The sequence below is a fragment of the Pleurodeles waltl genome, chromosome 1_2, assembly GCF_031143425.1.
Source record: "Pleurodeles waltl isolate 20211129_DDA chromosome 1_2, aPleWal1.hap1.20221129, whole genome shotgun sequence".
Taxonomy (NCBI): domain Eukaryota; kingdom Metazoa; phylum Chordata; class Amphibia; order Caudata; family Salamandridae; genus Pleurodeles; species Pleurodeles waltl.
In genome coordinates this window covers 3,273,098-3,561,455 of record NC_090437.1, presented here as the reverse complement: position 1 = coordinate 3,561,455, position 288,358 = coordinate 3,273,098, and the positions used below count along the sequence as shown (strand labels likewise).

Here is a 288,358-nt window from a genome sequence, read left to right as displayed (position 1 = left end):
GCCATGTCAACATGGCAAGTTAACCTACTTGCCAGGTCCAAACCTTCCTTTTTATTACATGTGGATCACCCTTAAGGTCGGCCTTGGACAGCCCAGGGGCAGGGTGCAAGGTATTTAAAAAGTAGGACAAGTACATTTAAGTTTTACATTTCTTGGTAGTCAAATACTTAAAAATTAGTTTTTCACTACTGCAAGGCCTGTCTCCCCCATCGGATAACATTGGGGTTGCCTTGTTACATTTTATAAGTGTAGTTTCCATTTGGGAAGAGATGGGATCCTCAAGTTAGGTGTCTCTGGAACCACAATTTAAAAACACAACTGATTGTGAAGCCGTATGTTAAATTGTAATTAGAAAGATGGAATTTCTTACTTTAGCCATCTGGTGCCTTCTGACTGTCTCCAATGAACATATGGGGTGGGTGACAGCTGGCTTCCTGCATTTCCTCTAGACAGCCCCACAAAAAGAAAGCATAGGTGTGACTGAGAGACCATCTGCATGTTGATGGGTCGTACTGAGCAGGCAGGGAGGGCGGAGCTCACACACATGAAAGGGCTGTGTCCTGCCCCCATACTAAGGGATGTCTACCCCACCTGTAGTGAGTCTGGAGCCTGGGCAGGTGAGAAAGGAACGGGTGTACTTCAAGGGCATTGCTTTGGTTACTCCCCTACTTCAAAGGCCCAACTGGGTACAAGTACTGGACCTCAAACAACCAAAACTCAAAACACTTCTGGAACTGAGGAAAATGCATTACCTGCTGCAAGATCAGGACTGGCGCATCACCATTGTTGCACGGACTGGTGCATCACACCCGGTATCACTTCAACTGCATGGAGAAGATTTTTGCATCACCCCCTCCATTGTAGATTAACCCAGTGCATCACATTCGGAACTGCACCACTCGTAACAGGTGCTTCTGTCAAGATAACTGACATATCGCCGCAGTTGCACGCAGAAATCAGGTGCTCTCCCTCCAACTGCTTGAGGGTTATCAACGCATCTCATGCTGCACCAAGAAATACGGGTCTTTTGCTCAACGGGCCTTGCGTAGGTCCTTGTTAGAAATGGAGTTGGTTGGCAGTCAGGTTACCCATGTCCAAGCAAGTACCCTATCTCTAGTCAGGGCAAGTCACACACAATCCAAATTATCCTATGCCCACCCTCTGGTAGCTTGGCACTGAGCAGTCAGGCTTAACTTAGAAGGCAATGTGTAAAGTATTTGTTCAATAAATCATACAATAACACCATACAGCACCACAAAAATACACCACACAGTGTTTAGAAAAATATATAATATTTATATGGATAATTGCAGGTTAAAACGATTAAAGATGCCATAAGTAAATGTTGAGCTATCACTGAAAAGTGATATAAAGTGTCTTAAGTTTTTTAAAAGCAAACAAAGTCTCTTTCAAGCACAAAGTGAAAAATCTCCACAAAGAACCGCAGAGGAGGAGATGTGTGGAAACAAAGGGGTGTGCGTCGGTTTCTCGGGCTGCACACGACGATGTGTCGTTTAGTTGTCACGCAGTGATGGCTGTGCGTCGATTTCCGGCGCACCGTCATGGATCCTCTTCAGGCTGGTGGGTTTTCAGACGCCCTGGGGATGATGCGTGGATTTTCTGCGCTGGCAGAATGAAGTCACAGGTGCTGTGTCGATCCGGTGGGCGTTAAGACAAATTTTCTACTGCATGGCAGACGCTGCGTCGATTCCTCTCTCGAAGTTCCGGCTTGGCTGTGCGTCAATCCAGTGGGTCATGCATTGAAATTCCGGTCGCTACGCTGGCGCTGCGTTGATCTTCTCGTTGCGAAGTCGGGCTGTGTCGTTCCGGTTCAGCTTGCAGTGACATTTTCACTGTGATGGAGGCTGCATCGTTTCTGGCAGGCTGTGCATCGAATTCCGCTGCACAAGGAGTCCTTCTTGTAGAGTTGAAGTTTTTTTGGTCCTGAGACTTCAGGGAACAGGAGGCAAGCTCTATCCAATCACTTGGAGAGCACTTCTTCACCACAGCCAGAGAGCAGCAAGGCAGCAGGGCAAGAGCAAGGCAGCAGTCCTTCACAGAAAGCAGACAGGTGAGTCCTTTGGGCAGCCAGGCAGTTCTTGGCAGGATGCAGGTTCTGGTTCCAGTTTCTTATCCAGGAAGTGTCTGAGTTTGTAGGGGCAGAGGCCCTGTTTATATACCCAAATGTGCCTTTGAAGTGGGTGAGACTTCAAAGAGTGGCTTAGAAGTGCACAAGGTCCCCTTTCAGTTCAATCCTGTCTGCCAGGGTCCCAGTAGGGGGTGTGGCAGTCCTTTGTGTGAGGGCAAGATACAGTCCTTTGACATGCAAGTGTCAGGCCCCCCACCCTCCCAGCCAGGAAGACCCATTCAAAATGCAGATGTATGCAACTGATGCAGAGTATCCTGTGTTTGGGGTGTGTCTGAGTCAATGCACAAGGAGCTGTCAACCAATCCCAGCCAGACGTGGATTGTAAGACACGGAAAGATTTAATTGCAGAGAAATGCTCACTTTCTAAAAGTGGCATTTTTAAAATAGTAATATCAAATCCAACCTCAACAGTTATCAGGATTGTATATCACCATTCCATTCTGGCCATACTAAATATGACCGTCATACTCCTTTCAGATCAGCAGCTACCACTCAATCAAAGTAGGAGGGCAGCCCCAATGTTAGCCTATGAAGGGAGCAGGCCTCACACTAGTATAAAAACGAATTTAGGAGTTTTACACTAACAGGACATGTAAACTACACAGGTACAAGTCGTGCCTTTTGCCTACACAGCACCCTGCCCTGTGGGTTACCTAGGGCATACCTTAGGGGTGTCTTATATGTAGAAAAATTGGCGTTTTAGGCTTGGCAAGTACTTTTAAATGCCAAGTCGAATTGCCAGTGAAACTGCACACACAGGCCTTGCAATGGCAGGCCTGAGACAAGGTTAAGGGGCTGCTTAAGTGGGTGGCACAATCAGTGCTGCAGGCCCACTAGTAGCCTTTAATCTACAGGCCCTGGGCACATAAAATGCACTCTACTAGGGAATTATAAGTCAATTAAATAGTCCAATTTGGTATGATCCAAGTTAACATGTTTAAAGGGAGAGAGCATATGCACTTTAGCACTGGTTAGCAGTGGTAAAGTGAGCAGAGTCTTAAAACCAGCAATAACAGTATCTAAAAAGTGGAGGGAGGCAGGCAAAAAGTTGGGGGTGACCACCATAAGGCTGTCAGGTATAACATGTGTGTCCCCAAGCTGAAAGTGGGGAAAGCTACCCAACCTCCTGGGAGCTCTCATCGCTAAGGTGGAAGTATCTGGAGAGATCATCAGCATTGGCATGATTAATCCCCGGGCGATGCTCCACTGTAAAGTCCATCCACTGTAGGGAAATGGACCACCGCAAGAGTTTAGAATTCTCACCCCTCATCTGCATGAGCCATCTGAGGGGCCTGTGGTCTGTCTGAACCCGGAATTGAGTCCCAAACAGGTATGGTCTCAGCTTCTTCAGTACCCAGACCACAGCAAATGCTTCTCTTTAAATAGCACTCCACCTCTGTTCCCGTGGTAATAGTCTTCTGCTGATAAAGACTACTGGTTGGTCTGAGTCCTCCTCATTTAGCTGTGCTAGAACGCCCCTTTGCCATGCTCTAAAGCATCTGTCTGCACAATAAATTCCTGGGAGTAGTCAGGTGCCTTGACCACGGGGGCCGTGCACATGGCTTCCTTCAGAGAATCAAAGGCTTTCTGACAAGCCTCTGTCCAATTCCCCAACCTAGGTTGCTTTTTCGAGGTAAGTTCTGTCAAGGGTGACACAATGGTACCATAGCCCTTGAAAAACCTACGGTAGTATCCAGTGAGGCCTAAGAAGGCTCTCACTTCGGTCTGTGTCCTAGCTGGTTGCCAGGTCTTGATAGTTTCAATCTTGGCCTGGAGTGGCTGCACCTTGCCACCACCTACTAGATGTCCTAAGTACACCACGGAACCCTGCCCAATCTGGCACTTACTAGCCTTGATGGTCAGGCCTGCCTGTTGCAGAGCCTGAAGCACATCCTTGAGGTGGAGCAGGTGTTCCTTCCAGCTGGAACTATAGACAGCTATGTCATCTAGGTGGGCTGCACAGTAGGCATCCTTGCCAGCTAGGACCCCGTTAACCAACCGTTGGAAGATAGCAGGGGCATTTTTAAACCAAAGGGCATCACCCAGAACTAATAATGGCCATCAGGTGTGGAAAATGCAGATCTCTCTTTAGCCCCCTCAGTCAAGGCGATCTGCCAGTATGCTGATGTGAGATCAAAAGTACTCAGAAACTTGGCAGCGCCTAGCCTCTACTCATCAGCTCGGGGGATGGGGTGATCGTCAGTCCGTGTGACTGAGTTGAGTCCCCGGTAGTCCACACAGAACCGGAGGTCTGGCTTTGCACCGGGGGCAGCAGCCTTAGGTACCAGCACCACAGGGCTCGGCCAGGGACTGCTGGACTTCTCAATAACCCCTAGGGTCAACCTCTTGGAGACCTCCTCCTTGATTTTGGCCTTCACCTTATCTGACAACCTGTAAATTTTGTTCTTTATAGGGGGACTGTCTCCCATGTCAATGTCATGGACACATAGATGGGTGAGTCCAGGAGTAAGGAAAAACAGGGATGAGAACTGTTCCAACAAGTCGTAGCAGTATCCTCTATGATCTAGAGTCAGGGAGCCAGAGATAATGACACCCTCCACTGACCCATCACCTTCTTTGGCCGAGAGGAGGTCAGGGATAGGTTCACTCTCCTCTTCCATGCCCTCATCTGTGACCAGGAGCATACTGACCTCAGACCTCTCAAAGTGAGGTTTCAGTCTGCTATGATGGAGAACCCATAGGGGGTGCCTATGGGTCTTGAGGCCCACTACGTAAGTGGCCACCCCCTTCCACTCCTTAATCTCAAGTGGGCCAGACCAGTGGTCCTGGAGAGCCTTAGGCTCTACTGGCTCCATTACCCAAACCTTGTCTCCAGGTGAGAACTCAACAAGAGGGGCCTCCGGTCATACCACTCCTTCATCACCTCTTGACTGCCCTCAAGGTTACTCTTGGCCTGCTTCCAGAAACGTTGGGTTTGGTTACGGAGGGCCAGCATGTAGCTAACCACATCCCGGGGAGGTGTCTTGGGAGCTTTCTCCCAGCCCTCTTTAACTATGCTTAGCGATCCCCTGACAGGGTGACCATAGAGAAGCTCAAAGGGGCTGAACCCCACCCCTTTCTGGGCCACCTCCCTATAAGCAAACAACAGGCATGGCAAGAAGACGTCCCACTTTATCTGGATAATTGCAGTTCAAAACGATTAAAGATGCAATAAGTAAATGTTGAGATATCACTGAAAAGTGATATAAAATGTCTTAAGTCTTTAAAAAGCAAGCAAAGTCTCTTTCAAGCACAAATTACCTGGTTCGGGTGAAAAATCTCAGCAAAGAACTGCAGAAGAGGAGATGCGTGGAAACAAAGGGGTGAGAGTCGATTTCTCGGGCCGCACATGGCGAATCGACATTTAGTTTTTACGCAGAAACGGCTGTGCGTCGATTTCCAGCGCTCGGTCATGGACCCTCTTCCGGCTGCAGGGTTTTCAGGCACCCCAGGGACAATGCGTGGATTTCCTGCGCTGGCAGGATGAAGTCACAGGAGCTGCGTCGATCTGGTGGGCATTGTGTCGAATTTTCTACCGCATGGCAGACGCTGTGTTGATTCCTCTCTGGAAGTCAGGCTGTGTCGTTCCTGCTCAGCTGTGTGTCAATCCAGTGCGTCAAATTTCCGATCGTTACTCTGGCGCTAAGTCGATCTTCTTGCTGCAAAGTCGGGCTGCGTCATTCCAGTTCAGCATGTGGTGAAGTTTTCACCTCAATGCAGGCTGTGTGTTGCTTCTGGCAGGCTGTGTGTCGAATTCCGCCGCACAAGGAGTCCTTCTTGTAGAGATAAAGTGTTTTTGGTCCTGAGACTTCAGGGAACAGGAGGCAAGGTCTATCCAAGCCCTTGGAGAGCACTTCTTCACCACAGCCAGAGAGCAGCAAGGCAGCAGGGCAACAGCAAGGCAGTAGTCCTTCACAAAAAGCAGACAGATGATTCCTTTGGGCAGCCAGGCAGTTCTTCTTTGCAAGATGCAGGTTCTGGTTCTAGTTTCCTCCCCAGGAAGTGTCTGAGTTGGTAGGGGCAGAGGCCCTGTTTATATACCCAAATGTGCCTTTGAAGTGGGGTGTAGGAAAGTGCCATCTTGCCTGGCATGTTACCCCCATCTTTTACTTGTATGTATGTTTGTTTTTGCCTACGTCACTGGGATCCTGCTTGTCAGAACCCCAGTGCTCATAAAGTATGCCCTGTATGTGTTCCCTCGGGGTGCCTAACTGTATCACTGAGGCTCTGCTAACCAGAACCTCAGTGTTTATGCTCTCTCTGCTTTTAAAATTCTCACTGCAAGCTAGTGACTAATTTTACCAATTCTGATTGGCACACTGGAACACCCTTATAATGCCCTAGTATATGGTACCTAGGTACCCAGGGTATTGGGGTTCCAGGAGATCCCTATTGGCTGAAGCATTTCTTTTGCCACCCATAGGGAGCTCAGATAATTCTTACACTGGACTGCCACCGCAGCCTGAGTGAAATAACATCCATGTTATTTCACAGCCATTTTACACTGCACTTAAGTAACTTATAAGTCACCTATATGTCTAGCCCTCACTTAGTGAAGGTTAGATGCAAAGTTACTTAGTGTGAGGACACCCTGTCACTAGCCAAGGTGCCCCCACATTGTTCAGGGTAATTTCCCCAGACTTTGTGAGTGCGGGGCACCATTATACTCGTGCACTACATATAGGTAAATACCTATATGTAGTGTCACCATGGTAACTCTGAACATGGCCATGTAACATGTCTAGGATCATGGAATTGTCACGGAATTGGATTCCATGCATCCCCGGGTCTCCAGCATAGAGCCCAGGTACTGCCAAACTAACTTTCCAGGGTTTTCTCTGCAGCTACCGCTGCTGCCAACCCTCAGACAGGTTTCTGCCCCCCTGGGGCCTGGGCAGCCCAGTCCCAGGAAGGCAGAACCAAGGATTTCCTCTGAGAGAGGGTGTTACACCCTCTCCCTTTGGAAATAGATGTGAATGGCCTGGGAGGAGTAGCCTCTCCTGGCCTCTGGAAATGCTTTGAAGGGCACAGACAGTGCCCTCCTTGCATGAGCCAGTCTACACCGATTCAGGGATCCCCCCAGCCCTGCTCTGGTGCGAAACTGGACAAATGAAAGGGGAGTGACCACTCCCCTGACCAGCACCTCCCAGGGGAGGTGCCCGGAGCTCCTCCAGTGTGTCCCAGCCCTCTGCCATCTTGGATGCAGAGGTGTGAGGGCACAATGGACAGCTCTGAGTGGCCAGTGCCAGCAGGTGACGTCAGAGACCCCTCCTGATAGGTGCTTACCTTTCTCTGTAGCCAATCCTCCTCTAAGGGCTATTTAGGGTCTCCCTTGTGGGTATCTCATCAGAGAACAAATGCAAGAGCTCACCAGAGTTCCTCTGCACCTCCCTCTTCAACTTCTGCCAAGGATAAACCACTGACTGCTCCAGGACGCCTGCAAAACCGCAACAAAGTAGCAAGAAGACTACCAGCAACATTGCAGCGCCTCATACTGACAGCTTTCTCGACTGTTTCCTGGTGGTGCATGCTCTGAGGGCTGTCTGCCTTCACCCTGCACTGGAAGCCAAGAAGAAATCTCCAGTGGGTCTACAGAATCTTCCCTCTGCCAATGCAGGCACCAAACTTCTGCATCACCGGTCCTCTGAGTCCCCTCTCATCCTGATGAGCATTGTCCCTGGAACACAGGAACTGGGTCCAAGTGTCTCCGACAGTCCAGTGGCCCTTCTGTCCAAATTTGGTGGAGGTAAGTCCTTGCCTCCCCACACCAGACAGTAATCCTGGGCACTGTGTGAACTGCAGCTGCTAGGCCTTCTGTGCATTTTTGCAAGACTTCCTTTGTGCACAGCCTAGCCCAGGTCACCAGCACTCCATCCTGCATTGCCCACCTCACTGAGTTGGACTCCAACTTTGTGGGACCCCCTTTTGTTGTGCTGAGTCAACCGTCATGCTCAGATCTTCTGAATGCCCGTTCAGGTGCTTCTGTGGGTGCTGCCTGCTTCTGCATGGGCTCTCCATGTTGCTGAGCGCCCCCTCGGTCTCCTCCTCCAAGGGGCGACCTCCTGGTCTTTCCTGGGCCCTGGCAGCACCTAAAACCTTCAACTGTGACTCTTGCAGCTAGCAAGGCTTGTTTGCAGTCTTTCTGCATGGAAACAACTCTGCATCCTCCAGCACGCCGTGGGACATCTTCTGACCAAAGGAGAAGTTCCTGGCACCTCTCGTTGTTGCAGAATCTTTGGCTTCTTCCACCCGGAGGCAGCCCTTTTGCACCTTCATCCGGGGTTTCTTGAGCTCCTGCCCCCCCTGGACACTTGCATGACTCCTGGACTTGGTGCCCTTCCTTTGCAGGTCCTCAGGTCCAGGAATCTGTCTTCAGTGCTTTGCAGTCAGTTGTTGTCCTTGTAGAATCCCCTATCTCGACTTTACTGTCTTTCTGGGGTAGTGGGGTATCTTGGACACCCTTAGTGTTTTCTTACACTCCCAGTGACCTTCTACACACTACACTAGGTCTGGGGTCCATTCGCATTCCACTTTCGGAGTATATGGTTTGTGTTGCCACTAGGCCTATTGTCTCCTATTGCATTCTATTGTGTTCTACAGTGTTTGCTCTACTTTTTTAACTGTTTACTTACCTGATTTTGTTGTGTGTGTATATTTTGTGAATATTACTTACCTCCTAAGGGAGTATATCCTCTGAGATACTTTTGGCATATTGTCAGTAAAATAAAGTACCTTCATTTTTAGTAACTCTGAGTATTGTGTTTTCTTATGATATACTGCTGAGTGATATAAGTGGTATAGTAGGAACTTTGCATGTCTCCTAGTTCAGCCTATGCTGCTCTGCCATAGCTACCTCTATCAGCCTAAGCTGCTAGAACACTTCTAATCTACTAATAAGGGATCACAAGGTACCTACTATAAGCCAGGCCAGCCTCCTACATTGGTGGTGCAGCAGTGGGATACGTACTTGTAACTGCTTTACCACTTTGTCATTGGTGCTTTTCATAAGAAAAACATATACAAATTACTTCAAAATATACACATTGACCTGAACAATTTAACTTTCCTTCTCTAAAACTTTGTACAAAGTTTCTGAAAAGTTTCTGAAAACTTTTCAAAGTTTTCAAAAGTTTGAAAAAGTTTTTCTCTGTTCTTTCAAAAGTTCCAAAAACGTTTTTCTCTCTCTGTCCTAAACCTTTTTCTATCATGTCTGCAGTAGAGCTTACTCCCACAGTTGTCCAGGCAACCTATGGGAATCTAAACTTTAAAAGTTTGAGGGGTCTCTGCACTGAAAGAGGTTTAGCAATTGGAAAGAATCCTACAAAAGATCTTCTCCTCAGCCTTCTCATAGAAAGTGACCAGAACCAGTCTGGCCCATCCCAGGATCAGGAGGTAGAGGAGGGGGTACCCAGTCAGACTCAGAGGAGTCCTCTGAGGTCACTGGGGAGGGTTCTTCCAAGGAACTGCCAGCTAACAGGCCACCTAGTGACACTGGTAGTGGGAGGGGGGTCACACACTAGTAGGGCACCTTTCACTCCTAAAGGCCAGGTTACTTGGGTCCAGACAGTTGGGGACAGGTCCAACTCTGCCAATTCCCACCTTTCTTCTGTGTCTCAGAATTCCCAAAACCTCCCACCCTGAGGATAACTTAATGGAAAGGGAACTCAGAAAGCTGAGGTTGGAAGAGGCCTGGCCTTAGACAGGGAATCTCTGGATGTGGAAAGGGAAAGGCAGAGTTTGGGGTTAGTTCCCCATGGTGGTAGCAGCAGTGTTTTTGATAGCAATCCTGTTAGAGAGCAAGATGCCAGAAATGTGCATAAGACAGTCCACCCTTACAAGGAGGGAGATGACATAAACAAGTGGTTTGCTGCACTTGAGAGGGCCTGTATGGTACAGTTGGTCCCTCAAAGGCAGTGGGCTGCCATCTTGTGGCTATCTTTCACTGGTAAGGGTAGGGCTAGGCTCCTTACTGTCAGAGAAAGTGATGCTAATAACTACAAAGTTTTGAAGGATGCACTCTTGGATGGATTTGGCTCAACCACTGAACAGTACAGGATTAAATTCAGAGACACCAGAAAAGAGTCATCTCAAGACTGGACAGACTTTGTAGACAGTTCAGTGAAGGCATTGGAGGGTTGATTACATGGCAGTTAGGTGACTGACTATGAAATCCTGTAGAATCTAATCCTGAGAGAGCATATTTTGAACAATTGTGTGTCTGATTTGTTGCACCAGTACTTGGTAGTCTCAGATCTGATCTCTCCCCAAGAATTGGGAAAGAAGGCAGACATATGGGTCAGAACAAGAGTGAACAGAAAAGTTCATACAGGGGGTGACCAGGATGGCAAGAAGAAGGATGGTAAGTCTTCTGACAAGGGTGGGGATAAAGATAAAACAAACACATTCTGGTGCATATTTATACTCCGTTTGCGCCGGATTTGCGTCGTTTTTTTAACGCAAATTTGACGCAAAACTAACTCCATATTTATACTCTGGCGTTAGACGCGTCTAGCGCCAAAGTCCATGGAGTTTGCGTCACTTTTTAGCGTGGACACCTACTTTGCGTTAATGATATGCAAGGTAGGCGTTCCCGTCTAAAAAATTTACTCCGAGGCATGTGCGCCGTATTTACACTCCCGGGCAAAAATCACACCCGGGAGTGGGCGGGTCAAAAAAAATGACTTCCAGCCGCTTTTGCATCGTTTTTTAGCGCCTGGTCAGGGCAGGCGTTAAGGGACCTGTGGGCTCGGAAGGAGCCCAGAGGTGCCCTCCCATGCCCCCAGGGACACCCCCTGTCACCCTTGCCCACCCCAGGAGGACACCCAAGGATGGAGGGACCCATCCCAGGGAACATAAGGTAAGTTCAGGTAAGTAATTTTTTTTTTTTTTTGTGGCATAGGGGGGCCAGATTTGTGCCCCCCTACATGCCACTATGCCCAATGACCATGCCCAGGGGACAGAAGTCCCCTGGGCATGGCCATTGGGCAAGGGGGCATGACTCCTGTCTTTGCTATGAGAGGAGTCATTTCAATGGGGGTTGGGAGTTTAAAAAAATGGCGCAAATCGGGTTGAGGCGAAAATTTTGCCTCAACCTGACTTGCCCCATTTTTTGGCGCCCAAGCTCCATATTCCCCTACGCCGCCGCTGCCTGGTGTACGTCATTTTTTTTCACGCACACCAGGCAGCTCCGCCGGCTAACGCCGGCTAACGTCATTGAATAAATACGGCGCCCTCATGGCGCTTCAGAATGGCGTTAGCCGGAGCTAATTTTTTTGACGCAAAACTCCGTTAGCGCAGTTTTGCGTTAAAAAGTATAAATATGGCCCTCTGAGTCTTCATCAGGCCCACAAAAATCCTCTGGGGGTAGTGGGTCCAAATCCTCTTCTCACAATCAGAAAAACCCTTGGTGTTATTTATGTAAAGTAAAAGGCCATTGGGCAAGTGATGCCACTTGTCCAAAGTAAAACACCAAACCTCCCATCACCACAACCCCATCTGCAAATTCTAGTGCCCCTAGTAATAGCAGTGGTGGTGGGAAGTCCACTACAAATAGCCAATCCAAGGGTGTAGCCATGCTCACTATTGGCAGTGTAGTTTGGGTTTTAGTCTCCGATTTGTGGCATTGACTTTGCCACCTTGGTTGCTGCTCACCTTAATATGGGTAAGTACAAGCAACTACCCCTAATTAACGGTGTTGAGGTTGAGGCCACAGGGACAAAGAAGCCAGTGTAACTATGGTTATAGATAAACTTGTTCACCCTGCTCAACACCTACTTGGTCAGCAGTACCAAGTGACTGATGCACACAATAACACACACTGCCACCCCATGGCTGTTGTGAATCTCAACTGGGGGGGGGGGGGGTTTACTGGTCCAAAGAAAGTTGTGGTAGAAACTGAATTACCTGTAGATTGCTTACTAGGCAATGCTTTGGAGACATCAGCTAGGGCTGAAGTGGAGTTGGAGGCTCATGCAGCAATGCTGGGCATTCCTGGGCATATTTTTGCTTTGACAAGGGCTCAGGCCAAAAAGCAAAAAGGACAGGGAAACTTGGATCCTGGAACAATGGACCAAGTGCTCCCAAAAGCTAGGGATAGAAAGGGAAAATCTTTGCCCACTATCCCTCCCTCACCAGAAGATTCCCCTTTTGAGGAAGAGGAATCCTCTCCCTGTGCAGAACCTACACCAGATGAACTGGCAGCAGACACTGCTGAGCTTTTGGGTGCAGGGGGGCCTGCTAGGGAAGAGTTGAGTGTGGCACAGCAGACCTGTCCCACACTAGAGAGTTTGAGACAGCAAGCTGTCAAACAGCAGAATGGGGATGTCAGTGATAGCCATAAGGTGTATTGGGAAGACCACCTCTTGTATACTGAGTCAAGGGACCCTAAACCTGGAGCTGCCAGGAGATTGGTCATCCCTTTGCAATACAGAGTTTCTTCTTACCTTGGCACATGACATTCCCTTGGCTGGGCATTTGGGCCAAAGTAAAACTTGGGACAGGCTTGTTTCCCTATTTCATTGGCCTTCTATGTCAGAGGACACCAAAGAGTTTTGTCACTCTTGTATGACCTGCCAAGCCAGTGGCAAGACTGGTGTCACTCCAAAGGCCCCCTTAATTCCACTTCCTGTGGTTGGGTGCCCTTTGAAAGGGTAGGGGTTGATATAGTTGGCCCCCTTGACCCTCCAACAGCTTCAGGCAATAGGTTTCTCCTGGTGGTAGTGGACCATGCCACTAGGTACCCTGAAGCCATCCCCTTAATGACCACTACAGCTCCTGCAGTGGAAAAGGCCCTCCTGGGAATCTTTTCCAGAGTGGGTTTCCCTAAGGAAGTGGTATCAGACAGAGGTAGTAACTTCATGTCTGCATACCTCAAAGCAATGTGGAAGGAGTGTGGTGTAACATACAAGATCACTACTCCTTATCATCCACAAACAAATGGCCTGGTTGAGAGGTTTAATAAAACTCTCAAATGTATGATAATGGGACTCCCTGAAAAACTCAGAAGGAGATGAGATGTCCTGTTACTTTGCCTCCTTTTTGCTCACAGGGAGGTACCCCAGAAAAGAGTGGGCTTTATCCCCTTTGAACTCCTCTTTGGGCACCCTGTGAGAGGTCCCTTTGCACTTGTGAAGGAGGGTTGGGAACAACCTTTAAAAGCTCCTAAACAGGACATTGTGGACTATGTACTTGGCCTAAGATCAAGAATGGCTGAGTACATGAAAAAGGCCAGTAAAAACCTTCAGATTAGCCAGGAGCTGCAAAAGCAATGGCATGACCAGAAGGCGGTCCTGAGTCAGTACCACCCAGGACAGAAGGTGTGGGTATTGGAGCCTGTGGCCCCAAGAACACTCCAGGACAAATGGAGTGGACCCCATCTAATTGTTGAGAAAAAGGGTGAGGTTACCTACTTAGTAGACCTGGGCACTGCCAGGAGTCCCCTTAGGGTACTCCATGTCAACCGCCTAAAACCCTACTTTGACAGGTCTGATATCACCCTGCTCTAGGCAACTGATGAGGGACTGGAAGAAGAGAGTGACCCTCTCCCTGATCTCTTCTCCACCACTGATGCAGATGGCTTAGTGGAGGGAGTAGTACTTGCAGATTGTCTTACTGCTGAGCAGAAAGATAACTGTATAAATCTTTTAAGTCAGTTTTTTTAACTCTTCTTACTGATACCAGGTACCACTACTTGGTGTGAGCATACAATCAACACTGGAGACAGTTTGCCTGTCAAAAGTAAGATTTATAGGCAGCCTGACCATGTCAGAGACTGCATTAAACAAGAAGTTCAGAAAATGTTAGACTTAGGAGTGATTGAGCCTTCAGAAAGCCAATGGGCTAGCCCAGTGGTGCTGGTTCCAAAACCTCACAGTAAGGATGGATAAAGAGAGATGAGGTTTTGTGTTGACTATAGAGGGCTCAACCAAGTAACCAAGACAGATGCTCACCCTATACCCAGGCCAGATGAGCTGATTGATACACTGGCTTCTGCCAAGTATCTGAACACTTTTGACTTAACTGCAGGGTATTGGCAGATTAAGTTATCAGAAGATGCAAAACCTAAAACTGCATTTTCAACCACTGGAGGGCACTATCAATTCACTGTGATGCCCTTTGGTATGAAGAATGCACCTGCCACTTTTCAAAGGTTGGTGAACACAGTCCTACAAGTGTTGGAAGCTTTTAGTGCAGCATATCTGGATGATATAGCTGTCTTTAGCTCCACCTGGGATGATCACCTGGTCCACCTGTGGAAAATTTTGGAGGCCCTGCAGAAGGCAAGCCTCACTATCAAGGCCTCAAAGTGCCAGATACGGCAGGGGAAAGTGGTTTATCTGGGCCACCTGGTAAACGGGAAACAGATTGCACCACTGCAGGGGAAGATCCAGACCATTATGGAATGGGCTCCCCCTACAACTCAAACCCAGTTGCAAGCCTTTTTAGGCCTCCAGGGTACTATAGGAGGTTTATTAAGAATTATGGCTCAATTTCAGCTCCCCTTAATGACTTTACTAATAAAAAGATGCCTAAAAATGTATTGTGGACAGCTAGCTGTCAAAAAGCTTTTGATGAGCTCAAACAGGCCATGTGCTCTGCACCTGTCCTAAAAAGCCCTTGCTACTCCAAAAAGTTCATAGTCCAGACTGATGCTTCTGAATTGGGGGTTGGGGCAGTGCTATCACAGATTAATACTGAGGGCCAGGATCAACTTGTTGCTTTTATCAGCAGGAGGTTGACCCCTAGAGAAAAGTGTTGGTCTGCCATAGAGAGAGAAGGCTTTTCTGTGGTCTGGGCACTGAAAAAGTTGAAACCATACCTGTTTGGTACTCACTTTATTGTTCAGACAGACCACAAACCTCTACTTTGGCTAAAACAAATGAAAGGTGAAAACTCTAAATTGCTGAGGTGGTCCATATCCCTACAGGGAATGGACTATACAGTGGAACATAGACCTGGGAGTACCCACTCCAACGCAGATGGACTCTCCAGATATTTCCACTTAGACAATAAAGACTCATCTGGGCAAGGTTAGCCTCATTTCCCCTCGTTTGGGGGGGGGGTGGGGGGCTTGTAGGAAAGTATCATCTTGCCTGGCATGTTACCCCCATCTTTTACTTGTATGTATGTTTGTTTTTGCCTACGTCACTGGGATCCTGCTTGCCAGGACCCCGGTGCTCATAAAGTATGCCCTGTATGTGTTCCCTCGGGGTGCCTAACTGTATCACTGAGGCTCTGCTAACCAGAACCTCAGTCTTTATGCTCTCTCTGCTTTTAAAATTCTCACTGCAAGCTAGTGACTAATTTTACCAATTCTGATTGGCACACTGGAACACCCTTATAATGCCCTAGTATATGGTACCTAGGTACCAAGGGTATTGGGGTTCTAGGAGATCCCTATGGGCTGCAGCATTTCTTTTGCCACCCATAGGGAGCTCAGACAATTCTTACACAGGACTGCCACCGCAGCCTGAGTGAAATAACGTCCACGTTATTTCACAGCCATTTTACACTGCACTTAAGTAACTTATAAGTCACCTATATGTCTAGCCCTCACTGAGTGAAGGTTAGATGCAAAGTTACTTAGTGTGAGGACACCCTGTCACTAGCCAAGGTGCCCCCACATTGTTCAGGGCAATTTCCCCGGACTTTGTGAGTGCGGGGACACCATTATACACGTGCACTACATATAGGCCAACACCTATATGCAGCGTCACCATGGTAACTCCGAACATGGCCATGTAACATGTCTAGGATCATGGAATTGTCACCCCAATACCATTCTGGTATTGGGGAGACAATTCCATGCATCCCCGGGTCTCCAGAATAGAGCCCGAGTACTGCCAAACTAACTTTCCAGGGTTTTCTCTGCAGCTACCACTGCTGCCAACCCTCAGACAGGTTTCTGCCCCCCTGGGGCCTGGGCAGCCCAGTCCCAGGAAGGCAGAACAAAGGATTTCCTCTGAGAGTGGGTGTTACACCCTCTCCCTTTGGAAATAGGTGTGAAGGGCCTGGGAGGAGTAGCCTCTCCTGGCCTCTGGAAATGCTTTGGAGGACACAGATGGTGCCATTCTTGCATAAGCCAGTCTACACTGGTTCAGGGATCCCCGAGCCCTGCTCTGGCACGAAACTGGACAAAGAAAAGGGGAGTGACCACTCCCCTGACCAGCACCTCCCAGGGGAAGTGCCCAGAGCTCCTCCAGTGTGTCCCGACCTGTGCCATCTTGGATGCAGAGGTGTGAGGGCACAATGGATAGCTCTGAGTGGCCAGTGCCAGCAGGTGACATCAGAGACCCCTCCTGATAGGTTCTTACCTTTCTCTGTAGCCAATCCTCCTCTGAGGGCTATTTAGGGTCTCCCCTGTGGGTATCTCATCAGATAACGAATGCAAGAGCTCACCAGAGTTCCTCTGCACTTCCCTCTTCGACTTCTGCGAAGGATCGACCGCTGACTGCTCCAGGATGCCTGCAAAACCGCAACAAAGTAGCAAGAAGACTACCAGCAACATTGTAGCGCCTCATACTGCTGGCTTTCTCGACTGCTTCCTGGTGGTACATGCTCTGAGGGCTGTCTGCCTTTACCCTGCACTGGAAGCCAAGAAGAAATCTCCTGTGCGTCGACGGAATCTTCCCCCTGCCAATGCAGGCACCAAACTTCTGCATCACTGGTTCTCTGGGTCCCCTCTCATCCTGACGAGTGTGGTCTCTGGAACACAGGACCTGGGTCCAAGTGTCCCCGACGGTCCAGTGGCCCGTCTGTTCAAATTTGGAGGAGGTAAGTCCTTGCCTCCCACGCCAGACAGTAATCCTGGGTGCTGCGTGAACTGCAGCTGCTAGGGATTCTGTGCACTTTTGCAATACTTTCTCATGCACAGCCTAGCCCAGGTCACCAGCACTCCATCCTGCATTGCCCAACTCGCTGAGTTGGACTCCGACTTCGTGGGATGCCCTTTTGTTGTGCTGAGTCTACCGTTGTGCTGAGATCTTCTGAACACCTGTTCAGGTGCTTCTGCGGGTGCTGCCTGCTTCTGCGTGGGCTCTCCGTGTTGCTGAGCGCCCCCTCTGTCTCCTCCTTCAAGGGGCAACCTCCTGGTTCTTCCTGGGCCCTGACTGTTCCCAAAACCTTCAACCGCGACTCTTGCAGCTAGCAAGGCTTGTTTGCACTCTTTCTGCGTGGACACAACTCTGCGTCCTCCAGCACGCCGTGGGACATCTTGTGACCAAAGGAGAAGTTCCTGGCACCTTCAGTTGTTGCAGAATCTTTGGCTCCTGCCCCCCCTGGACACTGGCTTGACTCTTGGACTTTGTTCCCTTTCTTTGCAGGTCCTCAGGTCCAGGAATCCGTCTACAGTGCTTTGCAGTCAGTTGTTGTCCATGCAGAATCCCCTATCTCGACTTTACTGTCTTTCTGGGGTAGTAGGGTAACTTTACTCCTACTTTTAAGGTTCTTGGGGTGGGTATCTTTGACACCCTTAGTGTTTTCGTACACTCCCAATGACCCTCTACACACTACACTAGGCCTGGGGTCCATTCTTGGTTCGCATTCCACTTTTGGATTATATGGTTTGTGTTTCCCCTAGGCCTATTGTCTCCTATTGCATTATATTGTGTTCTACAGTGTTTGCACTACTTTTCTAACTGTTTACTTACCTGATTTTGGTGTGTGTGTATATTTTGAGTATATTACTTACCTCCTAAGGGAGTATATCCTCTGAGATACTTTTGGCATATTGTCAGTAAAATAAAGTACCTTTATTTTTAGCAACTCTGAGTATTGTGTTTTCTTATGATATAGTGCTGAGTGATGTAAGTGGTATAGTAGGAGATTTGCATATCTCCTAGTTTAGCCTAAGCTGCTCTGCTATAGCTACCTCTATCAGCCTAAGCTGATAGAACACTTCTAATCTACTAATAAGGGATCACTGGACTTGGCACAAGGTGTAAGTACCACAAGGTACCCACTATAAGCCAGGCAGGCCTCCTAAATGGGGAGACTTCAAAGAGTGGCTTAGAAGTGCACAAGGTCCCCTTTCAGTTCCATCCTGTCTGCCAGGATCCCAGTAGGGGGTGTGGCAGTGCTTTGTGTGAGGGCAGGCTACTGTCCTTTGACATGGAAATGTCAGGCCCTCCACCCTCCCAGCCTAGGAAGACCCATTCAAAATGCAGATGTATGCAAGTGAGGCTGAGTACTGTGTGAATGCACACAAAGCTGTCAACCAAACCCAGCCAGATGTGGATTGTAAGGCACAGAAAGATTTAAGTGCAGAGAAATGCTCACTTTCTAAAAGTGGCATTTCTAAAATAGTAATATTAAATCCAACTTCACCATTCAGCAGGATTGCATATCACCATTCTGGCCATACTAAATATGACCTTCCTACTCCTTTCAGATCAGCTGCTACCACTCAAACTTTGTATGAGAGCAGCCCCCCATGTTAGCCTATGACGGTAGCAGGCCTCACAGCAGTGTAAAAACGAATTTAGGAGTTTTACACTAACAGGATATGTAAACTACACAGGTACATGTCCTGCATTTTGCCTACACAGCACCCTGCCCTATGGGTTTCCTTGAGCATACCTTAGGGGTTTCTTATATGTAGAAAAAGGGGAGTTCTAGGCTTGGCAAGTTCTTTTAAATGCCAAGTCGAAACGGCAGTGAAACTGCACAAAAAGGCCTTGCAATGGCAGGCCTGAGACAAGGTTAAGGGGCTACTTAAGTGGGTGGCACAATCAGCGCTGCAGGCCCACTAGTAGCATTTAATCTACAGGCCCTGGGCACATATGGTACACTCTACTGGGGACTTATAAGTAAATTAAATAGTCCAATTGGGTATGATCCAATGTTACCATGTTTAAAGGGAGGGAGCATATGCACTTTAGCACTGGTTAGCAGTGGTAAAGTGGGCAGAGTCTTAAAACCAGCAAAAACAGTATCTAAAAAGTGGAGGGAGGCAGGCAAAATGTTAGGGGTGACCACCCTAAGGCTGTCAGGTCTAACAGTCCAGTAGCTGGCCTACGCTTCATCTCGGTTGGCCTGCAAACTGGACTTTGTCCCGGTCCAGCATAAACAGATACCCCAATTAGTGCTTACTGCTTCTAAGTGCTATTTTCAAATGTATTCTTTAAAAATTTATATCATTGTCGTTTTGCTCTAGTTTTACTTATAAAAATATAGGGCCATATTTATACTTTTTGACGCAAAACTGCGCTAACGCAGTTTTGCGTCAAACAAATTAGCGTCGGCTAACGCCATTCTGAAGCGCCATGCGGGTGCCGTATTTATTCAATGACGTTAGCCGGCGTTAGCCACCGGCGCTGCCTGGTGTGCGTGAAAAAAAATGACGTACACCAGGCAGCGCCGGCGTAGGGGAATATGGAGCTTGGGCGCCAAAAAATGGGGCAAGTCAGGCTGAGGCAAATTTTTCGCCTCCCAACCCCCATTGAAATGACTCCTGTCTTAGCAAAGACAGGAGTCATGCCCCCTTGCCCAATGGCCATGCCCAGGGGACTTCTGTCCCCTGGGCATGGTCATTGGGCATAGTGACATGTAGGGGGGCACAAATCAGGCCCCCCTATGCCACACAAAAATAAAAATAAAAATACTTACCTGAACTTACCTTAATGTCCATGGGATGGGTCCCTCCAGCCTTGGGTGTCCTCCTGGGGTGGGCAAGGGTGGTAGGGGGTGTCACTGGGGGCATGGGAGGGCACCTCTGGGCTCCTTCCGAGCCCACAGGTCCCTTAACGCCTGCCCTGACCAGGCACTAAAAAACGGCGCAAAAGCGGCTGGACGTCATTTTTTGGGACCCGCCCACTCCCGGGTGTGAATTTTGCCCGGGAGTGTATACACGGCGCACATGCCTCGGAGTCAATTTTTTAGACGGGAACGCCTACCTTGCATATCATTAACGCAAAGTAGGTGTCCACGCTAAAAAATGACGCAAACTCCATGGACTTTGGCGCTAGACGCGTCTAACGCCAAAGTATAAATATGGAGTTAGTTTTGCGTTGGAATTGCGTCAAAAAAAACGACGCAATTCCGGCGCAAACAGAGTATAAATATGCCCCATAATGTATTTTTCTAACTTTGTGTGGAATCTTTTTGTGGTGTTTTCACAGTGTTACTCTTTGTTCTGTTAGACAAAAAACTTTACCCATTGCCTCTCAAGTTAAGCCTACATACTATATGCCAAGCTAAAGGAGGATGACCACAGGTTAATTTATGATGTGTATCTGACTTACCCTGACTAGCAATGTGGTTCTTGCTTGTAAAAGGTGCATACCTCTGCCAATCAGAAACCCAAGTTCTACCATGAGTTAGTTTAGCTCCACAAGTGTGCCATTGCGTTCAAAGAATCTTCTGATTACTGGATATTTTGTGACAACTTATCTCACAGTAGATCGCATATGGTCACCTTGAAGTCAGCATGAGAATAGAGCTCCAGATTCAAGTGACCATCTTCTTCTATGTGACAGTCATCCCCGACCAGTACATTTTCAGAGAATACTTATCATCAGGAAACATAGGTGACCTGGTAGATCTGCATCAAAATGCTATGACTTCCCTGGTGAGGAGTAGCAAAGCGTAATATCTCTTTGTTACTACCTCTTTCTATGTGTGCTGCTTACAACACAGTGCCTGTGTTGGCCCTAGGCAGCAGATTGTGCACCAACAAAGGAAAAAGACAGGAATGCACTGTATAATGTTAAATACAGCATATTCCTGCCCTTTGTCTTTTATACAGCACAGTTAGGTGACCTGCTGCACTGCACTTTGTGATTTCTTCATAAATATGCCCCCAGTATCTGGGGTGAGACACCTCCCTCAAGCCTGAAATTAGTAACTGCACTACTCTGTGGAACAGTTGAGCTAACTATCTCCCTGCTCCAGAAAAGGGTAACACACTTACCAATCACAGGCTTATTCATGTATGCATTATTGAATCACCACCATTTCTGCAAGAAAGTATGAGCACATGGTGAACGCTCCTGTGGTTATCTCTTGGAGTGTCAAAACACCTAGAAAGTCACCTGCATCTGTTGTCTTTGGATTCTTACAGTTATAAACAATGAAGGGAACCAACCTGTACCAACCCTCTATCAAGGCAGAGTGCGTTGCAGCTTGCATTCATATGTGCAAGTGACATAACTTTCCACATTCCACAATGGGCATATCGCCTGTAGAACATTATTATAAAATACAAGGCAAGGATCCCTTGATCTACTGCCATCACTGAAGGCTGTTATACTGTGTACACACCGCCATTACAAAAATACTATTACAGCTGTGTGTGGAACCTATCTCGATGCCCAGAGTCCTAACATGAAGTTCACTCTGAATTTCAATAGAACACAATTTAGCCATCTTGACCTTAAAGTGAGACTCAGAGAAAGTACCCTGTACACCACATTGTATAGGAAACCCACTCACATGAACTCCCTACTCAAATACAACATCCACCACCCATGGTCCTTAACCCCTTCGCTGCCAGGCCTTTTCCCCCTCAGGAGACAGGCCTTTTTTGGGCTATTTGGTGCAGTTCACGCTTAGGGCCTTATAACTTTTTGTCCACACAAGGTACCCACGCCAAATTTGCGTCCTTTTTTTCCCAACATCCTCCGGATTCTAGGGGTACCCAGAGTTTGTGGGTTCCTCTGAAGGAGACCAAGAAATTAGCCAAAATACAGCGAAAATGTTTTTTTTGTTGTTTAAATGGGAAAAAAGGGTCGCAGAAGAAGGCTAGTGGTTTTTTCCTGAAAATGCTAAAATCACCATCTTCCCAGCTTTCAGGATCAGGCAGACGTGAATCAGAAAACCACATTTTTCAAAATAATTTTGGCATTTTACTGGGACATACTCAATTTTTACTATTTGTGTGCTTTTAGCCACCATCCAATTAGTGACAGAAATGGGTGTGAAACAAATGCCGGATCCCAGAACGCTAAATATTTCTGAAAAGTAGACAAAATTCTTAATTCACCAATGGGTCATTTGTGTAGATCCTACAAGGTTTTCCACAGAAAATAAGAGCTAAAATTAAAACAATATTGAAACAGAGGTAAAAAAAAGTCATTTTTCTCCACGTTTTACTCTGTAACTTTTTCCTGTGATGTCAGATTTTCAAAAGTAATATACTGTTACGCCTTCTGGACTCCTCTGGTTGCGGGGATATATTGGGCTTGTAGGTTCATCAAGAACCCTAGGTTCCCAGAGCCAATAAAAGAGCTGCACCTTGCAATGGGTTTTTCTTGTATTCCTGGTATACAGCAATTCATTTGGTGAAATATAAATAGTGAAAATAGGTTTCAAGGAAACCTCTGTATTTCCAAAATGGGCACAAGATAAGGTGTTGAGAAGCAGTGGTTATTTGCACATCTCTGAATTCCGGGGTGCCCATACTAACATGTGAATTACAGGATATTTCTCATATAGGCGTCTTTTTTACAAACTGTTTTACATTTGGAAGGAAAAAATGTAGAGAAAGACAAGGGGCAATAACACTTGTTCTGCTATTCTGTGTTCCCCCAAGTCTCCCAATAAAAATGGTACCTCACTTGCGTAGGTAGGCCTAATGCCCATGACAGGAAACACAACATGGACACATCACATTTTTACATTGAAAACTGATGTGTTTTTTGGAAAGTGCCTACCGGTGGATTTTGATCTCTAGCTCAGCCGGCACCTAGGGAAACCTACCAAACCTGTGCATTTTTTAAAACTAAACACCTAGGGTAATTCAAGATGGGTTGACTTGTGGGGCCCACACCTGGTTCTGTTACCCAGAATTCTTTGCAAACCTCAAAATTTGCCCAAAAAGCACTTTTTCCTCACTTTTCGGTGACAGAAAGTTCTGGAATCTGAGAGGAGCAACACATTTTCTTCCACCCAGTGTTCCCCCAAGTCTCCCAATAAAAATGGTACCTCACTTGTGTGGGTAGGCCTAGTGCCCGCGACAGGAAATGCCCGAAAACACAATGTGGACACATCACATGTTCACAATGAAAACAGAGCTGTTTTTTGTAAAGTACCTAGCTGTGGATTTCGGCCTCTAGCTCAGCCGGCACCTAGGGAAACCTACTAAACCTGTGCATTTTTTAAAACATGACACCTAGAGGAATTCAAGATGGGGTGACTTTGCATTTCTCTACCGGGTCGGCAGTGACCTCACTGTGGGGGTGAGGGGTATCGGGGGTGGAAGGGGAAGCGATTCCCCTTCCATCCCTGCCCTGGCTGATGGGGGAGCAGAAGCAGTCCCCGGTAGGCCAAGTGCAGGATGAGCTGGTCTCATCCCCGCCACACTGTGGCCGTGGCCGAGGGCAAGACCAGCTCGTCCAGGACACCCTAAGGGTTAATGGACAATCTGTCCTATGGACAATTTCTGTGATTATGGTTGAAGTTGTTTTTTGAAAGAAGACTAATTTAGGCAAGCTGGGTAATGGAAAGGGCGACTGCTTGAGAGTGACTACCCCTTAAAGATTATCAGTAGAATACTCAACAGGGCTTGGTTTTGTCCAATGGAGTATTTTATCCCCATGAAAGAAAAAAGACAATGGGCCCGATTCACAAAGGTAAACTTAGAAGCTTGGTCTAAACCTTAGACAGCAGATTAGTCATGGTGAGCACTTTCTCCCCTGTCAGTAATGGTATTCAAAAGATTATCAAAAACCAGTGGCTACTATTGCAAGATGCATGTACTGATGGTCATTCTCTAACTGTAGTAGACGTAATGCGGTATACATGATTAAATCTCCTTGCAATAAAGTAGATAATGGCCAGATGTCAGAGGGGGTGAAGCAGAGAATTCTCCAACACGGCAGCAGGATTAGGGGCAAAGTGGGAGGGGGCTTTGGCTTGTCATTTCACGGAAGTGGGACACACGGAAGATGACATGTACTGGCAAGTGCTTGAAGTGGTGACATTGAACTACTGAGGCAGGGACATTTGATTAGAACTGAGAGAATGCAAATAGATGGACTTGCTTGAAAGCACAATGAAGGGACTGAATGATCTATATGATCTACACAGACTCTCGGTGCTGCAAGTCTGGATGGCTTTTTTCAAACGAGATATGATAATGATACACAGAAATGAGTATCTTGGAAAATGCATTTATTATATGATTCAGAATTTACCATATATGTATACTGTACAAAAAAGGATGTAATGTAGAAACCAATGTAATTTGAATGAATTGCATATTTGCAGTGAAATGTACATCTATGTAAATTTGTACAGGCTGAAATGTGTACCTTGTTATATCTCCATATGGAGACACAGTGATGGCATTGTGATAGATAAGGAGGAGGTATACGGTTTGCTTCCTTACATGAGGCAGATATTGCCAGAAGCTTCCTAATGGTCATAACTTGGTCTAGTGTGTAATGTGGACAAATTAAAATATTTTTCACCCACAGCTTTAATAGTTTCTTTTTAATGGTGGCCTGCAGCGATGGAAATAGTTGGAGGCATTGATCCCTTGTATTTTATAGTAATCTTCTATGTGCAATTTGTATATTGTGAAATATGTTCTGGGAAGGTCACTGCACATATGAATGCACACACCAGGACACTCTACCTTGACAGACAGTTGGTATGGATTTGTTCCCTCCATTGTTTATAATTCTAAGACTTCCAAGAAGGCGGATGCAAATTAATCAACTAGTTGTTTTGACACTCCAAAAGATAACTGCGTGAGCATCTGATGCACATCCATACTATCTTACTTCTTACAGCTACTACAGAGGTACAATATAACACATGAAAATCGTAAGTGTATTTACCCATATGTGGAGTAGGCAGATAGTCAGCTTGACTGTTACATAGAGTGGTGTAAGGGCTAAATTTCAGGCTTGAGGGAGGTGTTCTTCTCCAGATACTAAGCGCATTGTTACTTTCCAGATTCCTTTGGAATATCCAATGGTACCACATATGTCGTGTGGCAGCCCAACAGACATTGTTTTGATACATTGTTATGGCATGTAAGTCCTTGATGGTGTGTGGCATAATTGCAATACTTGACATATGGGCCAATGTTTGGCACACGTTTAGAATAGAACTATATCGCATGCCACGTGCATGTCGATGAACCATGGGGGCATTCAGGGTGATGATTACTAACAGGTTGAATCTCATGTGGGTGCAATGATAAACATGTGTGGTTGCAGAATACAAAGTGACTAAGAAGAATCCCAGAATTATAGCGATAAAACAGACTATGGTCTATATTAGCAGATGTAAGAATTTTTATGGCTCACACACCATCAGGCTATTATTGGCTAACTGTACACAGGGTGAGATTTTGACATCTTTAATTGGATGCCTTGCCTTTATTCCAGGACACCCTGAGGATGACTCTTTGAGTGTCCAAACACTCACAGTGTGTGGTGAATATGTGTGTTTTGGATAACAGGGAACATTTAGGGGGTTATTACAACTTTGGAGGAGGTGTTAATCCATCCCAAAAGTGACGGATATACCACCAGCCGTATTACGAGTTCCATAGGATATAATGGACTCATAATACGGCTGGTGTTTAACACCTCCTCCAAAGTTGTAATAACCCCCTTAGTGTGAACCTTCTAGAATACAGGTACTAAATAATGTATTTCTTTTGTCATAGGTACATTAGATGGATGACACAGGTCCTGATGAGATACAACAAGTATATATGGATCGAAATCTCAACACTCCCACTCCCTGTTGTTTTTCTGCTTAAGATTTAGCTACGAGATACGATATGTATAGAGACACTAACTCAATTGACATCTTAATTTGAATAATTGTTCAACCTTGGGACTTGATCAATGTCTTGCTATATGTTTTTGTGTATTTTGTTCACTGAGCACTGTGTCATCTGCAATTAGTGTAATGTACAAACTTTATTCTGTTCCTTTAAAACAAATGTAATATTTTGTGATTAAATAAGAGAAAAATTATCCTGTATCTTGTTTGACAGTATTCAATACCAAATGAATAGTGGAATCAGATCACATTCCTCACAGGAAAATTAGAGGTATTGGCAAATGAGCCCTACGGGATAATTGTTCAGTTATATTATGTCTACCCTAGTTCTCATGGGCAGATAGAGTTGCCATGGCTTCCTTTACACACAGGTTCACAGAGTTTCAGTGGGACTGTGGTACCTTGTCATGGATGCAGCTGTGGCTGCCACTAGAGAGTGCCAGAGTGGTGCCCATTTCGATTTCCAAGATATGTGTTTGGTAATTGTCAAGAGCAATTACCATTCACATAAGTTGTTTTTCTAATGAAAACGGGCTTTAAGCCCATACCAGGTGCTGAACACATTCTCTGGCTGTCTTTCATCCTTTATGAGATGAGAGTCACGCAGCCAGACACTATTTTGAGTGACACATGCTCCAGTGAGGTAGTGCAACATAGAATTTTTCTTTTTTTAAAACAATATCTAAGCAGGCTAAGGGCTGACCTAGTGCCAACTCTGGCCTGTAGTTTTCTGGGGTCTGAAGAGACCTCCCATTCATGATGTGTAGCAGTGTCATATTTGCAAGCAATCCCTGGCATTTAGGGCATAAGCCCAGTATTCCTGGGACTGCCTATCAATCATTTCAGATGCTGCAGGCAACACTATTTCCTAATTTGTCAACTGACTTATTGGGAAAAGGTCTTGCTTCCAGCCTGTGAAAGTTTGCAGGCATGTGACCTGAGTTCAAAAAGTCATGAGATTCTGAGACCTCAAGCTACATGTATGCTGAAAACTGATACAATGTGCATGTTTTAGCTCGCTTAGATTATCTGTGTATTTGCATGGGTGGCAGAGAAGGAATGCCTGGCACTCTCAAGCTGCCTCCCCTGGACTGGAACAGCAGCATCACACCCTGTGGTGGGCCGATGTGTGTGCTTCAGAACAGGATCCACCAAGTAAGTGGGACAGGGGAAGGGAGGCCTTCCATCAGCCTATGGCTTGTTTTTACTGTTTTTTAAACAATAATAAAAAAAGACAGTCTGGCACAGCAGAACACACACCCTGAACTCATGAATTTAAAAGTGCTCCTATTGTGTGCCTTTATCATGCTGGGGTGGACATTTTACTTTAGTACCTCAGCTTATATCAGTATATTAAGAAACATTTATTAAAACTGTTAATAAATGCCTCTCAATATAGCTATATAAACAGATGAACTAAATTAAAACACCCCCGCATGTCAAAAGCATATAAGAGAGTACTTTTAAAAATTCCGGTTATGGATGTGTGCATCCTGAACTCACATCTTTAAAAGTCTCTTGAATGCTTTTTTCACACAGAAAAAGTGCATTTAAATGTGCACTTTCCTTTCTAAACTTTGCATGACCTGTGTTCATTTGACTTTATTGATTTGCTAATGTTAACAAAAGTAGAAATGTTTCTATTGTGACTTCTGCATGGCCTTTGCATGACCCAAATGTCCTATGCTAACAAAGAAAGCTAAATTATTTTATTATTTTTAACAGCTTGACCTGCATTGTAATCTCAAAATGGGCTAAACTTATCTGAACCTTTGGGCCAGATGTAGGAACCGTTTTGCATGGCGCAAACTGCGAAATTTGCTGTTTGTGCCATGCAAAACGGGCATCGCGATGCACATTCCCATTTTGCGAGTCGGTACCGACTCGCAAAATGGGAATGCGACTCGCAAATAGGAAGGGTTTTACCTTCCTTTTTGTGATTCGCACCGCAATGCAGAATTGCTTTGTGACCGCGAACGCAGTCGCAAAGCAATTCGCAGTTAGCACCCATGTCAAGTGGGTGCTAACTCATTCGCAAAAGGGAAGGGGTCCCCATGGGACCCCTTCCCCTTTGTGAATGTCGCCAAAAATAATTTTTCAGAGCAGGCAGTGGTCCAATGGACCACTGCCTGCTCTGAAAAAATAAAACCAAATGGTTTCATTTTTTCTTTTGTATTGCAACTCGTTTTCCTTTAAGGAAAACGGGCTGCAATGCAAAAAATAAAGCTGTCACAGACATGGTGGTCTGCTGTCTCCAGCAGGCCACCATCCCTGTGAGTGCAGGGAATCGCAAGGGGGTCGCAAATTGCGACCCACCTCATTCATATTAATGAGGTGAGTCTTTGTGACCCGCTTGCGATTCGCAGATGGTGTCATGGACACCATTCTGCATATGGTTTCGCGACTCGCAAATTGCGAGTCGAAAAACCATATCTACCTAAATCTGGCTCTTTGTTCTTAATGAATAGGCATTGTTGTGGAGAGGTATGAGAATAAGGATGACCAACGCTATTTGTGCATAACATTTACATGCATGTCTTTTCTTTCAGAGACTAAGACAGCTGAGAAAACACTTTAAAATTTCAACTAATAATATGGAACAATGATTTGGTTATGGAACAACGATGTGGTTAGTTTTATTTCACATACCTGTTTATTTTATTTTATTCGATGTATTCTTCTATGCATTATTTGTGTTTTTACTATTATGATGTTTCTTTGTGACCCTTGTTCCTGAATCCCTACGTCTTATTTTTTATTTTTTATTAGAAGCATATTCTGTACCTATTATTATAGTTTGTTTTGTTGAAATAGTAAAAGTGTCTGGAAAAACCTTAACGAATGTAGAATTGTTATGAAATGTATCTTACGGTTGTAACTGTCTTTGTCAGAAGTTGCCACCTCTGCAGAAACGACTCTTGTCTTATGTTTTCATTCCGTGATTGGCTGTCTAATACCTTGGATGAAACAATTTCACTAACATTTATAATATTGTATGCAGTTATAAAAAGTGTCCCAGGGAATAGTGAGGGTGAGAGAGTGAGCACACACGCACTGGTTTTGATTCAGACCTCTCTCTCTCTCTCTCTTTCTCTCTCTTTCTCTCGCTGAGCCACTGACGGCGAGCAAGATTTTGCTCTCAGACTAGACTATTCTCTATCAGAGTCTGTTCCATATTCTTTATAAGTACTGATAGCATCGCTGGCTAGACTGCCTCTTAAAAGTTTGTTACTTTAGTTATTTCTGGCAAAAAAGTTTTTCTGACAAAATGTTTTACTTTTACTGATTTAAAATACTATAATAGGGATGGATGATTGCGGGACACAGTTTATGCAATGTTATGTAAACCTTATTTGACCAAGAAAGAAAAGATAAAACTTATGATAAATATACCTTTAAAACTGTAACTAAAACTCTCATTATTGACTCATGAATGATATTTGATGTATTGAATTTGAAAATTGCAACATTTATTTCTAGCCCATTCGAAAGATCCCCTCCTGGATGTCTAAGAGTTGCAGAGTATTTTATAAATTAACAAATGCCTCTAAACATAGTGATATAAATGGATGTGTTAAAGTGCGATGCCGCTCCATATTAAAAGCATGCAAAAGAGGCACCCCTCCATTTCCAAATTTCAGCAGCTGCCATTGCATGGATAGACTGGTATGCATCCATATACATGATTTCTAAAGCACAAGTCTAGAGGCAATGCAGTAGGGTGCTGCTCAAGAAAGAATTTTACAATGATGAAACAAGAGGGTCATGGGGGCAACATGCACTTCAACTACTGTACGTGTTGTAGTGAGGTATGATTTATGCAGGGGACTTCACTGGTGGTACGTTCCACTGGAAATAAAAGAGAAGGGAAAGTAAGGGTGCATGCGAGGGTAGGGGTAAATTGGCAGAATAGGAAGTAGTGGAAGGTGCAGGAAATGTCGCATACGAAGAGAGAAGCAGTGAAGAGGTTATGGTGGGAGAGCGGGGAGGAAGATTGTGCCTTGGGAGAGTCATGCTGCAGTGAGGTGCTGCATGAAAAGCTAATTCTTCAGCTTGTTTTCAAAAGTGAGAATGAATGTATCCCAGTAGATCTGAAATGTAATATCTTTCTACACTCTTCTGACATTGTAGGAGAATGTACATCATGTTGTCTCCTACTTGCATTTCATAATTCCTAATCTCCTAGTGCTACTGCTGAATGTTTTGTGTGTTTCATCAGAGGTTCTCATCTTGATCTTCAGTCATGAGGATGTGTTGGAGTTCATAACTACCTTATGAACAATACATTAGAGTGTGAATATGATACATGGAGGCAGTTAGATCCAGTGGAATTTCCTCAGCACCGCCTGGATGAGTCAACCTTATAAAGAGCCATTGTTTTTAAAGGCAGACAGTGCAGCTGTCTCAATACAGGAGACAATAGCACCCTGGTTGGTATAAGAACCACAGAATTCTCTTTGGCAATCTAGAGTCAATATAAAAGGTGAGAATCCAGCATCAAGATGTTGCTGTTATCTAATGTGCCCTTATATACCAGCACCTGAGTAGTGTCCAGACAATCCTACAAGAGAAAATGTTTAATCCACAAAATTACTAGAACAGGATAATTAAACGCTAATAGCTATGTTAACCTTAGCTACTTTTGACAATGAAGACTCATGATAACTCCGTACATATGTATCTTTAGGGAAGGTAGCTATCACTAACAGATCCACATGAATGAATGGATATCACTGTGATGTGGCCACACACATTTTGTTGCAGTGGAGCACATAAGAAAACAGTCTTGGCCTTGATTAATACAATCTAATGTGCCTTCATCTAATCCCCTATAGTTCCCGAAAGAGTGAAAAGGCCAAAGAGCTCTTAGTCTATGGAGCATACAAGTATCAGATCTGTAAAAATTGTGAAGTGGTCCTAGCTAGTTTGTGTCTAAATGTGACTATCTCTGAATATTCCTTATCATACTATTTAAAAACAAGGCCCTACATAATGTAGAAACTAAGTATGCGCTTTTGCCTCTGTCATCCATAGGAAGGTGGTAGACCTTTACTCTTTCAAGAGAACCTCAAAACATGTTTGCAAAATAAGGACTGCTTAATTGACGTGCATTTTCCAAAAGTTGACAAGTCTGTTCCACCTATCCCACAGACGAATATTTTAGCCTGCTGCCTATTCTTAGTGATTTAGTGAGATTGTAAAGATTTTTTGATGACATAATACATCCTTCCTTGAGGCAACAAACATTTGTGTTGCTCATAGCCTTCAACAGTAGGTGGTGTAGATGCACAAACCCATAAGCAAATTCCTCCTTGTGCACCATGACCAGACCAGGAGTGGAGCATTCCCTACCGGACATTGATGCTCCTCACTGCACCTGTCTCTCTTAATTGATAAACTAGGTGCCAAAAGTTCTGAGGGCAAAAACAGGGCATTTCTGAAAAAGACCGACAGACATAGACCTTCATTTAAAAATATACTTAAATGAATTAAAGAAATGCACAAGTTGACCCATTAAATTTAAATTAGTAGGCATTAGCGGGCAGATGTACAAAGTTTTTTTGAGGTTGAACTGCCAAAAAGCATTCTCACATGTACCAAGCCCTATTTGCAAGTTTGTGAGCCAGAATTAGGAAGGGGCGTTTTTAGGGCACCCCTTCCTCATACCAAGTCACAGTGGTATGAATGAATGTTTTGCAACAGAAATGCAGTCACAAAACATTTGCATTTTACTACCTACTTCAAGTAGGTGTAATCCCATTTGCAAATGGAAAGGGGTCCCCAAGGGTCCCCTTCCCCTTTGAGAATATTGGAAAACATGTTTAGGAGCACGCAATTGTACCACGGACCACTGCTTACTCTTAAAAAATGAAAAGAAAATGTTTTTGCCTCTGACCCCCCTCCTGTCCTCTATTGCCCACTTATGTGGCCCTATACCCTCCCTCCTACCTTCTGTGGTCCATCGTTGTGCCACTGCCCCTGTCGCCTGCCTGTCATTCTCGTAGCCTTCTAGAGCACTAACCATGGTTTCTATCACACAAAAGGACCGTTTAATTTTGTTAATTTCTAACAGAAATGCTATGGGTTTTACAGATTTGACTCCATCAAGATGACTTTAGGTGTGGCACACGTTTGATATAAATACAAGGGTTAGTGCTCTAGTTGTTTATCAGATCACGGTGAGGTACTGCAGTGGCATATTGGGGAGTTAACTGAAAAACTGCTTCTGGTTTTGAAAATAAATGATTCAATGTATATGTCAGAACATTTAACTGACATAGATCAACAATAGATTTTCGAAATTCGAAAATGTGTTGTCATTTTAGCTTGCCAGAACACTCACCACAATTTCTATGAAAAAAACAGTCCCCTTCATTTTATTTCGAAAGGAAGTGCATTACCTTTTTCAGATTTGCATCCATCAAGATGGCTTCAGGTGTACTGCACTTCTGTCACAAATTCAGAATGTTAGTGCTCTAGTTTTTCTTTAGAACATTGAGGTAGACTGCAGTGGAATACTGAGGAATCAAGTGACAGACTGCAAAAGATCTGACACAAAGCAAAGGACGTATGCATTTAGAGTTTGGCCACATGGGGGGGGGGGGGGGCGTGGGTTTCTGGAGGGAGTGGGCTGTCCATAAAGGGTGGTGCACAGCATAAAGACCATGCACATCAGTGCTTTGTCAACCCGTGTGGTTAGGGCCTATGAGGGGTTGACTGTGTGCAAAGGGTTTGGCACAGTATGAAGGCCGTGCACACTAGGGTCTTGCCCCCTGAGAGGGCTTTAGGTCCCGAAGGGAGAGTGCTATCCATGAGTGATTGTGCACAGGGAGAAGGCTGTTTGCAACAATGCCTTTCTCATCTGTGTGCACTTGGTTTCCCACAGGAAGTGGTGGTTCAATGTTCATATTGGTTTTGATACAGGGTGAAGGTCATGCACACTTCAGGTTTGGCCACCTAATGGATGATAGAATGTCCTTAAATACCCTTATAGCCCACTGCAGCAGGATATACCAGTCAAAAAGGGTTCTGAGCCCATCCCCAGTCTACCCCTTGCTATACACATTGTTTGGCCTTCACATGAGGTAGTCTGCAATTTCTGGCCTGCAGTCAGTCTCTGCTCCCAACCCATTGCGGGTGGCTAACTTACTGCCTCACACTGCTTTTGGTGGTGTGTGTCATGGTGTAAGATGCAGGGCTTGGCCTTTGGCCAGGCCCTGTGCCCAACACCTCCACCAGCACGCAACTCCTTTGCTTTCCCTGCCACATCAATCATAGATTTTAAAATATTTTTTGGGCACCACATTACTCCTGCAGTACTAACAACAAACGTCAACTCACTTGCCTCCCATAGTAGTCCCGCAGCGCCACACACGCAGGACCACGCTGAGTTTCGCTGAAGTACAGTGGTACATGTGACACTTTTTCTTTTCACTTTGGCCTTTTGGTGGTTCCCTCTGGCTCCCATTCAGAGGTGCCAAATGGGCACCCGTACCCTGTCCCCTTATATGTTGTTATATCCATCTACAGGGCACAGGGTCTGAGGCCCTGTGTCCTATTATAGTGGCCACCAGTACCATTAGAGTTGAGAAAGAAAAGCCCTTTTTGCTAATCACAATGCTCAATTTTATTAAATTGTGATGCTGCCGAAGTAGTGTTATACTCCAGATGAACCAATCATCCACCTAGCACTATATTTTGAACCTTAATTTCTCTGAAATAGTGGATGGACCTACACTGAATCCCAAAAAGCATACTTTCAGAATAATGAGCTGGCTTTCTGACAAATTTGGTGTAAATTGATTTAGCTGATTTGTTATTGCTTCCCAAAATTCGTATGAGAAATTGCACTGGAAAACGTTGTTCATGCCCAAAAGTAACTATAACTCACAACCCTACCATGCACAATCTTGTCATCAGTGAATTTGCAGTCATGTTGTCAATTATGCCATAGATCATGTCATGCGTGATGTTGTGGGTAATTAGCAATGCCTGCCAAATGTGTAATTTATAGTTACTTTAGGGCATGAGTCATAGTTAATGGAGAGTACTATAACTGGTGAATTTCAGTTTTTTTTAGTTTAAAACATTATGTTGGCACTGAAATTTTCACCTAACTATAATGTTACTTTACCGTTGTTTTTGTCAGTGAATTTTGAAGGTTTTTTTTTAATATAAAGTAATATATAATTACATTTCCTAGATAAGATGTCACTAGGGTTTTTTTTAACGTAAAGTAATATTTTATTACAATGTGTAATGCTCACCCATCCTTTCCACCCTCTTGGGCCTTGGCCTGAGCAAGTCAGGGAGGCATCTGTGTACCACCTCGCCTTTTTAAAAGAGTGGCCCCAGGGAGATGGGGTCCCCCAGGTCTTATGAGGCACCTAGTAAGGGGCAACATGTTCTACTCCCCTTTAATTTAACCACAGCCCTGGGGATGGATACCTGGGGCCCTAGGCTTAGAGACGGAGTTGCACATCCTCCTCCCCTTTCATTTTATGTGGGGGCCCAGGAGATAGGGTCCCGGGAGCTGTAAATAGTTTGAGGAGGGGGACTACACGTGGCCCAATCCTTTAGGGATACGGTTTCTGGGGGGGCTCAGGAGTCTCTGCCTCCTCTTTAATTTAATAGGGGGCACTGTGTGATGGGTCCTTAGGGCTGTAATTAGCTTGATGAGGGGGGCTGTGTACCACTTACCCCTTTAGAAAAGTTTGCAGGCCCTAGGAATAACTTCCTCGCGTCTGAAATTGGCTCAAGGCGGAGTGCCCCATGCAAGTAACCTCGCTCAAACAATTATAGATATTGACCACCGGGCCCAAGCCTACCCTGGTTGGTCATATTAATTTAAAATAAAATTGGTAACACAATTTTTTTGCGACAGTCTTTTAAGAGTACTGCAGGATTGTGGCAAAAAAAATGTAACACATTTTTGGTCCTGGGGGTCCATTTGGGCCTCCTCATAAGGGCCCTGGGGGGTGGGATATCCCTACCCTGCCCCCCTCATATCTTTTTCTATATATTTTCAGCTCAGAGTTATAAGTCCACAGTGTTCTGTGATGGTCACCGCAATTTTTTCTAACCTGATGCGTCCAGTCAGTCAGAGCGTTCTCTCCCACTTGCCCCTGCTGGAACGAGATGGTGCAAAGGGAAAAAAAGCAGCCCCACCATTAAAACACTCTATGTTTTTTTAGGTTAAGCTTGCGGGACTCTGGCGAGGGTTCCTTAAACCCAACCATCCAGACATACAAATATTTTTGTACCTTAATTTGTCAAAAACTACTGAACAGATTTTCACCAAATCCCAAAAAGCATACTTTCTGGGCAAAGATTCAGGCCCATATTTATACTTTTTGACGCTAAACTGCGCTAACGCAGTTTAGCGTCAAACAATTTAGCGCCGTCTAACGCCATTCTGAAGCGCCATGCGGGCGCCGTATTTATGGAATGGCGTTAGCCGGCGCAAGCAGACCGGCGCTGCCTGGTTTGCGTGGAAAAAAACCACGTAGACCAGGCAGCGCCGGCGTTGGGAAAAAATGACGTTAGGGCGTCTTAAAATGGGGCAAGTCAGGTTGAGGCAAAAAAATCGCCTCAACCCGATTTGCGCCATTTTTTTAAGACGCCCAGACGCCATTTCATGACTCCTGTCTTAGTAAAGACAGGAGTCATGCCCCCTTGCCCAATGGCCATGCCCAGGGGACTTGTGTCCCCTGGGCATGGTCATTGGGCATAGTGGCATGTAGGGGGGCACAAATAAGGCCCCCCTATGCCACCCAAAAAAAAGTAAAAAAATATAAAAAATAATACTTACCTGAACTTACCTGAATGTCCCTGGGGTGGGTCCCTCCATCCTTGGGTGTCCTCCTGGGGTGGGCAGGGGCGGCAGGGGGGGTCCCTGGGGGCAGGGGAGGGCACCTGTGGGCTCATTTTGAGCCCACAGGCCCCTTAACGCCTACCCTGACCCAGGCGTTAAATAGTGGCGCAAATGCGGGGTTTTTTGACCCGCCAACTCCCGGGCGTGATTTTTGCCCGGGAGTATAAATACGACGCATTTGCGTCGCCGTCATTTTTTTAGACGGGAACGCCTTCCTTGCATCTCATTAACGCAAGGAAGGCGTTCACGCAAAAAAATGACGCTATTTGCCAATACTTTGGCGCTAGACGCGTCTAACGCCAAAGTATAAATATGGCGTTAGTTTTGCACCGAATTTGCGTCGAAAAAAACGACGCAAATTTGGCGCAAACGGAGTATAAATACGGGCCCTGGTATTACAGCTTGCATGCTTTCCAAAACTACTCACATATCACAGTGCACTATGCCATCTGCACTCTGAACGTTTTTATATTTCGATTTCAAGAGATCGCATAACTGCATTTGTCCAATGTGTAGCACACAAGAAATTGCGTCCCCTTTGTCACTTTATTGTACTTATATCATTCCCATCTTTACCTTGGCATGTATTTGTGTTCAGTCTAAGGACCTCATTTAGAAAAGGGAGTAATTATGTAAGCATCCCACCGATGCATTAATTTGCCTCATTTATAGTGCAGGGGAAGGGACATTTCTGATTGCAGAGTCCCTGGCACCTCTGCCACTGTGGGATAGCCTCACATCGGTCATGGGCCTTGGACAAATTACATCAAAAGGCCCTCAAATAAGAGCTGATCATTCAGTGTATTTCCAATCAGCCAAACAAACACTTCAGATGTCCACCATGTGCTGGAAGAAAACTCCCGGTTGGAGTGCCATAGAAACATTAATTATGTAAGATCTGGAGACGTGCCTCTACTATGGTGGATTCACTTGTTTAATTCAGGATTCACACAATTGAATGAACTTTGACGAAGATCTATGGAATGGCTTATTGCTGGGCACATTTGGTTTTGCCAAACAGCTCCGGCAATGCATGAATGAAGGTTCCCAGAGAAAACTGTACTTTGTTTCAATCATCCCTAATGTGTAGGAGGGAGGAGTCTGGCAGACAAGAAGACAGGCTGTACAGTATGCCCTAAGCTTATGGTATGTGGAGATAGGGCTTTGCATCGCTTTTAAATTTTTAGACCTGGGGTTTTGTGGTGCAGACTCAAGTCTGTGGGAATAAGTGGTTTTGCTTGAAACGTAAATGCTATTCTGAGGACTTTTATTTAACCTTGAAGTTAACTCCCTTAACATTTACGTTAAGGTACTTAGACTGTTTTTATTCAAATGAGTGTTTTAGGTTTATAGGCGTTCACTTCGAATTGTTGCTGGTTTTAGGCTTATGTTTAGGAATTTAGCTTAGGCTTTCAAGTTAGTGTTAGGCACCTATTTAGCACTAGGACTATAGTTTAGCTATAGACTTTGGACATAGATTTAGGGGCTCATTTACAAGGCCCTAGCAGCACACTGCTTCACTCGAGCATCATTGTTTTTGCCTGTCAATGTCCCACGTTTTCACAGATACATCAGAAATTCTGATGCATCTGTTAGTGTTAAAGCCATGCATTGCTGGAGTTGCGTCATTAACCTGATGCAACTCCAGCAATCCAAGTAGAAATCCATTGGAAAAAGCCCTGTGACAGTTTTACACCTGGTTCGAGCAGGCAGTATCACTTTGACGCAGGGGAGTCATAGAGTAACACAGTGAAAAGTTCTAAATTTCACTGTGTCAGTTCTACGGGGCTTTTTCAGTGGAAACGCATATCCTGGATAGATAATATTTGGCGGAGGTATAATGTGATGCAGGGCTTTACAAACTGACGCATTGGACTCAATGTGTCACTTTGTAAAGATGGAGCAGTGTAGTGCACTGCTAGAGCCATCGCTGCATTAAAAAAAATGACACAGCAGCGGCGCAGGCTTGTAAATGACGCCCTTAGTTTTAGTCTAAACTTGTGGTATATGGGTGTGGGTAAAATGTTACTCGAAGCTAAAAGACACAAGTTAAAATGGCTTTAGTCCAAAACAAAACATTTCAAATGAATATTAACCAAAATATATAAAAGATCAAAATGAAGGAAATGCAAATCAACAAACCTGTTCTAAAATTAGTTGGGGTTACAAATATATAGCTCCAGCAATGCAGGTAGAGTTCCATTGGAAAAAGCCCTGTGTCCGTTTTACGCCTGGTCTAAGCAAGTGGTAACATTTTGTCGCAATGCAGTCGTAAAGTGACACAGTGAAAAGTTGTAAATTTCACTTTGTCGGTTCTAGATGGCTTTTTCAGTGGAAACGCATACCCTGCATATAGAATACCTGGTGCAAGTATAATATGACGCAGGGCTTTACAAACTGACGCATTTGGATTAATGCAACAGTTTGTAAATATGGAGCAATGTAGAGCACTGCTAGAGCCATCACTACATTTTAAAAAATGACACAGCAGCGGCGCAAGGGGCATGTAAATGACGCCCTTAGTTTTAGCCCAAACTTGTGGTATATGGGTGTGGGTTAAATGTTACTCAAATCTAAAAGACATGAGTTAAAATGGTTTTTGTCCAAAGCAAAACATTTCAAATGAATATTAACCAAAATATATAAATCCGAATTAATTAGATCAAAATGAAGGTAATACAAATCAACAAACCTGTTCCAAAATTAATCAGGGTTACAAATATATAGCTCCAGCAATGCAGGGAGAGTTCCATTGGAAAATACCCTATGTCAGTTTTAAACCTGGTCTGAGTTGGCGGTAACATTTTGACGCAGTGAAGTCATAGAGTGACACAGTGAAAAGTTGTAAATTTCACTGTGTCGGTTCTAGATGGCTTTTTCAGTGGAATGCCTACTCTGCATTTATAATACCTGGTGCAGGTATAATGTGGCGCAGGGCAAACTGACGCTTTGGGCTTAATGCAACAGTTTGTAAATATGGAGCAGTGTAGCTCACTGCTAGAGCCATTGCTGCGTAAAAAAAAATGACACAGCAGCGGCGCAAGGGGCTTGTAAATGACGCCCTTAGTATTAGTCTAAACTTGTGGTATTTGGGTGTGGGTAAAATGTTACTCAAAGCTAAAAGACATGAGTTAAAATGGTTTTAGCCCAAAACCAAACAATTCAAATGAATATTAACTAAAATATATAAATCCGAATTCATTCGATCAAAATGAAGGTAATGCAAATCAAGAAACCTGTTCCAAAATTAGTCATGGTTCCAAATATATAGCTTCAGCAATGCAGGGAGAGATCCATTGGGAAAAGCCCCAAGGTCAGTTTTACGCCTGGTCTGAGCTGCCGGTAACGTTTTGACGCAGTGAAGTCGTAGAGTGACACAGTGAAAAGTTGTAAATTTCACTGTGTCAGTTCTAGATGGCTTTTTCCGTGGAAACGCCTATCATGCATATATAATACTCGGCACAGTTATAATGTGACGCAGGGCTTTACAAACTGATGCATTGGCCTCAATGCGTCAGTTTGTAAATATGGAGCAGTGTAGAGCACTGCTAGCGCCATCTCTGCATAAAAAAAGTGACACAGCAGTGGAGCAAGGGGCTTGTAAATGAGGCCCTAAGTTTTTGTCTAAAATTGTGGTATATGGGTGGGTTAAATGTTACTCGAAAATAAAAGACACAAGTTAAAATTCTTTTAGTCTAAAACAAAACACTTCAAATGAACATTAACCAAAATGTATAAATCTGAATTAATTAGATCAAAATGAAGGTAATGCAAATCAACAAACCTGTTCCAAAATTAGTCAGGGTTACAAATATATAGCTCCAGCAATGCAAGGAGAGTTCTATTGGAAAAAACCCTGTGTCTGTTTTACGCCTGGTCTGAGCAGGCAGTAAAATTTTGACGCAGTGAAGTCGTAGAGTGACACAGTGAAAAGTTGTGAATTTCACTGTGTCAGTTCAACATAGCTTTTTCCAGGGAAACGCTTACCTGCATATATAATACGTGGTGCAGGTATAATGTGAGGCAGGGCTTTACAAACTGATGCATTGGGCTTAATGCAACAGTTTGTAAATATGGAGCAGTGTAGAGCACTGCTAGTGTCATCGCTGCATAAAAAAGTGACACAACAGCGACGCAAGGGTTTGTAAATGAGGCCCTTAGTTTTAGTTTAAACTTGTTGTATGTGGGTGTGGGTAAAATGTTACTCGAAACTAAAAGACACAAGTTTAAATGGTTTTAGTCCAAAACAAAACATTTCAAATTAATATTAACCAAAATATATCAAACCAAATTAATTCGATCAAAATTGAGGTAATGCAAATCAACAAATCTGTTCCAAAATTAGTCAGGGTTACAAATATATAGCTCCAGCAATGCAAGGAGAGTTCTATTTGAAAAAGCCGGTGTCAGTTTTAAGCCTAGTCTGAGCAGGCAATACAATTTTGACGCAGTGAAGTCCTAGAGTGACACAGTGAAAAGTTGTAAATTTCACTTTGTCAGTTCTACATGGCGTTTTCCGTGGAAATGCCTACATTGCCTATATAATACCTGGTACAGGTATAATGTGACGCAAATGTAAATATGGAGCAGTGTAGTGCACTGCGCCACTGCTGCGTAAAAAAAATGACGCAAGGGGCTTGCAAATGAGGCCCTTAGTTTTAGTCTAAACTTGTGGGATATGGGTCTGGGTAAAATGTTACTTGAAACTAAAAGACACGAGTAAAAGTGGTTTTAGTCCAAAACAAAACATTTCAAATGAATATTAACCAAAATATATAAATCCGAATTAATTAGATTAAAAGAAGGGTAATGCAAATCAACAAACCTGTTCCAAAATCAGTCAGGGTTAAAAATGTATAGCTCCTCTTAAAGAATATAATCATTCATGTTATTACTAAATTTAATTTGCAAGTGAAAGAAAAATATTTGTCATGACTGTTTAAGTCAAGCCATGTGCGTCCGTAGAAATTGTTTCGGGGGGGGGGGCGGTAATTTTTGCAGTGGGGGCAATAATTTTAATGTCATCTATCCTGAAGCAGCGTAACACTATGGCAGCAGTATTATGTTGCACTGTGAGCCTACATACCAGGCTCTTTCTAAATCCAGGGAGTGGCAACACCCCCCCCCGCCCCCCCACCAACGCGGATGCCCATGAGTCAAGCAATGTCTGTTATTCAGGTGTTTCCCAATAAGTGGCCTCCTCCAAACCTTTGTATAAATTGATATGATCTGGACTGCACACACGTGAAATTCTTCGACGCCGTCCTCAGCACTCCCTCGTCACTTTCGTATTTAGGCCTGATGTCGGAAGAACCAGAGTTTTTGTGTAACAGAATAATTGCTCTACTGAAGAAAGCACAACAACATACGAAATTTGCAATCTGATCATCAGTCGGTGAATTTGGGTCTCATCCTTGTTTCAGCAGTATTTACAAAACGAGTTAAAAACGTAATTATAATGAACGCATTTGCAGCTAACACTTATGTACGTTACAGTTAATACTCACAACATAATGCTGAGACGTTCTACTCATACAAATTTTATTTCCAAAGACAGATAAACATGACGGAATGCAATAACAACATGCGCAAGAGCTAACCTACAATATCTGTAAACCTTGACATCACTGTTTATCTTTCTGCTTCAGCTGCAAACTTGGTGGCTCAAAAACCTTCATCCAATTCAGCCTTCATTAAGCTTTCAGAGTCGTTCTTCATGATAACGGACTTATTTTTGCTGGCAAAGTTCCTCTGCGCTCTAATTTCCATATTTGTTTATATATATATATATATATATATATATATATATATATATATATATATATATATATGTCTAAGTACGTTAATATACATTAACCAAACCTGATAGCTCTAAAGTGCTTTTCTTTATTTATAATATTTTATTGTTTAACTTCTCTATCCTTAGCACATACGTTCAAGATGTCAGGCACCATATTCAGCTGCACGTCTTTCTACTCAATGCAGTCGTGTTACATTTCCTACAGCACATAATTCCACCTATATAGTGGTACTGGCACTGTGATCTCATCTTTCCCTCTCCGTTCTAAACAGGCCCCTCCACTTCCTCGTCTGCTCCTTGTCAGTGATCCGTTCTATTAGAGATATGCTTCAGGGAGATAATTTCACACTTACATGAATCTTGGGTTTATTATAGGCACCCTATTCATTTCTAGATGTAAATCGGTTTATGCACATTTAAAATTACACCATGCGATGCAATTTTATTTATAAGCAAATCTGCTTACAGAGGCTGGGGAAGTGGGTGTTTTAGGGTGCGCAGTTGGTGTTCTTACTTGTGGGTTTAAAGGAAATTCACAAAAGCATTTGAAGGCACGTTTCTTCTTGGATTCAGATGAAGATTTGCTGATAACAGTGACAAGTAGAAGTCCATAGCATCTCCACAATTGGTGGAGATTGCACAGTTTGAAATTCCGAAGAGGCAGAGGGGGAATTCACTTCTGCATTGAGAACGAAAAATGTTATCAAGCATAAATTAATATGTGCTATTTATTATGCAGAATTTATTGGGTGGTTAAAACGCATGTAAAAGTGAAGTGAGTTTCCACTTGCCCAGAGCGTTTTTTTTTTTTTTAAATGATTACCCTGTGACATTAGAAAAATGAAGGCCTAGATATACTAACGGATGTCAGCCACCTTACCGAGAGCTGCACGAGGTTTGTACTGAGCCCTCAGGACTTCATGATGGTAAATAAATCGATGCAATGATGTTCATCGCTTTGCACCTCAGGAGCACCTGTGCAATACGTTAGCAAATAATCGCCCACTATATGTTACCTCAGTTAACTCTTCAACTCAGCTGCGTCTGGTGGCTCAGGGGACTAATGCTACCCTGCAAGTGCAGTTGTTATGCTTCCTGCTTTCTAAGCGTCCTAGGCAGAAGCATTTTCCTGGTAACCTTCTCACTTTATCCTAAAAAATGTCCCCTAGTCGTTGTGTGCATTTATCTCAATTACATAGGTCAACAATTTGTCATGGTCAACGCTATTAAAAGATGAGTAGGTTCATTTATTGCACTTCTTCGAAGGGGCTTTTCTATGCAGAATTTTTAAAACCTTAATCGTTTTTTAAGACTCCAAATGATTTTTTTTCAGATAACACTATGCTGTTAACATCCCATGTGAATATGTTTCAGGTAACACTGCTGTTTTAAGTGTGCCCTCTTCTGCCTTTCTTGTTGCCTGACACACGATAACAGTTTCCTATAGCATTAAAGTTAAATATATTGTAAAGATCATGAACACCACCATACTCCCCCTGAAACACTTCTATGTTTTTTTTTTTACCAACAGGGAAATTCCACCACCTAGCTACTGTGAAAAAAACACGAACAGCCGTCCAAATAAACAGGGTTGTTGCAAACATTACTGGGTGAATATTTGTCATTGATAGGTTTAAATCTGCATTTTGAGGAAAATGTTGTGCCCGTTTCTTAGAGTTTTCGTAAGATGGGAGCTATATCACGAATCCTATATATTTAAACACACTAAATATGAGAAAACATTAAAATCACACACTCCTTTACAAGAATGTCACGTGAAACCGTAGAGATGTGCTGCAGCTGAGCTACATTGCAACAGTTCGAATGCAGAGGTGTTCTAGATGTATTCGCCGTTAGTAACATAAAGGCCCTCTGTTAGAAATGGGGTTTTTGGTTGGCAGTCAGGTTGCCCTCTGTCCAAGCAAGAACCCTCACTCTAGTCAGGGTAAGTCACACACAATCCAAAATCAGCCTGTGCTCACCCTCCGGTAGCTTGGCACGAGCAGTCAGGCTTAACTTAGAAGGCAATGTGTAAAGCATTTGTGCAATAAATCATACAACACCATAGCATAACACCACAAAAATACACCACACAGTATTTAGAAAATAAACAAAGTCTCTTTCAAGCACAAGTACCTGGTTTCTGGTGGAAAATCTCCTCAGAGGGCCACAGGAGAAGAGGTGCGTGGAAAACTGGTGTGTGCGTCGATTTCTCCTCAGCACACACGGACTTGCATCGTTATTTTTCACGCGGGGAAGTCGGCGTCGTTTTCCGGCGCGTGGACAGTCTCTTTCTGTGGATCGCGGGGATTACCAGAGGTCCCGGGTCTGTGCGTGGATTTTCCTGCTTGTTCTCCGGCTGCGCGTCGGTCTGCGGGGCTGCGCGTCGAAATTACGATCTCACGGCAGGCGTCGCGTCGATTTCTCCTCTAGACTTCGATCTGCGGGGCTGCGCGTTGAAATTACGATCTCACGGCAGGCATCGTGTCCATTTCTCCTCTAGAGGTCGGGCGGCGTTGTCCTTGCGAGGCCGTGCGTCGGATCTTCGATAGTCCCCAGAGCGTCGCGTTGATCAGCGTCGGAGAGCGGCGTTTTTCTCGCCGCGAAACAAGCTGTGCGTCGAAATTTTTGCCGCCCGGAGCATCCAAGTAAAAGAGAGAAGTCTTTTTGGCCCTGAGACTTCAAGGAACAGGAGGCAAGCTCTATCCAAGCCCTTGGAGAGCACTTTCACAGCCAGACAAGAGTTCAGCAAGGCAGCAGGGCAACAACAAGGCAGCAGTCCTTTGTAGAAAGCAGACAGGTGAGTCCTTTGAGCAGCCAGGCAGTTCTTCTTGGCAGGCAGGATGTAGTTTCTGGTTCAGGTTTCTTCTCCAGCAAGTGTCTGATGAGGTAGGGCAGAGGCCCTGTTTTATACTAAGTTGTGCCTTTGAAGTGGGGGTGACTTCAAAGAGTCTCTAAGAAATGCACCAAGCCCCCTTTCAGCTCAATCCTGTCTGCCAGAGTCCCAGTAGGGGGTGTGGCAGTCCTTTGTGTGAGGGCAGGCCCTCCACCCTCCCAGCCCAGGAAGACCCATTCAAAATGCAGATGTATGCAAGTGAGGCTGAGTACCCTGTGTTTGGGGTGTGTCTGAGTAAATGCACAAGGAGCTGTCAACCAAGCCCAGCCAGACGTGGATTGTAAGGCACAGAAAGATTTAAGTGCAAAGAAATGCTCACTTTCTAAAAGTGGCATTTCTAGAATAGTAATATTAAATCCGACTTCACCAGTCAGCAGGATTTTGTATTACCATTCTGGCCATACTAAATATGACCTCCCTGCTCCTTTCAGATCAGCAGCTGCCACTCCAACAGTGTATGAGGGCAGCCCCAATGTTAGCCTATGAAGGGAGCAGGCCTCACAGTAGTGTAAAAACGAATTTAGGAGCTTTACACTACCAGGACATATAACAACACAGGTACATGTCCTGCCTTTTACCTACACAGCACCCTGCTCTAGGAGTTACCTAGGGCACACATTAAGGGTGACTTATATGTAGAAAAAGGGGAGTTCTAGGCTTGGCAAGTACTTTTAAATGCCAAGTCGAGGTGGCAGTGAAACTGCACACACAGGCCTTGCAATGGCAAGCCTGAGACAAGGTTAAGGGGCTACTGAGGTGGGTGGCACAACCAGTGCTGCAGGCCCACTAGTAGCATTTGATCTACCTGCCCTAGGCACATGTAGTGCACTCTACCAGGGACTTACAAGTAAATTAAATAGTCAATCATGGATAAACCAATCAGTAGTACAATTTACACAGAGAGCATATGCACTTTAGCACTGGTTAGCAGTGGTAAAGTGCCCAGAGGTCAAAAACCAACAACAACAGGTCAGGAAAAATAGGAGGAAGGAGGCAAAAAGTTTGGGGATGTCCCTGTCAAAAAGCCAGGTCCAACACCCTCATTATAAGTGGTTTCCAAATTTAGTGGAGCCAGCAGTTACCGGCTCATTGGAGTTACACGTTTTGTAATTTTACCCACAGAGAAAGAAGGAGGAAGAGAAAGAAAGGAAAACAAGCAGCCTTGGTATTGGATTGGGTAACTTACTTATTCTGCAGCACCATCAACATGCTTCAGCTAAAGACTCACTAATTAAGCAGATGATGGCGTAGTACTCTGTGAATATTGGTATAATGTCTCTCTCCCTAGAACAAACGGGTTTCAAGAAAAAGCACTGCACTTTAGAAAACATTGCAGCCTTGCAACTTATTATGAACAAGTGTGTGATCTTGAGGAAGTGCCCTGTCTTTGCTGCCTTTACAGATTTTGCCACAGCATTTGACAAGGTTGATCGTCCAATCCTTTGGAAAAAATACTAGCTAACATTGGGATTCCTAGCATTTTATTGCACCTGATCATTGCTCTTCATTCTTTAACCTAGTGGCAAATACTGTTAGGTGGGGATCTGGGACTATCTACAGGTATCCGCACTAAAACTGCCTGAAGCAAGGGTGTCTGCTTGTGCCTCTGCTCTTTTCCCTCTATATATCAAATCTCCCCAGTTTTTTATCTAAAAGTGTGGATGTCTTTCCTAGTATCGGAGGGTTGTCCAGTGATCTGCTTACTATATGCGGACAACATTGTGATACCAGGCTCAATTCCTAAAGGTTTAAACCGATGCAATATGGTGGAGCACAATTTTTGAAAATTAATATCACAAAAAGCAAGGTGCTGTGCTTTTGGGGAAAAGAAGTGTGCACCTACTCTAACAACTCTTGGTATCTTTGTACACAAAAATTGGAAACAGTTAATTCCTATACCTTTTTTATGTAAAATAATGCCCAGTACACTAAATGACTCAGAACATATACTCATTAGTGTGTGTAAAGCCCATTCACATGCCAGGGGGTCTCGCTTCTTTCTACAAGGTGAGGTGGAGGCATTTCCCTCGTCTTCCTTCTGTGTACCAGGTCAAAATTCTGCCTAGACTTTTATATTTTGTCGCAATAATCGATGTGTCAAAGTGGCGTTTTTTAAGATAAGTCTGAAGGGTAAATTCTAAGGAGTCTGCAATCACTAAATAGGTTAGCCCCTGCAGCTACATTAAGATTAGAACTTGGTCTAAAAAGTTCATAGGTAGAGGAGTTGGTGGAAGTAGACAGTTAAGGTCATTGCATCATGATCAGTGATTGTAGCTCCTTACAACACCTTTTGTTTAAAGCAACACAAAAGGATGATGGATGGAGTGCTAAAACTTTTCAACCACTCCCCCCCAAGCACAGATCTGGGTTTAATTGATCGTTCTTTTGTTCATCATGTCACCCCAGCTTGGACCCAGCCATATGCAAATCAGTCTTGACACTGTTCCCCATGAACAGTCCAGCCTGAACTACCAAGCCAGGTCCTCCCTGGACTGGAAACAAGCATCCTGGGACCAGTTATAAGATATCACCCTTCATCAGCCAGGCTATCTGAAATCCAGTGGCAGTGTGAAGAAGAGACCCACATCTGGGCATACCATTTCCACTTAGGGCAGCTTTAGCAACACAAAAGGATGATAGACGGAGTGCTGAAACTTTTCAAACACTCACTCCCAGTCACAGATCTGGGTTTAATTGATTGTTCTTTTGCTCACCATGCCACCCCAGTTTGGACCCAGCCATATGCAAATCAGTCTTGACCCTGTTCCCCGTGGGAACAGTCCAGCCAAGCCAGGTACTCCCTGGACCAGAAACAAGCATCCTGGGACCGGTTTCAGGGTATCACCCTTCAACAGCCAGGCTACCTTTTCTTTAAAGACATTTATCTGAAGAGACCAAGCTTTTTTTTTTTACAGGAATGTTATGTATGCTTTAGAACAATTTAATCTTGATATGTGTGGCCTCATTTATGTCAATGGTCCAACTTAAAGCTTTTCTCGAGCAAGCTGCTCTCAGTTTAAGTTTCCATTTGGACTTTGGTTCATATAAGAATAATGTAAATTTCGATTTAGTAATGAATTCCTATTTTTTTTAACAAATCACAGCACTATGTGTCATGGAATATGGCCCACTGGGGTAGACGCTTCTGGGCACTAATCCGTCTAAATATTGTTCCAATAAATGTTGTAACATCCAAATGGTATGACACCTTAAGCACATGTCACTTTTCTGAAAACAGAAACCAGTGTTTAAAACATGTTCCATTTATATGCTCAGCTTTGCTTTCAATTTTTTGTAAGTGCTTGGAATCCCTTTTTAAGGATTTTCTACTTGCACAACCTCAGAGGCTCTGCACTTATTACTTAAATGTTTTGCATTAGTATTTTTATTTTTTAATTTTTGTTTTGCCTTTACACTGAATACAATAATTTATAATCCTGGGCGATCTTCAATTTTTAATTTCTGTCATTTTGCTTGTGTAAATTATATCTTTGTGTTTTATGTGGACCCCCTAGGAGTTTCAAAGCATGAAATAAAATTTGATTTGATTTGCAATAATGCTTATTGATTGTAATTTTCGCTCTCTTCCCTCACACTTCCTCTCCTTCCCTTGTTTTCGTGTCCCTGTGTTTCCCCAGCATGTGCATTTGTTGGACTGTTGATACCATGGAATGGTTCTGGGACTATAGATGCATTTAGGGTTCGGTGCTCTGGATGAAAGCAATACTTTGAACTAACTGAGTTTAATAGTACTGATAGGGGGATCTGTTTAATGGACCATCACCCCATCAAGCAATGGCCAAAATGACGTACAGACACTAAACAGTGATACTTTCCAACAGTTAGCTGTATAAATGGATAAAGAACTGAAAGGTAATATGTACAATATAAATCTCCCTTGTACTCGGGTATCAAATGTCAATCCAGCATTGTCACAATCTATCATTACCTCAATCCAGAATTACCAACCCGGCCAGGAAACGAGATACATCAACAAAGATGAGAACATTCCTTTCCTGGTCTAATCCTATGGAATTTATGTGAGAGCTTTTAGGGGACCCTGAAATTCCGAGAGCAAGTGAAGCTTAGGGTTTGAGGCAACTGAGGCAGTTTCATTTGGAAGAACACCATGTGAATACCTCTACTCGGCGAGCACATTTCTAACCTACGATCAGAGAACAATGTGGGAAGTGAAGAGGTTGCCCAGGAATTCTGTTCATTGTCTAAAGCCTTAGAGTCGTTCGAATTCACCTGAAATCATATATTGTTAGTATGTATCAACTTCCTTAATTGCGACCAAGCTAAATAAAACGTCTTCCTACTCCTCCCCTTAATCTCTACTTTATTCAGCCTGAGATATTTTTCACCACAATTTTAACGGCAAGGAATCTGGTGTAGCAAAATTCTCTCATTGCATACCCTATTATTTAAGTGTTGGGGAAATTCCACATTGGAAACTTTTACTACACAATACATGTTAACATCTGATCAATACATGAGACACGGAGTGTAACTCATGTTCACCAAGAAAAAGATTGTCAATTTACAAAAGCACACACACACATATATAGGCGTATATATATATATATATATATATATATATATATATATATATATATATATATATATACATACATATATATATATATATAACAAAACAAATGACTGAATGGTTCATAACGGTTGCTTCTGATTAACTTGTCCTTGTTTTGAAAGTTTGAAAATGGCAACTTATCCATGAAAAAGGTTCATTTTGTGAAATAAGTTGTACATTTCTGTACAAATCCTCAAGACAGATCCTTCTGGGTTCCATTATTGGTGCAAAGCTTTTCTAGGTCTTCCATCACTAAGGTTTGCTCCCCTTTGCCAGTACTTTTTTGGAGCAGATTCTCCTCATAATTGGTGTTTTGAGGAAACCGATCTGGTGCTACTTGACTATGGTTTCTGGAAGGTAAAATTGCATTACCTGTGGCTCTGTGAGAGTAGGTCTGCCTGTGCCCTATTTCCCCAAAGCAGACGTGAAGCTTGAAAGCTGCTTGAAAACCGCGACGAAAATTCTCATTAAAGAAGCCGTAGATGATTGGGTTGATGCTACTGTTAAAAAAAGCCAACCAGTGCGCAAATGGGTAAATATAAATATTAATAATCTGTGACTGGACCACTGTCAGATTGGCGTAATCGGAGAGCATCATCAAAGTCCACAGTGGAAGCCATGACAGAATGAAGAGCAGAGCGATGATGATCAGCATCTTGATTACTTTCTGTTTCTTTTTGGACACACCTTGCTGATGAGCTTGGCCTCGCGTGCTTCCAGCTGTCCCGGCACTATTGAAGAGAGCAATTCCAATACGAGCATACATGATAACGATGAGGGTTAGTGGAGCAAGGTAGATGTTAGCAAAAAGCACAGTTGTATAGATTCTTCGCATTTCGGGATTTGGCCAATCTTCTCGGCACCAGTATATTGGTCCAGTTTGGTTGCCGTATCCCAGGATTACCCGAAAATTATTGTCCTCTATCACATGGGACATGACTGCAGAAGGGCACATAATAGCAATCGCAAGAACCCAGATCACTGCAATGATCACAATTGCGGTGGTTATGGTAAGTTTCTGCTTAAATGGGTATACAATACATCGAAACCTGCAATGAGAAATAGAATGTTAATATACAGCTTGTTTATTCTGCACCAACAACAAGGACACTGCATTTAACTTCAATTGTTCAGTAACATTTTCAGCAAGGTATGAAATACTGAACATAATACATACAGAGATTTATCTTAGGATGAGCTGCAAGAATCATCATTCTGCAGCTTGCTAAGTGAGATCTACTCAAACATCCAGACTAGACAATCAACATTTTTGTGAAAAAGCGCCATTGTGTACCATTTACAAATCTGATCGTTTTAGGTCATTCTTGTTTGTTCACTAGATTCAATTTTTAAGTGTGTTCTAATACAGTCTCATTTGATATGGAGAAAGAGAGCATCTTTCTTTTTCGTCCTGTGGAAACGTTTGCCAATCACTGTGAGCCTGTAATTTCAGCACCTAAATACACTAAGGGGCAGATTTATCAATATTTCACGCAATGCAATACAGCAAGACACCTTTCTGCACTGAGCGAAAAGGAGAGGGCAGAAATGTGCCATATTTAACATTATATGGAGACTTCTTGTCCTCTCTTTGCTATGGTTCACTTTTGGCTGCCTAATACCAACGCAGGCACCCTTGCATCATGGTGCAAGGGTTCCTACATTGGAGGCAGGATTATTTTTGTAGGAAGTGTCACTTTCCTGCACAAATACAATCCTCTGACTTTTTTTTTTTCTTTTTATGTGTGCTGCAGAATGCAGTATATGAAGAAAGAGGAAAAAACGAGGAAAAATAATGATATGTCTGCTCATTATGCCTCCCATGAGAAAGCTTAGCATTTTCACGCATTCCTAGGTATACCAATCAAGGTAAATCTGTGAATGCTCAAAAATCCATGAATGGATGCATGGGAACACCCACGTTCCACCCATCGAACCTCTCCTGAGGACAGAGTAATGGAACGCAGTGACTTGTGGTGCCTTGCATTTCTGCAGCTTTACTAAGCACCCCAGGGCCACACAAGGTGGTCTTGCTTGGCTTGTTAAATCTGACTTTAGTGTTGTGTTGGCCTTGTGTTACCTTGTGTGACAGAAGGGCAACACAACACTTTGATAATTCTGCCTCATACTTTTAAAATAATTGTACTATTCTATCACTTCAAAAAGTAAAGAGCACAGACATTTAATATGTCTGTAGCAGCATATCACTCTCTAAATAATGGCCACAAAAAAAGTAGAAGCCAAAATATTGTTGATCTTTAAGTGTGAAGAAAAAGTGGTGGGGTCAAAAATTTTGATTTCCAATGGAAATTCTCTTTGTAGGCTTGTCTCTCTGATAAAGAGAAATGGTTGAAAGGAATTATACCAAATTAGAAAAAAAAATCGAGCTTTAGTCAGAAAGTGTGCTTTTTGTGATTTGCTATATATGTGTTCAGCCATGTTCAAGAAGCTAGCAGTGAAAGAGATGCCTGGGTTGGGATTAAAGGGGTTAAAAAGTTGGTTTTCTCCAGTTGGTTTGTCCTGCAGGAATCTAGGGGTATTGGATATGAAGAAAGTAGGGTCTTCTCAATATGCAGAGAGAAAAGTTTCTTCTGTTGGTCATTTTCTTACTGTGAGACTGGTACTGGTTCTGTGATACATAGCAATTGTATTGTTTGGCCGCAACTGATAACAAATTTTGCAGCCAACAATACTGTACTGTACTGACATAGTTTCTGTAAAATGGTATAAGAGGGCAGGGTAGGGACATTGTAAAGTCCGGACACTTGTGCAGGTGGAACTGGAGGGCACACCCTCAGAGGCTAAAATTAAAAAAAAGGTTTGTGCTGTGTGTTCTGGGTTACTGCTGTGGGACCCAGCATAGCCTTCCTGAGAGGTACCGCAGCTTTTCTGCAGTACTGTGGCAATATATAAACCTTCTTGAAGAAGTTCTGTTGGTACCACTGTATCAAGGGGGAGACCCTTCAGTGGTGCTGCAGTATCTCCAAAAAATAAAAAGAATAAAATAAAACAAAATGTGAGTGAGGCACCAGTGAAAGTTGGTCATCTTCAGGGGGATGTGTTTCTGTGGGGGGTGCCCACTTGCACGGGGTTGAGTGCAGGGCCAACCAGAGCGGGGCCTTGCACCAACTCCCAGGACCACACAGCAAAGGAGATGCACAACCAGGGTTGGCCACCATCAGTGTGATTGGTGGCCACAGGCTGCCCACAGCCAAAGACCATACACAGCAGGGTGTTGTCTGCCTGCAGCTGTGTGACGTTATAATTCAGAGGTAAAATGAGGTAAAAACTAACGTATTAAAACCGTAAGCCACAGCCTACTGTGAAATATGCCTCTGCAACCCATATCAGAGGCACTCAGTCTTTAACATGTTTAAGATAGAGTACAACTTGCACCCCAAATTTTACTGATTTATCAATGGTGCATATAAGTTTTACCATGCACAACCACACTTGACTCGAGGAGATACTCTATTTCCATTTTATATACCCACATAGATACACACAGTAGGTCTATGCTGTATATTGCTCTAGGCTCTTTGTTGTCATCTTTCTTTTAAAAAATGATGTAAGGAGTTATAAAGTATTGTAAATAGCAGTGTCATGGATGGTGGTATCTGAGATGCTGTTGTTTATACAATCAATTATGTGGTTTAATAGTTCATGAGTGATGTATTATGTGAGGATATAAGCAGTGCATAACAGAGTCACAGGTTATAGTTAGTCCATGAAAATATAACTGGTAAATTTCAGTGTTTTAAAAAAAAAAATGTAACCCCTTCGCTGCCAGACCTTTTCCTCCTCAAGTGCCAAGCCTTTTTTTTGGCTGTTTGGGGCAGTTCGCACTTAGGCACTCATAACTTTTTGTCCACATAAGCTACCCACAGCAAATTTGTGTCCTTTTTTTCCAGCACCCTATGGATTCTAGAGGTACCCAGACTTTGTGGGTTCACCTGAAGGAGACTAAGAAATTATCCAAAATACAGCGAACATCTCAATTTTTTCAAAAAAATGGGAAAAAGGGTTGCAGAAGGTTTGTGTTTTTTTTCTCTGAAAATTGCATCAACAAAGGGCTTACGGTGCTAAAATCACTATCTTCCCAGATTTCAGGAACAGGCAGACTTGAGTCAGAAAAAAACAATTTTTCAACACAATTTTGGCATTTTACTGGGACATACCCCATTTTTTATATTTTTTGTGCTTTCAGCCTCTTTCAGTTAGTGACAGAAATGGGCCTGAAACCAGTGCTGGATCCCAGAAAGCTAAGCATTTCTGGAAAGTAGACAAAATTCTAAATTCAGCAAGGGGTAGTTTGTATAGATCCTACAAGGGTTTCCAACAGAAAATAATAGCTGAAATAAAAAAATATTGAAATTGAGTTAAAAAGAACAGCCATGTTTCTGCACATTTTACTCTGTAACTTTTTCCTGTGATATCAGATTTTTGAAAGCAATATCTCATTACGTCTGCTGGACTCTTCTGGCTGCGGTGATATATAGGGCTTGTAGGTTCATCAAGAACCCTAGGTACTCAGATCCAATAAATGAGCTGCACCTTGCAATGGGTTTTCAATCTATACCGGGTATACAGCAATTCATTTTCTGAAATATAAAGAGTGAAAAATAGGTATCAAGAAAACCTTTGTATTTCCAAAATGGGCACAAGATAAGTTGTTGAGAAGCAATGGTTATTTGCACATCTCTGAATTCCCATACTAACATGAATTACAGGGTATTTCTCAAATAGACGTCTCTTTTACGTCTTACATTTGGAAGAAAAAAATATAGAGAAAGAAAAGGGGCAATAACACTTGTTTTGCTATTCTGTGTTCCCCCAAATCTCCCGATAAAAATGGTACCTCACTTGCGTGGGTAGGCCTAATGCTAGCGACAGGAAATGCAAAATGGGCACATCACATTTTTATATTGAAATCTGATGTGTTTTTTGCAAAGTCCCTAGCTGTAGGTTCTGGCCTCTAGCTCAGCTGGCACCTAGGGAAACCTACTAAACATGTGCATTTTTTAAAACTAGACATCTAGGGGAATCCAGGATGTAAACTTTGTACTTGTATAGCACACTACTCACCCATTAGGGTCTCAAGGCACTGTACACATACTGCTGTGGAACCCCTCCTGGCTTTTCCCTGTGAGGTGCCCACTCCAAGGTGAAGCCAGGCATCCCAGCACTGTTGGGGCTGTTGTGGAGATTAAGCAAGCTATTGCCCAGAGTTAGACCCATGAATTAGATTAGGCACCGATGCGAGAATTATCAGGTTCAAGGAAATTGAGCCCAAGACCCGCCGAGGCAGGAATTGAACCCTGGTCCCAGAACAGATTTCTGCATCAGGGTCTGCTGCTCTAACCATTGAGCCACACTTCTCCACTCCTGGGGGGGGGGGGAACTTGTGGGGCTCTCACCAGGTTCTGTTACCCAGAAGCCTTTGCAAACCTCAAAATTTGGCCCAACAAATCTTTTCCTCACATTTCGGTGACAGAAAGTTCTGGAATCTGAAACAAGCCACAAATTTCCTTCCACCCAGCATTCCCTCCAGTCTCCCAGTACAAATGGTACCGCACATGTGTAGGTAGGCCTAGCGCCCGTGACAGGAAATACCTCAAAACACAACGTGGACACATCACATATTCCCAGAGAAAACAGAGCTGTTTTCTAGAAAGTGCTTAGCTGTGCATTGTGGCCTCTAGCTCAGCCGGCACCTAGGGAAACCTACCAAACCTGTGCATTTTTTAAAACTAGACACCGAGGGGAATCCAAGATGAGGTGCCTTGTGGGGCTCTCACCAGTTTCTGTTACCCAGAATCCTTTGCAAACCTCAAAATTTGGTAAAAAAAATATCTTTTCCTCACATTTCGGTGACAGGAAGTTCAGGAATCTGAGAGGAGCCACAAATTTCCTTCCACACAGTGTTCCATCAAGTCTCCCTATAAAAATGGTACCTCACTTGTGTGGGTAGGCCTAGTGCTCATGACAGGAATTGCCCCAAAACAAAACATGGACAGATCACATTTTCCCCAAAAAAACAGAGCTGTTTTTTGCAAAGTGCCAAGCTGTGGATTTTGTTCTCTAGCTCAGCCGTCACCTAGGGAAACCTACCAAATCTGTGCATTTTTTAAAAACTAGATACATAGGGGAATCCAGGATGGGATGACTTGTGAGGCTTTCACCAGGCTGTTACCCAGAATCCTTTGCAAACCTCAAAATTTGGCCCAAAAAACACTTTTTCCTCACATTTCGGTGACAGAAAGTTCTGGAACGTGAGGAGGGTGCTGGCACCTGCGTTTTTGGTCCTGGGCTCAGCAGCCATACAGGGAAACCTACCAAACCCAGACATTTCTCAAAACTAGACACCTAAGGGAGTACAGGGAGGGATGACTTGCGTGGATCCCAAAGTGTTTTCTCACCCAGAATCCTCAGTAAAGTTCAAACTTAGCTAAAAAATCTAATTTTTCCCACATTTCTGTGTAGGATCACCACACCAGGACCAATTTCCTACCACCCAACGTTCCCTTCAGTCTCCTGGTAAAAATGATACCTCACTGTTGTAGGTGGGCCAAGTGCCTGTCACAGGGAAGAGTCAAAAACATGTTGAAACTCAGGGGAACCAGAGCTGGTTCAAAAGGGCAATTGGAAAAAAAATCATTTTTAGACTGACAAGTGGGGCAGGATTTTTATCGGTATAGATGAGACAATGGTGGGTGGTAGGAATTTTGTGGATTCCTGCAGATTTTGGAAGGTTCCATCACAAAAATGGGGAAAAAATTTGTGATTTCCCGCAAAGTTGGAGGTTTGCGGGGCATTGTGGGTAAGAAAATGGTGCGAGGTGCATGTGAAACACACCACCCTGGACTCACCCAGATGTTTAGTTTTCAGATATGTCTAGGTCTTGTGGATTTGTCTACGTTGCAGCGTCCCAAAGTCCAAAAAGTTCAGCTCTCACCATTCCAAGTGGGACGATTTTGAGAGTTAGCCAAGCTCTCATGGCCCAATTGTAAAACCAAAACCCAAAATAATCAAATGTCCTCTTGCTTGCAGTGGGCTCAGATTTTTTAGTGTGTGTGGGTGAGCTGAAAGACTGTTACCCCCTTCAGTTGGGGTGGGGGCATAACCAGGCCCATACTGGCTGGTAGCCACCATCCCACTATTTTTTTTAATTTTTTTATTCCCTGGCATCTAGTAGACTTTCTGCCCCCCGGGGTGTGTACCCGGGTTGACTGCCCTATCTGCCCACTGGTGAGCAGAACAACTTTGCCCTATTTAATGAGGGGGTATGGCCATACCCCCCACTCTTTTATTTTGGAAAAATAATCTTCCCTGATCTTTGGTGGGTTTCTGCCCCACTTGGGGGCAGATGGGCCTTCCAATAATAGTCCAATCTGCCCCCCAAGGAGGGCAGATATGGCCAACAGTAATGTGCCCCCATGGTGAGCGACCCTTGCCCAAGGGGCTGCCCCCCCAAACAAAATACACACAAATCCCTGGTGCCTCAGTGGTTTCTGCCCCCCCCGGGGGAAGATCGGCCGATCTGCCCCCAAGGGGAGCACAAATGCCCTAAAATAAATTTGCCCCCCAGGGGAGCGACCCTTGCTTAAGGGGTCGCTCCCCTTGCATGAAATTGGCGCAAAAAAAATCCCTGGTGCCTAGTGGTTTCTGCCCCCCTTGGGAGCAGATTGGCCTAATAATAATAGGCCAATCTTACCTCAATGGGAGCAGAAATGGCCTAAAAGTAATTTTGCCCCCCCCCCCAAAAGGAAGCAACCCTTGCCTAAGGCCAATAAGCTTGCTATATGACCTCTTGATACAGTCAATAGGTTTGACTTGGACATTGATGTGATCACCTTTTCATAGAGCCATTAGGCCCGCCATTTATATACTGGTGTAGTGACCCCTTGAGCAAGCCAGTAGGTATGCATTATTTAAAATGGCACCCCTTTATATTTTGATGAGTGCTTTTATTGGCTAGTTGTGCAGGGAAGGTTGTACTCCTGCACGATGGGTGGGCACAGGGGTTGGCTACTTGTTGTGGGGTGAGCGCAGACCTGGCTGAAGGTCAGGCCCTGTGATTAACCCCTTATTCCACACAGCCAAAGATCATGTATAGCTGTGGTTGGCAACCTGTTGGGTGAATGAAGGACCTGACTTGCAGGCATCCACTTGGCATGAATGCCCACAGGGCCTGCACAGCAGGAGATCAACATGCTTTAGTATGGCAATAAAATCTTACTTTATATTTAAAAAAAAGAAATTCACTAGACAAACAAGGTTTAAAGTGATGTTATAGTTAGGTATGGTAATAATATTTTACTTAATGGAAAAAAAACTGAGTGCCACATTTCCAGAGACATAAACAAAGTCAAGATTTTCAAAATTCATAAGCGCTGTTTTACATTAATGTTAGCTGAGTTTTCTACATCCTTGTTTCTCACAGAGTACTCTATAAGTATGCTAGGTGTTATAAAGTACCCTTTTTGGATGCCCCCCCCCCACTTTTTATTGCTTGATGCTGTTGCTTTTGACCTGAAAGTGTACTGAAGCCTGCTAACTAGAGCTCAGTACCAGTGCTCTTTTCCATAAATTGTACTGAGATTTTCCAAACTCACTTGGCAAGGACTTTACCACCCCGGTAAGGCCCTAATAAATGGTACCAGTGGTACCCAGGGCAAGGATGGTAAAGGGGTCACCAGGGCTGCAGCACTGATTGAGCCATGCTGCTTGACCCAAGTAAAAGTAGCCCTGCAGAGTTGCCATGTCAGCCTGCACAAGCAACTTGTCTTCTCAAGTTCAACTCTGCCCAAACAAAGTGCAGGCAGAGTCCATTCATTGCCATTACATAGGTCAGTCGCCCCTAAGGCAGGCATCCTATAGCCCAGGAGGCAAGGTGATCTGTGTTATGTGTTATGAGCATATATGGCCCTGTGACAACATTCAAAACTCAATGCTACCGCAAGTGCCCAGCGGTCCATAGTATAACAAGGGCTGGCACCTGGGAAGACACCAGATATCCAGCTCCATGATGGAACCAACCGATTTTCCCTGTGTTTGATGTCAAACACTGTGCTGTTTAACCCTGAGCACGATTCTCATGTCTGGGATTATCTAGCATGTACCCTGGTGGTGTCCTTAGAGGCTACCCAGCAAGATACCAGCTTTCTGTCACCTTGGAGGGCCCTACTGAGCCATTTGTCACAAAGACCATGAGTCTGCCCTCCTGCTGGTTGTGTTAACAGTTCCCCCAAGATAGAGACAAAGGACCTGAGCAGGAAGGAGGTCACACCTTTGTCCTCCCAGGATGGCTAGTGTTTACAAAGATCAAGGCGGTGCACCTCAAAGGCTTTTACCGACTTTGATATGTAATCCTGTGTCCCCCACTCGAGGACAAAGCCCTTCCTGCCCTGTCCAGGCTGACAGGTGGAAAAATTAGTTATTCAGGAGGCGTACACCTCCAAAAGGCTAGCCACACCTTTAGGGTGGGCTAGGAGGTCTGTAGAGCCCAGGAAAGGTTCTGCCATGTTGGCAAACCTTAGAATTGGTGGGGTTCTGGGAAGAAAAGTGATGTACTTCCACAGGAAGTCATCATTTCAGGGGCACACTAGCTGCAGGAACCAGTAGCCCATTGGCAACTGCCCCTCTCACCTTTAACGCCCCCTAAACCAGGATTTAAGGGGCTCCCCTGTCACCAAAACCTAAGTTCTGAATTTGAATATAAGAAGAGGCACAAATAAGACACTGTCACTGACAACAGGACTTGGCACTCCGCTGCTGTGCAAAGAGAGGATACTTAAGTGCCCAGGGGAGACCATATACTGGAACTGGGTGATTGACCTGTGCCCTTGGTGAAAACTCATTGCTCCCAACAAGAGTGACTCCAATGGAAGCTAATAAGTACAGCAGACTTCCCTAACTGGTGGGACCAGTCACCTGCAACCTGAAGAAAAATCATTGTGCTGTGTCACAAGAAGTGCAGCCTGTCAGGCCACTCTTGAGTGAGCCGAAAGAAAGTTGGTGACCTGCACCCTGGGAGTGGTAGTGAGGCTCTCACCATGTTTCGAACTGCTACTCCATTTCGTACAACCAGCAGACAACAGAGTAATGACGAGCTACTTTTGTTGCTGCCAATGCTTGTCGGTCACCAGCCCGGTAACCAAACCCCTCTCGGACATCACCCACTCTAGAGCAGATTCCAGCTTAGTGATCAACATTGGCAACAACCCCACACCTGAGATCCTGCATCCTGAAGGAGGTGACTTCAAGAGAAGTGGCAAAGCGTCTTTGGTGCAACCCTCCCGTGATTGACAGCTGAAAGGCTGCCACTTTACCCGGAGCCTCTAAACATGTCAGTGAAGATCCTGCTGTGGAATCTAGGTCCTGGAACCCCAAAGACCTCTATTCTCCAAGGTTTGAGAGCAGCTGCATCCCTAAGTGTGTTTTGTCAAGTACTGCAGCTTTGACAGGCATTGCGGATCCCATCAGCACCAAGGACAGTCAGAAAACCTCTGCACCTGGACTCCATGGGCAAGGTAATGAAGTATTGTCTGTTGGGTCTTTTTCTAAGGATCTCCAAAACCTTAACTTCAGGTGGGTTCCACGGAACTCACCTTACAAGTGACTGATTGCACGCTGTGCTTTCCCCCATTGAGTTCAATAGTAACTGTTTGACTACTAAAGTGCATCTATTTTTCAACGCTTCCAAAATCCACCAGGATTGAGCTAAGGTTTACTGGTATGAACCCGAGGTCCACCTCTGGGTAATGTGCTAATATTCCATGGCAAGACTCACTGGTCATACCACATAATACTGCCACTTTGCTACTCTAGGCACTTTGGCAGTCCCAAGTGTCAGCACGTGGTAGAGACATTAATTTTTACACATAAGTTGGTTTCCAATAAGACGGAGCTCCTGGATCCTGTGTATGCTACATGCAGCCCACGTGAACAAGGACTTCATTAAATGCTGGAGGGGAAGCAGACACGTTTTGCCAAACGTTGCAATTGTTTCACATCATTAATAAGTTAAGTGTTTACTGTGTGGTCCGTAAGCATGCTGACAAGCATTTGTATTCTCTATGGTTCCATAGACACAAATCCCTACACTATATCATTGTAATGAGAAGACAACACTATAAATAAGTTGTAAGCAATGGAAATACATCATGAGTGTGTACACTGCCCTTCCCAAACCATGAAAGGGCTAATACAGTGGGTGGTAGAAACTGAGGAACTCTCTGAGGGTCATCCATGTCTAAGTGGTGTCAGCACCATGCAAAGGGTAATCTGTTGTACAGTATAACCCATTACACAATGGCCTGGAGAATCAATCAATTGGCTACCCAATCATTCCACGGGATCCCCAGCTCTCTCAGCTGTTTCACATATGTAAGTACCAGACAAACATAGGAAATTGATAGCACAGGACTGTGAGTGTGTCTCCTTTGGGTAAAATATTGCACCAGGACGTCAGGCTTCAAACGCCAGAATCAGTCAGGAGGTAACAGAGGCACATCTCCAACTGGACACCAGCTTGTTTTTAGTTATAGCACCAGCCTAATATCGGGGTGTCTACTAAATCAGGTGCATTTTGTGTTGGGAACAAAGGAGAATGGTGGCAAGGGCTAAACTAAAGTGGAGGTGATGCCTAGTCCCAAGTTGAAAGAGGGCCCCTATTAGCGTACACCCTGCAGCAGAAAGGTGCAGCCACACCTTAACCAAAGCTCAACCATTATTAAAGCTTGAAATGGGAGATGACATACGTCTCAAAGGCATAAACATTTGGAGGAATATATAAATACTTCTTGTCAATGCTGTAATGAGTTTTTCTTAATTTGCAAAGGTGTTGATTATTACCTTCTATAGGTCATTCCTCAGTACTACATCTTTATACATTTAAACAACAATAATAGAGGTACACCCTTTTCGTTTTTTATTACAGTCATTGAGTAAGGTGCTCACCTCACTCTAGGACATTACATACACTTTTTATAGTCCTGAACTTTTAACCTACGAATTACTGATCTCAACTGTGTTACTCTAATTAGTTTAATGAACGCAAAACAAGATTGCAAAGCCCATGCGTCAGGGGATTACATAAAATTCCTGGACTAAAATATTGTTTGCCGTGGAGGGAGGTGGTCACCCTACGTCTATCTATCTGCTACTTTATATGTTTTTGTTTGCAGTTTTTTTTTTTTAAGCTAATAGCTTACCTCAGTTATTTCTTAGTTATAAAGTGTACTCACTTAATCAAAGGAACAGACCACCTTCACGCTTTTCTTCAAAAGTGTGCCAGATTTTCAGCCTTGCTGGAGCCAGTTTCTAAGCGAGATTTCCTCTCAGTTTTCTGACGAAGAGTCCAATAGGCCGCGCTGTCCCCTCTTTTGGTGCAGCGGATGCAAAAGTGGTCCAAAAGAGAAAATCTGCTTGTTAGAAACTCACGTTCCGTGCAGCTCTGTTTCAGCTCACGTCATCGCACCCATGCTTGATAGCTTGAGAAATGCAGAGCAGTTGATTGCCGAGACGTTTTCCTCCATTAGGAAGGGGGAAGTGGTGCGGTTATTACCGAATCAAATGCACTAGGTACAATAGCTGATCTTATACCATGCTCAAGGCTTAAACAATCACAACCGAAATAGACAGCCATTGCTGATACCTGTTTCAGAGATGGTAGGCAGGAGTTTGAATTGGTTGAGGAAGACGTGTGCTGCATTCTGCATGGCTTCGTACAGCTCCTAATCGTCTATACAATAGATAAATATTCATCCAATCCAATTAATCTGCACTCCTCTGGGCGGTGTCCATACGTGAGGAATGCTGCACATGCAAAGCTATCTGTGGGATTCAAGAAATCTTCCAGGCCCAGGTGTATGCCTACCTCACAGTCAATAGCCATTAGTCAAGGGTAGCACCTTGGTTGTTGGCCCTTAACTCCAAAATCATTGTGTGGCCTTGCCCTGCACTCATTGGCACTGGGTATCAGCTGGTGTTTGCTCTGCCAGTAAGTTTTAACCCTACCCCCCAACTGTGCGAGCGTCTTACGGGTCCTCCCGCTGTTCCTTTATTTCCCCTCAATCATGGACACCAATACGTTTTCGTGGTGTTCGAACGGTCGCAGTTTATTCACATCATAAACTGGTACATATTTATCATGATGTCTTCAGTCATTAAAATGCTCATATCTTGTTTATCTTCCACTTCAACGTAACACATTCTGTTCATAACTAGTTATGCAGTACACATTTTATGTTTATTCTATATAAATAACCTTAACTTGGTACAGCGGGTTGCGGTTTTGAGGTTTCACTTGCTACCGAATGTCTGGCAGTCGTGGCTCCCATGGCCATGCCTGGGTTACAAGTGCCATGCCCCCTAGCGCTGACCATTTCACAACCCTTTGTTTGCCCTTAAGTGTCGCTGCCGTGAGGCATCATAAAGGACCTTGTTTGGGCGATTTTCTCAAGTGTCCCTGTCACGAGGCATCCCCAGAACCTTGTTTGGGCATTTGCCCTTTTTACATCCTTGTTTGAAGATAGATATTGCTAAACCTTGCGACTCCCCACCATGCTGGTAGGGGTTTACCAACCTCCAACACCTCTCCTCAAGACTAGGAGAAACTCTGCAGCTCGAGTGCCCTTACAGTGTTCAGGAGGAACATGTCACTCCCTACTCTAGAGCGGGGAAACTTGTCATCTATGCAATTACCAGGCATCCTCAGGTGTATGATGCCACACAGCCTGAGTGTCCCTACAATGTTCAGGAGCAACATGTCAGTTCCAACTCTAGATAAGAGAACTTTGTTGATTGCGTAACAGACTGGCATCCTCAAATTTAAGGGGCCCTGCCTCACGAACTACATAACCCTGCCCTTATGAAACTCATTGTTCTGCTCATTGTTAAGTTAAACTTTTTGCTTGGATCTCTCTAGCAGTCCCTGGTTCAATGCACCTTGCCACTTGTACCGTTTATGCTAGTCATGATATGGTTGTCAGATCCACTGGGATGGTCTCCAACTTGGAGTTGTCACATCCACCGGGGGGCCTTTCACACCACTGCCACAAGATAGTTACCCCCAGATGAATTACCACCACGGCGGGGTTCCTGTGCTTCCCGTACCACAGTGAGGAGCTGGCTCCACTTTATGCCTGGTTTGCCTAGCCATGCAACCTTGGTATTGTGCAGCCATGTGCCACCATACACCTTCCTAGTACCAGCCCACTGATGCACCCTCGTGAACTGTGCTACTATGGAGAAACAACAAGAGAAAGTTCACATAATTTGGTGATCTCAACGCAGCACCATACCCACCAGGGATGGGAGCATTTCATAAATTTGCCCTAATAAAGGCACAAATCAGAAGTCATGATTTTCATAAGGAATGGCTTGAGTTCAGTGTTGATCCTTGTCTTTACCTGCATCAGGACCTAGCCATCGGCTTCCTCTCAGTAATATCAGTGCATTGCTTAAATACTACCATCATTGACTAGCAGGTGAACAGTTGGCATTTTAGAAAGGACCTGCCATTGTGCGTCAACACTTTGTAATTATTAGGTGGACACCAGTTACGTATAACATATTTCATGTGGGAGGTGCAGCAAATCCAAAGCAGGTGATCTGTAAATTTGCCCTTGACAGTAGCTGGATAAAAGCATATACATGCTGTTAAGTCTGCAATAGAAGGCGCCAGGCCTTGGGACCACCCCAGCAAACTACTTCCCAATAAAATATACGATAATCAGCTTGTTCTGTGAGGCCACATGGGTAATTAGTAACAACTCAGATAATTGTCATGAATAACCATTGCATTAACTTTCAATGCTGCTGATGAGGGAGGCAACTATAAACGGGATAACCAAAGACCCAGGCACTGTGGAAGGGATTCGAAATGCCTTCCTGTGGTAATGAGCAGAAAGAAACCTTAACCTACGATGAGAACAGTTGGCTGAAGTTGTGAAGAAAATGTATGTGCCATTAGACAACAAAGAATGTTGACAAACAATAATGTCTTATAGAAATGTAGAAGGGACACAAATTTAATAGCCTGTATAAATAGAACAGCAGCTGATTGCTCGAAATGCCATGACCACAGTACTCAAGCTACAATGTCAAAGTATGTGAATTGCGACAACCACATAAATAGATTTTATTAAATTCTTCCGGCAACAGTGCTGGGGAATGCTTGCCCCGGTCGCCTCTCGGCCTTGCCCCTTATTGGGCACTTTGAACCCAAACTTCTTTTGGTCACCTGGTGACCCTTTGCTTTGGTGGGCTTTCATGCCCTGATGCTGCCATGTCCTTTGTTTGCTGCCCACACGGTGAATGGGGGGTTAACAGCCATCCCTTTTGGGGTTAGCTGCTCATCCCAATCCATTTGTAATTGATAGATAAAGAAATGAAGGCATCATAAGATCTAAAATCTTACTGTATTTTTTTTTGTTAAGCCCAGATTTTGCTATGTGTGTACATGAGTCTTTGACTGTGTCTCTGAGTGAGTGCATGAGTTTCTGAGTGGGTCTGTGAGTGAGTGCATGAGTTTCTAAATGGGTCTGTGAGTTGGTGTGGGAGTGTCTGAGTGGGCCTATGGGTGGGTGCATGAATCTCTGAGTGGGTTTGTGAATGAGTGAATGAGTGTCTGAGTAAGCATCTGAGTGCGTCAGAGAGTGGGTGTGTGAGTGTCTTAGTGGGTGAGTTAGTAACTGCATGAGTGGCTCAGCCACAAAGGATCCTCACCTGCCCTTTTATCCAACAAGAGTCCATAGCTTTGCACAAAATATCTACCCAAGAGGAATTCTTTCTGCCTCTTTGGGTACATGTCCAGTATTTATTCTACACTACAGCTGTGTAATGTAACAGCTGTGTAATGTAGCCCAAGGAAATATCACCAGTGGCCTTGTGTGCATTTTGGCAACATGATTGTTCCTGTTGCATCTTTCTGTAGAATTCTATGATAACATGAATCCTCCTATTGAGTGGCTAATGAGACTATAAAGACGTAAATCTCCACCAAACCAGGGTCCTTCGTCTTATCTATATGATGTAAGTGGTTCTTAGTTTTTTGGAGAAGTCCTTATATTCCTCTGCATCTAGAATGTGTCAATGAAATCTTCTAGAAATGTACCAGGGGTCCTCTTGGTTAGCTGCACAGTTCCTTGCTGAAGTGTTTGAAGCCAATCAGCTATCAGCACGGAGAAAGTTCGATCCAAAAAGCATCTGTGTCCCCAGATATATATATTTTTTAAACTCCAATATCTCTAAAACCACTTAACAAACTAGGTCCTAACTATTATAACAACCTATTGGCCACCTGTAAATAATATATATATATATATATATATATATATATATATATATATATATATATATATATATATATATGTATATATATGTATATATATATATATATATATATACACATATATACATATTTATATATATGTGTGTGTGTGTATAATATTTTCATGCGAAAATATGAAATAATATACATATGAAACTATATATATATATATATTCTTTGAAAAAACAAAGAATATAGGGATGTTATAATTAGGTTCTGAATTTACTCATACAAAGCCATAGAAATTAAAACTAAGCAGTTATAGTCAGAGTTAATTCAAGTACGTATAACTTGCGCCCTAAGGTAACTATAACTCACCCCCTCACCATGCACAGTTTTCTCATCATTAATTTTATTGTAAATGTTGCAGTGATGAAATTAAAGATTCAATAGAAAGTGTCATCAATGATATAATATGTGGAGTAATTAGTTGTGCATTGTGAAGGCGCGAGTTATAATTACCTTAGGGCCTGAGTTATAGTTACTTGAAATAACTCTAACTTTAACTGCTGAATTTCTTTGGTTTTGTACAAGTAAATTAATAACCTAACCATAACCTCCCTGTACCATTGGGGCCAGATGTATCAAAGGGAATTGCAGCAAACGGTGCGAATCGCTAAATTTGGCCGTTTGCGAATGCAAAAACGTTGTCTGCGATGCATGAAAGGCATTCGCAGACCAAAAATAAGAAATCTCAAAAATAGCGATTTTTTGCGTTGTAACCTAGTTTTGCGTGTCGCATTTTGCGTTTCACAATTTGCGACATGAAATACTGAATCTCAATTAGCGATTCAGTATTTCAAGTCGGAAATTGCGAGATGCAAAATGCGACCCGCAAAACCAAATCGTAATACGATGCACCAAAAAATCGCAAATTGCGATTTTTCACAAAATGGCATTTTGCACATGCAAAATACCACTAAATGAAAACAAGTGGTAACCAGGTGCAACCTATATAAAGAGGCCCAGAATGCCTCAGACTCTTTTCCACAATGGCTGCACTCTACGTCATGGCGAGGAGAATGAGGATCTTGGCAGGTTTGAGGAGAGGGAGGAGGAGACAGGAACGCATTTTCAGAGTGTGCATTACCCTTTTTGACCAGACTGAGGAGGAAATATTTGAGAAGAACAGGTTAAACTCAGCCATGATGCTTGACCCGATAGCTGAGCTACAACCTGTACTGCAGCACACAACACACAGGACAAATAGCATACCCACCCATGTGCAGGTATTATGCTCCCTCCACCTACTTGCCTCAGGGAGCTATCAAGGGGTCATAGCAGCAGCTGGAGGGGTAGCACAGAGTGCCCTCTCTAGATTTTTCAATGCATTTATCAACGCCATGCTAAGCAGAATACACCAGTACATCAGATTCCCCCACACCCCACAGGAAATACAGCAGACAAAAATATAGCACAGTTCTCCACGTCCTAGGTGTCATAGATGGGACACATGTTGCAATCTGTCCACCTTCAGCCACAGAGTATGTGTACCACAACCGTAAAGACCAACATTCCATGAATATACAGGTGAAATGCAATGCCTCTTATATCATAACTGATCTTGTGGCCAGGTACCCAGGGAGCACACATGATTTGTACATCTTTTACCACAGCAGGATTCACACAAGACTGCTAGCTGGGGAGTTTGGAGAAGGATATCTACTAGGTATTGCCCCTCCTTTCAGTGGCGCATTAATGGTGTGGTGACGTCAGATGGCTCACTTACTCATCATATCATCTGTTCCTTCCAGGAGACAGTGCCTACGCAGTGCGCACATACATGATGACGCCCTACCTCAATCCTACAACACCTGCTGAACGGAGATACAATGCAGCACACAGGGCAACCCACAATGTGGTGGAGTGCACCTTTGGCCTGCTGAATAGTCGCTTCCGGTGCCTCCACAAAAGTGGAGGTGCACTACAGTACAGCCCGGAGACAACATGTAGAATAGTGGCTACTTGTGCAATCTTGCACAATATAGCTACCACCAGGGGCATACCTGTGGAAATATCTGATTCTGAATCTGATGAGGATGATGATCCCATACCACCCCTACAGCCAGCAGACAGGGCCAGTGCAGCAGAGGGCAGGCAAAGGCGTGCTGACATTGCGCACAACCATTTCAGATGTAAGTAAGAACAACACAACTCCACTGACATTTGTACTTGTAGTTAGTAAATTTATTACCTTAATGTCAGGTAACATCAGTTTCACTAGCAGCAAAAATAAGATCATGTAACTTAAAACAAAAGCAGATAACAGTATCTCACTATTTAATCATAGTTTACTGTATGACACAAAGATAAACAGTCCCCTGTGGCCATTACTCTCACTTTCTACGGCGACGCAAGCCATTCGAGTGTGCAGTGGCCTCACTGGCACCTCTGTTTTCTGCCTCAGTGGCAGTGCTGTGCCTGGCACTGCAACGCCTAGCATCAGTTGTGGGCACTGTTAAGCTGCTGAGGCTAGATGTGTTCTCACTGTCCCCCAGTACAAGTTCACTGGGTGTGGCGGAGCGGTTACCCAGCACGTTGTCAAGCACATTTGTGATCTGCACCAGTCACTGTGCCACATCCCTATTGCTGTGCGCTGCCTCCACCCGTGCGGCCACAGCATGCCGCGATATGAGGGCTGTAGAATTTGCAAGGCGATTGACTGAGTGACAAAAACCACCAAGCATCCCCATAAAACATCGCTCCTGCCGGCGGTGGCTAACTGTCGTGGCGCAGCTCAGTACACAGTTCCCTCACTGCACTTGTCAGCTCCCTGGTGTTCTCAGATGCTTGGATCTGTCCCTCATGCACATTCGAATTGAGGCACTCCAACTGCCGATGCAGCCCCCCCATGTTTGAATTGTGTGCCTGCATCTGCCTTTGTAAAGCAAAGCAGAGATTTTCTTGTTTTGCAGGTGCTGCTGCTTCAACATAGCAGATTCCAGGCCACCGAACACTGATGGTCCCTCTCCTGCTTCAAAAAGCTGTGCGCCTGCATACGTTGGCCTCCTGCAGGGTGTTGTGCTACGCTAGGGTTGGGACTCCTGCATACCAGTGCATCTGCCATCTGGGGAAGGTGTGTGGGCGTCATCCTGCAGGCCTTCGGAGTCCTGGCTCAGTGCGGGTGGCGGTACAGCCCTAGCCCTGCGTCTGATGGGCGCTATATTCTGTGACTCACTGGTATTTGAGTAAGATGCAGGGTGGGTTTCAGTATCCCCCGCAACAGCACTTGCAGAAGCTGCTGGGCCTGGGCCACCTGCGACGACAATGTGCAGCATGTCAGTTATGTACGTATCACCAAAGGTCACACAATAGTAATAAATGTACAGTTACTTCTCATCACAATGTTGTGGGTGTTGTGTTCTTCTGGGTGTCGCTCGGCATATCTTCATTCTATGTGCTACTTTCAGCTCTGGGTTGTGGACTAGCGACCTCTGACCTGCTTTAGGTCTAGAGCTCGCCCCCCACGTCCGCAGCACCACCCAGCTGTCTCGTGCCCCTGACCCCCGCCCACGCTGCTGCTAGCGTGTTCGAGGCCCTCCTCCACCCGCAGGCATCCTCCTGCGCCTCATCCCTGGTGTCTAGTGGGCTCTGTTTAAGCCTCACTTGACCCATGTGCCGCTTTTCGCCATCCTGTAAGTGTTTTTCCTATTTTTCAGCGCCTTGCCTCCTTGTGCTTCTGCCCCCGTTGTGCCCCTTCTGATTGCTGTACCCCGATTGTAATTTGTGCCATAATTGTATTTTGTGACTGTTTTTGAACTTTTCCTTACTGTTTGTGCCTTGCTTTTTCCCTGGTTTTTTCGCCCCTTGGGTGGTCCCCCTTGCCGATCTACCCTTGCCGCTGCCTCCCTGCGGCCCCGGCCCCCTCGTGCCCCCATTCGCCGCTCCCTCCCGCCTCCCGCCTCCCAGCTGGTCCTCCCTCCCCCCGCCCTCCTTAATGGCTGGCGCTGCGCGTTGCGAGTGAGCAACCTCTGACCTGCTTTAGGTCTAGAGCTCGCCCCCCACGTCCGCAGCACCACCCAGCTGTCTCGTGCCCCTGACCCCCACCCACGCTGCTGCTAGCGTGTTCGAGGCCCTCCTCCATCCGCAGGCATCCCCCTGCGCCTCATCCCTGGTGTCTAGTGGGCTCTGTTTAAGCTTCACTTGACCCGTGTGACGCTTTTCGCCGCCCTGTAAGTGTTTTTCCTATTTTTCAGCGCCTTGCCTCCTTGCGCTTCTGCCCCCGTTGTGCCCCTTCTGATTGCTGTACCCTGATTGTAATTTGTGCCATAATTGTATTTTGTGACTGTTTTTGTACTTTTCCTTACTGTTTGTGCCTTGCTTTTTCCCTGGTTTTTTCGCCCCTTGGGCGCTCCCCCTTGCCGATCTAACCTTGCCGCTGCCTCCCTGCGGCCCGCTCTCTAGCGCCCCCATTCGCCGCTCCCTCCCGCCTCCCGCCTCCCAGCTGCTCCTCCCTCCCCCCTCCCTTCTTAATGGCTGGCGCTGCGCGTCGCGAGTGAGCGACCTCTGACCTGCTTTAGGTCTAGACCTCGCCCCCCACGTCCGCAGCACCACCCAGCTGTCTCGTGCCCCTGACCCCCGCCCACGCTGCTGCTAGCGTGTTCGAGGCCCTCCTCCACCCGCAGGCATCCTCCTGCGCCTCATCCCTGGTGTCTAGTGGGCTCTGTTTAAGCCTCACTTGACCCATGTGCCGCTTTTCGCCATCCTGTAAGTGTTTTTCCTATTTTTCAGCGCCTTGCCTCCTTGTGCTTCTGCCCCCGTTGTGCCCCTTCTGATTGCTGTACCCCGATTGTAATTTGTGCCATAATTGTATTTTGTGACTGTTTTTGAACTTTTCCTTACTGTTTGTGCCTTGCTTTTTCCCTGGTTTTTTCGCCCCTTGGACGCTCCCCCTTGCCGATCTACCCTTGCTGCTGCCTCCCTGCGGCCCGCCCCCGCACCCCCATTCGCCGCTCCCTCCCGCCTCCCAGCTGCTCCTCCCTCCCCCCTCCCTTCTTAATGGCTGGCGCTGCGCATCGCGAGTGAGCGACCTCTGACCTGCTTTAGGTCTAGAGCTCGCCCCCTACGTCCGCAGCACCACGCAGCTGTCTCGTGCCCCTGACCCCCGCCCACGCTGCTGCTAGCGTGTTCGAGGCCCGCCTCCACCCTCAGGCATCCTCCTGCGCCTCATCCCTGGTGTCTAGTGGGCTCTGTTTAAGCTTCACTTGACCCGTGTGCCGCTTTTCGCCGTCCTGTAAGTGTTTTCCCTATTTTTCAGGGCCTTGCCTCCTTGTGCTTCTGCCCCCGTTGTGCCCCTTCTGATTGCTGTACCCCGATTGTAATTTGTGCCATAATTGTATTTTGTGACTGTTTTTGAACTTTTCCTTACTGTTTGTGCCTTGCTTTTTCCCTGTTTTTTTTGTCCCTTGGGTGCTCCCCCTTGCCGATCTACCCTTGCCGCTGCCTCCCTGCGGCCCGCCCCCCTCGCGCCCCCATTCGCCGCCCCCTCCCGCCTCCCACCTCCCAGCTGCTCCTGCCTTCCCCCTCCTTTCTTAATGGCTGGCGCTGCGCGTCGCGAGTGAGCGACCTCTGACCTGCTTTAGGTCTAGTGCTTTCCCCCCACGTCCGCAGCACCACCCAGCTGTCTCGTGCCCCTGACCCCCGCCCACGCTGCTGCTAGCGTGTTCGAGGCCCTCCTCCACCCGCAGGCATCCTCCTGCGCCTCATCCCTGGTGTTTAGTGGGCTCTGTTTAAGCTTCACTTGACCCGTGTGCCGCTTTTCGCCGTCCTGTAAGTGTTTTTCCTATTTTTCAGCGCCTTGCCTCCTTGCGCTTCTGCCCCCATTGTGCCCCTTCTGATTGCTGTACCCCGATTGTAATTTGTGCCATAATTGTATTTTGTGACTGTTTTTGAACTTTTCCTTACTGTTTGTGCCTTGCTTTTTCCCTGGTTTTTCGCCCCTTGGCCACTCCCCCTTGCCGATCTACCCTTGCCGCTGCCTCCCTACGGCCCCGCCTGCGCCGCGCCCCCATTCGCCGCTCCCTCCCGCCTCCCGCATCCCATTTGCTTCTCCCTCCCCCCTCCCTTCTTAATGGCTGGCGCTGCGCGTCCGCGCCGCTGGCGCGACGGAGGCGCACCAGAATCAAGCCCGTCTGCGCCCGTCCGCGCCTGGACCGCGCCCAGCACCACCCCCCTGATCCTCATGCCCCCCGCATCCCCAGCCTTCGCTACTCGGCCAGCGAACTCCTCGCCCTCAACCCTGGCCCCTCCACAGCCTGCTTCCAGGCCACCCCGAAGCACTCCAAAGGACCCTTCTCCTGCCGCACCTGCAAGTTCACCTGCAACAGAACAACGAAGCCTACAACAACCAACACCAACCACCTGCACTGCATCCTCCTCAACACACGCTCCGCACGAAAGCACGCCATCCAGCTCTGGGACCTGCTCGACACCACCGCCCCAGACGTAGCCTTCCTAACCAAAACCTGGTGGAACGACTCCTCGGCCCCAGACATCGCCATCGCCATCCCTGATGGTTACAAGATCACCAGAAGAGACCGCACCAACGAAATTGGTGGAGGGATAGCCATCGCCCACAAATCCACCCTCAAGATCCACACCCACACGGACGACACCCTCAAGACAGCCGAGCACCTCCATTTCCGGATCCACACGGACCCCAACACTACCCTCAGAGGAACCCTCATATACCGTCCTCCAGGACCAAGAGCCCCCTTCAGCGACACCATCGCCGACCTCGCAAGCACCCACGCCCTCGCCTCAACAGACTACATCCTCCTGGGAGACCTCAACTTCCACATGGAGAACAACAACGACGCCAACACCGCATCCCTGACCACCAACCTCTCCAACCTCGGACTCCGACACCTGGTCAACACACCCACACACGTCGCCGGTCACACCCTAGACCCACTCTTCACTGCAAGCAATCACATCGTATTCAGCCACACCACCGAACTCCACTGGACCGACCACGACTGCGTCCATTTCACATTCAAGAAAAACACCGAACACCACCGCACCCCTCTACCGCCACACCGCCGCTGGGGAAAAGTCACAGAAGACCAACTAACCAGCACCCTCGCCAAGAACCCACTAACCTACCCCACCGACCCGGACTCCGCCGCCATCAACCTCCAACAGTGGATCCTCAACTGCGCCAACACCCTCGCACCACTCAAGAGGCCCACCGTCAACCAAGAAAAGAAAAAAGCAGCCTTGTTCACAGACGAACTGATCACCTCCAAATGCACCTGCCAGAAACTCAAGAAAAAATTGATTCTCGAGCGCACACCCGACAACCTAGCAACCCACAAGGAAGCCAACCGCAAGCACCACCAACTTATCTGTCTCGCCAAACGCTCCCACTTCACAGAACGCCTAAACAACAACGCACACGACAGCAAGGAACTCTTCTGCATCGTGTAGGAGCTCTCCAACCCCAATGCCAACGTCAACGATGTCCCACCATCCCAGAAACTCTGCGACACACTCTCCACTTTTTTCTACCAGAAAATCGCCGCCATCCATGACAGCTTCATCACTACACCTCCGCCAGACCCCACCCCAACAACTCTTCCCACGCCGACCGCCTCACCACCTGGAACCACGTAGAGGACGCCGAAACCCTAAAGACCATGAACTCCATCCACTCTGGATCTCCCTCTGACCCCTGCCCACACCACGTCTTCAACAAAGCCGACTCCACCATCGCCCCCCAACTCCGCAAGATCATCAACCTATCCTTCGACACCGCAACCTTCCCGGACAGCTGGAAGCACGCCGATATCCAACCCCTCCTCAAGAAACCCAAGGCTGACCCCAACGACCTCAAAAACTTCAGACCGATCTCCCTCCTCCCCTTCCCAGCGAAGGTCATCGAGAAGATCGTCAACGCACAGCTCACCCACTACCTCGAAGACAACTCCATCCTAGACCCCTCCCAGTCCGGTTTCAGACGCAGCCACAGCACTGAGACTACACTCCTCGCCGCCACAGACGACATCAGACAACAAATGGACAACGGCGAAACCTCAGCCCTCATCCTTTTAGATCTATCCGCCGCCTTCAATACGGTCTGCCACCGCACCCTACTTACTCGCCTCCACGAAGCCGGAATTCAAGACAAAGCCCTCAACTGGATCTCCTCTTTTCTCTCCGGTAGAACCCAAAGAGTCTGACTCTCACCCTTCCGCTCCGAAGCCACCAACCTCATCTGCGGCGTCCCCCAAGGCTCCTCGCTAAGCCCAACGCTGTTCAACGTATACATGGCACCCCTCACACAACTGGCCCGACACACAGCTCATCCTCTCCCTTACTAAAGATCCACACACTGCCAAAGCTAACCTCCACGAGGGACTGAAATCTATTGCCGAATGGATGAGAAACAGCCGCCTGAAACTAAACTCCGACAAGACGGAAGTCCTCATCCTCGGCCGCTCCCCCTCGGCCTGGAATGACTCCCGGTGGCCCACCGCACTAGGCCCCCCTCCTACTCCAGCCAACCACGCACGAAACCTCGGCTTCATCCTCGACTCCGCGCTCACCATGTCCAAACAGGTCAACGCAGTCTCCTCCTCCTGCTTCAAACCCTCCGCATGCTCCGCAGAATCTACAAGTGGATCCCAACGGAAACCAGAAAAACAGTGACCCAAGCCCTCGTCAGTAGCAGACTTGACTACGGCAACGCACTCTACACAGGCATCCCAACAAAAGACATCCAACGACTCCAACGCATCCAGAACGCATCTGCCCGCTTGGTCCTCGACATACCCCGCCGATGCCACATCTCCCACCTCCTGAAGGACCTCCACTGGCTCCCCGTGGACAAGAGGATCACCTTTAAACTTCTCACCCACGTGCACAAAGCTCTACACAACGCCGGACCCGCCTACCTGAACAACAGACTCAACTTCTACGTCCCCTCACGCCAACTCCGCTCTGCCAAACTTTCCCTCGCCATCGTTCCCCGAATCCAGCGCAAGACCGCCGGCGGCAGATCCTTCTCCTACCTCGCCGGCAAGACCTGGAACTCACTCCCCACCTCCCTGCGCCAGACCCAGGACCTCCTCACCTTCAGGAGACTCCTCAAGACATGGCTCTTCGACCGATAGCAGCGACCCCCCCCCTCAGCGCCTTGAAACCCTAACAGGTACCTAGCGTGCTTTATAAATTGACTGATTGATTGATTGACTACCACTCCCATAAGGCATTGTTGTGCCGATTCTAAGATGTGGAATGGACTACTTCTCACAATGCTTAGCCCTACTTGCTAATTCCTAAGGGGCATTTGTACATACACATATGGGGTTACATTTCAATATTGCACTTACCTTTACTGGTGCTTGGTGTGCCGAATGTGTCGATGTTAGTGACACCACTGACTGCTTCTGGGAGGACTGTCGACTCCACCTGGTCTTCCATCGGGGTGGAGGGTGTCCCTGTGGGTAGGCCGCCTCCTGTGCTCCTTGCCTCCTGCAGTCGTCTTGCCACCCTCTCCTTGGCACGAGAACGCAGGTCGTGCCACCTCTTCTTTATCTCCTCCACAGAGCACTGAGCAACTCCCACAGCGCATATTTTTGTCTGAATGTCTGCCAAGAGTCTGCGCTTTTCATTTTCAGGCACCTGGAGTGAGCTGTTACCAAACAAACGGTCATGGCTCCTCAACACCTCCTCTGTGAGCACCTCCAGTTCTTGCTCACTAAACTTTAGTTTCCTTTTCCTTTCTCCCTTCTCCTTTTCCTGTGCAGAGTTGTCCATGGTGGTTCTGCAGTCCTGCCTTCTTCAGAGACTTGCTCACTGTGGCTGGGCTGTCTCTCTCTGAGTGCTCCTTTGGGTGTGGCACCTGCAAACTGTATGGGATGACTCACTTCCTGCTTGTGATGTCATCAGGCTCCTCCAGGTGTGCGTTGTCGCAATTTGCGATTTTCAATTACCGAATCGCAATTTGTGTTCTCGCAAAGTGTGATTCGGTATTTGGGCCTCGCAAACCACAAATAGCGAATTTTAAGAAATCGCTAATTCCGAATCGCAATAATGATACATGGCATATTGCGACTCGGAAATAGCGATTTCTTAAAAATCGCTATTTGCGATTCACAAAGACCTTTCTGGATACATCTGGCCCTTAGTCTTTTTCAGTGAATTTCGATGGTTTTTAAGGTAAAGTAATTTTAATAGCAACACGTTAATCCAACTACCACCGTACACGTCCTTTGGCTGCGCACGTCAGAGGTTGGCTGCAGGGCCTGGCGTGAGCCAGGCCCTGCAGCCAAGCCTGTGGTCTCTTGTGTTTCTTACCAGGCTAGTGTTGTGGCGGGAGAATTAAGAATGTTATTGTTATGAAGGTTCAGAAATGTTGAAGTGGCGATGAGACGGTTGAAGGAGACAGAGAGTGACTGTACTGGTGGATGAGCTGTTTCCTTTAATAAAGAACCTACGAATTGGATTGGATCCGTCTACTTCTTCATTACACTGGAGACGAGTGAACCCTCTGAAAAACAGCTCAACACCATTTCCTTCCATTCGTTTTGGTATTCATACTACGGATTACCTCTCTACTTCAAGATGCGACAACAACGAAGGATTTGATATCTTTTAAACGAGAGGATTGAAGTTCAAACATCTTTGCGATCAACTTTCCCTTCTATTTTTAGGTAAGGGAATAGATATTCCTTCAGTTTTGTGTTAAGGGCTTAACTGCAATCACGTGTTCAAGACAATTTTGTTGCTTAGCAACCCTACATACTTTCACAATGCGTTTGATACGTGTTGCTTAGCAACTACCAAAGCACTACAAGAACACGTAATCACACGCTCTAGGCTTAACTGCAGTCATGCGCTCGACACACTTTTGTTGCTTAGCAACTGGACATACTTTCACAACGCGCTCGATACGTGAACACGTAATCACGCGCTTGAGGCCATTTCGTTACCTGGCAACCATACTAGCTTTCACAACACGCTCCACTCTCCTGCTCCAAGCGTGCCTCCAACTATCAATACTCACGCTGGTCTTCTTCATAACAACGCATTTTGGAGATATTCTGCACTTCAAAATTTACTTCAGCGATCAGCCTTATAACTATTACTTTTCCAAATTTATCTTTCGAACTACCTACTGACCTACATCACAGTCTTTGACAACATTGTAATCTATATATTGTATTTTGTATCCAACTATGCAAAATGTTACACCTCCACCCTTTTTTCTCACTTCTCCTGGAGAACCTCCTATTAGATGGAACAAATGGAAAAAAATTTTTTTACACTATGCAAGAGTTTGTGGAACCAATCTTTCAAGTGAAAGGAAATCTTTGCTTTTGTTACATTGTCTAGGAAGTGAAGGTCAAGAAGTCTTTGAGAACCGTCCGGATTTAGAGGATGATGTTACTGATCTAAATGAATTCAAAATGTGTTTAAAAACACGCAACCTCCCCTATCTACCAAAAATTAGCACCATTCTTGAACAATGTCATTTCAGAATGAGGGAAAAAAAGATGGAGAAACTGCTGAAGAATACATTATGTTGTTAAGGAAATTGTCTTCCACTTGCAATTTTGGCTCAAACTTGGAAGAACGTATTAGGGATCAATTCATGTTGAGATGTTGTAGTGACAAAATCAGACATAAGTTGTGGACCAAGGACAATCCACAGTTACAGGACAATCCACAGTTACAGGAAGTGATATCTATTGCAAAAAGAGTAGAGCACACTCTAGCCTGTGTAGAGGGACTGGAGAGAAACAAGACTGCTTCTATCAACAAAGTGGTGGTTCGAGCAGAAGATAGTAAAAATAAGGAAAGTGAGATGGACAGGAATGCACACAATCCTCCTTCTAAAACAAGAGGTGGTGTATGTTACAGATATGGAACTTCTGGACATTTCGCATCATTTAAATATTGTCCAGCTTTAAATGCTGTATGTAAAATTTGCAACATAAAAGGGCACTTTGCAAAATGTTGCAAATCCTCATCAGGTTCCAAGCACAATGATGTCAAGTCTGTTGATGATTGCATACTATCTGTGACTTCAAAATGTGAGCACAAGGGTCATCCAGAAAATCTAGTTAGATTCAATGATGTAGATGTTGAAATGCTATTTGACTCAGGAGCTTGGTTGACGTCTAATGAACTATTTGACAATTACTTCAGTAGCAAAGTAGAATTACTAGAACCCGATGTAATTCCTGGAGCTTATGGAGGTCTGACTATAGATTTGAAGGCATATTTTGCATCTGAATTGACCTTCAAAAACAAGTCTGTGTGCGGTAAAGTCAATGTTCCTGTGAAGGGGGACAGTGTTATCAGCTGGCCTCATCAGCGGGATCTTGGAGTCATTCTTGATCCAAATCCCTCCACCCCTGATATGCTCAAGGAGGAGTTTATGAGTAAACAAATGGGTGTGTGTGAATTGAATGTTCTAGACTCACAATCTGATGATTCTTATTTAGAGAAGGAATTTCCAGAAGTTTTCACTGGGAACATAGGGTATCTCAAGGGTTATGTGCATCAAATCAAACTGAGACAAGGTGTAACCCCAGTAATAGCCAAAGTTCGCACAGTCCCACTGTCTGTTAGAGATTCTCTTGAAGCTGAGATCAAGAAGCTGTGTACGATGGTTGTGATTGCACCAATGGAATATTCGGAATGGGTGGTCGCCATTGTGGTAGCATGTAAATGATCCGGGGAGATTCGCTTATGTGTTGATTTGAGAGCTCTCAATAAGTGTGTACTAAGCGATCGCTTTCCTCTACCTAATATTTCAGAAATAGTTACCTTACTGCATGGGGCGAAATTTTTCACCACCCTGGATTTGACAGCTGCATTCCACCAAATCAGGCTGCATCCTGACTCGAAAAGTCTTACGACCTTTGTCATACCTTTTGGCACTTATCGTTATGTCCGGATGCCATGTGATTTGATGTCTGCAGCTGCTGTCTTCCAACGTGTCATGTATGAGTTGTTTGGGGATATGCTGGGTGTGAAGTGCTTCAAGGATGGCATACTTATATATGGCAAGGACAGAATAACACATGATGAGAGAGTTAAAGAAGTACTAGGAAAATCGAGAGATAGTGGTTTGTCTCTGAAATTGAACAAGTGCTTCTTTGGTTTGAGTGAGATCGAGTATCTGCGTCATAGAGTCAATGGTGAAGGGATTTTTCCTAAAAAAGATTTGGTTGAAAGCATAACAAACTTGCATGCTTCAGAGTCGAAAGAAGAATTGCTTTAGTTTTTGGGAATGGTGGAGTTTCATGCAAAGTTTTTGCCGAGTTTAGCATCGAAGTGTGTAGAGATGAGAAAACTTCTCTACAAGAAATCTGAGCTTGTGTGGAACAAGGAGTGTGATGTAGAATTCTTTAACATCAAGCGAGATTTGAATGGTGTTGAATCTTTAAGTTGTTTTAATCCTAAAAAGAGTTGCTATGTGATGACAGATGCATGTGCAAAGGGGTTAGGGGTTGTTCTGCTGCAGGAAGATGAGAATAGGTCCCTCCTTAGGCCTGTTGTGTACATGTCAAGATCTTTACGTGGGGCTGAGGAGAAGTACTCTACCATTGAGAAGGAAGTTTTAGGTGTTTATTGGGCTGTAAAGAAACTAAAGAACTTCCTGTGGGGAAGAGAGTTTGTAGTTTATACTTGTTAGAAATGGGGTTTCTGGTCAGCTAGGGTATGCACCTAAGCCAGGCACAACCCACCCACTCTAGTCAGGGCATGGAATTTACACGTCCAAGATAACCCCTGCTCACCCCCTTGGTAGCTTGGCATGAGCAGTCAGGCCTAACCCAGAGGCAATGTGTAAAGCATTTGCACAACACACACAACATAGGTGACACAAAATGTACACCAGAAAGTAAACAGAACACTGAGCTATGTAAAAATAAACTGTATTGCACAAAACATAATTAGACCTACATTACACGTAAGTAATACCCTCCTAACTTAGCAGTTGTCAGAACGTTACACAAGTTACTAATACTCTGCGAGAAAACGCAGTTGTCACATTAGAACACGTAAGTACTCAGGATTCTGCAACATAAGCAGTAGTCCAGAATTACAGTAAGAATCCTATGCACTTGTCATAAATAACTTGTAAATACCCATAAGAGGAACATTAGAAAGCATATCACAAGTCATAAAAATACAGATCAGCATGTCATGCCCGTAACAGGAACATGAGCACAGATATACAATGGCAGGAAAGCAGGTAGGAAACCTATAAGCCCCCCAAGGTCTATAATAGGCTCCTTGAGCCAATATCTCCTAGAAAGTACCTGGTGTCCTGAAGAAGAAGCACTCCCTGTGCCTAAAAGAGGAGCATGGGGGGGCCCCGGCGCTCCTGTGCACACAATGGGGGCCAAGCAGTGCAACTGGGGGAGAGAGGCAGTTGGCAGACTCTCCTTGCAGTAAACAGGCCCCTCTGGGGGCCCACCATTTTGGTGGGAGCCTGCCTCGGCCTCCTCACACCCTGTTCTCGGGGTGGGGGCATGGCGAGGCGCAACAAACAATTATGGGGATGAGAGGTAGGCAGCCTTCGTAGAGGTCTCCCTCCCCCGTTTTCAGGGAAGAAATGCCTGTTTTCCAAAAAGCGAGGAGCATCCTGCTCCTAAGGTAGAGACCGGGGGAAGGGCCATTCCCCTCGCCTTCCCCCGAGTCCTGCAGTTCCGATTCTTGAAGCTTGGACCCTTCCAGGGGCCCGAAAAGACACTCTCCCGCACCTGATGTGGTGCGTGAGTGTACAAAGCTGTTCCGGGGCAGCTGTGGTGATTCCTTCAGAGCCGAAGGCGGCTGGTGCCCCGGGGGCGCTCCAAGGAGCAGACCGTGCCCCAGGGGCGCCGACAGGAGCATGCTTGCTGCGCTTTGCTTTTGCTCGTGCCACGGGGGCACTGGAAGGAGCACGATCCTTGCGCTGGGTGATAATCTGACGCCCGGGTTGCGGCGGTGATTTGAGGGCATAAACAGAGCACTTTTCAAAGCGCTAAGGCCAAATCTGCAGACCAGGCTGCGGCAGTGATTTTCTTCAGCAGGCAAAACGCGCTTTTGAAAAGCGCATTTAGGGTCACAAAGGAGTGCTCTAGAAGTGCTATGCAGCCACAGCAGCACTCCTCGTGCGGGAAGAAGTTTAAAGCGGTCAGGGTCCACAGCACCCTCACTCTGGAGACTACAAATGAAGAAGGGGGCACAGGGCTGGCGAACCCAGCAGCAGGTCAGCACAACCAGGGGGTGCAAGCAGTAGCAGTTCCTCCTGGTGACCAGGCAGGTCACAGATCAGCACAGCAGCAGCAGTTCAAGGTGGTCCTGGTGAGTCCTTTCAACAGCATCCTGTCCAGCTCCAGGTAGGGTTCCTGGAGTTCCCAGAATGTCCAAAATGATGTCCAATGATGTCCAAATTGTGAGGAAAATTCCCTTGTACTTATACTAGGTTTACAGTGTGCTTTACAATGGGGAGGAGAGGGAGTTCCAACCAGTTACAACTGGTTCTGGGAGTGCCCTTTCTCTCCTCCAGCACAGGCTCCAAACATCAGTGGGGGTAAACAACCCTATTGTGTGAGGCCAGGGCACAGCCTTTCCAAATGCAGGTGTGCCCCGCCTCTCCCTTCTCTCAGCCCAGGAAGGCTATTCAATATGTAGATGCACCTCTGTGACACCTCCACCCTCCCTGTGTTCAGGCTGTCTGAAAAGTATGCGCAAAGCCCCAACTGTCAGTCTGCCCAGACGTGGATTGGAGGAAAGCTTCAAAACACCAGAGTCATAAGCACAGATAAATGCACACTTTCTAGAAGTGGCATTTCTGTGATAGTAATAAAAAATACACCTACACCAGTAAGCAGCATTTCTCATCACTATCACAACCATACCAAACATGCCTACGCTCGCTCTCATAAATCAGACAATACCCCTTACAGATAAGGCAGGGCATTTCCAATGCAATCCTATGAGAAGGCAGCACTCACAGCAGTGAGACACCAAGTTAGGCTGTTTGTCACTACCAGGACAGGCCACGCAACCTGGCACATGTCCTGCCTTCTACATACATAGCACCATGCCCATAGGGCTAGCTAGGGCATACCCTAGGGGTGACTTACCTGTAGTAAAAGGGGACTTCTGGGCCTGGCAAGTAAATTTAGATGCCAGGTCCCTGTGCACACAGGTCCTGCGCTAGCAGGCCTTAGATAGGTTTGACAGGCTACTTCAGTGAGTGGCGCAAGTAGCGCTGCAGGCCCACTAGTAGCATTTAATTTACAGGCCCTTGGTATAGGGATACCACTTTACAAGGGACTTATGGGTAAATTAAATATGCCAATTAGGTATAAGCCAATCATACCAATTTTGTAAGGGAGAGCACATGCACTTTAGCACTGGTTAGCAGTGAAAAAATGCTCAGAGTCAAAACGTCAGCCAACAAAGGTCCGAAAGCTAAGCAGGCAAATAGCAAAAAGTCTGGGGAATGACCCCGTAAAAGGGCCAGTTCCAACAAATACTGATCACAAGCCTTTGGTAGAAGTTTTTACTAAGAAGAGTCTTGATGCAATTTCCATGCATATCTGCAAATGGGTAGTAGGATTACAAGATTTTTGTTTTAGTGTACTCTGTGTTCCAGGGTCATGTAACAATGGTGTAGATTGGTTTTTTGAGACTTGGATTGGGAGTGGAAGAAGTGGTGGAGGATGAAGAAAGTGTGAAAGTGTTCAGTAACACTGACGTTATGATCGGATGAGGGCTGTTTTGGATGATTCTGTTTTGCAACCAGTCAAGAAACCTATGTTACATGGCTGGGATAGTGATGTATTAGGAATCAATATTTAGCAGGCTACTGGAAAATTAAAGATGAAATCTCTATTGACAATGGTATATTGCTACATGGAAGTAGGCTTATTGTACCTTTGGAGCTGAGAGAGAGAGACATGAATCCAGGTCACGAAGGGCATCAGGGAATGTGTAAGACAAAGGTAAGGATTCATCTTAGTTACTGGTGGCCTGGGATGGATTTGATAATTGAGAGGTTAATCAGAGATTGTGTTGATTGTTGTCACAGTGATAAGATACATAAGGTAAGGACGCCTCCCATGATTAATAGAGATGTTCCCTCCAAGCCGTGGGATGATATTGCTCTTGACATAATAGGCCCAATACACTCTAAAGATGGAACAATCTTTCTTGTAACTTTGATCAATTTTCCAGATGGGCAGAGATTGGTGTTGTTAGCAGTACAGAGACAAGTACAATTATTGAGTTTCTAAGTGAAGTTTTCAATCGGAAAGGTCTACCCAGTACTTTAATGACTGACAATGCTCCTCAGTTTGTGTCTTCCACGATGGAGAATTTTTTAAGTATGCATGGAATTTACCACAGGAAGTGCTCACTGTATCATCCAGAAGGGAATGGTACTATTGAAAGGTTCAAGAAATGTGTTAAGGAATGTATTCAATTAGAGTTGGGAGCAGGAAGAAATTGGAAGGAAGGTTTGAAGAAATTCCTGAAAGCCTACAGATTTTCTCCACATGTCACTAAGAGAGAAGTTCCTCAGGGGGAGGAAGCCCAACACACTTTTGTCTCCTAGTTGGTTGCACTGGGGTAAGAGTGGTGAAGTGTCTTGGAAATTGATGAGTGGGGGCAGTGATAGAGAAAAAAAATGTGGAGAAAAGAAAAACATATTATGATGTTCACAAGGGTACAAAAAAAATGCTCTTTAATTTTGGGGAATCAGTTTTAGTAAGGAAGACAGTCGGGTCCAAGAGTGAATCTAAGTTCATGGGGCCTTTCAAAGTCGTCAAGCTTTTCCACAATGCTGTGAAGGTGGAAGATGGAAGGGTTTGGAATCTTAACAGGGTTGTAATTGTCAAAAATGAATGTTATCTTCATGAACTTTTTTTTTTTATGCCTTTCTCACTCTTTCTTTCTTCTTGCATTTTGTTGAAATCAAATATTGTTTGTATAAAGGGAAGGTGTGTGGTATCTTGTGTTTCTTACAAGGCTAATGTAGAGGAGGGAGAATTAAGAATGTTAGTGTCATGAAGGTTCAGGAATGTTGAAGTGGCGATGAGACAGTTGAAGGAGACAGAGAGTGGCTGTACTGGTGGGTGAGCTGTTTCCTCTAATAAAGAACCTACGAATTGGATTGGATCTGTCTAATTCTCCATTACAAAGCCCTTAAAACCACCCAAACCTGCACTGCATATGACCTTTAGCTGTGCATAACAGGGTTTGGCCACAGGGCCTGTCTTTGTCAGTGGATCTGTGTGTAAGTGCGTGATTGTCTGAGTGGGTCTGAAAGTGGGTGTGTGACTCTATGAGTGGGTCTGAGTGGTTCTGAATTGGTGCATGAGTATATCAGTGGGGAGTGGGAGTGGGCGCATGAGTCTCTGAGCGCATGTATGATTGAATGAATTAGTGAATGAATGAGTCTGTGATTTTGTTTTCCTTTTTTGCAAATAATCAAGAATATTCCTGAATATTTAATATTAATGAATATCATGCATGGTGAAGAAAAATAATTTTAAACCCATAATTTGACCCTCACACACCCTTATATCACATCCCTGGGATCAGTGTACCTCCACTCTGACCTTTTATACCACTTATCATTCCTATTTTCAGTCCTGAGGACCCTCTCCCATAATATAAAATGGTGGCCGCAACTTTCTAGTCAGGTTGTGGCCAGCCAATCACAGTATTCCTGTTAGCGCAATTGCCGTGAAGGCGTTACGACAAATTTGCGACCAGAGATATCCAAATTTATTTTACTTTTAATTTCTCAAAAACTACTGAACATATTCATTCAAAATAAGCGAAAGCACAATCTTCATACGGAAACCTAGCTACCTACTTAATTTAGTGTAATTCCATCCAGCGGTTTGGGCTGTAGTCTTGTTCAAAGATCCTATGGGAATTAACATGGTAAACACAACTTTTTTAACCCCTCCCCCTTTTACTCAGCCCCCGCTTTATGCATCACCTAAACCTTCCATAGAAAACATGAATTACCCGGGCAATTTATTTGGACATTTTCATAAAGATCTGTCTAACGGAGCCAAAGGGCAAGTCAAAACAGTATTTTCCTATGGAAACATGGTCCTATGTATATTTCATATATACTAATATTTTTAGATATACTATGTTTTCATTTTTTATAATAATTTCTAGAGTTGTAGTGGGTTGTTGGGTTTATGGTACATAATAGTGAAAGTTAATTAAATGCTAATTGAATAGCAATTATTTATTGATAATTATTTAAATCAATAGTAATTATGTTAATTGATTCATTGTTTTATTATATATGTATATATATATATACACACACACATATATATATATATATATATATATATATATATATATATATATATAATAATTATTATTATTATTATTATTAATAATAATTAAAACATTTATTGAGATTTTAATATTCTTTTTATATTCATGGTGTTACTTATATATAAAAAAAATGTGCCTGAAGTGAAGTACTACTCCTGTTTAGACTGCAGTAGGAATAGTAAATGTTTGAAATGTGAATAGTAAATCTCACCCTTCAAAGTCCAATGTTTTACCTGCTGTTGCACAGACTGGAGTAGGGATAGTCAATTTTACCCCTCCAAAGTCCAACACTCTCCCTCCTGTTGAGTTGACTGGAGGGAGAATAGTAGGTTTTTACCCATCTAAAATCCAAAGCTTTCCCTACTATTGCACAGACTGGAGTGGGTATACTAAATGTTACCCCTCCAAAGTTCAACACTATCCTAACTGTTGTGCTGTTTGGAGTGGAATTGTAAATTTCACCCCTACAAATCCATCCATCAGTTTCCACACTGTTGCACAGAACAGAGTAGGAATAGTACATTTTACCCCTTCAAAGTCTAACACTTTCCCTATTATTGCGCTGACTTGTGTGGAAATAGTAAATTTCACTCCTCTGAAATCCAATGTTTTCCATACTGTTGCACAGACTGAAGTGAGAATAGTAAATTTTACCCCTCCAAAGTCGAACACTTTCTCTACTGTTGCATATACTAGAGTGGGAATAGAATATCTAATTTTCTTAGACTCCAATAGTTTTAATAATGTTGGTTAAATAGAGTTGATAGCATAATTTTTTTATATTTTACATTAAACATTTTGGGGGTCATTCTGACCCTGGCGGCCGGTGACCGCCAGGGTCACCGACCACGGGAGCACCGCCAACAGGCTGGCGGTGCTCCCAAGGGCATTCTGACCGCGGCGGTTCAGCCGCGGTCAGAAAGGGTAAACCGGCGGTCTCCCGCCGGTTTACCGCTGCCCCATTGAATCCTCCATGGCGGCGGAGCGCGCTCCGCCGCCATGGGGATTCAGACACCCCCTACCGCCATCCTGTTCATGGCGGGAAACCCGCCATGAACAGGATGGCGGTAGGGGGTGCCGCGGGGCCCCTGGAGGCCCCACAAAGTATTTCAGTGTCTGCAAATGAAATACGCGACGGGTGCAACTGCACCCGTCGCACCCCTGCAACTACGCCGGCTCAATTCTGAGCCGGTGTCCTCGTTGCAGGGGCATTTCCGCTGGGCCGGCGGGCGCTCTTTTGGAGAGCGCCCGCCGGCCCAGCGGAAATGTTTGAATGGCCGCCGCGGTTTTGACCGCGGTGCGGTCATTTGTCGGCGGTACCTTGGCGGACGGCCTCCGCCGTCCGCCAAGGTCTGAATGACCCCCTTTATTTTAAAATTAATTGTAATCGTTATTCTATTTTTTTTTATAAATGCTTCTTTTAGATTTTTAGGACATTACTTAATATATTTTATCATATGCAATTTTTGTATATATTTATTTTGTATATATGTTATTATATATATATATATTTACATGTACATATATATAGATATATATAATCTTACATAATAAAATATTTATTGTATATTATATTAATGTTAATGACATTTTAATGTACTAGAAAGAATACATATGTATGTTTATATATATAGATATAGCTATAAATTATCATATTAATAACTGTAAAATATAAAGAAATTACTGTAATGTAAAATACATATTTGTAATAATTATTTTAAACCATCTATCTATCTATCTAAATATTAACACATATTTATGTATTTGCAAGTTTATAAAAGTGTATATTTATACATGGTATTAAATATTAGCAAATATATTTAATTTATATTACATTCAAATTATATATTGAAAGATTTAACATTTACTATTTTAATCTCTATTTATTAAAAAATTGACGGGGCGTGGCTTGGCCAGCATAGATGGCAGACGTGTAAATGCGCCGCTCCGCCGAGGCCTTCTATTTCTCCGATAAGAACAGTGCCCCAGATGGAACCCCTGACGGTAGTGAGATCGCTGGGCACTGGAAGGGCCCGTGAGTCCGAGACGGCTGCCCAATGATCCACAGGGCGGACCGAGGGCAGATTGCCGGACGGGTGCCGCAACAGTGAAGAGAGGCAGTAGGCCCTGTAGCGCGAAGGCTCCGGTGCAGGTTGCGGTGACCTGGACTGGATGGAGCGGCACCCGGGGAGGGCCGAAACGTGGCACCCGATTGGGGCCGGCCGACTCCAGCAAACAGGCACCTGGAGAGAAACTTAGGACTGAGGTGGCCCGGAACAGGATAAAGGAAGACCACGGGAGACACAAGAGGCGACACCACTGGGGGCGAAGGACTTCCCTGGCCCAAAAATAATGGGTGGACCAAGGGTGCTTCCCCCTTCCCCTTCAGTGGCGGTGCATTGGATGGGCTGGGGAGCAGGTGAGCGCTTAGGGCCCAACAGAGGACGCAGAGGGGACCAACTACGGGGAGGAAAAGGCTGACCTGGGAGTGTGACACCCTGAAGGGGACGTTCCATAGTAGAGACAGGGAGATGCAGAGCACGTGCAGCTGAGAGCAGCTGTGGTTAGCCCAAGGCCTGGAATGTAGAAACTGGATGAATGACCCAGGCCCAAGAATCTAGAGACTGAGTGGACTGAAGCCAATGCATCACCGACGACCTGCACTGGTGAGACGTTCTTGGCAGAATAACTGGGGGTGTGCACAGTGACCCCAAGAGCAGAGAGCCCCTGCAGAGGGGGAAAGAGAGTGCCCGGAGGTGGTCAGAGATCTGAGACAGGCTCCGCCTGGGGAGGACCGTCCCTCCTGGACTGCGCTGGCACAGAACAATTGACAAGTTTGTAGGAGAGGCGAATGTCGTGATCGTGGCCGCCCCCCCGGGTGGAGGTTGCCCCGCCGCTCATGACTGAATGTTGACCCACAGCCGCAAGAAGAGTAGGCCACAAGGGAAAGAACGCGTGGGTGGCCCAGGCACATTGGACATGGCTGAGTCGGTACCTCACGCAGTAAATACTAGACAAGATCTTAGGGGCAATAGAGGAGTCCAAAACGACCCTCCAGCGAGAAATTGGCCAGGTGTCAGCTGAACTGGGTCTACTGCGTGCAGACCACCAGAAACTAGCAGACAGGGTCTGGGATGCAGAAAAAACGATCACAGGAATGGCACCAGAGCAACAGGTGGTACACACCACACTTGAGCAACTGACGGACAGTGTCCAGAGACTGTAACGTCGTGCTGAGGATGCAGAAGGCTGCAACCAGCGCAATAATGTGCGTATCATTGGGCTGCAGGAAGGAGCTGAAGTGAACGACGCAGTGACATATCTGGAAACATGGATGCGACAGGTGGTAGCTCCGGACCTCTTGACACCCTTTTTTGCCGTGGAAAGAGCTCATCGTGACCCAGCGAGACCGCAGCGCCTGGCCGTCCTCCGCGGACCGTGATGGCTAAACTGCTGCACTACTGGGACAGGGACATCCTATTGCAGCGGGCGAGGGAGGCAGGCTCTTTCAGGATCGACAACGCATCAGCGACCCTATTCCCGGACTTCACAATGGAAGTACAGGCTAAGAGAGCATGATACATGGCAGTGAAGAGGGCCTTGAGAGATGCTGGTGTCCAGTACTCGCTCTTATTTCCAGCTAGGATGAGAGTAATCTGTGACGGCATTAGTTTTTTTTTCAGTCGCCAGAGAAGGCCAGGGAGTGGCTAGAAGCACATAAAATGGAGGGTAACATTGGATCCTCGCCTATAACGTAAGCATAACCAAAAGCGCAAGGGGGGGAGGCGACGCGGGAACAGATCACGCACGGGAGCCAGGCCAACACCGGCACAGGAGGACCAGGCCAGGAGATCGGCCCTTGAGGCAGTGGCATCGCTGCAACAGGGGAGGATGGCGACTGAGGCCAGTGTTGAGGACTCGGAACACCGAACATGCTCCTCGGACTCGGACTCTCATCATTCTGATGAGGACCCAATAGTGACCCCGAGAACTGCAGAGCACCTGTAAAGAATGTATGTGATAAACGGAACGGTTGCCCTCCGGAGGTGAGGTTTGAAGAAAGGCCTACGTGTGGTGAAGGTCTCCCCCCCACTTAGATTCTCATCCAATGTGCTTAAATGGCGAGAACACTTTATGACTTAATGCTATTGTTTGGCTCAATGAGCGTAAACTGGACGACCGCCTGTTGCGTTATTGCCCTGGGAAGAGGGAGTTGGGGATTGGTGTTCCTGTTTGACTAAATGCGCAAAGGGTTACTTACTTTGGTATTCTGGGATACGGCAGGACCGAAACGTGTCAGAATGCTGGGGACCTTTGGGTCCCACGAGGGGGTAGTGACCCCCCTGGATTTACTTACCACAGCTCTTATAACCTACAAGCTGATAACTTGGAATATTCGGGGGCTGGGGTCACCGGCTAAGCGTCATAAAATCCTGTTGTACCTCAAGAGAAGGGGGTGCATATAGCAATGCTTCAGGAAACACACCTAACTGCACAGGAGGTAGACAAACTGAGGCACAGGTGGCGGGGAAATCTTTACAACACTACATACTTGGAGTACGCCAGAGGGGTACTGGTTTGGATCAGGGCGGGAGTTCCGTTTGAGGCCATCTCAATAGACTCGGACACAGAAGGGAGATATGTAATACTAGAGGGTAGGCTACAAGGCAGGCCAGTGGTGCTGGGGTGTTTATATGCGCCAAATCAGGACCAGGCTTCATTTTGCCACATGTAATCAGGGCGGATGGCCAGGTGCTCCGGAGACCACTTCCTAATTGGGGAGGATTTTAATTGCCCACTGGATCTGGGGCTCGACCGTTCCTTCCCTCGTTTGCCTGAGGCGGCGGCGCACAAAATGGTAGAGGTTCTGAGAGAATGGATGAGGCATTGGGGAGTGGAAGACACATGGAGATTACAGTATCCACAGACCAGAGACTACTCATTCTATTCGGGATTACATCACCTCCACACTAAAATAGATCGGGTGGTGTGCTCCGGCTCCCTTGCCCACGAGATGGTTTTCTCTGAGTATCTAGGCCACACGATGTCCGACCATAGCCCACTAATAGTCAACTGGCAAAGGACAGAGACGAGGGCCCCAATACTGAAGTGGAGACTCCAACTGCGGGCACTGGAGGGCCCGGCGTACAGGGAGGACTTACGAACATAGCTCAGGGAACATATTAGGATCAATAGAGGCTCCACAGGATTCCGCAGGACGGAATGGGAGACACTTGAGGTGGGGACCAGGGGCCCTTGCCTGGGACAGGCAGTGGGGATCAGACGTGACCTAGACAGTGAATTGAATCAGCTGGAAAAGGACCTGCATGATAGGGAGGTTGAGCAAAGAGGGGACCCGGAAACCAACCGCAACCTGTTCAGGGCCAGAGAGATATACCACCAGACACTTAACAGACTGGAATGCCACGATTATAGGAAACACATGATGTCCGTGCAGGCTAAGGAGGGTAGAGCGGGCAGACTACTTGCCTGGTTGGTACGACCTGCGGGAGTGAATTACCCGATCACAAGTGTGAGAGGGACGACTGAAGACCAGGTTTACTCACTGGCTGAAATTAATGATGTTTTTAAGTCCTACTATACGGCCCTGTATAGACACCCAGAGGACGAATTACAGTGGATGGTAGGGGAACAGCAGGAGTCCCTGCCTTTGACAAGCCTTGGGCCAGATGACAGGGGCGGTCTGGGAGAGCCGATCTCTCTGGAGGAGGTGAAGGTAGCTATCACACAGTTGGCCGCGGGTAAGACACCGGTCACGGACAAGTTACCCATGGAATTCTATAAGACATATATAGATATATTGGCCCCAGCACTGGTTGAGCTTTATGCGGAAGCCTTTGAGAGCGGTACTCCCCTGGGGACCCTGAGGGAGGCGCTAGTGGGCCCGCTGCCCAAGACAAAATCTAAAGAGAGGTCGGTGATTGACTTCCGCCCCCTTTCTATGCTGAATTGCGATTTTAAGATCCTCAGCAAGGCACTGGCCAATAGGCTGTTGCAACACATCACCACTCTCATGCGTGAGGATCAGAATGGTTTTTTGCCCGCACGCAGCACATCTCTGAATCTCAGATGATTGTTTACGATCCTGCACCGGCCTGTGGTGGAGCGCCAACCTGAGGCTATGCTCCTATCAGTAGACTTAGAAAAGACATTTGACTTGGTGAGGTGGGACTATCTCAGAGCAGTGATGAAGAGAATAAGGATGGGAGAGAACTGGATCCGCTGGGTAGAGTTACTGAATCACCGACCGGTGGCCAGGGTGCGGGTCGGGGGAGTGGTGTCTGAGTCTTACCCTATAGGCCGAGGCACAAGACAGGGCTGCTCTCTTTCGCCCCTGCTGTTTGCGATCGCCATTGAACCCCTAGCGGCGCAGTTTCGTAAGGCGGGGCGGGGCAGGGGGGTGACTCTGGGCTGGGAGGAACATATTATCTCGCTCTATGCAGACAACCTGTTGATATACCTGAGAGATGGCCAGTCTGGGATCCCATGGGCACTGGCACAGCTGGAGGGATTCAGTGCGAACTCGGGTCTCAGGGTTAACAGGGGAAAGACCTATGTTTTCCCGCTGTCTGAGGGCACTGGACGCCCATCTGCGTGTCCTGCGGATCTCCCCTGGTCGCCAAGCTCTTTTAAGTATTTGGGCATCCAGATTTTCCACAACTTAAGTGATCTATGGGATGGGAATCTGGGGGCAGCCCTCCGCTCCTTGCGGTCTGCTGTGCTGTTTTGGCGTTCTCTTAGACTCCCAATGATGGCCCGGGTGGCCCTGACTAAAATGATAATGGTGCCACGTCTCCTGTATTACTTCACTAACCTGTCATTGACTGTTCCTGGGAGCTGGTTCAAGGAACTGGATGTGCTCCTTAGGGGACTTGAGTCGGACGGGGGGTGCCAACGGACATCGCTTTCCATTCTTCGTCGGCCTGCATTGGAAGGGGGACTGGCGGTCCCAGATTTTGAGCTGTATTACCAGGCATGTCAGCTGCAATGGGTGGCTAGATGGGTCTCGGGGGGACACCGGATGGGACTGAGAGTGGCCAGCGGTGAGATAGCGGCGCAGGCTTTGGTGGCCGACTTGTTGGGTGCTGGAAACTTCAAGTCTGAGAAATCAGTCCTGCTGACAGTGGCACTCTCCTGTTGGAAGAGATGTCTGAGGCAGACGGGGCGAGAGTGGCCTATTCTCCTGGGCTACCGCTAACTGGGATACCGTTGAATACATCGGGTGATACCCTAAGTGGGAGCCAGGTCAGGGCATGGACCCGGGCCGGAGTGTTGACGATAGGAGATCTCTTTAAAGACGGGGTACTGCGACCCTTCGAGAGACTTGTGGAAGAGGAGGAGATCCCCACGGGCCAATTCTTGATATATAAGATGATGGTCCTCGCGGTGAGACAACTATGGTCAACAGTGAACGCGGAACCAGAGACCCATGCCATATTACATTTGCTTCATATAGAGGGAGTGGATAGCCATTTGGTCACCCAACTCTATAAGGCTTCTATTGAAGCCACCCTAAAACCCTTACAGTCCCTGCGGGCGAAATGGGAGGAGATAGGGATAGGGAGCTAACGAATACGGAGTGGCAGAGGGTGCTAGCGTATCCTCGAAAAGTATCTCGAAACACCCAGTTGAAATATATCCAATATAATTATATCCACAGAACAAACCTCACCCCACACAGGCTCAGAGTGATATATGGGGGAGAGCCCAGGGACAGCCCCAGATGTCAGGCGGCGGACCCAGACTTTTACCACATGGTCTGGGATTGCACCAGCATTCAGGGTGGATGGACACAAGTACTGAACGACGTGGGGGAGACCTTTGGCACCAGACTCCACATGAGCCCCCACTCGTGCCTACTGGGTTTACATGGAAGGCCTGCATCCAAAAAAGTAAGCAGTAGGTTTCTAGATCTTGCACTGATTTTGTAAAGACGCCAGATAGCATTGACCTGGAAATCCCTGGTGGGGCCTAAAATTGAGGATTGGAGAGTAGACGTATCGCTATGGGCCGAAGCTGAGCTACAGACACTTCAGAGAGAGGAGGCATGGGGGTTCGGACTAAACACATAGCCCCACTATGGAAAGAGATATTGGAGGCCTGGGAGGACCGAGGGGGTGGAAGATCCCGAGAGGATGACCACGACAGCATGCCAAGGGAAGAGACCGAGTTGAAAGGTGAAGGGAGGGAGGAGGATATAGGGGGTCAGACACTAGGGAGAGAGGAGGTGGGAGCAATGGAGCACTAACTAGTTGGGTAGGACAGAGCTGGATGAGGGTAGGCCAATACCGGAATCCCTGCGGAAGGACAAAGCCCCAGTGCCATAGAGGAGAAATATCCTTACGAGGACAGGAGGATCTACACTTGTAGGGCGAGACAGGAGTACGTCCAAGTGGACCCCAATAGTAGAGCGGTCTACATGCAATGGAGAGATGGGATCTCAATGCCCTCATTTATCCCACTTGCGCATAGTTTTGATTTGGTTTGTTTGGTTTTCTTTCTTTACCTTTTCTTTTCCTTTTTTTTTTTTAATAGTTAAAGTCTATATATTCTACTAATGAGGTGGTCACAGTACGGGGGGATGATGACTCCATGAGCATGAATAAAACACAAGGAGGAACACAAAGTGTGCAGGGTAGGCGACACCACGACTACTCAGTTAAAGCAATCATGTTGCCATAAGTGTGCGTTCAGACTGAATAGTATGAAACTGTAACTATGGCTTGTTTGGAAGAATACGTGTATGTATTAATGATCATTAACAGATGCAAAATAAAATCAATAAATAACGTTTTTTTAAAAATGTATTAAAAATTGATATGTTCAACGGCCCAAAGCAATCAAAGAGTTTTGAAGTTTTTGGGCTTTCTAATTTCAGGATGTGATCTAAATGAGAACTGTACCCTTTATTCTGGTTTCCTCAAATATCTGGAAAAGTGTGTAATCATCCACTGTATCAAAGGCTGCTGTAAGCTCAAGGAGAAGAAGGGCAGAAAATCCCTTCTGATATTCTGTGTTTTGAAGGTCATCCCAGATTGAATCCTGTCCAGGGAGGAACTGCCTTGGCAGTTTGGACTGGACTGCTCCCATTGGAAGCAGTGTCAAGACTGATTTGCATATAGCTGGGTCCGAACTGGGGGGACGTGGCAGGCAAAATAACAATGGATTAAACACACATCTGTGACTGGGGAAGAGTGTTTGAAAAGTTTCAACACTCCATCGACCATTCTATCTTGTGATGTTGCCTTGTGCACCCTAAGTGGCTAGGGTATGCCCAGATGTGGGTCCCTTACTTTCTGCACCACTGGATTCAAGCTAGTGTAGCTGATGAAGGGTGATACTCTGAAACTGGTCTCAGGATGTTTTAATCCTGTCCAGAGAGGACCTGGCTTGGCAGTTTGGGCTGGACTGCTCACATAGGGAGTAGCAGAAATACTGATTTGCATACAGCTGGGTCTGAACTGGGGTGACGTGGCAGGCAAAATAACAATGGATTAAATGCAGATCTGTGATTGGGGGTGAGTGTTTAAAACATTTTAACACTCCGTCCACCATTTTATTTTGTGATGTTGCCTTTTGCACCCTAAGTGGCTAGGGAATGCCCAGTCGTGGGTCCTTTGCTTGCTGCACCACTCGATTCAAGCAAGCCTGGCTGATGAAGGGTGATACTCTGAAACTGATCTCAGGGTGCTTGAATCCTGTCCAGAGAGGACCTGGCTTGGCAGTTCGGACTGGACTGCTCCCATAGTGAGCAGGGTCTAAACTGATTTGCATATAGCTGGGACCGAACTGGGGTGATGTGGCAGGCAAAATAACAATGGAGTAAACACAGATCCGTGACAGTGGGTGAGTGTTTGAAAAGTTTTAATACTCTTTCCACCATTTTATTTTGTCATGTTGCCTTGTGTGCCCTAAGTGGCTAGGGTATGCCCAGATGTGGGTCTCTTGCTTGCTGCACCACTGGATTCAAGCTAGCCTGGCTGATGAAGGGTGATACTCTGAAACCGGGCCCAGGACGTTTGAATCCTGACTGGAGAGGACCTGTCTTGGCAGTTCAGGCTGGACTTCTCCCATAGGGACCAGGATCAACATTGATTTGCATATAGCTGTGGCTGAATTGGGTTTATGTGGCAGGCAAAATAACAATGGATTAAACCCAGATTTGTGACTGGGGGTGAGTGTTTGAAAAGTTTAAACACACCATCCATCATTTTATTTTGTGATGTTACCATCCCAGATTAGGGCTGATTCGGTGGCTCTTCCTGGATGAAACTAGTTTGGAAGTTAAAAAAGATTAAATTGTCTACAATGAATTGTGAACGCTGGGTGAAGGCTGCTCTTTCTATTAGTTTGCCAAGGAACAGTCCATTTACTACAGTCTGTAGTTATTGTGGTCTTGATTGTCTATGCAAGTTTGCATTTTTTAGGTCTTCTGGGAAAACTGTTGTTAAGGAGTTGCTGACGAGGGTTCTTACTGGGATGGTCACTGAAGCAGATAGTAGGATGTTTTTGAAGATTTGAGGTGGAGGTGGAGAAGTGCTTGCTTTGATAAGATCCAGAAGTTTATTTGGTGATAGCTCTTTAAGCAACATAGTTGCTGTGTTTGCCTTGGTTGGAGGGTATTGTCAGCAACAGGTTGGGGCTATTGTTTTGTTGGTTGCTTAATTATGTATCCAATATATTTGCTTTAGGTTTGTAATGGAAACCCAGTTTGTAACACAAATCTAGAGTAATGGGATTGATAACTTCTGTGCATTTTGATTTACAGAAATCAGTGAGTATATTATACAAGTCTTTATTGCCAAGCTTTGCATTGTGGATATGGTTTGAACAATATAGATTTTTTTTCTATTTTGATTGTTGAATTATATATTCTGTTGTGTCTGTGTAGGCATATTTTGGATTTAGTATTGTTTGTTTTGAAACAGATGCATTGAAGCTTAGGGCTTTGTTGTTTAATCTTTTTAAATTCTGTTTTCATCTAAGGAGATGTGCTTCCTTTTGTTGTGCTTAGATGTCTTCAGAAGAGTAAGGAAATCAAAAGCTCCCTCTAACCATCCATGGAATGATTCTGCAGAATGTAAAATAACTAGATCTGTGTTGGAGGTAAACTGATTTTGTAGTTCTTCCAAACTCAACATGTTCCATTGTCGCTATGTTGTTGAGCATAGGATGGTTTTAGTTGTGGTGTCTTGTGTTGGAACAAAACATGGAAGTGGTCTGACCTTGTGGTAGGAGTGAGAGGCATATTTATACTCTGTCTGCGCTTAATGTGCATTTAAAATTTAGATGCACACTTGGCGCAAACCTTGGACCATATTTATACAATAACGCTGTGAATGCCAAAATTCTGCTGTGTGCGTAATTTTCTGTAAGCGGGAAACCGCCTTGTGTTAATGACATGCAAGGTAGGCGTTCCCGTCTAAAAAATGACATAAACACCTGTGTGCCATATTTATGCTACCGCGCAAAAATCCCGCACGGCTGTGAGGCGGAGTCAGAAAATGTAGCACAGCCCAATTTGCATAAAAAAATAACGCCTGGGTCAGGGCAGGCGTTAAAATGGGGCAAACACACCACTACTTAAGGAAAACACACTCAAGCAACAGCAGAGCTCCAAAAGGAAGACATGGAGGTGCTTTTCATCCAGCATGCACGAAGACACAGAGCACAGGACCAACAACAGCAGCTTCCACAACACCAGCAGGGACCCCAAAGGCAACGCAGAAGGCAGGAGAGGATATCTCGCACCAGGACAACCCTTCTGGGACTCCGGCAACAAGACATCATCCAGAGGTAGAGACTCAACTGGCAAGCCATTCAGCAGCTGCTGCGCAACATTGAGCCACAGTTGGCACCCAGCTTGCAGACACCCCACATCATTCCGCCAGAGACCAAGCTGCTAGTTGTACTCCACATGTTGTCAAGTGGCTCCTTTCAAACCACTGGCGCCCTGGTTGCCGGGATCTCACAGTCCTCATTCTCTGCCTTCCTACCCAAGGTATTGGATGCCATCATCTCCCTCACACTCTGCCACATCATCTTCCCCAGCACACAGCTGAAGTAGCAGGAGAAGAAACAGGGCTTCTATCAACTCAACGGCTTCCCACATGTGCTTGGTGACATTGACTGCTCACATGTATGCATTGTGCCACCTGCTGCAGCCGAACATCTATACTGCAACAGGAAGCACACACACTCCATCAATGTGCAGGCCATTGTCAATCACCGGGGATTGATCACCAACATTGTGGCAAAGTATCCTGGGAGTGTACATGAATAATTCATCTTCCGCCACTGCACCATAAATCAACACTTCCAGGATGGATGATATAGAAATGGCCTACTTGTAGGTAAGTACAGAAACCTACTTATATACACACAGCACAGAAACCCTGTAGGACACACAACACATACACCACTACATTGACACGTGGCCAGGAAGACACTGAGGTTGTGACACTGTTATGCATGTTTGAATTCCTGACCCAATGGCATACACATCTATGGGCAAATGACAGATCCAAATAACAACAGATGCCACTCCACAGACACAAGGGAACAATTTAAAACAACACAATGACAATGACATGGCCTTAACTGGCAGTACAACTTGGAAGATTAATCTTTCAATATCACATCAATAACACTCAATCACACACCCTTCCAAGCAATAAGTACTGTGTAAGGATGAGCAGTGTGTTTTGCTGCAGGTGAAACACCATGAGACACATAGCATGATCATGATGACTCTAATGAAGGTGACATGGAATCACTGAGGTAGTACCAATATCTCACATCACTCCTGCTCTGACATTGCTCACTACCAATAAGCAAGTGGCCTGTGCTAAGAACACATATTGATGTGACAATATTGAAAGTGCACATTGCTACACATACGGTTTGAGACAATTACACATATACACAACAGATGTACAGGCATATAGACCTTCTGACGCTCAAAACGTCAACCTCACAACCAAGTTAGCCAGTTGAACTGGACCAGGTTCAGTAGTATAGGTACACGTTTGAACATGAGTCAACTCGGCAAAGGCAGAGAAATAGGTCTGCAGAGAACTTGTCACACATGGGATATTTGTGCAGTGTCAATTGTCAATAATTCAGTGCTGACAACTTAGGGAGATGTGTTGTACATTGTCACCTTGCCAAATCAAAGGGCCTCACTGATGTTTAACAAATTCTATTGCATATGTTAAATTGGATGGGATGTCCAGGCCATATAGATGCAACCATGTTACCACCACTGTGGAATTGATTTTGTGTATGGAAGTATCATGTCACCCCCAGTTAAGACACATGGACACCTCTTTCACATGACATAATGCAAGGGTATACACAATGTACTGCAACTCTACAAAAATACCGCTGACATCTGCTCAATCAGCCAAACACCAGTTCAGATAAGGAAACAACCCAATGCTGATGGTACATCCTAGAAGCCTAGGATTCCACACGATAACACAAACACAGATGAGTCACAGACAACACAAGAGAACAACTGCCATGCAAAGTGATAATCATGGTGCAAGCAACATCAACATTTTCTCACTCATTTTCTCTTTCAGCTGATCAGGGGTATGGGATCCAGCCATGGATCATCACCCCATTTGCGAACCCAAGCACAGCATCAGAGCTTGCCTATAATGAGGCACATCGGAGGACACGCACCGAGTCAAAGTGCCTCGACATCACCGGAGGCAGACTCCTATACTCATCAGAAATGGTCTGCAAGATAATTTTGACCTGTGCCATCCTGCACAACATTTGTATAAGGAGGAACATTCCCTTCTATGAACCAGACTAACAAATGGCTGAAGAGGAGGAAGAGGAGAACGTTGTCCATCAACATGAGGGGGACCATCCAAACACAGCTGCAGGATTGCGTCGGAGACAACACATTGTCCAAAATTTCATTTAACTATAGTCACCATCACCACTGTCTTACCATATGTCATTAAACACCTATCCTAATCACTATATCATGGTCTGAGTAATCATTTTTGCATCACATTATCCCTAAGATTCGTAATCAGAGTGTAGCCTCATGGAGCATTGCAGAAATACATATTAGGATACTGAAAAATCCACAGCAAATTTGATGGGTATGAATGTACAGCCAACTTCACACACACTGAAAATGACATATACCCTGTCCATTTCACATTTGAAGGGCAATAGCAGAGGACCACAGCTATTTCACACATACATGTTGGCAACTTGGTTCATTGCAGCATATGGAACACAAAAAAGACACCATCATTCTCTAAGGAAAACAAATGCCTCATACATGAGGCAGTGGATGTGCTATTACATTGGTAACAGGAATGTATGACCAGACCCTTGACAGCAGTAAGTGTGACATCAGCTATCTTTGCAAGGAGTATGTGTGACAAGAAATCCATGTAAGCAGCAAATGGATAACACGAGTGCTCCAGGTATGACTAGCATTGATCACAAGACATCCACTGCACATGCCATCCCAGGTCATAAGTCCTGCCACTGCAATGTTTTCTGTCTCTCCCCACCCTTCTCGACGGGGCCCTGGAAATGGACTATTTATACCCTGACTCACATTCTGACTCCAGTGTGCTTCCCTCTTTAGTATGGTATGCCCATTGTTCATCTGTCTGCATGGACTTCTGGTTGGATAATGCACTGCCTTGTAGGCTGTAGGACCTGTAATCACCTGTCCATTGCTTCCCATGTGAAAGGTACTGTTGGTCCTTTGAACTTGATTCTCACCTACAGGACTTGTGAGAGACTGAAGCTGCACACACCTCTGAGCACCTCCATGCAGAACAGGCATTTAAACATGCACTGCTCTTGCAGCTGCCTGTAACGGCATAGAAACTGCCATTATATGTATATTACTGTTATGCATTGCCGTATAAATCACTTATGTAACACAGGCCTTGGGTTATTGTGTAACTTTGCAGCACACAGGACAAAAATAGTTTACATTTTCCACAGTGTTGTTCCAACTTTGACCAGTCTCAGTCTGCTCACTGTGTATTTTCCTTATTCATTTTTGTTCCTGATTGATCCTGCATCCAGTTGGCCTTACTGGTTCCTGTGTTTGCGTTACCATAAAGGCTCCCTGTGGCTACATTTGTCTCATAGTTGCTTTCCATGCCCTCACTTTCCTCCTGGGGTTTTGTGTCAGGTAGGTCTACAATGAATACTCAAATACATTGTATAGCGTAATCAGTTTACTTATCGTATCATGGGGTGGAACTTTTCTTCAAATAGCCTAATCATGGCCAAACCCTTGTCTGGGTTTCATGTATGAATGACTGACAAAAAGTGACAGTGTACCATGGCTGTATGCATGGATTGGGTATGGTGCCTCCAGCACAACAAACAACGTTATAAAATGTGCATGAAATGTCAACACATGTTAGTACCCTGACGGTCTGATTCACATCGGCCCCAACATATTGATGGGGCTTGCGTGGTGAATAGCTGTTAGATTAATCAGCACAGAGGCACTGATGTTCCCGGCTGCAGTGGGAACTTTCAAGGCTGCTCTGTGTACAAATGTTGTGATGAAACCTGCAGGTTTAAAAGTTCTGGTCCATTAACTTTGTGAGCCCCCCAAGGTAGCCCTGTTGTCTCATAAAACTTCTGCAGTGCCATTGCTGGACTATCCCCATGTGTGTTCTCAATTCCTCTTCGGCTTTTGTTCAATTCAGTTGTGAATGATACTTTGTTAATGCAGGGAATGGCTCCACAGACTCATGACAAGACATGCACGTAACTGTGACAACATAGACACCAATAATGACACAGGCTTCACATGGGCCCACACACTTGAACTGGACACCTTTGTGCAATTAACCACTGGAAATATATGAACACGTGCTGCTTGGTCTGCTGGTCCTCCACTGCCACAGGAGAAACATAGGTCAATTACATGACTCAAACTGTGGAGTGACATTACATTTGTGGATTGGTTTTTGGACTCGGTGTCACAAACACCATACCCACATAGCATATACAAATGCCTGACTGATGGGTAGTATTGAAACAAGTGACCAGGAAGTGGTATCCAACATTCCAATACATGTGATGACTTAGTCTTGGAACATTACCATGATCAACCGTCCTCTATCAATCTTGTGCAAGGCTTGTCATGGGAGATGCTTATGTCCCAAAAATCTGGGAAGTTCACACAGCATTTATTGTAACGTATATGACAAACACATTTCCTTACTCATTTCCACACTGAATAGCATCTGACGGTTGTCCCCATTGACAACAGATGCATACAAGCGCATTTATGAAAACACGTCTTGTGATGTTCACACAGTGGGAGAACCAAAATTGTAAGAGCCAATTCACACACATTGACACACAGGCAATGAGTTACTGTATTGAGTTGCATAGCCTTCCTATCCACTATTGACGCACAACCTGCTTGTTAGACCTGACAGCCTTAGGGTAGTCACCCCTAACTTTTTGCCTGCCTCCCTCCATTTTTTTGGGACACTGTTTTTGCTGGTTTATAGACTCTGCGCACTTTACCACTGCTAACCAGTGCTAAAGTGCATATGCTCTCTCCCTTAAAACATGGTAACCTGGAATCCTACCTGATTGGACTATTAATTTACTTATAAGTCCCTAGTAAGGTGCACTTTGTGTGCATAGGGCTGGTAAATTAAATGCTACTAGTGGGCCTGCAGCACTGGTTGCGCCACCCACTTAAGTAGCCCCTTTTTCCTTGTCTCAGGCCTGCCATTGCAAGGTCTGTGTGTGCAGTTTCACTGCCACCTCGACTTGGCATTTAAAAGTACTTGCCAAGCCTAGAACTCCCCTTTTTCTACATATAAGTCACCCTTAAGGTGTGCCCTAGGTAACCCCTAGGGCAGGGTGCTGTGTAGGTAAAAGGCAGGACATGTACCTGTGTAGTTATATGTCCTGGTAGTGTAAAACTCCTAAATTCGTTTTCACACTACTGAGAGGCCTGCTCCCTTCATAGGCTAACATTAGGGCTGCCCTCATACACTGTTGAAGTGGCAGCTGCTGATCTGAAAGGAGCAGGGAGGTCATATTTAGTATGGCCAGAATGGTAATACAAAGTCCTACTGACTGGTGAAGTCGGATTTAATATTACTATTCTAGAAATGCCACTTTTAGAAAGTGAGCATTTCTTTGCACTTAAATCCTTCTGTGCCTTACAATCCACGTCTGGCTGGGCTTGGTTGACAGCTCCTTGTGCATTCACTCAGACACACCCCAAACACAGGGTACTCAGCCTCACTTGCATACATCTGCATTTTGAATGGGTCTTCCTGGGCTGGGAGGGTGGAGGGTCTGCTCTCACACAAAGGACTGCCACACCCCCTACTGGGACCCTGGCAGACAGGAGTAAACTGAAAGGGGACCTGGTGCACTTCTTAGCCACTCTTTGAAGTCTCCCCCACTTCAAAGGCACATTTGGGTATAAAACAGGGCCTCTGCCCTACCTCATCAGACACTTGCTGGAGAAGAAACCTGAACCAGAAACTACATCCTGCCAAGAAGAACTGCCTGGCTGCTCAAAGGACTCACCTGTCTGCTTTCTACAAAGGACTGCTGTCTTGCTGTTGCCCTGCTGCCTTGCTGAACTCTTGTCTGGCTGTGAAAGTGCTCTCCAAGGGCTTGGATAGAGCTTGCCTCCTGTTCCTTGAAGTCTCAGGACCAAAAAGACTTCTTCCTTTCACTTGGACGCTCCGTGCGCCGAAAATTTCGACGCACAGCTTGTTTCGCGGCGAGAAAAACGCCGCACACCGACGCTGATCGACGCAACGCCCTCGGGACGATCGAGACTTCGACGCACAACCTCGCAAGGACAAAGCCGCCCGACTTTCCAGGAGAAATCGACGCGACGCCTACCGTGAGTGTGAAACTTTGACGCACGGCCTCGCAAGGACAACGCCGCCCGACTTCCAAGGAGAAATCGACGCGACGCCTGCCGTGAGACCAAAATTTCGACGCACGACCTCGCAAGGACACCGGCGCCCGACTTCCAAGGAGAAATCGACGCGACGCCGACCGTGAGATCGAAACTTCGACGCGCAGCCCCGCAGAACGACGCGCAGCCGGAAAAACAGCAGGAAAATCCACGCACAGACCCGGGACATCTGGTAATCCCCGCGATCCACAAAAAGAGACTGTCTGCGCGCCGGAAAACGACGCCCGACTTCCCCGCGTGGAAAAGAACGACGCAAGTCTTTGTGTGCTGAGGAGAAATCGACGCACGCACCCTTTTTCCACGCATCTCTCCGCCTGTGGCCCTCTGAGGAGATTTTCCACCAGAAACCAGGTACTTTGTGCTTGAAAGACACTTTATGGCATTCTAAAGACTTAAGACACTTTATATCACTTCCCTGTGATATTTCTACAATTTTCCATTGCAACTTTATTCTTTTTTGACCTACAATTATCCAGATAAATATTATATATTTTTCTAAACACTGTGTGGTGTATTTTTGTGGTGCTATATGGTGATATTGTATGATTTATTGCACAAATACTTTACACATTGCCTTCTAAGTTAAGCCTGACTGCTCGTGCCAAGCTACCAGAGGGTGGGCACAGGATAATCTTGGATAGTGTGTGACTTACCCTGACTAGAGTGAGGGCTTTTGCTTGGACAGAGGGTAACCTGACTGCCAACCAAAAACCCCATTTCTAACATTGGTGATCAGCGGTGAGGATAGGACTTGTATTTGTGCAGTGACATACAGTAGCTAAGTATCTCACTACCTACCCACAGTTGAAGGTCAACTTGGTTTTTATCTCTTTTTGAAAATCCGTTTTTTCCTGACAATTTTCAAAAACTAAATCCTCACTCAACATGTCTCTGACTGGGTCTCAGACAGGGGACTTTGACCTAGTCCAGTTGGATACATACACGGTCAAACAACTAAGAGGATTCTGCAGGGCATTAAGGGTACCCACCCAAGGGGCCTCCAGAAAGGAGGACTTTCAAGTGGCGCTGAGGGCCTGGGCAGAAGCCCATTTAGAGGATGATGAGGAAGGGGAGCCAGAAAATGGCCCCTCAGAAGGATTTTCACTATCTATGGATGGTGTTACACCTGCAATTGTGCACCCTTCCAGACCAGGGAGCAGTGTCTCCATGCAAAGCCTGACCGCAGAGGAAAGGAGAGAGGAAAGGGAGTTCCAATTGCAAATGGCAAAACTGAAAATTGAGGCGCAACAGGAGGAGAGGAGGGCAGAAAGAGAAGCCAAACAAGCTGAGGCTGAAAGAGCAGCCAAACAGATTGAAGCTGAAAGGACAGCCAAACAGATTCAAGCAGAAGCTGAAAGGGCAGCCAAACACGCAGAAGCTGAAAGAGCAGCCAAACAAGTGGAAGCTGAAAGAGCTTTGGCTGAAAAGAAACTATTGTTGGCTCATGAACTGAGTCTCAAGGAGCTGGAGATCAAGGCAAGACAGTCTGAATCCAGCAATAATGGTGGCAGCATACAGACAGGACCTGCTGGAGAAAAGAAGGTTCGTATACCCAAAAATGTGGTGCCCAGTTTTGTGATGGGAGATGACATAGATAAATGGTTAGCTGCTTATGAAGTTGCACTAAGGGCTCATGAGGTTCCTGAAGGGCAATGGGGGGTAGCTATGTGGGGTTATGTGCCGCCATTGGGGAGGGACACACTTCTCACATTGGATCGACCGGATCAAAACACATACCCACTGCAGAAAGCCACTTTACTTGCCAAGTTTGGGCTGACCCCTGAGGGATACCGTCAGAGGTTCAGGGACAGCACCAAACAAACCACACAAACATGGGTAGATTTCTTTGATTTCTCTAGTAAGGCACTGAATGGATGGGTGCGGGGCAACAAAGTAGCAGATTATAAAGGTTTATATGACTTGATCCTGAGAGAGCATATGCTTAATGTTACTTATACCGATTTGCGCCAGCACCTAGTGGATAGTAAGCTGACTGATCCCAGGAAGCTTGCTGAGGAGGCGGACCTCTGGGTTAGCACCAGAGTGTCCAAAAAGGTACCTGGGGGGGACTCCCACAAAGGTGGTCAGGGTTCCCAACATAAGAAAGAGGGGGGAGATAAACTTACAGATAAGGAACTCTCTAAAGGCCCCCAAAAGAATTCCCAGGGAGGGGGTGGCAACCCTTCCTTTTCCAAATTTGGGAAAAAGCCAGGGACATTTGACAGGTCAGGAAAATCTAGCCCCAAATGCATGGAGTGTTACCAATATGGTCACTACAAAGGCGATCCACAGTGCCCCAAGAGGGCACCGTCAACTACCGGACAGGCACCTGGGTTGACTAGTGTAGCACTCGGGGGGGAGATGGACCCAACTAGCTTTGGGGAGCAGGTAGAGGTTTCCCTAGTGTCCCTGGGAGAAGGAGAAATGGTGCCCAAGGCCCACATGCCCAGAAATACTTCCAAGTACCGGCAGTGGGTCACCATTGATGGGCAGAGGGTGGAGGCTCTGCGTGACACAGGAGCCAGTATGACTACTATCAAGAGTCAGCTGGTGTCAGCAGAGCAGATAGTACCTAATACATTCCACCAGGTCAGAGTTGCTGACAATCGCGAGAGTCACCTACCGGTGGCTCTGGTTCCCTTTGAGTGGGGGGGGGTCTCTGGTACTCTGAAAGTAGCTGTGAGTCCTGCCATGCCTGTAGATTGTCTGTTAGGCAATGACCTTGAGCACACTGCTTGGAAAGAAGTGGAGCTCAGGTCTCACCTGGAGATGTTAGGGTTACCTGAGTGGGTCTGCATGACCACACGGTCCATGGCTGACCGAGAGGGAAGTCAAGGGCATCTGGAGCCTGGAACGATGGCCCAGAGAGCTGCCAGGAGGAGGGACCAGGGGTGCGGGAAACCGGCCCCCGCTGTTCCCACAGTGGCTGACGGGGCTCCTGAGAAGGAGGCTTTCGAGCCAACTGGGGAAGACATCGCCGCCCTAGGTGACTTACCTGAGCTTGCTGGCTGGCAAGTTGAGGGTGGACCCACCAGGGAGGAATTCTGCAAGGCGCAGAAAGAATGTCCCACTCTAGAAGGTTTGAGGAAACAAGCCTCAAACCAGGCAGCCGGCGACGCCTCTGGCGATCACCACCTATATTGGGAGAATGATCTCCTCTACAGTGAGCCTAAGGTTCCGGGCTTTGGGGCAGCACGTATGCTGGTGGTCCCCCAATGTTACCGAACCTTCCTACTGGGTCTGGCTCACGACATTCCCCTGGCAGGACATTTGGGGCAGGGCAAGACCTTTAACAGGCTTGTCACCCACTTTTATTGGCCCAAAATGAGGACACACTCAGACAAGTTCTGCAGATCCTGTCCTACCTGCCAGGCCAGTGGTAAAGCAGGAAAAAGGGTTAAAACCCCCCTGATTCCACTTCCTGTCGTTGGCACCCCCTTTGAAACGGTGGGCATCGACATTGTTGGTCCCTTGGACCCCAAAACGGCCTTAGGCAACAGGTTCATCCTGGTTTTGGTGGACCATGCCACCCGTTACCCAGAGGCAATCCCTCTAAGGACAGTAACTGCACCGGTGGTGGCCAGAACCCTGATGGGGATATTTACCCGTGTGGGATTCCCCAAGGAAATAGTGTCTGACAGAGGCACTAACTTCATGTCTGCATACATGAAGTCTCTGTGGGATGCGTGTGGTGTAACTTACAAGTTCACCACACCCTATCACCCCCAGACGAACGGTCTTGTGGAGAGATTCAACAAGACCCTGAAAGGCATGATTGGTGGCCTCCCTGAGGCCATGAGGCGTAAGTGGGACGTCCTCTTACCATGCCTTCTCTTTGCTTACAGAGAGGTCCCCCAGAGAGGGGTAGGGTTCAGTCCCTTTGAACTTCTCTATGGGTACCCTGTCAGGGGACCCTTAAGCATTGTCCAGGAGGGATTGGAGAAAGCTCCAAAGACACCCCCTCAGGATGTGGTCAGCTATATGTTGGCCCTCCGCAACCAGATGACCCGCTTCTGGAAAGAAGCCCAAGATAACCTTGAGGCCAGTCAAGAGGTGATGAAACAATGGTATGACCAGAAGGCCACCCTGGTAGAGTTTCAACCTGGAGACAAAGTGTGGGTAATGGAGCCAGTAGAGCCCAGAGCTCTCCAGGACCGCTGGTCTGGCCCATTTGAAATAAAGGAGCGGAAAGGGGAGGCCACTTACCTAGTGGACCTCAAAACCCCTAGGAATCCCCTAAGGGTGCTCCATGTGAACCGACTAAAAGCTCATTTTGAGAGGTCGGAGATCAACATGCTTCTGGTCACAGATGAAGGAACGGAAGAGGAGAGTGAACCTCTCCCCGACCTCCTCTCTGCCCAAGAAGGTGATGGGTCAGTAAGCGGGGTCATTCTGTCTGACTCCCTGACTCTAAATCAGAAAGGAGACTGTTATGAGCTGTTGGAGCAGTTCTCCCCCCTGTTCTCCCTTACTCCTGGGCTGACCCACCTCTGTGTTCATGATATTGACACCGGTGACAGTCTCCCTGTGAAAAACAAAATTTACAGGTTGTCGGATAAGGTGAAGGCCAGCATCAAGGAGGAGGTCTCCAAGATGTTGACTCTAGGGGTCATTGAGAAATCCAGTAGTCCCTGGGCCAGCCCAGTGGTATTGGTCCCTAAGGCTACTGCCCCAGGTGCGAAGCCAGAACTCCGGTTCTGTGTGGACTACCGGGGTCTCAACTCGGTCACCCGGACTGATGCTCACCCCATCCCCCGAGCTGATGAGCTCGTGGACAGGCTAGGCGCTGCCAAGTTCCTGAGTACGTTTGATCTTACTTCAGGGTACTGGCAGATCGGCCTAACTGAGGGGGCCAAGGAAAGATCCGCATTTTCAACCCCGGATGGCCATTACCAGTTCCGGGTGATGCCGTTTGGGTTGAAAAATGCCCCCGCTACCTTCCAACGGTTGGTTAACGGGGTCCTAGCTGGCAAGGATGCCTTCTGTGCAGCCTACCTGGATGACATAGCTGTCTACAGTTCCAGCTGGGAGGAACACCTGCTTCACCTCAAGGAGGTGCTTCAGGCCCTGCAACAGGCAGGCCTGACCATCAAGGCCAGTAAGTGCCAGATTGGGCAGGGTTCCGTGGTGTACTTAGGACACCTAGTGGGTGGTGGCAAGGTGCAGCCACTCCAGGCCAAGATTGAAACTATCAAGGCCTGGCAACCACCCCGAACACAGACGGAGGTGAGAGCCTTTCTAGGCCTCACAGGATACTACCGCCGATTTGTCAAGGGCTATGGTACCATTGTAACACCCTTGACAGAACTCACTTCCAAGAAGCAACCTAAGTTGGTGAATTGGACAGAGGCTTGTCAGAAAGCCTTTGACGCCCTGAAGGAAGCCATGTGCACGGCCCCCGTACTCATGGCCCCTGACTACTCCCAGGAATTTATCGTGCAGACAGACGCTTCAGAGCATGGCATAGGGGCAGTCCTAGCACAGCTGAATGAGGAGGGCAGAGATCAACCGGTAGTCTTTATTAGCAGAAGGCTATTACCACGGGATCAGAGGTGGAGTGCTATTGAACGAGAAGCTTTTGCTGTGGTCTGGGCACTGAAGAAGCTAAGACCCTACCTGTTTGGGACTCACTTCCTGGTTCAGACAGACCACAGGCCCCTCAGATGGCTCATGCAGATGAGGGGTGAGAATCCAAAACTCTTGAGGTGGTCCATTTCCCTACAGGGGATGGACTTTACGGTGGAACATCGCCCAGGGGTTGACCACGCCAATGCTGATGGTCTCTCCAGGTACTTCCGCCTTAGCGATGAGAGCTCCCAGGAGGTCGGGTAGCTCTCCCCACTTTCAGCTGGGGGGGACACATGTTAGACCTGACAGCCTTAGGGTAGTCACCCCTAACTTTTTGCCTGCCTCCCTCCATTTTTTTGGACACTGTTTTTGCTGGTTTATAGACTCTGCGCACTTTACCACTGCTAACCAGTGCTAAAGTGCATATGCTCTCTCCCTTAAAACATGGTAACCTGGAATCCTACCTGATTGGACTATTAATTTACTTATAAGTCCCTAGTAAGGTGCACTTTGTGTGCATAGGGCTGTTAAATTAAATGCTACTAGTGGGCCTGCAGCACTGGTTGTGCCACCCACTTAAGTAGCCCCTTTTTCCTTGTCTCAGGCCTGCCATTGCAAGGCCTGTGTGTGCAGTTTCACTGCCACCTCGACTTGGCATTTAAAAGTACTTGCCAAGCCTAGAACTCCCCTTTTTCTACATATAAGTCACCCTTAAGGTGTGCCCTAGGTAACCCCTAGGGCAGGGTGCTGTGTAGGTAAAAGGCAGGACATGTACCTGTGTAGTTATATGTCCTGGTAGTGTAAAACTCCTAAATTCGTTTTCACACTACTGAGAGGCCTGCTCCCTTCATAGGCTAACATTAGGGCTGCCCTCATACACTGTTGAAGTGGCAGCTGCTGATCTGAAAGGAGCAGGGAGGTCATATTTAGTATGGCCAGAATGGTAATACAAAGTCCTACTGACTGGTGAAGTCGGATTTAATATTACTATTCTAGAAATGCCACTTTTAGAAAGTGAGCATTTCTTTGCACTTAAATCCTTCTGTGCCTTACAATCCACGTCTGGCTGGGCTTGGTTGACAGCTCCTTGTGCATTCACTCAGACACACCCCAAACACAGGGTACTCAGCCTCACTTGCATACATCTGCATTTTGAATGGGTCTTCCTGGGCTGGGAGGGTGGAGGGTCTGCTCTCACACAAAGGACTGCCACACCCCCTACTGGGACCCTGGCAGACAGGAGTAAACTGAAAGGGGACCTGGTGCACTTCTTAGCCACTCTTTGAAGTCTCCCCCACTTCAAAGGCACATTTGGGTATAAAACAGGGCCTCTGCCCTACCTCATCAGACACTTGCTGGAGAAGAAACCTGAACCAGAAACTACATCCTGCCAAGAAGAACTGCCTGGCTGCTCAAAGGTCTCACCTGTCTGCTTTCTACAAAGGACTGCTGTCTTGCTGTTGCCCTGCTGCCTTGCTGAACTCCTGTCTGGCTGTGAAAGTGCTCTCCAAGGGCTTGGATAGAGCTTGCCTCCTGTTCCTTGAAGTCTCAGGACCAAAAAGACTTCTTCCTTTCACTTGGACGCTCCGTGCGCCGAAGATTTCGACGCACAGCTTGTTTCGCGGCGAGAAAAACGCCGCACACCGACGCTGATCGAGACTTCGACGCACAACCTCGCAAGGACAAAGCCGCCCGACTTTCCAGGAGAAATCGACGCGACGCCTACCGTGAGTGCGAAACTTTGACGCACGGCCTCGCAAGGACAACGCCGCCCGACTTCCAAGGAGAAATCGACGCGACGCCGACCGTGAGATCGAAACTTCGACGCGCAGCCCCGCAGAACGACGCGCAGCCGGAAAAACAGCAGGAGAATCCACGCACAGACCCGGGACATCTGGTAATCCCCGCGATCCACAAAAAGAGACTGTCTGCGCGCCGGAAAACGACGCCCGACTTCCCCGCGTGGAAAAGAACGACGCAAGTCTTTGTGTGCTGAGGAGAAATCGACGCACACACCCTTTTTCCACGCATCTCTCCGCCTGTGGCCCTCTGAGGAGATTTTCCACCAGAAACCAGGTACTTTGTGCTTGAAAGACACTTTATGGCATTCTAAAGACTTAAGACACTTTATATCACTTCCCTGTGATATTTCTACAATTTTCCATTGCAACTTTATTCTTTTTTGACCTACAATTATCCAGATAAATATTATATATTTTTCTAAACACTGTGTGGTGTATTTTTGTGGTGCTATATGGTGATATTGTATGATTTATTGCACAAATACTTTACACATTGCCTTCTAAGTTAAGCCTGACTGCTCGTGCCAAGCTACCAGAGGGTGGGCACAGGATAATCTTGGATAGTGTGTGACTTACCCTGACTAGAGTGAGGGCTTTTGCTTGGACAGAGGGTAACCTGACTGCCAACCAAAAACCCCATTTCTAACACTGCTCAAACTGGGTAATACCAATATGTATTCCAAAAGTTTGGGGATCCATTACATCAGTGAAGAGTGCAAATCCGGTAAAACAACTAGCTGATCATGATCCGTAGTAGTGTGATCTGCCACATGTGCCCATGCACTTGAATGCACAATGTAGGTGCAAACAGCCTATCTCTGTATAGTTACAGCTGTCATGTACTATAAAATTTGAGAAATGACCCAAACCCAGTAAAAGACATACATTTTGAAGTATACGTGTCAAAAAGACACACATGCATCAAAAAATGCTGCATATGCATAGAAAAATGAAGCTTGCTGCCATGATACATCCATTGGCCCTGAGCGGTAATTCCCACACTGTACCCCATGAAATTGGTTAACTATGAAAACAAATTGAAAATATGGATGCAGGGTAATTTCTAAGCATGTGCGTAAAAAAAAAAATGACACATAGACTGTAAGCGTTTTGATGTATCATAATAAAAATGCACAGCATTTGAGGCAGGAAGTAATGTAATAGGATATCCTGTTTACAGAATTGATACAGTGGGTGTACTTTCACTTCGCAGTCTGTGATCTTTCTTGACTGTGTGGCTGTGTTTGGACTTTTCTCTGTGTGAATATTGTGAATTTGTCTCCTCTGTGCTCTTTATATTGTCTTTTGGTGTTTTCTAAGTGTCTGTGGTATCCTCTGTAGGTGTATTTTTGTCATTTCTCGTGTCTAATTTTGTCTTTGTACTGTTGGGAGTATGTTGTGGGTAGTGTTATGTTGGGGATAGTTGGGCTGTTTTAGTGTTATTTACTTTTCATTTCCCTCTCCTCCTTTTCCTTCACTATCCTCTGTACCCCTTAATTCCTTTATTATTTCAAGCATGTTGGGTAGGCCAAGTTTCGGTAGAATGAGAGAGGAAGAGCTGGGGGGATTCATTTGGCTGGTGTGCCACTTCCTCCCATTGATGATAGAAGCAGGTGGCCGGGTGATACAGGGGTATCACACAGAGGCAAGGAGGCTCCGGTGGGCAAAGATCCTGTACCGCATCTGCAACGCATACACAACACACCGCGCAATGACCACCAGCTAAAGCATCGTTGGGCCGACCTTGTTGCCAGGGAGCAAGACCTGCTGGACCACCTGGGGATTGTGATTGGTGGCACTGTTGGTGAGTACAATTCAGAGTAATGTGCACATTTAAATGCTCTGTAGGGACAGTAGCAGATGTGTTCATATGCTGCAGGCAATGATGTTGGACATGTGGAATGCAAGTTAAACATACAGTGGCTGTGAGCTATAGAATTATTGCTACACATTACCGTCATTTGTTGACGCAACAGCTGCACTGAGTTACAAAACACAACTGGATCTTGTAAATTAGTGCTGCCTTCATGTGACTAGATGATGCAAATGTGGCTCTAACATATGTTTTAGGCATGGTCTGTGAGTGTACCAGGAAAGACATGTTTTTAATCCAGATATTTTCAAGAATTAATGTGTCCCCCAATTATTTCTGATACATGTCTGAACTGGATTCTGACACATACGTACCAAGTTATTTCTAACCTCAGGTAACATCTTAGGCTGATAGTTTGACTTGGTTGTGCCGCAATTAAATTAGGGATGGATGCCAAAAGTAATGCACACGGGTTCATATCTAAATGTTTGGTGCTGCTTTCCATATCTGTGGCACATAAAATGAAGCAAATGATACAAATTGAGGGGTAACAACTATCCATGGCCCTCTGCTCATTGTACCTCTGTGTTTTACATTGGTCTTGGCCACAACAGCTGGAACAGGTCTAATGCATTTGCCATCTGTGTTACTCTATAGCCATGAACTTCTCATAAGTTATGGGATCATCATGGGATACCTGACGTTGGGGAATGCATGATCACAATGTATTACATGCATGATGTTGTACAAAGGACCCCTGACCAATTCCATCATACATTTAAAGTTCACTAATACTTTGCTAGTTTAGTCTGGCACAAACCTGCTGAACTAGTGCAGCATATGTTTAATAACTAGGGGCCAGATGTAGCAAAGGGTTTTTCCCATTCTGTGTCAATGGGAAAATGTGTTCGTACATATGGCTTAACTTCCTAGTATGGAGGCTATCACAGACATGGGTGTATGCTAAACTCAGAAGACCAGCATTCCTGTGACTGCTGCCATTCCGAAGGTACATACAAATTGAAGTCTGCATCATCATGACTGACACAGTGGTACGTTTGCTAAACCATGTGTTAATAATATGACAGTGCCAGCTTGCTGTATATCCACCGATCAACCAGCTTGGCAAATGTATGATGATGAATGTGGCTCATTGTGATTTCCAAAACCCATAATGGGTACACAGGGCAAGGAGTGACACATTTCAGGTGCAATGACTACACCTGTGCCCATGCAGTCTGTCATGGATGACTACAATATACACTGTTAACATATATCTCCTTGTTGTATCCAAATATTGAAACTGGTCAATCCATGGCTAGCCTCAAACTGTCATCAATTAATGCACAGGATCCCTGCCATTATGGTGTCATAGGGGGCATTTGTGGCTCAGGGTACACTGTTAATGTAGCATATGTAATCTAGACACAACACAGGCCCTACATGTATGGGACCATAGAAAGCATGATAAATCATGACCTTAAATCAACCTACAGGTGCGTCACACAGTAAATGATTGTCCCTTGATGCACAAACCACAATACCTGAGTGATTGGTATTGCAGTGCTCCAGGAAAGTGGCTTTGCACGTCTGTCATTACTACAAATGATGAGAGGAGTACACTCCATAAATGAGTCTCCAAACTATTGATGGAGCATGTTTGCCACCATATGATAGTTAGGGCCACTGCATGTGTGCAGATATGTGTGTATCACTCACTGGAGTGACCGGGTCTGTACATGTTTGCAGTGGTATGTCTGTTGCAGTATCATCATGTCTGAGAGTCTGGACTTTCAGATTTAATGTTACACACAGTAATTCTATTTGGAAGTGTTGTACAGCGCACAGACATTGAGCACATTTCTCCCTTCCATGCTTTACAGGTGGACCTGCCCTCTACACAATCAGGGAGGTGGCTCGATTTGCAGACCCAGACATATCCAGTAATTGTTGATATTTCAGTTCTGTGTTGTGTTTGCAGCTGTTGTGTGATTGACTCCTGTGTGCTGGACACATAGATGTGTATGATGTGCTGGTAAATGATCGGACATGTTACTTGAGTGGAGTATCACTTTTTTCCATCTTTGAGTTGGACAATCATTAGTGGGTAGTCATATTTTGGGACTGTAGTGCAGCCCTGTAGGCATGGCCATGTGAACAGGGTGACCTTTGTATTTCAAATTTTAATGAGGAAAAATTCACAGAGGCCCATATTCATGATTTAGTTGGCAAGCCAGACCCTGAATCTCACAGAATAGGGATGCTAAAGTATTACCCACAGACTTGGGCCTCCCTGTTCACTAATGACCATGTTCAACTGTATGTTTGACTTCCTAGCAGCATCTAGCTCCACATGTTGTGCTACGTGTATGTGGCACTTGAGTACAATGTCATAGGTGTGCATGCAGCTCATGGCCAGATGTGTGCTTCCATCTATCTGCTTGTTGTAAGACAGGTATTAGTGGTATTAAATGATGTTGAGAATTGTCTGCATTTACAAACATAAATGTGGACAAGATTGTCCAAGATTTGGGTGTATCCTAGTTGGACATCCTTCTTACCTGTGGTGGACTGCCCAAACCCATGTACAGCTGTCCAAAGCTTCCTGGGTGTCCTAGATGTTTGAAAGTATTTGTTGCTTCTCCATCCCCCGAGGCACAGGCTTAGGGTTATGAAATGTGTACCTAGGTGTGATGATCCAAGTTTAGTGCACAGACATGTAAATCTGTAAATCACTTGTCCAAACCTAGGATACCCATTCATGATTGGCAACTGCATTTCATCCTGGCAATTCCATTTACAAATCACAGATCTTGTGGCCCTTGATTGTCATCCAGAAGATAGTCATTAGTTGACCTGTCACATGTGGAGGACTTGCAGCATTTTTCACGTGACAAATGGCTGAGTAATGATGCATAGGTCATTTAAGTTGTTACACATTTGTTTGACCATTGCTGTGCTGTTAGATAGGACATGTCTAGGCTGCGTTGGCATGTACTTCCTCAGGGTGAATCCTGTGATCTGTATGTGTAGGAGGCTGGCCTGGCTTGTAGTGGGTACCAAGGGGCACTTACACTCTGTACCAGGTCCAGTTATCCCTTATTAGTGTAGAAGAGGTGTTTCTAGCACCTTAGGCTGATAGAAGGTAGCTATAGCAGAGCAGCTTAGACTGAACTAGGAGACATGCAAAGCTCCTACTATACCACTGGTGTCACATGCACAATATCATAAGAAAGCACAATACACAGATATACTAAAAATAAAGGTACTTTATTTTTATGACAATATGCCAAAAGTATCTCAGTGAGTACCCTCAGTATGAGGATAGCAAATATACACAAGATATATGTACACAATACCAAAAATATGCAGTAATAGCAAAAGGAAGTAATGAAAAAAATTTTAAGTTACAGTAGATTGCAATAGGAGCACATAGGTATAGGGGCAACACAAACCATATACTCCAAAAGTGGAATGCGAACCACGAATGGACCCCAAACCTATGTGAGCTTGTAGAGGGTCGCTGGGACTGAAAGAAAACAGTGAGGGTTACGAAAAATAGCCCACCCCAAGACCCTGAAAAGTAGGTGTAAACTGCACCTATATTCCCCAGAGAGCACAGAAGTTGTGATAGGGGAATTTCTGCAAGGAAGACCAACACCAGCAAAGCAACCAAAGTGGATATCCTGACGAGAGTACCTGTGGAACAAGGGGACCAAGTCCAAGAGTCGCGACAAAGTCGAGAGTGGGCAGATGCCCAGGAAATGCCAGCTGAGGGTGCAAAGAAGCTGCCACCGGATGGTAGAAGCTGTGGATTCTGAAAGAACGAAGAGGGCTAGAAACTTCCCCTTTGGAGGATGGATGTCCCACGTCGTGAAGAAGCTTGCAGGGGTGTTCCCATGCAGAAAGACCGCAAACAAGCCTTGCTAGCTGCAAGGGTCGCGGTTAGGGTTTTTGGATGCTGCTGTGGCCCAGGAGGGACCATGATGTCGCCACTTGGATGAGGAGACAGAGATGGCGCCTAGTAAGTCAGGGAGCCCTCACAGAAGCAGGCAGCACCCGCAGAAGTACCGGAACAGGCACTTAGAAGAGGAGTGAACCGTAGCTCACCCGAAGACACAAAAGGGAGTCCTACGTTGCCGGAGGACAACTCAGGAGGTTGTTCACTGCAGGTTAGAGTGTCAGGGACCCAGGCTTGGCTGTGCATGAAGGAAATCCTGGAAGAGTGCACAGGAGCTGGAGCAACTGCAAATCATGCGGTACCCAGCAATACAGTCTAGCGTGGGGAGGCAAGGACTTACCTCCAACAAACTTGGACTGAAGAGTCACTGAACTGTGGGAGTCACTTGGACAGAGTTGCTGAGTTCCAGGGACCACGCTCGTCGTGCTGAGAGGGGACCCAGAGGACCGGTGATGCAGTCTTTTGTTGCCTGCGATTGCAGGGGGAAGATTTCGTTGACCCACGGGAGATTTCTTCATAGCTCCTGGTGCAAGAAGGAGGCAGGCTACCCCCAGAGCATGCACCACCAGGAAAACAGTCGAGAAGGCGGCAGGATCAGCAATACAAGGTTGCAGTAGTCGTCTTTGCTACTTTGTTGCGGTTTTGCAGGCGTCCTGAGCAGTTATCGGTCGATCCTTTGGCAGAAGGTGAAGAGAGAGATGCAGAGGAACTCTGATGAGCACTTGCATTCGTTATCTAAAGAATTCCCCAAAGCAGAGACCCTAAATAGCCAGAAAAGGAGGTTTGGCTACCTAGGAAGGAGGATAGGCTAGAAACACAGGTAAGAGCCTATCAGAAGGAGTCTCTGACGTCACCTGCTGGCACTGGCCACTCAGAGCAGTCCAGTGTGCCAGCAGCACCTCTGTTTCTAAGATGGCAGAGGTCTGGAGCACACTGGAGGAGCTCTGGGCACCTCCCCTGGGAGGTGCAGGTCAGGGGAGTGGTCACTCCCTTTTCCTTTGTCCAGTTTCGCGCCAGAGCAGGGCTGGGGATCCCTGAACCGGTGTAGACTGGCTTATGCAGAGATGGGCACCATCTATGCCCATCAAAGCATTTCCAGAGGCTGGGGGAGGCTACTCCTCCGGAGCCCTGGCACCTTTTTCCAAAGGGAGAGGGTGTAACACCCTCTTTCTGAGGAAGTCCTTTGTTCTGCGTTCCTGGGCCAGGCCTGGCTGGACCCCAGGAGGGCAGAAACCTGTCTGAGGGGTTGGCAGCAGCAGCAGCTGCAGTGAAACCCCGGGAAAGGCAGTTTGACAGTACCCGGGTCTGTGCTAGAGACTCAGGGGATCATGGAATTGTCTCCCCAATGCCAGAATGGCATTGGGGTGACAATTCCATGATCTTGGACATGTTACATGGCCATGTTCGGAGTTACCATTGTGACGCTATACATAGGTAGTGACCTAAGTATAGTGCACACGTGTAATGTTGTCCCCGCACTCACAAAATCCGGGGAATTTGCCCTGAACGATGTGGGGGCACCTTGGCTAGTGCCAGGGTGCCCACACACTAAGTAACTTAGCACCCAACCTTCACCAGGTGAAGGTTAGACATATAGGTGACTTATAAGTTACTTAAGTGCAGTGGTAAATGGCTGTGAAATAACGTGGACGTTATTTCACTCAGGCTGCACTGGCAGGCCTGTGTAAGAATTGTCAGATCTCCCTATGGGTGGCAAAAGAAATGCTGCAGCCCATAGGGATCTCCTGGAACCCCAATACCCTGGGTACCTTAGTACCATATACTAGGGAATTATAAGGGTGTTCCAGTATGCCAATGTGAATTGGTGAAATTGGTCACTAGCCTGTTAGTGACAATTTGTAAAGAGAGAGCATAATCACTGAGGTTCTGATTTGCAGAGCCTCAGTGAGACAGTTAGGCATCACACAGGGAACACATTCATATAGGTCACAAACTTATGAGCACTGGGATCCTGGCTAGCAGGGTCCCAGTGACACATAACAAACATACTGAAAACATAGGGTTTTCACTATGAGCACTGGGCCCTGGCCAGCAGGATCCCAGTGAGACAGTGAAAACACCCTGACATATACTCACAAACAGGCCAAAAGTGGGGAAACAAGGCTAGAAAGAGGCTACTTTCTCACAGTATGGTGATATGGCCTCTTTCAGCTATATTAGATGTATTGTCTGATTTTCTTCAGTAGCTATATCACACAATGAAGTACCTAATGTTTGGCTTTATCTTTTTTAACAGCAGCCAATATGAATGCAATCCAGATTTGTGAGTTTCAGCGCCGGGCGATGCGTTACTGCCACATTCTGAAAGTGGAGTCTGGGTTCCGCCACATGGCACGGCATTATTGCCATGAAAGAGCCTCAGGAGTCTGGAGGGCACTTGCCCAAGGGGGGCCCTTCAGTGTCCACAACAGCCGCCACCACCAGCACCACCACTACCACCCAGGTGGCACCAAGCATATCAGGCACCACTGCAGGACCATCGACCTCCACTGCTCCCAGACCTTTGACAGTACCACCTGCACCTCCCCCTACAAGCATGCACCACCTACCGGACAAACATCTACAACTGGCACTCAGACCACCCCTGCTGCAGTCATTGACCCTGCAGATTTCCAAAGGATGCAACGTGACAAGCAACGTATGTCGAGGAGAATGAACAGGCTGCAGCAGGAGGTGTCACAAATTAATAAGAGGGTGGGTGCCATCAAGAAGGCCCTGCGGAGGGCGAACTTGTAAAATTACACCCTCTGCCATTAATCTCTCCCCTCCCTCCTCTTTCCTGGTTCTTTTAATTATTGGATTTAGGGGACTTAGGGGGTCATTCTGACCCAGGCGGTCCGAGACCGCCAGGGCAAAAAAGACCAAAGCACCGCCAACAGGCTGGCAGTGCTTTTTTCTGTATTCTGACCGCGGCGGGATAGCCGCGGTCGCACCGCCGGGGCCGGTGGTTTTCCGCCGTTTATGCCCCGGCGGTGATAATCCGCCAGGGCAGCGCTGCAAGCAGCGCTGCCCTGGGGATTATGACCCCCTTACCGCCAGCCTGTTTCTGGCGGTTTTCACCGCCAGGAAGAGGCTGGTGGTAAGGGGTGTCCAGGGGACCCTGGGGGCCCCTGCACTGCCCATGCCACTGGCATGGGCAGTGCAGGGGCCACCTAACAGGTCCCCGGCCAGCTTTTCACTGTCTGCATAGCAGACAGTGAAAAGCGCGACGGGTGCAACTGCACCCGTCGCACGGCCGCAACACCGCCGGCTCCATTAGGAGCCGGCTCCTGTGTTGCGGCCTCATTCCCGCCGGCCCAGCGGGAATGTCAGAATGGGGGCCGCGGGAGTGCGGCCGCATTGGCGGCCGCATGGCGGTTTCCGCCTGGCGGTTTCCGCCTGGCAGGCGCCGGTAGCCGCCCGCCAAGGTCGGAATGACCCCCTTAGTGTTAGGTTAGAATAGGCTGTTAGTTTAGTTAGTAGTAGTGGGTTGGGGGTGGGGGTATGATAATTTTAAATGTTTTTTTATTGTGTGTGTTTGATGATGTTGGGGTTTTGGTGTTTTAAAATATAAAACAAAAAAAAATGAAAGAAATAAAATAAAATATAAAAATCCAAAAATATATATATATTTGTTTGGTATAAGATAGTATGTGTTTAGGTTAGTATATGTTGTTCTCCATGTGTCCCTTTTCATAAGGGGGTGGGGGATTGATGTTTAAAGTGTTTAGTTAAATGTGATAAGTAAGTTTAGCTTAGGTTAGTTAGGGCCTGTTGTGAGTAATGTGTAGTTAGGATAGGTTAGGTTAGTTAAGGTGTTTCCCCAGGTTTTATCTTCCTTTTTCACAGTTAAATAAATATTTAGGTACTCCTTTACAGTATGTGTCACATGCTTGGGGATCGGGGCCTTGGCATGGCTGAACAGTGTCTCTTTAGTATTTGCATTGGTGTCCCATCATGCAACCAATTCCCAATTGAGCTGTTACATTGGCAGCTACACCAGAGCTACATTGCTAAGATTCTGCCATCCACTGCCCCCACCACTCAAGGTTACTATGGATCCCAATGTGTTGTTAATTTTTGATCTATGTTTTCAATCTCACATACTTTGGGGCCAGATTTGGTAGTGAGGACACTGTGTTACGTCTGCCTGAGGCCTGATGTTCAAGTGAAGCCTTATAAGGTGAGTGGTGGTATGATCTCATGTAGAATGGTATACATAACTCACACCTATCATTTGTTACATTGTTCAGCCAGGTTACTTATTTGTACGTACACTCATACCCATCCATTCCTGCTGTATGGTGTGTGTGAGGACATTTTTGGGTCGAATGTCACATACGTAAAGATTGTCTTAAAGAAAAATTTGAAGACAATAATTTTTGGATTAGATATCCTTTGAGGAAGACTTATTCTGTCCAACACAGCATTATACTGTATAGTTTCTATTTACCTCAGAATTAAACCTCAAGAAGGGCAGATGATGGTACAATCCAGACCACAGTGCATAGTTATCAGCCCACATTCTTTCAGGGCAGTTGTACTGACATTCTACAATCATTGACTCGAGGCAAACATCACTGATCTCACCCACGGTTGATGTGTCACATTACACAGAGACAAAGTGGTTGTGTAAGTGCTATTTATTATAAAGTGTTGTAGTGCTATATTAACATTGTCCATGATTGTGAGTCCATTAGTGTGACACCTTCCATTGTGATCCTACACAAGTGCAAAAGGACATGTCATTGGACATGCTGGGGTGAAGTGTCAGACAGTGCAGAGGGACATGATTTGGCAATGAGTTAGTGAGAGACAATCACAGGGCAGAGTGACAAGTTAAACAGTGGGCTGGAGAACAGTGCTTGAGAGCAGCGGTTGCAAGACTGGTATGTCAAGCGCAAGCACAGGACCTTGGTTATAAGTGGCCATGTGGCAGGGACTAGTGCTACCGGGTACTCTTACAGATGAAGGTGATCTGTTCCACGTCTTCATCTTCTGATGTGTGTGTTGTCTCCTCTGCCCGTGGTGGTGGTGGTTGTGAAGGGGCAACACACACCTCAGTGTTTCAATCAATCAATCAATTTCTTAAGTACACTACTCACCCGGTAGGGTCTCAAGGCGCTGTGGAGGGGGTAGTGGCCGGTTACTGCTCAAAAAGCCATGTTTTTAGGAGCTTTCTGAAAGTTAGTAGTTCTTGGGTTTTGCGTAGGTTGGTGGGGAGGGAGTTTCAGGTCTTGGCGGTGAGGTGGGAAAAGGATCTGCCACTGGAGGTGGTGCGTTGGATGCGGGGGACTGTGGCGAGGGCGAAAGTTGGGGCTGGTGTTCCGTCACCTCTTTCACCCGAATTTCCTGCTCCTCTGCACTGAAGCTACACTTTCTTTTCTTCTTCTACCTCTCCTGGGTCTTGTGTGGGTCCACCTGGCTGGTTCCTGGTCTATTGTCATCTTTCTGGGGTCTGTCCAAGCATCTGGGATCCATTTTGGCTCTCCTTAGCACATTCAGCAGTCTTTACGCCGCTTTTTGATGCTATTGCGTAAAAAAAGGTGTGTATCCGGTTTGCGATGTCGTAAACCGTCACACAGTCATTTTCGCCACGTTAACATAATTTCTCTTTACTATGTGACGCATTGGTTTGAGTAAAAAAAACAAGACTCGCACCTGTGGTTTGCGCCGCCGCACATCAAAGTATAAATTTGACTCCCGAGCTGGGCATATAAATGCCGTTAGCCGGCGGCAAAACTGCGTCAAAAATTATAAATATGGCCCTAAGTCTTTGGAGTGTGGCTAGGTTTGGGTTGGCAAAAATTATATCTGATGTGTGTCCAGCAATATGTGTTGGGTTAGAAATGAGTGGATGTGTGTGTTCAGGCCACCGAGGATATATAGATATATGCATTTTGTAAGAAGGTTAGCAATTGTGTCTAGCAATATGCCTGGGAATGTTGCATTACCGGGTGGTGGCCTGTGGAGAAGGAGACAATTACATCATTGGTGTGGGATTCATCACATAAGGAGTGTCTCACAACCATGTAAAGAAAGATCCTCAGCTTTGGTGAAATTTATGGTTCCCTTAAAAAAAAACAGCTAATCCTCGCCCTCTTTTGCCTATGCAATTTTGTGTAACAGTTTTATATCCTGGTGGAACAGCTTATGCCATTACCATATTGTCCCCAGCCATGATTCTGTAATGAAAAATAGGCCTGGCTGTGTGTCTATCAACAGATTGAAAATGTGGTACTTGTTTTTTAAACAGAACAATCATTAATCAGTAGTCAGTGTTAAGAATCTATTTTGGAGGTGGAAAGAGTTTGTGCTGCTGGAGGATGGAAGTTGTGTGTGGTGTGCTGTTGTTGGTGGAGTTACTTTTAGGGGGAAAGAGGGAGTGATGTTGATTGTTTTCATTTTTGTCTTCCCAAAAGGCATAGGAGACGTCGTTTTGGGGCTGGTTGTGTGGGTTGTGGCGAGCGTGTTTGAAATGTTGCAGGAATATATATTTTTTTTTCCTATGAAATTAGAGTGAAAATGGTGTAAAGTGAATTCGCAAAAGTTGAGTATGGGGTGAATAGTCCTTTTTCAATGTAATATTAGCCAGTGAGAAAAAAGTATGGAAACCCAAGAGCAATGTCTGCTTGCACCAGAGCCAAGTGCCTGTTAAATACCCTCTAAATGTAGATGGGAAAGGTGGAGAGGAAAAAGGAAACAGCACAGAAAATATTAGATATGTAGAGCGCACTCAAATGATATAATAGAACCATGCAACTACTTTGAGGATATGGAAATTACTTCAATGATACGCGCTCTCAGGAGAAAGTAAACTACCCGGGTACATTAGTGATTAAAAGGCACTGGCAATTTAAATGAAATGGAGTGATTTACATTTCAAAGATCTATAACAGTTCTAACTCTTTGCTTTCAAATGGATTTGTGGATGGCATCTCACTCAATAAGGGAAGCAAAGCAAATGAGAACATGCTTTTTACATTATATAAACTCTTGAGTCTGTCTTCAAATTGTGATTTAAACGCTTGGTTAATGTTGCTGAAAATAATGACTCTTGAGCTGTTTTTTTAAATATTTGAGAGTAAGGTAGGCAGGAAACTATGGAACCATATTTTGATCCCAAAAAATATTCGTTACAGAAACTGAACACAAAACTAAGCCACAATGACTCATAATAAATCACAATTAGGGCTCCCGGTTTTATGGTATTTATTTTTTTAACATTTCCGTCTGTATTTATCCATACTTATTTTTTGGACATTTTGTCAGTATTAATCGCTTGGTTAATGTTGCTGAGAATAATGACACTTGAGCTGTTTTTTTTAGATATTTGAGAGTAAGGTAGGCAGGAAACTATGGAACCATATTTAGATTCCAAAAATATTCGTTACAGAAACTGAACACAAAACTAAGCCACAATGACTCATAATAAATCACAATTAGGGCTCCCGGTTTTATGGTATTTATTTTTTGAACATTTCCGTCTGTATTTATCCATATTTATTGTTTGGACATTTTGTCTGTATTAATCCATATTTATTTTATATTGTGTGAATTAATGAACCAGTAACTTGAATATTTCCACATTTATTGAACCAATAAATGTGAACCTCTAGATGTGCTAAAATCTGACGATTTTAGCACATTTATAAGACTCATATAATAAAACTATAAAGCCACATGAAAATATTTTCATACTAGCACAAACATATGTTAACAAATGTAGTTATTTAGGGAATGGTAATGTGTTTTTTGACTCCACATGCTCTCAATCTGCACGACTATTGGCTGGGAATTCATGAACAACAACAAGAAGAGTCACTGAGAAGAGGCTCAATTTGCTATATTTTTCCACTTTTAAAAATAAATACAAACTGGAAACGCATTGTTTTCTGTCCGTATCTGCAAAAATCTGTTAAAATTGAAAACTCAGAGCCTTAGTCACAATGACAGGAAGTATATAGTAATGAAGTTATTCTCTTTACCCCTAAAAGTGACATTGGCCATAAAGTTGCCTTTAGTCAGAAATCAGGAGGAAAACATTTCTGGAATGTTGTTCAATACTAAATCAGAGCTAAAATTTTAAAAAGATATGACACCAAATTTCACTGAAATGATGAATCTTGCAGCATTAGCCAGGTTCCTTAGGAATAGAGCACATTCCCTTTTAGTTGATGCAGAAAAAATGTTTAAAGATCTGTAGCGTGCACAAGTATCGGAAGCGGCTAATAGCCCAGGGAGTAATATCTTGAGGTGGGGTATGTCTTCACCTATCACTACTGGCCCAACGTTTTTCGCTTTTGGGAACCATGGGCCTAATTTTACCTGGGAATCGCATGGTGATTTGGCTGCAACAGCATTGCCTGGGCTGTAGTGCTCCCAGCCCTTGCCCCATTCAGTCCTATGACATGAGGGAGCATGCCATGCATCCCCTACCAGATGACTTCCTATGCTTTTGCCTGTCTCCTTTTCTATCATCCTGTTCCAATCCCCCACTGCCCCCTTTTCCACCTGCTTAGAGCAGGTGGTAAATGGGAGTGCTAACCCATATAAAATAATCTGTGAAATTTGACCCAGAAAAACTGGGTCTTCATTATTGGTGCAGAATCTGTGGGGATTCATTTGTAATTCCATGTTACTGACAGGGTTTTAGCACACTGTAACAGTGTTTATGAGTGTAGTGTTTAAACCCACGGTAGTGCGCATCGCAGCATCTGACTGAAGGAGTTTGAAAGACTGATCATAAGCTGTTTGTGTCCGATGATGGAATCCTTAGTATAGTCATGTTTAAAAAAGTCCACAAGACAATATTGCATTGGTTATGTTATGTAAGGAGGAGTGCTCTTCCTTTCTGGAGACCTGTGTATCTTCCCCAGATTTTATGGGATTCACCAGTGTGCCAGAAAGCTAAGGGTATCTCAATCAAGTTTGCAGTTCTGCCCAGAGCGACCTGGTGTTCAGCTGTTTGATTGCCATATTCCAGATCATGTGCTCGCTCAATGGGATATGACAATACCCCAAACTTCCCTACCTAAAATCTGTTGAAAAGCTAGTAGTCAACCCAGCTGGGCATAACCACTCAGCTACTTATCATCCTCTTGTATCTGCTAATGACATAAGGGTCATGAGTCAAGGCTTGTGCCATACTGCGTTTCAGACAACAGTAGTTTTGCACTCTCTGTGTTAATGCTGGGCCCTGGGTTGGATGCACTCCTATTTTCCCCAGGTCCTCACCATCAATGTACAGGAAAAGGTGGGTGGTGTGTATGGAGCAGTTCCAAAATTACTTCACAGGTACCTTGCTTTCACTGTGCTAGCAAATGTTGAATGAAAAGATTATCTGCTACCAACACTACATGCCATTCTGCCATTTGTTGCAAAAGCTGCTTCATGAGTGCACAACATGTGGCTCTACATGGGCAGGAATATTGTAACACTCATAAGAAAGGCTACAACTCTGCACAGCCAATCTGGACTCTGCCTGTACATAAAAGGGCGACCACTAACTCCCCCCCTTACTGTCACTCAGAGCCTTTGCATTTTATTGTGCAGTTTTTATGTCCCAGTGGTGTATTGTTGGGTGCTCCACAAATGTAATCAGTTCTCATAGAGATAAGTGCACCAAGTTTAGGGATTCTCTGGATGCTTTTCAACAATCAAGTGGGGTACTAAGCATCATGTGTAAGGTGACAGATCCAGGTGAGGAGGTAGAAGTTTACATCAAACAAGCTGCAACTCTTTCAAACTGTTTTTACTCATTGAAAGAGAGGCATGATGTAGCAGAGACTTTAGTACTGTTCCTCATGTCATAATGATCATCTATATGTGACAGTTTATACTTTATGTTAATCAAAGCACTGATAGTTCTAATGTAAAGTGGTGCACTGAAAAGCCATATTAATGTGCATTCACCGTAGGTTAGTCATTGAGACCTATGTGGTATAGCATTTAGATTTTATGTTTGAAGAATTATTTTGTCATTATCTTCTAATTTATTATGTAAACTAATGGTCTGCATTCAAAATTACATTTGGTGTGGAAAATGTTTCAAAAATAACATGCAATGTAGAGAATGTAGTAATGTCGTATAGTCACATAAAAGAGTTAACAGATTTCTTTCTATACATAAATGCATTGTAATGTGAACAAGTCTTGAACCTTATTGGCTAAATTAAGGGATAAGGATGCTTAATGTGTATTAAATGCATAAATGAATGTGATGTTTCAACCATTTGCATTAGCCTAAGTGAGGCCTGTAAGGCCCTGCTTCATGACTGTGCAGAAAATGTTTGGTCATTTTTGTCAACGTGAGCCTTAGATTTCATTCTCATGAGAAAGCTAGCTTGATAACAGATGCCTTATTGTCTTACACATGGAGTTTGTGAATTTGCCCTTGAATACAGTACATTCAGAACTATGGACTGGCAACAGGTACAAATTGTTATCAAAGTCACATGGATATGAACCAATGGAATTTTTCCTACCTGTTGATAATGGGAATTCATGGCCATGTCGCAGTCTGTGTCGTCTGATTGATTTCTTTTGGAAGTTACATCTTCTAAATCTTGTGGACTGATGGATTGATGAATAATCTTGCCCTATGAACTTTAATGTACTGTTCCCCAACTGGACTCAGATCAGAATCTTTTCCCCACTCTTCACTCCAATCTGAACCCCATGGACTCAAGAAAGCATTACCCTCTCTACCCGTGCCCCTTTAAAATGCATTGCTGAGACTTTGAGATTATTCCCAGAGAAGAAGACTCTTGCCTGATCTTCTGAAATGCTGACACCTTCCCTTTTTACTTACTTTTTGCCCATTTTATCTAGTATCCTGTTAGCCCAGATTTATTTTTCCAAATTCTTTTTTCTGCTTTTTCCTTTTTTGCCCATGTGTTTGGCCCAGCACATGTTAATCCCTGATTGGCTAACATATAGGGTTTTCTCTTGCTAAATTAGCTAAATCTATATGACTTTCATTTTTTTACCTACGTATTTGCCCCAGCACATGTTTTATCCCCGACTGGCTAATCTGTAGGGTTTTCTCTTGCAAAATTTGCTTAATCTAGACAACTTTAAATCGTCCTTATGCTTGTAAGAACAGGACAACTCTTATTCTCTGTACATCAGGTGATTCTTCAGATGTTTTATATTGTTTTTTGTTAAATGTTTGGTCCTGCTAATGTTAGTTCGCTTGAATCTTTTCCATCGTCTAGGTCAACCCCTGGTGACTTTGTATCTTTGTAACTCTGTTTTGAGAATTGCCTACATGACATGTCTGAGTTTGTAAAAAAATACTTAATTCTATGTGAGGACCAGAGGTTCAGATTATGCTTTCTCTTTCTTTTACTGTCCCAAACAGCAGCCAATGAAATAACAGTAAAACAAAAACATCAATACCCATGATGCTTGATAATAAAGTCACATAGTCCAATCATAGCACAGTACCTTAACCCATAAAAGCTATGACCCCAAATATCACCTCCTCTTTCTTTGCTGCTCGGCAGCCAGATAAGTACAGCATTGTTACACTTTTCCTTTATTATAATGTGCATATTGTGTAACCATATAGCGTTATGCTAGCTAGGTTTGTTTTAGTTTACACAGCGCTCGACTAGCACTGAATTTCATCTCTGTGCATCTGGCTGTTTTTCTTGCCTGTGGAGCGGGAGCAGACTACACAGCCTACGCGGAGTCCTATTTTTATTTCAATGCCTCACGTCGTGTCGCATGTATGAGCCGGCATTATTTCCTCTTTTTTCTCAATGATGCCGACTCATTTCTCAGAGACACGACGCAGTTAGAGCCCTGATTGTTTGGCCCTCGGTGCTCCCTGGATGCCCCACTGCTAGAGCGTGGAGTTGTAAAATTGAATAGGCACTGCCTAGAGTGCACATTCCAGGCTGCTCCCTCCACATATTTTAGTTATTTCCAAACAAATAGCCTAGCAGCGATTCTTGCACTCCCCCTTTGATCTCTCCTGCAAAATATTCTCTGATTACCTGAAAAAGAAATTTTACAACAGGAGAATGGCTCAATGGCATAGGGATGAAACAGGATATTATCCTGAATATAATTCTGACCAGCTTGAAATTAATCTGTTCGAAACCCATGATTCTAGGATTCAACAATCTGTTAACGGTGCCCTTGTGAGGGCATTGGGACACTTCTCTGGTCAGTTGATTGGTTACGCTCGTAATCAAAGTTGGATGCTGGGGATTCTGGCTCCTGGTGAAGGCCCTAAGTCCAAAGGCAAAGGAAAAAATCCTGAGTCTACGTCCCCTGATGCCCAGGCTGACGCCTTGATAGACTTCGACGTGAAAAGGCCAGCAAATATAATTATAGTAGTAAGAAGGATGCTGGGTTTTCTCCATCTTCTTCTGAGAATTACTCCTCCTCTGACTCTGATGACCCGGATCTCCCTGGTCCCAGCAAAACGCCTAAGGATCATGCCTCACCTCCTAAAGTGCTTGATTTTGACCCCACTGAGATTATTCACCCTAGGGCATCCAACTGGGTCCCCCCTCCTGAAGTAGGTAGGTATGTACATTCTCACGCAAGAATTTTGATAAGGAGGTTCGAGTCCGCCTTCGGGCTGAATGCCCTAGGCCAGACTTAGAGGTTAAAGTTGTGAATACCCCAGAAGTGGATCACCGCTATGGTGATGTTCATGAAGAAATTCTCTAAAGATCCGAAGAAGGGCTTACACAAGGCATGGCATAACTGGCAGGACAAGCTTTTGGACATGTCAGGCCCCCTTACCAAAATGCCTGACCGAGGATCATTCATGATCCTCGAGTCTACTACCCCAGTGGTAGAGGAAGTTGGTTCTGTGAACCTGCGGATGCCACCATCTATCCAACCCGATCCTGTGGAGGGTGTGCCAAATTCCACAGGGGTCCCAGACGGGGACAACAAGAAGTGATCCAAGACACTGGATATTCTGGTAAGAGTCATTCCTTCTTCCCAGGTGAAGTTGGGGGGCAGAGTGGGCTCATTCCTACACAATTAGAAGCTGATTTCTGGGAATCCTTGGGTTCTTCAGACACTGACAGGCTTCGGGCTGGAGTTTTTTAGTACCCCGAAACAAACTCAGCCTCCCACCTCAATGTATTTTTCTCTAGTAGATCTGTCTATTATAGATCTAGAGGTGCAGTCCCTTCCCGACAAAGGAGCAGTGGGTTTTTCCTCCCTTCACTCTTGCAGTTCCATCAGTCCTATTTTCTTAGTAGACAAAAAGGGTGGAGGTCATCATTTAGTATTATACCTCAAAGAGTTCAATTGTTGGATACTACACAGACACTTCAAAATGGAAGGAATTCCTATGCTGAGGGACATTTTGTTAGAGGGCGATTGGATGGTCTGTCCGGATCTAAGAGACACCTACCTCTCAGTTCCCATATTGCCTCCTCACAGGAGATACTTCCAATTTCTGTGGAGGGACCAATGTCTAAAGTTCAAGGCTCTCCCTTCCAGCCTGTCATCAGCTCTTTGGTGCTTCACCAAACTGATGAGACCTGTGGTGGAGTCCCTTCGAGCGAAAGGGGTTCGTCTGACAATCTATCTAGATGACATTTTGCTGATGGCACAGGATGCTCAGACTCTCCGGAGTCGTTTATTGTGGACTATTCAACTTTTACAGGATCTGGGAATCATTATCAATGTACAAAAGTCATTGTTGAATCCTTCCCAGGTGACAGATTTTCTGGGTTCCAGATAGAATCGTTCTGATCCCAGCTGATTCTCCCTTCTCAAAAGATTTGCAACATCAAGAGGGAGTTGAGGTCTGAGTTAACCAGCCAGACAGTGTCTTTGAGAGCGATTGCCAAGATAGCAGGACTTCTGTCCTTGTCCATGCAGGCCATTTTCCTGCCCATCTTTACTATCATGCTCTCCAGAGATTACAAATTCAGCACCTTCGAAAGAGGCTGGCATATTTGGAACAGATTCCATTATCCGAGGAAGTGAAGTAGGAAATTAATTGCTGGTTGAATCACATGGAAGCCTGGAACGGCAGAGCCATATTCAGATCTCACCCAGACATAGTAATCGAATCAGAAGCCAGTCACTGGGGCTAGGGGGGCCCCTTGTGGATCAATTGCGATGGGGGGCTGCTGGTCCTAGTCGGAGATGCGCCTTCACATAAATTGCTTGGAGCTTCTTGCGGGCTCGTTGCCATAAAGAGTCTTTCCCCTCAGTAGTCGGATTCTTGTATTTTATTGAGGATGGACAATATCTCAGCAGTGAGATATGTCAACAAGCTGGGGGGGACCAAATCCAGGATTTTAGCAGAGATAGACAAGGAATTTTGGCATTATTGTCTCCACCACCATCTGAGTGTCAGGCGGCTTATCTCCCTGGGTCTCAGAATTCCATAGAGGACTGGAATTCCAGGCACTTGGGGATGCCAACGATTGGAGGCTGGATCAGGATCTTTTTCATCAGATTCTTCTAGAAATAGGTCCCTGGTAGATAGATCTCTTTGCCTCCTTTCTCAATTTCCAGGTTCCGACCTTTTTCAGTTGGTGTCCAGATCCGTTGGCTGTGGTGACAGATGCCTTCCTGCGGGATTGGAATGAGTTTTGGGGATATGCATTCCCGCTGTTCATGATGATTCCCAGGGTTCTATCACAGGTTAGAAGGCAAAAGGCGGAGATTGTGCTTCTAACCCCTCTTTGGAGGGCTCAGCCCCGGTTGCCAGTAGCTCTGTGGTTAGCCTGCGCTCCTCCCCTTATAATTCTGCCTCGTCAGAATCTTCTGATGGGTCCAAAGGGCCTTCAACATCCCTTGGTTTTGTCAAGAAAACTGTGGTTGATGGTTTGGACAGTTTCAGGTCAAGATGGAATTCCACAGGCATTTTGCAACAGGCTGCAGTCTTCATCAAACAGGACTGGGCAGTAGGCACTCATAAACGGTATGCCTCAGCTTGGCATGGATGGTCTAGGTAGTGTGACGGAAGGAGTATCGATCCTGTGGGATCGAATGTTGATATGATTGTGAATTTTTTTGCAGAACTCACGGGTTCTGGTCTAGCCTATCGTACAGTCAATAATTTCAGGTCAGCCATTTCAGCTGGTCATGCACAGATTGAAGGTAGGCCGGTTGGGGAACGTCCACTAGTTTAAAAAGTAATAAAAGGGATTTGCATGTCATCTCCTCCTCAACCCAGGTACTCTTTCCTTTTGGACGTAGATATAGTTTTAAGGTTTTTAGACAAATGGCCATCTGATCAGTATCTTTCTAGAAAGCAAATTTCAGTGAAGTTAACTATGTTACTTTGTCTCATTTCTTGTAAACATGTGTCAGATGTCAGGGCTTTAGATTTGGCAGGGAGAGACTTCTCCTGCTGATCAGTGCTAATGTGCAAGTGCTCCCTGTGTAAATTGTGATTATGATTGGGTATTCATGATTGGCATATTTGATCTACTGGTAAGTTCCGCGTAAAGTGCACTGTGTGTTTCCCAGGGCTGGTAAATCAAATGTTATTAGTAGGCTTGCAGCACTGATTTTTCCACCCACCTGAATAGACCTATGAGTTAGGCTCTTGTCTGGAAGACATTATGAGAGCAGCAGATTGGTCTTCAGAATCAACTTTTATGAAATTCTATCACAAACCGGTAGTTGATGTAGCGTCTGTGGGTATTAGGCAGGTTTAAACAAGCATAAACTGAGCCTCCGGTCCTGACATAGAATAAAACATTTTCTAGCTTATGCGTCAAGAACTTTCAATTCTATTAACAACATGGGGGCGAGGATTATCCCTCCCTTAATATTGTATGAACGGCATTTGGTTCCCATTCATGGAGATTTTGTCATTAATTTTGTTGAATGTTTTGGGGTGTTGCCCGCCCTGAATTATGGATTCTATGCAGATGTTTCATTTTGAGTATCTGTTATTTTGGTGAAAGTATTACCTTCAAATGTTGTTATCTTTAGGATCGGATCAGAAGACAACGTGATGGTTTGGATCAATCGAGTCATGCCTTTTGAGGAAGCCAGCTCTATGGATATTAGTTTTCCTGAAGAAGCTGCTGGTTTTACTTCTTATCCTGGCACCTGTTAGGCTCGGATTGGAGTGTTTTGGACGTCAGAATGGTTGTTCTTGGACTGTTAGTCTGTAAGGAGATTGGTTTCTACTATGTTATGGTTCTTATTTGACTATCACAAAGAAAGAGAAAGTGACATTTGGGGTCATAGCTTTTATGGGTTAAGGTACTGTGCTATGATTGGACCATGTGACTTTATTATCAAACATCATGGGTTTTTATGTTTTTGTTTTACTGTTATTTCATTGGCTGCTGGAACACTAAAAGAAAGAGAATGCATAATCCTCGCCTCTGTGTAAATTTTTGACGTGTAAACTAGAAACTTTTTTACTCTACTTCAGATTGGAGTTTTCCCTCTCTTGCCACATTGGCCATACTGTTAGAACATGATATGCTATGAGTCTTAATGATTTGTCTCCACACCTTTATGCTGTACCCAAAGACTTACTGATCTTATCAAGCAGTGCTTCATGTGAAAGAAAAAGAAAATAATTCTCCATCAGGGACATGCCCCAAAAGAAAATCCAGAAGCTTGGAAGCTCCTACTATCTGTCATAAGTCAAAACAATGCACAGTAAAATGGTCCTTTACATTGCTAAGGAAAAGGAAGGAGCTGTTGGCTTTTCTTGGCTGGTCCATTAGATCTGGTATAACAGGGTTTCAGACCCACAGGTATAGCTTGGTTCCAGTGACACTTTATGCATGGGACCCATGTCTGGAGACAGCCATCCCGCTTAGGGTGACCACACAAAAGTATATAAAAAAAGTAGTGGATGGAATGCTTGAATGTATCTCAGCTACTAGAACACAGCACCATACCACAATCTATTGTTATTTTGCACACTATGCCACCTCAGTTTGGACTCAGCCATATGTAAACCAACCTTGAGCCTACTCCAGTGGGAGATAAGCCCGAGCTGCCAGGCTAGGTCCTCCCAGAACTGATGCATAATCATTTTCAGGTCTTCATAGACCTGTTAAAGGGAGGGATTGGTGAATGATGGTCTGTTTCCTTGCTGCCAGCTTTTCCTGCTCTTCACAAGTTTCACTACACTTGAAGGAGCCGGGAGAATGCACACAGGACTACATGTGTTGCCAAACTGACTCTCTTGACACTCACAGTAGCTGGCATGGAGCTGTATTCAATGCTGGCAGTAGTTCTCGCAGAGCCACTATGAGCTCACTACCAGCTCTCAGTTCTGTGATTCAGTGCAGACAGCACATATTCGAATGGGCATTGGATCTAAGGCAAACATAGTGAGGGAGGCCTGACAGGGCATCAGATACACCAGATATTTAATTTCTAAAATACACAGTGAGGAGTGGAGTCATCATGGTTGTTGTGGCAGGATGGCAGGGCACCACATGATGCCTACTATGCATGTGTTCATATGTTTGCTTTTAATGTCTTGAGTAATTTGTATAATTTGGCACATTCTACTTTAGCTGGATGCAGCATCTGCCCATTTTCTGTGGAGTTAATGCTCAAACTTAGCACTATATGTAAGATGTGTTTTTGAAGTCCTTCTAGATTGTTGATATAGTGTAAAATGTTGATGTCTTGTGTTTGGTGGAAAGGCTTTTGCCATTTTCGGCTCCAAAGTGAGTTACAGAAGCAAGGTGACGAAGTATATTAGATCTCTGAGCCTAAACTCGAGAGAGTACTATTTTAGGAGCACCTTGCACAGTATCTTTCCGCAACTTATGTCTGCCACCTCTGACGGTACAATTGTCAATACATATAATACCTTGTTCTACAACATGTACATCCACTGAGCTTGCTTCTTCATTTGGTATGATATCTGCATAACAGACTTCATATATTGTTGATTGCTCAAGTACATATTCATACCAAAAAAACAGCTAAATATTACTTTTTGTTACCATTTATTTAAAATATCATTAGCACAGGTTTTGGGTCCGCTTAGAGTATTTCTCTTTCTCCTCATGCTATTGCCTATTAAGTGTATAACTCATTTTTTAGGAAGTGCTTCCATGGTAATGCACAAGGGACTATTTTATATCTGATAAATGCACTCAATTGTCATACTGTCACATTCAGTAACTTGACCCCTACACACTTTCTATACAGAAGGCAATATTTATCGTCACTTTTTCCACGGTCTTGGAAAAGCCAATAGGTCTGAATTTATTGTGATAAGTGGGGCTTGACCATGCACTTGTTAGCACATTCAAGCCAAACCTATAGGCTTTCTGGCTTTACCAATACTTGTTTATAAACTTATGGCATTTAGAGAAGATGTTTTCCTGAATTTTCTCAGAAATCACCATTGCCTTTAAAACTTCAAAATGTTTTGGTAACCAAAAAACAGACCACAGAGGCTTTGTTGTAAAGATGATTTTTACACTGCCTTTTAGAGTCGAGCGTGCAAGTGCTCTGTCCTTTTGTAATCTCTCTGTGGGCTTTTAACCATGCACACTCTTGCTATTCATTCTTTGTTGTGCTTATCTTAAATCCTTCATTTTTATTGGTTCATTTTGTGAAATGTCCCTCCTTTGTGTGCTGAGTTCTCTCACAGGGATTTCACTAAGTGAACATTTTTGTTGGCCATCACAATGTGTCACACTTCCTCCTGTCACGGCCACGCTTCCGCTTTCAGTTTGCCTTTCATTCCAGCTGTGATCCTTTGTAGCCATTCATGCAGGGAGCCAATAACTCTCGCGTTGAGGCTCATGGCAGCCCTGGCACTTTGAATTGACTTGCTTATGTCAATTGTTTTACTTTTCATTTTCAGTTTATGTGGCAAGAAAAGTCCAGTTAGGAATTTATAACACTAATAGCTCTAATTCGTTTTTTTCGCTGTCAGGCATAGATTGTGCTGCAAGCAAAAACCTCAAAATAATAAACCTCCGTAAATTGGACTGGCACATAAAAGCCGAGCTCATTTTTTTTTCAAATTTGAAGTGTGTGCCCAGAGATTTATGGCAGTTTGTGTGTGTGAGTGATAAAAGCTGAGGCGAGCAGGAAGTGTTGGTTTGTAATAAAGATGTAGTGTTGTAGCAAGCTACCCCTGCACATTCTGGGTATTTGGCAAACGGAGGGACGAGCCAGATGCTTTAGCACTCAGCCTCTTCCTATCCGCCAAGCTATATTTGCATCACATGTTTTGTGTTTCGAAAACAGACAGTATCTTAAGCATAGTTGCTGACTGTACATTTGATGGCAGGAGAGAAGCGTGTATGGGTTTCACATGCAGGCTCCTGCTCTTGTTTCCCTCCATGCTTTAAGACTACTTCACTTTGTAAAATGTAATGTAATGGCAATTTGTATAGCAAACTGTTACCAAAAGTGGTGTTCTGGAGCTATCTGGAATAAGATCCCATTAAAGGTGTTTGTATGTTGATTCCCTATTCTGTACAAGTCTTAAGTGTTTTCCTAATGACTAAAAATAGTGGAGCAGCCAGCTTGAGCTACAACACAGGGACCTTTAATAACAAAGAATTCGAAGACCTCAATTGCCGGGCAGAAGTGTCTTTCAGTAAGGTACCCTACAACTATCGGCGGCCTAGACTGTGACTAAATTGAGAAACCAGGCCCTGCGCTTTTAAAGCTGATTCAGTGAGTGATTGGAAGCCAATGCTGCAGAAGTGGATGTCTCCCAGGGGAAATTGAGAGTCAATTTGGCTGCCATACTCTGAATTATTTGTAATCTAGCGAGCACAAAGACTGCAGAGCCCAAAGATAGCGTCGTATAGTAGTCTAGTCAAATTAAAATACTGGTTTGGACTATTATAATATTAATACTTCAAGAGCATGCCTTATTTCTTCTGGGGAGAGGCGAACTACCTCAGCAGATGGGGAAGCAGGAAGGGGAGGGCTTGCAAACTGGTCTTCAAAGGCAAGAGAGGACATTTGGAGCAATCCAGCACCTCTCTCAAATCCTGCAACACCAGACAATTAGGTGCCCTCCGGATTAGATTAGGAGAGGGCAGGAGAGGGGTGTGCTTAAGATTTTTAGCAATACCATTGGATGGGCTCAGCCAGATGTAACCTCCAAAAATCAGTTTCAGCCATGATGGATTTTTGAAAAATGTTGCTTCCTGGGATTTATTTTTTGCCACACTTCCCAGGAAGTGGTCATCACAGTGGGAAGGACCGTGTATCTGATTGGAGAACCATGACCCCCATTTTTCACCCAGGAGCAAGGATAAATATGGCAGAGCTGCATCCACACCTCAGATCCCTACCAGATCTCTACAAGGAAGAACATCAGGAGAAGAAGGACTGCAATGCTGCACCCCTGACCTGCAGCTAGTCACTGCACTCTGAAGGACTGCACCAGCTGTACACTTAGGCTCCACCACAAGAAGGACTTTTTTTGGCTTCAACTAGTTCAAGAAGAGACTCCCTGTTTGCTACATGTACAAAGAGCTGCCCAGAGTCCCCTGCATCAAGTCCTTCAAGCAGAGCCCAGCTGACCAGTGTCCAGTGGCCATTTGAGGATTCTGATCAGGTGCATTCTGGGAATTGTAGTCCCAACTCCCAAGGAGCAACTCAGACTTTCTGGAACCTTGGATCAAGTTGTGGACACTTCAAGGACCCAAAAATTACTTCTGTAATAAGATCCAGAAGTTTGGAGACATTTGGAGCAACTCCATAAATTGAAGAGGTGGATTGTGGGAGTTGTAGTACCAGACCCCAAGAGGCAAACCAGAGTCTCTGAATCCTTGGCTGGTGCTGTGGACCACTTTCCTGAATCAAGAAACACTTCTGAAAGTAAATGTAACAGTGTCACCTCATAGGTGGCCTGAACTTTGGACTGTGTCCCTGTCCACTGTGACCTTTTTTTTTAACCCTTTGAGTGCTAGTTGCTTCTATGCGCTAGAAAACATTAATTATTCAAAAAATCATATCTCTGGTTCCCCTTATCCGATTTTATTCATTTTGGTGTCATTTTAAAGATAAAAATATACTCCATAAATTGGTGTTTTATTGTTATTGTGTTTTGTGTTTTACTTATTTACTCTTTTGTGATTTTTAAATCCTTTACATACTTGTCTCCTAAGTTAAGCCTTGTCACTCGTTGCCAAGCTACCATGGGTTGAGCTGGGTTTAATTGATTGAGACCTAAGTGGACCAAAGTGGAGGTTAGTGGCCTATTGCTAAGTGTAGGTACTTACTAGCCCTTACCAAAAATATCCACTTTCCAGCACCTACAATGCAAAGGCATTCTGAACTCTTTTGTCAGAAAAGAATCTAGGCAAACCTTAATATGACCCTTTTGAATTCTTGCAACTAAGTAGTCTATCTTCTTCGGTATATCAAATATAAAATAGACTTGGTTGTGTATGTATCCTTTTGTGTGTTGTCTTTTTTCTTTTTCCAATTCTTTAATGAATGTCTTCTTGTATGGCAGCCACATTTGATAACTTGTAAAATTATGACATATTTAATTTCTGTTCTTTGTCGAAGTTTACATGGGCATATGTATTTCTACTCAGGTGTAGCTGGAGGTTAAAGGAATTTGAAGAGAAAGCGTTTGATTTAGCAGATAGATTTTTGAAAATTAAGTCCCAGGCTAGGACAGTGAATAAATTCACAAATAATATCTATGGATATGGTATTGTGTGATACCATACGTAGTATAGGCTTTGCTAACTTCATGAGAGTATTATTGTACAATGTCACATTCACCTGTTGCTCGACATAGCAATGACTGATAAGAATTCACAAATACAAAACCAGACCCAGTCAGGTGTCATTTTTTTAGGTCGAGCGAGCATGCGCTCTGACATTTTGTGGTCTATCTGTGGACTTTTAACCACTCCCACTGCACACCCTTTGCTATCACTTGTTAATGAGTTTGCCTTTCAAAAATCCTTTATCATCATTGGTAACTGCTTTACATTTGTCCTTCCTTGGGGCAGTTTTGCTACCACCTTGGCCATCGACCCTGTTATATGGATAATTGCACATTTGCTGATACAGTTGATTGTGGACTAATGTTTTTTTCCATTCGTGTCTCACCTTCACACTCGTGCTCATGGCGGCCATGGTGGTTTGAATTGGTGTGCTTATGTCAAATGTTTTACTTTTCATTTTCAATTTTATGTGGCAAGAAAAGTCCAGTTAGGAATTTACCTAATAGCTCCATTGCATTGCAAATGCTTGTTTTTAAAGCGTGTGCGTGGTGCTTTGCATTTATGGACGACCTCTACTCTCTGGGAAGTGAAAATCATTGAATTATCTTTGCGGGGCACAACACTAGCACTAATCCCGGTAAATGCTGAAGTGGAACTACCACCAGCGTCGACTACAGCATTCAAGCCAGTAGAGACTGCATGTTGAGCAAAGATAACATTGAAGCCGAATTTTCAACAGCAAACCAGCAGCTCAGCTTTTGCAATTATTAAAACATCAACCAGCAACGGTACCTCTTTCCTTCCAATCGACTACAAAAGGTATTTTTATAGGAAACCAGCTCACCCCTCTCAGCACTTGCTTGTCACAGCACGAATCAGACTGGACAGCGGTTCTCCTGTAGACGCATTCACAAAATGAATACCAGAAAAGGCGAGGCCAAGAGAGAAAAGAACAATTGTTGGGTGTCATGTATAGTCGTTATACTGAAAAATGATGAACTGTAATGCGGCGCAGGTAATTGCCAGTAACTAGGGTTAATTCAAGCATTCCTTACATCACCATGTTGCTTGTTAGAGAAGGTTAGGACTAGCCAGCGGGATAGCAATCTCCTCTGGTACTTCCCATGCTCCTACTCGAGTAGGAGTTTAAAAAGCGTGTAGCAGAAAGTGCAGGTAAATATGGCAGTAGTTAGTTGTCCATTTAACTTTTATCTTTTCCACTTGTTACTCTTTCTGAGACCTCCTTTGCAGCAAATATAAGGTTGTAGGTGGATACGGTGTACAACAGATCAACAACGGATTGTCTTCACGGGTCAAAGTGCAGTTGATGTCATCATCATTAAAATTATTTTTATTCGGTTACTTAAAACCATAAAAGATACAAGCAATGCATTATGATCAAGGTACATAATAGATGAGTACAAAATCGATCAAGCAAAAAAATGAAAATCATCATAAAATCCTTTATAAATTCATGCTGGATCGAAATAAAAAAAAAGTTAGGGGCATAACAGCATCTTCTTAAAAACGAACATGTTCATCCAGTAGAGTTTCTATCAACCTCTAATCTTTCTAGCCCTAATTGCATATATTCAATAGACATATTCAGTATGCAGCATCTGTACGAAAAGTACGTCTGGTCTACCTTGCACAAACGGTTTTCCTCCTAATGAAAGTAAAATTCATTTGTTAGGAACAGTACTATAAAACAAAGTGCATTGTGTCTTTGTCAGAAAAACTGTCACAGCTACTTGGGGTCAGATTTTCAACTTTGCTCCAGCCCACCAGCTCTGCCAAAATCCAAGGCAACAACTTCCTCATAAATCTTAAGAGAAAACGATGATGATGGTTTGTGATTAATATTGTAAGATAAGGCTCTATATATGCACATTGTTTGTAATAACATATGCACGCACAGATGGCTTAGATAACTCCCTGCTCTCCCTAGATGTTTACACTACAGCAAAACGTTTTTGTTTAACCCACATAAGATCTCCAGGAACAATCCTATCAGGGCAGTCGTGTAAATACGGTCATCCACAATCCACAAAGGCTGAGCTAATATAACGTAGCCATGGCATATGCTCAGCCTTGTCGAAATGCATGCAATCCTGGAAGAGTGCCTTGTTCAACTCCAGTTTTGGGATTAACAGTATTTAAACCCATCAAGTAAAGTTCGAAGAGTTAACAGATCAGAGATGTATCCCACTCCTAAATCCTCATGCTCAACAAAGGAGGCCACTGATTGAGGCACCAAGAGTAGGCATCTCAAAAAGGTATTCTCGATTACTTGTAACTCTGGGGCCTCTTTATATCCCCATAGATCACTGCCTGAAGATGCCAGGGAGGTCCTTTTATAATGGCAGATTTTAATTGGTGCCTTAATGGGCTTGGACCCTAAACAGCTAGCAAACTCAAACACCGAGGCCACTTCCCTAGCCATACTGTTCATTTTAACTTTTAATAAATGTCCCCATTAACCTTTTTCATCAAGTAAGACCTCGAGAAAGGGACATTTTTTTATTCTAGATATCTTCCCCCCTCCCGGGTATATTTTCTCTGTCCCTTTCCTCCAGGACCTATTGCCATGGTATGGGATTTGCTATAGGTTTTGCACTGTTCCAAAGTATTCGTGAAACTAATGAAGGAGTTGAGAAGATGTTGCAGACCTTGCTAGTAACACCATGTCATTAGCGTTCAAAATGGCGGGGATAAAATATAACCCTGCTCAAGGGATGTCTATACAGGTTGCACATAGAGTCTTCCCCAGATCATTTATGTATAGTATAATTAAGAACAGGGCCAATATGCATTCATGCCTAACTCCCCGGGAAGCCTGAAACAGTGCAGTGATGTTCCCTATCTTGATTATACCTAACAACTGCAGACAGATCTTAATGCAATTTGTGTAAAAAATATACCATATCTTTATCAGGACCCATATTTAGGAGAATGACCCACAATTTACTTCTATTGACCTTGTTGAAAGCTAATGTGTGGTCCATAAAACCCGGATGTAACTGGACCATCATAGTGATTACATACTTCCCTATGATGAACTGCAAATTTAAACCTTGATCCAGAGTTCCTCTATTTGCTCTAAAACCATACTATAAATCGGACAAGACTATATTTTCTTCCACCCATGATGACAACCTAGAGAATAGCTCATCCCATGACCTTGACTACTGAGTCAATAAGTGATATAGGTCTACAACAGTGCAGGTTATTTTTTGCCCTGTTTTTGAATATCGGGACAATATTAGGCCTAGACCATGATTGCGGTATGCTTTCTGTTACTTCTGCATTTGAAACATTAGTCAATATTTAGCCCATTTTGCAGAGTTTGCTTTATAAATATAGGTGGGTACCTGTCGGGGCCCGGCGCTTTATTATTATACATACAAGCGATAGCCCCATTTAGCTCTTCTTTCTGGAAAGCCAAATTGGATTTACAATAAATAACCTCCAAAGCACCATCTAATACTTAAGCAGAATCATAACCATATATCCCCTGAAAATGCTGCACCCAAGCTTCAGGGGTACATGATATTCCAACAGACTATTTTCAGAACCTGTAAACCATGGATAATTTATTATCTCCCAAGATCTTGCACTGTTTTCAAGAACACTGACCTGAAGAAGTTGATCCCATGCTTCTTAACCAATAGAGTTTCTCTGGTTCACAACTGCAATCTTGTAGTTCTTTCTACATAGTGCTGCTTCCTTGTGGTTCTTAGGGTTTTTTTTAGGGCTAAAAGCAAGTTTTGGTGAGCCTTAGAACAATGGTGATCAAACCATGTCTATTCAGGAGCTTAGATTTCTCTCCTGTGATGGTTAGGCTCTTACAGATAAACATACAAATCCTGTGGAAAGCTGACCATAACCCATCAGGGTTGGTGGTGACTTCTAAACAAATGCAGATGTCCTGGTCACATACAAGATGTAAATTACTCAGAAAGGTCTGCGGGCTACCATAATCCACTGCATCCTGATGTACATGTTTGGAGTCCAAACCCCAGGACCTGTTTTGATCCTTATATCCTTCCTCTGTCTCCATTCTATAACCAGTTGCAGGGGGTTATGGTCACTGAAATGACTCCACATGGCCTTGTATTGGTTAACAAAGTAGACTAAGTTGACTGAGATCAATATGTAATAGATGATGGAGTTTGAACGTCTCCCAACAAATGTAGGAATGGCTTATTCAGGTTCTTCACCACCTTCATTATGAATAAGGACCATCAGATGGTTGTCAGCCATAATGCTGCTTAATAGGCCACCTTGTTTCATGTGCTCAAAATGGAGATTGCCGTCTAGAGGCATCGCCTGTCTGATTAAACAGGGCTGACAACATAAGTAGGTATTAAGATCCCGAAGTAAAATCACCACAAATGGAGAGCAGTAGTTTTACAAATATCTCTCTAGAAACATTTTTAAGGTGATTAAGTGATCATTAGGGGTATTTTGCAACTATGAATTATAAATGTTTATTACTAATAGGCTGGGTGATGTTTTAAATGTGACAGTGACTACCAATAAAAACAGTGAGCCCCTGTTGATTTGAGACACTGTACAGGGAATGTCAAGAGAGATCCGTTTAAGTAGACTGACCTTGACTCTAACCCTAAAAGATGGGATGGTTGAGGAGAAGAAGTAAATAAATCCATCTAAATAGAAAGTCATTCCTATATCCCACGTCTCTTGAGCCCCAAAATGTGGTTACCCTTTACTTAGCTGAACAATCTATCATCAAATTGCTTATTGGCCGAGACAGCAATATTCCAACTACAAAGTTACAAAGGGCATTCATCTTTGGTGTTTCAGCAGGGGTGTAACTGGGGAAGTGTCCTCCAGCACTCTCCTGTCCCAAAGATACTCCTGTGTTAGAGTTGGACAGTCAATCATTACAATAGAGGGTACTTAGTGACTTGAGGGATATATTTACAAGGCCCATGCAGCACAATAATGCCACCGGAGCATCATTTTTGTGACACTCCAGCAGTGCAGTGGGCCTGCACATATTTACAAGGCAATGCAAAGCCACCTTGCATGGCTTTTCATGCCGGTGTAAATATGGCTCCTTTTCACGCATGACTCGGCATGAAAGGGGAACTTCATTGGTGTTGCTGTGGGTACTCCACACAACACTCATAGAATCTGATATATTCCCAGATTTACAAGGTTTCGAAAACCTGTGAATGCATCAGATTCCTATGCCACTCTAGGAGTGGCGTAAAAGTGGCGCAATGAGGAGAAATATCTTTATTTCTCCTTGTTTTTTGCTCTTGCTACTTGTGCTGCATTCTGCACTGCACATAGAAGGGAGGAAAATGCCATTAATGGTTGTTTATGTGCCGGAAGGTGCCCCTTCCTGCACATAAACAATCATCCCTGCAAAGCAGGCACCCTTTCACCATGGTGCAAGGGTGTCTGCATTGGCCCTAGGCTGCCAATTGTGCACCGGCGCAGAGGAAAGTACAAGAATGTGTCATATTGCTGTAAATACGATGCATCTCTGCACTTTCCTAATGGTCCGGCACCACAAGCTGGCTTGCGGTGACAAACTGCATGGTTTTCTAGTAAATATGGGCCCAGGGGTATAAAAATATCCTAAGGGTAAAACATCAATTCCAGTCAAAGAGGAATTAATCTGTGAGGCTTTGGATATTAACTGTCTTGAAACTGTGTTTCAAAATTGGACCAATACAGTCTCCTTTCTGTCTTTTTTCCCTAGGTCCAGCCCACTCAATTCTTATGACCATGTTGATATGGGCGGATATACGATCCCCATTCCCCATCTGCCTATTACTTCAGTGAGTTACTTCATTTTTTAGTTCATAGGTGGTTTCTCCGAGTCGAGATCTTAATTGTAGACACCTTTTAGGATTGCTACTAATGGGGTTGATTCATAAGGCAGGTAGAGTCTATGTCTGTGGTTCATCAGATTTTTTGATGGCACTGCAGACGAGGGAGGGACACTGCCTTCCCTGTTCTTGTTATCATCCACTTCTATAGTTCTTAAATTAGCTTTACCCTGTGGACTATAGTGTGACTGTATCAATTGGGGTTTAGACCACTCACAGTTAAGGCTTCAATTTCCTATGCCCTGGGTGGGGATCCACTTGTATTCAGTGGTTTTCCCTCTGGTGGATTTATTGCCAGACCTGTGAAAGGGACAGATGGGAAGGTGGTTCAAAACTGAGGGGCTGTATTGATCTAAGGAACAAGTTGACCTCTCGTCACAAGGACGCTTACGAACCTTTTTAGGATTTGATTTAACACTTCCCTTAGAGCCTGGGTTCATAAGCTTCGACTCACGGCATTTTGTCTGACAGACTAGCCAATGCATTCTTATTTAACAATTACATTTTCCCACATAAGTTATTCAACAGTGGTACAATGCTCAACATTATACAGTTCGATAAAAGAGTTAAGTCTTCTTTACTGATCTGAGAAAACACATCACTCTTGAGAGTCAAATCCCCTTCAGTTATGTTAATTTTCCGAAACCAGATCTTTTTTTAGCTGTGTCCCTTTTCGTCTATTTCTTAGCGAATTGGATCGATAGAAAGGAGGATGCGCGTGGATCATGATGTATGTCGACCACTGTAACACCCAGTTATATGTTGAAACCACAAGTGCTTCAACCACCCATGGCTCGACAACGAGTTCGGAACAACGACCTTGTTGGTATCACTAACGCCTTCACCACGAATGCCTTTACAATGATTTTTCGTTGTAAAGGCATTCCTGGTAAAGGCATTAGAGATCAGCATGCACGGTTCCAGCATGTGTCCCCCTAGCCCCCCACCCCTAAACATTACCGCAACCCCCCCACCCCCACAACCACCCCAACTCCCCCACCCCCAAAATTACCACAACCCCAAACCCCTCGCCTAAAACCTAAAACACCCCAACCCCCAACCCACCCCTAAAACCTAAACCCTAACCCCCACCCCTAAACCCTAATCACCCCAAGCCCCCCACCCCACCCCCAAAAACTAAAAATATCCCGAGTCCCCACCCCGCCCCTAAAACCTAAAGCACCCCAACCCACCCCTAAAACCTAAACCCTGACCTCCTTTCCCCCCTAAACCCTAATCACCCCAAGCCCCCTGTAGGAGGCTGGCCTGGCTTGTAGTGGGTACCAGAGGTACTTACACCTTGTGCCAGGTCCAGTTATCCCTTATTAGTGTAGAAGAGGTGTTTCTAGCAGCTTAGACTGATAGAAGGTAGCTATGGCAAAGCAACTTAGGCTGAACTAGGAGTCATGTAAAGTTCCTACTATACCACTGGTGTCATATGCACAATATCATAAGAAAACACAATACACAGAATTACTAAAAATAAAGGTACTTTATTTTTATGACAATATGCCAAAAGTATATCAGTATGAGGATACGTAATATACACAAGATATATGTACACAAACCAAAATTAGGTAAGTAACAGCAAGGAAAGTAATGCAAGCAGTGTAGAATTACAGTAGATTGCAATAGGAGCACATAGGTATAGGGGCAACACAAACCATATACTCCAAAAGTGGAATGCGAACCACAAATGGACCCCAAACCTATGTGAGCTTGTAGAGGGTCGCTGGGACTGTCAGAAAACAGTGAGGGTTAGAAAAATAGCCCACCCCAAGACCCTGAAAAGTAGGTGTAAAGTGCACCTACTACCCCCAGAGAGCAAAGAAGTCGTGATAGGGGGATTCTGCCTGAAGAACAAACACCAGCAATGCAACTACAGTGGATTTCCAGACCTGAGTACCTGTAAAACAAGGGGACCAAGTCCAATAGTCGCGAAAGTGTCGAGAGTGGGCAGGAGCCCAGGGAATGCCAGCTGAGGGTGCAAGGAAGCTGCCACCGGACGGAAGAAGCTTGGAGTTCTGCAAGAAAGAAGAGAGCTAGGGACTTCTCCTTTGAAAGACAGATGTCCCACGTCGCGATGAAGCTTGCAGAGGTGTTCCCACACTGAAAGACAACAAAAAAGCCTTGCTAGCTGCAAGGGTCATAGTAGAGGTTTTTGGGTGTTGCTGTGGCTCAGGAGGGACCAGGATGTCACCACTTGAAGGAGGAGACAGAGGGGGTGCCCAGCAACTCAGGAAGCCCTCACGGAAGCAGGCAGCACCCACAGAAGTACCTGAACAGGCACTTTGAAGAAGAGTGAACCGGAGTCCATGCAAAGTCACAAAAGGGAGTCCCACGATGCCGGAGGACAACTCAGAAGGTTGTGCACTGTAGGAAGGAGTCTCGGGGACTCAGGCTCGGCTGTGCATGAAGGAAATACTGGAAGAGTGCACAGGAGCCGGAGCAGCTGCAAATCATGTGGTACCCAGCAATGCAGTCTAGCGTGGGGAGGCAAGGACTTACCTCCACCAAACTTGGATTGAAGAGTCACTGGACTGTGGGAGTCACTTGGACAGGGACCACGCTCGTCAGGATGAGAGGGGACCCAGAGGACCAGTGATGCAGTCTTTTGGTGCCTGCATTAGCAGGGGGAAGATTCCGTCAACCCACGGGAGATTTCTTCAGAGCTCCTGGTGCAGGGTGAAGGCAGGCTACCCCAGAGCATGCACCACCTGGAAACAGTCGAGAAAGCCGACAGGATGAGGCGATACAAGGTTGCTAGTAGTCGTCTTGCTACTTTGTTGCGGTTTTGCAGGCGTCCTGAGCAGTCAGCGGTCGATCCTTTGGTAGAAGGTGAAGAGGGAGATGTAGAGGAACTCTGATGAGCTCTTGCATTCATTATCTAAAGAATTCCCCAAAGCAGAGACCCTAAATAGCCAGAAAAGGAGGTTTGGCTACCAAGGAAGGAGGATTGGCTACCAAGAGAGGTAAGAGCCTATCAGAAGGAGCCTCTGACGTCACCTGCTGGCACTGGCCACTCAGAGCAGTCCAGTGTGTCCCCAACACCTCTGTTTCCAAGATGGCAGAGGTCTGGGACACACTGGAGGAGCTCTAGGCACCTCCCCTGGGAGGTACTGGTCAGGGGAGTGGTCACTCCCCTTTCCTTTGTCCAGTTTCACGCCAGAGCAGGGCTGGGGGATCCCTGAACCGGTGTAGACTGGCTTATGCAGAGATGGGCACCATCTGTGCCCATCAAAGCATTTCCAGAGGCTGGGGGAGGCTACTCCTCCCCAGCCCTTCACACCTATTTCCAAAGGGAGAGGGTGTAACACCCTCTCTCAGAGGAAATTCTTTGTTCTGCCCTCCTGGGCCAGGGCTACCTGGACCCCAGGGGGGGCAGAAACCTGCCTGAGGGGTTGGCAGCAGCTGCAGTGGAAACCCTGAAAAGGCAGTTTGGCAGTACCGGGTTCTGTGCGAGAGACACGGGGATCATGGAATTGTCCCCAATACACAATTCCATGATCTTAGACATGTTACATGGCCATGTTCGGAGTTACCATTGTGATGCTATACATAGGTAGTGACCTATGTATAGTGCACGCATGTAATGGTGTCCCATCACTCACAAAGTCCGGGGAATTTGCCCTGAATGATGTGGGAGCACCTTGGCTAGTGCCCACACACTAACTAACTTTGCACCTAACCTTCACCAGGTGAAGGTTAGACATGTAGGTGCAGTGGTAAATGGCTGTGAAATAACGTGGACGTTATTTCACGAGGGCTGCAATGGCATGCCTGTGTAAGAATTGTCAGAGCTCCCTATGGGTGGCAAAAGAAATGCTGCAGCCCAAAAGGATCTCCTGGAATCCCAATCCCCTGGGTACCTCAGTACCATATACTAGGGAATTATATGGGTGTACCAGTATGCCAATGTGAACTGGTAAATTTAGTCACTAGCCTGTTAGTGACAAATTTTAAAGTAAAGATAGAGCATAACCACTGAGGTTCTGGTTAGCAGAGCCTCAGTGAGACAGTTAGGCATCACATAGGGAACACATACAGGCCACAAACTTATGAGCACTGGGGTCCTGGCTAGCAGGGTCCCAGTGACACATAACAAACATACTGATAACATAGGGTTTTCACTATGAGCACTGGGCCCTGGATAGCAGGATCCCAGTGAGACAGTGAAAACACCCTGACTTATACTCACAAACAGGCCAAAAGTGGGGGTAACAAGGCTAGAAAGAGGCTACTTTCTCACCCCCCCACCCCACCCCCCAAAAAACAGCCATAGTTCCAGCCCAACTTACCTCCTCCTTCACTGTGTCAAATCCCTTCTTCTGTGCCTTAACAACGCATGTACATGGTTTACACATGCATGGTTAAGGCCCTAAAACCAGGAAGTCATTGAAAACGAAACCGTTGTTTTGCTTTCGTTTTCCATGACTTCGTGGTTTAGGAGTTGTTGTTCCAGGTGTTTCCCGTAACACCCATCTCGGCTTCTTCCCTTAACGGGGTGACTCCCTGTTTTCCTTCCTAGGGCATGTCAAAGAGTTTTTAGGGGATTTTCTACCTTTACTTAGCTCTTCTCTACAGATTTAATTTAATTGTTTAAAACTCTCACTGCCAAGGTTAACTATGGGATGATAATAGGGTAGTCCTGAAGACCTTATGAGGCCACTGTGCTGGTAGAATGCAGGGACTTCCTCTTTCCCATGTTGTATAAAAAATAGGCTATAAATGGGATGGGCCCACCTATCCTGAGCTCAGATGGGACAAAATCCCACTGAGCTAATGTGCAAATGTGTAAAACGTCTGTGCAAATAAGGTGCAGATTTAATTGCTGCTGAGAGACGAAGTCCCACCCCAGCTAATGTGCATTCACACAAAAAATCAAAACAGGCAAGGTGCAGACTCAATGGCTGCCAGGGGAGGACGCCCCACCACAGGTGATGTACATACACTCAAAAAGTCAGTACAGACAGGAAGTGAGCTCAGTAGTTGGTGGGGAAATGGCCCCACCCTTGCTAGTGTACAAATAACCAAGGGGTCAGGAATATCACTGAGTCCCACAGTGCCCTTCTTTTTGTCACAGGTGTTACTGGTAGAGGGGAAGCTCAAGGACTGTTGTCCAAACACACACAAGCAATCAGAGTGGTCGAGAATCTGGGTTTCATAGAGAATCAAAATTTGAAAAAAAAATAATATCTAAACCTAGGTGCTGAGAAACGATCTTGTCAATGAAGCCAAACAGTACTGAGCCCACCCTTGGATCGGGCTTTGCTAGGGCCAAGCCCAAGATTGGTGGGCCATGCTTAATGGATCCAAACAGAAGGCTCTGTATAGAAAAAAGATAAATAGGGTAAATAGTGAATGAAGCAAGAACATCGGAAGGAATAAGTCAACACCTATTTAAGCACATTCAAGTCTGGAAGAAGCTGCTGACTGCCACAGGACTGTCTTTTTCTGTCATGTTTGAGGAAGACGGCACTGCCAAGTGACAAACAAAATCCAAAAGAGTATCAAAAATGGGGGTTAATGGAAAATATAGAAATGAAAGATCAGAATCATATTCTTTAACCAACCCTGCTGTTGCACCCCATTTGTTCTCATAAATGCCATCCAGCACCCTCTAACAAGGGAGGTATCAGGGTGAATGTACCAACCAGGTGCTCTATTGAGGCTGATGCACTACGTATCAGGTGTAGGGGCACTCAGGGAAGTAGGAAGGGAATCCAAAGGTCCAAGATGCCGTTATCTTTTCTGTGCTTTATGCAGTCAAGTAATACAAAGTGGCTGAGACTGATTTAAGCATTCCATATTTCACTTTTCACTTTTTTGTTTTTGTGATACTTTAAGTATTTTGGGTATTTCCAGACCTGTGTCCATTGCTGAATGTGACATTGGACTCAAGCTGCATCTCTCTGATGAGGTTCAAATGGCAGAAATTGGTCCTCAGTCGCTTGTGTTCCCATCTGGCCCGGCAACTGGCGAGACCTTTTCTTTTGGAGCCGGACGAAAACTGAGATTTTTATATGGCTCTTCTCTGTATGAGTTTCATACAAGGGAAAAGGACTAAAATGTGTCTCCAAGTAATTACTTATTGCCGAGTTAAGTCAATGGTTGTTGTTCTAAGTAAGATGACTTAAGTGAGATGAGTATGTCCAGATGAGGGTCCCTTGTTCAGTGTCACTGGACTGAAGCTGTACGTCACTAATCAGGCCCAAAAGTCCAAAACAGGTATGGGTTTGCTTGTGCTGCCACCTGGAGAGATCTTGGCCTTGCAGTTCTGGCTGTAATCTTCCTACTGGAGTGAGAACAATGATGATTTTCTTGTGTATGGTCTCTGTCTAAAATGTCATAGTAGATAAAAAAAGGTGGACTGGAAAGTGGGCCAAGTAATTATCAGTGGCTGTGAATAGTTCAAGCATTTCACTCATCGCTCATCTGTTTTTAACTGCCAGTAGTACAGCAGGGAATTCAGACTGTGGTATAAATGTGACACAGAGAGACTGAAAAGGTAAATACAATCCTAAACGGAGCTTGTAGTCAGAAAGCAGGACATATGAACAGTCAATAAAGTAGTTCATTTACATCAAGGTCACTGTGCAGGCAGATTTTTCCTGCGTGTCTGACAATGGACTCGTTAACAAAACGGATTTAGTGCTATGTCTTTCCTATGATAGGGAAGTGGAAACTTAGTTGTGAGCAAGTTTCTTTCTCTACCTGAATCCTTTATGTGGCTGGCTATCGAACAGATACATCTAATCAACAGTCAGGAAGATGAGTTGTAAGACATAATAACACCATATGAACCAGAGGTGGTGAGCAGGTGAATGTGAATAGATGTTAGCTAAGTACTCTAGCTAAGTTTTAGGATGGCAATATAGGAAAATACATTTTAAAAACTGGGCAAGTATTGTGAAAATCAAAAGCTAATGATGTTGCTGCAGATTTGTAAATGTGTTGGATTTTACTAACTAAAGTTAGAAATGTAGGGTTTTTTAAAAGATAATTGCTACCGGGCAGACGTGTGAGGACAAAATGCAGATTTAGCTTCCAGAGACTTCAGGCAAAAAAGGTAACATTTTAAAAGTCATCCATACAAAATATTCAATACAAATTCGAATTTACCAGTAAATTAGACCTGCAATAAATATTTCAAAATGCCCCCAAAATTACATTTGTAGCTGTTTCCTGGACGTAAATAACACTTATTAAACACAATATTATATAATAATGCTTTGCTATGGAACAACCAACCCTGCTATGGTGAACATAGTTTTTACGATTTTTTTTTATTATAAGAACATTTTCAAAGTCAAACTGTTACATGTTCTACTTTTAAATACAATGCACTCTGCCTTTCGGGCAATAAATCATATATGGGGTGACACAAATATTTAAAAGGAAGGTTTAGGCCGGTCAAAAGAGCTATTTTGACAGGTCAAATTTGCAGTTAGAGCGGCCACCAACAATGTGCAGGTGGTATGCCTGCAGTCATGCATACACTGTCTCTGTAGTGGATGGGACAATATGTGCTGCAGTCCACTTGTGACTCATTTCAGTTTGTGACATTCAACGTATAGGCCCTGAGTAACCCTAGATTACATATACTAGGAGTTTTTAGGTAAGTTAAATATGGTAATCAGGCCTATTTGAATTCCATCATGTTAAAAGGAGTAGCACAAACGCTTTACCTCTTGTTAGCAGGGGTAAAGTGCACAAAGTTCTATAGTAGGGTTGAGCAAAAAGGCACAAAATATGGACTGACCCAGCAGAATGGGCAAAGGTCAACCAGAAACATACTTTGGAGTGAATCTGCATTTGTTGATACACAATGATGTACTTCTGTTTCACTTTGCTTTGTATGTTTTAACTGGCCCACGCGGACAATGTTTCAAATACACAGAGGATTTTATTCAAATACATTATTGTAATTTATGTAATTAAAGTGCTTAATTTGTAAATACAAAAGTGCAGTTACCCAAAGCCCTCATCTTAAACACACAGCTGCTGCAATTAAATGTGCGAACACGGACTACTGAGGCAGCGTAATCCTGAAGCCATCTCGGGCCTCTTCAATCCACTTAAAGCCACTCCATGCCCCTTCAGCTCACTCTTGCAGCTTTCTGCTTTCTCCCATTGACACTTTTTCGTTTTTCTTTTCCTTTGACTTTCCCATGTGTGTCTTTTGCTCGCAGTAAATGCTGAGGCAGAAAAATAAGTGCAGGCCCTCAAACATAAGTGCCGGTGCTGTGCACCGGAAACAACAAGCACAAATTAAGTACTGTGTAAGTAATTCTAAAGGACTGATAATTTCATATATAGTATTCATTGTTTGAGTAACATATAGAATGATCATATTTGTTTTTATACATATGCTTCAGTTGTGTTTTACTCCGCTTACATTGTGTTGTTTGTCTTAGTTTATCCAAAGATGATGTAAAGATTACATTACATCCTATAGTTGAGATCGCAATTTCTCAGCCCAGTGGAAGGCAGCCTACGTTTATCTGTGAGAGCAGAAACATGGGTCAATGTGAACATTGAACCTATGTAGTAGGAGTGACCTTACTCTTACACACTAGACCACTGTCTCGTCGTGTTCCCTACTTGAGGTACATGGTTTGGAAATCTCTTTAAATGTTCCTGTAACAAGCAGTTAGAAAGGGCACGTTGCACGTTATGTTCCTTTACAAACTATATACTGCTGTTAGGAAACTATATTTTAGTATTGCTTTTATGTGTCTAAATTTCAGTGCTGGCTTTATCTGAAAAGCTCATTAGAAAATTGTATTATTGAGACTGAGAGAATCAGATATGCGGTGCTGATTAAAATTACCGCTTTAATATCTTATGGCATGTTTGTAAATTTTAGTCATGAATACTATTATGTATTGTGGCAATATTTTATTTGTGAAGTTTTAATTGTCTTTAACTTTTATGGCTACAAGTATCCGAATAAATATTTCTATTGATTGATTGATTGCTTGATTGACTTACCTATCAACTGCAATGGCCACCAATGTGAAAACTGACGCAGAAACTGATATTCCTTGGACCATCCCACTCAGCGTGCAGACTGTGCTTCCAAAGGGCCATCCTATGATCCAAGAACGTACATTTTAAAAAAAACTTTAATAGTACTTTCCCCCCACATTTTTTTTTCTTCACAATTGATATACAATTATAACTACATGGCTGTGTGAAAAAGAAGGTAAAAGAGTGAGCAAGCTAGACAGTGAGGGTCACAAGAGTAACAAGTCTAATAACTGAGGTAAGTGTACAATGATTGGCTAGAGACAGTTTCGCAGATGCATTTGTGAATACGTGGACGGACAGATGGATGCACAAATAAACAGGCCCCTAGAGGGGCAGCAGGTCAGGCTTGGTTTGACAGATGGACGGACTGACAGCGGGGTCGGATTGGGAAGGTAGGCAATAGGGCATTGGGCGATGGGCCGGCAACTACGAGTCATCTGTGGGCCAGGTATTTTTAAGCCCTCTGTCACCCAGCACACAGAGCCTTGCTATCTTTGGCCATCACATCACATTAAGGCCATGGTTGACGAAGGGTGTGGGAGTATGCATGGGCTTTGCTGGGGCTAGGCGCTGTCACCTCAGTCCCATTGTCTATCAGGGCAAAGGGGAGGGAGGGCACCGATGTGTCTGCCTGGGCCTAGCTGTAACGTTAACTTGACCAGAGCTTCCAACTTTGGAACTCGGGAACTATGTTGGAATCCCGCCGTTATCTCAACATCCTGTGATTCTGGGCAAATCGTGTAATGTCTAGAGGCCTAAAATAAACACAAATTTGATCTCCTTTAATGCAACCGGTTCTCGTGTAAATCACTCCAATGCCCTTGGGACCGGTTCACATAAAACTACAAAAAAAGAAATGAAATAATAACCGGTCATTGTTCGTGTTTTAAAATTCTACAAAGGCCTGAGCATGATACTTAATGAGGACTCTTTATGTAGAACAAGATAATTCCTTTTTAACATGGCTTTTCTGCCTTTGCTAACTTGACTGTCAGTCACAGATTATTAAGGCAGCTTTAGAAATCATTATAAAGTGTGTTGGCCTTACATTTACTTTTTAAAACACATACTGATTAGGGGAAAATATTCTGGATTTGAGTGTTTTTCTTCATGTTCGTATTGGCCAGGATATTAAAATACCTATCTGATCAGAAACTGTGGCCCTCAGACCATTATATTTCACCTTGTCCCCCCTCCAAAATGTAGTGATTCATATTTTTACCCACGTGACTATCTCTATAAGCAATAAAATGCTAAGATTACAAAACATTTCTATAAAAATGAGTGGAATGAGACTAATGAATTGGTGTTTAATAAAAGGGCACAATCCGTAAATTTGGGCCACTTTTATAGGAGTGCCCAGGCCTAACTGTGATCCCAATCCAACCTTGACTGACAGATGGAAAGTTAGAGATGTACAGACGAGGTGTGCTGGCTGAGATGGAGAGTCAGATGATTGGACATTTGGGCATGTAGGTGGGTAGTCAAACGGGAAGACAGATGGGGAGATAGGAGAACTGCCAGACAGATAAGTGAATTGGGCAGGCAGATGGACAGAACGATGGAGAGGCAGGCAGACAGACAGGAAGAAAAGCATACAGAAAGATGAGAACGGAGATTAAGAACTGGTAAGGTAAGAATGTATCAAGTAATTATAACTTTAGGGAATTGCTTTATGGTGAAATATCGATAGAGATTCCTGTGCACCTAAAGGATTGGCATAACCTCAAAAATGTCAATCAAAACAGAAATTAGCAGAGCTTTGCAATCTACTACACCCAGTCCACACTCTTCAATATAAAATTATCAAAACAATGTAATTGTTCCAATAGTAACTGTTGCAATTGGATTCAGTTACACTCCCGTGTGCCAGTTTCTTTTGCCTTTCGGATCACCTGGTTTGAGACTTCTTTACTGTGGGTGAGTTTCACTACATGTGTCTCATACACAGTAATCAAATGGCAACTGAACTGCATGTATTTACTGCCAGTGTCCACGCTTTAAGATAAGGCCACTGAGACGCAGCTAGGGTAAGGGGAACTTGTCTGCTTACAATTGAACGCAAGCACACACATGTGTGCACACGTGTGTGGGCTGCGCATGTGAAACTGCCATTGTGTGCAGCCCGGTAACTGTGCATAGGTAGCCTGGGGCAGAGAGGACTCTGCAAGATATTGACCTGTGGTAGGCATTATAATGTTAGTGTACACTCATAGGAAAAGTAAATGTGAATTACTGTTTTGTCTGTAGTGATACTTTATTATACACATGGGGGAAAACTGCCTCAGAGTGCAGTTTCACTCCACTTTGACCTGCAAAGTACATTGACATATGCACCATCATAGATATTTTATTCAGCATGTAAACCATTAAAGCACAACACATAAATAAATACAGTGGTTAAAAATGTAATGCATGCTTATAACATACCATCATATAGAAAAGTCACAGTTTACCTGAAGTAAAGTGCAATCATTAATGAATAAATAGCCATATAAGAGCCTCATTACTCACATCATAGCAGCAATGGGAGGTATTATCATCCAGCACATAATGCGTAGAATTTGCACGCTTATATCAGTACAAAGTCCTTCCAGTAAACTCCTTTCCCCATGTTCATAACTATAATATATATATGGTCTAGTCTAGGGGTTAAGCAAGGTGCAGGAAATGTTAAAACCACACCAGAGTGCTGGAGTGGAGGTTGTCACTTAAACTCCTCATTTAAACCACCTAGAACATATCTTCGGACAGAAAGCAACAACCCTAGAGGTAAACTGCAGCTAGAGCTAATTCCAATGGCCTTGACTATGCCGCCAAATGTCTGTTAAGGGTTGTTAATGGACAGTCTTATCACATTGGCTGATACTCCAACTACAGTGAAGATATTTGGCGACTATGCAGACAAAAGGTTATTTAGTATCTGCTCGCAATAGCCTGACACACAACTATTTGCAAAAGTGCAAAATCCAGCTCGACCTATCTTGGCTTACCAAGGGCAAAAGAAAAATAAGTGCTGCAGATTCTCATCAGCATACTAACATACAGGGCAAGCCACAGTCTGGTCTAATTTAGATTTCCGTTTTGCACAGAGAATTTGGAGTGGAAGGGTGCCATGCTGAAATCTAACATACAATAGCCTAGCTACAGGGGCCATGATGTAGTCTAGAAAAGGTTACCACTTGCTGTGTAATATTAAATTTAATAAGGTTGCAGTAAGGGTACCTTGGTTTCTGCTGCTCACCTCTAGTGCTCATTTATGCACCAAAAAAGCTTCATTGGTTGTTTCCTTAAAGAGGTTCAGAGGACGACTTTGGTCGTTCCAGTAGTCCTCCAGACCAATTTGGCACAAGGTGTCCCCGATGGAGCATATCCAATGAACCTAGAAGTTCCTATAAAGTTTAATTATTTAATTGAGAGTGCTGTTCTACTGGGACTGGTGTTGATAAAAGCCTCCTCAAAAGCTTAGTTGATCCTTGTGAGTAATTGGTTTAACACCCAAGCCCACTGCAAAGATAGCAGGGGTGTACTCTTGGGGAGGCCTAGCAAGGATTTTAGGAAGCTGTTTTCTGCTTTTCTCAGAGTAGTCACCCTTGGAAAGCCCCACAGTTCTGCTCCATATAGGGCACTATCTTCAGCCTTCACACTATATACTCTGAATGCAGTGATTGCATTTAGTAGTGTGTGTAACAAATTTATTTTTGATTTTTACTAAAGAAAAACGCTGTCTGGCCCATCATTTATTGTGTGTTATTATTGTGTACCAGCAAATGGTGATTACTAGGCCACAGCCCCTCTCCTGAGTGGGTCCTGGACTGTTCTGCTTTGCTACCTTGGGAGCATCAAGCACTAAAATACAAGTGAGTCTGTGAACTCAACAGGCATAGAACCCCAGTGTATTCAGCCAATTAAATACAGTTTCAGTACTGATATAGAGAGCAATGAAATATTTTGCCCTGTCTTGTGATGCCTTCTGTAGTCCATAGACCCTGTCCCAAGATTATGGCTATGAAACTCACAATCCAAATTGGATCCCTTTCCATAGTCTGCAGTACCAAGAACGTGGAGTAAGACAGGGACATCACATGGTTCCACAAGTTTCATAGTACACAGTATTGTTACCGAGGCAGGGGACTATGGGTAATATTTTTGATGTGTCATGTCCACGGTCTCAGAAATGAGCGAGCATATTACTGATTGTTAGAAATTGGGTTTCTAGTTGACAAAGGCATGCACCCTGTCCAAGTAAGAACTGCAATCAAAGTAAGGGCAAGTCAGATACACCCTAAATGAATGAACCTGGGCTCACCCTCTGCTAGCTTGGTATTAAGCAGGCAAAGTGTAAAGTATGTGTGCAACCCACACACACAGGGCAACCCAATGAGAACAGCACAAAAGGCTCCACACCAGTTTAGTTGAATGAGACCAAAGAGCCAAAAATCTAATTAGTTCAATAAGAGTTATTCACTTTTCAAGATATCAAATGCAGTGCTTTCGCTTGAACTCATCTTAAAGTCTTTAAAGTAATTTGGGTAAAAGCGTTAGATATTGCTGTCCTAGAATATAGAAAATTATAGCCACATGGGGCGGTATTGCAGGTATAAGTGAAGTGCAGGGTTCCCCAGTGGTGAGGAGTGCTGTGTCACAACATCTGGACAGCTCAGGCCCAAGTTAAGCAAATAATTGCACCACCATGGCTGGGGGCCGGGAATAATTAAGTACCTGGTTAGATGTCTGCATCACCGCTGAGAACGGAGCCGGGCTTGGGTGTGGCTCGCAGGGCAGGTGAGATGCAGGCATGTGCAGTACATTGCAGTTGTCTGGGTAACCAGGTGGAGCACCTCTGGCAACAGTGCCAGAGGAGATCAGCAAAGGTACGCCCAGCATTTCGTAGTTGCTTTCAATGACCGGACAGTTGTGTCGAGCGCAGGGTGTAGTGAAGTGTCGCACTCGCATACTAGAAAAAGGAATGGTCTACTTCTCCCAAAGTGGGGCGGAAAGGGCAGTTGAGCGCTGCACTCTGGCTCTAGTGGACCAGTTGGGAATGTTCTCCCGAAGGAGAGAGCCGCTACTTGATGAACAATGAGGGAAGTTCGGGTTAAGCTGCTCACGAGGACCTTGATATCCCTGAGATCTTAGGGAAGAACAAAGGGCAAGCCAGCAAGCCATTGAAGTCATCCTGGATGTAGACCTTAGTTCCTTTTGGAAGGGCAGATGTCAGCAGACCTCAGGGCAGCTCAGCAAACAGGGCAGCAGTTCCTGGAAACAGTCAGGCACAGCAAGGTGGCAATCCTTTCAGCAGCCTTTACTACAGCAGGGTTTTCTTCAGGTCCAGAAGTGTACTAATTTCAGGTGGTTAAAGCCCCAGTACTTATACTGAAAAGCCCCTTTGGTATGGAGGATGACATCGAAGGAGCCTTCTGAAGTGAGTATTTCCCCCTTTCAACCCAGGTCTGGCATCAGACTATCAGTAGGGGTAATCAGTCCTTTATGTGGTGACAGATACTTCCCTCTTGAAGTGTAGGTTTGAGCTCCCTTCCACCCTTCCAGTTCAGGAAGACCCATCAGTATGGAGGTGAATGTAGATGCAGATGAGTGTCCTGCGTTGTGTGTGTCTGGAGGGAATGAACAAATGTAGCTGTAGACCAGACGTGTATTAGAGACAGGCTGTCGGGCACACAGAGCAGTGAGAGTAGAGAAATGCCCACTTTCTAACAGTGGCATTTCTAAAATGTTATTAATAAATTATTTACCAGTAAAAAGGATGTATTATTACAATTTGAATGATATGACAAATGATGCAGCTGCTCCTCTCGGATCAGGAATTACAGCCTAAAAGTATTATAAGGAATTCCCAATTCTGGACTATGAGAGTAGTAGGCCTCACAGTAATGAAAAGTGACTTGGGGACTTTTTCATTACCAGGACATGTAAAACTTAAGACTACATGTCTTATCTTTTACTTACATGGCACCCTGCCGTTAGGGTTTCCTAGGGCCTACCATAGGGGTGACTTATATTTAAGAAAGGGGGACTTTAAGACTTGGCATGAGGTTTTCAATGGCAAGTTGCGTGGCAGTGGAACTGCATACACAAGCTCTGCAATATCAACCCTGAGACATGATTAAGTGCTACTGAAGTGGGTGGCACAATCAGTGCTGTAGGCCCACTAATAGCATTTAATTTACAGGCCCGGGGTATTTGGTATTTCACTTTACAAGGGACTTACAAGTAAAATAAATATGCCAATTGTGGATACACCAATGTTACCATATATAGGATAGAAGCACATGCACATTAGTACTGGTTAGCAGTGGTAAAGTGCCCAGAGTCCTAAGGCCAAAAAAGGATACAGCAAAAAACAGGAGGTAAAGGTAAAAAGTCAGGGGAAAAACCAACCTAAGAATGCCAGGGCTAACTCTGACATACTTGAAGTCCACATACAGTTTGATAACTTGACATTGGGTACATAAATTAGGCAACTTAGGTGTTCCCTGGCATGAGAGTCACTTTTAAATGGGGAGTACATGTTAGCTCAACTTTTTTTGATGTGTCAGGTTTGCAGTCTTTGTTCCCCATATTGTGAGGAGCATGATGCTTGTATAGATTGCAAACTGAATCTGCATGCTAGGCAATAGCCGAGGCACCCTCCAATGAGTTTCCTGAAACTTCTCCAGCACGTGTCCTATGCATTGAAGAGTAAATGGAGGTTGAATAAGCAATGAAGAACTCCACTGTGTGAGAACCTTTTAACACATCCCCCTGGAGAAACATTTAAGTAAGAGGCAGAGTGGATTATACTCTTTCAGAAATTCCACAATGTGATGACACCTCAAGTCAAAACAGGAAAGAGAGTTCATAAGGTCCTGAGGCGCAGAAAAAATAGGGTGACCACCTCACTCCAGATCATTACCGACAATGTCCTTACAGACACTGTTTCTAGTTCCTAAGCTTTTCACCTTCAATTCATTATTGGTAGGCGTATTAATATATTTTTATGCAAGGAAAGCAAAACTATAACCAGAATGTATTTTGTGCCCTAAAGTAACTATAACTCATGTCCTCCCCATGCACTGCTACTTACCTCACATACTACATCACTCTAGACATATACTATGACATTATTTATAAAATCACTCCAACATCAGAAATTATGACAACAGTGTGCATGGCCTGAGTTCAAGTTATGGTTACTTGAGATGATTACAACTGGTGCATTTCAGTGGTTTTGTTAGTTTTTTAACATAAAGTAAAATATTATTACAATTCTAGACTATAACGTAAGTTACAAAATGTTTTGTTTTCGTTGAATACATATCTAGTGGCAGTCACTTGGTAGGTATAGTTAGGACCATGTTTCCATAAAAAAGGACTCTTGCTTTTAACACCGTTTGATGAATGTTCATGAAAAACTAAAAACAAATGACTCACGTCACTCAGCTTTTTCCTTAAAATTTTTGGGGGTTACCCATCAAGCAGCGGCAGTGAAAAAGTGGGTTTTCCCCAGGTCATTTTCCATTTTAAAACTGAACAGTGATACCACAAAATGGCTGTACAGAATTACATCGAATTCTGCAGAAAACTAGATGTTGATCAAGAAAGTGTACTTTTTGTCATTCAGTTGAAATCCTTTTGAACAATTAAAGTTCAAAATACATTTAGATTTCATGCCCCATTTTGACTAGATCCATCAGGGAGGATCTACGGATCTGCAAGCTCCCGGGCGCTTTGAGATTGGCTGGGTGCAACCTGAAGGAAAAGTTGTGGCAGCCATCTTCGGACTCTGGGACCCAGTCCCCATGCCCTACAAAATATAGCTAAATAGTATGTAAGAGACTGAGTAGGGTTACCCTGACCACTTGGGCTATGAGGGGATGGAGGGCAAACAAAAATAAAATATTTTTAGAGGGGTTTCATGGATCCACAATCCCCAGAGTACCCCCTGGAGAATCACCGCACGGATAAGCAGATCTGTGGCACAACAAAAGAGGGTTTGGCACATGAGATGACTTGGACACATATGTGGGTTTGGGTGTTGGCCCTGGGCACATGCCAGGCCCTGCAGCCAACCTCATGCCACACATGGTGATGGACATCTTACTTTATAATAAATAAAAAAAAATGCATTAAAAAAACTACAGTTAAATTGATGCTGTGGTTGAGAATTCCAGTATCTTATTTTACATTAATTAATCATAGAAATTCACTGAAAAAAACAATGGTTGATGGGTTATTATAAATAGGTGAAAATGTCAGTTTAAAACTTAATGTTTTAAACTAGCAAAACCACTGAAATTCACCAGTTAGAGGTATCTCAAGTAACTGTACCTTTTGCCCTAAAGTAACTATAACTCACACCCTTCCCATGCACTTCTTGTAACCTCACATATTACATCCCTCATGTAATGAGCAGTGAATGGATTCAGAACATTCTTGATGGCATGTGAAATGGCATCATTTTTATTTTTGCTTCTGTCACCCTAAGTATGCCCAGACGTGGGTCCTGTGCTTACTGAGCACTGGGTTCAAGCTAGCCTGGCTGATCAAGGGTGATACCCTGAAATTGGTCCCAGCATGCTTGTTACCAGTCCAGAAAGGACCTGGCTTGGCAGTTTAGGCAGGACTTTTCCCATGGGGAATGAGGTCAAGGCTGATTTGCATATGGCTGGGTCTAAACTGTGGTGTGTGGTGGGCAAAAAAAGTATGGATTAAGCCCAGATCTTGGTGACGGGGGTGAATGTTTGCATTGTTCAGCATTCTAACTATCATCTGTTCTTTTTGCTTTTATCATTGGTAACAACCCTGCACATCACAAGAGTGCGAGTTAAAGACTAGTTACTGTAAGCATCATCCCAAAGCTTAGGAACAGATACAAATAAAGTATCTCTAATAGTAGCAGGCAAAGAACCATGTTCCAGCACCTCTTTAAACATTTTAGCCTATCTGGGTGTTAGTTAGACAGGATAGATCTGGAAACATTTACCTTGTGATTGCTCCATAAGGGCTCCTCTGATTTTAGGCTCCATTATAGGCCTTCCCATAGCCTTACGAGCTTCATCTTCTAACTGCACAAGAAATCTTCTATCCCCTTCTGAGAGATTGAAGCCTGCTCTCCACACAACTACCTGTAAGGCCGGGTGAATACCTCAAAATGTTCATGTTGGGTGTGCACAACTTCACCCTCTTTATTCTTAATCGTAGTGATAGGGTGATTTCGCCCTTCAGGCTGTACCAGCCAGGCTGATTGATTGCTGTTTATGGAGCTGATTTATTACCCTAAGGAAAGCTTTTTTTTTTTTTTTGTTTTTTTTTTGGGTGGGACTGTTTTTTAAATTCAAAAGGAGGGTTCTCTGGGTTTAAGCGTTGAGAGGGAAATGTAATTTAAAATTCTATCAATCATATTTTAAGGGAGAACTTTGCACACATTTGCATTTTATCTGGCCTTTGGGTGGCCAATTTTATCTGCTCTTTGGGGAATAAAGTGCCATTATTCGCTCGTAGGTGCTGCCCCAGAGACACTAATTTGTTGAGTTAGAGCTCTACCCGCTGGGACGATAGGCAACTCCTCCTCTTTTCTTCAAATTATTTTTCACAATATAATGTAGCCTATACAGTAAATGGGCAGCATAAGCTATAATTAGCTAGTTCTATTGATTCTGTTTGTGGGGCAGATTTCTTGCCCTAAAGGGAGGTTTTATTGTGTGGGGCTGTTTTGTTTTTTTTAATTCAAAAGAAGTGTGCTCTGGCTTTAAGTGTTGAAAGGGAAATTTATGTTAAATTTTTTATCAATCATATGTTGGGGGAAAACATTTGCACACATTTGCACTTTATTTGACTTGGGGGGTGGTTATTATTTTCTGCTCTTTTGGGAGTGGAGTGCCATTTTTCCATCATTCTAGGTGCCGCTGCAGAGACCATTTTCTTGATTTAGCACCCTTTCTCCCACTTCTTTTTCACTATTTAATGCAGTCTATGCTTTGGAAGCCTGCAGTGGGTATGCAGCTAGCACACCAGAGACACACAAAAAGCAAGCCTGTCCATGCCCATTCGTACCCAGACAGTGGCCAACACTAGAATCCCTGCCCATTTCACCCTACAGCCATGACCACCTTTTGACTATTCGAAGTAAGAACTTTTGTGATAAAATAAGCAAGGAAAGGCTAAGTTCCACGTTTGACTTTAGAACGCTTTTAAATATGGGTCACTTAATATGCAACTGTTGCAACCTCGCCAGAGTTAATAACACGGGTGAGGGAAATCCCACCGTGTGTACCACAATGGAGGACAGCACTGAACAGAAAGAAACAGGAGGAAATGTAAAATGTGCACTTTTTAACACACATTCTATAATTAAAAAATAGATACAAATTTGCCTATTTCCTTCAGAACTACACCCCAGAGATAAGGTTTGTTACTGAAACGTGGGCTGACTCCACATCGGGCCCTGATTTAGTCCCTACCATTTCTGCAGACTACTTCATTTTTAGAGTTGACTGTACAGGTAAGCATTGAGGTGGTTTAGCAGTTGTCTATCACATTTATCTGGAGGCTACAATTCAGTCCGTGACCTCCATAAACTGCAAAGTTCTTACGTTCAAATTTGAGCTACCATAATATTTTTCATTTAATAGCATGTTACCTGTCGCGGCTCGCAGGGGGAAAAGGGGCTGGGCATGGTGGTGTGACATGTGGTGGAGAAGGGATGAGAAAAAAAATGTGTTTACCCCTGCGTTGGCGCTAAATTTGATGCCATGCACCAACGCAGCCACACTTGCACCATATTGCAAGGATGGCTTCATTTTGGGCGAGATTGTTTTGGGCAGGGAGGAGTACCATCCTGCACAAAACAATCTTAAATGGCGATGTGCTCCTTTTATCTCTGCTGCAGTGTGAAGCACATATAGAAAGAGCAAAAAACAAGGAGAAATGAAAGCATTTCCCCTCATTGCGCCATGCTAACGCCACGCCTGGGGTGGCGTTAGAATCTGACGCTGCCTCAGGTTTACGAAAACTCAGAAATCTGGGGCACCATGAAAATGCAATGGGTGTTGCTGTCACGCCCAAAGCAACACCCATTGCACACCCCTTTCATGCAAAGTGCTGTGCATGAAAGGGCCATATTTACAAGGTGGTGTGAAGCCACAAAAGGTGGCTTAACCCCACCTTGTAAATACGGAGCAGGGCATTGCACCACTGAAGCGTCATGAAAAGTGACTCTCTGGTGGCACAAAGGGCTCTTAAATATGCCCATAGTTTATAATGGTTTTATTTTAAAAGGTTTGCAGCTGCTGGTGCTGGCAGGGGAGTGGGTGATGCACCCCCGTCATAGCGAAGGAGCTGCCCCTGCATGTTACTCTATCCACTTCCTGATCCTAGAGTTAAATTTGTGCAAATAATTAGTGCACTTATGGAATATTGTCTACATTTGTACAATTTTACCTTACTAGGGGTTTTTAATTTTGTAATTTTCATTTAGAATTTTTTTTAGTGATGAAGACGTTGAACACTGCCTCTAACCCAGGTTGGATTGTGAAAGTGGGCAGTCGAGCAATGGGCAATGGGCCGAATCCTAAGAGTTACCTGTGGGGCAGGATTTTTTTAAGTCCTCTGTCACCCGGCCCACTGAGCCTTGCTATGTTCTCCCGCTCCCTGCCAGGCCACTGTAATGTGGAGCAGGCTGCCTGTTAGGGCAGGGGCTTGCATAACTAGGCCTGACATAGCAGACTTCAGCTTGGCCCCTGTAGGGCTACACAGAACCCAAAAATGTGTTTCGTCTCCCCTGACGGGCTATCAAACAGAACTGGGGAAGGGAAGAGTAAAGCAGCCTCGCAGTGAGGTGGGGGGGTTGGTGTCAGGTGATTTGGTCGTCGGGCCATCTGCGCTTTAACCCCTGCTGCTGCATACCCAGTCCCCCACCTCCAAGACCAGCTCAGAATGTTTGTTCTTTGCCGCTTTCCTCCTCTGCCAGGCCATAGCCCTGATGCTATGGTGGGTTGGGGAGGGGGTGAGTGGGAAGTGGCCTCCATGGGGGTCAGTTGTTGCTCTGGCCATAGGGCCATTCTCACTTCACCTTCCTTGGGTTTGGCCCAACACAAAATCAGTATCATTCCCCTGACCTCTTCCCCACAGGGTCATCACATCTCATTAAGGCCATGGTGGAGTAGGAGTGTGGGAGTATGCATGGGCATTGCTGGAGGCATGGTGTTGTCACCTCAATCCCATTGTCTTTCAGGACTGAGTGGAGAGGGGTTGAGGCACCGGTGTGTTTGCACCAGCCTAGCTATGAGACTACCTTGACCGGAGCTGCCAACTTTGGAACTCCGGAACTATGTTGGAATCCTGGCATTAGCTCAACATCCTGTGATTCTGGGCAAATCGCATAATGTCCAGAGGCCTAAAATAAAAACAAACTTGATCTCCTCTAATGCAACCAGTGCTCATGTAAATCACTCCAATGCCCTTGGGACCCACTCACACTATATACAATTTTTAACTTTTTTTTTAAAAACCTTATTTCTCTTTAACATGGCCTTTCTGCCTTTGCTAATTTGACTAACAGTCACAGACTATTAAGGCAGATTTAAAAAAACATTTTAAAGTGTATTTGCCTTACATTTATTGTTTATTGCACATATTGATTAGGGGAGAAAATACTGGATTTGGGTCATTTTCTTCATTTTCCTATTGGCCAGGATAATAAAATGCTTGTAAAATCAGGAGTTGTGGCCCTCAGACTGTTATATTTAATCTTGCCACTCGGACAAAATGCAGTGTTTCAAGTTTTTAACCACGTTACTAGCTCTATAAGCTATAACATTCTAAAGTTACCAAACATTTTTAAATAATGAATCCAATGAGATAAATCAATTGGTGTCTCATAAAAACGGCACGATCCAGTAATTTGGGCCACTTTTTTAGGAGTGCCTTTTCCTAACTGTGATCCCAATCCCACACTGTGGATAGCATGTTGAGTTTTGGTCTCTTCCAATTGGTTCGCTCTTCTACCCACTCTGCTGGCCATTCTTTGGATGGCATTTTTTCAAATAACCCATTACTTGCTGGAACATTACCTCTCACCTAGTCAGATCATAAAGAGGATATTTTTACACTGAAACTTCCTAACAGAGCAACATAAAGAAGTAACTCTTGCAAAACTATTAAAACAAGCCTGGCATAATATTGAAGAACATACGTTTAGAGTGACCTTATTAGAATCCCAACTGGTCTTAGTTAATGATAGGACCTGACAACCTTTCACTATTTCCAGTTGGATTGGTACAAAGTAGATTAGCTGGCCTCTATAAAATTTTGAAAGCATAAAAGTAAACTCTCAGCCCCATGGTATTCGGACAAATGAAGATCCCCAAAACAACTCTGTCATAGACAAGAAAAAAATGGAGGAAAAACTATAACCCATGCGGGAGAGGTAAATATATGCAGTGCATTAAAGAATATAAGGCAATTATTATGACTGAAAAATCTACTTACTACATTGGAAAACACGGAATCCACTAAGTCTCATCCAGAGAACACTTTCAAATGGGTAACACACTAGTACATCTCAGTAATAATACATCTGGCTTGAACCAATCCTTTTGTGACAAACTTCCCAATAATTTTCAATTAAAAGTCAATGATGTCTATAAGGGGTTTTCATGTAACACACTAGTTGACCTGCGTAATTTTAATCAGGAAAACCCTTTTTTGGGAATTATGGCCCTCATTACGACCCTGGCAGTCAGTGGTAAAGCGGCGGTAAGACCGCAAACAGACCAGCAGAAAAAAAAATGGAATTATGACCATGGCGGTTACTGCTGCAGTCATCCGCTACTTCACCATCCCGACCGCCATGGCGGTGATGACCGCTGGGCTGGAGATTTCGGTCTCCAGCCCAGCGGCCGTCACTAGACTGCCAATGGTATCAGGACCCTGCATACTGCAATGGATTTCGGGTGATTGGGAACCGCCATGAGATCCATGGCGGTAGGCACTATCAGTGCCAGGGAATTCCTTCCCTGGCACTGATAGGGGTCTCCCGCACCCCCGCTACCCCTCACGAGTCCTCCCCCCCGCCACCCCCCCAAAGGTGGCACAACCCCCCTCCCCACCCTCACCCCAACATGCACATATACACATATACACACCCCTACACACACACATACATTACTACAACACATACCCGCACACATACAGACATGCACACCAACCGACCCGCACATATTTCCATTACACACAGCATCCCCCTGCATGCATACACGCACTCACACACCCCCTCTACACACTCTCACGCATACCCCCATGCACGCACACAACACACATCACCCCCCCAACCCCCTCCCCTAACGGACAATCAACTTACCTTGTCCGTTGGCCTTTCCCGGAGGGGATGGGATCCATGGGGGCAGCTCCGCCACCAGCACACCGTCACCAGAACACCACCACACCGAATCATTGGATGTGATTCTGTGGGTGGTGTTCTGTTGACGTGGCGGTTGAGCAGCTGCCACTTTCCCGCCGACCGCCAGTATGGCTGCTGGCGGCTTTCCATACGGAAGAGGACGGAGGGCTGCCAGCGGTCATAATACGTGGCGCGGAAGACCGCCATCACTGGCGGTCTTCAGCACAGCGGTACCTCAATGTCTCTTAAGGGTTTCACCCCTCTGACCTTTGAGCATGTGGCCAAACTAATGGAATCATTCAAAGCAGGTGCTCCACCAGATCCCTGCCCTTCCAGAATGCTACATTTAGATCCAGAGACGGTAACCCTACGTTTTAAATAGAATGTTTAATTTAGGATATTTTCCCAGATTATAGAAGGCCTCAGTGTTACCGCTAATAAAGAAACTCTTGCTTGATTTTCTTGAAGTTAACAGCTACCGTCCCATTTCCAGACTGACATTTCCAGAAGGCTATGAATGTGAAACTCTCCTCTGTTTTAAACAGCAACCAATTGTTAGAATCCTTTCAGTTTGGCTTCAGAGGCAGTCATAGTGCTAAATCTGCCCTGATTGTTAGAGCGATAGTGGATAATGGTGGTAGGGCAGCACTCATCCTCTTATGTCAGCTGCGTTCAACACAGTTAATCATTCAACACTCACAGCCCATTATGAGAACATGGGGAATAGGAATTCTGCATTTGCTCTCCTCAGTTTGTTTCTTTCAGATAGGGAACTATCTGTTACTCTCAGTGGTTCCATGTCCAAGCCTTTCTCTCCTTCCTGGGGTCGTCACTGAGCCCACACTTTGTAATGTGTGTGTCACACCTCTGGCCAGATTGATTAGCTCCTTTGGGTTTTCCCCAGTATTGTAAGTAGATGATATCCAGCTTGTAGTATCCATTTCAAGTGACTATCTTGAGGTAGCAGGTAGGTTTCACAACAGTATGTTGAAAGTTGGAAGATGGATGAAAAACAACTGCCTTAAACTTAATTCTAGAAAAACTAACTTCTGTACAGCAATGATGCAACTTTCTGGCCCTTCAGTTGACGGCTGCAGGATTTAGGAACTCTTCCATTCCCCTCCAGAAAGGTCAAGAATCCTGGAGTACTGTTTGATGATAAGTTGAGCTTCTCAGAACAAATCAATCAAGTCACTTCATCTTGTTTTTATATTTTGAGAATACTAAAAAATGTTTTACTTTCATCCTACTGGAACTCCAGACAACAGTAACCGTTACTTTAGCATTATCAAAAAATGATTACTGCAGTGCTCTTTATGTCAACTTTTAGTAGCGACTCTTAAACTCCAAGTGCAGCTGTGCTCCATTTTCTAGGCATACCAAAGTTCCAGTCAGTTTCACAGGTGCTATTTAATTTTCACTGGCTTCCAGTAAAACAAGCATTTTCAATGCAACGGGTCTCGCATTTGTTCGAGTTAGAGCTATTAGCGTTGTAACGAGAAAAAAAACGCAGCGCAATCACGCTATGTAAAATGCAGCACGATTGCGCTGCGTGGGAAATAAACAGATAAAGTAGTCTGGACTCCAGGCTGAAAGCATCGAGCCTCGTATGATTTTGGTACTTTACCTGTGCTGTGTAGGTGGGCAAAACACCGGAAAAGACATGACGTATGCATGCCTTTCACAAATGAAAGCAAGCTGATTCTAAAAGGAAAGCCCACGAACCAATGTAAGTGACTGACCTGGCATGGGCGTGGTTTCAAGCCCAAAGAGAGTTTACAGAATGGATGGAGTACTTTGTGCTCGCCCATAAAAAACGGATTGTTTTTAAAGCCTTGTGCATTTCCCATTAGGCTCTTTATGATTGTGGCCTGGAATTTTGATGCACGAATTCCAGTGGTATATCCATAAAAGAACACTACATTCCACCCTTAATAAAAAATCTGATGGTACCTACATTTAAAAGAGCAACTTGGTGTGGTAGAAAATGTTCTGTATTAGAAACCTATGTAACAATGTTCCTCTTTGTCTAAAGTGATAAAACAGCCTGGTTCTTTTCAGGAAATCACTCAAAGCTTGGCTGTTTTCCAACTTTTAGTTCCAGGATAGTTACAGTTCTTTAATGACAGCTCGTCAACACCAAAACACCTACGGGCATTTGGGCACTTTATAAAAATATTTATCATTCATTCATTAATCCATTCATCTTAAATCCCTCTTTCTGACTGATACAGTTATCCTATACCAGTATGTCCCACTTTGTACTGAAATGGATATCCCTTAAGATACTGAAGCACAGTGTGAAGATTATGTTTAAGATACAAAGGTCCGTAACAACTAATGTTCCCTTGTGGGTTTTTTCATCACGCGTCACCATTAAAATATGAGGGTATTTCTTTCCAAATGCTACACCCAAGTTATTTCTTCCCAAATGCTATAGCCAGTATGTGTTTTTAAGGCTTAGTATATGTGCTGGAGAGATATCATGAAGTACTTGAAGTCTTCAATGAAATTGTTAATGGTGACGAGGAATGAGTTTGTTAACTCAATTACTAAGTATTCAAATTCCAAAATACATAGAATCCTTACAAAATCAGTGGTGCTCTCTTGTCATGTCTCCTTGTAGTGGTGCGGTGTACGTTGGCACCCTGGGAAAGATGTTAGTGGTCCTAGTCCCAAAATGACATATTGAGGACTTAAGTTAATTGTTGATGAGCGTAACAAAGATATTCCAAAGTAACAGTAGCCAGCGTAGCCCTGCATGTTTATTCCATCCAAGTCATCCTCATGAGGTGGTCGGTTGTTTGATGATTAGTTCAGAAATATTCCCCAATCATGTCTCTAACAGGTTCCAAAAATGTTGGTTCCTATAAGTGAGGAATTTAAGGTATCCAGGTCGGATAGAAGTCAATTGCTATCGCCATATAATTTTCCAACAGAGTGCAGCCTAGGTACTCTGTATAAGAAACATATTCATTAATTCAAAGAGTGCACATCATCTTGCCCAGGCAGATGTGTAGTTCAAATACTTGGGAGTAGAAAACATATTCTCTTCATTCCCTATTCCTCAGCCAACTCCCAATTTAGTATCCAGTCTCTGAATTCCTATGCCAGTTTGTCACATCCTCCACACAACTGAAGGACCCATTCAGCACTAACTACACCTGGACATTCTGTGACAGCAGCAGGGTTAGCGACTCAAGAACCTGTTTTTGACCCATATTTGGGGCATAAATGCTACCCGGTGTGATTGAGATACCATTTAGTCTGCCATGCATCAATATATATCTGCCTTCTTTGTCAATGTGGATGACTGTGGTTTCTACCGGGACTCCTAGTTTGATCCAGATTAATGCACCTCTGGTGTATGAGCCAAAGCCAACCTCATAAATCTGGTTGCTCCACCGCCTCTTCAGACTAGTCTCCTCTCCTTCTGTCAAGAGTGTTTCTTGTAGAAATGCCACTTACATGCTTCTTCATCTTCAAAAAGTGGCTTAATTTGACCATGTAATGTCTCCATTGTCAGATGCACAGCACCAATGGCATATTCCTTGCTACTGACCTTGGAGGTAAGATTTTGGTGATCATCACAATATGCTTAAATTTATAGCCACTTTGTCTATTTTATTTTCAAGGACCTCTTGGGACTTGTTGACTGCGTCAAGTATCGGGTCCAGTTTAGAGGAGGTACATTCAGTCTGCGTCTGCAAAGTTGGCCATACATAAGGAGGTGTGCTATCTTTTCAGATGGCCCACCATGCACAATTTTTAGGGAAAGAACACTGGCACTGGGGACCTGGTTAGCAGGATCCCAGTGCACTCCAGTCCAAGTTGTATCTAGAAACCAGGAAAAAAGTGTGTGGTGGGCCTAATACAACAGGGTGCCAGTATCACACACCACTGTTGGATTGGCCACAGTGTATGTTAATTTCTCTTAATGGGGGAACATTAAGAGAGAGGAGGGCTTTCCGTCTCTCTCCCTACACCATCAGATTCACCTTCGGACTCCCTCTACTTCTCATCTCACCTACTGGGAATTGGTCTGCATGCTCCTTTTATTTCATTTCTCTTAGTGTTTGTGCAGCACGTGCATTCATGAATCTCCCATGCCCTGATATTGGTTCAGCAGGTTTCTATTGCGCAGGGCAGGCACCTCTCCTTTCCCAAGTTCTACCAATACATTTCTTGGCCTCTCCTGGGGATTAAATGAGGCAGCACTGGCCTCGTTCTATTAAGGTCATGGCCAGCTCTTATTGTGCAGGGATAAAAAAACTATTTTCCTCCAGGGTGGATTAATTAGAGGTCCACTTATTTTTGCTACGTCTGGGCTCCTCACTGGGAGAAATGCCCCCGGTTCTGCTCAACTAACATTTACATAGTATATATGGGCTCACTGCTGCAACTGCCATCCTGACCCTACGGTTACAGGGGCTCACTTTTTCTGACAGTGGGATCCTGCTCTGAAGGTTCAATCAACCAGCGGCCTGCTGTCCTGGTCTGCCCCGGTGCCAGATTATTGGGCTCCAAAACAGGGTGTAGGGTGTACTTCCAATCACTGCTCATGTGAGAAAGTAGCCACTTACTAGCATGATTACCCCCATTTTTGGCCTGTTTGTCTGCGTGTTTTTACTGTTTTAGTGGGATCCTGCCAGCCAAGACCCCAGTGCTCATTGTTTCAGAACTATTTGTCAGTGTGTTTTTACTGTCTCACTGGAATCCTGCTAGCCAGGACCCCAGTGCTCATAGTTTGTGGCATATATGTGTTGTCAGTATGCTTGACTCTGTCACTAGAGTTCTGCTAACCAGAACACCACTGCTCCTGGTCTCACTGTTTACCAGATTTGTCACTATAGTTTAGTGACTCTATATACCAATTCTAATTGGCACAGTGGTCCCCCTTATAACTCCCTAGTATATGGTACCTAGGTACCCAGGGCATTGGGGTTCCAGGAGATCATTATAGGCTGCAGCATTTCTTTTTCTACCCATAAGGAGCTCATACAAACATTCCTTCAGGACTGCCACTGCAGCCTGAGTGAAATAGTGCACACACTATTTCACAGCCATTTTCACTGCACCAGGTAACTTATAAGTTACCTATATGTCTAACCATCAGTTACTGAAGGCAAGGTGCAAGGTTACTGTGTGTAATGGCCCCCTTGCACTAGCACAGGTGCCCCCACGTTGTCCAGGGCCAATTCCCAGGACTTCGTGAGTGTGGGTCACCATTATAAGCGTGCACTACATATATGTCTATGCATATATGTAGCTTCACAATAGTAACTCAGAGGATTGCCATGTGAGGTGTCTAAGATTGTGAAATCGAAGCCCCAATCAAAATTGGGTACTGGGGGTCAATTCCATGCACCCTGGGGGCTCCACCATGGACCCCAGTACTGCCAAACCAGCTCTCTGAGGTTTCCACTGCAGTCCCAGCTGCTGTCACCTCACAGACAGGTTTCTGCCCTCCTGTTGATTGAGCAGTTCAATCCCAGGAAGGCAGAACAATGCATTTTCTACACCCTCTCCCATAGGAAATAGGCGTTACAAGCATGGGAGGGGTATCCTCCTAAAGCTTCTGGAAATGCTTTGAAGGGCACAAACAGTGCCCTCCTTGCATAATCCAGTCTACACCGGTTCAGGGACCCCCAGTCCCTCATCTGGCACAAAACTGGACAAAGGAAAGAGGAGTGACTGCACCCCTGTCCATCACCACCCCAGGGGTGGTGCCCAGAGCTCCCCCAGAGTGTCCCTGGCATTGGCCATCTCGGATTCCAAGGTGTGGGAACCCTCTGGGAGCATCTGAGTGGCCATTGCCAGCAGAGACCCCTCTTGATAGGTGCATATCTGGGTAGGTAGCCAATTCCCCTCTCAGGGCTATTTAGGGTCTCTCCTCTGGGTCTCTCCTCAGATTCACTTTGCAAGACTCCACCAGGACTCCTCTGCATCCTCTGCTTCAGTTTCTTACCGTCGGACCAACTGCAGACTGCTCCAGGAACCGCTGTAAAAGCAACAAAGTATGCAGGAAGGCTAATGTGACCTGCAACTTCTGCTCCAGCCAGCAACTGCAACAGTTTCCAAGGTGTGCACACTCTGAGGACTGCCTGTCTTCACCCTGCACCAGAAGAACCGAAGGAATCTCCAGTGGAGTTACAGAGTCACTTCCCTGCTTCAGCAGGCACTTCTCTGCGATGACGAACAGTACACAGGGACTTCTCTCCTGTGGACGAGCCTGATCCCTGGAACACAGGTGGTGGACCGAAGTGTTCCGAACGTCCAGCTGTCCAAAGTTGGTGACGGTAAGGCCTTGCCTTCCTGTGCCAGACAGTACTCCTGTGCATCACGTCCTCTGCAGCTACTTTGGCTTCTGTGCACTTCTTTCAAGAGTTCTTTGTGCACAGCATAGCCCAGGTCCCCAGCACTCTAGCCTGTGACGCTCAGCTCCCTGAGTTGTTCTCCGGCAGTGTGGGATCACTCTGTGTAGTGCTGCGATGACTGCACTTTGCAACTCCTTTGACCCCATGTCCTCGGACTCCTGTAGGTGCTGCCTGGTCTTCTGACGGCTCTCTGAAGTGTTGATAACCCCTCTGTCTCCTCAGTCAGAATTGAGACCCCCAGGTCCTTCTTGGGTCCGGGCAGCTCCTCTTTGACGCAAAATGCGTTCTTGCGTGAACCAAGTCTTGTTGGCAGAATCAGGTGACGCAAACAGCCTGCATCCAATGACTCAAAGTGGGACATCGCTTGCACCAAGCAGGAACCCTCAGCTATCTTCTTTGGTACATTTCTGTACTTTTCTTCCAACCGGAGAATCCACTTTTGCACCTTCTTCCATGTGGGCAAGGGGCTCTGTTTCGTCCTGGACTCTTCATCGATTTCTTGGCTTGGTCTCCACTCTCCACAGGTCTTTAGGTCCAGGATTCCGTAGTTGATTGCTTGCAGTCTTGCTTGGTTCTTGCATAATTCTTCATCACAACTTGTAGTGTTCTGAGGAAACTTGCTGTACTTTTCTTCTGTTTTCATGGGCTCTGGGGTGGGGTACTTTACTTACCTTTGATGTTTTCTTACACTTCCAGCACTCCTCTACACACTACACTTGCCTACGGGGGAATCCGACATTCGCATTCCACTATTTTAGTATATGGTTTGGGTTGCCCCAGGCCCATTGCAATCTATTGTGTTTTTCACTGTTTGCACTATTCTTTGACTGTTTACTTACCTGATTTTGGTTACTAGGGCATATATTGTGTATAATACTTACCTCCAAAAGGAGTATTGCCTCTAAGATATTTTTATAAATACTGTGTGACTAGAGTGGTATTGCAAGAGCTTTGCATGTCTGCTAGTTCAGCCTATGTAGCTCTGCTACAGCTACCCCTAGACAGCCTAGGCTGCTAAACACTGCCTACCTTTCACTAATAAGAGATAACTGGACCTGGTGTAACGTGGAAGTACCTTAGGTACCCACTACAAACCAGGCCAGCCTCCTACAGCTCAGAACTCAGCCCCAATTCTGCAGCCAGGCTGATTTCTGCCTTCCATCTTTGGCTGGCTGGATTTTTGACCCATGCAGCCTCACTCATTTCTGTCTCCCACAGTAACATGTGGCCTGCTGGTGTGTCCACTTCAATATTTTAATCCTTCAGGGACACTGATGTGCCCCCCAACTGATCCAGCTACCTTGATGGACAGGGATCGAGAAAACAGGTGAGAGGGGAACTCATAGGTTGCAAATATCTCCCTCTGTGGCTGTCCACACCCCCTTTTCTCAGCCAGGCTAATTGGCCGTTCTACTAGTATGTGAGCGGTATGAGATTCCTTCTAGGAGTGTGTGACAGTCAGTCAGTGTGGCATGCGGGTTACTTCTAGTGTTTGACTAGTGTGTGAGGATTGTGAAAGTGCTGTTAGTGGAATTAGACCTATATTCTGTGAAGGGTGTAAGCTTGTTGTGGGTAATGTATGACTGTTAGAGTGTGTGGGTGCAAGAGTGTTGCCAGTGGAGTGTGAGTGGTAGACTCTGAGGGGAGGAAAAATTATTCCAGTAGCATGTGACTTGTACTTTGCTAAGAGAGTGAGAGTATTTGCAGTAGTTTGTGACTGCTAGTCTTTGATGGGGTTGAAAATGTTGTATTTAGGGTGTTTTGTTTCACCAGGGTAAGGCCTTGAATTGTTCTTCTTGTGTTTGAGTTGAGGCAATAACTAAGAATACTATGTACTTTTATATTGATGGGCCAATCTTGCTCTGCAAAGAGTGCTGCATCAGTTGCTCCAAACTGAATAATGCTGGAGTCCTCGTCTTCTACTTGTGAGCCTTGATGGTCTTCTTTACCTAACAAGGCTGACAAATATCGGATCACACAATTTCTGTTATCCATTCTGACTGATCATTAACAAGGGATAGCTTTTTAAAATGATCAGCTTTCTGCTTTCTACGTGTGCCAACTGTTGCTTCACTTTCAATAACCTGGAACCCTGGAGGGAGCAGATGTTCTGATATGAAATACAGGATTTTCCCTGTCATTAAATTTACAAAAATTGGAAAAGGAGCCAATGACCAAGGAGGTTCATTTATTTACTTTGAGGACGACTGCCCAATCACCACTGCCATGCTGCTTCCATCAACCCACACACCACTGCTGCACAGATCACTGACCCCACATGATGTGCAGACGTGACTTTGTTTTCTGTTGTTGGTGTCACTAAGCACCAGTCAGACAGTCTCGGTCTACTACCCCTCAGTGATCACAGACACTTCAACCTCTCCCCAAGTACACTGCTTTTGGCCTTACTTGAATAGCTCCATAACAGTTCCTAGCAGCTGCTCTGCTTGGCATTGGTACCAGCTTCAAAGCCAGTTCAACTCTGCTCTGTGTGCACTCTCTTATGTGCATGTGCAGCAAAGCGCTTTTCATGCCAAGGGTGCTTGTGTGAAGAAGTGAGCTTGAGGAGTGCAATTGGTTTGAAAACAGAGTGGATCACTATATTGTGCATGTTCCCAAAGACCATGAATTTGCATGAACTCTGAAGAGTGTACAGTCCAGCACAAAATAAACCTACATTGTGCACCATAAATGTCACCAGGAGCTGTCATTGCCTACCTGAAGGAAAAGGTGGTGGCTTTGTGTGAACTATGTTAGAGGTCAAGGCAATACATAACAAGGTTTCTGCTTGCAGTGGCATTGAGCACACTACAACAGCTTATTTATTTGCCTATTGTAACATGTACCACCCATCAGCCCACCCAATTCACTAGCATGACATAAATTGTGATGGAGTGGCCATGAAAGGATTAGAAAACTGTAGCAGCCCTGCTGGTACATACAGCATGATACACATTTGCTCTTTTGTCTGTGGTGTTCAGCACTACAGCTTTTGTAACCTAAGGGGGGTTGGACTTGGCCCTCTTTGCAAGCTTTTTGTCCTCAACCCTATGGTTTTAGAGAATTTGCTTTTGTTGCCATTAATACTCTCTACACATTACCACTGCCAGCCAGTGCTAAAGTAATTGTGCTTTCTTGATTAGACATAGTAAAAGTGTCTTACATCCAATTGGCCCCTTAAGTTCACTGCTCCTAATTGGCCGTCAGCACTCCTTGTGCCAACCACTAAAGTATAGCTTAACATATGTTTCAAGCCTGCCATAGCAGCCTGTAGCACAGTTTTAAATTGTAGTTTGGTAAAATAAACCTTTTGCCAGGCCTAAAGCATACTTTTCAATACTTATGTCACCCCTAAGTTAAACAGCCCACACTGTAGGGTGCAGTGTATTTAAAAGAGAGGTCAAGTGTTTTTCAGTTTCACCTGTCCGTGTAGTGAAAAACCTCCTAAATCCGTTTTTCAGTACTCTAAGGTCTTTCTGTCCCTTTGGATACCATTGAGCTACATTATTATATTAAATTAGGGCTAACGTTTGATTGGGAATAAGTAGAAATGTTACGTTTGAACTCAAATAAATTGTAATTTAAAATCATCTTTAATGGTCAAGTCAGATTTTAAGTAACAATCCTGAAGCAGAAACTTTTTGAAAATTGGCATGTTTCAGCCCAAAGGTTTATGAGGTCTTCTAGGAGTTAACGGTTCCCTCAATAAGAATGTGTATCAGGCTCAGAAAAGGAACACTAGGACATGGGTGTAGCTGGGGGAGGGCCATCCTGCTGGATGGATGCAGGTGGAGCTGTTCCCTGTCCTTCAAAGGGCTGCCTCCAGCACACATACAAAAGAATCTGACACTAATCTTTAGGCACCCCACACTTCTTGGAGCCTTGGCAGAGGAAGGGAAAAATGTTCCTGAACCTTATGTGGGGGTGACCAATAAGATTCCCCGACTTTAATGGGTGGCACCGGGTATAAACATTGGACCCTCAGAACACCTCTTCAGCACACTTCTGCACCTATGGACATTACAGAGGAAGGACTGCCTTGTTACCCAGCAGACAGCCCTGATGCTTGAGGGTTGCCTTTTTCCCCCGACTGTCCTGCTGCTTGAGGCCTGCCTTGTTTACCAGCAAACTGCCCTTCTGTTCAAGACTTATGTTGATCCCTAGATGACTGCACTGCTGCTTGAAGCCTGCTGTTTTTTTCAGAGGACTGTCCTTCTGTGTAAGGCCTGCCCTGCTGTCTGTGAGGGAAGACTGAACCTGCTCCCTCTATCCTAGGCTACCTGGGTGACTCCATAAGCCAGCTGTCTGACCTCCTGTTCTGAGCTACAGGGACACAGAAAACCCCAGAGGCCTCCCTGCAACTGCACAGGTGACCTGCTGCATCTGAACCTACAACTGGACCAGCTGGCCTCTGCTAGAGTGAGTCCCTGATCATCAAGAGGTGCCTCCCCAGGTCCGGAAACATTGTCTGACACCAGAGTAAACTCCTCTAGAAGACAAGAATAAATCCTGAAGTTCTGGGCTCTTCGCGCTGAGCTATGGGAAGGTAACCTTTGAAGTCCTTTTAAGACTATCCTGGTCCCAGGTTACAGCCCGTGCTCCATTACAGTTGGCCTGAACATGTGACATTCCTGCAGTGTAGCACAACCAGATGACCACAAGTGATGCTTTGCGTTTTTAGATGCTACGCCTATCTAAATATTTAAAATTGCAGCTCCAGTTCTCCTGATTAGATTTTTGTCATTTTAACCTCAATTTATTGATCAAAATTTACTCCATTTTTCTAAGTTGGTTTGGGATTTTTCTTGTTTTCTGCTTTCATTTATTATTGTTTGTGTGCTGCATATATACTTTGTACATTCCTCAGGTTTAACCTGACTACTTTTCTGCCAAGCTACCAGCGAGTTAAGAACAGGTTAATATAAAGGCTTTTGTGGTTCACCCTGACAAGTATTGTGATTGTTCCTTGAGTACTATATTCACCTCCTAAATCGATAACCCGATTTCTAAGAAGGGACCACAGCAGTGGGTACATGGAGAATGCGATAGCTGATACACTAACATTACAGCTTACATGTGAATGTAGGAACTGGTTCTATGGTGACCCAGGGTTATAATAGGATAGTGAACTACAGCTGTGACAGTTGGAGTAATTTATCTCTCATGTCCTGCAGCCACCTTCTATTGGAACCAAGCCGGGCCCCAAGTACACCCCTCTAGCACTTGACATTCAGTGTGGTGAGGCATAGCAACATGTTTATTGATGAGCTGTGGTGTGCATTTGAAATTCAGAGCTCTGCAAAACTCATAGTAGCGTTAAATAAATCAGTGACCAGACTGCCCATTAACTTTTAAAAAGGAGAAGTATTTTAATGCTCATGCAGCCAAATAGCTAAATATTAAACATAAAGTTACAGATGTGCACAAAAGAAACCGACTTCTGTACACTTCCTCAACTAGGGATCTGTGTACGGACGTCTTTCATTGTTAAACAATCTAACATCTCTTCCTATAGTATGTATTGAATAGATCGCAATGTGAAGTCCCTACATATTCAATTTGTATTACAGTTCACAAAAAAGAAAGCCCTCTCTATTGGATTTGTCAGTTATTTCACTAAGTAAAACCCCCTTTTACTGTATTTGTGATAGTTTTATAAATGCAAAGTTATTTTCTTCTTGACATGAAGTCTGTGTTAACAAATGAGTAAAAAGGAAGTTTCTGGTTGGCTAGGGTATGCACCTCAGCCAGGTGAAACCTACCAATCTAGTCAGAGTGAGTAAATTACACACCAAAGATAACCTGTGCTCACCCCCAGTACCTTGACACAGAGCAGTCAGGCTTGTCACTAGAGATCATGTGTAAAGCGTTTGTGCAACAAACTCACACTAGTGTCACAACAAATACACCGCAAAAGAGACTCTGCACCAGATTATATAAAATGTATATGTAATATATATTGTAATATATGTCATATACTAAAATAGCATGAAACATAAGTACTGTGCCCAATACATACTCCTGAGTCAGTACTCACTGTCCTGACGGTGCAGGGTTCAGAACAACATACATTGCAATATCAGGGCATAAAATAGCAGTAACCACATGATTCAACATGCAACAAGCATACTGGCCATACTATGCAATTATCAGGTTAGAACTCATTCTCCTGACAAGGAAAGGGATCAAAACAACATATCTTCTAACATCAGTGCGAACTTATGACATGAAGGGCGATATACTGTGAATAACACATGGACTATCACATTAGTGCGAATAAGGCAACTTGGCTTGGGGACAAAAACCATGAAGCAGCACACACCACCATAAATATCTATGTCACCAATTATTCCCCTCCGAAGCGCAGGATGCGGTACATGTCAAGAAGATGCACATCAGAGCTAGCCAGTATTTTTGGGGCAACTCGAAACAAGAGTACCTGTGATCACTTGGTAGGGGCCCGGAGCTCCTGCGGTACTACTACCTATTCTGCAACGTCTTCCAGTTACAGATTAGATAAGGTGGTCACTATTCTAGCAGGACCACCTCCCTTGGGATCCTCCACAGAGGTTTCACCCCAGTTCCCCAAATAACCAATGTTCCTAATTTTGTGCGAGGTCAGGGCGCGTTGGGACCACTCGGGCACAAGCTCCTGATCACTACATAGGAGCAGAATGTGATGACAGCCCACAGACTCCCTCTTAGGAGTACAGTACCTGTCTTCGGATCGGGAGGGGCCGGACCACCGGCAAAGGAGTGCAGTGAGGAAGGTAGCATCCGAGCGCCAATCATCGAGGTGTTCTCCAGTTGCACCAGCGAGTCCCTAGGACGGTCTTGCTTCCTTTGCAGGTTCCCCTCACTGTGTCCTTCCTGGTGGCGGGCCCCCTCTTGGGGGTTCCTGACGGATGGCAACCCTACTTCCAAAGGCAATGTGGCCTGCAGAGCAATCTCTCAATGTCAGTCAGGCCCCACCTACCGTTGACGGCTGTGGGGGTCTCCTCTTTTTTAAACACTCTTCTTGCCTATGAAGCCAGGCTTCCCTGGTGACTATAATGCCCCTCACTCATTTCAGAGAGCGCGGCTCTGGGGAATTAAAATGCGGTGGTCGACACACACTGCAAGACTTGTGGACTGCTGGTAGGCAGACAGCACCACTTCCATGTGCCAGGGGTCTCAGAAAGCAGCAGCTCTAGACAAGTGCTGTCTGACACCATAAAGTGTTCACCGCATGTAGGTCTGGGCCAAAAATTTAGTGCTACAGCCTGTGCTGATAAACTGGACACAGAGCAGTCTACAGTGCCAGTTTAAAAGTCACAGGGTAGGCCACCAAGCCATGTGAGACTCCTCCTTGCAGAGTTGGCACAGCAGGCAGCCAGCCAACACACAGAGCAATAACAAAGTGGTAGTCCCTCCTGTAAGTAAGAACACAGCAGCAATAGGCCAACACAGCAATGGAGTGCAGAGTGGCAGTTCCTCCTGACAGCCCAGCAGTTCTTTTTCCTGGCAGAGTGTCCTCATCCAGTAGAGTTCCCAAAGTACTTTAAAACTCATGGTGCGAGAGAGTCTGTACTTCTACTCCAGGCGCCCAGCTTCTAGAAGGTGGAAGAAGGTTCCAGCCAGACCTGAACAGCTCCAAGAATTTCTCCTTCTCAATAACCTGACTCCAGACATCAGCAGGGAGTAAACAATCCCTTTGTGTGAGGGCAGGAGACAGCCTATTCAAGTGTAAAGTGTGAACGCACTTTTCATCTCCCAGCCCAGGAAGACCATCAGTATGTAGATGAATGCAGGTGTAACCCTGTCACACCTAATCCACCCTGTCAGATGACTGCCTGGAGAGTTTGCACAAAGTGGTGCTGTCACCCTGCCCTAGACGTGAATTGGAGTCAAGCTGCAAAGCACTAGAGTTATAAGCACAGAAAAATGCCGACTTTCTATATGCGCCATTTCTAAAATAGTAATGTAAAATCGACCTACACCATTAAGCAGGATATCTCACTACCATACCAAACATACCAAACATGTCCACGCTACTCCTTACAGATCAGAATTTATGGCTTAGACATATATAAAGGAATTCCCAATGGAAACCTATGAGAGGAGGAGCACTCACAGCAGTGAAAATGGAATTAATCTGTTTGTCATTGTTGGGACATGTAAAACATAAAAGTATATGTCCTACCCTTTACATACACAGCACCCTGACCCAAGGGCTGTCTAGGGCCTCCCTTAGGGCTGACATAGAAGTAATAAAAAGGGAGTTTAGGTCTTGGCAAGTAGTTTGACTTGCCAAGCCAGTATGGCAGTAAACTGTGCATGTAGCCACTGCAGTGGCAGGCCTGAGATAAATTGGAAAGGCTACTTCTGTGGGTGGCTCAATCAGCACTACAGGCCCACTAGTCGCATTTAATTTACAAGCCTTGGGTTTATGGTATAAGACACTTACAGGTAAAATAAATAAGCCAAATAGGTGTACTTCAACTATACCAAGTTTTAGGGAAGAGAGAGCACATGCACCTTAGCACTGATTAGCAGTGGTAAAGTGCCCAGATTCCTAAAGCCAACAAAAAAGAGGGTCAGAAAATTAGGAGAAAGGCTTGGAGATAACCCTGCAGAAAGGGCCATTCTCAACAACAAAGTTTCTATAAGTTGGGAGCAATGTAACTATTTTATAGGCGAGATACCAGATTTGCTGCTCAATAAAATGCCCGTAATGAAGATAAATAAAGGAGTGGCACCAAAGAACTGTAATGACCTTACTATTAGATTCAAATGGAACACTAAGCAGAAACGCTTTGATGCTTGACCCTTCGGGGGCAGATTTAAGAAAAGTGGCACTGAACCCAGTACAGCACCACTTTTCTTGCTCCCCTGGGGCAATAGCTTCGGAATTTTTGACGCTACTGGTGTACTGTTCAGAGTTAGCACCAAAATGTTGGCACTAACCCTGAACAGTACATAGGGGCCTATTGTAAGCAATGGTGTGCCCCCTTTTATCGCCTGTTCTGAGCAGAATACAGAACAAAATTGCTCAAAGAAATCTTTTAGATTTCTTTGGGCCATTTTGCAGTCCCCCTAACTGGGGAACGCCCCCCTTGAATACATTATGTCTGGAACAGGCACAATATGGCACAAGAGGTTACAGTGATCTTGCCTTGTTGGGCCACCTTAGCTTAAATAAAAAAAAATGATGCTAATTTGGGGCAGGGAGGCGCTAGGCCTCTTAAATCTGGGCCGTAGTGTGATGATGCAGAGCAGTTCAAGGTCTGGTCAGAGGCGTGGTGTGTGTTAGAAATGCAGAACACTTAAAAATTCGCCAGAGCACTTCATACACCAATATCTTGCCAGTGCCTTCACTTTGTGAACTTCTTTCTAAACTCAATACCAAACATAATGTTACAAATGTACCCAATAAATAGATCCTTCCTAATGCATTTATCATGGATTTCACATTAAAAAAACACTTCCTATTGGACTGGTCGAAGGTGGGGACCACAATCCCTTCCTAATGGAATTCTCACACACAATGTATCTGTCAATTATGAACAATGGAACTACCATGTACAACGGCTAATTTAACTGCCAGTCAACTAATCACCATTAAAAGATCACCAAACACGCCAGCTTACTAATGAACTCAAACTAAGCATCAAATACATAATTTAGCAGCTCAGCTTGAACTGGTACTTAAAAAACAAAACACACTTGTTGGTCACTACAAATTTATGTCAATGCTTTCAGGTAACTCTCTAAAACACAATATTGCGTAGAAACAATTGCAGATCAGTTTTCACTCCTGAATATTTTAAAAAACATCTGAAAAATAAATCATCTCCCTATTTGGTTGAATGCGAACCTCAAGATGTCTGAGTGCAATCCCCTGTCTCTTGCTTTGCCATGTTATGGTGTCCCCTTCGTTCTTCCTCTCTTCTTACAGCTACCTTTGCTATGGCCCACCAGGTTTGCAGACTACAGCCTGCATCACAACACTAGATATAATAGGAGGGCTTTCATTGGCAAATTGGGAGGCATGGTTTCTATGGTACAAATTCATGTGGCTACTTGCAGTCCAGCATAACTTGTATTTACAGAGCCACACAATGACAAAACTGCCACAGCAAGTGTTATATAAAACAGGTTATTATTATTATTTTACACAAATTTGTCCAATTTAAATGTATGCTACTGGCACAGAGAAAAATTAATATTCATTATCCCGTATTCTTGGTGGTGCCTTGTGCACTGATAGGTAGACAGCCTAGCAGTGTTCCTCCATTGCATCAGACTATCTGGGAGCAGAAACTCTGCTCCACCTTCACAGTGAGCATGTAGATGCCTCCATAAACTGTGTTGTGTTCAGACACTGATGCAGCAGATATGTACAGTGCTCAAAATGTCAGTATCAGAGCAATGCAATTAATTTTGGTGCAGTTGAGTGCAGTCCAACGCTAGACTTCAGGGTTGAGTACACTGGTTCGTGTTGACTTTACAGGATCACATAGAATATTGCTTGGCTGGCAACTTTCATCTGAGCTACTCAGACTGCTTTGGTATGAACATTCGCTCCAATCAAGAAAACAATTGTCACAGCTGGCTAAGCAATTCTGTAAACAGAAAATTTAAAAAGTGGCAACATAGAAAGCATAAAACATTTCATTTGCAATCAAACAACCAAAATCTAGATAAAGAATTAGCAACTAACAATTCAACTCCACCAAAGTTTAAGGCATTATGGCGCAACAAACAACCAAAGGCACAAATCCATGAATTCATAAATACTATGGGCATCATTTACAAGTAACTGACACATCAGCTCTGATGCATCAGAGTTCTTGCACTGCCCGATTCCCCAACAATGAAATAGATGCACTGTATTTACTATACAGAGTTCCATGGCGCACGTTTTCACAGATGCATGAGAAATGCTGATGCATCTGTGGTGCTAAAGTGACGCATTGCTGGACTAGCATCAAAATGATACTACTCCAGCAATGCGAGGAAGGCTTCCCTAGAGAAAAGCCCTGCATCAGTTTAATGCCTGCTTTGAGCAGGCATTAACATTTTGAAGCAGTGAAGTAGCAGAATAATGCAGTGAAATGTTGTAACTTTCACTGGGTCAGTTCTGTGTGGCTTTTTGCTGGGAACGCCTACCTTGCAAAAATTATACCTGAGGTAGGTATAATGTGACGCAAGGGTGTACCAACTGACGCATCGGGTCCAATGAGTAAGTTTGTAAATCTGGAGCAGTGTAAAAACTGCTTATTGTCACTACTGCGTCAAAAAAATGTGCACCAGTTGCGTAAAGGCATTGTAAATGAGGCCCTATGTCCCTTCACACACAACCAAATATCAGCATGATTGAGTCAGTGTGGCAACAACCTGCAACCAGAGCTAAAAATGCTGATGATCTACTATTTGGGAAATTAAATTTACAGGCCTAAAGACACAATAACCCTGACCTGTAGAAAACAACAGTAGCTATGGATATAGGGCACTGGCACAAATAGAATCCCCCTTCCAACATACAGGCACACGGGCATGTGCATTGGCAAGCTATTGCTTGAGTTGAGCCTTATTGGTAGAGATTCTCATGCACTATTATTTCTCATGAGTAAAGGTAATGGTAACAGTAACCTGTCACTAAACTGAGGGTCATGATATTGCAGGAGCATCAGGGATCTAAATATTTACATGGTGGCCCTTGTGCCAATAAATAGAACCACACAGAGCCTGAAAAGATGTAATGCCTGCCTGACAACAAGGTAACAAAATAGGAAGCAATGCTATCTATAATAGGGATGTAACTGGTGTAATTTGCTCTAGTATAATTACCACAAAATTACTCACAATTATGCGTAATTACATGAGAAGTGTAATCCAGCAATTGTTAGCTCTATTTTCTTAGTGCAAAATGCATCCTCACACTCAAATGGGACCCGAGGATGCCTTTCGTGCCAAGGAAAATGACACTAACTGCTGCAGGACATGAGCATCAATAGCCAGCAGCTGCTCGCTCTCTCTTAGTTTGTTGTTCCTCTGCTCTTGCTGTAGGATTTGTCCCCAGGATTTCTCTCAAATATTCATAATTGCGTATTTTTTGTAATAATTACTTAAATAACTTTAATTACTCCAGCGTAAATAAAATGTCACCCAGGCCTATGTATAACATGTATGCATGTGACGTATGCCTTACATTATATTGCTCTAACTGTTTTTGCCAGCAAGGTTTTTGTTATTATTTGTTTTGGAAGAGTTTGACTTGTTTTTTCGACATTATGTACTGTGCAGGGTTCTTGTCATGCTCTGGAGTCCAGAGATTTGGACATTTCTAAACATAGGGACTTAACTTTTATTTAACTGATCCTTTATAATTTGTTGGGTAGCAATAGCCTGGGTCCTAGTGACTGTGAGGTGGATAACCCTTGGACGTGGCTACCTGTAGCACTCAACAGTGTTGCAAGTAAGGAAGATCAATTTACCTGAAAACGTTTGTTTTAACGTCTTTAGACCTCATCTCCTGGACCTACAAACTATATGGTCAGCAGTAACAGCTAAGCAATTTCTATTAATTTAACTTCTGTTCTTTAAAGGGGCACTGCTGGTATTCAATCCAGGTACCAATATGCAGACTGGCTAGCATTTGTGAATTAGCACAAAATCTGTGGGCTCCAGGAGATGTGGGGAACAGAAGGCAAAGCTAATGACTGCTCTAGTCTACTGTCATGAAGTTAACATAGACTTAATCAAACCATCTAAAGGGAGGCCAAGGTGAGGCCTAGCAATGTGGGTATGCTAGTGAATGAAATAAGGATGAGCAAATCAAGACAAGGAAAGCTCTTCCCAAACTTGCTGTCTAACTGCCAATTAAACAGCCGTAATAGTGATACTGTATCTGATAGACCAACATCACCACCCTTCAGATGAGTTGGAAGAACCAGTTTGAGACATTACTTTGTACTAAACATCGAAATATAGGGTCTTGTAGTAGACATAAGTGATGTTCAGCACCAGTTTCCAAAATAAAATTCGAGTCCACATGCAAAGTTGTATACTGCCCAGGAATTGCCCCCTCCAATATCAGATGAGCTATTAAATGGAATTGAGAAATATTTCGAAAGGAAGATAGCTAGTTGATATTTAACATGAGATAGCAATGTACTGCTATTTATTCCTCTGAATTTATAGAGGCTAAAACTATCTTGGACAGTTACAACAAAATAATGAGAGACGTTTCTGCGTTTTGGTCAACACCACGCAGGATTAATACATTTACAAATGTAAAAAGCAATAATTTGTTCGATGAGGATTGCAGAAAAAGGCAAATGCACAGATTCTCCACCATTCTTCACTATCTAGTGAAGATCACTTCAAAATTTTAAGGAGGGAGTATAAAATCCTAATGAGAGAAAAGTAACGTGCTTATCAACAAGCCTTCTGGGAGGACTTGTGCCAGGCGACTACTTTGAAAGATAAGAAAAAATGCTTTAAGGCTGCCTCAAGAGCCATATGAGAAGGAGTTCACAAGCAAGAACACTACATGACCGCAAATGTGAGGGTCGAAGATGCACGGTACTGGAAACCCTAGGCAGACCACCAAACGGCCAGGCTTATTGAAACAAAAAAACGTAGAAACAACTCCACAAACACATCATCGGTCCTTCGATTTGAAATAGAGAGAGGACGTATTAGCACAGAAGTTCAAGAAAGCTCCAGGATCGGATTTTTTGCAGGCAGATTTGTTCCATGCCTACCAAAATTCGTGGATCGAGGTACTGAAGAGAGTCTTTAGTTCGGTGTGGGGACCCCCGACTCTATTCCGCCACCCTGGCATTCAGTAAAGATAACACCTCTGTTATAATCTGTTAAACAGGCTGCAGGCATGGTTAGATGCAAAGTCCAATCTTATCGACATCCAAGTGGGCTTTCGCAAAGGAATCAATGCTATTGACTAGGAAACCAGATTGCATATGATCTGGGTAAAATACGCAAAACTAATAAAGGTACCGTTATACTTGTCATTTATAGATCTGAAATCTTTTGGCCTGATCATTAGATGAGAAATCTGGCTAACTCTTCAACATCCAGAAATTGAGAAAGCACTGCTTCAAGCTGCTAAAACGTTCACGTGGAGACCAAAGCCTGTGTTTTCTTTGGAACATCGGGGGAATGTTGCAACTTCTTCATCTCCTCAGATGTTCAGCAGACGTGCTTTCTGGCCCCACTCGTATTGTGCCCTTTTATGAACAACTTGAAAGCATTCGAGACGTTCGGAAGATGTACAATAAAAAAAAAATGTTTTCCTAAATAATTACATCACGGACACAAAATAAAAACGCGCAGGGGGCTAGCTCATTTCGAAAACAGTGTAAAGGTAAATATCTCTAAATCAACTCTATGAAAACTAACATAATGGCACTGAAACCGTCAGCACCTGACAGCTGGTAGTGAAATTCTCTATAGTGTACTGATTTACAACTACTTAGGCTATGCTTTAACCACAAAGTGAATTGGCACAATCAAACCGAAAAAGCTGCAGCTATAGTCAAATGAGCAACCAATGCCATACCGCATCTCAGAGGCAAAATTCACAGTCACTGAGTGCAATATTTCAGATTCACGGACAGAAAACAATTGTAGCTGTAATTTGTGGAGCCAAACACTGGGGCTATGCTAAAATTAAGCAACTACAATTAATAGAAGAAAACTTTCTAGGGGCATTGCTAAACCTCAGTCCTGGAACACAATTAATCCCTTTGTTCATGAAGACAGGCGTCAGACGCATACCTTGACTTCATTGCATTATGCCTGGTGATGTACTGTATGGTTGAATAGGAATTATTATGAAGAAGTCTAAGATTTATGCTTGAAGTTTTCAAAGATGTCAAGCTCTGTAAGAATCCATGGTCAGTCTATGTTAAAAGGACTTTATCGGTTTTAGGGTATAAACATCTATAAACTGACATCCTCTCCTACACCAACGACAAACAACTCATTCTCTTCCCATGTACAAGACGCCCAGTACCCAGATTATGTTCAGTGCCTGCATGACTGAAATTGCCCACTGGATGAAGACCAGATGTCTAAAGTTGAACACGGACAAGATCTTCAGGAAGAGCACATCACTGTGGGCCTCCACCTAGTAGCCACCAGTGGTACGATTGACTCCCAGCTTCACCACCCCTGTCAAGAAACTTGGGATCATTATCAATAGCAAATTCGACATGACTGACCAAGTCAGTGCTGTCACTACCCCATGCTCCCATACTCTGAAGATGCAGAGGAAGAATTTCAAATTTCTCCCAGCAGAACCCAGACAACTATCCCACTGCCCTGATCACAAGCAAGCTGGATTATGAGAACACCTTCTATGTCAGGATCAACAAAAACTAACCATTCGGAACTCAGTGGCCAGAATCACTCTCAACTTCCTGCAAAACACTAATATCACACCATGACTGAAAGAGCTTCATTGGGTCCAAATTCACAAACGAGCACAATTCAAATTCCTCACTCACACATTTAACACATTACATAACACTGGCCCATCATACCTCAACAATCACATCTCCTTTCACAAACATTCCAGACACCTTTGTTCATCCGGACTCCTACTACTTACACAAATCGTATGCATCCCGGAAACCAGATCCAGTGGTTGAGCCTTTTCCTACATCACTCCTAAAGTGCAGAACAAAATGCCACTAAACACAAGAGCCTCATTCTCACTTCTTTAATTCTCCAAGAAGCTGAAGACCTTAATTTTTCAAGGGTTCCTGTTAGACTTGGCATCCTTGGTGTGGTCTACCCTAACTTTTTGCCTCGGTTCCCCAGGCTGTTGATGTGTGCAGGACTCTGTTTTTGCTATTTTTGTTACTCTCGGTACTTTACCACTGCCATCCATTGCTAAAGTGTAAGTTCTCCTATGTAAAATGTATGTGCAATTGGATTTCCATGATTGGCATCTTTGATTTACTGGTACGTTCCTAGTACAGTGCACTAGAGGTGCCTAGGGCCTGTAAATCAAATGCTACTAGAGGGCCTGCAGCACTGGTTGTGCCACCCACATTAGTAGCCCTGTAAAGATGGCTCAGACCTGCCATCTCAGTTTCTGTGTGCAGATTTTAACTGCTAATTCGACTTGGCAAGTGTACCCACTTTTCAGGCCTAAACTTTCCCTTTTCTTACATGTAAGACACCCCTAAGGTAGTCCCTAGGTAGCCCTATGGGCAGGGTGCAGAGTATGTTTAAGGTAGGACATACACTAATGTGTTTTATATGTCCTGAGTGAAATACTGTCAAATCCGTTTTTCACTGTTGCAAGGCCTATCTCTCTCATAGGTTAACATGGGGGCTGCTTTTAAATATGATTAAAGCGTAGATTCCCTTTGAGAGCTGATAGACATATGGAGTTTGGGGTCTCAGAATTCACAACTTAAAAATACATCTTTTAGTGAAGTTGGTTTTGAGATTGTGTGTTTGAAAATGCCACTTTTAGAAAGTGGGGATTTTCTTGCTTAAACCATTCTGTGACTCTGCCTGTTTGTGGATTCCCTGTCTGGGTCAGTTTGACAGTAGGGCTGTTTGCACCTCTCTCTAGACAGTGACACAAAGGGAGCAGGGGTGTAGCCTGCATATCCCGATGAGCCATCTGTGCTAGGAGGGATGGGAGGAGTGGTCACCTACACCTGAAAGGGCTGTGCCTGCCCTCACACAAAGCAGTCTCCAACCCCCTGGTGTGTGTCTGGGACCTGGCCAGGGCAAGGCAGGAGTTTCACAAACAAGAGAGACTTTCCTTTGAAGTAGGCCTAATTCAAAGGCCAAAATGGGTTTAAGAAGAGCACCCAAACCCCTGAAATTAGATCACTTCTAGACATCAAGAGGAACCTCTGCCAAGGAGAAGAGCTTAAGAGCTGAGGAAAAGTGCTGCCCTGCCTGTGACTGTGCTCTGTGGAGCTATCCTGCAGTTGCTGCTTCTGCCTGTGAAAGGTGACAAAGACTGGACTTTGTTGTGCATTCCTGCTTGTGAAGAAATCTCCAAGGGCTTGTCCTGAGCTTGCCTCCTGTTGTTGAAGTCTCAGGGCCATCAAAGACTTCCCCTGCCAGCACCTGGACTCTCTGCTGAGAATCCTGCCCTGCCAAGTGGTGCCCTTTCCAGTTCCTTGGCCCTTGAAAGGTGAAGCTGGCAGACCAAGACTGAAAATCCATGCATAGACCGCTGTGCAGGGAAAATTTTGATACACCTTCCGAAAAGGGGCTGAGAAACAACGGCCGCCGGCTTCACGGCTGAAATCTACGCTCCACCTGCATCACGACTGGAAGATTGACGAATGCGGCTGGAGAAACGACGTGCAACACCGACTGACCAAGGCTGATAACATCGCAACCCACATAGAACGGTTTTGCTGATACCGCGTGGCAGGATTTCCAAAGCAAACCTCGCTGTGCACGGAAATACAATGCAAAGCCTGCCCGGACCCAAGATGCCTGTCCGGATCGATGCAGAGCTCTCCTGCGGAGAGGAAAAACAACGCACGCTGACACGATCAGAGGAGGAACGACGCACAGTTTTCTAAGGAATTAAGGGGGTCATTCTGACCCCTGGGACCGCCAGAATACCGCTGCGCGGTCAAAAGACCGCCGAAGGGTATTCTGGGTTTCCTGCTGGGCTGGCGGGCGACCGCCAGAAGGCCGCCCGCCAGCCCAGCGGGAAACACCCTTCCATGAGGATGCCGGCTCCGAATGGAGCCGGCGGAGTGGAAGGGGTGCGACAGGTGCAGTTGCACCCGTAGCGATTTTTAGTGTCTGCATGGCAGACACTGAAAATCTTGGTGGGGCCCTGTTACGGGGGCCCCTGCAGTGCCCATGCCATTGGCATGGGCACTGCAGGGGCCCCCAGGGGCCCCACGACACCCCATACCGCCATCCTGTGCCTGGCGGCCAAAACCGCCAGGAACAGGATGGCGGTATGGGGGTCAGAATCCCCATGGCGGCGCAGCAAGCTGCGCCGCCATGGAGGATTCCCTAGGGCAGCGGAAAACCGGCGGTACACCGCCGGTTTTCCGTTTCTGAATGCCCAAGGGAGCACCGCCAGCCTGTTGGCGGTGCTCCCACGGTCGTTGGCCCTGGCGGATTTTACCGCCAGGGTCAGAATGACCCCCTAAGACTCTTTTTACTTTTTAATTCATAACTTGACTTGTGTATGGTGGATTTTTGTCGTTCTGGTCTTGTTTTGTTTGGATAAATATTACCTATTTCTTCTAAACCTGTGTTGTATCATTTTGTAGTGTTTTCACTAAGTTACTCTGTGTGTTGGTACAAGTACATTACACCTAGACTCTGAAGTTAAGTCTGCCTGCTTGTGCCAAGATACCAAGTGGATGAGCAGGGGTTAACTGAGGGTGATTCTCCTTTACCCTGACTAGAGTGAGGGTCCTTGCTTGGATGGGGGCAACCTGACTGCCAACCAAAAGACCCCATTTCTAAAAGTCCCACTAGGACCTAGGGGTGCCTAGATTGACACCTGCTCGGCACCATGATACCCTCCAAGGTGAGAGTGCACTCTACAGATCTGCATAACAGAACATAACTAAGCATCAAATAACCCTGATGCAGTTGCTAAAGCAAAGGAGACTTACTAGTCTTTTAGATTCAAGTCAATCATCACTGACAGAAATTTTGAAACTGACTGCCAGCTATGTAATTGTAAAGGAAGCGCTGGATGCATATCTTACCTCTCAAATTCAGCTTAGGTGTTTTTCCCACTATAGTATTTCTGTCAAAGTTTACCAGCATCCAGGCACCCATTGAACAACATGATTTTGCATTTCATGCTATTTTGCATAAAATGCAAAACCCCATGTTATAATTGATTAGTGTCTGTAATCAAGCCTTTTTATGTATCAACTTGTATAAACACAAATTTTGTGATAGAACTGACACATTTCTAGTTTATAAGCCAGTTGCAAATTATAACTGGGCTGCATGGAGTATCCTGAAAAGATCAACTTGGACAATATGATTGTGGGGGATACAATACAGAATTGTATCCTTTTGCCCCAAGAAAACCTACCTTGCTCTACTTGGGAATATACCCTCTATTAAGGTCCTTCTCTGTATTATTTTACACTAAAGCATTTGCGCTTTGTTACCGTGCTGACAATCAATTGAACTGTATACCTGTATCAAGCCCAGATGGGATGTGTGGGGCACCCCAAAAAGAATACACTTGTGCATTAGAGTAGGGCTTCTTGGGCCTTTTATTAGTGAACACTGATCTGGTCAATTATATTATTCAACTCTATAGAGTTCCTTTTGAGTCGCCTTCTTAAAATGTAATTTTTACTATGGGGCAAACCAGGGCAAGAAGAGCTGGTATTTTGCACCAAAGCATTCAATCATTTGAATTCCTTATCTGTATCAGGCCCAGATGAGACATGGGGTTCTCCCCCAAAAGGAAGTCTTGTGCATCAGTCTAGGGTTGTTTGGCGTTTTTTTCAGCAGTCTCATTACTGATGATATTACTCAACTCCACATAGAGTTTTTTATTTAATCATGTTCTTAAAAAGATAATTTTTACTATGGGATGAACCAGGACTGGGAAACCTGTTTTCCTGTTATAGCCTTCCTCTTTTTTCATCTCCTGCTCTAAAGGCCTGATTTATGTGTTGTCAGTAAGGGTACTCCACCACAACAGTATCCTTACCACCAACATAAAGGTCTGCCCACCCTATTTAAAGGCAGGATGAACTTTGGTGTAAGCACTGCAAAGACTACTCTGTCAGACGGAGTAAGTGTCTTCGGAGTTTGACCACTATTTCTAACCACCTAATTTAGCTAGGTAGACATACAAGCTAGTTTTCACTGCCCATTACTGCTAGGAAAACACTTCTGGTACGGAGCAGCGAAGACTGCTGAATGTTCCCGTTGCCATGGAAGTGTACTTTCATGGTGTGAACAGCATTTTTATTTTGAACAACGAAATCTAATTTCAGTGAATTCGTTTGATTCGCTATAGGTGTTGCGAAGCCTTGATTTATAAACTTTGACCTGCTATTGCACTGCCAAAGCATCGCAGAAGCTAGTCACAAGTGCAACAAATCAACCACAAACATAGGCCCGTATTTATACTTTTTTTTGCGCCGTATTTGCGCCGCTTTTTGATGCAAAACGGCGCAAACCTACAAAATAAAATGGCATTTTGCAAGTTTGCGCCGTTTTTGCGTAAAAAAAACGACGCAAATGCGGCGCAAAAAAAGTATAAATACAGGCCATAGTCTTTCCTGACACGGAGAACGATTAAATGCCATCAAACAAAAATCTAAGGAGGCCCATTTGCACAAAATATTAGAAATAAGCAAACATGGAAACATTGGCATATTAGGTTTTGACCACACGTGCATCACACAGACATGAAATTATCCACAGATGGACAGGCCACAGCACCAGACAAATCAAAGTATTCTAGAAGCAACAACTGCAACACTGCCCTATGGATATTACAACCAAACACATACAATATCTTGTACATTCATATCTGTTCTCAAGCTGAACTGATAAGTGACACCTAAATTCTCTGAGGCCAGAGATAACACTCCTAATTAACAAGCTCTAATTATTTCCTGTGCCTTTTGTGAACATGTGTCAAAAATGTGCATGACAGTTTTTGGTTGCTGGGGTTCAGTAGTGATAGATGTTAGATGATCTTCTACATTAAAACACTACAGTGTACTCTTGCAGCCATGCACTCACCTATTTGAGCTCTACTCAACATGTTAATGTTCAGGTGTTCCTAATGCCTCTGTTAGTTACAGAAACTTTTGCAGTTGTGCAGCCCTCAAATAAAAATGTGCCAGTGCCCTTGCATAGATAAAGTAGGGATGGGATATTCAGTGCTTAATTTGAGCTGGTGGTTGCAGGTGGGGTCCACCTGCACACATATTTGGGGACTGTGACAAATTGGGTTATTTGTTGTGCAGGACAATTTGAGAACTGTGCAAGTCATAGATCCATGATGGTCTCCTAATTGGGAAGCAAGTAGCCCATTGAGGCACTTGTCTCTCTTAGGGTAGTGAAGCAAAGCAGTCCATGGCCTTCTCAGGGGAAGTGGTATGGGCTACTAATCACCATCCACTGCCACGCTATAAGAACACTCAGTAAAGAATTGTCCAGTCAGTGCTTTTACTTTGAAAAAGGAAGAGTACATTTTTTCACACATACTACACTTTCATTTACAAATATATACACTAGGCAGGCGGCATTGACTCTGGTGAGAGAATGCAGCACACATAGAAAAAGAAAGTAACAAGGAGAAATGTATGTATGTTTATAAAATGTGATTTATGAGGTGATTTAAAAGAATCTTAAACTTTTGCCATATTGATCAAATAAATATTGGAGGATAAGGGTAGCATCCCCCAACATTGGCAGTGCAATGTCTACCTTCTTGTAGCTGGTGAGTTGAAAGTCAGACATTCAAGTGAGGCCAGATGAAGACTACCTTTAGCAAATGAAGGTGGTCCTTTAAGAAAAGGGCTGCAGATTAGTTCTTCCTGAGCAGTGACACTTGGTAGATTGGAAGGAGTGAGGTGTGGGACTGCAGTTTCAGTTGTCTAAGGTGAGAACATTTCTAGGTAAGGCCTGCCCTTTTGTTTGTCTCTGCTTGCTTCTTTAGGAACGCTGACAACAATGAAGTGTAGAGCTCTAATACTTCATTGTTATCATGTTTTGGATAATTCTGCTAGGAACCATTCCCATTGCTGCCTACTGTGAAAACCATCTCTTGCACAAAGACTGTGACCGAGTAGCAGCTAAAAAATGACATTTGGTAGAGAACTGAACCAAACCAGTTTTTAATCCTTAGGAAGTGGATCAAAGTCCACTGCCTGAAGAATGTCTAGAACAGTGAGGTCCAAACTGTTCCACTTCATTCCAATCTCAGTTTCATCTTGGCAAAGGAAGGGAGTGATCCACACAGAACTCAAAGGGCTGCGATGCAACACAGGTTGGTGTCTGCCTCAACTCCAGTCTCCCAGAGTTGAAGGGACATCACCTGCCTGCTGAGAGAGAGAAGGAGAATGCGTTGATTTGTCCAAGTTGAGAATGCCAGCATGTTCCAGTTGCGGGGAACAATCAGAAAAAGTTAACTATTCCAGACAGCAAAGCGAAGAGTGACCCATATGAAGAGTACGCCTATCCGTTTATCTGTGTGAGTCACACTAAGGGTCATATTTATCATTTTTTCATACAACGCAGCAAGACACCTTGCTACGTTGCACTGAATAAAAGGGAGTGGGGAGGAATGCACCAAGAAATGCTGTATTCCTCCTCTCTCCCTGTGCTGGCACACTTTGGGTGCCTAGCACCAATGTAGGTACCATGGTACAAGGATGCCTGCATTGCAGGCAGGATTGTTTTTGTGCAGGAAGGGACACATTCCTGCACACAAATAACCCTCTGTGGGTTTTCCTCTTTCTATGTGTGCTACAAAATGCAGCACACATAGAAAGAATCAAAAAGGGGTAAAATTGAGATATTTCTCCTTGCTATGCCTCTCCTGGGAGAGTGTAGCATTTTAATGAATTCCTAGGTGTGACACTCATGGCAAATCAGGAATGTGCCAAACTTCATTGGTGGACGTGTAGGAAAACCAAGGATCCATCCACAAAATGTCTCTCTGGGACAGAGTAACTCAACAAAGCACCTTGGTTACTCCAGATTTCAATTCTTGGTAAATATCATTTAGGGTACTCGTCACCCTGTGTCCCGTTGCTTGGCACAAGGGTGATGCAAAACCTTTGATAAATATGAGCCCAAAATGTTACGGAGCAAGTACCAGAGGAACACTAGACAGTCCACTGAGGACTCGAATGACTGGTGCTGTCACTGCCAAAGCAAGTGGGAGTGAAGCCTTGTCACAAAGTGTTCATTGGCCTGCAGCTACAACTGCCAAAGGTCCACCTCCTCATATAACCCGGCCTGAATGCCTCAAATCTAAACCCCTATATTTAATTTAAGACTGCCTCTGTCAAAGGTACAGGTTGCTGAGCAATACTGCTTTACCAACCTCATCACTCAAATACTGCCAGGGTCAAAGCTATTTTTGTGAACAGGGGCACAGCTTAAGAGGGGGTGTTTGGGATGTTACACCCCACAATCAATGTATCTTCTGATGAATAGTTGGGTACAGCGACTTTCAGTGAGGTATGGTGTGGAGTCTGTCAGATTTCACCTGAAATGTTTGCTTTCAGACACTGACAAGAACACACACTCTCTCTCATCTCTGTTTCGAAAGCTTTAAAGCTGTTGATGGTTTTATAAAATATTGCGCTGCACATAGTGCAGCGCCACTTTTCTTGCGCCTTTTAGCACCCCCTTAATGCCACCATGTGTGCACCTTATTTAAAATGCGGCAGTCAGGGGTACTAGCATTATCATTCTTTATGCTACTCTGGCGCTTTGCAGGATTAGCGTCAAAAGATATGACACTAATCCTGCAAAGCACCCAAAGGCCTATTAAAAACAATGGGAGCCTCCCTTTAACACCTGCTCTTAGCACGCGTTAAAATTGCTGACAAAAATGATGCAAAGAAATCCCTTAGATTTCTTTTGCCCATTTTTTCATCCCCCCACGCTAGCGCCGGAACCCTCTCTGGCATACATTATGCCTGGGGGAAGGCATAATGGGGTGCAAGGGGTTACAAAGTGGCCCAATGCAAGCATTGCACCACTTTGTAAATATTGTGTGGCGTTTTTGGCCTTCCAATGCCACATTAGTGTAAAAAAAAGACACTAATGTGGCGTTGGAATGGCTCTAGGCCCTCTTAAATCTGGGCCATTGTGTTTCTCTCCCTTAGTATTCCTGCCAAACCACATTCCTCTCCCTTTCCACTGCCTTTTAAGCCCCTTTCCTGGTTGTCGTATAATATTTTAACATGATATGCCAATGTGATTGGTGGGAAATTTGAAGCTCACCCCCCCTAATCTTGGTGACAAAGCTACACCCCTGTTTGTAAACCTCACAAGAGAGCAGCCACCACTGTGGGGGATTAGACTACAAACTGCAGCCAAATTACTGCTACACCTGCATCAATAACTAACAGGTAAACGCAAAGCTGAGAGTGCACGAGACAAGAGAATAAAGCATGCTTTCTGGTCTGCCATGCATGCTTGAGAGTGCTGATGGTAAAGTAAAAGACAATGAACTGAAATGTGTTTGACCTGTGAGACGATTTGAATCCATCTGCTTCTGTGCCTGATCAAAGCCCAAGCAATACTGTGCATGTAATAAAAAGACATTACCCCCCATCTAGCCATTACGCTCTCTTCTAAGAATCCATATTATTGGATGGTCAAGAACGGAAAAAAGTCTCTCAGGTAATGATGGTAATGCACTTTATGATGCCATGTATGTACGTAAGAAACTGCGGTATGAAAATTGCATAGCTAGTGTTTCAGCAAAAGGGACATGTAAGTAAAAGGTAAAGCATGAAAATATTAACAAAAAGTCAAAAATAACACCAGTACTTGTATTAATTTGGCCCCTTATCAACAATCAAAAAGTTTAATGTAAAAAAAAGTGTATGTGATGAGAGAACCAGGGCCGGTTTTAGAGGGGTGGGTCTGGTGCGCCCGCATTGAGCGCTGACCTGGAGGTGGGGAGCACGGTTCTCAGGTTCTGTTAAGATTTAAAAGCCCATGAGGCAAAGTTATTTGTGCATACAGCTTTCAGGCAGCAATAAAATGTCAAGATAACTCTTTTGAATAATGTTCCTCCCTGAGAGAGAGATATCAGATTTTTCCATTGTGGTAGTTTTGAATCGCCACGAAGTACTGCAGAAGGTTAACATACCTGCTGCAAAGAACAGATGTGAATTTTATGTGGCTAGCTGAGTGGCTTAGTAAAGCCAGTATTTACCAGCACTTTAAAAACAAATCAAATGTTTGTAAGAGAGTGGCTATGGAGCGATAATGGACACTTTTGCCAGCTGGTAGTTAGGGAATCCAAGGAGGAAGTCATTGAGGCTGGGGGGAGGACAGGGGGAGACAAAAAAAGATTGTAGCACTGGGTGCCGCTTATAGTTATAAATGTCATTTTCGGTGTCAAAATGCTCGTAATAAAGGCAATGGAAGTGATTGATCACTTGTGCAAAATTACTCAAAAATTGTAAACTGACCATCCTACTAGCATTATTATGGTCTGATACTCCTTTTCAAGATTCAGATAGAAGCACTGATTGATTCAGCTTAATTTTTACCCGTCTGCTGCTTCTGATGTGACAGAGGTATTATTTTGTTCTTTTTAACTTCTAGTGTCCTGCAAACAGAAACCATGTGACTAGCAAAACCGTGCCTAGCAGGACAAATTAAATTGCAAAGTTTTATTTTCTATAGTTAGTTTAGCTTCTATAACTTTCTTTTACTTTGCCAAGTCTTCTTTTCTCACTTTTCACTCATGTTTTGTTTTTGCTCGTGGGCACAGTTTCTTTCTTATGTGCAATTTCTGAAATTATGCTTTTACATATAATAGTGCAGCACACCCAAGTCCACCCTGCTCCAATCCAACCCACTCCACCCCAATTAAAATCCACACTACCCCTACCCAATCCACCCAATCCATTTTAATCCACCCACCAACTCAATCCAACCCACCCCAATTCACCCTACGTCAATACAATCCATCCTACTCCAGTCCAATTCACCCCACTCAATACACTCACCCCAGTCCAATCCAATCTTCCTCACACTAACCCAATCCTCCTCCTACCAATTGAATCCACCCCACTCTAATCCAAACAACTCCACCCCACTCCAATCCAAACCATCCACCCTTCAACCCAATTCACTCACCCAAATCCAATCCACCCCACCCCAATCCCACTCCACTAATCCTCCGATCCACACCAATCCTCCCATTTTACCCAAATCCAATGCACCCAAATCAAATCCACTCTAATCCAATCTACCCCACACAATCCACTACAATCTAATCCACCCCAATGTAATCTGCCCCTCCAACCCGCCCCAATCCAATCCCCCATTCACTCCACACCAATACAATCCACCCTACTTCAGTCCAATCCAATCCTCCCCACACCAATCCAGTCCTCCTCACACCAATTCAATCCACCCACACAAATCAATCCAATCCACCCCACTCCAATCTACCACAATTCACCCCACTCCAATGCAATTTACCCCACACAATCTAATCCATCCCACTTCAATCCAATCCATCCCACTCCAATCCAATCCACCCCACTCCAGTCCAATCCACCATACTCCAATCCACCTCACTCCAAACTACCCCATTCCACTCCAATTGACCTCACTATAATCTAATACACGCCACTCCCTCCACCAACTCCAGTCCAGCACACCCCATTCCAATCAAACCCACTGTTGTAAGATTGATTATTGGTAAGGGCAGGTAAGTACCTACACTTAGCAATAGGCCACTAACCTCCACTTAGGCCCTGTTAGGTCTCAATAAATGAAAACCAGCTCAACCTTTGGTAGCTTGGCAATGAGCAACAAGGCTTAACTAAGAAGACAAATGTGTAAAGCATTTAAAAATCACAAAACAGTAAATAAGTAAAACACAAAATACAATAAAAATCCAACACCAACAAATAATTTAACATCTATTATATTTTTATCTTTAAAATGACACCAAAATGATTAAAATCAGATAAGGGGTATAGGAGATATGACTTTTTAATGAATTAATGCTTTCTAGCGCATAGAACCAACTAGCGCTCAAGGGTTAAAAAAAGGTCACACTGGAAAGGAAAAAAGTCCAGAGTTCAGGCCACCCACGAGGTAACACTGTCACACTTACTTTAAGAAAGTGTTTCTTGATTCAAGAAAGTAGTTCGCAGCACCAGCCAAGGGTTCAGAGGTTCTGGTTTGCCTTTTGGGGGTCTGGGACTACAACTCCCACAATGCACCTCTTCAACGTATGGAGTTGCTCCAAATGCCTCCAAACGTCTGGATCTTCTTCCAGAGGTCCTTTTTGGGTCCTTGAAGTGTCCACAACGTGATGCAAGGTTCCAGAAGTTCTGAGTTGCTTCTTGGGAGTTGGGACTACAATTCCCAGAATGCACCTGGTCAGAATCCTCAAATGACCACTAGACGCTGGTCAGCTGGACTCTGCTTGCAGGACTTGAGGCAGGGGACTCTGGGCAGCTCCTTTGTACCTGTAGCAAACAGGGAGTCCCTTCTTGAAGCAGTAGAAGACAGGCAAAGTCCTTTTAGTGGTGAAGTCCAAGTGTGCAGCTAGTGCAGTCCTTCGGAGTGCAGTGTCCAGGTACAGGTCACGGGTCCAGCAGGGCAGTCCTTCTTCTTCTTCCTTGTTGGGATCTGATAGGGAACTGAGGAGTGGGTGCAGCTCTGCCAGTTTTATCCTTGCTCCTGAGTGAAAAACAGGGGGAAGAGGGGAGTCCTGGTTCTCCAATCAGGTGCAGGGTCCTTCCCCCTGTGACAACCATTTCCTGGGAAAAATAGATCCCAGAGAGCAACATTCCTCAGAAATCCATCATGGCTGAAACTGATTTTAGGAGGTTTTATCTGGCTGAGCGCACTCACTGGTGTGGATAAAAATCTTAAGCACACCCTTCTCCTGCCCTCTCTTAATCTTATCAGAGGGGCACCTAATTGTCTGGGTTTGTGGGATGTGAGGGAGGTGCTGGGTTGCTCTAAATGTCCTACACTGCCTTTGAAGACCAGTTTGGCAGCCCTCCTACTTCCTGCTTCTCCATCTGCTGGGGGAAGTTCTCCTCCCAGGCACATCTGTGTGTGTTCAGCTGAAGCTATTTCACATCTCATAAATGCAGCCTGGCCAGGCTGTCAGAGTCTGGCCAATTTGAGCAGAGCACTACAGGGCTGAAGTTGGCAACTTTTTAGGTAGAGTTTAAAACTCTTTACCTGAACAAGTTATATTAAATTCAACAATCGTAAGTTGTGGGATTTATTATAACAATTAATTTGATACCAAACTTGATTAAATGACATTTAAGGGGACTTTATAAATTAAAATAAAGTCTCCCATTTCTAGCCTATTGAGGCCATTCACTACAATGAGGGGAAACACATTTGGCTGTTTTACCTCACCAGGGCTTATAAAACTATTTTTATAAGGTCCCTGCTTACAGTCACATGGCACCCAACCCTAGGGGCACATAGGGCACACTTTAGGGGTGGCTTATATGTAAAGGTATGGTACTTTAAGACTTTGGATGTACTTTTAATTCCAAAGTCGAATTTGCATATAATTTTAATTTAAAAGCAGCCGGCAAGCCACTCCAATCCATCTTGTTCAATCCAGTCCACCCTACTCCAATCAAATCCACCCCACCCCACCTCAATCCAATCCACTCCAGTCTGATCCATGCCACTCCAATCCAATCCACCCACTCCAGTCCAATCGACCCTGCCTTGGGCCAATAACTCCAATCCAGCCACTCCATTCACCCCAATCCAACCACTCCAATCCAATCCATCCAACCCCAATCTAATCCACCCCAGTTCAATCTACCCCACTTCGATCCAACTAACCCCACTCCAATTCACCCCAGTCCAATCCACCCCAGTCCATTTCACCCTGTCCCAATCCTCCCCATACATTCGATGAACTCCAATCCAATCCAAATCACTCCACTCCAATTCGATCTATCACACTCTACTCCAGTCCACCCCACTCTACCCCACTCAAATCCACCCCACTTTACCCCAGTCCAACCCACTCTACATTAGTCCAATTCACCCCTCTACTTTAATCCACTCCAACCCACTCTATCCTATTCCATCCTACACCACCCATTCTATGCCACTCCACTCTACCACACCACACTCTATGACACCCTACCACTTATCTCTTCTCCACTGAATGCCCCCCTTGTCCTCCACTCCACTCTACAACACTCCATTCCACTTACTTTTAGCCAAGCTGAACAGCAGCCACAAGAGTGCACAACATGGTTAAAACACATTTCCAAAGCCAAGATCTCCTGCACTGATGAGAACTATTGGCTCTGTTTTTGCTCTAGTTGGCAAGTTGAGACAGAGGGACTTGAGCAGATACAGTGCACTGAGTATCCCTGCAGGTGGTATGTGCTTGAGTGAAAACCAGGCCAACATTAGGCCTATCAGTGCCCACTGGCATCTGGAAGAAGCTGGGGTTGGCAATCCCTTTTTAAAGTGTTTTTATGACTGGAAAGCACAAAAGTACAAGCAGTGCCACTACAAATTCTGTTACTTCATCCAAGGGCTTTACTATTGATTGTTTTCTTGAGCGACTTGTGGGTGGTTTGTTAACCCCTTCGCAGCTAAGGGTACATCCTCCCATGCTAAGCCTTGTTTTGGCTATTTGCGGTAGTTTGTGATTAGACCCCCATAACCTTTAATCCACATAACTTTTTTGATCCAAAAAGTGAAAAAGTGAAAATTCATCATTTTCTTTAAAAATGTGACCAAGTCCCATTCTGAGTGGGGTCTTAGAAACAATTTAAACTTTTTTCATCCAAAATAAGAAAACATCCAAATTCAATTTTTTTCTTTAAAAAAATGACAACCTCCCATTTCTTTCCATTCCAAATATGGGCCCTTTTTTTCAAACATCCTGGGGATCCTAACGGTACTCAGGGTTTGTGGATTTCCCTGGAGGGGACTGAGAAATTAGCCAAAATACATCTAAATTTGTTTTTTGGGGGGGAACAATGGGAAAAAGTGCTGCACAAGACAGAGTCTGGGTTTTTCCTGAAAATGGCATCAATGAAGGGTTTACAATGCTAAAATCTCTACCTTCCCAGATTTCAGGAACAGGCAGACTTGAATCAGAAACACACTTTTTTTTGCACTCACTCAACACTGTGTTGGCATTTTACTGGGACGTAGCCCTATTTTTCTATTTTTTGTGCTTCAACCTCCTTCCAGTTAGTGGTAGAAATGGGTATGAAACCAATAGTGGAGCCTAAAAAGCTATACATTTCTAAAAGGTAGACAAAATTGTGCATTCAGCATGGAGTCACTTGTGTAGATCCTTCAAGTTCCTCCCAAAGAAATTACCAGTTGAAATAAAACTTTTTGAAATCGAGTTGAAAAAAAAAGCAGCCAGATGTGTCTACGTTTTCATCTGTAACTTCTTTTAACTATGGCAGATTTTCAAAAGCAATATAGCTTTACGTCCAATGGATCCTTTTTGTGGTAGTGAAATATAGGGCTTGTAGGTTTACCAAGAACCCTAGGTACCCATTGTGTACCGGGTATACATCAATTCATTTAGTAAAATATAAAGAGTGAAAAAATCGGTATAAAGGAAACCTACGTATTATATAAATGGGCATAAGATATGGAGTTTAAAAGCATTGGTTATTTGCACATCTCTGGATTTGGGTCTACTCAGCATGTGAATTAGAGGACAGTTCTCAAAATGGCTTCTTTTTTACAAACTGTCTTATGTTTGGCAGGCGATAAAGGCTGACAAAGACAGATGGTCATAACAGTAATTCTACTATTCTGTCTTCCTCTCAGTCTCCTGATAAAATTGGTACCTTACCTGTGTGGCGAGGACTAGTGTCCATGACAGAAAAGGGTCCAAAATGCAACATGGGTACATCACATTTTTCAACGCAAAACTGACCCCTTTTTGCAGCGGGTAGTTGTGGCTTTTGATCCTTATCACAGCTGGTACCTAAGGAAACCTAACAAACCTATACATTTTTTTAAACTAGACACCTAGGGGAATCCAGGATTGGGTGACTTGTGTCGCTCTCACCAGGTTGTTTTACCCAGAAACTCTTGTAAACCTCAAACTTTGACTAAAAAACACATTCTCTTCACATTTCTGTGATGGAAAGTTCGGGAAGTTGCACAGAGCCACAAACGTCCTCCCACCCAACATTCCCCCAAGCCTCCCAATAAAAATTGTATCTCACTTGTGTGAGTAGGCCTAGTGCCCATAACAGAAAACGCCCCAAAATGCAACATGGATACATCAAATGTTTCCACACAAAACTGACCCATTTTTTGCAAAGTGGATAGCTGTGGTCTTTGGGCCCTACCTCAACTGGAACCTAGGGAAACCTAACAAACCTGTACATTTTTAAAAACCTGACATCTGGGGAAAACAAGGATGGGTTGACTTGTGTGTCTCTCACCAGATTCTGATACCCAGAATCCAATGCAAACCTCAATATTGGTCTAAAAACATTACTATCTCACATTTATGTGATGCAAAGTTCTGGAATCTGAGGGGAGCCACAAAGTTCCTACTGCTCAGCGTTCCTCTCTGTCTCCCAATAAAAATGATATCTCACTTATGTAGGTAGGCCAAGTGCCTGCAAAAGGGAAAGGGCAAAAACATGTAGAAATTGAGGGGGAACCAAAGCAGGTCCAAAAGTGCAGTTTTTTAAATATGTTTTTAGGCTGACTCTGCATTGGGCACCCACACAAATGTGGCAGATTTTTTATCAGTATGGATGATGGGTAGTAGGAATTTTTGTAGAGTCCTGGGGATTCCAGATGTTTCCAACACAGGAATGTTTGGAAAATGCATGATTTCAGGCAAAGTTGGAGGTTTGCAGGGCATTGTGGGTAAGACAATGGTGTGGGATGCATTTGAAGCACACCACCCTGGTCTCCCACAGATGTTTGCTTTTCAAAAGTGTGTGGGTCTGGTAGAATTTTCCAGATGGCAGCGTACCCAAGTACAAAACGTGCAGCCCCTCACCATTGCAAGTAGATTAATATTTTTTCAAATTTGTAAATTCAAATCCCAAAAGAGTCAATTGTCCTCTTGCTTGCCCTTGAGATGAAACACTTTAGTCCTCAGGGAGGGGGCAGAAAGACTGGTGCCCCTTTCAGTTCGAGTGGGGAGGCAAAACCATGCCCATGCCCATGCTGGTGGGTAGCCCCCAACCTTCTATTTTTAAAGATTCCCTGTTGTCTAGTGGGATTTCTGTCCACCCTGGGGGGTAGATCATGGTAATAATCCCAGTCGGCCCCCAGGAGGGACAAAAAGACTGCACCCATTTATTTTGGTGGAGTGCGTGCATTGCCATGCCCCATCTAGACAGCCCCTACCCCTTGACTATCAAGAAAAATAAATCCCTTGGGCCTAAGGGGCTTTCTACCCCCTAGGTGGGCAGATGAGTGCCTATTGCCCCTATCTGCACCCCAAGGGGTGCAGAAAGACTGTGTTGATTTTTTGGGGGCGGAAGGGTGGGGGCATTGCAATGCCCATTCTGGGCAGTCTCCACCCCCAGATGAATAATAAAAGAATCCCTTGTGCGTAGTGGGCATTCTGCCCCTCTAAGGGCAGAAAGACTGTGCCTATTTCTAGGACAGGTGAAGGCATTACAGTGCCCATTCAGGGCAGCTCCTACCCCTAAATTTACATACAAAAATGAATCCCTGATTTCTATTTTCCTTTCTGGCCCTCGGGTGGCAGATCGTGAGCTTTTGAGCTTATGCCCCTATCTGCCCCCCAAGGGGGCAGAAAGACTGTGCATATTTCCGGAAGGGGTGGGGGCATTACAATGCCTATGCAGGGTAGCCCACCCCTAAATATACACCAACAATTAATTCCTGGTTCCTAGTGGGCTTTCTACCCCCAAGGGGGGCAGAAAGACTGCATTTCGTAAAATAAGTTAGGGGAGCAAAAGCCCTTGCCCGTGTGGCCACTCCCCGCTACCTGGTGTCTACTGAGTGGATCCCTGCTTGGGGAATCACACTCCTTAGGTGATCACCAGGCAGGGATCCACTAGGGGGGGTACCATTGGAAAGGGGGGATTCCCCCCTTTCCAATGATACCTTTCCCATCTGCCTCGGTACTCAGGGATGAGATAGCCTCACAAGCATTGAGGCAGAGAAAGTGAAATGAGCCAATCAGCTCATTTCACTTTCGGTTTCAGTGACATGACGTCAGTGCACCACGCATACAGATCATCATTTCACTACAACAAAAGAAACAGCCTCAGAAGGGGTTATAAGATTAAGCTGGGAGAACATTGTCTCTTCATTGATGATTCCACTCATCTGTGCAAAATTTGTGGGCTAGGTGGGAAGTTACATAAAATAAATGGAATTAAGTTTAATGTTACTTTTTTTACATTATTTGTTATGTGATTGCAAACTATGTAAAATAATAATTATTAGTTGTGTAATAGATCTACTGTTTAATAGATTTTTATTTTTCTATGGATTTTATATTTTTACGTGTATTGCACCTGTATTTTTAAAAATAAATATGATTTTTTTAATTATAATGGATCTATATATGTAATTCATTAATTGTAATTATGTATATTTTTTAAAATGTATATATTTGTAACCATTTAAAAAAAATGATGGTGTTTTTGAAAGTTTGTTTGTGCCATGATATTTGTTATTTGAATTGTTTTTTAAGTAGTAATTGAAATACATCAATTACTAATGATTTTATCTTCTTTTTTGGTATTTAGGGAGTTGAATTTATTATATATAATTTTATATTTTTCATTTCTTTCTTTTTCATTTCTATATTTAATTGTTTTTTTAATGCATGTTTGTATATATTCTTAATGTCTATTAAAAATGTTTATACTAAAAGTCTAATATATTTTCTTACTTTGATTGGGTTACTCATTTTTGTAATGCATTTGAAGTTAAGTACTTTCCCTGCTGTTGCGTAGAGTGGAGCAAGAATCTAACCCCTCTGAAATCCAACATTTACCTTACTGTTGTGCTGCCTGGAGTAGAAAAAGTAAATCTAACTCCTCAGAAATCAAACGCTTTCTCCACTGTTGCTTAGAGTGGAGTGGGAATTGTAACTGTGACCCCTCTGATGTCCCACGCTTTCCCTAGTGTTGTGCTGACTGGATTTGGAGCAGTAAATCTAAACCCTCCAATGTTCTAATGCTTTCCCTACTATTGCAGAAACATGGGTGGGAATAGTATGTCTAATATTCTGTGACTCTAATACTTTCCTTATATTGCCTACATTTATTTTATAATATTATTTGTTTATTCTGCATATTTTTTTTTTGTTTTTTTTTTTGTAATGTTAATAGTATTTTTAATTACCATGTTTTTCAGGGTTTTAAATGTTTATATTGTATTTATTGGCTAAAATTATATAATATGTTTTGTAATATACTTTTTTATATTTTGTATTTTTTTGTGTACCTATTTGGTGTATACTGCAACCCCCTGGGCCTTTAAGGGGAGAGCGATGGAGAACCCTCTATACAAGCCAATAGTGGCCCCCGGGGCCCCATTACTTCGACCCTGACATTGAATACAGGGGAGGGGGTGCACAGCCCCATTCCCAAGCCTTATTAAGCCCCTGGAGACCTCATCCCCTGCAGCCCAATGCCATAATAAATCGAAGGAGATCGTGTGGGTTCCCTTCCCGAACTTTAAGGCGCCAGGGAGCCAATTCACATGTGTCATTTGTCATAACAAAGGGAAGGAGAGGCAGAAGGACTGGCTCTCCAAGCCTATTGTTGGTCCCCTGGGAATCCATGCTCTCGGACCTATCCTAGTTATAGGTGGGTGCTACAGTGCCGAAGTGGAACACCCACAATAGGCACGTTGGAGGCCTCTGAGGGAGCCCTGCACCTCCACAACCCCAGCCAGCTCTTCGCACATTGCGAGAGGCAGATTGCTCCCATCCGACAGGAGCATCTATTTCTAGATGCTCCCGCCATAGCAGGGAGCCAAAGGTCTACTCCCATCTGGTGGGTGCATATGTAAAGCTCCCACCAGATGGCAGCTGACAAGTTGGACTGCTGCAGGCAGGGAAGGCATGTCTACTCCCTCCTAGAGGGAGGTTTAAAAATTCTCCCACCATGCTGAAAAAAGCTGTTTCCCTGCCTACATTGATTACAGTAGGCAAACTACTGTGTTCCGGTGTTGGGCTCCCCAGGACGCAGTCTGTGAGCCAGTCTGGCCCCGTGCCCCCCTTCTTTTCAAGTTTTGTTCTTGCCACAGTATTTTTTAAAATGTTACCATGGATTTGAGGATCCTCTACAAATTTGCACCAAAATGAAAGAACAAAAAACTTTTTGGGCCTCAGGTGGGGTCCCTTGAGACCACAACACCAGACATAGGGTTGGGGTCAGGGTGTCCCTACACTTCCCCCTATGGTTCTTTTCCCTTTTTTCAAGACTCAGGATGGGGCAAGATCTAGCTTTCTGCCAAATTTGGTGTAAGTCTGTTCAGAGGTTTGGGCTGTGCCTGTGTATAAATATATACAAATCTGTTTTTTTTACATATAGTAATTTGAATTACTTTACATGAATTCAAACACCACCGCACATGGCCTTCAGCGGTGCACAGCGGGATTGTCCTCAGGGTCTGGCCTATGACCAAGACCTGCGGCCAACCCCCTATAAGCACCCAACCCTGCACTACTCATGAAGTGCTCCTTTGTTTGATGGAGATGTGATCATACTCATGTGCATCAAGAATGTGTCTCCAAAATTGGCGGGAAACGCTCTAGGGGGGTCCTTTTAGTAAGCTGTTTATCATCCTGGGAAAATGGTCTTAAGACGTTGCATAGCACTAATGTATGTAGGGTGGGGACAAAAAGGGAGCGTTTCTAGACCATGTTATAAACTTGTTGCTGTTAAAAGGGAAAAGATGAACTCTGGTCTCAGCAGCACATGACAAGAAATAACCCACTTGTTAGCTTGCAGGCTACCATCACTACAAGTGCAGCCATTCTCAATAGGATCGCAAATTGCGACCTACCTTATGGATATTGACGAGGTAGGTCTTTGCGACCCCCACTGGGCATCGCAAAATGTGACTTAGACACATTTCTACATTTCGTTTTGTGAGCCTCTAATTGTGACTCACAAAAAGTCACAAGTAGAGACTCACAAAAAGAAATGGACATACATCTGACCCTTAGTACTTCCCCTTGGAGTTTGATTTTTTTTCAAATGAGCATCATTCTAGAATGAATCCTGCCCTTCGTATTCATCCAAGAAGAGGTCACTGTTTTGTGCAGAATATTTACCCAACTGGAGCACTGTCTGCTGGCTAATGAATAAGTGCTACCTCGTTGAGTATATGTATAGGGCCTCTCCTACACTAGAGCTGCGTAAACGATGCAGAGGTAATGTCTCCAGTGACCTTGCGTATCCGTATCTTTGCCAATAGTATTGTACCTGAGCATCTTCATCAGATAACTTTTCAAGATGTATCTTCAGAGAGAACATACATAGATGATTTATACTTGCAGAAGTAAGTGCTTTATAATCAGGACCACAGGGCTCCTCTATGGTCCCGATTATGAAGCACTTACTTCTGAAAAGTATAAATTATCCTGGGACTGCAGGGGTAGCCTTGAGGCTCCCGCAGTCCCAGCCAGTTCCCCGGCCCCTGCGTGAGCCAGAATTGCTCCTTCACGAAGGGAACTGCTAGAAATACAGCTCTCTGCCTGCGGGAGCAATACATTCACTCTTTTCCTGCCTGCATGTCTGCAGGCAGGGTAGGAGACGTAATCTCCGCTGTTTACTCTCAAGTCAGGGTGTCTCCGTGCTGGAGGGTTCCTCAACCTGATCCACCTGCTCCCCCCTGCTCATGGAGAGCAATCCTGACCTCTAGCTCCTTGTGTGTTATATCTCATTTGAACAGAAGAGGCAGGTTCCTCGAGTAAACTAATTGATAGTACATGTGAGAGAGTACTCTCACTAGACCGAGAAAAACTGTTGGTATCACATAAAAGTGCAAATATGTATGACATTCAAATAATTAGGTTTATCACTACGTATAGCACTCAAGCAATTGTCGTAAGATCCAGTTATATAGAAAGTTAAATCCTTTTATTATTAAAAAGCACCTTAACTGTGATACAGAATACTGTGTCTATGCCCTCAGCTGCCCATGTAATAAGTATTATATAGGTAGTACGATACACAAAGCAAGGACAAGAGTATTGAAACACATCAGAGCTATAACCAATGAAGACAAAAATTATCCAATGGCAAGACACTTTGCTGAGGTTCAAGGGAAAAACAGGGATCTGTTGAAATTCTGTGTGCTTGATAATATTCCAGCCAGTATAAGAGGTGGTAACAGAGAACTGGAACTGAGACAATTGGAGTTGAAATTGATTAATAAATACTCTACTATCACTCCATATGGATTTAACCAGGATGGAGAACTTTTTGTTCACTTTGATTCTGTCTAGAATGTAATAGCAGCAGTCTCTTTGTATGTATACAAGAAGGATGACAATTATAATCATTATACCATTAGTGTCACTAGCTTTGAACATTTGTCAAGTGTTCTTTATATGATTTTGTGTTTCAGGTCTAATAAAAGTGGAGTACAAGGGAAATGCAAGGAGCTATTATATCTGGATAATTATACTGTACACATAAGATGGCTATTATAATATTCTGTTTATATTGTTGATATTTAGTTATATTTCTTTTGTAGAGACTTGTGTTGCAAGTTATACTAGTATAATTCTACAGGATTATGAGATATATTTATGTTTAAGTATAATGCAGGGAATTTGTCCCAATATGGTTCACATGTCTGTTATAGGAACTTTCAAATGGATATCAATTTTTTCCTTTTTCATATTAGTATATCATCATATTGTTACATATATTATGATTTAGCTCTTGATTTGGTTGCAGGGGAGTGAATTGAACTGAATATATGTACGTATTCAATTAGACGATGCATTGGATACACTCCATTCCAAAATGGCTGATGTTAGACTTTTCATCCTTGGTGTGGTCTCCCTTAACTTTTTGCCTCTGTTCCCCAGGTTATTGATGTGTGCTGGACTCTGATTTTGCTGTTTTTATTACTCTGGGCACTTTACCACTGCTAACCAGTGCTAAAGTGCAAGTGCTCCTGTTTAAAACGTGTATGTAACTGGTTCTCCATGATTGACATATTTGTTTTACTGTTAAGTCCCTAGTAAAGTGCACTAGAGGTGCCCAGGGCCTGTAAATCAAATGTTACTAGTGGGCCTGCAGCCCTGGTTGTGCCACCCACACAAGTAACCCTGTAATCATGTCTCAGACCTGCCACTGCAGTGTTGGTGTGTGTATTGTTACACTGCAAATTCGACTTGGCAAGTGTACCCACTTGCCAGGCCTAAACCTTCTCTTTTCTTACATGTGAGACACCCCTAAGGTAGGCTCTAGGTAGCCCCAAGGGCAGGGTGCAGTGTATGGATAAGGTAGGACATATAGTAATGTGGTTTATATGTCCTAACAGTGAAATACTGCCAATTTCGTTTTTCACTGTTGCAAGGCCTGTCTCTCTCATAGGATAATATGGGGGCTACCTTTAAATATGATTAAAGTGTAGATTCTCCTAGAGAGTAGATGGACATGTGGAGTTTGGGGTCCCTGAGCTCACATTTTAAAAATACATCTTTTAGTAAAGTTGATTTTAAGATTGCACGTTTGAAAATGCCACTTTTAGAAAGTGAGCATTTTCTTGCTTAAACCATTCTGTGACTCTGCCTTGTTTGTGGATTCCCTGTCTGGGTCAGTTTGACAGTTGGGTTGTTTTTCACCTCACACTAGACAGTGACACAAAGGGAGCTGGGGTGTAACCTGCATTTCCTGATTAGCCATCTCTGCTAGGAAGGAGGGGTGGAGTAGTCACTCTCATCTGAAAGGACTGTGCCTACCTCTGACAATGCAGACTCCAACCCCCTGGTGTGTGTCTGAGGCCTTGCCTGGGCAAGGCAGGATTTCACAAGTAGGTGTGAGTCCCCTTTGAAGAAAGGTGACTTCAAAGACTAAAATGGGTATAAAAGGGCACCCAAATCTACAGACTTTAGAAACACTTCTGGAACCAAGTGAAACCTCTGCCTGGAGAAGAGCTGATAACTAAGGAAGAAGTGCTGCCCTGCCTGTGACTGTGCTTTGTGGAGCTTTCCTGCAGTGCTGCTTCTGCCAGAGTAAGAGGGCAAAGACTGGACTTTGTGTGCATTCCATCTTGTGAAGAAATCTCCAAGGGCTTCATTTAGAACTTGCCTCCTGTTGTTTGAAGTCTCAGGAACAGCAAAGACTTCTCTCTGCCTGCACCTGGAGTCTCTGGAGAGACTCCTGCTCTAACAAGTAGTGCCCTATCCAGTCCCTGGGCCCTTGAAAGGAAAGCTGGTGGAAATCCAAGAAAATCGACTTCGGATGACTCTGGACCGACGCCGCTGCTGAATCCGGTAACGCCGCCTGCACCTGACGCCGTGACCTTCGCTGGAACGCGACGCTCTTCGCAGGCCCGATGCCGCTGCAGCCCCGCTGAAGTCCACGGCTCCGTGGAAGTCGCCGCACCCCATCGCGACCGATGCCGCTCGAAGCGGGTGGATTCAACGTTTCGCACAGACGCCGCGATCCCCGACTTCGCGCATCGGCTTGTTTTCCCTCTTTACCAAAGGTACTGTACTTGGGGGTCTACGCGACTCCGTGTCTGGCGCCGCTGGTGTTGGCTTGTTGGGAACGACTCAGTCACAACGCCGTGTTAACATCTCATCGAAGCATTTTTGTTTCTAAGCACTATTTTTGAGTTTAATCTCTAAAAATTCATAACTTGACTTGTGTATGTCGGATTTTAGTCATTTTGGTCTTGTTTTGTTTAGATAAATATTTCCTATTTTTCTAAACCAGTGTTGTGTCATTTTGTAGTGTTTTCATTAAGTTACTGTGTGTGTTGGTACAAATACTTTACACCTAGTGCTCTGAAGTTAAGCCTACTGCTCTGCCAAGCTACAAAGGGGGTAAGCAGGGGTTAGCTGAGGGTGATTCTCTTTTACCCTGACTAGAGTGAGGGTCCTTGCTTGAACAGGGACTGTCAACCAAAGACCCCATTTCTAACAGCTGACACTATTGTAACTAATGTTGGTAGCCCTTCATTGTTGTTGTTGTTAGTTTATATGCATGCACAAAATAGTATGTCCCCTGACCTGTAATCAAGGAGCTGGTGCTCCGAAACGAGTTAGGAATTTATTATCAATAAACATGTCCTTGCTGTCACGGCTGTGTTGCTTTCGTCGAGGGATTTTATCCCTATGAGGCTGGAACAACATTTGATGAATATATATATATATATATATATATAGTATTAAATATTACTGATAATTATTTTGTTTACATTATATTAATGATATATTTGTGTCAGTGATCCTTCATAATAATGCTCCTCCAGCAGTGCCATGATTTACATTGTCGAATTGCACATTGAGTAATCATTGTCCCCAGCCTTGACAGTCTGTTACCAATCCTTGGGCAGACTGTGTGGCAGTACCAGATTCATGTTTGATTACACCTGCGAATTTCAGGTTATCACCAGCAGCTTGCCCTTACAAAGTGATTTGAGCAAATGTACCCACCTTATGCCATGAGACACCCAATGACTTTTATCAACTAAAAAACCAAGAACACACTAGCATGAATCTCTTTTTCTCAAATGAATCACTACACAATCACCAGATATAAGGCGTGATTTAGATATTGGCAGACAGGTTACTCCATCACAACAGTGACGGATATCCCATCTGCAGAAATCTAAATCCCAATGGGAACTTTATTGCCACAGCCAGAGATTAGTCAATCTTTTCCTGAGCCTGCGCCAGTTAAGAATAGTAATACGTTTAGCACCCTTTTTTAAATATATTATCTAGTAATTTGCCAATATTATAGTAGAATATTGCTGGCATCAATTTGAAAGTTAATTTGAATGATTGGTTGGATTGTTGTAAATCAATTGGATGGGTTAGAAAGGAGACCTGGGCGATGTTTTATAATGGATATGAATGTTATTCTAAAGCTGCCTTGTCTTCCAACTCAGGCAGAGCTAACAGAAGTTTATCGATCTGGTTTAAGCTAATTTTAGTCTGCCACATCTCTGAAACTGAGGTTGACCACAGTGGAATTCAGATGTTCTATATCAAATTTAATTTTGTTTTGTGTTTGTATTTATTTAACTTTTATCATGATATCCTAAGCCAGTTAGTTTGTTGTAAATTTAATTATTTGATCATGTTGATTGATGGGTTACGTATGCTTGGTACATGTCAAAGTTGGTGGCTCTCAATATGCTGTTATGTCAAGACTTCAATCCTAAATTATGCGCTAATTCTTTTTTATTTGGCAGTCTCAGCTCTGCCTGAGAATTATAGATGCCACCTGACTTCTCGGGATAGATAGTTTCAAACTATATCATTGAGATGGATGCAGTTATACACTTGAGTAAGAGATCTGTCCATATTCATGTATTCCTACTTTTTAGATGGGGCTGTAGCACAGTCATTGAAGATATCATTGTGTCACACAATTTGGCTAATTATCAATTGGTAGGGGAAATGATGGAAAGGAGACATGGGGATCACAATCCTTTTCAACATAGTTTTCATTAACCATACATTTTGCTGTTTTCCTCTCAGTGATAATTTTGTCTTTCCACTAAGGGTAACAGACTTAAATTGGCTTAAAAAAGTTGGCTTGGAAACCACCTGTCTCAATTTATAATCTTTCTCTCATCCAAGGCTACTCAAATGGACATTATTACTTCTTTTATAGGTCTGGGCATCACAATTAAGGGATTATCATTAAAACCATTATCACATTTTGATTCTGTGGAACCAAAGTGGTTTGATGAAGCGTGTTCCCTTGTTAACAGACACCTTTGTGTCTCCTTGACCAACAATCCAATGAACAGGGAGGAGGTAATCACTCAGATTTTGTTATTGAGCTACAGTAAAACACAGGAAACTTATAACTCCCTTATGAATGCATGTAAGATGAAAGATCCTAAATTATTTTGGCAAATAGCATCAAAATAAAAAATGGCCTTATGACTAGGTTGACTGCCAATCAGTAGGTCGGCTATTTTACCACAATTTATAGTTTTTGCCCGAATTCATGCCCTATTAATGTATTCTCAGAACCCATGACTTTTTTAGTGGAAACCCTATGATCATCATGAAGTAGCAGTAGCTATAAGCAATAGTGTCACTGGTGAGGCACCTAGGCCATATGGTGTGGAATTTTACAAATCAATGATAGCTGAGCACCCCTCCTTACTAATGTGGTAAATAATACCAGTAGAGCCAAAATACCCAGCTCTTGGGCTATGTCTATTATAGCTCCAATTTTGAAAAAGGGCATGATTAAAGTAATTGAAAATGTTGTGTTCAAAAGAATACTTGATTGGGTTTCAGATAACCACATTGTTTGTGAAGCACAGTATGGATTCCAAGAGGGCTTAGGTACAATGGATCAATACCTTAATTTACATACATGTATTAGCAAGTGTACTATTGCAAAAGGCTGGCCTTTGTACATCGCTTTCTGGATTTATGAGGTGATTTTGATCTAAATTGTGGCAGCACCTCAGAAATACTAGCCTGGAGAATTGTTGACTTTTTTGTCAGCAATTCAATCTCACGTTTCTGCTAAGGTCAGGTTTGGGGATGAAGAATAGTGCATAGTATGTATTGGCTCCCATCTTATTGATTGTACACATTAACAATTTGAATTTTGCTTTAACTAGTTATGGACAGGACAAATCCTGTCATGGGTACAAGGCTGATTCTGGCTCTTATATTTGCAGAAGATGCAGTATTATTAGCTCAGAGGCCAAATGGTTTGAAAGATTTTGTCAATTCTTTTGTCACCTTTACAGAGGACCTTGAACTAGAGATTAACTTTATTAAATTACACATACTGATATGTAGCACTGGCAGCAGTAGACCTCACATCCTTTATGTTAAAGAGAGTGTATTATAAAAAGTGCAACAATTCCCTTATGTTTGATTGCTCCAACTCTTGGTCCCCATGCTTGGCTGGTAGGTGCCAAAGTTACTCTCAGTCAATTAGCATTGTGTTTACTATCCACTCTAATATTAGATATAAACCCATGGGGGGTAATTCGACCCTGGCCGCCAGGGTAGGGGACCGCGGATGCACCGCCAACAGGCTGGCGGTGCATCCAGACCCATTCTGACCGCGGCGGTAAAGCCGCGGTCAGAAAAGGGAAACCGGTTTCCCGCCGGTTTTCCCCTGGGCTGCAGGCAGCGCCGCCATGGGGATTCTGATCCCCTTCCCGCCAGCCTGGTTCTGGCGGTTTTGACCGCCAGAACCAGGCTGGCGGGAACGGGTGTCGTGGGGCCCCCTAACAGGGCCCCACATTGATTTCCAGTGTCTGCATAGCAGACACTGGAAATCGCGACGGGTGCAACTGCACCCGTCGCACAAAAGCAACTCCGCCGGCTCCATTCGGAGCCGGCTTCATCGTTGCTGTGGCTTTCCCACTGGGCGGGCGGGCGGCCTTTTGGCGGTCGCCCGCCCGCCCAGCGGGAAAGCCAGAATGACCGCCACGGTCTTTTGACCGCGGTACGGTCTTCTGGCGGTTCCCACTTGGCGGGCGGCAACCGCGCCCGCCAAACTAGGAATCAGCCCCATGGTTTCTTTATTGGAGATCAATGCAGTGTATCCCATATGGTTATACTAATAAAGACACATGCAGGTTGTGGAGAACCTCTTTTGTCAATGTCTCCTCCCCCTGCTGCCCTGTGCCCCACACTAATTTATTCACAAGGAGTTGGGGCTTAGTTATGTTGAAGACATTATAAAACTTGCCCCACTAATGCTATGGGTCTCCAAACAACTATCCCTAATATATCATAGTAAACAGCTGTTCATTTATAAAAAATGTATTTCAAGAGCAATATTTTAACAAAGGAAATTAATGAAATAATTCAAAGAGGTTGACTCCATAACAGCTCTGAACGTCTCTCAACAGGTGAAAGGATCAACACATTCAAATAGACATTAGTTAGACTTGGTTTTTGATGCAAAAATAGATATAAAAGACAATAAAATATTTTCTTGTACATAGTCAGCTCCTTTTATGATAGAATACCTTATTTCTATCAAGAAAGATCACTGGAAGTTAGAAATAAAAAAAATTGTAAGCAATGATATATAGAACAATTACCTGTGACACTTCAACAAACCACACCTATACTAGTGAATCGATTCTCAAAGCAGAACAAAAATTCTAAAGCTGGGCGACAACAAGGTTAAGAATCATGTATTACTTCAGAAAAAGAAAAAAATATTTCCAGAGCAAAACCTGTGCCTTGGTACACAAAAGTATTAAAGGAGGCTTAGGGGGTTATTCCAACTTTGGAGGAAGTGGTAATCCGTCCCAAAAGTGACGGTAAAGTGACGGATATACCACCAGCCGTATTACAAGTCCATTATATCCTATGGCACTCGTAATATGGCTGGTGGTAAATCCGTCACATTTGGGACGGATTACCACCTCCTCCAAAATTGGAATAACCCCCTTAATCTGCACCAAATAGAATGCCAGTGGTGTAGGGAGCATTCAGTAGAATTAAAAGAGAAATTTAAAAACGAAATGCATATATATAAATATTATAAACTAAGATTGTTTATACCAACAGGATACTGGGGGCTACAGATAAACAAAAGGAAATATTTAATATACTCCAGGAGGTAACCTCCCCAGAAGAGGTGATGCCCAAGTAGAACCCCTCTCAGGAGCTCTGTGATAAACGTAATTACTTTTCTTTTCAAAAAGGTACAGATAATTAAATACAGTATTTTTCCTGAATCCTCGAAATTAAGGGGAACCAAATAGGGAGAGAGAAATAATACAGTATTATCCAACTTACTGGAACTTGAAGAACAGCAAATGGTTGAACTTCTCACCACTGTTAAATCTGGCTCCCCTAGAGACCCTTGTCCTTCTGCTTTCCTGAAAGAGTTTACATCTATTATGCCCTCAGTTTAAGGCTCTATTTAATCAACCCCCTAAGCAAGGTACAATGCAGCATCCCTTTAAACATGTGGAAATAATTTCCTTGTTCAACAAATACAAGGAGCAGATCTAACTGTCCTAAAACAATATGGGGGTCATTCTGACCTCGGCGGTAAAAGGCCCTTACCGCCGGTCAGAAGTCCGCCATTCTACCGCCGCGGCCGCGGTAAACCGCCACAGTCATTCTGACCACCAACTGTGAAACCGCCAAAAACCCGACATCCAAGGAAGGCCGCCTCATCAGCGGGCCGCGGAAAACTGGAGGTGACCAAACCTCCACCGTCACGCCAACACAAACACGCCCATGCCATTCTGACCCACGAATCCACGCGGCGGTCTTTCAACCGCGGTATTCCATTGGCGGTACACACCGCCGCGCTCAAAATACACACACAGCTCCAAAACACTGCCACATTGGACAATTCGAATTACACACACCTGATACACATACACACAACACTCCCACACATCCAATCAACTATAAAACACACACCCACATCACCCACAAACCCCCACTAGTTGGAAATTGGAGAGAAGGCGATAGAGAGAGAGATAGAGAGAGCGAGCACAGCAATCGAATACCCCAACACACAGGAACCCAACTTCATCACCCACACCACATTTACGCACACATCACCACATATCACCACGCACATCACCACAAACACCACCCCACACCTCATCCACGCCACCCCATGGCACCCCAAAGACACCCCAGGTTCTCGGACCAAGAACTCAGGGTCATGGTGGAGGAAATTATAAGGGTTGAGCCCCAGCTCTTCGGCACACAGGTGCAGCACACCACTATAGCAAGGAAGGCTGAGCTATGGCAAAGGATCGTAGACAGGGTCAACGCTGTGGGACAGCATCCCAGAAACCGGGAAGACATCAGAAATCGATGGAACGACCTACGGGGGAAGGTGCGCTCGATGGTGTCGTGACACAACATCGCTGTGCAGAAGACTGGCGGCGGACCCCCACCCACTCCACCCCAATTCACAGCATAGGAGCAAGAGGTAGTAAACATCATGCATCCTGATGGCCTCGCTGGAGTACACGGAGGAATGGACTCTGGTAAGTCGAATCTCAACTACTTCACCCCCCCCAACCACCAGCATGCCAACCCACACCCCCCCTCACCCCCAATCTCAACCCCCCAGCACACAACCTCCCTGCCAATGTCTCACCGGCACAATCCACCCTAAACCACACCAACCCCTGAATGCCAACACAAACCATAGACAGCCACCACCAAAGCATGACCATTGCACATACCCATACACCCCCCCCCCCCACCACCCTCACAACACCTCCCACAAGGGAATGCCAGCACTGGGGGACAAGGGCACTCAAAATGCACGCTATGGCACACACAGAAGCAATAACCATACTCCTTTACCCCTGCAGGGCCCGAACGCCAACACACCGCCACGGAGGGTCCAGATTTGTCCATCCCACCCCCAGAACAGGCCCCGAGCGAGGACAGCAGCTCTGTCGACCTAGAACCTGATGACCAGCCCGGACCATCGGGGACCTCTGGACAGTCGGTTCCCCACACACAGACACAGGCCACAGCAGACCCAACCCCCTCTGGGAACACCAGCACAGCTCCCACCCAGCGGGCCCATGCCTCTGTCTCCAGGACGCGTCAATCAGCGGTGTGTCCACCACTACAGGGCACCCAGGCTGACCCAACACCCCAACAACAACAGGGACCTGGGGGCAGTGGTAGTGGGCACACCGTCCAGGGGACAGAGGCCCGGGGAAACAGGGCAACTGGGAGGGCTGCTGTGCGACAGGGGGGGGAGGACAGGCCCAGGGAACCGACTCTCCAAGAGGCCCTCACCACCATCATGGGAGCATATCACCACTCCCAGGAGACGATGGCGACGGTACTGGCCAGGTTCACCGAGATCCAGGCACAGCAGGAGGAACGCTACATGGGGTTCAGCAATGAACTCAGGAACATCGCTACCGCCATGGGGACCATAGTCCAGGCCCTCAACCGGATAGAAAACACATTGCGGGACACTGTGGCACCACAAAGGGCCCCTGTCACTAGCCAGGAACAGCCTACCACCTCCGCCGGCGCTAGTGGTCAGGAGGCCCCCACAGAACGACGGGCCACCAGAACCCCACCTCCTGCCGAAGAACAACCACCCCGCAAGAGGAACCTGAGATCTCACAGGAAGACAGAGTAGGATGCCAACCCCCCGCCAGCATAAGATACCCCCTGATGTCATCCCACTGTCCCACAGTGTCACCCTGTCCAACCTTGAACTGCCCCTGCTCCGTCCTTCCACAGGCATATGGAAAATGCCCCTGTGAAACTGAGAACTGGGCTCTGCCATGGACATAACTCCACCCTCACCCATCACCGTTTTAATATCATGTACCAATATCTAGCACTAAAAATAAAACCCTCATTGCACTGAAATCATTCAGGAGTCAGCCTGTATTATTTACAAATGTATAACACATTACTGATCAATAATGTTCTGTTATTTTTGTGATGACAACATACCGATGTCAATAAGCATTAGTCCATGGGATAACCAAGCAGAAGTTACGCAGTGGGTCATACAGCACTGAAAAGGGAAGGGAAAATCAAACATTAGTTTAAAAGAACTGGGGGGAAATACACAAAGTAAAGATGCAGGGGGCTTTCAGGAAATGTTAAATGGCGTGGGTGATTCTTACCTGTGTGCTACTGAAAATACTGTTGGATAACTCTGTCCCGGTTGTCTGTGTCGTCCTCTTCGTCTTCCTCCTCTTCACTCTCCGCAGGCTCCACAGCTGCTTCAACACCACCATCTGGACCATCGTCCTGCAGGAAAGGCACCTGACGTCGCAATGCCAGATTGTGAAGCATACAGCAGGCCACGATGATCTGGCACACCTTCTTTGGTGAGTACATCAGGGATCCCCCTGTCATATGCAGGCACCTAAACCTGGCTTTCAGGAGCCCAAAGGTTCTTTCTATGACCCTCCTAGTTCGCCCATGGGCCTCATTGTACCGTTCCTCTGCCCTGGTCCGGGGATTCCTCACTGGGGTCAATAGCCAAGGCAGGATGGGGTAACCAGAGTCACCAATTAGCCACACACGGTGTCTCTGTAGCTGTTCCATCACATAAGGGATGCTGCTATTACACATCACATACGCGTCATGCACTGACCCAGGGAACTTGGCATTCACATGGGAGATGTACTGGTCAGCCAAACAGACCACCTGGACGTTCATAGAATGGTAACTTTTCCTGTTTCTGTACACCTGCTCATCGTCTTTTGGGGGGACTAAAGCCACATGGGTCCCATCAATGGCACCAATGATGTTGGGGATATGTCCAAGGGCATAGAAATCACCCTTCACAGTGGCCAAATCAACCTCCTCAGGGAATACAATGTAGCTCCGCATGTGTTTCGTCAGGGCAGACAACACTCTAGACAAAATTTTTGAAAACATAGGCTGAGACATTCCAGATGACATGGCCACTGTTGTCTGGAATGAGCCACTTGCCAAGAAATGGAGGACTGACAGAACCTGCACTAGAGGGGGAATTCCTGTGGGTTGGCGGATGGGGGACATCAGGGCTGGCTCCAGCTGGGCACACAGTTCATGTATAGTGGCTCGGTCAAGTCGGTATCGTAGTATGATATGGCATTCTTCCATTGTCGACAGGTCCACCAGCGGTCGGTACACGCGAGGATTCATCCTTCTCCTTGCAAGTCCCAGCGGACGGTGCCTAGGAAGGACAACATGGAGCACAGAGTCAAGCAAATCACAGGTACGTAACCACAGCATGCCTAGCACACGATTATCTATGTATTGAAAGGCGTGTATGTGTGGCAATGCAAGGCCTAGGCCTGTGTGACGCAGTACAAATTATGCCATGTGGGCCCTTGAAATGGCGGCTGCCTGACCTGTGAAGTGGGAAAATGGGATGTGAGGTCAATGCGCTGGCGTGGCACACCGTGGCGGTAGGCGGTCGAAGACCGCTATACGAAGCCGCATTGGTTAACATTGAAGCCTATGGGTTTCAGGAGCCAATGACGAGGTGCGCCAGCGGTCGCGGTACGCACCGCGGCGGTACGCACCGTCGCGGGCGTGACCGCCATTTTCAATCTGCTTAATCACTCGAGACCTGATCATCCACAGGAGAGGACCTATACTGCAAGTGCTGCTGTGACCTCGGTCTGGAAGTGACAATGGCTGCTGCGACTGGGGAAAGGGCCCCTGCCTTCATGTCTGAGGAGTTGGAGAAACTTGTGGATGGGGTCCTCCCCCAGTATGCGTTACTCTACGGTCCTCCAGACCAACAGGTAAGTACACTGGGTGCACATTGAATGGGCTATGCCTGTGTGGAGTGGGGTGGATGTAAGTTGGTGGGGTGGGGGGCGAATGAGGAGTGCAACGCACGACAGATGAGAGCATGTGCCATATGGCAAGGTTGGGGAGGGGGGGCCAATCACATCTAACATGCAGAAAATTAATGAATTTTTCCTTCACACCCTTTACATGTCAAATAGGTCAGCGCCCATCAGAAAGTGGACATTTGGCGTGCCATCGCCAAGGAAGTCCGGGCCCTGGGGGTCCACGTCAGACGGGACACCCACTGCTGCAAGAGGTGGGAGGACATCCGCCGCGGAACCAGGAAGACCGCCGAGTCACTGCTGGGGATGGCCTCCCAACCTAGGAGGGGTGCCAGTCATACCCTGACCCCCCTGATGTCCCGGATCCTGGCGGTGGCCTACCCTGATTTGGATGGGCGCTTGAGGACATCACAGCAGACACAAGGGGGTGAGTATCAGCACATTCTGCTATCTTTATGCGCAGTGGAGGCGTCTGGGTGGGGGAGGAGGGTTGTGGGTGACATTAGGCCAGGGCGCTTTCTGTATTGTAGTCCTCTCCTTTAGGCATGGCCCTGTGCTCCCGGCCCCCACCTCTGTAGGGTGACAAGTACAGCTATTGATGGTCCAGCATCACACATGTGCGCCTTTGTCGTCTCTAGACCTGTTGTCCTAGTCAGAAGTACTGAGTAGTGTACCCCGAATGCGCGGCTTAGTGCATGAGGCTCCTGTGTCTGTCCTCTCCGCCAACGGTGTTGACATTGCATGCACTCAACCTGGTCTTTGTTTTTCTCCCCCCACCCTTCTTCTTCATCTTCTTGTGCATGTGTGCATTAGCATCATCAGGCGGAGGAGAATTGGCATCGGAGCACGAGGGAGCTGCAAGTCACAAGGCCCCGGTGGGCCCAGGAACAGACACGGAGGGCACCAGTGATCCGGAGGGCGAGGGAAGCACCACAATGGGGACCGGTGGTGACACCAGCGACACCGACACGTCCTCGGATGGGAGCTCCCTAGCGGTGGCGGCAACATCCGGGCACCCCGCCTCTACAGGTACAGCCGCCACCCAGCGCACCAGCCCCGCCCTCCCAGCAGCCCCTCAGCCTACGCTCCGTGCCCGCTCGCCCAGGAAGGCGGGCGTCTCCTTCGCCCCAGGCACCTCAGCCCCTGCCCCTGTCACCCCTGCTGCCCTCAGTGAGGAGGTCATTGACCTCCTTCAGACCATCATTGTTGGGCAGACTACCCTTTTGAATGCCATCCAGGGGGTAGAAAGGGAGGTGCATCGGAGCAATGCCTACCTGGAGGGCATTCATTCGGGTCAGGCTGCCCATCAACGATCGTTCAATGCTCTGGCCTCAGAACTAACGGCAGCCATTGTCCCTGTTTCCAGCCTCCCTCTTCTGACTGCCTCCACCCTGTCTCTGTCTCCTGTTCCTCAGCCTATCCCATCCACACCATCAGACCAGCCTGCACACACCTCAACACCCAAGGGCAGCTCATCCAGACACAAGCACCACAGAACCCACAAGCATTCACCCAAGCAACACCCAGATGCAGACATTCCAACAGTCACTGCCACCTCTGTGTCCCCCTCCTCCTCGTCTCCCTCCTCCCTCCCTGTGACGTCTACACTCCCACCTGCATGCACACCACCATCAGCCAGTGCTTCCATCACCAGCACACCCTCCAGTCCAGTCCGCACACGTGCAGTCACCACCCCCACTACCATTTACACGTCCCCTGTGTCCTCTCCCACTGTGTCTGTCACCCCCTCATCCAAGACACACAAACGCAGGCAGACACCCACCCAACAGCCATCCACCTCACGACAGCCTCCAGCACAATCACCTGCACCCAAAGACAGCACACCTGACTCTCCGACAACCACATCCTCTTCCTCCACTCCCATCACCACTTCTCCTACCCTTTACCTTGGTCCTAAAAAAGTTTTCCTCGCTAATCTTAACCTCTTTCCCTCCCATGACCCACCCCCCCCATCTGCAAAGAGTCCCAAGAGCACCTCAGCCACCACCAGCCCAGCTTCGAGTGTCACTGTGGTGCATGGGTTCTGGAGTCCACCCTTTGCCAGCAGAGACACTTCAATCAGCAGCCAGGGGACAGCCAGCCCCCCCCCCAGGCAAGAGGACCAGGAAACTAAAGGGCCGCCGTGAGAGGACTGACACGGCTGCCCCCAAGGAGCAAAGTTCGCCCACTTCACCAGCCACAAAATCTAGGGGAGGCAAGGGCCCGAGAGCCCCATCTAAGGAGCGAAAGGGCAGCAAGGCGGAGAAGTCAGCCAGCAGGAGCGCGGAGCAGGAGGGCCCCACAAGCCCCATCCCAGGTGTTAGGGAGGACACCAAAGGGCCCAGGACTCCGTCACCGAAGGGTCCAGCAACAGCACGGTCGGAGGGCGACTGAGCAGGGAGTCCAGGCCTGGTCTGGCTCCCTTGACTTACTGGACGAGCATCGCTGAAGAGGGCCCCGCCGTGAAGATAGGCACAGCTGAACAGGGCCCCGCCGTGCAGAAGAGCACCGCTGAACAGGGCCCCACCGTGCAGAAGAGCACCGCTGAAGAGGGCCCCGCCGTGCAGAAGAGCACCGCTGAACAGGGCCCCGCCGTGAAGATAGGCACCGCTGAACAGGGCCCCGCCGTGAAGATAGGCACCGCTGAACAGGGCCCCGCCGTGCAGAAGAGCACCGCTGAACAGGGCCCCGCCGTGCAGAAGAGCACCGCTGAAGAGGGCCCCGCCGTACAGAAGACCACCGCTGAACAGGGCCCCGCCGTGAAGATAGGCACCACTGAACAGGGCCCCGCCGTGAAGATAGGCACCGCTGAACAGGGCCCCGCCGTGTAGAAGAGCACCGCTGAACAGGGCCCCGCCGTGAAGATAGGCACCGCTGAACAGGGCCCCGCCGTGACGATAGGCACCGCTGAACAGGGCCCCGCCGTGAAGATAGGCACCGCTGAACAGGGCCCCGCCGTGCAGAAGAGCACCGCTGAACAGGGCTCCGCCGTGCAGAAGAGCACCGCTGAAGAGGGCCCCGCCGTGCAGAAGAGCACCGCTGAACAGGGCCCCGCCGTGAAGATAGGCACCGCTGAACAGGGCCCCTCCGTGAAGATAGGCACCGCTGAACAGGGCCCCGCCGTGCAGAAGAGCACCGCTGAACAGGGCCCCGCCGTGCAGAAGAGCACCGCTGAAGAGGGCCCTGCCGTGCAGAAGAGCACCGCTGAACAGGGCCCCGCCGTGAAGATAGGCACCGCTGAACAGGGCCCCGCCGTGAAGATAGGCACCGCTGAAGAGGGCCCCGCCGTGCAGAAGAGCACCGCTGAAGAGGGCCCCGCCGTCTCAAGCACCGCTCCGCTGGGCCCCGCCGTCTCAAGCACCGCTCCGCTGGGCACCGCCGTCTCAAGCACCGCTGAACAGGGCCCTTCCTGTCAAGCACCGCTCCGCTGGGCCCCGCCGTCTCAAGCACCGCTGAACAGGGCCCTTCCTGTCAAGCACCGCTCCGCTGGGCCCCGCCGTCTCAAGCACCGCTCCGCTGGGCACCGCCGTCTCAAGCACCGCTGAACAGGGCCCTTCCTGTCAAGCACCGCTCCGCTGGGCCCCGCCGTCTCAAGCACCGCTCCGCTGGGCACCGCCGTCTCAAGCACCGCTGAACAGGGCCCTTCCTGTCAAGCACCGCTCCGCTGGGCCCCGCCGTCTCAAGCACCGCTCCGCTGGGCCCCGCCGTCTCAAGCACCGCTCCGCTGGGCCCTTCCTGTCAAGCATCGCTCCGCTGGGCCCCGCCGTCTCAAGCACCGCTCCGCTGGGCCCTTCCTGTCAAGCATCGCTCCGCTGGGCACCGCTGTCTCAAGCACCGCTCCGCTGGGCACCGCCGTCTCAAGCACCGCTGAACAGGGCCCTTCCTGTCAAGCACCGCTCCGCTGGGCCCCGCCGTCTCAAGCACCGCTCCGCTGGGCCCCGCCGTCTCAAGCACCGCTCCGCTGGGCCCTTCCTGTCAAGCATCGCTCCGCTGGGCCCCGCAGTCTCAAGCACCGCTCCGCTGGGCCCTTCCTGTCAAGCATCGCTCCGCTGGGCACCGCCGTCTCAAGCACCGCTCCGCTGGGCACCGCCGTCTCAAGCACCGCTGAACAGGGCCCTTCCTGTCAAGCACCGCTCCGCTGGGCCCCGCCGTCTCAAGCACCGCTCCGCTGGGCCCTTCCTGTCAAGCATCGCTCCGCTGGGCCCCGCCGTCTCAAGCACCGCTCCGCTGGGCCCTTCCTGTCAAGCATCGCTCCGCTGGGCACCGCCGTCTGAAGCACCGCTCCGCTGGGCACCGCCGTCTCAAGCACCGCTCCGCTGGGCCCTTCCTGCATGCACTGTTAACGGTTCACTATGCCCACCATGCCTCCTCCTTGACCAGTGGAGACTGTAATCCACCTGATGGACTGTGGCTTTGCACTCCCCAGGATGGTACAGTGGGCAACCCACCCACTGTATAGACTTGAGAGACTGTGGCTTTGCACTCCCCAGGATGGTACAGTGGGCAACCCACCCACTGTAGAGACTTGTGAGACTGTGGCTTTGCACGCCCCATGATGGTACAGTGGGCAACCCACCCACCGTATAGACTTGAGAGACTGTGGCTTTGCACTCCCCAGGATGGTACAGTGGGCAACCCACCCACTGTAGAGACTTGTGAGACTGTGGCTTTGCACGCCCCATGATGGTACAGTGGGCAAACCACCCACTGTAGAGACATGAGAGACTGTGGCTTTGCACTCCCCAGGATGGTACAGTGGGCAAGCCACCCACTGTAGAGACTTGAGAGACTGTGGCTTTGCACTCCCCAGGATTGAACAGTGGCCATGGAGGCCCCTCGTGGATATGGCGTCGTGGAATCATCTGGCTGAGGTGCCCCCCCTTCCCTTCCCCCTGAGGTGCCTGTAGTTTTTTCATCAGATGCCCCTGCAGTGTTCTCTCCAAAGGACTCAGGTCTCCTGTGTGGGCTTTACCCTTGTGTTGTTACACTTTGGCCCACGGACACTTCGATTTTCTTTTGGTGTGCAGGACTAATTGCCTCGGTTATCCATTGCACTGTATATAGAATTATTTTGATATTGATTTTTTGGCAAGTTGACCAATACTTTTCAGAGCCTATTTTGTACATACATTTTTATTCACAATTTAATTATGTCTTTGCATTTTTCAGGGGGGTTTGGGTGGTGTCACTGTGACTTGTTGCTCTGCATTGGTGTGTACATATTGGGGGGGTGGGAGTGTATCGCGTATGTGTGTGCCCGTAAGCTTTCCTCCTCCCCCCTCCCGTGTGTCGTAGGTGCAGTACTCACCGTTGTCGTCTGCGCCGGAGTTCGTACTCGTGGTAGATGAGCAGGTAGACGAGAGCGGGTAGGATGTTTAATTCGGGTTCCATGCTGTCCTCCTTCCTCGTGGAGTGCGTAAAGGTGCGCGTTTTCCCGTTCGTAGTCTGTTTCCGCCGTGTTTTTATCGGCGGTGCTCCCGCCCCGGAAAAGGTAGCGGATTGGTGAGTTATGATACTGTGGGCAGTACATTGTCTGCCGCCTGCCTGTTGGCGGTGACCGCCGCGCTGTTTGTCTGTACCGCCGTGGCGGGCGGAGTGTTAATGTGGCGGTCTGTTTTGGCGGTTCCCGCCAGGGTCAGAATTCCATTTTTTGGACCGCCAGCCTGTTGGCGGGTTGGCCGCCGCTTTATCACCGACCGCCAGGGTTAGAATCACCCTCTATATGTGAATATCATTGCTCCTCTTCTCAGCAAAGTTGTTAGAGGCCCATGCAGCCCAAGAATTGTGGATCCATTTACAGGATATGAACTTCCTCCAGCCAGCTTCAGCAGGTTTCCACCTACTGCACAGCAAGGAATCTGCAATGGTGACTGTGTTGGAAGATTTAAGAGGGAAAATCGACCTGGGTAATGTTGCACTGGTTTTACTGGATTTATCTGCAACCTTAACACAGTCAACCATAGGATTTTGATCAACTGTCTTGAGGCAGCAGGAGTTGAAGGCAAAGCACTGCACTGGATCACATCCTTCTTAAAAGAGTGAACACAGACTGACAGACCTAAGCAATTTACTTCTAAACTCAAGAAGTTGGAGAGCAGCGTTCCTCAGAGATCTTCACTGTTCTCTCATCTTTTCAACCTTTACATTAGTCTCCTCATTGTAGAGCTAGTGTCCAGGGGTTCTTGTGTTTACAATTACACTGACAACTCTAAATAGTTATTCAATCTAGACATTCCTCCCTCTCCCTACGTATATTTTCAAAATACAAAGAGATATATTGCTAGTTGGAGACTAACCTATTAAAGTTGAATGCAGACAAAACAGCGATAGTGCTGATGAGTAACAGGAGCTGAGTTTAAACTCCCTTTATCGGCCAAATGATTGGGGTACCTCCAATTCCATCTACCGCAGTTAAGAGCTTAAGGGTGGTGACTGATAGAAACCTCTCACTAATGCCACAAGTGAACTCCTTGGTATCCAAATGCATATTCCTGTTAAAAATGCTGAGGAAACTTGCACCATTACTAAAGGTACAAACACAAAAGCTACTTGTGATTGCTGCTATTACTTCACAACTTGTTTATGAGAATGCAATCTGTGCAGGTTTCCCAAAAACTGCTCAGCACAAACTGCAAATCATTCAGAACGAGACTGCTAGGCTACTTTTTTTTCTACCTAGTTATTAACATGCTACTTCCTTATTATAGAAACTTCACTACTTCCCTGTACAATTACAAATTCAATTTAAAGTGCGCTGTATGGCATTTAAAAGCCTGAATGGAGAGGCTCATGGCTTCTTGAATAACAGATTCAAAAAATATTTACCTCAGAGTAAGTTGATATCTTTCTATATTACTCAGTTAATAATACCTGGTTTTCAGAAGAGCAGATCTGGGGGGAGGAGATTTGCAGTGATATCTCCCATGATGTGGACCTCTCTGCAGTAATAGTTTGCCATATGACAGATTACATGTCTTCTAAAACAGTCTGAAGACCTGGCTGTTCAATTTAAACAGGCTTACGGGACTTAGGGGTTAAATCACCTTCACAAGCCAGGGTATTTCACAAGCTCCAAGAGACTATTGAGGAATGTGCACTTTACGAGAATACCATAACATAACTTAACATAACATAACATGACATAACATAACAAAACATAACATAACAGCTGATTTGGAGTTTGGCAAAGAGGTACTCTTTGCAAAAGTGATGAAGTAACCTCACTGCCAAACCCCTGGTGTGCCTGCCAGATTTAGTGGTGGGCCGATTGTGAAGTTTATGCTAGCAGAGTAAAATTTACTTCATCATCATAAACATTCGTCCCACAGCACAAGGGAGTAGTGGGCAGCCGCCCTTCTAAGAGTGGGCCTTTAAGTAGCATTTTTTACTGTCTTTTATAGCCTTGTGGTGAGGGGCAGTAAAAAAGAAAAATTACCCTCACTTCATGGGAGTAAGCTTCCATGGTGTGGGGCTCATTACTTTTTTGTTTTTCAAAACCAAACTCCTGCTTTGGGAATTTGTTTTTGAAGTGGCTTGACAGCCGGCTGTAATGTTTGACACAGGCATCAAACTTTTCCTTGACGACGGGTCCTGCCAATGTATAGAGATGTTCGTCGGGCCAGCATGTATCTCTAAATTTGTTAGAAGTAGTAATGCCAGGGTGGCCATGTCTGCCTTTAAACTGTGCAGAAACCCTAAATCAGGCTGTAAGCACAACTCCACTACCAAATATAAATGTACTTTATAGTTTGCCATCGCAGTTTAAGTTCCAATCTGACATGATTAGAACAGGGGAGTAGCTACCAGTGCTGTAGACAGTGCAAAGTACTGGGTATCAGAAGTGAGGGGGGGTCCCAAGTACAACAACCCCTTAAGTCATGAGCAGGCACTTAAATAACCATGTTGGACTTATAAAGGTGAAAATGCTTGAGTATATTTAGCAACGGTTTTGTGTTGTCCTTGCTCCAAGTAAAGGGGTGCAGGGTAATGCGAAACCTATAATGAAATTTACCAAGCCACGCAAGGCTCTTTGTGTGGCCCTGCATGGCTTAGAGTATCTGGAGTAATTCAAGGCAGCATGGGTGGGGAGTGGGTGTTTCCATGCATCCACCCCACCCATGGATTCTGAAGCATTTCCAGATTAACCAACACTGGAAGACCTGGGAATGCATCAGAATGCTACACTTTCCCAGGTGAGGGTAATGCGCAGGAATATGTTTATTTCTCCTTGTTGTTTCCTTTGTACGCGTGCTGCATTCTGCAGTACATATAGAAAGAGGGAAAAGCCTCAGAGAACTGTTTTTGTAAAGTAAGTTGTTCGTTCCCACACAAAGAAATCCTGCCTGTAATGTAAGCACTCTTGTGCCATGGTGCAAAGGCAACAGTTTGTGCACATGGCAGTGAGTAAGAATGCACCATACCTTCTATATATGATGCATTCTTGTCCCCTCTCTTTCACGTGGTTCAGCGAAGCAAAATGTCTTGGTGATTTGCGTGATATAATGATAATCAAGGCCCTTTGTTTTTATCTTGTCATGTTAGTTGTGAGTTCAAAGGCGGAGGTCAAATGTAAGTCTGGTCTTCTGGCAAATTGCAGCTTATTCTTTGAACATGGAAACTGGTGTTTTCTTTTTTTCCCTATTAGCAATGTGAAGATTTTGTAACGTGAAATTGTGAAAATCTTGCTTGTGTGAAGGGGAAGGTTTCAGGATGTAATTTTCTTCTAACACACAGCACAACTAAAATACCTATAAAGGTACTATACAAATATTTCAGAATGAATTAACAGTTAGGAAAGGACAAATTAAGTGCTTTTTGTCTAATTGCAAAGTGCGATAGAAACAAAGATTTTAATAGGACCAAAACAAATCCAGGTACTTTACTTGGTGATGCACAAATGACAATTGTTGGCTGAAACCAATTTCCACACCTTATTGTTCATGTGTTATATAGTTTTACCAGTAAAATGGTAAGTCTGTGTAAATGTAATGGTCATTGCAATGACAAATGTACTGTCTGTAAATGACTGTATCTACCACATCATGCTTTAGTAATATATGTGTGACAGTGTGCTCTTAAAAGAAAGACCAGCCACATACTACACCCCTACCGCCCTCCTACTGAATGTTTATGGTTTGTTTGCGACACTTGTTCTTTGTGCGATGTTTGGATTTTTCAGAATCCCGTTGAGTATAGTGATGTAATATTGATGGCAGCACCACCAGTCTGAAAATTGTTCCAGCATTTACATCTGCTGTGGCCACATGAGCTCTCACAGCACCAGGAGCTTGCTGTTAGCTCTGTCCAGTTCACACAGCTGCAGGAGTCAGACTCCAAGCAGCAGAATCTACAGAAGCACCTGCAGGGCACTGCAAAGGCCTCATTGCACATGGACTGAATAGTTGAGCAGTTTGCACATTCACTTTTGTAAATGCAAAGTACACCACTCAGCCCTGGCTGTTGAAGTCAGCAGGGGTCGAAGAAGAATTTATGTCCATGCTGCTGAGTGGCTTCTGAAGACAAGACAGCTGCAGTGATCATTGAGTCCAGCCATTATACGTATAGGGTAGATGGTGGCAGGTAGTAAAAGAACATACACTTACATAGGACAGAGTGCTTGAACAGGGAAACTGAATATTGTTGCATATTGGTTGTTTCATTTTATGTAAAAAAAAAATATACAGGTAACTGTGCAACAACGTCTTGGGGTCTGCAATGCTTAGTTCTTTCCGGAAATACCAGAAATACAAAAAGTTATCTTTGTGAGTCCTATGGAAACTAGCTAGAATCTTAAAAATCAAGATATTGGTCAGTAGAGTGCGATACTGAAAGAGGGAGAACTTCAGTAACTGTTATACACAGCAATGTAGTATGGCTGGGCAAGCCAATAAGTTAAGAAAGAGAACCGAGTTAATGGTCTGTTTTTATTCTAACAGACTGCCTTGGCTGAAAATAGGGAACATTTGAAATGAAAATTGTGCAATAAATATTATGTAAAAATATGGTAACGTGTTTTCAAATTTAAAAAAGAGTAGTTCGTTGACAAGCATTTCACTTTAATAACTTTAATACATCAGACTACTAAAAGTGATCGTTTTTAAACATGAACTTAAGAAACATCCATTCCTCCATAACCCGCTCCCACAATAATACCATTGGTGTACCAAGAGGAGAGTCAGATGTTATTTGCACCTATATGTAGGTTATGATCTTATTTTACATGGAACACTAATATGGTCCATTAGGTCAACTACAAGAAACAGGTTATATGACGGAACACCGAATCTTAAACTACTACTAACCTTAACAACGAGGTCGGAACACCGACCTCGCCTTTACTACTAATGATTTTACCACGAATGCCTTAACAACGATATTTCGTTGTGAAGGCATTCCTGATAAAATCATTAGCAATAGGCACCATTCACCCTACATCCCTCACCCCACCCCCCCAACCCCACCCCAAAACCTAAAACCCCCTGACCCCCCACCCACTCCCCAAAACCAAAAACGCCCCACCCCCCAACCCCACCCCAAAACCTAAAACCCCCTGACCCCCCCACCCACTCCCCAAAACCAAAAACGCCCCACCCCCCAACCCCACTCTAAAACCTAAAACCCCCTGACCCCCCACCCACTCCCCAAAACCAAAAACGCCCCACCCCCCCAACCCCACCCTAAAACCTAAAACCCCCGACCCCCCCACCCCCTCCCCAAAACCAAAAACGCCCCACCCCCTCAACCCCACCCCAAAACCTAAAACCCCCGACCCCCGACCCAAAACCAAAAACGCCCCACCCCCCCCACCCCCACCCCAAAACCTAAAACCCCCTGACCCCCACCCCCTCCCCAAAACCTAAAACCCCCCACTTACCTGATTCGTCACCTTGTCATCTGCGTCGTCCTCCTCAGCCGACTCCCTTGTTTGTACCTTAACCATGCATGTTCGTTGTTCAGGACATGCGTGGTTAAGGCACAAAATAACGAAGTCGTGGTTAAAGAAAGCGTTGTTCCGCTTTCGTTAACCAGGACTTCGTTATAAAAAATTCGGCATAAAGTTGTTTACCCAAGAAACATTTTTGTACAGCTATATCTTCACAAATTTCAATATTCTCTCATATGTAATAATGAAAAATAGGGGGCCTGATAAAATAAACTAATTGCCTAGCATCACACACAATTTAGTCAAGTGGCCAAGCCAGGATTGATCCTAGGGTTCCTAGTTTCACATTGTGAAATTCATTCACATTCAATCATTAGGTCAGCATCTTTTTATTTTTCCTGTTGGACATCAAAGTTTAATGCTTTGTCTTTCATTGTTGGTACATGAGATTAGAGTGTGGGTAGCAGCGAGAAGCCACAAAAAAGCTCAGCTCATTGGGCCTCAAGAGTACATTGAGCTGAACGAGAGCCTAGCATCTGGCTTCAGTCTTCAGTGGCTTCACCTACCTCTATATTTTACTGTACGTGTGCTGAAATGTTTTGATGCTGCTGCCAGTTTGATACATATTTTGTATGTGAGGATATCTTAGCTTGCACCGCTGATGATCATCTTGTACCTCTGCTGCATGTAAGGGAAGCTTACACTTCTGCCAAATAGTATTAATTGTGTGTTTTTACACACAGGCTTGGACTGCTGCTGCAGTGAGAGAAGCCTGAACTCCTGCCTGGTGCTGTAGCTGTTTTGTGTGTGGAAATCTCGCTACATTTGTGAGCCATTTGCATTCATAGACCCTAGTGGTGTTCCTTACACATCCACCAAATCTGAAATGGTGCTTATTCGCTGTCTCTTAGGCAGGTGTTAAATTATACTGTCCAGTGCAACTCATTTCATGTCTTTGAAGGAATCTTGCATTGGCCCTGCAACACCATATTTGTTACATGTCTTTAAATGAACCTTGCACTGACTGTCCCTGCAGTACTTTGCCTGCTTAATGTGTGTTACTCTGCAGCCAAAGGATTCCGCACTCAGGATGTATTTCCTTTAGATCACTCCCAAGCAGCGTAAGAGCAGATGCAGACAAGTGTTAACTGAATAATAATAACACTTTACCACCATCTTGAAATGGTACTCTTCAAAGTCTATCAGTTTTTACTGTTCCAAAATGGCAGACCAGTGCAAAGCTGAACTTTTTAATGTTTTTTGTTGAAGCGCATGTCCTTCACATTTATAAGCATGATTTATTCTTTAGTTTTTTTCTTTCTTTCTTTATTTAGCAAAGGCTTTCACTAAATAAAACCTACCGTCTTGTACTTTAAAAGACAAGTAGGACTTTTTTTTTATGCCAAGACTCTACCCTCCAAATGTCCACAAAAAATAGACTCACATAGTCTTCAGTGCTGGTCCACGTGGGGCTGATGAGGGATTAGATAACTACAGTAGACATTTGGGCTTCAGTGTAGCTTACTGCAAAAGCTTTGAATTGCACTATAGGACTGATGCACCACATACTCAACCTGCACCTGCTATGCCACCACGTGGCCAAACTCTGCTCCTTCCTAGTGAGTGGTGTATCAGTGTGTGAGCAGGGGTGTGCCTGTGTAAAATTGGAATTAACATTGTCTTTGTGAGTACGAGTAAGTGGTCCATGGGTTGAAAGTTGTGCCTGTGTTAGTGCAGAGAAAGGCATATGTGTGTGCAGCATGAGGGATGTGCCTATGTGAGGGCAGCAGTGTGGGTGTAGGGTCTCTGCAGGGTATATGTTTGTGTGCATGCACTTTCAAATAGCCAAACCTATTGGCTTTGGTACAACTTTTTAGGATTATGGCTTTGACTTGCAGAAATTCAGTGCAGGTTGTGGAAATACAATAATCTGTGTGATTGCTAGTGTGTTTTAAAATGGCATATGCATACTCAGTCAATGGAGGTTGAGGAGTGTTGGGAACAGCGGACAGACTTTGAGTGGGGCCAGTTATCTTGCTTTCACTAGTGCCCCTTGCAACCTAACTAACCTACTGAGTTTTAACACCTGACTGGGGTAAATGAAATAAAGGACAAAATACAGAACATAATGCAATATGAAAGCGATTTTACAACTTACCTGGAAAAGCTGAATTCCCATAAATTAAGGCTGAGATCAGACCTGGCCATAAACTAATGAGTCTAATTTTCAGGAACGAAAAATGGATTTCACAACCGGATCTTTGCTCAAACCAAATGACCAAAAATAATACTGGTGAGCCGCTCTGAATAGCACGTCCCCTATGTACAGGGACCACATTTAATAATCTCTTTGTCAGTTAACACCATGACTTTCTTCTTGTTATATTGCTCCAGAGCACTTTGAGATTTTTGAAGGCCAACTGAGATTTGAGTGGTTATAGTAGTAGCATCTACATTTTGCAGATTCGTGTGAGTGGGACCCAGTTCTGGTAGAAATTACCTTGTTTAAGCTCCCATTTTGTGAGTTTATAAACTATACAGTAATGGGGTTAAAACACAACCCAGATTAAGGGACCAATTATTATAGGTCTTAAGGGACAAATTATCATTATTTTGCAAGTGATCATTATTTGCACCTAGCTTTCACTGTGCAGGGACTATACAGAACTAAACAGACTCTAAAGAAATCCCACAGCCACTTCTTTAAATGCAACCATGTAATCAGTGAAACAGGTATAAAGATTTCATTTTCCTGCATGAATCATATTATAGCCCAACATTGATAAAGCTATGATATTATTCAGTTTCCTAACCTAGTCTGAGTCCACTTTAATAGGGTAGGTGTCCAGACTCTGCCTAAGCTTCAAGATCGTCTACCAAATGCCATGTATATTAGTTAGCCTTCCAGTCTAGAAATGCAAAGAGGAGACAGGACAAGAGGGAGACATTATGGGGCATATTTATACTCCATTTGCGCTGAACTTGCGTAATTTTTAACGCAAATTTGGCACAGAACTAACTTCATATTTATGTTTTTGACATTAGACCCATGTAACATCAAAATATTGGCGTTTGCACCATTTTCTAGATGCATGAACCTACCTTGTGTCAATGAGATGCAAGGTAGGCATTTCCATCTAAAAAATGGTGCCAACCCCATATTTATCCCCAGTGCTAAAATGACGCACGGGAGGGAGGAGGGGCTGAATAACGGTGCAAAGCTTGCTATTTCTATGGTTGAACACCATGGGATGGGTCCACTGGTGCCCTCCACAAGCCCCAAAACACACCCACCCACATCAGAGGGACACCGGAGGATAGAGCACCCCATCCTAGGTAAGTAGGGTAAGTATAGGTAATTTTTTTATTATTATTAAAGTGCCATTGGGACCCAACTTGGGGCCCGCTGCATGGCACAGGGTGCACTGGCCATGCCCAGGGTACACTGGTCCCCTGTGCTGGCCATTGGGGTGGTGGGCACGACTCCTGTCTTTTTTAAGACAGTAGTCATGTGGTATGGATGGTTTTGCATCAGAAAATAATGCAAAGCTTGCTAGAGGCATTTTTTGTCAGCCCAGTCTCATTTTTTGGTGCAAACCCCCCTTCTCCCATACTGCCACCCCACCCGGATAACGTATTTTTTTTTTTACGCTAGACCACCCTTTGCGCCAGCTTACAGCATTCCATAAATTTGGTGCCCGGCTGGCGCTCTGGAATGACACAAGCCGGCACTACACTCTTTGATGCAAAACTGCGTTAGCACAGTTTTGCATCAAAAAGCATAAATATGGGCAAGATTGAACCATGGAGCCATAGAGGCCTCAAAGTAAAGTTTGATAAAAATGAACACATAGGGATCATAAAAATATTAATTACCGCTAAATAGTCTACTTGGAATGCCATTGGGATTAGAACACCACTAGCTCTTGTGCCTATTAATGTCCTCTAAGGTGTCCACGAACAAAATGCTTAGCTGAAATTCTATTTGTTTATTAGAAACATACAGAGCCTCGATATAATTTACCCATTTCATTCCGATATGGAACTGTCACCCAACCGAATTATCAGCATCAGGATTAATTACGTTTTCCTAAAAATCCTTTGTTTTGCCCCTGTTGCAAATTGTACATATTTTTTTGCCATTGTTTTTCTTCCAGACTCGAACTTCTCAAATAGGTTGTTTATGACTCTTTTCTGTATCTTCTGGATGCTTTCGCTTCTATAGGCAGCTTAATCCCACTTAATAGCCTAACTATTCTATTTTGTTCCTTTATTTCATGTCTTATGTTAAGGGTAATCTTGTCATTGTCAGAAAAACCGGGTAAATATAGGCAGCAAACTCTAGATTGAAACGTTTGTGTCTAAATGCAATCAGTGGCGAACACGTTTATTTCACCAGTGTCAGGAAAATTTAGGTTGTTAAAAAGCATCACAGAACATCTCCAGAAAAGAAACTTATTGTTATAGTTTGCTCCCCACGTAATCCTTTTAAATTGAAATGTCCCTATTTATGAGCTGACACTATTACTGAGAAGTAAAGCCCCGAATTTCATTGACTTCAGGGATAGGATTGCTTGTTAATCAGTTTCCAGTAAAAGCAAAAGGTAAATTGAACTTTTTGAAACATCAGCTAAGACTCTGCCAAGCAGGGATCAAAAATTGAAATAATGCAGTCGGTTCAGAAAATACTGTCCTTGACTACCAAAATGTACAGTACGAATAGGACGCACTTCCTGGTCATGGCTAGATGCACGTTTAACTAGGTACACTGGGTGCAGATCAAGTCACTAATCCTATAAACATTGCCTGTCAATGCACCTCTTTTTAAATATTCAACCACTGGTAAACGCATTGCCTGCTGAGAAGCCAAAATATATGCTTTTTGGGGCACATGCCTGAGTCTTCAATTTTAATTCCATCCTATTGTAGAACAGAGCAAGGTAAAATCGTTCAATATAGTATTAATTTAGCATTTAGGAAACGAACTCTGGGAGAGCCTGCAGTAGATATCCCTGGACATTTAGGGACATATTTGAGAGCCCCCAACGCCACCGGAGTATCACTTTTCATGACATTCCGGAAGCGCAATGCCCTGTGCCATATTTACAAGGTGGCGATAAGGCAATTTTTGTGGCTTAACACCACCTTGTAAATACGGCCCCTTCACAAGCAGCAATTTGCGAGAAGGGGTGTGCAAAGGGTGTTGCTGTGGGCGTGCCACAGCAACACCCATTCCATTTTGACCCTGTCTCATATTTACATGTTTTCGTAAACCTGAGGCAGCACTAAAATCTAATGCCACCCCAGGGATGGCGTTAGCATGGCACAACGAGGAGAAATGCTTTCATTTCTCGTTTTTTGCTCTTTCTATGTGTGCTGCATTCTGCAGCACACATAGAAAGAGCAAATTGCCATTTAAGATTGTTTTTATGCAGGAAAGCCTTCCTTCCTGCACAAAAACAATCTCTCCCTCAACTCAGCCATTCCTGCACTATGGTGCAAGGGATGCTGCATTGGCGCATGGCAGCAATCCTAGCGCTGGCGCAAGGGGAAACACACGGGTGCGCCATATTAAGTAAATATGGCGCATCCCTTTGCTTTGAAAATGATGGTGCGTGATGCTGCTAAATTGGCGCAGTGATGGGCACCGTCATTTTCATTTAAGTCTGGCCCTTAACTTATTGTGTTGCCAATTTAAAGTCGACATGTTTTGCGTTTTAGCAAATGTATTAAAGTGTCCAGTTTTTAATCATATCAGTTGATACATTCCTACTAACACTAGAAAATGTCATCAAGTGCAAATCAAAAGACTGGCAATATAAAGGTGTTTGTGCTACGTGTTTCAGGTCAATTAATTATTTGCACATGAAAGCTTATAAGTTCCCCAAAAAGTGTCTGACAAACTCTAAGAAACTTGATTTTTGATTGAGGGGGAGAAAACGCTTCTCAAGCAAAAACCACAACCTTCCTTCCTGCACAAAAACAATCTCTCCCTCAACTCAGCCATTCCTGCACTATGGTGCAAGGGATGCTGCATTGGTGCATGGCAGCAATCCTAGCGCTGGCGCAAGGGGAAACACACGGGTGCGCCATATTAAGTAAATATGGCGCATCCCTTTGCTTTGAAAATGATGGTGCGTGATGCTGCTAAATTTGGCGCAGTGATGGGCACCGTCATTTTCATTTAAGTCTGGCCCTTAACTTATTGTGTTGCCAATTTAAAGTCGACATGTTTTGCGTTTAGCAAATTTATTAAAGTGTCCAGTTTTTAATCATATCAGTTGATACATTCCTACTAACACTAGAAAATGTCATCAAGTGCAAATCAAAAGACTGGCAATATAAAGGTGTTTGTGCTACGTGTTTCAGGTCAATTAATTATTTGCACATGAAAGCTTATAAGTTCCCCAAAAAGTGTCTGACAAACTCTAAGAAACTTGATTTTTGATTGAGGGGGAGAAAACGCTTCTCAAGCAAAAACCACAACCTTTGTCAGGTTGAACTACAAAAGTCACTGAATTAACCTGTGCCTAACCATTCTAGTAGCTTGGCACAAAAACAGTCCGATTTAACTTGGAGGTACTGTGTTAGTATTTATGCAGCACCAAAACCACAATAATGTGAAAACACAACAGAGGATATAAATCACGCCAATTTAGAAAAACAGAGTAAAACGTGGTTGTTAGGTCTGTCAGCATTAGGGTGGTCTTCCCCCATACCTTTTTGCCTTTCTGCTCCATTTTTTTTTTTTGCTGATGAATGGATGAGTGAGGGATTTGTAAAGCACAGCAGATACTACTAGAGTTTTGTGGCGCTAGGGCAGAAGACCAGAGAGGAAGGTCTTCAAGCCTACAGCTTAAGCAAATGCATTTTCAAGAGCTAACGGAAGGCATTTTTCTCAGGGATACATATAAGAGAGAGAGAGAGAGAGAGAGAGGTAATTCCAGAATTTGGCAGCCAGAACCGAGCAGGCTGAGCAAGCCCACATCTTTCATTTGGTACATGAGATTGTGAAAAGCCTAGCTGACTGGGTTCATAAGATTTTATCGGGACACTAATCCACCATCCTATTAGACAAATATTTTGGTCGATAATATTTCACCATCCTATTAGACAAATATTTGGGTCAATGTTTACAGTAGGTAGGATGAGCAACCGTCAGTGCTTTAAACCTAATCCTCTTTATTAATCTGGGATTTAAAGAAAAGGTGTGTATCGATAAACACTCTGAGGAGCATATTTATACCCCAGTTGCGCCACATTAGTGCCATTTTTTTTACACAAATTTGGCACAAAACTAGCTCCATATGTATATTCGAAGTTAGGCATGTCTAATGGGAAAATATTGGAGTTTGCATCATTTTTTAGATGCGTGTACCTACCTTGCGTGAATAAGATGCAAGCTAGGCGTTCCCATCTAAAAATGGTGCTAACCCATAGCCCCATATTTATCCCCGTGCTAAAATGACACAGGTGTGGGAGGAGGGGCTAAATTATGTTGCAAAGCTTGCTTTGCACCATTATTTAATGTCTGGGTCAGACCAGGCATTAAGGGACCTATGGACCCATTCCATGGTTAAACACCCCCACTCACACCAGAGGGACACTGGAGGATGGGGGACCCCATCCCAGGTAAGTAGGGTAATTATAGGTAAGTAATTTCTTTTTTAAATTGAAGTGCCATCAGGGGCTCAACTTTGGGCCCCCTGCAAAGCACAGGGTGCAGTGGCCATGCCCAGGGGACACTGGTCCCCTGTGCTGGCCATTGTGGTGGTGGGCATGACTCCTGTCTTTTCGAAGACAGGGTCAGGTGGCATGGATGGTTTTGCATCAGAAAAAGATGCTAATGTGGTTAGAGTCATCTTTTTTTACTCTAACCAGCCTGACGTCATTTCTTGGTGCAAAACACCCTTCTCCCATACCGCCAGCTCCACCCGGCTAAAGTCATTTTTTTTACGCTAGCCCACCCATTGCACGGTGTTAGAAATTGGGTTTTTGGTTGGCAGTCAGGTTGCCCTCTGTCCAAGCAAGAACCCTCACTCTAGTCAGGGTAAGTCACACACAATCCAAAATCAGCCTGTGCCCACCCTCTGGTAGCTTGGCACGAGCAGTCAGGCTTAACTTAGAAGGCAATGTGTAAAGCATTTGTGCAATAAATCGCACAACACCATAGTATAACACCACAAAAATACACCACACAGTGTTTAGAAAAATATATAATATTTATCTGGGTATTTTCAGGTCAAAACGATCAAAGTTGCAATATGAATTTGTAAAGATATCACTGAAAAGTGATATAAAGTGTCTTAAGTCTTTAAAAAGCAAACAAAGTCTCTTTCAAACACAAAGTACCTGGTTTCTGGTGGAAAATCTCCTCAGAGGGCCACAGGAGAAGAGATACGTGGAAAACTGGTGTGTGCGTCGATTTCTCCTCAGCACACACAGACTTGCGTCGTTATTTTCCACGCGGGGAGTCGTGCGTCGTTTTCCGGCGCGCGGACAGTCTCTTTCTGTGGATCGCGGGGAGTACCAGATGTCCCGGGTCTGTGCGTGGATTTTCCTGCTTGTTTTCCGGCTGCCCGTAGTTCTGCGGGGCTGCGCGTCGAAGTTTCGATCTCACGGCAGGCGTCGCGTCGATTTCTCCTGGGGAGTCGGGCGGCGTTGTCCTTGCGAGGCCGTGCGTCAAAGTTTTGATCTCACGGCAGGCGTCGCGTCGATTTCTCCTTGGAAGTCGGGCGGCGTTGTCCTTGCGAGGCCGTGCGTCAACGTTTTGATCTCACGGCAGGCGTCGCGTCGATTTCTCCGGGGAAGTCGGGCGGCGTTGTCCTTGCGAGGCCGTGCGTCAAAGTTTCGGTCGTCCCAAAGGTGTTGCGTCGATCAGCGTCGGTGTGCGCATTTTTCTTGCCGCAGAACAAGCTGTGCGTCGAAAATTTCGGCGCACGGAGCGTCCAAGTGGAAGAGAGAAGTCTTTTTGGTCCTGAGACTTCAGGGAACAGGAGGCAAGCTCTATCCAAGCCCTTGGAGAGCACTTTTACAGCCAGACAAGAGTTCAGCAAGGCAGCAGGCCAACAGCAAGGCAGCAGTCCTTTGTAGAAAAGCATACAGGTGAGTCCTCTGAGCAGCCAGGCAGTTCTTCTTGGCAGGATGTAGTTTCTGGTTCAGGTTTCTTCTCCAGCAAGTGTCTGATGAGGTAGGGCAGAGGCCCTGTTTTATACTAAGTTGTGCCTTTGAAGTGGGGGTGACTTCAAAGAGTGTCTAAGAAATGCACCAAGCCCCCTTTCAGTTCAATCCTGTCTGCCAGAGTCCCAGTAGAGGGTGTGGCAGTCCTTTGTGTGAGGGCAGGCCCTCCACCCTCCCAGCCCAGGAAGACCCATTCAAAATGCAGATGTATGCAAGTGATGCTGAGTACCCTGTGTTTGGGGTGTGTCTGAGTGAAGGCACAAGGAGCTGTCACTAAACCTAGCCAGACTGGATTGAAGGGCACAACAAGATTTTAGTGCAAAGAAATGCTCACTTTCTAAAAGTGGCATTTCTAGAATAGTAATATTAAATCCGACTTCACCAGTCAGCAGGACTTTATATTACCATTCTGGCCATACTAAATATGACCTTCCTGCTCCTTTCAGATCAGCAGCTGCCACTTCAACAGTGTATGAGGGCAGCCCCAATGTTAGCCTATGAAGGGAGCAGGCCTCACAGTAGTGTAAAAACGAATTTAGGAGTTTTACACTACCAGGACATATAACTACGCAGGTACATGTCCTGCCTTTTACCTACACAGCACCCTGCTCTAGGGGTTACCTAGGGCACACATTAGGGATGACTTATATGTAGAAAAAGGGGAGTTCTAGGCTTGGCAAGTACTTTTAAATGCCAAGTCGAAGTGGCAGTGAAACTGCACACACAGGCCTTGCAATGGCAGGCCTGAGACAGGGTTAAGGGGCTACTGAAGTGGGTGGCACAACCAGTGCTGCAGGCCCACTAGCAGCATTTAATCTACAGGCCCTAGGCACATATAGTGCACTCTACTAAGGACTTATAAGTAAATTAAATAGCCAATCATGGATAAACCAATCAATATTACCATTTACACAGAGAGCATATGCACTTTAGCACTGGTTAGCAGTGGTAAAGTACCCAGAGGTCAAAAGCCAACAACAACAGGTCAGAAAAAATAGGAGGAAGAAGGCAAAAAGTTTGGGGATGACCCTGTCAAAAAGCCAGGTCCAACACACGGCTTATGCCATTCCATAAATATGGCGCCCGGCTGGTGCTCAGGAATGGCGCAAGCCGGTGCTAAACATTTTGGTGCAAAACTGCGTTAGTGCAGTTTTGCACCAAAAAGTATAAATATGCCCCTAAGATTCTTAATCACCTCTGTAGGAAGGGGCCGAAGAGTACAGCTAGCTGGCCACACCCCTAGCCAGCCCAGCAGGGGATTGGCCCCAAACAATAAAACCTCAGTCTTATCCAGGTTGCATTATAGTAGATTGGACATAAGCCACCCCATAATGGATGCAGAAAATTTAGACCTGGAATCAGACATCTTATTGTCGTAGGTCAGCAATCTCATAACTTCTCCATTCGTTTGATGATCTCATTTTTGTTGGCCTTAGGGCTCTGCACAATACCACTACTAACCAGTGCTATAGTGTTTGTGCTTCTCAGGACCGAACAGCTGAGTTCCTCAGGAACAGAAGCTGGATCCAACGCCCCCTCACCAATATCCGCAAAAACTTATAATACAGTCAGCGTGAGACATCGAGAGGGAAAGGGGAAGTGGATAAACAAGAGAGACTGCCTCGCAAGGGAATTCTTAGCTGCTTACTTTTCCAGTGCTAAATCTAACAGCTACCTGTAAAGGAAGGCAAATACAAATAGAACAGTTACATTTTAACAGATATGCTAATGTCCGGTAAAACCTTTTCCTATTTGGCATACTTCAATAACTCATACCCCCATATAGCAAGACTAGCGCTCGTCTCTTTCATGTAGCGTTTCTGTCAATTACTAAATTAAATAACACAGTTAACATGAAGAGGGTAACTGCCCTGTGACTGAATGGTATTACAGGTTGTATTATTTGAGTGAGTGGTCTGTCCGATATGAGGATTCACTTGCAAATTAGATCTTTCTTTTCTGTGTTGCAATAAAATGTCAGATAATAGTATACGTTTTTTGAATAATCAAATATTTCCCAGGATAAACAGTTTGCAAAGTCTTTTCTGTGAAAAATATTGATGTTGCTGGTAATTGTTATTTTCAATTGAATGTCTTTTCCAAAAGAAAGGAAATTAGGTCTTGACCTTCTAATTTACTGCCTGAGACTAGAACTCTTCATAAACTGTGAGCATCGAGATAAAGACAATACTTGCGAAGCGAAGTTCTGAGACACTGCTTCTGAAGTCTGGACCTACAAGCCAGGACATGCCCAGAGGTGATTCGACTGATGGAAATTTTTATTCTGTGAGGAAACAGATGCAAGCTGATGAGATGCTACCAGCATCTCTAAAGGATCAGTTGAAGTGCGCTGCCTTCCAAGGCACGAGCTGAATCCAGCTCGTGCTCATAACACTAGACTGCTGACTTCCTTGACGTGTCTGCCATCTTGGAATTTCCGAAGTTGCAGCTTGTTACAAACACTAGACATTTTTCCTGTTTACATTTGTGAATTTTCTCCTATGTGTCTCGGAAGCGAAAAAATGGCCTGTGGACAAAGAGCTGTTTCTGCAGCAGCGGAATCCCAAGAAACATTTGTAACTGGACACTTTGCTGGTGGCCTGAGCTGCAATTGTGAGAAACACTGCTTTAGCTTACTCCTATATAAATATGTCTCTGGAATGTTTCTGGTGTATTTGTAGGTCTTTCTGACAAGCAAAAACAATGTTTCAGTTCTTTTTCTCTAAGTTATATACCAACTATCCATGGAAGACCAAAACAAGATGTCATATTTCTATGAACAAGTGCAACATCAGCAGCCATATTTGGCCAGTTTATTGTACAAAGAGCTTTTGACCATGATGTTAGAGGCCACAATAGTATCACAAAAGACTGACTCTTAGCTTTAGCTTACTCCTATATAAATATGTCTCTGGAATGTTTCTGGTGTATTTGTAGGTCTTTCTGACAAGCAAAAACAATGTTTCAGTTCTTTTTCTCTAAGTTATATACCAACTATCCATGGAAGACCAAAACAAGATGTCATATTTCTATGAACAAGTGCAACATCAGCAGCCATATTTGGCCAGTTTATTGTACAAAGAGCTTTTGACCATGATGTTAGAGGCCACAATAGTATCACAAAAGACTGACTCTTAGCTTTTTGACTGATAAGAACAACTAACTTTTACTCAATTGCCTTCAGTCCACAAAGGGTGCCTATGTCCTAGACTACCATACCCCCTAGAATAACTCAAATTTTGAGTGTTAATGGGGAACCAATCCCCCACAAAACAATGGCAGTTCTTCAGCATATGCAAAGTTACCTGCCATTCCTATTTGCTTAACCACACACCGACGTGTGGCCCATGATAATAGCAAAATGAAAAGAACATCATTCTGGTGCTCATGCATGACAATAAAAAAACTGCCACATGAACATGTTGAGCCAACATTCAAACAGTCCAACAGAATGATGTTTTATAAGCATAAATAATTCTATTGGTAACCTCTTTCTTTTTCTTGTTACTTGTGGAGGGTAATTTTGCATTCACATTAACTCATGATCTCTAATATTCTCTGCCTTAATTCAATATAAATTGTAAGTTCTTTATTACCTAACTCTTTGGAAACATCTGTGTTCTTACACAAGTAAACATGGATTTTCTAAAGAAGGCCTTTCTGCTTGAGACAAATTACCAAGTTCCAGACAGGTATCGCTCAAAGACATCTCTTTAACTCTTAAGAGTCAATTGTGGAAGCCCAGTCACACTCAATAGCCAGACTGTGGAGACAGATATATTCTTTTTAAGTTTGTAATTCTCGAGGCCACTGGAATTATGTGGCATGGAAAGACCAAATTTTGTGGCCTGGTTGCAATATTATGCAGAAAGAAAAGGCACATTATGTGGCATACCACGGCACACTTTGTAATAATTTTACTTCATTATTTTGTCATTTCACATATGGTAACACAGTCTAGGGAAATGGTTTATCTTATTACTTCCTGTCTTATAGCAAACAAATACAACAATAAAGTGAAAGGTGACCAATAAACCTTTGCAAAGGGCCTTCCATTACGTTGCAATAAGTGTTGCCACATTTTAATAACTTTTGATCCATTTCAATTAAAAACATTTTTTGTGCAGATTATGCAGCAGTTGATGCATTATGTGGCCAATGCAAAAAATTCATAACTATGCAGAAAGCGCTGCAGTTAGAAATTGCATAAATTCAGAGGCCTTTGTAATTATATAGTTTAGCTATACTTAACGCCATCAGATTATAGTGTATCCATACATAACTCAATTATTGCTTTTCATAACCACAAATGGTCCAATCTCCATGAACGTAACTCGTTGTACGACCAATATATTAAGGGATTTGGGGGGTCATTCTGACTCCCGCCGGCCGCGGTATCCGCAGGGCCGGCGGGAGCCGCCAGAATACCGCTGCGCGGTCACAAGACCGCCGCGGGAAACACCCTTCCACAAGGATGCCGGCTCCGAATGGAGCCGGCGGAGTGGAAGGGGTGCGATGGGTGCAGTTGCACCCGTCGTGATTTTCAGTGTCTGCATGGCAGACACTGAAAATCATGGTGGGGCCCTGTTATGGGGGCCCCTGCAGTGCCCATGCCATTGGCATGGGCACTGCAGGGGCCCCCAGGGGCCCCACGACACCCCATACCGCCATCCTGTTCCTGGCGGCCAAAACCGCCAGCACAGGATGGCGGTATGGGGGTCGGAATCCCCATGGCGGCGCAGCAAGCTGCGCCGCCATGGAGGATTCCCCAGGGCAGCGGAAAACCGGAGGTACACCGCCGGTTTTCCGTTTCTGACCGCGGCTGTACCGCCACGGTCAGAATGCCCTTGGGAGCACCGCCAGCCTGTTGGCGGTGCTCCCGCGGTCCCCGGCCCTGGCGGTCCATGACCACCAGGGTCAGAGTGACCGCCTTGATCTTTTATTTCACAAATTTACATTGTGTGTTGCTATTATTCTGACAGTGGCAAAATGAAATTATATAAGCAAATTCCCGGGCTTTCTTTCACAAGTCTGAAAAGTGTTAGTATGTGTATGTTTTCACTGAAAAACAAACATTTTCAGATGTCCTACAGCAACAATTCCCTTAGGAACTTGATTCATAAATATTAGGGGTGGTTGGTAAACTATGCTATGCCGGTGAATTTGCTGAGATATGCACTCTGTGCCCCGTGGAGTGCAGAGTTTGGCAAAAACTCTACCAACTGTTGCATGGCGAAATTTACCTGTGCCCACCCCTAAAAACAAGACGCCATCAATAATTAGACTACAAATCCCCTGAACAGACTGGGAGGAGCCTCATGGGAATTGTAGTTGTAAATCTGTTTTGAATTTCATCTGGGACCTCTCAGTCTACTGTTTCCATGTTTACCCTATGATAATTATACATACTCAGAAGCGGAAGTGCCCGTTTTGTGTCTAGCTTCCGGTGTGTACAGAGGTGGCAGAAATAGCAGCTGGTTTGAAATGTCCTGGAGTGCCCGCAGCATTTAACGTCTCAGCTCTCTGGGCATCTTGGGCCATTCTCACCCAACAGGAATGAATCTGGTAAACTAATGGGCGCACATCCTTCTTGGAGTAGAAGGCAATGGTAAAGGGGTATGCATGCAGTGCCAATAATAGTGGAGATATGATTTCTGCGAGCGCTGGATTGCATTTTTATCAATATATAAAAACAACTTGCCATCTTCCAAATCCACAAAGCATTATTCATGGTTCTGTAGGGGGATGGGCATACAATAGCACAAAGATGTAGTATGTCTCCGCTGACCCGCCTCTTCGTGGTTGGTAGTTTTGCACCTGCCGACAACTGTACTCGGTCTCTGTTCTTTAGGCACTAGGTGGGTACTGTGGAAAAGCTGTAGGCTCCGGGTCATTGTAATTTTTCCCGGAACCTTCCGTATTTCACTAGCATTGTGCAAATGTACCGTTTTGAATCTTAGCGATGCAAGTGCACACAATAGTTAATACCCGATACCGGTATTTTTGTAATGGCAAATCATTTTCAACTCGCAGAGTGCATTATATGATGTATAGTTTATTTCTGTTTTTTTCTGCCATCATGCTCTGCAGCCTTAAGACACTATTAGTTAGAAACCTTGGGCCAGATGTAGCAAAGGTTTGCGAGTCGCAAATGGCCCGATTCGCTATTTGCGACAGTGCAAAATCGGAAATGGAATGCAAAAAGCCCATTTCCGACTTGCAAAAAGCAATGGGACCCGTTTGCGAGTCGCATCAGTTGCGACCCCATTTTACGACCCGCAAATAGCAAGTCGCAATTTGCGAGTCGCAAACCTTATGCAATTGCAACTCGCAAATTGCGACTAGTCGCAAAAAGCCCAGTTTGCACGTCCCATTTACCACTAACTCAGAGCAGGTGGTAACCATTACCAAAGTATAAAAGGAGCCCCAGAAGGCATCTCGGTTCACCAAGATGGCGGAGATATACCTGATAGCAGTGAGAAGGAGAGTCCACGCAACCCAGCAGAGGAGGAGGAGGGGCCACAGACAGGAGAAGATATATAGAACAAGGCAGACTCTTTTTCAGCAAACTGAGGATGAGATATACAATAAATACCGCCTTAGCAGCGCAGCCATCCTAGAATTAATTGATTTACTCAAACCACAGCTAGAACACCAGACCCTGCGTGGCTGCGCCATCCCTACGCATGTGCAAGTGCTATGCTCACTGCACCTCTTGGCCTCAGGGAGCTATCAGGGCGTCATTGCTGTGGCAGGTGGGGTATCCCAAAGTGCAGTGTCAAGGCTCCTCAGGGCCTTCCTAGATGCCTTGCTCACACACGTCTCACTTCATATACCTACCAAGGAATGAGGCAGAAATGAACAGCACCAAGCTGGACTTTTACCGCATTGCCCACTTTCCCCATGTCATAGGGTGTGTAGATGGGACACACATTCAAATATGCCCCCCTGCAAATCTGGAACACCTTTTCCGCAACAGAAAGTGTACCCACTCACTCAATATTCAGGTTGTGTGTGACGCCCATTATGTCATCACGGACATTGTAGCTAAGTTTCCAGGCAGTACCCATGACTCATACATGTTTAGGCATAGTGGGATACATCAACGCCTGGAACGTGGGGAATTCGGAGACAGTTACCTCCTAGGTAGAGCTACAGACACTTGCAGACATACACACAGGTCACTGTGCACGACAATCAGGACTTCCTAACAGTGTTCTTTTTGTGCCCAACAGGTGACAGTGCATATGCTCTTAGGCCTTGGATCATGACTCCGTTTTTATCACCCAGCAATGATTCAGAGAGGCAATACAACAATGCACATAAGAGGACCAGGAACCTCATAGAGCGCACCTTCGGACTCCAGAAAGCAAGATTCAGATGCCTCCACCGCAGTGGAGGTGCCCCCCAATATACCCCCATTACCGCATTCAAAATTGTGGTCGCATGCGCCATCCTCCACAACATAGCCACTCGACGTGGGCTACCTCTCACCCCCGCAGACCCAGATCCTGATGATGAAGAGCAAGAACAACCACATCGCCATCATGGGGATAGGAGTATAGCTAATCAAGGCAGACTGAGACGGGAACACATCGCAACACAATATTTTGGAAGGTACGTGCCAACTCCAACCATACTCACCTATTGACCAAAATCTCCATTTGTTAAGTGGAACAAAAATAACTGTTTTATTAGTGCATTAATGAAACTATTTACAAGCACTGAATGTCCATGGGCATGAACATGCAAACCAGGCATGTGGCACATTGACGTGATGTGCCACTTCTTATGGTCCAGGGTGATCTCTAAGACCTTCTGCCCCTCCTGCCAGCCTGGCTGCTCCCTGGTGCTTCCGTGGTGCTCTGCCTGCTACTCCTGAGCACCCTGCTGTCAGTGACAGAGACACTGCTCACTGTCGAGCCCTCCTCACTGTCCTGGGGTGTTTCCCCTGTTCCCCTCGACATATTCCGTGTCTCCATCATGTCTATGATGTGGGTCAGACGTCCCAGGCCCCTTGCCACATCCCCAGCAAAATGGCCCATTTCCACCTGCAGCCCAACTGTCCTCCTCGACAGGCCTGTGGTGTTCATGGCGAGCCGGCCGATGGATGTGGCCATCCTGTCCAGTCTGTGCAGGAGCTGACGGTCCCTGCGCCGCCCACCCTCGGCCTGGGCCAGTAGTCCTCCCGCCAGTTCCCTCATGGCAAGGGCAAGGTCCCCAGTGTTATTGCAGATCATGTCCATCCTTGAGTTCAGGTGCTGCATGCTGGCATGGTTATTGCGCACGAAGCGGTGCAGCACACCACTAATCCTCCCTAAAATTCGATTTTGTAGGTGCTGACCATGCAGCAGATGTGCCTCACTGGTGCTGGGAGGAAGTAGCCCGGATGCAAACTGCAGCCCTGATTTAATGGACCTGCGACGCCTGCGCAGCGGTGGCTGCCCTGTGCTTTCACCTGTCTCATCCCTGCCTGTTGCTGGGGCAGCCTCTTGTGATATTGTTGCAGCAGGTGTGGCTACTGCAGGGATGCTGTTGGCCGTGCAGTTGGGGGTGCTGGCGGGTCCTGAGGTGTCCTCATGGGGCTGGCTGCTTGGAGTGGTGGTGGTGTCTTTTTGGAGACCTGTGGGACATGGGGAACAGACTGTCAGTGTCTACTATCTATTGCACACTTCATAATAAACATTTGCCTATGAACTGCCTACTTGACTACATTTCCCATAATGCATCATTCTGGCATTTGCTACCCTGAAATGGAGCTATCTTGGTTGTGCATGCCCCTGTGTACATGGTGGGTGGGGGTATGGCATTGATAGGGGTACAGGCATATCACATGGTACTCACCGGTTGATGTGCTGGGCTCTGAGGTGTCCAGGTCCCCAAATCCAGACACTGCCTCCTGCTCCAAGGTTTCCTCCACCCTTTCTTCCAGGGGTGTGGGTGGTGGCACAGACGATGGTCCCCCTCCTGTGCCTCTCATCTCCCGGAGCCTTTCAGCCACCCTCTCCTTGGTCCGGGAGCGGAGGTCATACCACCTTTTCTTTATTTCGTCGATGGTCCTATGGCTCACCCCCAGGGAATTTATCTTGTCCTGTATGTCCTGCCACAGCTGTTTCTTGGTGGCTTCAGGAACATTGAGGGCTGATTTATCAAACAAGTCATCATAGTGCTGACAGCATTCGTCTGTCAGCACCTCCAGCTCCCTCTCAGAGAATTTCATCTTCCTCCTCCTTGGTGTTCCCTCCATGGCAGCTGCTGTTTGACCTGTGTGTAGTTCGGCAGTTATAAAAGGGTGTGGTCCTCCCTCCTCCCAGGTGTATTAGTAAACTTCCTGGCTGTGATGTCATCATCATGTGCCAGGAAGTGTTTCCAGAGTGTTCTGGAGTGGTTTCTGGAGTGTTCTGCTGCACCTGTAATCAATTTACAAGTTAATCGCAATTTGCAACATCTACTCGCTAATTGCGAGTTCGTTTTTTGCACACTCGCAAAAAGCGACCTCGCAATCGGTGGACTCGCACACTGCGTTGCGAGTCCGGGTGCGAGTCGCTATTTCGGCACGTTTTTTTTTCCTGCATTCCAATTTGCGACTCGCATTTTGCGAATCGCATCAACTCGCAAAATGCGAGTCGCTAATTTTTTGTTTGCTACATCTGGCCCCTTGTCTTCTAAAATACATTTTTAATGAATGAAGTGTCCACTAAAAGAGAAGTGCATTTACGGTTGTCTGTGTGGTAAGTAAGGTATTGAGTGTGGATCTGAACAGTATTAGAGCAAGCTGTCCTTGCAATTGACTCCAAGCAGCACACAGCCCAGCACGTCCATCCAGTAGTGGTCTTCTGAAAGATTCCCACACAAACTGTCTGTTGTTGTCACAGCACTCCTAAGCCGACATGTTACTGGTTTACGAAATACCACAAATATATATTTTTAAATGACATTGTTTTTATGGGCACCTCTGTATACTCTTGGTGTCGTGACTTTTTGTGGGCTTGACGATGACTCTTCTTTCTGTGGTTCACTGGTTTCTAAGTTCACTGCTCTCTTGTCTCACTATAGGAAGCATAAGCCATGTCTTCTTTTCATTGTGGCCATAAAGGATGTTGTCTGTGAAGACGCAAGGACAACTCTGTACTCTCTGCTTGGTCAAATGCCCTGTTAACCATAACTGGAGGGTGGCAGCGCAGGTGGTGTTTTGGCTCTCTAAGGGAAAAGATGAAAATGGGGAGAAATGCAGATATATGGAATATGCATATCACGTTGAGGGGTGGGTGGAACTCCGTGGAATCTTGCAGAGTTTTTAAGTAACTCCTCAGAATTCCATGGAGTGACACTCCGCGAGTTCCGCCCACCCCTAATAAATATATTACAAGTTGTGAAGTTAAGCATATGATTTTTGTATAGTTTTTCTTCGCAATTCAAATCACTTCCCTGGCCCACATATGGAATTCTCTAAAAGTCAGATATTTCAATTTTTCTGCCTAACAATAACCCAGCAGAATTTCCAACAATGCAGAAATCGACTGGTGTAAAGTTATGCTTAAAATGTAAATACACCATAATCTGTTTTTCAATATCTCAATAATAGTTTATATAATTCATAAGCCCATGCCCATACAACACCATAACCTACATGATGTTTTGTTGTTTTTCTCTACAAAATACATACTCACCACATTTGTTTTTTAACACTAAGTACAGGGATATATATTGGGTCTTAAAAGCTTTAGAAAAATTGGCAAAGGCACAAAATTCAATTACTCTGTAGCCTCTCTAATATCATTTCCCAGGAAACACCCATGTGGTATTGTCCCCTACAAACCAAAACTCATCACTGAGAATCACGTATCCAACCTGCAGCCTTTTCACAGTTGTAGATTCCATGTCTTTGCAGAAATATTGGCCTATCTTGGTCTACAGAATCACAACTTTCAATGTCAGCTGTAGACAGCAATTTCTGTGTACTACAGTTGAATTTAACATAATCTGAACACCTTATATGTATCTGGATGAACACCACCATCACCCCAGATCTGTTGCTCTCCCTTTGCGCAGCTGCAATGAGAGGTCCCCTTAAGACAACTTCTTATATTGTAGTATTAAGAGTCTGTGGACTGCAAGGCTTTGACAAATATATTCATCTATTTAAGGTTAACTCACTTACTGTTTTAAAGCATATGTATTACTGCCTGTTGTTGATAAAATTCTGTTGTGTTGCCTCATATTCTTGTCACTTTGCTGCTAAAATATTGAGCATCTTATTGTGTGATTTAGTACTAAAACATATAAAACACAGTATGGAGCCAATTATGTCAATCTTGAGCCCCACATCAGTAGTACACATATTATTTTCCTGATCGGTTTATGAACTGTATAATGAGCGCTCCCTATTGGACTGTATCTGCCACAAAGGTAAATCTTCTGTGCCTAGCACAAAGGGGGAGCTTGTACTTCATTAAAGATCTTGCCCCCTGGTTAGATCAAAACATGTATTCGTTTTTAAATAAAATCTTAAACATGCAAGAATAAATTACAACATTCATAAATCTATAAAATAGCATTCTGGGTTTCATAATGTAGTGCATAAGTAATAAACAAAAGAACAGTCTACAAAGCAGTTCAAAGTGCAAAATACATTACAAGCAATAGCAACAACACAAAATATGTGGCAAATCCCCCCAGCAGCAACAATTCTGATAACCCACAATAAATAAAATGTACGAATAAACCTTTACAAATAATTATGAAAGTGAACAGATGTGCAAGAATAACTAAGTTAAAATATTGTAGAAAAATTCTAATAACCGATTAGCCTTCCATGGATTTAAGGAAAGAACTAAGGACCTGATTTAGATTTTGGCAGTAAGATCACTGTTGGCTTTCTGTTGGAAAACCCGTCCACTGCCATGGCGGCCCACCCGCTCTAAATAGATGTTGGTGCGACCATAGGTGAGAGACCACCGAGTCACTCCGACTCTGCCAGGAATCTCAACCCATATCGATGGCGCCTTTGGAAATAGTGGCTTGCGGCAGGACTCTAGTCACTGTTTCCGCCATGCCAATCATGATGTGCCTTCCCACCAAGCAAACTCTGGCAGCGTTACCTCCACACCTGAGTTGGCAGATTAGAAGGGAAGTGAGGTAGAAACGTACCTTTTTTTCCACTTCTAATTTCGTTTTAGACTGGACACGACTGGGCAAGACCTGCCATCACTGCTGTCACTGGACCATGGAGGAAACACAACGCCGCCATCACCAGATTCAAAGGTCAGCATTATATATTACTACTAAATGTTGTTTTAGCACTTGACATTAGTCCAAAACCAGTGCAGCAATATACATTTCACAGTATTGTTTTCGTTAAACAACTTGTGCCATGCATACATCTGTGTCAGGCAATATTAAAGACACACCTGTATTTAATAACATGTGATAATATGCACAATTATTATTCTGGTGTAAGTATTCATATTCAAATGAATGCTAGCACCAAAGTACATTGAATATCACAATTGCAAAGTGTGTCCATGTGTGCACTTTGCAATGGAACCTGTAAGTGGAATTTTGTGCTTTCAGTTGTTAATGTGAGTCAGTACATGTATACCACTGGAACAGCAATTCCATTCCAATGGCCCAAGGACTTATACTGTAATACACAATGTGTGGAAATCTGTTAACTGCATTCCCAAACATTTTGCAATTTTTATGAATCGCTGCTTCCACCAGCATTTCCCAGTAAACCTGAGGAATTCACTCCCTATTTTTTTTAAACATACTTTTATAGTGTTTATGTGCACTCAAAACCTAATTCTGGATCCTGGGCATAGCTGTCAAGACTTTCCTAAGGTGATGGTTAGATACACTGTATAAGGTACTGAAGCACCTAGGCAACACAGGAACAGTCTTCATGAGCTTCATTAAGTTATCTTTAATACTATAGCTGGGATTTACAAAATGAGCCAACATAGTTGCTTCTCCTATACCCTCTTACAAAATGCAAGAAAAATAAAATCTCCAGATGTTTAGCAAAGAAGAAAGAAAGAAAGGGATAAGTTGCCAGAAGAAGTGAACATAACCTACAACCATTGTGGAAAGAAGAAGATGGAGGGGCCAGCAGTCTTTCAGGTGGAACCTCTTTCAGTATTGGCAAAAGCCTTACTACCAAAGAGTTGTTATAGTTGCCCCAATTAGTTTCTAGTGTGTAGCCCTCACTAAAAATAGAAGAGAAGTGTTTCAAAGAAAATATGTAATTTATCGTAGATGGGCAGTCTCTTCCTCTAAAATTTGACACAGAGGAACCCCCTTTGTCAAAAAGTTGGATAACATTACCAAGGACACCAGCTGCTATATTTGATCCTAACTCAGAGCCTCTGAGGTCCTAGTTCTCAACATAATCAATTGCAGCCACATACTCAAAACCCACAGTATTAAACCTTAACTTAGCAGTGAAATCACCACAAATAATGCAATTTGTTTGAGTCTCCCCCACATGGCGTGGGGCATAGAGTTCCTTCAGGAAGAGAAATACAAAATTACTACAAACATTATTGGAGAATTCATTGTTATAGACGTCAATCAAGTAAAAGTAAGAGATGAGAGTAGGATCCTGGATTAACACAGCGTGAAAGTCCGAACAGAGTGTATCCAATTCCACCTCCAAAATATTAGATGATAAATTAATCGGAATTGATAAACCTCCCTTTGCACAGCCCAGAGGAGAAGAAGTGGCATTTACTGAGAAACATGTGAAACCCTAACACAATAAGAAGCACATAGCCCAAGTCTCTTGAAAAAAGTTAATGTCATAACAGCTAATCATCACCATTCAGTCAGGGTTGCTAATCTTAGAAATGATCAGTGGGAAGGAGGATGCAGGAGCACAGAAGAGCCTCTCTGGCCCAGATTGATTTAAACTTCAGGATTGGGAATAAGTAAGAGATTCATCGAACACCACAGAAGGAGGAATGTGAAGTCAGCCAACTTGAGTGCAACTTGATAAAGCTTCATATCGGCTGGTTAATGGAGCACCCTTAAGTAAGCTCACGGTACCAACATCACCATCAATAACAGCCGAAGGAGCGAGCTCCAGATTGGGGTTGCAGTGACTATCTTGCAAACCTTAAGCCCACCTGGGTACTGGGATAAATGAGGATTAGTATGGTCAAATACGGGCTGAGGTTTAAAAAACTATTCCACAGGACCATTGGGATCTTGCTCTCTTTATGATCCTGCCCAGGTAGCCAGGTCAAAAATCTGTAAACCTATTGTGGATATCTAAATTTAATGATCACACAATCCCCTTGGCAATTCTTGGGGGTGCACCAATAAATCTGACTCTGCATGACAAAATAAACCGCGGCAGAAAAAGAAAACCAGCCAGCTCAAAATAGTTAGACCTGGCATCCTTTGCATGGTTTCCCCTAATTCTTTTGCCTTCTGCCCTCCTGTTTTGCTGACCTAATTTTTTCTGGCTTTAGGACGACTCTGTACACTTTCCCATTGTTAGCCAGGGCTAAAGTGCATTAGTTTATCCACAATGTGCACATTTAATTTACTTATAAGTCCCTAGTAAAATGCACTACCTTTGCACTGATTGCGCCCCCAACTTCAGTAGCCCTTTAATATAACTCAGGCCTGCCAATGCAGAGCCTGTAGGCTCAGTTTTAAACTGTCTGATCAACCTGGCAAGTTAACTTACTTGCTTTGCCGAAACCTTCCTTTTTAATGCATATAAGTCACCCTTAAGTTAGGCCAAGGGCAGGGTGCATTGTAGTTAAAACGTTGTAGATGTACTTTTAAATGTTACATGTTCAGGTAGTAAAAACTATGTTTTTCACTACTGCAAGGCCTATGTCACCCATAGGTTCTGAGCCGTGAAATCCATGATGCATCGCCTGTGGTTCCTTAGAGATGCAGGTTATTCACGTTCGTCGAGCCCCCGGTCGGCAGTGCAATTTCTTTGTCCTCATCGGTGATACGTTAGTGTCGTGGAGTGATGTGTCAGCTCCGACCAGTGCATCAACTAAGGTGCATGAATTTTGCAGCTGCAGCACTTTAGACCCACTTCCAAGAGCCCAGGCCTGGATTGACACTACTTAGCAGGGCATGACTTGCAGTAAGCAAAGTCCAGGTGTGGTTGCAGGATGAAGTGAAGTGTTTGGTGTCCCTGAGACTTCAGAACAAGTAAGACAGAAAGCCCTTGGAGTCACTATGGTTCAGGGGATGTAGAGGTGCAGGTCCAGTCCTTCTTACTCCAAGGCAAGTAGTGCAGTAGGGCAGGCATGTCAGAGCAGGAGTCCAGCAAAGTCCAGCAGAGTCCAGCAGAGTGATAGTCCCTTCAGCAGCACAGCAATCCTTCTTCCTGGCAGAATGTCCTCAAGTCCAGAAGTGTACTTATTTGGTAGGGTCAGAAGATGTCCACTCCTTCTACCCAGTGGTGCATTTGAAGTGGGTGAGACTTCAAAGAGAAGCCTTTGAAGTGCACTGAGGATCTGCCTTCCTGCCCTGGCTCCAGACTCATTGCAGGGATTTATGCAGCCCTTTGTGTGGGATGAGGACCCAGCCCATTCAGGTGTAAATATAAGCTCCACCCTCCCATCCTGCTGGGGGTGGGCCATTGGTATGTTTATAGTCCATCAGTCACACCAAAGATCACATTGTGTGTGTCTGTCTGGAGGGAATGCACAAGAGCCCAGCAGTCACCCACCCAGACGAGTATTAAGAGACAGACAGAAGGCACTAGATGATTCAAGGCAAGACAATGCCAACTTTCTAAAAGTGGCATTTTCAGAATCACAATTTAAAATCCAAACTCACCATAAATTGTGATTCCAGAGACATCAAACGTAGGGGGTCCCATCTCTTTCCAATTGGAAGTTACACTCACAAAATGTAATAAGGAAATCCCAATGTTATCCTAAGGGAGAGATAGGCCTTGCAGTAATGAAAACAAATTTAAGGCATTTTTCAACACCTGGATATATAAAACTCAAACAGACATGTCCAGCTTTTTAAATACCCTGAGTACTGAAAAGGAAGGGTTAGCTTGCCAGGTCAACATAAAAGTTTAAAACTGCACACACAGGCTCTGCAAAGACAGGCCTGAGTCATGTTTAGAGGGCTACTGAAGTGGGTGGCACAATCAGTGCTGAAGGCCCACCAGTAGCATTTAATTTACAGGCCCTGGGCACATGTAGTACCCTTTACTAGGGACTCATGCCTAAATTAGATATGTCAATTGTGGATAAGCTAATGATATCATGTTTTAGTGAATGAGCACCTGCACTTTAAAAAATGGACAGCAGTGTTAAAGTGCCTAGAGTTATAAATCCAACAAAAAGGAAATCAACAAAAAGTGAAGGGGAAAGGCAAAAAGTCTGGATATGACCCTGCAGAAAGGGCAAGGTCCAACACAATCTCCCTCCGACCTAGAGCCCGGTTAGACTAATCAATACCTTAATGGTCTTTCCTACTTAGACAATAGAACATAGCAATGGCCTAATACAGCAGGGGCATTTGTTAGTTCAATGCCTTTCTGAATGCCGCAGAACTGACCCATGGGAAACACTTCTTCTCAGCTCTGGAGGCCATCTGTGCAGTACCCAACCGTAATTTGCTCACAGATGCATCCCAGTATCCAGACAGTACCACCGTGGCCAAGAAAGTGATTTGGCCCATTTATCTCTTGGATCTGATTTCTCTCCCCAACCGAAGGAAAACTTTGTGCACAAGGACAACAACCAACAAGGGCCACTGACAGCTGTTAATGTCAACCAGGCCCCATGCCATGCAGGAGTCTCTGACCTCTGTAGTTTCACAGAAAGGGGGCAGGAGCTCCAGGTACCTTGCACCCCTTTTCCACTTTCCCTCCCATCAGTTCAGGGGTGATATCCTTAAACTGACCACTCAGTCTAGGGTCTGTGCCATGGTCCTTGACAGGAGACAGTGGTGAGCTCTCCCTCACCCTGCTCCTTATTATGGCATTCCGTACCCTCAGCTTGGGAGTGGTATCCCCAGATAACTTTACTAGTAGAGTACCTATGGTGGCTGCCCCTCCCAGTTCTCCTCAAACCAGGGGGCAACTTTTCCCCAGAAGGCAGTCCATGGGAATCTAGGGACAAATTATGCTCCACCTCTGGGCCACTTCCCCCCCTCCACACTAGGGATACCAGGGCCATAGTTCAAAAGAAGTCCTGCCCATTGGTTGGAGCCACCCTACACACCTGGCCAGTATACTGCTCTGGGGAAACTAGTCTTTCCATTTGCATGGCAGGCCCCAGTGTCCCTCAGAGCAGTAACTGTGGCTTCATTCACTGTCACCTGGTGGAAGTGATGACTCCCACCCTTGGGCATCACCAACCATCTCTGAGTCCATCTTCCACCTAGGGGAGATCACAGCATGGTCTAGACCTGCCCCTGGGACTACTTACCCCTAGGGCTAAATTGGCCACCCCCGTAGAGGTCCCATCAGTAGGTGGTTTTGTAAGAGAGATAGAATCCCCCTGTTTGTGTCCTAGCTAAGAACAATCAAAGCAGTGGGGTTGGAAATAGGGCACCCTTGGCCACCACCCACCACAACCTCATCCCCATATCCCAGGAGGGGCATGGTGACCCTTTGCTCCTTCCTTACCCTGGAACTTGTCTGTGTCTTCCTTGACCTCCTCCTCCCTCTGCTGGGAGGAACTTGAACCACCCTTCTTGGGGTCACTGCCAGGTACCTTCCTGTGGACCCTGGTGTTTCCCACTGGCCTGCTTGCTCAGCGAGCCCCCTAGGGTCAGATAGCTTATTGTCACCAAGGTGTTGGCACAGATCTGGAAAATAAAGACTAAAACATGTGCTCTTTTGCAATCAAGCTATAGAGCCCCTGGTAATCCTTCACCCAGCCATCCAGTGCTTGGCAAAAGGAAAACACACAATCCACCCAGGTCTGTTGGGAGAGCTTCTGACTGTCCCTGAACTTCTGTCTGTACTTCTCTGTGGTCAGACCAAACTTCCTGCTTAGGACCTCCTTCATAAGATGATCCCTCATCCAGTCACCCCTCTTCCAGGGCCATTTTGGTGTCCCTCTCTGCACAAGGGATATGCCTCTACAGATTAGATCCCCAATTTTCCTCAGGGACCTTGTGCATGTGTGAAGCAATTTCATAGGTCTCAAACGATCTGTCACTGTTGTCTCTCACCACAAAGTCAGATATCAAACCGTTGGGTGTGTGGAGCCCCCTGTCAAAGGGCACTGAAGAATTGCTGCCATCATCACTGCTGGGCTCAGCCCTCCTGGCTTTTATGTCCAGTTCTTTAAGGCTCAGCTCTAGAGCCAACATCATTTTCTTTTTCACCATGGTCAATCTTTTCTCCTCCAAGGCTGTTTCTTTCTCCAATCTGAACTCAGCCAGCTCCAGTTTCAATTTCCTCTCCTCTCTCCTGTCCTCCAGCTCATCTGGGGACAGGCTTGTAGATGAAATGCAGCACCCTGCCTTGGGGGGGGGGACTTCCGTTCCATTGGTTCCCAGCCACACAGGCAGTTCCAGATTCTCCAGTAACTCCTAGCCAAGCTCTACATCATTCCCTATTATCTCATCTTCTTCCTCTGTGGTTATAATTGCATCCTAAGCTTCTAACCAGGCCCTCAGAAGCTTTTGCAGCTCCAGTATCCTGGCAAAGTATTTTGCAGAAAGCCCAAACCCCTTGCAGAAATCCTTGAGCTGGGCAACAATGTACCTCTCCATCTTGGCCAGCTCACAGTCCATTTTTGCAAGTGGAGATGCAGATGTAGGGGCTCCAGTCAGAGACATGATTTTAGGAAAAAAACTAAGATGCCAATGAGAGACCATAAAAAAATTTAAAATGCCAATGAGAAACAGAGACAATTGATTCAAATTGGTCTTATATGTGGATGGTAGTGTACCCCAATTTACTGTAAGGCACTGCACAACCACAAGTCCTATCCTGGCCACTGATCACCAATGTTAGAAACTGAGGCCCATATTCATACCTTTCTATGGTCGCATCTGCGTAATTTTTTGACGCAAAAACTGCGCAAACTTACAAAATATAATTGAATTTTGTAAGTTTGTGCTGCTTTTGTGTAAAAACATGACGCAAATGCGGTGCTAGAAAAGTATAAATATGGGCCTGAGTCTCTAGTTAGCAGAGGTATGCACCCTGTCCAAGTAGGGACAATAATCCTAGTCAGGGTAAGTCAGTTACACACTGTAAATTAACCTATGTTCATCTTCTGATAGCGTGGCACAGAGCATCCAAGCTTAACTTAGGAGGCAATGTGTAAAGTATTTGTGCAACACTTAAAACAGTAAAGCAGTGAACACACTACACAAAACTAATCCACACCATTTTAGAACCATAGAGCTTAATGTAATGACCAACACAAGACCAAAATGACAAAAATCCAATAAGTAGACTTTGAGATATGAATTTTTAAAGAATATCTGCAAATATAGTCCTTAGAAGCATAAAGTGCCAACTGGGTCTATCTGGTCACACTGGACTGAGTGAGATCTAAAAAGTCAGGTGCACCACAATGAAGTGCAGGCTGGATATAGGGGCCAAGCCTGTCCCTCTGAAATCAGTACTTTGGTTCGGGGTTGGTCAAAGTTGAGAAGCAATGCGAGGAGCAATGCGTGGAGCAACTGTGTAGGTGCTTCATCGTTGAACCTGGCAGTGTAGGAGATACCTTGGTTCAGAGCCTCACAATCAAAGGTGCGTCGGTGTCAAGCCCCTTAGATGCAGGTGATGCAATGTCATCAAGCTGCGCATCTTGCAGTGTGGTGTTTTCTGCAGAGCTGATGCTAGTGGTGTCGAAGTGGATGTGTCAGTTCCTACGGGAAAAACAATAGCTATGTGTGGATTCTGGTAGGAAACAGTTAACAAACCCACTTCTAATGGTACAGAATTCGATTGTCACCACTTGGCAGGGCAGGATTCACAGAAGCAAGCATCCAGCAGCTGAAACAGGGTTGTTGAAAGTCTTTGATGTCCCTGAGACTTCAGAGCAGGAGCCAAGCTAGCAAGCTCACTCTCAGGCAAGGAGGGCAGCATGCAGCATGGTAGGCACAGCAGAGAGGGAGTCCAGCAAAGTCCAACTGATTCCAGCAGAGTGACAGTTCCTTTAGCAGCACTGCAGACCTTCTTCCCGACAGAATGTCCTCAGGCCCAGAGGTGTACAGATTTGGTAAGGTAGAGTTCAGTTTTTATAGCCAGTGGTGCCTTTGAAGTGGGCGAGACTTTAAAGAGAGGCCTTTGAAGTGTACAAGGTCCCTGACCTTCCTTCCCTGGCTCCAGACACTCTGAAGGGGGTTATGCAGCCCTTTGTGAGGGTTAGTACACAGCCCTTTCAGGTGTAAATGTCAGCTCCTCCCTCCCATTCTGTTGAGGATGGGCGATCAACATGTACATGGCCACTCAGTCACACCTAAGTTCCCTTTATGTGTGGCTGTCCTGCAGGGAGTACACAAGAGCCCAGTGATCACCCACCCAGCCACCCAGACATGTATTCAGAGACAGACAGAAGGCACTAGATGATTCAAGGAAAGAAACTGCCAACTTTCTAGAAGTGGCAGTTTCAAAATTACAGTTTAAAATCTGACTTCACTATCAGTTATAATTTTAAGTTGTGATTCTAAAGACACCAAATCAGGGGTCCCATCCCTTCCTAATTGGGAATTACATTTATAAAAGGTAATTACACAATCCCAATGTTATCATATGGGAAGATACGCCTTGCAGTAGTGAAAAATGAATTTAAGAGTTTTTCACTACCTGAACATGAAAAACCCAAAAGTACATGTCCAATGTTTTACATATATTGCACCCTTTGCTAGGCTGCCCAGGGCCTACCTAAGGGGAGGCTTATATGTATTAAAAAAGAAGAAAGAAGGTTTGGGCCTGGCAAGTAGGTTAACTTGGCAGTTCAAAACTGCTCCCACAGGCCCTACAATGGCAGGCCTGGGTAATGTTTAAAGCCCTACTGAAGAGGGTGGTACAATCAATACTGTAGGCCCACCAGTAGCATATAATTTACAGGCCTTGGGCACATGTACTTCACTTTACTAGGGATCTATAAGTAAATTACATTTGTAAATTGTGGATAAGCCAATGATATAATGTTTTAGGGAATGAGCATGTGCACTTTAGCACTGATCAGCAGTGTAAAGTGTCCAGAGTCCTAAAGCTAACAAAAGCAAATTGAGCAAAAAGAGGAGAGAAAATACAAAAAAGTCTGGGAATGACCCTGCAGAAAGGGCCAGGTCCAACATATGTGGTAGTATGATTTTCCCTTTTGTTAAAAACACCCCAGAAATTCACTGAAAAAAATGAAGGTTAAAGTCACGTTATAGTTAGGTGTTGAAATGGGTGACTTACAATTATAAACCAAAAAAGTAAGCACTGAATTCACTATAGTTTCATCAACTAACTGTTATATCCACCCTGCCATGCACTGCTTATGACCTCACATGTTACATAACTCGTCACTCAAGAGATGTTAAAGTTAAATGACAGCATTGATGACATCACTTATGACATCTCAAATGATATAATTGATTACATCACTTGTGACATTACTTATGACATCATCCGTTGAATGTGACAGTTTGCTATACACTTTTCATATTCAAAGGTATTAAGAGAGGTACATCTGGTCCCAATTTTGTGTATCCCCTGTATTGCTAATAGGTGTTATCTTTTGCACCATGCAGAACAGGAAACATTTCTGTGTAGTCACCAACATTTAGGATAAGTTATGTTTTTTTCTGGTATTCAGATGCAAAGGAAACATAATACATCTGTAAACGTTAATGCAGCCAGACATAATTGTAAGAGTAAATATAAATTACTTACTATTGTAAGTTACCTTTGTGAAATATCCCAGTAATGACTCTGTGGACAATGTATTAGTTAAATTCCACATTTGTCACAGAATGTAAAGTCAGCTGCTTCACATTAGCCACTGATAAGGCAGGCACAACCAGGACTTCTGCATGAAACTCTGTACTTTGTAAAAGTTCTTACACATATTCCTGAAGTAAGCATAATGACATTTATCATTAGGAAAATGAATACAATCATACTGTAAATTGAACCATTTTTAGTCACCCATATATTAAACAGTTTTTCAACAATGTTTAATGCCTCTGGTTGATATAGATATTGTTGATAGCACTAAATGACAGCTCGTTAACAGGTGAACAAGGTATTGTACGAATAAGCTTTAGTTTTTTTTCACATATTTTAGCCACAGGTCTTTGATTTACACGACAATCTTTCTTACTTACGTCTGTACGTCTGCAATGCACACTAATTGAACTCCATCTCTGCCATTTATCCATGTTATATGGTTTTAGTTGCCGGTCTAATGTTATATTAAACATGGTTAATAATTTGAAATCAGCTACCATTAAAGAGATTCCCAATAAGCTAGATCTGTCCAAATACAGGCCAGTCACAGCAAAGACATTAAAAAAATGTAACACATTATAAACCTGATTAGTCTGTTTTTACTGACTGATTTTTCCAATTGTGAGTGTAAGTAGATTCCCATTTTCTCATGATCTCAGACTGAGAACATCCTTTGTATTTCGTGGAGGTGTCTGGCTCAATTTAAACTCTACAAGTAGGTTATTAATCTCAATGTTCAAATCCCAGACCAGGTGGGTTACTTGGATTACATAACTAGAAAGTTACAATTGTAAAACACTGTGATCAACAACACAAGTTTACCTAAATTTAGTTGATGTGGTGATTTTTTCCTTAATGCATGTTGTTTCTGAACAGTGATTCTTAATGGACACATATTTATCTCACACAATATTGCTTTTTTCAACATTAAAAGTAGGAACAACTGGTGCTGCAGCCGAGCCAGTACTTGACTTAAGAGGCATTAACTAAAACTTCCTGTAAGCCCCACAGAACCAGTGAGTGATTCTGCTGGGATGCATTTCTCAATGTGAAGACAGAATATCTTGATGTTCATCTACAATTATTTTAATTTCTTTTTTTAACTATGTCTACCCATCTCAGATGAATCTTTATTTGCATTTTAATGGGAGAGCAGCTAGTCTTTTTTTTAAACAACAATTTACTATTGCTTCCTTGAAACAAGGAACAGTGCAAGAGGTGATGTAATTCCTCCAAGTCTTGGCAATAATCATGCATTTAAGAATTGAAATGCTCTTTTGCAAGCAGACAAGCACCCCTAACACAGCAGCCAGAACTACAGATAAATGACTAGGCCTAGTTACAGGTTCTTCTATAAGTGTAAGTGTTTGATAAAGAGCTTTATGTGAAGCTACCAATGATTCTGAAGCTTGAACATAATCTTCGAGTAAATATATGGTCACACATCCTTAAAAATGGGGAAGACAAAATAACATCTTGAAAAGCATTTGCAGCAGAACTACCAATCTATTAATTAGAGTGCTTATCCCTTCTTCAGTAGTCCATAAGATTTGTTTCTGAGGACCTAATTTAAAGTTTGGGGACAGGTAGTCCATCACAAACATGGCTGATATCCTGTCCACAATATTACAAGTGCATTCTGATATAATGCACTTGTAATAAGGTAAACAGAATATCTTTCACATTTGTAATGGAGTACCAATTACTTACAACTAAATCACGCCCCTAGTCTTCCCAGGAGTGGTTCTTTTTAATCTGGGAGAGTACAGTAATGTACCTAGATGAAATGAATCTCACCTCTGCTGTCTGCTTCTATATAGTGATAAGATTCACAATTGTCCTTGCAAGCTCAAATTTAAAGATTGATCTCAGAATCCAAATTAAATAGATTTGAATCCTCTTCCATTGTCTGAAAGTTATTTCTGCAAGTCTTATATTATTTAATGAGAACCGATATTCAGAACTTCATTTGCCTCGGAGGTTTATTTCTCCCTAAATCGGCCCATGACTGTGACTGCATATTTGGAAGAAAAGTAGAAGAGATAAAATAACATTATTCAAAGCAATTGGCCTTGTACAGTTATTTTGATATGTTTATATGGAATTTCTACCTCTTGTATTGGAAGTTTAACTTTATGCCCCAAAATGTAGTTGTTTGTTGAAACTATAGTTCACACCCACTTTCAGACCCACTCAGACACTCAGGCACCCACTCACAGATCCACTGACAGAGACTGTCCCTGTGGCCAACCTGCACTGCGAACGGCCAAAGGCCATGTGTGGCGCAGGATTGGGTGGTTATAAGGGCTTGGCTTCAAAGCCTGGCTGCAGGCCGGGCCTTGAAACCAACCCCCACTGCCTAATGCAGATGGGTGTGTGCGCAGTGGTTGGAATAACATATAGAAATGAAAGTCACTTTACGTTAAAAAACATAGAAATTCACATTTTTTTTTTTTTACAGGAATGGTAAAGTTAGGTTCTGAATTTACTCGTACAAAACCATAGAAATTCAGCAGTTACAGTTACAGTTCTTTCAAGTAACTATAACTCACGCCTTTACCAACACAGCTAATTACTCCACATACTATATCAATGATGAGATCCTGTATGGCTTCTTTGATATTATCACTGCAACATTTGTAATAACATTATTGATAAGAAAACTGTGCATGGCAAGGGTGTGAGCTATAGTTACTTGAAAGAACTCTAACTTTAACTTGACAAAGGCAACGTTGTAGCCAAAACATGTTGTGTGCTAGTAAAATAATAGAAAGCAGGAAATTGTCATGCTGACTGTATTATACTTAAATCGAGGGATTAACAGTGCGACTATATGTATATATATATATATATATATACATGTATACATCAGACCAATAGGTCCCCTCTATTGATTACCAAATATTGCCATTCTTAATTATTTTTTCCAAAGTCGATGACTGAGGCTTAATTATGGCTACAATTATTTAAGCTAAATCGAGATTGGTTAACAAGCATGTGTGGCTGGTTGTAATACTCTAAGAGTGAGAATTAATTTTTCAGGAAAGTCTGAAAAATCATGTTGCCTGATTGAATTTTGATTGAAATTAGAAACCAACAGAATTAAGGGCCATATGTACGAACACATTTTCCCATGGACACAGAATGGGCCAAACTGCTTGCTACATCTGGCCCTAAGTCCCTTACCTATGCACTGTTGACACCTGCCTTCTGTATTTTTCAACAAGGAACAGGTGCTTACAGTACCTTTTCACAAAGTACCAAGGAGCTCAAAATAAGAATTTAAAGAGGAAAAGTAGTGCAGACCTTAAAGCTTCAGTTATATGTTCTCCTTCAACATCATAATTTAGTATACCATGCAAGGTGGATGGTACGGTTTCATTAGTATGTGGTTTGGGGGAGTAAACCAGAATAAGGCTACTTGAGATCAGGGGTGAACACATTCCAGATGCCTCCTTAGGAATTATGTGCTGTTCTCAGTGAGCACAGTTTGTCGCGATCAAGGCTTTTACAGTCTCTAATAATGGAACATGTGTGCAGCAGTGAGTGGTGAGAAAAAGCATAACCTGGCTGCGCCATTATGTCTTTTAAAATAAGAAATGAAGGGGTGGTTTTTCTTCTGTATACCATGAAAATGTTAAATGTGGGGCACCAAATTTCTTAGAAATAAAGTGCACAAATGAATATAATTTCTTTTATATGCCACATTTAATCATTGCTTGAAATTTTTTTATGTTATAGTATTTTAAGCACTGTTTTATATTCAACATAATAAGACGTACAGAAACCATTTAATTTGAAAGTGCATATTTTGCTTGCTGGAGAGAAGGCCCACATTTTCCTTTGTTTTAGTTTCAATGTGAAGTTTGCTTTTTGTATGTTTTTCTAAAGCTGCAGCTGCCAAGATAATAAGGAGCCTATTGTGTGTGAGAAATAAGAAAGTCTGAGAGAAGCGTTACAAGGATGGACGGAGTATCCTGAACTGGCATTTATTGGTTTGAAATTCCTGAGAATGAGGCTGCACCACGGACACATAGAATACATTTAAAGCAGATACTATTACCAATTATTTGTTTGATTTATGACTTTGTTTCTCAGAAGGAGAGTTTGACAATTATGTCACTTTTGGAGGGATTGGCACTTAAGTGTGGTTTAGTTAGTGAAAGGTTCAGACACCTTTATTCCTTTGAAAAGAGTGGACCTATTTGAGGTATAGCCCTCAATTTTTAGAGATTTAGCTGCTTTATACTGTACACACATTTCTTGAATAGAATCTTCTACAGAAGTTCTGTTATTCTGACCTTTCTTTGAAATCTTCCTAAATATTTATATATCTAGATTCAATGGTTAAGCAGGAGAATTTGGTTTTGGATTTCAAACATCAAACAATTTTCTTGATTTTCTGCATCGTCACTATTGAGATATTAGTATTTTATATGCTAATCCATTTCAACATTGTGTGACCTTTTAACTCTCCATTAGTGATTCTGTATATCTCTACCATGTCTCAGAGACTAATTTGTGTAAGTTTGTTTTTGAGATTGTAAAAAGACCTTTGAAATGTAAGTTGGTCTCGGAGATTGAATGTGTAACCTTTTGGTTGTACTGTAATTGATCTTAAATAATTGTATGTGAGTCTCTTCACCCCTCAGAACAGAGAAGGAAAGATTCACTGGAGTCTACAATTGTAGATATAGCCCAAGCTGGATCGGATGGTAGCGACAAGGATGGTTCTCTTTCTGAAATAAAAAGAACTAGAACCATACTCTAGAGTAATTAGTCACTTAGAGCCCAATCCCTAGTGCCAAAGTCCAGAGTTGGAGAATCAGAAAAAGTTGCAGAGACTGGGAAGAGAGTCATACTGGTATTGGGAACATAATTATAAACAGGGTTGTGCAGCATTTTGTATTTAGCTTGCTGTGATTGTGAGGCTCGATGGTGTCTTTTAGAGATGTTTTGTATGTTGTGTTAGTTTGGTGATTTATAAAGGGGTTGAAAAGGTTATTGGGTCCGACGTGGCCTTAGATCCCGGGATAGTTTAAAAAGTGTAGAAGACATCGTATTATATTGCCTGCTAAGAGGTTCTGATGGTTGTGAGACATCGTCAACAGCACAGATAAGATAGGGGCTTACCAGTTATTAATGTGAGGTGGTTTGAAAAGTGGATCTTAATGCGCAGAGTGAAGCTGTATTGAACTAAACAACATCACGCAGGTCAGGGTCTCATCAGAAGTGATCTAAAACTTTTTTATGTGTTTGAAACTGTTCATTCTTTAGTGAAGCAGACAAAGGTTTTTGGATTGTATTTTGTATGTGTGTGATGTTGTGGAACAAGCGTGCGTGCAGATTGTAAAGGAGGGGAACTACTATGAGGAGTGAAGTCTATATCACAGTGTGCCGTGCTGCTATAGACCAGTTGGCATAGTGCTGTGTTGCTATTGGTGGACAACGTTATAAGGTGCTGGTTGTGTTGAAACAAGGGATTGTGGGTACAACATTGAACTGAAGCTTTGTGGAAATTACTGAAAATGTACATATTTTAAAGTCATATGACATTTTGTTTATAGGAATGCTCATATCCCCATCAGGGAAGGCAAAGTAGCACCTGCAGAAGGTAATTCGGGGCATTATATGGCAGTTAATGTAGGGTTTCACACATTTGTTTGGATTGGTCAATGGCATAAGATCACAGAAAAGGAAGGTCCATTGCGATTTTCACAATATGGCACATTTAATTTGCAGATTAAAGAGAATTTAAGAAGGATGCTGTATGAAATGAAGCCACCTATTAGACCTGCACAATATGAGGCACTTAATGCTTGGGAGTGTGCTGCCCATGTTAGAGAAAAAGAGAAACACCAAAGTACAGCAAAGGCAGCTATACATACTTATGCAGTTACTAGATAGGATGCTGAGCAGAATAGATGGAGATCAGACATGATAGAAAGGGTCAAGCTGTACCCAGCCTGGACTAACAACAAGGGTCGAGGGCAAAAAATGGTTCGAAGACAAAGGGAGAAGAAATCGAAAGAGCATGATGATACGAGTCTTGATAGTGATGATTCTAGAGACAGTCTTTTTGACGTGTTATTGTGTGAACACCCATAACTGTATAATGAGGTTAGGAATGGGGGGAAAACAATGGTACTGATGACAGTTGTATAGTTACCTTTCCTTCTGACCCATGTAAGATGACTCCTAGTCCTGTGCGACCTACCCATTCTAGTTAATGTGACTTGTGAACCAAGATGAAAAAGTTTGAGAGAATGTGTTCCAGTTGAGTACTGTTGATTCTCTCACAGTCACAGATACTATTGGCCCAGTAGTTCCTATGTATAAATCTGAAGATTCTGGGAGAAATATGTACAACTTGACTGTACCTCATAATACTGAAACACAGAGCAGAGTTCCAACTAGCCCAGATATTAGGGAGTTTGTTCCTTTGATTCCAAGGCATTCTAGTACTCCCTGTGGAGCAAGTGCGGATACGACTTTGAATATGTCAGGATGCACTTTGATAGATTCTTACCAGAAAATACCAATACGCACTACTCCCGTATGGGAATTGCCTTTGAATTTAGGAAATAGTGCTCAGGGAAACTATTCCACACCTACGATTCCTGTAGTGACTTGATCTCTTCATTTGAAGGAGATAGACAAATTAGTCCAATTCTTTAACGGAGGTGCTACATCTAAAGCGAGTACAAGTAAAGAGGTGAGTCAAGGAACAATTCCATTGACACTGAGAGAAAGAACTCTGGATGTAGCAAAGTTGACAATAGAAATGGACACAATGAATGTTGGAAATCTTGACTTAAAATAATTGGAGACTCACCAAGAGGATGAGTTTGCATTTAAAAGAGCAGGCCAGGTTCATGATAAGAACTGGTTCAAAATATGAGGAAGACTTAAATAAAACTAGGGCTCTGTAAAGGAGCTATCACATGTGTTTCAGTGAGAAAGACATTGCTGATATGAGAACCCCAGTACTGAAAACTCAAAGAACAAATTCAGAACATTAGGTGATGGAATGAACTAGAAAATTAAGAGACTAAATGGCAGAGAAGAAGGAGGTAAAAAAAACTCTGGGTGAGCCACCTTCAGGTGGAGCGGAGGGAGGTGTTACAACCTTCCCTTTGAGAGAAGTGTCTGGTGGAGTTTATGTTCATCTGTCATGGAGCAAAAGTGATCTTGCGTCATTTGTCAATGATTTTTCAAAATTTGGAGAGAAACCAGTGGAATGGTATTGACAGGTCGAAAGGTTTGTGAAAATCTTGATGATGTTGTAGGTTGATTTATTTACATTATTTGACATCGTTGTTGCAATTGATTTGTAGGCTGAGTGTAAAATAGCTGAGACTGAGATGGAACCAACTAGAAATGCAATATCCAAGGGTCCTTCGCCATTCGTAATGAAGACATATCAAGGGATCATTACATTCCTGAAAGAGAAGGTGCCTCCACAAGATGTTGATATGGTTCAGATTGGCAGGACAACTCAAGAGTCAAAGGAGTAGATCCATGCTTATTGTGAAAGATTGTTACAGGCATTCAAATAGTAAAGTGTTATTGGAGGCCTTAAAGGCTAAAGATATGGGACATTTTGTGTTGAGGTTTGTGACAGGGTTGAGGCTAGACACAAGTATGATGATACAGCAACACTTGTTTTGTTGGATGAATAAGTCTATTGATGAAATTTTGCCCTATGCAAAATACTGCCAAGATGAGATAGAGATGAAGCAGAAAAAGCTCATTAAAAAGTTGATGGTCACTCAAATGAAAGCAGCTCAGAGAACTAGCCATATGCCCATAGTTGTAACTAATGCAGGCACAATGCATGGTGTATATCAGCAACCTCAAAATCCAATGCAAGGTAGAGGTTGAGGGGTCCCTATAAATCCCGGTACCAGAATGGATGTAAACAGCCTAAAAAGATCAACTCCTTGTCACATCTGCAATAAGCTGGGACACTGGGAATGTTGTTTGAATTCAGCTAATCAGGTCCAAAATGCAGGGTTTGTGCTTTCTCAGAATAATATTTTTAATCAGATGCAGGGTGTTCAAAGACCTAGGAGTAAAAATCTTAATGTGTTCCTAGCTCCAATAATGCAAGTACCTCAACCTACGATGCCATAGCAAAACGCTGTTGGGTCACATGAGAATATAAATCAAGGTTTGAGAATGAATGCAACTCTGACTCGGGATAACAAAATCCTTTGTTCAATTCAAATGAGGGAGATTGTTCTGATCAGTTAGCCTGATGGTGCTTGGGAGGGGAGTAAAGACTCCATACCTGGTGCAGCTTCAGAAGTAGACCAGAGTGGACCATTCATAGATACTGAAGTAAATGGCCACCCTGTATCATTTTTGGTGAACACTGGTGCTACCCATTCTACTCTAAGAACAGTAGATATTCTAAACCTACCAGTCGGGGGAAAATATTTTAAGTTGTTGGTGTAGAGAATAAGCAAATGATGGCTCATGAAACCACCTCAATCATGGTGAAAATAGGATCTTTTGAGGATAAGGACAAGTGTATACTGTGTGACCATAGCCCATTGAATCTCCTGGGAAGGGAATTGCTTAGGGAATTGCTTACAAAGTTGAATTGTGTTATCTTTTGTTTCCCCGTCTGTATTGAGATTCAGACTCAGGATGAAGATGCTTGTTTTAAAGTATCAAGAAATGAGTCTCATTGCACATTAGTTATTTTGCTAACTTGACAATTTGCCTCCTCATTTGAGAGAAACTTTTTAGGACATAGGCCCTTATTCTGAGTTTGGTGGGCGGACGCTCATAATTGAGCCGGCAGCAATGTGGCGGTGTGTCGGGTACAACAGCACCCGTTGCGCTTTTCACTGCCCGTAATTCTGGCAGTGAAAAGCCCAACTGGGCTTTCCATGGGGGCCCCTGGTACACCATTTCAGCCAGCTTTTGCATGGCGGGGCTACCGCCATGCAGAGGCTGGTGAAAAGGGGACTCGTAATCCCCAGGGCTACACTGCAAGCAGTGCTGCCAGGCGGATTGGATCCGCCGACACCACCAGGCTGGTGGCTGGAGGCTGTGTAGGCGGTCCAACTGTTGCAGCTCCACCATGGTCGTAATGTAGAGACCAGACCGCTGCTTTGGCGTTGGTCTGACCTCCCCCGCAGACCTGGCGGTCTCATGACCGCCAGTGTTATAATGAGGCCCAAAGTGTGGGATTTCTCAGAAAAAGATATCGGCTAATAAAAGGTGAAGAACCTGTCCGAATAACTGTTAAACCTAATCCTGAATTCCCGAGAAGCCCACAATACAATTTGATCCCTGAAATGATTGCTGGAACAACTCATGTAATCGAATCCTTGATGCAACAGGGAATCCTGAAGGAGATAATGGAGAGCTCTTGTAATTCTCCATTATGGATCTTCAGAAGCCAAACAGCAGATACAGAATTTTACAGGACCTTAGGAAAATAGAAAACTTTGTTGTTGCTTGTTGCCTTGTGGTACTGAATCCAGCTGTAATATTGTTTCAGATTCCATGTGAGGCTCAGTGGTTCACTGTCATTGATTTGTGTCAGGCCTTCTTTTTGATACTGTTGCACTGTTCGCATTTGGGCTCAGGAACAGGGTTTTGGAATGGTGCCGAGTTCCACAGGGTATGCTGAGTCTCCATTGATTTTCAGCCAGATTCTAAAGAAAACCTTGGAACCTTTAGTCATTCCTTTTAATTCAGTACTGATCCAATACATAGACAACTTAATAGTGGTGTCAAATACTCAAGAGACTTGCAAACAGGATATCATTGCATCACTGAACTACTTAGCTGAGAATGGACATAAAGTAGCCCCAGGAATTGTACAGTATTGTCAGAAAGAGGTCCAATATCTTGGACACCACATTGATAAAGGAGTGAAGAACTGTCACAAGAGAGGATTTCAGCCATATTGAAAATGAGTCTGCCAACTACACAGTGGCTACTGTAGACAGTGCATACCCTACGTTTCCCTGGTGGCCAAGCCTTTACTGAGGCTGACACATAAGGATGTGTCTGATTCAGTACCAAGGACAATGATTGCCTTATCACGTTCCTAGAGCTGAGAGAGTGTCTTTTTCGTGCCCCAGCTCTGTTGATGCCCAATTATAACAAAACGTTTGCACTTTTCTGCAGTGAGAGGGAGGACTGTACCCTTTCAGTGCTGACTCAAACACATGGAAATGCTAAGAGACCAGTGACATATTTTTAAACCATGTTAGATTCTGTTGTTTCTGCATTGCCTGAATGGCTAAAATCAGTGGCAGTGTTCGAGACTAGTATAGAGAGGTGTGAAAATATTATTATGGGTCACCCATTAACAGTGTATGTATCCCATTCAGTAGAACTTTTGTTGACTAGAGCCAGAACTAACTGACTAAATATGAGCAAGTGATTCTGGCTGCAGAGAATTTAACTATAAAACATTGCAGGAATTTAAACCCTGTTACTTTGTTGCCAACAGTGGGTCAAGGAACCATTGAAGACTGTGAAGGGGACCAAGATTGTCTTGATGTTACTGAACTGTGCCCCAACCCGAAACCAGATATACGAGTGGAACCATTACCTGAATCTGATTATGTCCTTTATGTTGATGGTTCATGCTTGAGAGACAGTGAAGGAAGTGGAGGAAGTTTAAGCGCAGCCTATGTTGTCTGTACCCTTTCTGGAGTTGTTGAGGCTTCCTGGCTCTCTACCCAAGTGGCCGAGTTGATTGCTCTTACCAAAGCATATTGTGTTTCTGATCAATTGAAAGTGAGAGTCTATGCCCAGAGAAACCTCCTTGATGCATTACAATTGCCTGAACAAGAAGCAGTGGTCAACTGCCCTGCTCACCCTTGTGGACTTGACCATGTGAATCTGGGCAATATGTACACAAATGAGATTGTCGAGTATTGCGCTCAAAATGTTTGTACATTTAATAGTGAATTCACAAATGAAGGAATGGTTAAGACTAACTTTAACCTCTAGTTGACAACAGCTGATACCTGTAATGAGGTGAAAAGACTTCAAGAGGAAGAGTCTGAGGGGGAACAGCAGAGTTGGGTTAGAGCATGTTGTGGCAAAAGATGATGACATTTGAGTTTCAGTGGACCAGTGATACCAAATAGCTTGTTACCTTCCATGGCTAGGCATTTTCATGGTCCACCTCATATGGGTAGAGACACATTGGTGAGGTTGTTCAGGCAGACCTGGTTTAATCCAAAATTCAGATTGATGGCTGAGGCATTATGTCACAGGTGTGTTGTGTTTCAACAGAACAATGTGGGAAAAAGAACTGCAGTCACATAGGAAGGTCACGAGGACCTTTTAATAGGATACCAATCGATTTTGTTGAGATGCTTGTGTGCAATGGATTGAGGTATGTTTTGGCCATTATGTGCATTTCCTCCCATTGTTACGACTCTGTCATCCCATTTCATGGGGGCACTGTAAGGGGACTGTCGGAAGCCTGGGAATCACCTTAAACACTTATCTAGAGTCCCTTGCTGACTCCTGTTTGTTTCTCTTTTTCTCCATGGTACACTTGTGTAGTACCACATTTGCTTCCTGGGACTGCAAATCCCATAATGCACAGCCTGGTAGTCAGGAAAGCCCGGATTCTGTTTCCCATTGTTTTCTATGGGAGAAGTCCAGTTGCTCCTTTTCACCGGATCCTCTGCTCCTGGACTTGCGAGTGTCTTAAACTACACACACCTGAGACCTCTCCTGTGCAGCCCAGCCTGGAAGTGCTTATAAGCAGCCATTTCCTCAAGATCCCCATCGTGCATTGGACTTCGATTCCTTTGTGTTACAGACCCTTTGTCAGATGGTGTTCCAGTTTTGTTCCTGTTCTGTTCCAGCTTGATCCTGTTTCCTGTTTCTCTGCCCTGCTCCTGATTGTTCCAGCCAGAGTCTGCTCCCTATCTCTTAGCTTTGTACCTGTTTGTTTCTTCCAGAGACTGCTCCCTGTTTCTCTGGCCTGCTCCTGCCTTGTTTCAGCCTGAACCTTCTCTCTGTTTCCCAGTCCTGTTTACTGCTCATTTCCTACTCTCTGTATTCCAGCCCTGTCCTTGCCTGTTCCAGCCAGAGCCTGCTCTCAGTTTCCCAGTCCTGTCTCTGTTTGTCCCAGCCAGAATTTTGAGCCCTGTTTTCAAGTCCTAGTCCCGCCTTTGCTTCAGCCTGAGCCTGTTCCTAGTTCTTGCCTCTGCCTCTTAGTTTGTTCCCTTCTGTTTCTGTTTCTTCTTGGTTATTTGTGTCTGGTAAGTGTTCTATCAGTCTTCACCAGTGTATAAGTGTCCTCCTTTGTTCTGGGGTTGGCTCCTGGTTTCCAGGAGGCAATGCCAGCCCCCACCCTTGTCCAGTGTTATATATTGTCTTTCGTGCCTAACAGTGACAGTGTGCTATTGCTGTTTTCTCAGGAATCGCCACTGTGTTTCCAGCTGGACCCACAAGAGCGTGTCTTGTGTACGTAAGTACTTTCCTTGTCTGTGCCCTAGGGTCCAGAGACAGAATCACTTCTGCTGCCTCCTTTCTATGGGGCTGGCAGGGTGACCATCTGTAAGAGCAAACTGCACAGAGGCATTGACATTCCCTGTCACTGTGGGAGGTTCTGCGCCTTACTCTGTGTACAACCCCAGCGTGTTTGTCCATTAGTAATCTGTTTCCTGTTTGTTCACACAAGGGTTGCTCTGCTTTTACTTTCCTGTGCCTGTTCATAGTTGTCCTTTCCGTGTATGCCTTTAGCTGCTCTTCTTCCCCAGTATACTACCTCTTTAGGATATTCGGTGACCGCAAGGGGTGTCCCAACCAGAGTCCTGATCAGACCCGCCCGAAACCGTGACACCCACTGGGTCAAAGCGTACCCAACTAGATGAAATGATAGTCTTAGTGTCGCCAAACTACTGTTGAGGGAACTCATTCCCAAAATTGGGTTTCTGACTTTTTGGAATCAGATCAAGGAACTCATTTTAATAATGAGGTCCTGATTTTGATGTGTGCAGAATTGCAAATGGAACTGAGATTTCATTGCATCTACAGACCTGAGGCTTTGAAATGGCCTGAAACTTTGCCCCTTGTGTTGATGAGTCTTCGGAGTGTACCTGATCGAAAGAATGGACTGCCCCCTCACATAATCCTGATGGGGAGGGCAATGAGACTGCCGGAGATTCCTGTAATACATTTGTTAATATAACAGATTATATGGGCCTAGATTATTGCAAAGGACTAGCTGATATAGGGCATTCTGTTTCTCATCAGGTCAGAGGCTCCCCACAACAAGAACAGTGCCAAGACCTCAGTCCCAGCGACTGGGTCTTGGTGAAGAAGCACATTAGGAAGACATGTTTGGAACCTCATGGGCCATGCCAGGTGATTCTTGTTACAATGACTGCTGCCAATGGTGGTGAACTCCACAACCGAATACACGCTTCCGAAACACTTGTAGAGTTGAATGTCCTCTTGATATGACAGCACCTGTTCCAGAAGAACTAGCAGTATGGGAGAGACATCAGGGACAGGTTAGTCAAGCTGTCAGAGACCAACCTGATGTTGTGTGACCCTTTGGCTGCACTGTAATTTATCTTAAATAATTTGATGTGAGTCTCTTCACCCCGGGGAACAGATAAGGAAAGATTCATTGGTATCAATAATTGTAGATATAGTCCAAGCTGGATCAGTGGTGACCTCGTGATGGCATTCACACTCTTATGCATTTCCTAGACACCCTCCCTAAAATAGAGAAAAGGTGGTCACGGTGGCAGAAAGCTAGTTCCAACAGGAGAGACAAGGGCATGGATATGCAGTGCACGTGACAGGAGGCATCCGAGAATGGTGCTGGAGGACAATGCACATCTGAATATTGAATGTAATGGATGCACCAAGGTGCTGGATCTATTCTTTTCCAGTACATGATCAAAGATCATTACCCCTCTAGATGTGTCTTTGTTAGCTATTAGCAAAATTGGCAACTACGTCACAGCAATTAACACCAAGCAAGTGTTGTATACCTCCAAATACAGCAGCTTACGTGTTACAGACTTTTCAGGATAATGCGTCAACAAGTAAAAATCCAATAGAAGAACAAATAACTGGTTTCAACGTACCTGCAATGATATTGTCCAAAAGAGTTGTAGGTACACAGAAGATTCCAACAAGCAAGTCACTAATTGCAAGGTTCAAGATGAAGAGATTGGTAACTGTGCGCATGTGCTTGCTAGTCAGAACAATGAAGCATACCAATCCATTCCCAAGCATACAGAGAACAAATATGAAGAGATAGGATATAATGAAGGCAGCCACCACGGAAGGTTGATGCAGATAGAAATCAATATAGGAAATTCTGTCCTCATTTGTTGTATTATGGCTTCTATTAAAACTTAAACTGTAGGTCCATGGCACAGAAGAACTGGAGTTCCAATACACATCCATTTCGTACCCTAGAGATAAAATGTAGAAAGGAACCAGAATGTTAGAAAAGAGCCAAATGAATGCTGTAGAATCCACATTACCATATTATCAATCATTTACTTTTTCTATTTCTAGTGTGTTGCTTTGGAATATCATCATCCAAACAAGCATTTTCTCGACACAACAATATATTTACAATATCAAAAAAGTATATTGAGAAAGAAAAGATGTTCAAGGTACTCACACATTTAGGTAATTTTGGACTATGGGCTTAATTTAGATATTGGCAGAGGGATTACTCCATCACAACAGTAATGGCTAACCCGTCTGCCAAAATCTAAATCCCATAGGACATAATGGGATTTAAATTTCAACTGATGAGATATCCTTCACCACTGTGGTGGAGTCCCCTGTCTGCCAATATCTAAATCAGGCCCTATGTTCAGAGATGTTTTGATATTGGATCAATGATGGATCAGTGGTGTCCCCCTCCCTCACCAGATATTAGACCAAATGTAAATCAGTGATGTTTCCCTACCTGACTAAATATTGAATCAATGGTGGATCAGTGGAACAGCCCTACTGGATCAGATATCAGTTCAATAGTGGATGACTGGTGTTTCTCTACCTGACCAGATACTGGATCAACAGTAGATCAGTGGTGTCCCTCTGCCTGACCACATATTAGATCAACTTTGAATGAGTAGTGTCCCCCTTACCTATGAACAAGAGCCTGGGATCATCTCTTTCCTTCCATATTGCTACATTGTTTTATTTGTACTGCATTGGTAATCTGTGTTTTTTTTGTCAATTTCTAGTGGCACTTTTGATGTAACATCATGACCATTGTTTCAATGTATAATATCCAAGATAAATAAGGATCCCAACCCTGTTATGCTTGAGAGGAACTTTGCCTCTGGAGCAGAATTAATCCTTATTTACTCAATGCAAACTGTGTGGAAACTCATGAAAGAAAAACCACTGGGACCATGCAAGCATTTAAAAGTAAAGCTTGCACTGTTCCATGTGCCTTGGTATGCCACATGTGTAACAGTACTGTGGAGTACCACTGTACTGTAAAATAAATCACATATACAATTTATGGTGAGTATTTGCGGAGGGGTTGGAATGCTCAACCATGGGTGCTGGCCAGCAGCAATAGGGTAGGCCATCTGCAGCCAACCCCTTGCCGCGCATGGTCGAAGGCAGCGAGTGGTGGGGTGGCTGCCTGCCCATTCAGATTAGGCACAGGGCCCAGCCTTTGGCCTATCTCTGTAGCAAACCCTGGCCACACTTGGCAATAGGCCAAGGCCAGGCAACCCACGGGGGTTGGATGCAGGACCAGAATTCAGGCCAGGTCCTGCAGCTAACCGCATGCAGTGTCAAAGGCTGAGAGAATGGCCTGTCTACAGACCAGGCCCTATGTCCAACCCCTTACTGTGCACGGTTGAACATTATGCACAGTGAGGGATTTGGGTGAATATTGTAAAAAACCCTCATGACACGTTAAATGTTTTTTTAATTGAATATGCGTGTACATATGTACCACCATCGCACCAGAAATCTGCCGCACCATCAACTGCTCCATGGAATCCACCATCTTCCCGGAAGACAGGAAGCACCTAGAGATCAACCCCCCGCTGAAGAAACCCTCTGCTGACTCAAAGGACCTCAAGAACTACATACCCATCTCGCTGCTCCCCTTCCCAGCCAAAGTCATCGTGAAAGCTATCAACACCCAACTCTCTGAGTTCATCAAAACGAACCACATCCTGGACCTCTCCCAAATGGGCTTCAGAAGCAACCACAGCACGGAGTCCACTCTCATTGCCGCTGCAGATGACCTCTGCACTCTCCTTGACTGAGGCTAAGCTGCTGCCCTCATTGTCTTGGACTTCTCAGCCGCCTTCAACACTGTCTCCCACCACACCCTCTGCGCAAGTCTCCACGATGCCAGTATTCACGACAAAGCCCTAGAATGGATCCGCTCCTTCCTCACTAGCTGAACACAGAGAGTCAGACTTCCACCATTCAACTCACAACTCACAGTGATCAGAGGCAGAGAACCTCAGGGGTCCTCCCTGAGCTCTACCCTCTTTAACATCCACATAGCCCTGCTTGCAGCCATCCTCAAAAGCCATGGACTCAACATCGTCTCCTATGCCGATGACACCCAGCTGATTCTCTCCCTCACAGACAAACCCACAGCCACCAACAGCAACTTCCACAACGGTATGAAGGCATTCGCCACCTGGAAAAAAGACAGCTGCCTTAAGCTTAACTCAGATAAGACTGAAGTCTCATCCTGGGCTCTGCCCCCAGTGCCAGGGACGACTCCTGGTGGCACGCAGTGCTCTGAACCCCCCGCCAATACCCATGAACCACGTTCAAAACCTCAGCATCATCCTGGACTCCTCTTTCTCAATGAACCCCCAAATCAACACTGTTTCATCCTCCTGCTTCCATACGCTCTATCTGCTTCAAATGATCTTCAAGTGAAGTGGATCCCCCCAAATCCAGGAAAATAATCACCATCCGCTTGCCAGCAGCAGGCTCGACTACAGGAATGCACTCCACGTGGCACCACCCAGAAACTCCTCAAGAAACTGCAGAACATCCAGAATGCCTCCGCTAGACTCATCCCAAGATGCAGCCACATCACCATTCACCTGAGAAACCTTCACTGGCAACCTATCAACAAGAGAATTACCTTCAAGCTCCTCATGCATACCGACAAAGCCCTCCACAAAGTTGGACCTATATACCTCAAACACTGCGTCCCCATCTGCAGTCCTACCAGACAACACAAATCTGCCCAACTGGCCCTGGCCACCATCCCACGGATACGCAAGACCACAGTTGGAGGAATATCCTTCTCCTACCTTGCTACGAAGAACTGGAATGCCCTGCCTCTGCACCTCAGGCAATCACCATCGCTGCCACAAATCAGGGAGGACCACAAGACCTGGCTCTTTGACAAAACCTCAGATCCACCACCCTCCTTCAGCACCTTGAGACCCTTAGAGGTGAGTAGTTGTGTTTTATAAAAAACCCTGCTTGATTGATATTCTATATTGTAAATATTTTATTTAACGTTGATTGCTCAGTGTATCTATTTAAGCCTTTGCCACCATTGTTTTCTGTGTGAATGTGTAAATATCCCCCCCTCCTCCAGTCACTCTCACAGGCTTGTTGCACATTAACTACTAAAATGTACACCTCAGTGGGTGAGGACCTCAACAACTGAATGGAGAAAAGACAGGGTAGAAGGAGGCGGAAACCTCACACATGTAGGCTTATGAATAGCATTTTGTAGATTGTGAGTAGCACTATTGTACTATAACTAAGCATATGGTAAAGTGCAGCTTGTTAATAGACCACAACAAGTTTTTTGTTAGTTTTCACAGTGATGGTCACAGAGTCCTGAAATGCAAATACTGTAATGTATGTAGTATATTATTGTTTATCTTTTTTCTAGATAAGTGCAGATGAATATTTTCTGTTAAAAGCATTACAAAGTACACATTCTATAATGTCACTGATAGATGTCCTGGGTCCCACACAATATATTTAAACGAGTCAAAGGCGAAATCCCAAAACATCTCTTTGGACGTTAAAACCCTAGGAAAACAAATGCAGAATGAGAAATACCCTAGAAGGTCCTGCTGCAGCCAAAAGTCGTGTGCATAAAATAACAGCGCACCACCAACACATTGTTCTAGTGACATTACCTGGAGAACCAATATGATCCTATTTATCCATCCACACTTCTCCTGAAACTTTGGTGTCTGAGCATCCATGGGTCACACCTTCAGCATTTAACAACAGATCTGCTTGTACATTCTCTGTATATTCTCAGCTCTTCGAAGAAATAGCATTCACAGATCTGTTCTCCACTATCCTTCATAATCAACAACTGGCAATATGCTATTTTTTCTATATGAATTTCCTAATTACTGTAAGAATGGGAAAGAGTTGTTATTCCTCATGTCTAACACATAGGGCTAATATGAAATTCATGAAATACGCAGCATCACTTCACTGAAGATGAAGCCTCAGATTTACACAGTTATCACACAAAGAAAGGCAGCAAACAAATTTGCTGCACTGCATTGCCCAAAGGGCAAATCTCAATGCAGAGCCATATCTAAAATGCTTGTTATTGGTGGCATCCCCTGCACTGGCTTTCTAGCAAGACTGCCTTGTGCAAGGCATAGCCTTAAACAATGCTGTTTAGGTGACTGTGGATGGTCTAAAATGAAATTTGTACTGGAAGCATACCCTTTTAGAAGGGATCCCACGCGTTGAATGTGTGCTGTGCATTGTAGCATTGATTGATTACATTGATGGGGAGCTGAAAACATTTCTGACAGCTTCGAGTAGGCATTCGTTTTGATGCAAAGCTTCTCCTAGCTATCCTGGTACATCATGCTTTGCATCAAAGCCTATAGGTATTTGCACTGATCTTCCTTAATAGCAGCACTGAAAAACAGTGCAAAGTGTCAGACCTTTACAAGCTTGCCATTCAACTCACTGATATCCTATTCCTCCCCCTGTTGTTTTAAATATTTTTTGGCTCTGCATAGCATTAGACTTTGCTTATGACTGAATTCACCCATGAGTTTTTTTAACTATATAATTCATAAAGCTTGAAGATCTTGTAATTTTATGAAGAGATCTTACTAATGAAGGGGACTGACAAGAGGAAGATTTTTGCTTGTAACCTGCATTGCTGAAATCAGCACATTTCAGTATTTGACATTGGACCTTGGAGTGTCGGCGGTTCTTCGGAGTTGATGGAAGTGCTTGTCTCCCGAGGATAGAGGCTCAGCCGGTTTCCTAACCGAAAATCCATGTCCCAATAACCCAATCCATCTTAGTTTCAGTGGGTCAACAGAGCAGAAGGCATGTCTTATATAATACAGATCTTTCAGAGTATATATTTCTTTCTCTGACAATGTGGGGTATGGCGAACAAAGGAAAGAAAATACACAGCTGTTACAGAGGACGGGGGGAAACTCCCCGAAGGCCAAAGTCTTTGATTTTCTTCTACATCAGAAACGCAATTCAAAATATGGATGTGATCAATCTCAATCACACCTAAACGTATCTCCATACATTTTCAGTACGTAACAAATTATTTAATCCATCCAAATAACTTGCCACCTAAATCAATACTGGATTAATTTACTAGTCTAACACTGTTCTAGGATGTATAGGGCAAGTGTTTGATAGTGGGATAAGGTGCAGGTAGATATTTAGGTAGGGCAATATTGATGCAAAGTCAAGGTGTTGCTAGTGTATGTTTGTGCAAAACACCTTTTTTGCAGCCTGTGTTTCTGCATGCTACTAGTTCAGTTCCTCAATCAATCAATGTCCTTACCAATGTGGGGTCATCAGATAGGACTGTGCCACTATTTCTGATTGAATCAAACTGCTGGTGTTTTATAGTGATCTAATACGTGGGGCCACAGTCTAGCATGCAAATGTATTCTCAGGGCTTGGGCACACACAACTTGAAGCACATCATTTAATGCAAGTTTTCTGGATGCTATGACTCATGAGACTGGCTTTGTACATTTCAGGTCCAGTACAGAAGCGCTTGAATTGCTCAGGTTTGCAACGCTGTTGATTGCTCGACATGTGCTAACGTTAGGGACAAATATGAAAACCTATGTATTCACTAGCAAGTAACTGTCCGAGCGAGTCAAGAACCTGCTCATTCTGTGAAATCTGGGCCCTCGACCATGTTTGTGGGCACCGCTGGTTTTACAGGCCCTCATAACCACCTGTTAGTATGATGTTGGCTATTTTTAAGCCCTGTATCGAAACTGAAAGTGTCTAATTGATGAAAGACAATACTCAAACCTTTGGCATAGGGGAGAAAACTCACCACAGCATTGCATATGTGTGTAACAAACTGGGTCTTTCCAATAGAAAACAAACACTTAAGATCATCAGGCACCTGAGATTGATATATATATATATATATATCTAAATCGACATGCATTTTCAGAAAAGTGAAAGACTACACAATTTAAAAACGCACATGTGCTTGAATAATCGGTGGGTTTTGGGGTGCCAGAAAATGTCAAATTATCTATTGATAAAAAACTAAAACGTAAATCGTGTTGCTGAAATGCTGCATTCTCAGTGAGGGAAAATACAAAAAAGATTATCAACAACTTGATTATAGGTATTTCTACTTAATGAAACAGAAGTCTAAACCTAGTAGCTGTTTGGTATATCTCTCTAACTACACAGTGAAGTAGATAGTATTAATCAACATTTTTGAAATATCATGATTTTTTAGTCAAATAGAAGGCCCATCTCATTTTTTATGAGAGTCAAATCTAATGTGACTCCTCGAGGTTTTGTTTAGTGTATATTGTGGAAATGTTCCTCCAACGTATGCCTTTTACATATTATTCACCTGCCTGAGACTGGCTAGAACGGAACATACTTTGTATGTCTCAAGCTGAAATGCATTTTCTATATCAAATCCAAATCCAGTATTTGTTTTAAAGCCCTGCAGATCACCCTTGAGGGTCAGAAGGCACCGAATTGTAGGCACAGGGTGATTAAGGGCTTGAATAAGAGTTTGGCATAGGTGGTTACTCCGTTACAAATGTAACAGATATCATGTCCGCCGTATTACGATTACATTATAGTCTATGGAAATCGTATAATGGGGAACGGTATATCCATCACCTTTGCAACGGAGTGACCTGTCTGCCAAACTCTAAATCAGGCCCTGAGAGATTTGCCCAGAATCACTAGATGTTGATTTCGACGCCGAGACTCAAAGCTGGCTCCCACCGGCTCCGAATTCAGCACCTCGGGCTGTTGCCCCACATCCTCTTCAAATTCCTCAACTGCTAGCATCTATTGTGGCTTTTGTACACAAGGTATGCTCTTATGTACAAGTTTCACACAGATTATTGCTTGGAAAGTGTTCATCAAGCCCTAGTGAATGGTCTTACCTTCTTGAATAGATCTGATAACTGTCAGGCAATAAATAATAGGAGTTCAAAACTGGCAAATTTTCTCCAACCCTTCAGGTCGTATAGTGAAACAGTTTCCCTGCAGCTTCATGCTCGACTCAAGTTATATGGATTAACGTGGCTTCATTAAATTCTGTATCGGTTGAAGAATATTCCTGCAAGTGCATGACACTGACAGTTCTTAGATAGTTGTATTCTCCCCAGTGCTTATTTTGAGCTAAAGGTTTCCCGTGCTCACCACCCACACCTATGACTGTCAGACATGTGGTGGCGCGGTTTGTCTAATTTTACATGAGCTCAACAACTTTTGCATATTACCTCAACATCTATTAAAAATGTCGAATGCCTGCTGCCCAAACCATTCTTATAGCTATAGGGGCCTGAAATTGTCTGAATTGTCATAACTGTAGTAGTCTGATGGTTCATAGTTGTATTGGTGCTGTCTTTGACAGTGCTGGGCGGTGCATGCTCCAATATCCTCCATATAAGGCCCCTTGGATCTTTTGACAAATTAATCACTGCTTTTTCCAATTTTTAGCTTTATGTCACACTTTCTAAAGATCCAAGGTTTTGTACACATTCCTTAGGTAAAAGATGGTGTAAAGATCTCACAAGCACCTAAGGGTTGCAGTACTAAGGAATGGTTTTCTATGAGCCAATGGGCCAGTCTCAGAGCGGGTCTGAGAGAGGGTTTGAAACATCCTTTGTCCATACTATACCAAGGTAATTGCCACAGCAAGAGTCTTGATAGGGCAAAAGGGTAGATCTTTAGTCTTAAGATAATTTTTCTATAATGCAAATATTTTGTTGAATCTTAGTAGGAGGAACTGCATTGTTCAATAGCCTAATTATTTAATATTTTTTAAAAAAATATGCCTGGCCCCTGCTTAGTATGAAGAAAATATTTTTCCATGAATTAGAAATGTCTATGCTTTTACTTTTTTAGGTACTATCAAGGGAATGACTTACATTTTGGTATTTGAATATCTGACACAGACAACAAAGACAAATTGGTTATTATGCCCTACATAATTGTTCACACAATGGTTCGATTTACTTGATTAATAACTTGATACTCATATTAACCACATTGCCTGGCTCTCATAATTTTGCAAGCAATTGTAATAGTTTCCTCCATTAGTGTTGCAATAAATAGGCTTGATCCACTGCTAATAGAAACTCTAAAGCAAGAGCAGCATAAAGAGAGGGATTGATGGAACTAAACTGAGGCCCTCATCTATGTTCTTCTGACAATATGTCTTCAAAGCTTTATATCAGATTGCTTGTTTCTTATTGCAGTCCATATTACATTGATGTTTGTTCAATCAAACTTTGTCCTTGATGATTGTCACTTCATGTCTCTGAGTTAATTGTTGAGTTAATATATGGAAAAGGTCCACCACGAGTGAAGTAGACTATGACCTGGAAACTACTATGTAAAAAGTATTGGCAAAGCCAGTGGGGATTTGCAATGAAACATGTTGGCTTTGTCAGTGCTATTCTGAGTAAGAAAGCTGCCTTGGTTTTGCACACGTCCACAGTGGCCATCTTTGAATTGGTTTGCGAAAACATTGCAAATGCATTTAAAAATAGCTCAGTTGATGCACAGGCATCCACATCAGCCATCTTTCACCTATTTGTATTGCATTTAAACCCATTTACAAAGGGCATTTTGGATGCATGTGCATCTTCAGCAACACTGTTAAATGTGTTTGTTAGAATAATTTTAATTTGTTAAGGAACACAAACCACTGGCGATGCAATCTGGTGGTAGAGCGGACGTGGGGAATTGATGTATGTTTGTGCTTTGAATGTGGACTTAGAGCATGTATACTATGGGACCACGTTTCCTTCTTAGTCTACCTGAACATGCCCACCACAAACAATTGAGACACATGTGACGAAATTAAACACAATGCTTTCTCATTTTTTTCTTTTAATGCACTCAACCTTGTCTGGAGTTATTTTATTAGCCAATTATCTCTCAATTACACTTGTCTTTTACCAACAATATGGTTAATTTCTTTTTTTTCTTTTGATTTATCTTTATTAGATTGCTTATTGGTTTGGAGATTTGGTGCTTCCAAGTGATTTTAGCACAGTCATTGAATTGATGTACACACAGACCAGAAAGTCAGGCATATTACTGATGTGAAGATTTTTATTTTCATTATCCATGGGAAGAGTCGCAAAGGTCAAAAACATGACTAAAATGCTCATGTTTGCTTTAAATCACCAACACCAATTCATTTAAAGGGGTAGCCATATACTGGTGCTGATATTGAGAACCCTGATTCTGGAAACTGACGGTTTCAATAGAGGCATCTCATAAAGATTCTATGGCAAAATACTTCAGAATGATTCTGCATTCCCATGTAAGACCCCTTCCCACCATTAACTTTAAAAGATTTATTGTAGGGAAATGAAACACGTATGGCCTCTGCATTTAAGATAAAATAATACATTGTAAACAAGGAAGAAAAGTAGTCCAGCTAGGACAGCAGGTGTTTAAAGTTAACAGATACTCAGTGATGATCAAGTGTGATGGGAAATGTGAAAAGCATGAGTAAATTGCTAGATATTCTCAAAGGTCAAACTTATCCTTTAGAAAACAGAAATAGAAGGAACAAG

General features: G+C 44.6%; 1 protein-coding gene across 1 annotated transcript; it reads right to left on the bottom strand.

The window, feature by feature from the left end:
• Positions 1-49,245: 49,245 nt before the first annotated feature.
• On the bottom strand, positions 49,246-278,744 carry NPFFR2 (neuropeptide FF receptor 2). The gene is made up of 3 exons (XM_069205786.1): positions 278,420-278,744; positions 152,359-152,458; positions 49,246-50,101 (listed from the first exon to the last, which is right to left on the bottom strand). The coding sequence occupies exons 1-3, from the start codon at positions 278,742-278,744 to the stop codon at positions 49,246-49,248; spliced, it is 1,281 nt and encodes a 426-aa protein (XP_069061887.1).
• Between the last annotated feature and the right edge of the window lie 9,614 nt (positions 278,745-288,358).

Bases quoted from the DNA above. Each gene is read 5' to 3' on its own strand.
- NPFFR2 (XM_069205786.1), bottom strand. From the start codon at position 278,744: ATGGATGTGTATTGGAACTCCAGTTCTTCTGTGCCATGGACCTACAGT. The intron at 152,459-278,419 runs GTACGTTGAAAC...CTTGGATCATAG, and splicing joins TTTGGACAATATCATTGCAG to GATGGCCCTTTGGAAGCACA. The intron at 50,102-152,358 runs GTAAGTCAATCA...TTCTCATTGCAG, and splicing joins GTGGCCATTGCAGTTGATAG to GTTTCGATGTATTGTATACC.